Source organism: Pongo pygmaeus, chromosome 5, assembly GCF_028885625.2.
Source record: "Pongo pygmaeus isolate AG05252 chromosome 5, NHGRI_mPonPyg2-v2.0_pri, whole genome shotgun sequence".
Taxonomy (NCBI): Eukaryota; Metazoa; Chordata; class Mammalia; order Primates; family Hominidae; genus Pongo; species Pongo pygmaeus.
The window spans coordinates 56,013,931-56,302,288 of NC_072378.2; the positions used below are offsets into that span (position 1 = coordinate 56,013,931).

Sequence of the window (288,358 nt, forward strand, 5' to 3'; positions counted from 1 at the left end):
ATTGCAGGTGTCCCATTACTGCCAGTGTGCAGGGTCATGTGCTTCATGAAGAGAGATGCACAGGGAGATGTAACTGAAAAAGATTAATAACCAGCTTTGATTTTTGTCTGCTCCCTGCATTTCCCCCAACCCCTAAACATTAACCCCAAAACAGAGAATTGCTCTCAGTATTCCTGCTCCAGAACTGTGCAACATAATCCATACTTCTCTTACTTTCTTGAATTTATTTTTATTTCAATGGTTTTAATGAATATTTCCTAGAAAGTTCACAATACTCATTTTTATGTTTCAATTTATATTCAAATTTACTCAAAGATAATATCACCCGGTATTATTAGAGAAGTCTCTCTAAATACTAGAACTGACATTTCAGATCCATGTGTAATAATACTGCCCCCATAAAATTTGCCTAGGTTACAGAAGTTTATCTTGAATAGTCCTCCTGCTCCTCATCCCTGACTTTGATATATTACATCTTGCAATTTCTGGCAATCAATTCTAGGACAATAGACAAAATTTCAGCCACTTCAACTTTTAAAATAACCACTAAAGAATACACCAAAAAATAATGTGGGTAATCAAAGCACCATGAATCAAAGGAAAATAGGTATTTCATTAACCTAAAATTATCTTAATATTCTTAGGAACACAATATTTCCTTGGGCAATTTGAAAGTGATCTGAAAATTATAAAGGTAGATTATGATACATGTACCAACCTATTCTTATCACTGCAATTTAGACATCAGGACAAAAATAATAGGTTACAATTTCTCAATAGTTGAGTAACACCATGCTGGTTTTTATTATAATTGATGATAGGTAAAGTATAGTATACTGGATGCATGTAACAAACATGGGAGGTCGTAATATGTTTCCAGGATATGGCATCTTGCCATTGGCCACAGCCTCTTGGAACCAGATAAAGTCACTGAAATGGTTAACAGATGTTAGCCATACTCGAAATATAAAAGTTCTATTGCTAAAATTATGTAGGGTCAGATGGAGATTTGGCTTTTGGTCCATAACATAACTGACTTGGCAAATGAATAGTTGAGATCCAGAGGCATAATACATAATATTGAGACCACACACTCTGAATACTATGCAGGAGCTCATAAACTACTGACAATATGTACACAGTGTTAAGCCTGCTTGATTAAGTATGAACACAGTATTTGATACTTGGGGAAATATGAAGTCAATTTTCCCATCTATTAAATTAAAAAGTTATTTCTATAAGAGCAAAAGAAACTTTTTTCCAAGTTCAAAAGTATGACAAGTTTTATTATTTATCCTCAGCTTGCAATTTACCTGATGACTGATATTGCATTTTGTTGACTTAATCTATGCAGTTATAATCTTTTTGAAAAGGATCTCTTTTTTCCCACTCTTGTCCATTACTTCACATATCAGAGCAAGTTGACATTAATGATTTTCAGATGAGTATTGTAGCTGAAATTGATCTTCTCAACTGTATGTCATAAATCCATTCAAATCAAGCATTGAAGGAGGCTTGTGCTACTTTAGAGTTTGTGGTTTTATTCACAGCTTTACAAATAAAGTCACCAGCTTCCATCACTTTGTATAGGTTCACACCCTGGTGAGGAAAAGAAGGAATATCAGGAAGACAGAAGGATTAGACAGAAAAAAGATAAAACATAGCCTTTTAAATTTTATTAGTAGTTACTTAACCATTTAAAATTACTAAACAAAGTGGTATTGGTCATTATCAATTTTGGGGCAACATTGTTTTCATGAATAATGTTGTTAACATTTTAGATTTTTCTGCTTTATTACAGCATATCTTGAATCTGACCCTTGTATAATAATATAGGTAGGCACACTTGAAAAACATCATAATTCAGGCTGGTATCTAGAGTCTAGGAAGGACAATAATGGAACTACAAAAACAGTCGACAAAGCATCAGTGAAGGACAATCAAAATAATGTTTTGGAGTAGTTTATAGATAAGAACTGACTTAGAAAAAAAACTATCCTCTTTACTATATGAAGAAATGAAAAAGCCATAAGGATTACAGAAAAGGTGAATGCATATATATACATATATATTTTTCAAACCAAAGTCAGAAATACTATTACTAGTATGATATTGAAGGAGGTAGTTGCAAGAGAAATAAAATGAAGTGGTATTTAGTACACATCCGGGACTTGTTTGCCTGAGAGGTTGTACTGTCTGAAAGTATAAATAGGATCAACAAAAGCTCAGGTAAATCCATGGATGACAGATATGCAGTTGGGTATAAAGGCCAAGTTCAGGGCATGCTCTTGGCTTTGGTGTAATGAAAGGGTCACTATCAGAGTTTCCATCCAGCACTTTTATTGTCACAGGAGGAGGCAAAGCATTAAGTGGGTTAAGCACAAATTTGCCCTTAAGTGGCATTTCATAAGCTTCTATGTTCCCCCTCAATATGGACTAGAAAGAATGTGGGCTTAAAATTGAAAATATTCAGTTTTCTTTGCTATTATAAAGTACTTTTTAATATCTATGGAAACTTGTCACTTTCATAAAATAGACAAGTATAAAAACTCATAGGGGCTTTTCATAACAATGAATATCATTTTAGAAATTGGAGACATTTCGATATAGCTAATTACTTATCTCTTTAAGAATTAAAAATATTTTGTAAAATGATACTTGTAAATTATTTTCATGATGTCTTTGTATTACAAAGTTGTTTTCAGGATACTAACATTTGCTTTGGTTTGAGAAATTTGGTTTTGTCGTGGTAATGGCTTTACGTGGAGTATCTGTTTAACATCCTTAATCCAATGAAACTTAAATTCTGTAAACAATTAACTTCAGGTGCCTTTCACTTATAAATTACATCCAGCAAGGGTTGATAGAAAGATTTTTGTCATTAATGTCTTTCTTCTTTTTTCAGTAATTCCATTTGTCACGATTATACAGTAGAATTTGTTGATATCGCACCGAAGAATAATTTTGTTTTGGCTTTTCTCTACCATTTTATTTAATCAGTAGATATCATTATGAAACAACACTGCATGTATTCTTAAATCATTTATCAGGTGCTTAAATATGTCTCATGTACCATGATAGATTCCGGAGTTTCAAGAACCTCACGTAGAATGTGGTTTCTGCCTTCAAGGTCAAGCAAGCAATGTGGACTCACAACAGAAAATTCTGTACCATAGTTAAAGCCACAAATAGAGATATGCCCAGGTTATTATGGAGGCAGAGATGTGAGGCCACCAACCCACTGAGGAAAAAAAAATGCAGAAAGGAATGCATCAGGAAAAAGTGCCAAGAAGGGTAAAGCCTGACCCGAGGTTTATACAAAAAGTATAAAACAGGATGGAAGATGTATGGGGCACTGTATGCAGGCAGAGAGAAGAGCAGTCCAAGATATCTTAAATATCCATGGCATATATGGATAAAGGTAAAATATACCATTAACCCTGGAAAAGGTAATAATAGGTCAGATTATGTGATAGAGCACAGGCTTGCTTTCAGGAAATTAGAATCCACTGATCCGTGCTCAAGCAGAAGTAGAGCCTATTCATACTTATATGTTAGGTGTAACCCTTTGATGGTAGCATGGAGGATAGATTTAAAGGCAAGTCTGGAGCCAGCGACCAGTATATAGGATGAACACCCAGGAAACAGATGCAGACCTGCATCAATGTAGTCATAGCAGAGGTAGAAAGGGAAGGACAAACAACCAAAATATTTTAAAGTCAAATTAGCAACTCTTGGTAACTGATTGGACATGGAATCCATAGTGGGATTAAATTCTATAGAGAATCTTGGTTTGTTGCCTTGGGTGACTAGTTGAATTGTGGCAGCTACTCAATGTAGCAACCCTTGGATGGTGAAATTTTTAGGAATAGACTTGATATATTTGCATTTGGACTCCAGAATTATGGAACATAACTGGCATATATTAAGCATCAGCTATCAGCTATGGAGTTCAATTCAGTCATCTAAATCTCTAAGAAAGGAGCTATTTATGCTCATTTTATGTAATTAGCTTCTGATATAAATGATTAAGATACGATGTAAATGAAATAACATTCATTTCTAACCAGAGAAAATAGGCAATAGCTTTTGGTGTTTATGGGCAACAGCTGTTGGTGTTTAGTGCCAAGTGAAATCAGTCTTTCAATAAATATTTATGGAGCATCTTTATGCCACAGGCACCAAGTATAAAGTATGAATAAGCTGTCATAATTGCTCTGTGGTTGCATGGGAAGCTAGACACACAAACAAGATAATTATATAACCTTGTGGTAAGTTCAGAGGAAAACATGAAAACACTGAGGAATGGGACCTAACAGTTTGACCTGGGGGATAGGCAGGGAGATGCTAGACGGCTTATTTTTAGGATGGTGGTGTCTTACTTTCCAGGCCAAATGGAATATGAGGCATAAGGCCATTTCATGTGGTAATGAAAACCTGAGCAAGGAGTAGAAGTGAGGAATAAAATGGTATAGAACTGTAGACTAGAAGCAAGTTTAATGCAGCCGGAGCATCAATGTAAGTAGAATGAGGAAAAAGGAGGAATAGGAGCAGCAGAGAGTAAAAAAATTCATTTTACAATACAGACGATTATTTTACATCTCAGAAATTCTAAATGTCTAATCATCTGTGATTTTTATTTTTTTCCCTAAATAAATCGGTTCTATAGACTAACAGGTTGTGTTAACAATCATAGGGCAAAACAAGGTGCTGAATTTGGTGGATGTGGTTACATAGTACGTGACTTTTCCGTTACAACTTGCAAAAAGACTATTCTTGCCATCCAGTGTCTCATATGCTAAGTGTTATGAAGCTCCCCTCTTTCACTGATCATTTAAAAAGTGCCCTGGGAGTTCTTCCAGAAGCTACAGTTGTCACTGAGACAATCAAGATCTCAGTTTTCTCCAAGAAAAACATCCATACAAAAAACAAAACTGCAAAACTCAACAATCGTAACAGCAAAGACACAGGCTCCAACTCACAAAGTGTGCAAAATCAAATCAGATAATACATGAAAAAGTTCTTTAGAGGTCATGAAGCACTATAAAAATGTGAAATGGTAGCATTATTGGTGATTGAGCTATAGCAATGAGTTACTTTATAAAGACCCCAAAAGAATTTTTATTGCATTTTCCCACTGTGCATTTTAGCAAATAGCAAAAGTGTAGTAAAACTTTGACCTCAAAATTGCTTCCCACATCTTAGAAGCATTGCAATTTGGAGCTGCAAGGAATGCATGAATATTAAAATATGTTAAAGTAACTTACTGTATTGAGCCCCAGGCCATTAAGCATATATACCAAATCCTCAGTGGCTACATTCCCAGAAGCACCTTTTGCATAAGGGCAGCCACCTAATCCGGATACTGCAGAGTCCACCACATTAATTCCCATCTGGAAAACAAACCAAACCACCTAAAGCTTGTGTGTTTATGGCATGTAAATTGTTGAATTTCTATTTAACCTATGGTAAAGAGCAAATAAGCAAAATCTGAACTGGTTATTCCAACATATTCACTTACCCATCGGCTTCTAGAACGGTCCCTGGGGTGCTTATTTCTTTTATGTCTAATCTTGTCTCTGAGGCTAACAGAAATTCTGCTAAGGCTCTCTGGAGCTAGAATAATCTTTGATCAAAAGTAAAATGGTGTTGTTCGTTGGCAACAGCTCAACTGTAGGTGGTGAAGCTTAGAGTAAGGTTAATTTACTCCAGATTTTCACATATTATCCAATTCTCTAACTTTATTCTAAAAGCATTTTATAAGCAATATGAAATATTTTCAACATTCTACTTCAACATCAAAATGCCTTAGATGACTGGTATGTGAGGGCAGGGGAGAGAGAAGTCACTGGGTTTGAAATAGGATTTTGTGGGCTCACTTTACCCATTCAACTCACCAAATCTTTATTGAGACATTCATTGTTTTGCACACAAAACTCCACTACTTTGGGAGAAGGAAGAAATATTTAAGAGACAAAACACTTGCGACCAGCAGTAACACCAGCTTACATTATTGGTTCGTCACTAAGTGCTGGATGCTGTTATTAACAAATTTTGTGTATTAATTCACAATTCGCCCCAAAACCCATGAAGTAGCTACTCTTGTATCATCCCCAATTCACAGAAAGAAAACTCAGGTACAGAGGGAATAAACAATTTACCCAAGGTCACTATCTGGTAGGTGAAATCTTCTGTCTCCAGGGAGTCTACACTCTGCCTTGATTTATAGCCTCTGGAAACATGAGAGCTGGTACATGATTATGCACTTGGGGATATCAGAGGTGGAAGAGCTCTCTGTGTACCGGAGAAGTTAGGAAGACATGAGCACAACAGAGTCTGAGAAGGGCCCTGGAGTCCAAATGTTAATAATATGAGAAGAACAGAGGCAGGCATGCCATTCCTCTGTGAAAGGTAACAATTCGGTAATCAGAAGATACAGCAAAGCCTAATCCGATTCTTCACTCTTGGGCATTAAAGAAAAAGTAATATGATCACATCTAAAATGAGAAGCACCTAGAAGCAGAGCTCTTGTCCAACCAACTAGATCATGGTTCTCAATCACAGGTTGCTGCTACATCCCCTGAGTTTTTGACTCAGAAGGTCTGGGCTGCGACTTGAGAATTTTAAATTTTGACAAGATTCTGACGGCTGCTGCTCATGTGGGAATCTCTTTCTCCCTTCCTTCCTGCCTTCCTTCCCTTCTTTACTTTTTTGATAAACTTTTAATTTTAAAATGGTTTTTGATTTTCACAAAATTTGTGAAGATAAAACAGAATTCCTATATATTGCACACTCAGTTTTCTCTATGGTTAACATCTGTTACAGAAAACATTATTCAATGATACTTATTAAAGCACAGCAAGGATGACTTTATTTAGGAACATTGCAGTAGGTACAGGGACACATGCAATGCAGGAGAGAGAGACTGTGCTCAAATCCAAATACAGCATGGGCAAGTGAGAATTTATAGCCAAGGAGTGGGGTGGGGGTCAGTGGATTAAAAATTACTAGGAGAAAACATCAGGAGTGAAAGGAATTCTGGCTAAACTGACCTACCTGGATTTTTGCTGAAGACAGGATAGGTTGATCAGACATGACCTTCAGGTTGGTGGAGGAGGAGAGACCTAATCAGATCGGGCATTTGGATATTGACTATAGGGGTTCTTGTTAAGCAGATTTAGTAGGAATTGCTAAAACTGGATTTTACAAGGAAGTGAAGAGGTGGGCTTACGAGAAGTTTTAGAAACCTGACTGAAGTTCGGCTTCTTTGTCAGATCTTATATTATTATGGTATATTTGTCATAACTAAAGAACACATGTTGACATGTTTTTATTAAAATCCATGCAATATTTAGATTTCTTTAGACTTTTACAATGACATTTCTAAAGACATTTTTAAACTGGTGTCTTTTATCTGTTCTGGGAGCTTACCAGTATACCAAATTAGTAGTCAGGTATCCTTAGCCTCCTATGGGCTGTGACAGTTTCTCCAAAATATTTTGAGTAGTATAAGTCATGTTTTTGTTTTGTTTTGTTTTGTTTTGTTTGAGATGGAGTCTTGCTCGGTTAGCCAGGCTGGAGTGCAGTGGTGCTATCTCAGCCCACTGCAACCTCCGCCTCCTGGGTTCAAGCGATTCTCTTGCCTCAGCCTCCTAAGTAGCTGGGATTATAGGTGCGCACCACCACACCTGGCTAATTTTTGTATTTTTAGTAGAGACAGGGTTTCACTGTGTTGGTCAGGCTGGTCGCAAACTCCTGACCTCATGTGATCTGCCCTCCTCAGCCTCCCAAAGTGCTCATCATGTATTTTGTACAATGTCCTTCAATTTGGGTTTGTCTAAGTTTTTCTCCTGTTAAGACTAGAGTTATAGAGTTTTGGGAGAAGACCACAGAGGTAAAGTGCCATCCTGAAAGCATTATATCAAGGATACATAATATCAATATAAATTATGACGGCTGGTATTAACGTTTATTGTCTGGCTGAGGTGGTGTCTGCCAGGTATCTGCACTATAAAGTCTCCCCACAGTCTTTCTATATTGTACATTTTGGAAAAATGTCACTATGCATAGCTCACACTTAAAGAGTGGAGAGTATCTACACAAAAATTTTGAATTCTTCTGCATGGAAAATTTGTCCATTCTCATTTATTTACTTATTCTAACATGTATTTATATTAGGGAGGACTCATAGCTAATTATAGGTAATTATTTTGCATTTTGGGTTACAATGTAATACCAATTTATGTCTTTTGTTGCTCAAACTGTTCAACATTTGGCCATTGGGAGCTCTCTCAGTTGGCTCCTGTGTCCTTTAGGCATGCCAAAGGGACTGTGGGTTTTCAACCACTTTCCTAGAGTTTCCTTTGCAAGACTGAAAAGGATACTTACAAAGTCTCACAAAGGAAGAACTACAGTCCTTAAAAAGCCCTAGAATTCTTTGGGACCTAAGGAAAAGTTTACAAAGGATAGACTGTTTCTCTACCTCCATTTCTTCTTCTTATACTCTCCAACATGGTAAGGTCTCTATTGCTTTCTTTCCATTACCACAACATTTCTCACATAATGATCTGACAAGCTCAGTCATATTCAGCAGTAGAATACTGGTACCTTTAGGACAATTTTCATTTACTATGAATCAAAGCAGTAAGAATGGGGAATTATACGTTAGAAGTGAAATTTGTGGCATTGTTCAGTACTTGGAAAAGACAAATATTAAGATGTTGACCCATCTCTGGGAGTCTGCCATGATATAAACAGGCAGGAGCATTTCTTTACTTATAGGTTAAAACTGATCTATTCAGTGGACCTGAATGTATCAGCTTAGGAGCCAGAAATTGCCATTATTCTCAATCCTGTCAACCCATTGGAATCACCTGGAGCCCTTTTCAAATGACTGATGTCCAAGCTTCTCCCTAAATTAATTAAATCAGAATCTCTGTCCTAGAATCTCCTCTTACCCAGTGATTCTCAAATCCCTAAAGTAGAGTTTCTTATCTATCTCACCCTTTATCAATCCGGGGTATGGGTCAGCTTTAACTTTAGAGAAACTTTGTACCCTGGGGCAGCAAACAGTTAACCAGGACTGGTCAGCATTTCAAGAAAAGCAGGTTTTGAAAAAATACCCAAAAAGGTATAAAGTAGCAAAAGTCAGAGGAATCAGCATGATAGGTGAGAAATGGCTTCAGCCTGAAATGTGGATGATTCACTTTTGGGATCTGGAATCCACGTATCATGTTCCTTTTCTCACTACTGAGGATCAAGACCCTGCAACTACAGGAGTCCCAGAAGGAAAACTTGTTACCTTGTCAAAAGAACAGTTTTTAGTCTTAATTGGTCTTTTGGGAAAGAGTGAGGAAACAACAGTCATTCTTCTATTTTGTAACTAAAGGCCAATGTAACCTATTGCTTGGGCAAAAGTGAAAGATTTATTTACAATAGAGAAACCAGTATTACCACAGAGGAACAATAAATGACCAATGTCACACTAGAGCAAATATAAATAACCAGTGCAGCCAAAAAAAAAGTTCAACCTCACATTAAATCAAAGATTGTGAGTGAAAACTATAACACTGTATTTTATACTTTCAGACTGACAACAATTAAAAAAGAATGCTGGCATTGAAATAGTATAATATAGAGCTCAAATATATAAAACACTCTACAACTTCAACAACATGGACTAATTTCACAAACACAAGGTTGCTTGAAAAAAGTCAGGCTCAAAAGAAGACATACATCATTTCATTTAGATAAAGTCCTAAAATAGACCACACTAATCAAAGCAGTGAGCGGTTAATAATTATCCTTTGAAGTGTGAATATAAATGAACACAAGGAGAGCTTCAAGGGTGCTGGTAATAAATTTCTTGAACTGAGTTGATTACATTGATAGTATCAGTTTGTGAAAATTCATTGAGCTTATAATTTGTACACATTTCCATATATACATTATAGTTCAATAAATATCAATGACAAAGGGAGTGTTGTTGGAACTGAAGGTAAACAGTCAAACCTAAATGAGTAGGAATATACAGTTAATGGAATTCTTTGAGTGAGCAATTATTTAGTAATAAATCTTCACTCATCAATATTCTTTGTCCCAACAGTTCTTCATCAAAGATTCCTTTCTAGAAATATTTAACAAATCCTAAGAAAATAACTAGGTAAAAATAAATACATATGGGTGACATATATTGTATATTTGTTTTGTATAGGATATATAACACACACACATATATCTATATAAAGACTCATCACAGTATGTTTTTTAAGAATGAAAATTTGAGAACCATCCAAATGTCTCACAAAGGAAAATAGCTTTATGGTGTAGGTAGAAAACAAAATGATGATGCTATTTAACTGCATGATTAAGGGAAAGACAGGTTAGAAGATGTTATAAGGACAGTACATAGAGTCATGATACAATTTTCTAAAAACAAAAAGAATTTGGGAGATATATAAAGTGCTAATGGTAATGATCATGGGTGCTGTGATTACAGATAAACTATTTTACTTTAATTCTATCTCTGTTTTCCAATGCCTCCACAATGAATGTTAATTACCTACCTAAGTAGAAAAAGTAAAATGTAAAAGTTTTTGGAAATTTTAACCTGTAGTAAAATGACTGTAAATAAGTGAAAATGAATGTAAATAAATCCAAGACTCTGAATTTATTCATATTTTGCAATAATTGATCTTTCTAGGATCTAAGATTACAGGACTAATCTGCAAACATACTCTGGTGAAGGCAGACATAATCTGAGTAAAAGAGGACTTGTAAAATGGTCTTTCTGATTTTCTAGTACCAGATTAGCTCTAGACACAGATTCTCTTTCAGTAAGCTCTATTCATAAATTAATTGACTCAGTTCTAAATGCAATATGTGGATTTAAAGTTTAAGCAATTTTAAAGCATTTATTCAAGGATATATGACCTATAAAGGAGAATATTAAGGCATCAATTCCCTTTAAAGTCTCTCTTTTTAAAAAAATCACAGTACTTTAAAAATGTTTTAATACCATTTCCCCTAAATTCTCTACTTTATTAAGTGTGTAATTTTCTTCTCAGAAATAAAAATTTTCTCAATGATACTGTTATCCTTATACTAAATTGTATGCTCGTTTTTCTAAACAAGCTGCTTTGGAAATTTCTAGTCATAGTCTTCTAAGAAAATTTGATTTCACTATGTATGTTTTCTTCACATCTACTACCTTATTTCATCAGAAATAATTTTAATATGATATAAACAAGCTCTGAAAAAAACTAGGAAGAAAAACATTATTTCTTTTTATTATTAGTTCTTTATTATAAAGAGTGGAAAGACATTTTTACTTAACCATTGAAATCATATCATTGTGTGTTTGAAAGTAATAGACAGGCCACTTAGCTAATTTTCCTATATGAGAGACTTTCGGCATTAAAGGATTACTCTTGGAAAGATGTTCCATTTCTCTCCTTTTCATCACGATCACTACTTTCAGACTCAGGTTTCTGGTGTGCGTGCGTGTGTGTGTGTGTGACTGTGTGTCTATGTGTGTGTGTGTAAGCACACAGCACAAACTTATGTTTGCACCATATATCACAAAAGCAAAACAGTTATTCTTTGTTTTGTCTATTTTTGATTTTTGTTTTTGAAGAAAAGCCCATTTTTAGATGAGTAACCACAAGGTGGCAATATAGCACCAAAATCAACAAAGTTAAAGTCAAACATTTACAATTCCACTGTGTTGCAGTCCCTCAAAATTGTAAATAGTAAATTGTTTTATATTTATCAAACAAATGGGTTTTCTGCATTTAAAATTAGGACACTCTTACTAATTGTGTGGAACACATGAAAATGTGGTTCAATATATTCAGCATATTTGTATTTTTCCTTTGACTTAAAGTGTTGATTAAGCACACTCTTTGTGCCAGGGACTTGGAATAAATAAAAGTCCTGTAGCTCACAGAATTTAGCATTATAAATTAAAGTGACTATATATTTTGGCTGTTACTGAGAAGTAGCTTATGATTATCTAATGAGAAGCAACTGTTATTAGTGCTCAGGGAACAAATGCTTTCTAAATTATATACATATTTATTTATATATTCATATATAACATATATAACATGTATATTTATAACGTATTTAAATATAACATACATTATATATAAATATATTTTATATAACATATAAAAATAAATTTATATAATTATAACTCTAAGGACTGAGATGTCCTTGGCTTCTCGTTTTCTCAAAGTTCACAATTAAAGCTATTAACTCAGTGGCCCAGGATACCATAAACCTGGTGAATTCAGTTATGTGTGCTCTGTCTACTTGAGCTCTCTGCATATGTGCTTGGACCTAAGGCCAGAGGGAAATGAATAAAATGTTAGTGGCAACTTTTTCTGGAGCAGAGCAAATTGCCTGTAGATATATCATAAACATATCATTTCTGTATTTTAATCTTAGATGAACTCTGGGATTCTGTATGATGTTCTAATGGTCTGATGTTGCTGATATGCTAACTAAAAGTACAATCACAACTTTTTCTTGTTGCTATATGATCTTATAACCCAAATAAAATGAATAAATACAACAATAAAGGGAGTAAAAAATCATTTTGCAAAATTTCTAATCTATATATTCATGTTTTCAAAATATTTTATGAAACCTAAAATTTTAGTTATTGAGGTTACTAAAGTCCCAAAAAACAATTAGATCTGGATTATTATTTTTGAAATCATCTACATTTTTTATCCCCTAAGATCAGTATTTTATTTAATAATCTATAGTAATGTTAGATTTAATTTAAAATAAAATTGCTGAAAGTGAAAATTATTCATTTTAACACGAATATTCATGTAGAATAAAATATCAAAATATGCTTATTTTCCAATATTTTTATTCTCAACTTGTTTCTCATAGCTAATATTCACTCTACCAAAGGATTGAAATTACCCATACATGAAGTATTACTAGTACTCCAGTGGCCAGGCTTATTTCCAATAAGCCCAGATGTTTGCTTCTCAACCAAGACTCTAAATAGATACTATATGAGCTATTGTACTACCTGAGAGAGAAACCTACTTGCCATTGATGTGTATTGTGAACATAATATACGTAATAGGTAAGCCATAGATAATGAACAGTTGGCATACATGAATAATGTCAATGTTTTAGTAAACAGGAGTATATATAAAAATTGGTAAGTAAATAATAGGATTATATATAGATGTAAAGAGAGAGAGCTATGTTGAGGAATGACTAAGCTAATGTGATTATTAATCAAAATAATTAGACTTCTCATCTTTAAAACTGGTTTTCCTAAATGCTTCACTCCTCCTTGCCTTCAAAAGGAGATAGATTATATTTCTACCTTCATTGGACACATTCAAATTGAGATAGAAATGGGAATGTGTACACTGAAGGAAGAAAAAAAAAGCAAGAAAATTTTCAATTTCTTTAAGACTAAAAATAATAAATACTATTAGCGAACATTTGCTGAATTGCTTACTTTTTCACAAGGATTGTACCATGTGCTTCACATATGATAAAGCTCCACAAAGTTAACCTGAAGTGGTTAGTAACACATGCCCATTTTACTCATGAGTAAACTGAGGTTCATGAAGGGCAAGTGATATGTAATGCTTCATATGGTTAGTATGAGGCAGGGTAAGAATGCAAATCCAGGTTTAACAACTGTGTGCTACTGCACAATATTAATAGTTAACAAAATACTGACTATATGCCAGACATATTACTAAACACTTTACATGCATTGATTCATTGAATCCATATAACAACTCCAGGAGGCAGGGTGTGAATTAGAAAAAGAACATTGACAAATCAAAAAGCTTCCTTTTCTTATGAGACTTTCTGAAAAGTTTCCACACAAGTTAGCAACATTAGCGAACAACTTCAGAAAGTAAATATTTGTTGTCCTAGTGATTGTATTTCTAGGAAGCTAGCCCAAGAAGACAGCCAGAAATATTCAGATAGATTTATGTTCAAGGATGAATATTTTTTGTATTATTACTCAATATTAACAGTGAAAATAAGTTCATAGGTTAAATGTCAAAAAATACAGAATTAGTAAATTACCTAAGATTGACTATTATGAAATAGTAAAATATTTCTGTATAATACAATATTATATATACAAAAATATAAATATATAAATATATAAACAGTACTATATATACAAAAATATATAATATGAAAAAATGAATAGGAGAAAATGGAAGATGAACAGGATACTAACTATAGTTCCATTTATTTGTGCTTCTACATTTTTTTCCAATCCTCTATAATAAATATATACCACTCATATATTTACGACAAATGATCTTTATTAATAAAGGTCTATCTACTTTTTTTAATAGCCATTTCCTTGTTTTGCCAGTATCATACCCCCAAAAGTATTCTGGTCTATCTCAGGCTCACATGGCTTGAATTCCATTCAAATTCTATAGATGATTCACCTCCGAATCATCTGCTTTTGCCTGTTGTTGATTGGATAACACTCCTATCACTTTACTTCTGTAGCCATCCGTGTTCTCTAACATCTTGGCATAAAATAATTAGACCAGTGCTCCTCAAACTGTAATGAACATATGGTTTCACTTAATAGGTCTGAGGTGGTACCTGGGATTCTTCTGCATTACTTACAATCCTGAATTATGCCAATACTACTGGCCCCCAGAACACACTTCAGTGGCAAGAGACAACAGATCTTCCTGGAAATATCTCAGATGTTAATATATCCAGCTTCAGTCACAGTGGCTCCCTAATGCCTTGTGCAGTATTTCTCAGAATGATATCATCTAAGTATTGGAATCACCTGATGTCCTAGTTAAAAATGCAAAAAGGTAGCACCTAAAAAGGTGCTACCCCCAAAACTGAATTTTTCTTGTAAAGTATATTTATTGTTTCAAACTCCAAGATGGTTTTTATGGATAAAAACATTGTGAAAATGTCTAACCTTGTGGCTGAACTGTTTATCTGTGGCAGATAGAGCTAGTTCATTACCAAAAATCTGTTTCTTCTTCCAGGACCCTCAGCTAGCTGATATTACCAAGCTGCCCTGTACTTAGGTATGGATATGTGACTACAGTCTAGCCAATGGCATGCAAGCAAAGTGATACAGGCCATTTCTAAACAAGTCTTCTTAGAGACTACAAGCATTCTTCCTCTTTAATAGCCAAACACAGATGACATTGAGGCCTTAGGGAGTGGTGAGCCACGAGGTGGAAGCAGCCTGAGTTCCTGAATGACCACTTGGAGGAAACAACACACTCATTTACCAGGAACATGTGTGGTGGGCTGTTAAATCAGTGAGAAACAAACATCTATGTGTTGGAGTCATTATTCATTTTGAGGTGTGTTTTTATATCAGCATAGCCAATTGGAATGGATATACCAATTGATAAAAGGTTAGATTAAAATCTGCCACTTTGCTGGCTGCTTTCTATTTGTTCCACATTTTTAATTTTTTTCCTCTTTTCTGCCTTCTCTTCTGCTAATTGAACGTTTTATGATTTTATTTGATCTCTTCTGTCGACTTAATATTTAGATTTCTTTAAATTGTTTAGTAGTTGTCATCTCATTTACAATACACATCTTTAATTAACCATAATCTATCTTCAAATAACCAGTCACACACAGGGAAGGAGCTGCTGACAGTATATTCTCAATTCCTTCCATGCAGCTTTTGTGCTCTTGTTTCCCTGTTACTTTTACATAAATAAACTGATAATATATTGCTACTATTTTTTTTTACTTTAGGTAGTCAGTTATCTCTTAGAGCAATTAAAAATAAGGAAAAAAATGATCTCATCTTGACTTATTCCATTTCTGAGTTCCCTGAAGGAACTTGGCTAGAATAAAAATGGCAGAGATTCAAATCCTGGTTTTTGGTGAACACTCACTTTTTGGAGGTGGGAGAAAGAAGATGAGTTAATGAAAGAGACAAGGAGTTCAGGAGGAAGTTCAATGTCACAAGCCAGGGTAGAAAAAGTTTCTCTAAATACATACCACTGTGATGAGTGCAACAGATGGTTAAGGAAAACGACAGCTGAGAAAACCACTGGATTTATGCCATTGACAAATTTTGAAGTTGATCATTTCAGCAGAGTGAGAGGACAGGGTAGTGCTGGCAGAAAATTTTAAAACAAACGAAGAGCATACAGCCTACTTCTTAAGAAGTCAGTTTCAGAAGACAGACTTCCATTTGAACCTGTTGTGCCATTTTAACTGCGTGATTTTGATAATGTTTGTTCAACCTCTGTTCCCGCAACTGTAAAATGAGTATAATAGTACCAATTAACAGGCTTGTTGAGGATTCTATGAGATCTTTCATGGAATGTGCTTATCACATAGGTTGGCACATAGCAAAATGCTGGATTTTAAAAGTATATAACAAGGATGTAGAGGCAGACAGAGGACATGTGATAAAAGGAAGAACAGAATTGAGGAAGAAGTTGAGGGGGGGGGGTATGTGAATAGAGAGATACCGAGGTTATGTGAGAAATGTAAGTAGAAAACCATAAAAGACAGAGCTAATTAAATGGAAGTAAGGAATGATGCCATGAATAGAGGAGAAAATTAACAAAGAAAAAATCTTATAGATTAGGATGAGTTTTGGGACCAGGGTAGAAACAAGGAGGTGGGCCAGGAAATAAATAGAAAAAACTGTCCTTTGAGTTAAGGTGTAAGGAGAGACAATACATATATCCCTTAACAGAGATATGTTAAAGGAACAAGCGCCCTGAAAACGTAGTAATTGAGTTCATTGGCTGAGAGTCCTACAAAGAGTTCATCTCATTTCTAGCTCCCTAACACTTGCTTCTTTTGGACTCAGCCCTGCCCTGCTCTCACAATGGTCTTCAGTGTGTGCACAAAGAGAAGGCGATGGAGCTAATGGTTATGGGGAAGAGAAGTAGGAAGAGAAGGAGAGAGACCATAAACAATATTGTTCTGACAATATCTATTCAGGTGAGGTCCCCATGTATTTTTCATACTAATCTGCAAATCACAGACTTTTACAACTAGATAATTTAGCCAAAATCCCTTGTATGTTTAATGATTGATTGATTTAAAATGAATTAGGCCCCATAGTTCTTAACAAAGAACTTTTGGAGGTTATCAAAAGTCACATAGGGCTGGGCGCGGTGGCTCACGCCTGTAATCCCAGCACTTTGGGAGGCTGAGGCGGGTGGATCACCTGAGGTCAGGAGTTCAAGACCAGCCTGGCCAACATGGCAAAACCCCGTCTCTACTAAAAATACAAAAATTAGCCGGGCATGGTGGTGTATGCCTATAATCCCAGCTACTCGGGAGGCTGAGGCAGGAGAATCGCTTGAACTCAGGAGGCAGAGGTTGCAGTGAGCCGAGATCGCACCATTGCACTCCTGCCTGGGCAACAGAGTGAAATTCCATCTCCAAAAAAAAAAAAAAAAAGTCACGTAGGTGGTCAGTTATAGGCAGTTATAGTGATGTATATAGAACTTAGAACTTAGGCCTTTCTGTTCCTGGAATTTCACTAGGAGGTAGGAGGTAAATAATTTCCAGTTCCAAGGAAGATGTTAGTGGGAGACATACCTAATGTTGTGAAAATACAACTAAATGTTAATAAGTTTTTTTAAGTATATTAAAAGACAAAAGAATTGAAAACAGTGGTTCTGACAAAGAATGAGCAATGTTATAAATATTAATAAGCTAGGGATGGCTTGTGAGAATGTACAGACCAGATTTTTGAAAATAGCAAAAGCAGCAGGCAGTATATATTAGCTTCATGATGTCTGGAATTTCACTTTATCTCATTCCATTATACCTTCAGCATATGGCATAATACCTAGAACATAATAAGTTATTATTCAAATATTCTTGAAGGCATAATTGAACAAATAATGAGTATGGCACAATACTGTATGTAATATCAAGATCAGGATGCATATAGGCCTATATATTGTAAAAATTGAAGACACAGCACTGTATGTTTGAGGACACAAAAATAAAGGAACATTTGAGTGGATCGCTACCTATCTCGTTTTCTCCTTAAACCTTCTCCTCTTGGGAGTGCCTCTCATAAAGAAGGGTTTCTGGAAACTGCTCAATGACTCTTTTATTAATCTTGGCTGCAGCTGATTGGACCTAAATTTGGTCAATCACAGTCTTCTCACTCAGACTTCGAACAGACAAAAACAGAATCCATCTTTATAAGAGGTGAGATGTACAGCAAATGAGCTGTGGACCAGTAACTTTTTCCATGAATAATGGAGAGCAGAGAAATTCAATCTCTAGTAAAATGAGAAGTGAAGCATAGGTGAATCAGAGAAACATGGCCTGAATTTCAGACAGATTTTCAGTCTTTCCTGAGGTCCAGCTTCATTCCCTTACCAGCTTTGTTTTTGGAAGTGGGTACTATTATTATCATCCTCATTTTTTAATTGAGGAAACTGAGGCATAGAATGTTTAATATGATCATATATAATGTTACATGTTTGGTAAAAGGTAAAGCTGAGATTCAGAATCAGGTAAAAAAAAGACTTCTTTCTAAATCTCTGTTCTTGACTTGTGTGCACAATTTCCCTGAGAAGTTTCCTGAGACACCCCTGTATCTTCATAATAAATTTTCCTTTTTTGTTTAAGGTAGCCTGAGTTGGCTACTGTTGCTGGGAAACAAAGACTAGTAACTAGCATCATTAAGTTAATGGCCTGATAGAGAAGATATTCATTAATACAAAGAACTTTAATACAAAGTAGAATGTCATAGCTATTATGAGAATTATAAACAAAGCTATTCAGAAACACCAGTGAGATGGTTTGTATATTTTGTAATGGAGCAAGGAAGGGGTGGAGGAGAGGAGGGATAGTGAAAATGTTGTTAAATAGTTTGCCTCTGAATTGGGCTTTGAAGGATATTGACAAAGGTGGGAAGAGGATGTGGGAAGAGGTATTCTACAGAGAAGAAGCAATGTGGAAAATCATACATATGATGAACATGCCAAGTATGTACTAAGAAGTTTTTTGTTGTTGTTGTTGTTTTGTTTTGTGTTTTTTTTTTTTTTTTTTTTTTTTTTTTTGAGACGCAGTCTCGCTCTGTCGCCCAGGCTGGAGCGCAGGGGTGCAGTCTTGGCTCACTGCAAGCTCCGCCTCCCAGGTTCATGCCATTCTCCTGCCTCAGCCTCAGGAGCAGCTGGGACTACAGGCACCCGCCACCACGCCCGGCTAATTTTTTTTGTATTTTTAGTAGAGACGGGGTTTCACCGCGTTAGCCAGGATCGTCTCGATCTCCTGACCTCGGCCTCCCAAAGTGCTGGGATTACAGGCGTGAGCCACCACGCCTGGCCAGAAGATTTTAATGAGATGTTTATTGTAGGGGCTTTTGGGATATGGATGGAGCATAGTTCCTGATCATGGGAAGCCCTGTGTCTTGCTATAGGATATGAGCTTTATTCTCTAAGAAATGAAGGTCTATCTAAGGTTTATGAATCACGCCATCATCAGCACTTTGTTTTTTTCTAATTTTGCTAGCAAGGGAGCAATAATTGAGATGGATAGAGGCTGAGAAATATGTAAGTAGAAACATTTGTTAGAAAATTAGTGCAATACATCAAATCATTAGTGATGACTATTTGAAATGAAGCATAAGAAAAAAGATTGTTGTTAAGGAATAAATTTGAGATAAATTTACTAGGTAAAATACTGTCTAAATGAATGAGGAATGACTGAAGAAAGAAATACCATTAACAAAGCACCAAGATATCTCGCTTAACAACAACTTAATAGAGGGTGATCCATTAACTGGAGTGGGATATAGAATCATCTTTAGTGAAAGGTGAAAGTTGCTTTCTTGAAAATCATTATAGACATAAAAAACTGGCTATTTACCACATGTTTCCGGAAGCATTCCTAATTATTCAAAACTAATTTAAATTCACATTTATCTTTCATTAAATAACTTTTTTTCCACTTCCCCATTTGCAGTTGGAGTGATTTCATGTCTTTGGTAATGTTTATATTTATAGTTTAACATTCTTGTAACTCAAATAATGGGACTCCACTGGTCAGTAAAATAATTTAAAAGATATGACACAGTGATTCCTAGGTCTCTAGAAAGAGCACGAGGCTTCCCATCTGCTGAGTACCAGGGGTGGGGGCAGGGATAATGAGTGATAGGAATTTCATATGAGTTTTGGGGAGCCATATAACAAAGGAGACTGGTCTTGCTTTCAAAGGTGTATACTGGAGGGCATACAAGACTCAGAAGCTCAGCATCCAGCTGACAGAGGTAACAGGGCAGCAAAGGCTGAGTGAGATACCTAGCCAGTGGCTCTCAGGTAACTTCAAAGAATACAGAACACTCAAACCTGGCATAGAAAGCACACAACAATTTCCCATTTTCCCTAGCAGAGCTGAAAGATCACTGGTGGGCAAGAGGGAACTAAACTCATGACCAGGTTGTGGTACAGAGTATGGGCTAGAGTTGGGTGGATCATGGTTTGGGTACCATCATCACCAGGACAGAGTTGAATGGGCCAAATAGTCATATCTCAGGGGAAACAAGGGAGGACTAAGAATGTTTGCAGACCAGGTAACTCCCCACTAATGCCAGGATGATACTTAAGCCCTCTTCAAACTTAGCTCACTCATAGGAGAAAGGGGAAAGAGAATAGGAGGAACTTGAAACCTGTTTTAAAGGAGAAGTGGCCAAGCAGATTTACACATGTATTCCACCATTTATTAGGAGACATCTATTTGGGGGGTAAACTTCAGAATTCATTAAACTGGACACTGCTGTGTTTTTACATAGATATAAAATATTATGTATGCTATAAAGTACAAAAAATATTACAGGCCAGGCACAGTGGCTCATGTCTGTGGTCCCAGCTACTGGGGAGACTGAGGAGAGAAGATCACTTGAGCCTAGGAGTTTGAGGCTGCAGTGAGCTATGATCACACCACTGCACTCCAGCCTGGGCTTCAGAGTGAGACCCCCATCTCTAAAAAAATAAAAATAAAAAAGTATAGAATATTTTATGATATTACTTATGAGTATTACCATTCACATTCTTATTGTTAATTTCAAATAGCTCAAGTTCAGCTTGATTTCTAAATGACTTACCAAGTACCTTGCTAGCTTGAGACCCACCATTGATCAAAATATCTAACAAGATATTTATGTTAACAATGGTGTTAATTTTTTAAAGCATTGGGTACAACTTGGAGGAAGAGGGAAGGCTGTGAATATATAAAATAATTTTTTTTCTGACACTAGAAATAGTCCAGTTGAAGGCACCCAAAATGGTGCAGTTGAAGCCAGTTATTCAAAGAAGGTAGGAAAATAAACATAAGTATAATTACAGTTAAATATATAGAAGAAAAGCAGATTTGGAGAAAACTCGGATATCTAGAAAACATAATATAATCCATGGTTGAGGCAATTGTGGATATTTGCCTTGGAAAAGGCTCAGAGATAGATGAGAGTTGTAGTTGCATAGTTCAAGATCATTATGTGGTCAAGAAAGTAGACATATTCTGTATGATTCCAGAGACAAATAGACAGATGTAGATTTTGGTTGATTATGGGGGATAACTCTCTAGCCATTTAATGCTGCCCAAACACAAATGGGTTAGCTTTCAAAATAATGATCTCCTTGCCACTGAAGTATTAAAAGACAATCTAAAGGTTGCAGAAGGAATCCCTTCTACTGTTAGGGAAGCCATCAGCTTTGATGGCTCTAGGATTTTCTCCAATCCTATGACTTTCTATGAATACATATTGAAGTTGGTTTGCTCAATTTTATCTAATTATGTCATCAAATTATAAACATACCCAAATAAAATTAGAATATTAAGGGCTTTTGCTATTACAGTTTGTGGCAACAGCATTATTGTGATAGGTTAATTCCCTTGGCATCTGAAGATACAACATACAAATGCCAAGCAAAGACATAGTGACTTAATGGGAAGGTCACATGCATATAAGCTTCCAGATGGCATACAACCATGATGGCCAGTGCTAATAGCCAAGAAAAAATTCGTATAAGACAAAACTCTTAAAACATTTTTGAAGATTCTCATTGAGGAGTGCCAAACCCACACATATTTGGTGTTGTAGCAAAGCTGCCAAATACCACTAGGCTTACAAAAGCTCCTGTGTAACCTGTAACATATTTTACATTTCTGTTTTAACTTCAACGATTTGAAATACCTGAAATTCAATGTCATCCTTACTTAAAAATGAAAATATATAAGAGATAAAAATCTTTAGATATGAGTCAAATTCAAGTGCTATTTCACTCACAGGCTAGATAATTAAAAAAAAAACATGGGGTATGCAGGAAAATACACAAAATATTAATCATGGACAGATTAATGTCCAAGGAAGAAAAAGAGTTCTTTCTTGTCCATCACTTCTTTGCTCTTCATCACAGGAGACTGATTCCTTTAGGATGCATTTCCCCAGTTCTCATATCAGCTGGATTCCTACTGAGTTCAGCCAACAATAAGCTCTGGTATTAGGAAGAAGTCATAGTATTTCCCACTAACAGCTTTAGGTGGTATCTCAAGCAGAGCCCGTATTTTCTTTGTGGCCTCCAATGCCTTCTGCTGACCATGGACAGGCCCATCATGGTTCCACCTCTCTCACAGTGACTCTGGATGCTGGGCTCCAGTAACGCTGCTTCTTTCTTTGTCCATCCAGCCTATAGGGCTCACTACTATTGCAACAGTGGTTTCCTGCTATTGCTAATCTCCGGGAGTGCCTCCTTAACAGTGAAGCAAACAGGGTGCAAATTGTAGGAAGCCATTCAGCAACTCAGTTGGTGAGCAAGTTGAAAATCATCAGCACCTGAGAAAGAATGCCTCTTAAATGTTGTGTTCTAGTTACCTGGTTTGCCTTACCCTATTCTAGGTCCTGCTAACCTCTGGGATGCTTTTTTGTCTGATGTTCAGTTTTATACTTTTCCTCTCACCTGTGTTTCCTACATTCAATTATTTTTGTGTCTTCTGCTTTCTGACTGATCCCAGAAAAATCTAATCATCCTTTCCAAGGAGTTGAATCTTGAATTATTTTCTACCAAACTCTTATCAAAGGCAGATTGGGCAAAGTGATACTAAACAAAGGCACTTTATGAGATTCACTGTCTATCCTCTTCTAAGTATTTTAGTTCTATCCTTATGCCAATTTCATCAGAAAGTTCTGGATCTCATTAGCTCAGACTCCTGCAGAGATAGCTTCCTTGAATCCCATTTTCAGGTTATTCAAAGTCATGACAATAAATAAGTAAATACACACAGAAATAAAAGACTTGTTAAGGAGAACTTTCCCTCCCCCCACATTTATTCTAAAAACCCCTACTGGAGACACTGTCCATTTACTTTATTATATATTAGCCAGGATAAGTAGTTTGAGTTATTAAAGCCAAGAAAAGGGCTGGAGAGAAATTCATTGGTTCCCTTAAGTGAATTATAGAAAAAGTTTGGTTGGTTAATCTTGGGAAACACTGAACCAGAGATTCCAACATCCTTCTTTCTGTCTCTTTCTTCCCTTCTTTTTTCCTTCGTTCTCTCTCTTCATCTCTCTCATCATTTTTTTTCTTCTCTGTGTGTTGGCTTTATTTTTTCAAGTCAGCTATATCAAAAGTCACAGAGTTTTATATAAGAGAAAGGAACTCTTTTTCATAAGCTCTAACTAGAAACCTTTTGGCAGAGTGATTTTTATTAACCCACCTTGAGTCACACATCCATCTGTGGACCAGAAATTGAAGCCAGTGCACCAGAATACGAAAATTTCCCTCACTGGGGCCATGAGTGCACTTTGTAAGCTAGACATTGTGGGAGGAAGGGAGAAGGATGCTGCAATTTCTAGGTCCTCACTAGAACCACATGGATGGAGTGATGAAGACATGTTTTCCTAGAAGTTGGGTGTATTTTGAACATACTAAACAGTAAATATTCACTAGATACCTTTTCTAGAAACTATTCAATATATTCCATTGAAAGTGTAATACCAGAAAAGGATTTATTACTGTTAAACTCTCATGTTTTTCCTTAAGTCTTTGCTTTTGGGAAATTTAAAATGACATGTAATACTTGCTAGTGGCAAGTATTCATCATATAATTGAACAGATATTTATTGAGTTCCTATATTGTTCTAGGTGCCACGTATACAGTAGTAGAAAATAAAGCATACAAAATCTGCTTTCAAGGAGCCAGTTTTTAGTGGGGAAGAAAAACACTTATGAAGGCTAAACAAGATAATAGTGATACAGGAAAGCAAGTGACAGGATAGAGATGCATGTGTGACTCAAGGTGGGTTAATAAAAATCACTCTCCCAAAAGTTTTATTCTGATAAAGGAGTATTTGAGCTGAAACCTGAATGAAGTGGGAGGTTAACTATGAACTGGTCTGAAATAATAGTGTGTTAGGCAAAAATGAAGACGGTCAGAACAAATGCTTTGACAAGGAGGAGTATTTGGTGTGTTTAGAGAGATTTAAGGAGACCACTGTGCTTGGAGTAGAGGGAGTCACGAAGACAGTGTTACAAAGTAATATCAGACACGTAGCAGGGCCGTGTCTTATGAGTAAGTATTTACTAATCAAGTCAGTATCATTACTGAATCACTTTGGAATCCCCACTAGCATTTTTTAATAAGAATAGAATAGAAAATATTATGTATTTGTGCATTGCACTTTCTTCCATATCACAAAAGACTTTGCTGTTTGATAGACTACAGTGTTTTGGATGAGTAAACCACACGTGCTAGGGAGTGTGCTATGGGCCAAGGCTGATACGAAGCCATTAACAAATTAATTTAGGTAATTTGGGTCACATGTATACTTTCTTGCCCCATAAAGTATGTTTAAACAAAAATATCCTGTATTTTATAACAGAAGATTTTAGCTTCTTATTAGAGAGTGCAATATGAATTTTATAAATATCTATTAGTTGAATGAGTTCAAATTTCACAGAGCAGCCTCCTCTCCTGTCAAAATTAGTACAGAATGTTAGCTTTTAGAACAGCATTTGTATTTATGTCAGCTAAAGAGTAAATCATGCAATCAGCCAACATGTACTAATTATTCACTCATAAAAGGCTTACCACATTATCATATTTAAGATGTATCCCTTGACTCAAAACAACTTAGAATCTAGTAGGAAAGATATAATGTATACATGAATAATTAAAAGGGAGATTATGAGAAGTGTTAATTCAGGCCAACTAGGAAAATATTAAGAGTTTAAGGGGGAAGAAAACTATTTTAGACTGTTTAAATTGAGGCAGGTTTTATAGAGGAAATGACATTTGAATTTGGCCTTGAAAAGTAGGGAGATTCTACGAGCAGAGTGAGGCATGGGGAGCAGACCTTAAAAGATACAAATAACGTCAATGACTGAACTTGTTAATAGCAGGTTCCTGTTTACTGATGTTTCTGATGTTAGCTCTGACATAATGCTGGATCCCTCCTGCTATGTAGCACAATTTGGTACAAGTCTCCCAAAATACTATTTAATAACAATTTATTAAAATGTATTTGTGTTTATTAAGTGGTTTCTATGTACAATCCACTGAGAGGGATACAAATAAGAGTAAGATGCAGTAAATTGAGATGTATAAATCAGATGCTCACTAGAATAACTTTTATATAACCTTATGATGCCTATACAAACACACTTTTCAAATTTCACTCAAATGTTATATTGTTGAATATGTAGATATCCAGATAAATATATAGGTAGGTAAATATATAGATATGTATCTGTATCTGGCTATATATCTCTGTATATGTGTGTGTATATGTTTGTATTTTGGTTATGTTATAGAGCAACTGTTTGAATTGTCATTTTAGAGAAACTTCATTTCAGCTAATGTCTATAGAACATCTGTAAGTACTATGGCATTTCTTAATAAAAGTACATCTGTTATTTCTCAGTATTTTAGTCTGGTATCTAATCTTTTATCAATTACTCACATGATCCCATGTGTCCAGGAGGAATATATATCAAGGATTTTTAACCATCTAACAAATGCATGCATGCCACTGTAATATATAGCTGTGTTTTAGAAATTTTAGAGAGGTGGGACTCTTCCAGGCAGTCTCTCACTAAGGATAACAAATGTAGAAAACTATGCACAAAATGAAGTACCATAAAGTATAGCTATATTCACAAAGGCTAATTTATTTTAGTACATATAAAACCAAAAATAGCATTTATCTTCAAGTTGGTGTTTAGCTCTAAACCAAATAATTTATGTATACTACCAATTTATTTCAAATTACTAGAGACAAATGACAGGCAATTGAAACTCATAGAAAGCACTAAAGTTTAATTTTAATCATATTTTTATCTGTTTTTATCAGCCACATCTTTATAAACATTATAACAAAAAGTGTATGTTTATTATGCAATAAATCTTCATGCTTTTCAAGACCAAAAAAGCTCTTCTTGTAAATCACAATTCTAAATATTTTGTAAGTCATAGATTCCTCTAAGAACATGAAGAAAACATAATATCGTATTGCTAGGAAAAAAAATACGTACATAGACACATGCTTAAAATTGTATATGTTTATCTATCCATGGCAAAACACTTTTCTAAAATAAATCTATTGAATTCACTTAATTGTCATCCATATCTAAAAGTAAGGGGGACAGTATTATTCTGTTGTTACTTCAGCTCTGTAGTCCAGATATGCAACTTTTTTGGTGTCAGTATTTTTTAACCCAGCAATTTTTGAAATTTAGTATGACAGTAACTTTTAATGTCAACATTGCTTATTTATTGTTATAACACTAGCAACAATGAAATATTTATTTGACCACATAAAGTAAGAAATATCTAGGAGACATATAAAATATAAGACACAATATCTTTTCATGAAAAGCAACTTAATGTGTTTTATTAAGACTCTTTGCCCTTAGGGCGCTGCTACAGGATTTGGAAGAAAAATAATTTAACTCTCTGCCCTGAATGTAGGAAAAAAAATCTAACTTGTATTAAATAGCATCTATTTTGGAGTGCTTTGTTGACAAGCAATGTGAACATTCTAAAGAATAATGATCTACTATTTATTTTTTTTTAGTAATCTAGACCGTCATCTAAGGAAGTAAAGATTTTTTTTTTTTTTTATTGTAAGTGCTTTTTTGAAGAGTCAAAAGAAGAAATATGTGGAACCCATTCCTTAGCTTGCTGAAATCTCCAACTGGGAGAAACACATATACAGTACTTTTAAAGTTTAAAGAAATGAAACAAGAAAGGCAAATCACATTGTAATTCTCCAAGTAAAATAATACTATGTCCACCAAATACTATTGTTACCATGAAAGTTTGGCTAGAGTTTCAATGCCTGGATGGGGGAGGCTACGATCAAATATATGAAGATGCTGCTAAATTTGAAATACAGTAACGTTTAGGCAGAATACTTGGAATATGGTAAGAACAAGAATATAACTAACTTATTTTTCATGTTGCTTTGACTAGTAAATGTACCTGCTATAAACTGGTTTGTTTTTGGTATTTCATTTAAAATTAAAATCATCCTGTAAACAAGAGAAGGTAACCATGATGTTATCAGAACTTAAAGCACCATGAAATTAGATCAAGATATAAGCAAAGTAATAGTTTGTATTTTAAATGTAGGTACACTTGATTTGACTATTTAGACTGAAATAAACTAAAAAGTACTCAAGATAGTCAATAAAAAAGTGATTACTCTGGATGTTCCAAAATATATACCTGTGAAGAACTACTCAATAGCACCTTGCTAATGAAAACAATAATATCTCTAGTTTTAGAAGAAGACAATTAAGTAGCAGGAAAAAATAAAAAGGAATGTAATTCAATATGATTCATTGTGGTCCATATGAATGACATTCCTACCAAATACAGCAAATCAACACCAAACGATCTTTCCAGACCATCAGATATGCCATATATTCATGTGATTATGGGGACTTTGGGTAATTCTAATGCCAAATTCTGTCAAAAATTAGAATAAATAAATAAATAAGGAAGACTATATGACAGTACCTCATAAATGTGGAAATGTGGTAAGAAAGACTGCTTTGCTTCTCTATGCTTACCTGTCTAAAACATGAATTACTCCTCATCTAAAATGCTGCCATCTGCTCTCTCGGGACCTTCCCTTTCTTAAAATTCTCATCTTTATCTGTTGCAACTACATATGAAATAACTTCCTCCCTTCCTATGCTCACCATGTAAGCTCATGTCTTCAGTCCATGGGTTTGTTCCCTTTCTCAATTATACCACATCTTAGCTGTCTCCCCTGCCCCCATGAACTCTCTCCCTCACATATCTGCCTTCACACCCTATTTTGGGAATAACAACTGCATGATTTTAATTTGTCCAGAAATTTAAATTTAAATTTTCTAGAGACTTTAATTTTTCTAGAGACTTAAGTTTCAAAACATAATCCATATATATTGTGTCAATACAATCTTATAAATTATTTAAATGTATCTAACCTAGAACATGCAAATAATTATTAGACTTAGAGCATTTAATGAAAATGCCAGCCATCTTTACCTGTGCTTAGGTAAGCTGCCATAGAAAGGTCTAATAATTATTTTGAACATCACTTAATATTAAACTAATTATACAAACTTCTTATGTTGTAGGTATAACTCACATATATCAGTTTTCTAGGTAGTATATTGCTGCTATACATTTCAGTCAATAGGCTTCTCAGGAGTAGTTAACTGCAGAACGTGTAGACACAGCACTGACTCCATCACAATTAAAAACATTGTTTATGTAAAGGAAAGTTGTGCATGAAAGGTACAAGGAATCTCCCCAGAACTGGAACAATATGTAGGGTCAAAACTCACAAAGGAGTTATGCTGGGCTTTTGGTGTTGAATCCAATCTTTTCTTTTTTTTTTTTTTTTTTATTTTCTGAGATGGAGTCCTGCTCAGTTGCCCAGGCTGGAGTGCAGTAGCGCAATCTTGGCTCACTGCAACCTCAGCCTCCTGGGTTCAAGCAATTCTCCTGCCTCAACCTCCCGAGTAGCTGAACTACAGGCACGTGCCACCATGCCTGGCTAATTTTTTTCTATTTTTAGTAGAGACGGGGTTTCACTATGTTGGCCGGGCTGGTCTCGAACTCCTGACCTCAGGCAAACCGCCCACCTCGGCCTCCCAAAGTCATGGGATTACAGGCGTGAGCCACTGCGCCCGGCCCCAGTCTTTAGCTGAGAAGAGAGATAAATGATACATGAAAAAGTGGCCCTTACAATGTGAAAATTGCATGGTTATTTAAAAATAAATTTTATTTTTTTTTTTCCTTTTTTTTTTTCTTTTATTATTATTATTATTATACTTTAGGTTTTATGGTACATGTGCACAATGTGCAGGTAAGTTACATATGTATACATGTGCCATGCTGGTGCGCTGCACCCACCAACTCGTCATCTAGCATTAGGTATATCTCCCAGTGCTATCCCTCCCCCCTCCCCCCACCCCACAACAGTCCCCAGAGTGTGATGTTCCCCTTCCTGTGTCCATGTGTTCTCATTGTTTAATTCCCACCTATGAGTGAGAATATGCGGTGTTTGGTTTTTTGTTCTTGCGATAGTTTACTGAGAATGATGATTTCCAATTTCATCCATGTCCCTACAAAGGACGTGAACTCATCATTTTTTATGGCTGCATAGTATTCCATGGTGTATATGTGCCACATTTTCTTAATCCAGTCTATCATTGTTGGACATTTGGGTTGGTTCCAAGTCTTTGCTATTGTGAATAATGCCGCAATAAACATACGTGTGCATGTGTCTTTATAGCAGCATGATTTATAGTCCTTTGGGTATATACCCAGTAATGGGATGGCTGGGTCGAATGGAATTTCTAGTTCTAGATCCCTGAGGAATCGCCACACTGACTTCCACAAGGGTTGAACTAGTTTACAGTCCCACCAACAGTGTAAAAGTGTTCCTATTTCTCCACATCCTCTCCAGCACCTGTTGTTTCCTGACTTTTTAATGATTGCCATTCTAACTGGTGTGAGATGGTATCTCATTGTGGTTTTGATTTGCATTTCTCTGATGGCCAGTGATGGTGAGCATTTTTTCATGTGTTTTTTGGCTGCATAAATGTCTTCTTTTGAGAAGTGTCTGTTCATGTCCTTCGCCCACTTTTTGATGGGGTTGTTTGTTTTTTTCTTGTAAATTTGTTGGAGTTCATTGTAGATTCTGGATATTAGCCCTTTGTCAGATGAGTAGGTTGCGAAAATTTTCTCCCATTTTGTAGGTTGCCTGTTCACTCTGATGGTAGTTTCTTTTGCTGTGCAGAAGCTCTTGAGTTTAATTAGATCCCATTTGTCAATTTTGGCTTTTGTTGCCATTGCTTTTGGTGTTTTAGACATGAAGTCCTTGCCCATGCCTATGTCCTGAATGGTAATGCCTAGGTTTTCTTCTAGGGTTTTTATGGTTTTAGGTCTAACATTTAAGTCTTTAATCCATCTTGAATTGATTTTTGTATAAGGTGTAAGGAAGGGATCCAGTTTCAGCTTTCTACATATGGCTAGCCAGTTTTCCCAGCACCATTTATTAAATAGGGAATCCTTTCCCCATTTCTTGTTTTTGTCAGGTTTGTCAAAGATCAGATACTTGTAGATATGTGGCATTATTTCTGACGGCTCTGTTCTGTTCCATTGATCTATATCTCTGTTTTGGTACCAGTACCATGCTGTTTTGGTTACTGTAGCCTTGTAGTATAGTTTGAAGTCAGGTAGTGTGATGCCTCCAGCTTTGTTCTTTTGGCTTAGGATTGACTTGGCGATGCGGGCTCTTTTTTGGTTCCATATGAACTTTAAAGTAGTTTTTTCCAATTCTGTGAAGAAAGTCATTGGTAGCTTGATGGGGATGGCATTGAATCTGTAAATTACCTTGGGAAGGATGGCCATTTTCATGATATTGATTCTTCCTACCCATGAGCATGGAATGTTCTTCCATTTGTTTGTATCCTCTTTTATTTCCCTGAGCAGTGGTTTGTAGTTCTCCTTGAAGAGGTCTTTCACATCCCTTGTAAGTTGGATTCCTAGGTATTTGATTCTCTTTGAAGCAATTGTGAATGGGAGTTCACTCATGATTTGGCTCTCTGTTTGTCTGTTATTGATGTATAAGAATGCTTGTGATTTTTGCACATTGATTTTGTATCCTGAGACTTTGCTGAAGTTGCTTATCAGCTTAAGGAGATTTTGGGCTGAGACAATGGGGTTTTCTAGATATACTATCATGTCATCTGCAAACAGGGACAATTTGACTTCCTCTTTTCCTAATTGAATACCCTTGATTTCCTTCTCCTGCCTAATTGCCCTGGCCAGAACTTCCAACACTATGTTGAATAGAAGTGGTGAGAGAGGGCATCCCTGTCTTGTGCCAGTTTTCAAAGGGAATGCTTCCAGTTTTTGCCCATTCAGTATGATATTGGCTGTGGGTTTGTCATAAATAGCTCTTATTATTTTGAGATACGTCCCATCAATTCCTAATTTATTGAGAGTTTTTAGCATGAAGGGTTGTTGAATTTTGTCAAAGGCCTTTTCTGCATCTATTGAGATAATCATGTGGTTTTTGTCTTTCGTTCTGTTTATATGCTGGATTACATTTATTGATTTGCGTATATTGAACCAGCCTTGCATCCCAGGGATGAAGCCCACTTGATCATGGTGGATAAGCTTTTTGATGTGCTGCTGGATTCTGTTTGCCAGTATTTTATTGAGGATTTTTGCATCAATGTTCATCAAGGATATTGGTCTAAAATTCTCTTTTTTTGTTGTGTCTCTGCCAGGCTTTGGTATCAGGATGATGCTGGCCTCATAAAATGAGTTAGGTAGGATTCCCTCTTTTTCTATTGATTGGAATAGTTTCAGAAGGAATGGTACCAGCTCCTCCTTGTACCTCTGGTAGAATTCGGCTGTGAATCCATCTGGTCCTGGACTTTTTTTGGTTGGTAAGCTATTGATTATTGCCACAATTTCAGCTCCTGTTATTGGTCTATTCAGAGATTCAACTTCTTCCTGGTTTAGTCTTGGGAGGGTGTATGTGTTGAGGAATTTATCCATTTCTTCTAGATTTTCTAGTTTATTTGCATAGAGGTGTTTGTAATATTCTCTGATGGTAGTTTGTATTTCTGTGGGATCGGTGGTGATATCCCCGGACCTAATAGACATCTACAGAACTCTCCACCCCAAATCAACAGAATATACATTTTTTTCAGCACCACACCACACCTATTCCAAAATTGACCATATACTTGGAAGTAAAGCTCTCCTCAATAAATGTAAAAGAACAGAAATTGTAACAAACTGTCTCTCAGATCACAGTGCAATCAAGCTAGAACTCAGGATTAAGAATCTCACTCAAAACCGCTCAACTACGTGGAAACTGAACAACCTGCTCCTGAATGACTACTGGGTACATAACGAAATGAAGGCAGAAATAAAGATGTTCTTTGAAACCAACGAGAACCAAGACACAACATACCAGAATCTCTGGGATGCATTCAAAGCAGTGTGTAGAGGGAAATTTATAGCACTAAATGCCCACAAGAGAAAGCAGGAAAGATCCAAAATTGACACCCTAACATCACAATTAAAAGAACTAGAAAAGCAAGAGCAAACACATTCAAAAGCTAGCAGAAGGCAAGAAATAACTAAAATCAGAGCAGAACTGAAGGAAATAGAGACACAAAAAACCCTTCAAAAAATCAATGAATCCAGGAGCTGGTTTTTTGAAAGGATCAACAAAATTGATAGACCGCTAGCAAGATTAATAAAGAAAAAAAGAGAGAAGAATCAAATAGATGCAATAAAAAATGATAAAAATAAATTTTAAAAGATGATATATTTCATGATTTAAGTTATTTACCCTTATGCCTCAGGTTTCTTACTTTAGAACTCTCTACTAAAGAGAAAATTCCAGAAAAGTTATTCTAAAATATACAAATTTTGTAAGAGCCTCCTGAAGTGAAATAAATTGTATTACAACTGCTTCAAAATATAATAATAATAATATAACATTTTTGGCTTAGAACATTGGGGCAACTGCAGACATTTATATATTTAAAACGAAATGTCTACTTTCCTCTTTTCCTAAATCTAGTAACCCCTAGGCATCTCTCCAGATGGAATAATCATGGAAAGAAAGTGAGCTTTGTTTGTTGTTCTGTTTCTGATTGAGCTGCCCGTTTTTCTGCTCCACGTATTCCTGCTTTCCTGAGAGAATAGTTGGGATATACTTTCAGAATAAAATATTTTCAACCTCTTTTGAATGTTTTAAGTCTCACCTCCAGGGCAATACTTTGTATGTACAGAATCATAAAAAAAAAATAGGAAGAAAAAATGAGAATATAAAACAGGTGGAAGTCCAGAAACCACCCAATGCTTTAGACTAAAATATTTTGATAATAGCTTGTTTCATTCCTCACTTGTTCATACTCTTTGAATTTTAACTATTAAATTGGTAAAGGGGCTCTGCAGAATTATCTAGAATTAACATTTTGAAAGATATGCATGTTGAAGGACAATAGCTGTGAATAATATTAACATTAAATTCCAAGAGAATTTAATTCTCTTAATTTACTAATGTACAATATCAACTGAAAGCATAATTAAATCTATGTCATAGATTTTTATAAAGATAATTTACTGTCTTAAAAAATCTCACGAGATTATTTTAGATAAAAATATTAGACTCCTAGTTGCAAGTAGAAATCATATTGAGAAGGAAAAAGTGAAAGATGTAAAAATTCTATCCTGCAACCATGACACTAACTAATGTGACTTTTAGTGGTTTAATTATTTTTTGAGCTTAAAAGGCCGTTTCTACTGCCAGGCTTCTGTGTACATACATGGATAACCACCTCCAGGATATTTTTAATAAATATAACCTACTACCAAGTTCTCCAAAACACAAGCAAATTGCATGGCAATAATTAGCCTCACACTCAGTTCTGAATTTGATTCAGTTTCATTCAGATGAACAATCTACTCAAGATTAATGATTAAACAACGTCTCCTTGTACATATCTACAGAGGCTCCCAAAATTTCCTACAGGTAAACTCAAATTCCTACCAGTTGAAGAGATTTCACACTCAGAGCCCAAGCCTTCCCCTACCCTCTCCTTCTTTCTAGCCTTTTTTGGAATTACGTGTTGCTACTCGTCTCATCCCAGGAGCTGTGAACCTACCTTGGTTTCAGGATAGAATCAGTCCTGGAGGCTGCTTTATTATCATAATTAAGTCTTTCAACCTTATAAGGCAAGTTCTCCTCTCTTGTTCTAAAATGTGTCTTGTTTACTCTGTGCTCTTTACTCCTTTACTCCTCTTTTTGAAGGTTAAATTTGATCATCAACTTTCACGAACAAGACTGCTAGGGATTTCACTTGAAAGTTTATAAATCAAAACCAAGACAATCGCCATCTTTAAGATACCAAATTCATTCATCTGTGAACATTATATATCTAGTCATTTATTCTGATTTATTTGTATTTCTTTCAAAAACATTTTGGAATTGTGATATACAGGTTTTACAACAAAGGTTTTAATATGTATTTGGTTTAAACACATACCTGGTTTCTTCTAGTACTTTATCGTTTTTGCTGCTAACTTGAATATTGTATTTTTCTCTTATGTTTGATTGGTTACTATTTCCAACTGAAATTTTGTCAAATGCTCTTATTACTATAAATATACACATTAATACGTATGTCCATTAATTATATATAGCCATTACTTCACACACCCAAAATCAGTTATCTTTATTGCAAATGATATGATTACTATATGAAAATCAAAGAGAATACATATTATAGATAATAAATCATTTGCAGATATAGATAATTTTTGTATTCCTAATTATTTTTTATCATTTATTTTTCTTATTTTAGTACATTGGCTTAAATCTCCTCTGTAATGCTGAAACAGCGATGGGTACCTTGCTTGATTTTTTTAAATTGATACTATTTCTAAGAGTTAATCATTAAATATGATATTCATGGTAAGTTTCTGGTAGATACCCTTTATGAGCTTCAGGTGGTTCCCATTTACTCTTAGTTTATAAAATTTTATTATAAGACAGTTTTTAGTTTTATCAGTTTTTTTCTGTGTTCCTTAAGAAATGTTTTTCTCCTCTAATCTGGTAACGTTCTGATTACATCAATTCCCAGAGACTGAACTAATCTTTCATTTATTTCTGGTATAAACCTTACTTGGTAATGTAATCATTCTTGGGAGATTCCATTTTGTAACAGTTTAAAATCAGTGATACTGAAACTATCTCTTGTTTTCCATGAGGATTTTTTTCTTTTTTATATTTCCATGTATATTTATCTATGCTTTAAGGATTGTCTGAATCCAGAACCACTGCCCTTAACCTTTATTGCATGAGGATATTACTAATAGAAGTTAACAATTTTCCAAACACATATCAAGGTAAAAATAAAAGTTTGCTGAAAGTATGCCAGACTGTAAGATTCTAGACAACATGGTCCATTTGTAGAGATCTTGCTTTTCTGAGGCCTACTAGTCCAGAACCCTACAAGTCTCTATGGGAAGTGGGGCAAAATAATTGATGGACTCAATTATTTTGACTAATTAAGAGTCAATAACACTAGCTATGCAGGGGGAAACATGGTTTTGTAGGAAGCTTGAAGAGAGATGAACCTGAGAGCAGTAGTAACTGAAAGGAATGAGAGAGGCAGCATCAAGAACAAGAGCTTTGTCAAGTTCCACAGGAAACTGATGACCAAGTTCCATTTCTTTGAGTTAATTTGAGAATTTGCTTGGAGAATCTGCTTTGAGAATCTGCAACGACCCTTATGCTTTGCCTCTTTTATTTCTACTGCCCCTGGCATAGTTAAGGCCCAAGTGTCTGCTCTGGAGGACAGTTAGGCATTTAACAAATGTCTCTACATGACAACATTTGATCACTGGTCACCTAGTCACTCATGCAAAAAGTATACAACTCAGCTGTTTCTTCCCTCTCTCTGGCCTTCCATGTTAAATCAATTTTGAGGTCCTACTACCTCTTAAATGAATTTCCAATATGCCCTTCACTCCTCTGTACTATGCACACCTTACACACAAGGCCTTCAATATTTCTTTCTTGATTCCCTGAAAGAGTCTATGATATGATCTGTTTTGTCCTATGTTCCTTAAATCTACTTTCTACAGATATACTAGAAAGAGTTCTAAAATACAAATCTGAAGTGCAAATAGCACTTCCCTGCTTAAAATTCTTGTGATCCTCCATCACCTGCTGGATAAAGTTCAAGAGTTTTACCCTTATTAGTGAGGCCTTTGAAGTTTTGGCATCAGAATGTGTTTTCAGCCTCATCATTTATCATTGTCTTACATGATATAATTTTACCTTTGATTAAGTTACCATTATCTTGAACTTGATGCTTCAACAACATAAAATTTCTTGTAAATTCCCCTACACTGTTTCTAACCTCCATGGCCTTACCATAATGTCTTTTTGCCTGGAATCCTTGTCTATAAATTAGGTAATTCTTCCTCAACTCAAGGCATTGCTTCTTCTAATAAGCCACATTTCTGAAGTGAAACTATGGCATCAACTAATAAAGGTCTCACTTTAAGAAGCTCCTGGACACATGTAAAAACATTTATTCTATGTATTCCTACATGCGTAGATCAACTATATTGCCTCCATGTAATACAAAATATATTTTTTCTATGTGAATATTTTCATGATTTTTTGCAAATGTTTCAACTAAATGTCATTTTAGGCTTCTTATGTACAAGCATGTGGGAATAAGTTGCCATGCCACCTAAGTGGATATTATTTCATTTCTGCTCCACTTTATATCCAATCCCAACTAGAACTAAATTATATACAGATAAGAGCAAGAGCTCCATTGAGGAAAATTGGCACACCTAGAAACAGAGAGCTTCTGAATTTTAAATCACTTTGCCAAGACTCCCAGAGTATACCCTCATTAAGTGCAGGTATGCTGTTCATTTTATATCCCTAGCTACTATGGCATCAAGTAATCATCTACAATTCCAAAAGGAAATTAAGTGAGTTAAAACAAATTACTCATTGGGATATAGAAAATGGAGTGTTTCTATTGAAACTATATCTTGACAGTATTGAATCTTTCCCTGAAGATAGGTGTTGAACATAAAGCATATACTATATGCTAGGCCCGGTGGTAGAGGCTACGATCAACTGTGATGCACAGTCTTTCTCCTTACTAATGAGTGGTGCACTGATATGTAAATAAGCAGTGAAGATACTATGTAGACAGCTAACTGTCAGGTGAGGTGCCATGTGGTACAGGAGCATAGCTTAGAAACACCTCTTCAGGAAGTCTTTCTCAATTATGACTTAAGAGATAAATAGGCATTGTCTAGAGGTATAAAGTGAAGTGCCCCATACAGAATGCCTGTGTGAAGGCCACCAGTCCAGGGGATTTGGGAATGAGAAGGAGCATGACAAGAGACAAGGCTGCAGTAGCAGATCAAGGGCAACCTAACAAGGGTTTGGATCTCTTTTGCAGACTTCATATTAAGGTTGCAATGGAGCCACTAAAGACTGTATGCAGAACTTGAGTTCTGTCTAACGATGTATATTGTAAGGCAACAATAAATTTAGGTTTAATGCTTTTTGAATTTTTTGAAAATGAATGGCCTGATAGCATCTCCCAAATACAAACACGTCCCACCATAAAGTTATAGAACAACCAGTCAAATCTAGCATCTAGCAGAGAACAATGCCTTATGGAAGGTGCTCAATAGATGTTTGATGAATTCCTATGAGGAATACAAGAATGCTGTCATAATGAGATGTGTCAACATCCAATTATAATACCTATCTTTTAGACTCAGTATTGAGAGAAGCCAACCTTCTAGTGGAAAGGTAGAATGATGGAGTGACTGTTCTGATTCTGATATGGAGATTAGATTGACTGTTAGCTGAGGAATGGAGCCAGTAGAGAAGGACGAGAAAAGCTAACACCCCTAGTGCCTAATATGTGCCCACATTCATTTAATCATCACAACAGGTCACAAGTACAAACTTTTGAAATTCAAAATTTACAGATGAGGGAACATGGAGCATTGAAAAATTAAGTAATTTGCCTAGGAAGACAAAATCAAAATTTAATCATAAACATTTAGATTTTAGAGGCAGCGCTTGTAACTACTATGCTACACTCTCCTTTTTACCACCTAACATATACCAGATAGAATCAGGAAGAAAAAAATCATGAGTTGATTTATCAGAAAGCTGCACTTTATTTCCTTTAATTCATTTAGCTATGCACTTACATATGTGCATATTTGACTAGAGACTACAAAAGATGTTTGGAGGTAGGGGAAAGAAAACTTGTGGAATAGCATGTATTTAGCAGGGAACTATGCAGGCCTCTATTTAATCGTGCAGCATTTCCTTTCTTCACTAATTAGTTTTCTGAGTTTAAACCCAGAGATTTGAAGTAGTATGTTGAAATTAGAACAAATATTAATACTGAAAGAGGAATTAAGTGGGATCAATAAGAACTGGAAAAAAAAAAAAGAAAAAAAGATTGTCTAAACAACAAAAAGAAAAACCTGCAATATAGAGACAGCTTCTATAATTTGTTGATCTTGAAGCCTGACATTTATTTAAGAAAAGTCCATAATATGGTAAGTATAAATTTTTTTGCTTCCTATCTACATATTCACACATCCTAATATATTATGCAGTGATCCTAAAGGTCACTTATTGATAATGCATATATATGTATACATATATATACACATATACATATATATGTATACATATATATACACATATACATATATATGTATACATATATATACACATATACATATATATGTATACATATATATACACATATACATATATATGTATATATACATATATATGTATATATACTTATATATGTATATATATGCATATATGTATATATACTTATATATATATGCATATATATGCATATATACGTATATATATGCATATATATGTATATATACTTATGTATATATATGCATATATGTATATATACTTATATATATATGCATATATATGCATATATATGTATATATATGCATATATGTATACTTATAAGTATACATATGCCCATGTATACTTATATAAGTATATATACATATATATGTATATATGTGTATATATGTGTGTGTGTGTGTATATATATGAAGTTAGTTATCTTGATTTCCTTGATTATATGTAACACAATGGAAAGGAGGGAGAAAAGAAGGGAAGGAGAGAGAGGAATTGCTTGAGCAAGCATGAGAGTTAGCAAAGTCGAGAGGAAAGGAAGAGAGGATGAGGAAAGAGAATAAATGACTTCCTACTGTTCACTGATTTTCACTGGCCAAATGGAACCAATGTAAGGTGGACAAATTATAAAACTCAAGTGTAAATAAAGAATCCAGGGGGCTTCTTATGTCATGGGGTTGATGCAGGTGCATATTCATCTTTTGGCACATTTGGGAAGTGAAAATTCTATTCCATATTCAAATGGCATTAAGTTATTTACAACTAGATCTGGAGGTTTCATATTTATCATCATGAAGTATAAAGCCAAAAGTCCCTTTTTCAGAAGCACCAAAGATTAACCGATTAGAATGTTTTCCACATGTCCATTTTTACTGTTAAGAGAATTTTAAAGAAGTTTTCCAGCTTCCGCAGCTGAACCAGATGTCAGTGGGTCCCACAGTGAAATGAAATTGGCAGAGTAGCCTTCTCATGACCCTGGGGTTGTTTTATCAGGGATCGCTTTAATGTCTAAGTGTCGTTCCTTGCTGAAGACTCTAAAGTTTTGGGTCCAATCTGCCACAGTTACAGAAATATGCTGACTTGGTTGAACCACTGAAACCCAGAAATATTTCTTACAACTTTTCTCACATCGCACTATAATTGTTGTTTGTGTTGGCACTAGAATAGTACAGGGTTTCATTTCCACTGTACGTTTCCAGTCTCTGGTTACAGAAACATCAGTAGAGAATATTTTACCAGCCACATTTTTTGTTGTGTAAACAGGTCCTGGTGATTCACTCTGTTGGTCTCTTCACTGTGTTCTCAAATGACCATGGTCTGAAAGACATCAGATGGACACTTTCTAAAATAACTTTAGAATTTAGCCCAATGTTTTTTAAAATATTGTAATTGATAGCTTTGGTTCAGGAAATCTTGGCAAAAAGTCCCAAAATGGTTACATTGACATACTTCATTTTTTTCTTTAACTTTTAGATTTCTGCTGCCATTAATATAACAATTATATTTAAGGTAGACACAGTTTAAAACACAATACAATAAAATGAACATAATTTTAGTCACCATGCAGTTTAAGAAATAAGAGTATGTATTCTGTTTTCACACTGCTATAAAATACCTGAGACAGGGTAATTCATAAAGGAAAGAGGTTTAATTGACTCACAGTGCTGTATGGCTGGAGAGGTCTCAGGAAACTTACAATCATGGTGGAAGGTGAAGGGGAAGCAAGGCACGTCTTATATGGTGGCAGGAGAGACAGCATAAAGGGGGAACTGCCAAACACTTTTAAAACCATCAGTTATCATGAGAACTAACTCACTAGCATGAGAACAGTATCAGGAAAATTGCTCCCATGATCAAATCACCTCCTACCAGGTTCGTCCCTCAACACCTGTGGATTACAATTAGAGATGAGATTTGGGTGGGGACACAGAGCCAAACCATATCAGCATTACAACATTTTAGAATCTCCATATAAGCCTGCCTTCATTGAATGACCCCTCTGTCCCAGAAAATTCTGCATATCATTCTCCTGTTTTACTTTAAAATGTTATGATATGATTGGTAAATTTGTCTGTTTTTGGACTTTACATAACTAGAATATTGCTTTATTCTTCAATAACTTGCTTTACCCACCCATTAGTGGCTTTTTCAGTTCAACCTGTGTGACTGTACATAGCTGTCAATATTCCTTGTCTTGACTACATGATTTTCATTTGTGTGAATATGGCACAGTTTGATCCAATTCCTTTGAGGTGAAAAATTGTTTCAGTTTTTATCATTATAAACAATTCTGCTACAAACTCTTTTTCTGTCTTCTGCTGCATACAAGAGATTTACCAGGTATATACCAAGGAATAAATTGCTGGGTCATAGAGTACACACATGCACAAATCACCAATACTACGTGAGAGTTTCTGTAAGTCTACATCTTTACCAACATTAGATACTGTCTGGCTTTTCTATTTTTGCCAATATACCAGGTATAAAATGAAATCACATTTAAATTTGCATTTTTCAGATTAATGTTGAACGTATTTTATGTGACATTTGTGTTCCCTTTTATGAGTAATCCTGATGTAATTCTTAACAATTTTTCTATTTTTTTCTTTTTTTAAATAAGCTATTAAGTTTATAACATACATATAGAGAAGAGCACAAATCATAAGTATACAGATCAATAAATGTTCACAAAGTAAAAACACCACTCAGGTCAGAAAATAGAACATTAGCAGCATGAGAAATCCCTCTCACACCTTCTCCCTTATTATCCTACTCGTGTAAACATCTATAACCATGGATTAGTTTTGCATGTTCATGAATGTTATAAAAATGTAATCAAACAATATACTTTATCATGTCTGACTTTTCTCATTCAACACGTTGTTTTGAAATTCAACCATGTTGTATATAGCAGTTTTTCATTCTCATAAGTGATATATATATTCACAATCTATGTACAAATTTTATTACTGATGTGTATTTGCGTTGCTTCCAATTTGGAGTTACTATAAAGAGTAAACATTCTTGAACATATCTTTTGGTGAATACATGCATACATTTCTATTGGTTATATACCTAGGAATGGAATTGTTGGGTTCTAAAGTATGCATGTTTTACAGAGTGGTGGCACCAGTTTAAACTCCCAACAGCAATACATGAGAGTACCATTTGTTCCACGTTTTTGCCAGTACTTTGTATCCTCAGACTTTATCATTGCAACCAGTCTGGTGGCTGTGTGGTGGTAGTTCATTGTAGTTTTAATTTACATTTCTCTGATGACTAGTGAAGTGTAATGACTTTTCAGAACTTACTTGCTATTAATACACCTTTTCTGTGCAGTGTCTCTTCAAGTTATTTGTCCATTTTTCCACTGAGTTGTTAATATTTATTTTATCATAGATTAGTAGGAGTTCTATATGTATTCTTGATACTAGTCCTTTGTCATATATATTAATTCAAAATATCTTTTCCCACATTGTGACTTGTTATTCAATCTCATAATATATATTTTGTTTTAATTTTTATTTAATAGGGTTTTAGATTTTTAGAAAAATTGTGAAGAGATTACAGAGAATTACCATAGACCTACACCCAATTCTTCCTGTTATTAACATCTTGCATTAGTATGTATTCTGATATTATTGGATGGATGATTTCACAAATGTCAATTAAAACAATCTGCTTGATAGTGCTGTTCAAATAAACTACATTCTTGTTGATTATCTGTCTGCTTGATATATCAATTACCAAAAGAAGTGTGTTAATGTTTTAAACTATAATAGTGAATCTGCCTATTTCTTATTTCTGTTTTACCTCATGAATTTTGATACTGTGTTGTTAGATTTATAAACATTTACAACTGTTATTTCTTCTTGGATAATGTATTTATCATTATGTAACATACTACCATATCTTTGATAATTTTTTTCTGTTGCGAAGTCCACTTTTTTCTAAAATTAATATTGCTACCCCAGCTTTCATTTGATTGGTGTTAGTATGTCATGTATACTTTTTCTATCCCTTTACTTTTAACATACCTGAGTATATTAAATATTTATAATGGATTTTTTGTAGATAACAAATAGTTGGGTCTTGCTTTTAAAATCCACTCTGGCAACCTCTGTCTTCAAATTTAAACCATTCACATTTGAAATGATTGTACTTGGATTATAGGTGGATTAATATCTACCATATTTATAAATGTATTATAGTCATTACATTCTTTTTTCTCCACATTTTTCAATCTTCTCTGGTTTTAATTGATAATTTTATATGATTCTTTTATACTTTATCTCCTAGCATATCATTTATATTTCTTAAAATTTTTAGTGATTTATCTACAGTTTCCAATACACCTTGTTAACTAAAGTCCATCTTCAAATAATACTATACCATTTCATGTGTAGCACCAGTACCTTGTAATAAAGTATCCCAAATTCATTCCTCCCATATTTTATAACGTTATTATCCTTCATTTCACTTACATATATGCTACAATTACCCTGTACCTTGTTATTATTATTACTTTGAACAGTTATTAATAGATGAATTAAGAACAATTAAAAGATTATATTTTATTTTCATATATTGCATCTCTGATGTCTTATTTTTCTTTGTGTAGAACTAATTTTCTGATATATACATATATAAGTATCCTGCTTTGTGAAGACTGTCTTTTTAAGTTTCTAGCTGGGCAGATATATTGATGAAATCCTTCAGTTCTTGTTTTTCTGAAAAAGTCTTTGTTTCTACTTCACTTCTGAAGAGTAATTTTATTGAACATAGAATCCTAGGTTCTACATTGGTGGGTTTTTACTTTCAGTACTTTACTTCATTCTACTTTCTAGTTGCTTTTGTGGTTTCTGAAGGACAGTTGAAATGCAATTCTTAACTTCATTTCTCTATAGGTACGGTGTTTATTTTTCTCTGGCTTCTTTCAAAATTCTCTCTTTATCTTTGTTTTGTTGCAGTTTGAATATGATCTGCCTAGCTGTTGATTTTCAGTATTTATCCCGCTTGACATTCTCTGAGCTTCCCGGATCTATGGGTTCATGGCTGTCATTAATTTTGGAAAGCTGTCAACGATTATTGCTTCAAATATTTATGCTGCTGTGTTCTCTGTTTCTTCTCCTTCTGGCATTTTAATTATACATACATAATGGATCTCTACAGAGACTTTCAAAATCGTGTAATAGTTCTTGGATAATCTGTTATGAATTTTTTCATTAATTTTTCCTCTTTGCATTTCAGTTTTATGAAGTGTCTACTGACATATTTTTCAGCTCACTGATTCTCTTCTTAGCCACGTCTAGTCTACCAATGAGTCTATCAACGGCATTCTTCATTTCTATTAGTTTTTTTTTTTTTCCAGCATTTCTTTTTTATTCTTCTTTTAGAGACTCCATCTACAGGTTTACATTCCCATCTCTTTTTTGCATGTTGTCTACTTCTGCCAATAAATCCCTTCACATATTAGTCATAGTTAATTTGAATTCCCTGTCTTATCATTCCAATATCTGTGTCATATCTGAGTCTGATTCTGAGGGTTGCTTTGTCTCTTCAGGCTGTATTTTTTACTGGCTTTTCATCTGCCTCTGATTTTTTGTTGTTGTTGTTGTTGAAAGCCTACATATTGTATCTGGTAATAGTAACTGAGGTAAACAGGCTGTAAGTGTGAGATTATATGTTTATCTGGCTAGGAGTTTGGTTGCGTTTAATGTTTGCTGCAGCTGTAACTGCCAGAGGCTTCAAATTTCTCTAGTTTCCTGTCTTTGCCTTTTCTATATAAGGCGGGCTTTCCTAAGTATTCCTTCTCAGATAAACAGGTCTGCTTCTTGTAGTTCTTTCTGCTGTAATCCACTGTTATTAGACTGGAGCACTTTTGGTTGGTGATAAGGTGTGAAAGAAGAGAAGCATTCCTTAACCTGGTGATTAAATTTCAGACTTGTAGTGGGCCTGTGGGTTTTAAATGTTGACCTTCCCAAGTGTTTCTCCAGTGATATAAACTTTTGTTTATCCCTGTGGTACTACAGGAAGTCTAGTGTGGGCTGGAGAATGATGAATACCCTTTCCCCAGCTGGGATAAGGTACTAGTAATTTCTGTTGAGAATAGGCCTTTGTAATGAAGAATATTCTGATAATATTTCAAGTGATTATTCTTTTCCTCTCCTTGCCAGAGTCACAGAAAGGTCTTTATCAAATTCTCACTTTTAGAACCTTATAGAAGGTAAGACTCACAAAATTAGTGACCCCCTTAAAACTCTGGCTTCAAGTGTTTCTCACTTTTATGCTTATCCACACTCAGACTCCAGCAATTTGTCAAAATTACCAGTTACGGAGATCTCAAATGTGCAGCTCTGGATTTGCCTCTCTCTCTAGATTTCAGGGCAGAAATTTGCTCTTTAACCTTAGTTTTCTGACAGATCCAAGAAAAGTTATTTCAGTTCAATTTTTCAAGCTTGTCCCTGCTGTAAAAATAAGGGTGATTTCCAAACTCTTTACATTTGGAGCTAACATAGAAACTCAATGTATCTTTTTATGAGCAGAAAATCCTAATTGTAATATAGCCTGTTTATCAATTATTTTCCACTGTTAGCCTTTCTCATGTGTTATGTAATAAGCCTCTCTCTATGCAAAATATTACTCTCATGTTATTTACTTCTATATTTAGACTTATAATCTTTGTCTATCAAGATTAAGATTTTTTTCTATATGAATATCCAATTGAACTAGCACAATTTATTGAAAAGATCATGCTTTTCTCACTGAATTGTAATGATGCTTTTATCACAAATCAGGTGACTGTATATGTCTGAATTTCTTTCTCAACTCTCTTTTCTGTCTTTGTGGTCTATATGTCCATTCTTGTATTGCTATCACGCGTCTTAATTATTTTAGCTTTATATTAAGATTTGTTATCTGATAAGTTCTTCAGATTTGAAATTCCCCTTTTGGATTGCCTTGGCTATTGTAGGCCATTTGCATTCTCACATCAATTTTAGAATCCACCTGTCAATTCCTTGCACACACACAGACCTGCTGAGCTTGCATTGAATCTATGGATCAATTTGGTGAAAACTGGTATTTGTTCAATATTGAGCCTTCCAAGCCTGAAACTTATCTCTCCGTTTACTTTTATTTATAAAACTTCTCTTCATAGTGTTATGTTACTTTCTATATAGTAATATAACATGTCTGTTGTTAAATCTATGCCTTACCATATTTTAATAATATTTCAATTGGAAATGTGTCATTTCATTTCATAATGAATATTTGTTACTAGTATATATAACAGTACTGGTAATTTTTATATATTGTGCTTATATTCTACAATCTTCCTAAATTTATGTATTGATTTTAATAGTATACCTATAACTTATGTTGGAAGTTTGAATACACAATTATGACATTTGAAATAATGATAATTGTATTTCATCCTTTCCAACTTGTACATTTTGTTCACTTCCTTTCCTTATTGCACTGGCTAGAAACTCCTACTTCACTAAGGGTGTCAAATAATTTTCTACATCATTTGAGATAATCACAAGAGTTTTCTTCTTTATTAATGTGGTAATTCTACTGATTGGTTTTATATGTTGAACTAGAATTTCTGGGATAAATCCAACTTGGTTGAAATGGATTAGTCTTTTAATATGTCACTAAATTCCCTTTGAAATATTTTATTAGGATACAGTGAAATAGATTTGGCTAGGAGTTTCCTTTCTTGTAATAATCTTGTAGGATTTGTGATCAAGGTTATACTGGACTCAGGAAATGAATTAGGAGGGGGTAGAACAGTGGAACTCAGAATGACTGCATCTAACATCACACTGGGGCCTCTACAACAACAGCTGCTCTTAAATCAAGTTACGAATTTGCTGTCCTTATGAGTAAGCCTTGTTTTAAAAATTATGGGCAAAAATCCTTTGGGTATATACCCAGTAATGGGATGGCTGGGTCAAATGGTATTTCTATGTAACAAACCTGCACATTGTGCACATGTATCCCAGAACTTAGAGTATTATATATGTGTGTGTGTTTGCGTGTGTGTGTGTGTGTGTGTGTGTGTGTGTATGTATGTGTATATATTATATATATATATATAAAAATGATGGGCAAAAAAACCCCACAAAAATTGAATAGTAAAAAGTACCAGATGCCTAAATGTCTTTTAATGGGAGAATAGATAAGTAAATATATGAGTAACAGTTTATATATATTATATAACTATTGAGATAATCATATCTTTACAATTTTAGTATTTTAAAGTAGTTACTTCTAATAAATTTTCTAATGTAAAGCCAAACTTGAATCCCTGGAACCAAACAAACTTTTCTGTGATGTTATATTTTTATATATTAGTAAATTTGGTTTACTGTTTTGTTTAGAATTTGTCATCAATGTTAATGAGTGACAATAGCCATAATTTTCCTTTCACAAACTGTTCTTATATGATTTTGGAACCAAGAATATATTACTTGTAAAAATCAAACAGAGTGGATTCTGTATTTTAACATTCTCTGAAAATGTTTGTATAGTATAGGAATTACTTGCTTATTTTACATTCAATATAACTAACCTATAAAGCATCTGGGCTTGATGTTTTTATTGTGGAAAAATATGTGAGCTACTGATTCAGTGAGGTTCTATTTCTTTTTTTCATTTTTCATACTTTATATAATTTTATGAATATTATTTTACACCTAAGTTTCAAATATGTTGGCATAACGTTTTCATAATAATCTCTTGTTACATTTTGATCTCTGCTACATCTATAATATTTTGCCCTTTTTCATTCCCTCTACTGTCTCACCTCTCCATATGCCATCAAAAATAAGATACTATGAAGCGGCTCATGAAGGAATTCAAAGTTCTATCGAAAATCAATAAAGGCTTTCGAACAGAATTTGGTAAGAAATGTAGCTTACTTTCTACAGACATTTTAAACTGGAGAAGAGAAGTGAAAGGACAAATAGTATATATGAATAATCCTACAAATTTGACATGGTAGAGAGAAAATTTACACATTTACTGAGCAGTGACTTCTTTGGATTCACAGATTATAAAGGAACAAATATATGTTTTAAAATAATTAAAAATGTATTACCAAAATATTGCATATAATCCAAAAACTAATTCCTAAACATGAAACTATTTAGCAGAAATGTGAAAACAAATATGGATATGGATGAGTAGTCATGTAGATACCTAAAAATTTTTCATATACATATTATTTATATATATATTTATTTTCTCTATAATATAGCAAAACACTCAAATCTTTAGTGAAGGTCATCGCTTGTCTTATGTGGAGCCAAATTTTGCATTTGTAGTGGACAGCTTGTTGATCTAATTGCCAAACTAATTTTTATTTAGGCTGTGCTTACATAGGACTGTACTGATTGGATGAGAATTTCACATCATTTTTTTTTTCATGGTAAATGGATACATTAAAGATGCTAAGGAAGAAATCTTTCTCTAGAAATTTACTCTTTACTATTCTCTTTCTACGTAAATTCACAAAAGGAATACTATGGCTCTGAGCATCCTTGTGCCTCTGAATTGCTCTCTTTTTTTTGCCTACCATCTGCCAGTGAATTGAACTATGCACAGCTTTAAGTAGTTTTAATCTTAAACCAAGTTTAAGCTGAAAGAAATCTCTCATCACCTAGTTGACACTTGCATTTTGCAGCTGAAAAGACTGAGTTTATGGAGATAGGGACCATCCTCACGAAGCTTGGCCTTCATACAAGGACAATTTACCATGCAACAGGAAAGTCCTGTGGCAGCCTTTCCACATCTGTCATGGGAACTTTAACTGTTGGGCAGTCTAGTATCTGCTGAGAACAATTTTGCCAGTCCTGCTTTCTTAACTACAACACTGTAGACACACATATAAACTACACATTTTTCCTTATTTTATGCTTGTATTTTGGTGCTGCCTATTTTGTTTGCATTATACTATGTGGTGGGATATATCTGAAACTGGGGGATGTGGTTTATTTAAAATATGGAATCCTAATAAAATCTGGGCAGTTTGATACATTTCCTGAATCACTTTCACAGAACAATTACTAATCACTTGCCACTCTCATCCTACCTTTTTCATTTATGTAATCATAAGTGATCTTCATGTAATGTTATTCTTTCTCTTTATATTTTCCTTTATATCCATTTTTCATTTTTTGTATTAGCACAGTAGGTCAGAACAATGTAGACACTCACTTAGAGACATTTAATGATTTCCTTTTTAGAATGAAAAAAGAAAACTTGACTTCAGTATGTGAAAGCCTGAAGATTTAAAGGATAAGCAGAAAGTTAATTGCAAATGTGTGTGCATGTCCATTGCTTTTATTCACTTTAGCTTACCACAGTTCAACAGGATTTGTTATGAAGTCCAATACCCACTAATCGAATCCAGAATTCCTCTGCTTACCAAAGAAGGCAGTCTTTTTAATTGGATCTTGGGTTACTAAGAAGCTAAGAATTCTTTTTATGAATTTACCATTTCCCATCCCCATTACCAACATTTTTTTTTCTTCAAAAATTTAAAACATGTTCAAACACTTGAAGAGGTTAAAGAAGTGAGAGAGTTTCCCCAGTGCTTTCTTTTAGTAGTTTCACAGTTTGAGGTCTCAGATTTGTCTTCCTTGAGTAATACCCTACAGAGCAAAAGTGGACAAATTACATCAACTTAAAATAATGTAATTTTAAGGGATTTAATCTGCTTAAAAAGCTTCTGCATAGCAAACAACAAAGAGACAACCCACAGAATGGGAGAAAATATTTGAAAACTATTCATTTGACAGGGATTAATAACCCGAATATATAAGGAGCTCAAATAACTCTATAGGAAAAATCTAATAATCCAACCAAAAGTGGAAAAAAGATCTGAAAAGATCTTCTCAAAAGAAGACATATAAATGTCAAACAAGCATATGAAAAGGTTCTCAACATCACTGACCATCAGACAAATGGAAATTAAAACTATAATGAGATATCATCTCACACCAGTTAAGACAGCTTTTACTCAAAGTAATAAATGCTGCTGAGGATGTGGAGAAAAAGGGAACTCTCATACACTGTTGGTTAGAAATTGTATTAGTACAACCACTATGGAGAGTGGTTTGGAGATTCCTCAAAGTAAAAATAGAGGTACCATATGATCCAGCAATCCCACTGCTATGTGTATATTCAAAATAAAGGAAATTAGTATACCTAACAGATATCTGTACTTACATGTTTACTGCAGCACTATTCACAATATCCAAGATTTGGAAGCAACCTGTGTCCATCAATAGACAAACATATAAAGATAATGTGGTATATAGACACAATGGAGTACTATTCAGCCATAAAAAAGAATGAGATCCTGTTATTTGCAATGACATGGGTGGAACTGGAGGTCATTATGTTAAGTGAAATAAGCCAGGCACAGAAAGACAAACTTCACTTAGTCTCACTTACTTGTGGGAGCTAAAAATTAAAACAATTGAGCTCATAGAGATAGTAGAACAATAATTACCAGAGGCTAGGAAGGGTAATGTCGTAAGGAGTGGGAATGGTTAATGGGTATAAAAATATAGAGAGAATGAATAAGATCTAGTATTTGCTTGCATAACAAATGACTACAGCCAACAATATTTTATTGCAGGCTGGGCACAGTGGCTCACGCCTAGAATCTCAACATTTTGGAGGGCTAAGGTGGGTGGATTGCTTGAGCCCAGAAATTCAAGACCAGCCTGGGCAACTTGTGAAACCCTGTCTCTAAAAAAATACAAAAATTATCTAGGTACGGTTTTCATGCCTGTAGTCCCAGATACTTGGGAGGCTGAGGTGGGAGGATGGCTTGAGCCCAGGAGGTTGAGGCTGCAGTGAGCTATCCAGCCTGGGTGACAAAGTAAGACCCTGTCTCAAAAAATTTATTGTACATTTAAAAATGACTAAAAGAGTAGAACTGGAATGTTTGCAATACAAAGAAAGGATAAATGCTTGAGGTGATAGATACCCCATTTATCCTTATATAATTATGTATTGTATGCCTGAATCAAAATATCTCATGTATCCCATAAATATATATAACTACTATGTACCCCCCAAAATGAAAAATAATAAGTAAGTGGGGTACAAGAGACAAGTGAGATCTACACTCTTAGAGTAGGCTCAGTCTGTGTAAGCTAGTGAAAGCATGCCCTATTTCAAGGGGCTACTTGCAACTTAGTTCCAATCTACTTTTTTTTGCCATGCAATAACATAAACTCACTTTGTAGACAAGTTTAAAATTAAAATTCACAATAAAACAGAATTTCAATATGAATTTTCACAATTTTGTAAAATAAGCAATCAATCTTATCTATCTACCTATCTACCTAACTACCTACCTATCTATCTATCTTTGTGCACCAAGACCAAAGGGTAAAGCAGTATTAATATTTGCCATAAGATATTTATTTATTAGTGTTCTTTTTCAATTGAACATTTCAAGTTAAATGCTCAAGAGAGGCTCCTCCTTCATCTGCCTCTCTCTTACTGTTTCTTCCATTTTTTACCCAGTGAACATACGAATTTCCTAAAAAAAAAATAGTGCTTTTATTTCCACTTCTTCATAAAGTAGTCACATCTTCCCACTTACATGAACTCACTCACCTGGAATTTGAGACAGAAACACACTCCTAATACTCTGATTCTACAATAAGACACCATGATTTTAAGTAAGCAAACAATCACTATTACCACTTTGGCAAACATTAATATTTGTAAATCACAATTATTTTGAATTAACATAGTTTTAGGTATACCCTTAATCCTTAGGGAGTTCTGTGTCTTTTTTTAAAAGAATGCAAATGAGGCAATAATGAATCAGGATAAAATTTAAGAAGTTGCTTTCACCTCTTTATTTAAGTTACATCTTAGCAAATAAAAATAGTCTTCCTTCTTTTTAGTATTTCATATTTTTTAGTGGATTCAGCCATGGATATTCTTTTAAAATTACACTGTTGGCCCCCTTACAGCTGAAGTGGGTATTAACACTTGTAACTCTAAGGTCTGTTATCTATAAAGCCTTGTATATTTTCAAAGGAAAGTGTTCCAAAATGTCTATTTAGAAAAATAAATAACATTTTCTTTCCTTTTAGAATAGAAACAGTATTCTTTTAATTTGGACCTTCAACTGAAAGTCATGGGTTTTGGTTACTGAAGCAAATGTTCCTTTAAGAATGTTTACTGAACTGAAAACATTTTACTAAGAAATGTGAGCTTTATTTAGTTATCTGTACTTACTGTGAGATCAAAGTAAAAGGAACCTAATTCTCTAAGCATCCTCTTCAAATCTCAACTTTTTTTACCTCAGGAAATTGATGTCATAAAAATATTTTCCATATCCCGCAAGGAAAGGTTCCCCCCCGAGAAATTTTTCAAGGTATTCATATGCTTAATATAAATAAATTTAAACTTTTATATGCAAATAAATATAAGAATGTTATGAAAAATTTGAATGAAGGGAAGAGCGATTGATAGAACTCAAGGAAGATACAGTTCAAATCAGGAAGATAAATGAAACATGTATTACAATGATCCCAATCAGAAGAAATCTATGGAATCACGGGCTTCCTATAGGAAAAGAAATAACCAAATTTCATTTTTATACAAATAATAACCTGAATAAATTGAAAAATACACCAATTTCTTGGATGGGATGACTGAATATTATCATTCAGTCAATTCTTTGTAAATTATGTATTTAATATAATGGATATTTGGGGGATGTAGTTTTGAACAAATTTAAATTCAATTAGACAAAATACACATAAAAATGATCAAGAAGGATTTTATTATGTTTTATTTTTTGAGATGGAGTCGCACTCTGTCATCAGGCTGGAGTGCAGTGGCACGATCTCAGCTCACTGCAACCTCCGCCTCCCAGGTTCAAGCGATTCTCCTGCCTCAGCCTCCCGGGTAGCTGGGACTATAGGCACGTGCCACCATACTTGGCTAATTTTTGTATTTTTAGTAGAGATGGGGTTTCACCATGCTGCCAGGATGGCCCCGATCTCTTGACCTCATGATCCGCCTGCCTTGGCCTCCCAAAGTGCTGGGATTACAGGCGTGAGCCACCACACCCAGCCAAGAAGGATTTTATTAAAGGACTAAGGCATTGTGTTATGTCAGATTTAAAATGTAATATAGAGACACATTCATTAAAAGTGTGGCATTTGCACGAGATAAATAGACTAAAGAGATGGAAAGACACAAGATGAGTTGGGTTGAAATCCTGGTTCTACTATTTTTCAAGTAGGAAACATTGGACAACTTCCCTAACCTTGCTAAGCTACAATTATGTCATTTTTTTTTAAATAAAAAAGTTACAAACATTACTTCATGGGATTGTCATGAGGACAACATAGAATAACTCTGGTAAGACGTGATTTTAAAAATTATTAATATCAGCTATTGTTATCACAGAATAGAAATTCCAGAGAGAGACCCAATTTAAGCACAGTATGTGTCATGGATGAACATTTTGTATTAGTAGGGAAAGAATGGGTTAGGTAACAAATGGATAAAAAATGTGTTTATATAGAAAATAGATTCTTATCTTGCACCTTGAATAAAAATAAAGTCCAGTTGGGTTAAATATTTTATTGTAAGAAATGAAGCCAAAGAAAAGATAGGTAGTCATGTACCTCTTCTTGGAGTATTAAAGGTCTTTCTAAGCATAACTCCAAAAGCAGAAGCCATAAAGGGATGACAATGCGGACAATCCTTGGTCCTCATGATACGTGACCCATATATAGCATTTAACACCTCTTTCTTCTTTAAACCCTCTTTTTAGACTCTAGGGCTCAAGATTCTCAGTTTTCTCTTACTTCATAAATCACTATTTCTCAGTCTCCTCAAACTACTCTGCTTTGATCTCTTAAGGATGGAATGTCTCGGTGCCCCATTTATCATTTTGTACAGTCTGCTGGATTTAAATATGATCTATATGCCGCTTATTATATCCTCACTGAAGACTTCATATCCCTTCCCAATTCTTTTATATGCAACTGCCTACTCAAAAGCTCCACCTAGATGTGTAGCAGATTTCTCAAATATAACATGCCCCAAACTGAAATTCTAATATTTGCCCGCAAATATTATCCACTCATAGCCTTTTCCATTTTGGCTGATGGCAGTTTCATCCTTCCAGTTGCTCACTCGAATGTATTTGTGATCATTTTCTTTCCCTTTTAGACACTCTACATCTAATTCATCATGAAATCAATTCAAATTTAAAAATAGAATATGCTCACCACCTCTATAGTTACCACATTTATGCAAACCATCATTAGTTTCCTGGACTATTGCAATTGCATTCTTTCTAACTTGTCTCCTAATTCTTATTTGCCCCCTCCTTATAGTCTAGTCTCAACAGAGCAGATAGAGTGATCCCTTTTGAAATGCAAGCCAGGACTGCTCAAAACCCTGTAATTTTTTTTTCCATTTCACTCAAAGCAAAGGCCAAAGGATTTACAATAGCCTTCAAGGATCCTCTCTTACTCTCTTCCTTACTCACTTATCTCCAGCCACACTGGCCACATGTTGTTTGTTGAACACACGTTAGAATCTTGACTGTAACTATTCCCTCAGGCTGAAATGCTCTGCTCCCAGTTGTGAAGTGGAGAAATACCCGCATCTTCTCCAGTTCTTTGCTTACATCTCTTCTTAAAATTGCCTTCCCGACCACTTAGTTAATACTGCAACCTGCCCCCTTTCACCACCCCTCCAAATTTCCCATCCTCTGTATCTTACTGCACTTTCTCTTTATTTTTTTGCATAGCTTTTATCACCAATTAATATGCTCTAAACTGTACTTCTATATTAGTTGTGTGTGTGTGTTGGGGGGGTGTTTTTAATCATCCGTACTCCCCTGCCAGAATGAGCTACTTGAAGACATGTCAGTGCTTTTTATCGTGGCTGTGTGCCTAGAACAGTATCTGATAGTAAGTAAGCATTCAAGATATGTTTCTTAAAATAAATTCATAAATTAATAAATATAAATGTAAAACACATATGCATTAAAACACAAAAGCAAGCTTTAAAAATTAATCCTACCATATATACATATACATGTTAGATACCTTAATCTTTAAGAGATAATATCTTATATAAATAGCTCTTAAAATTTGTGAGAAAAAAACATTTCAATAGAGTAGACAAAGAACAACAATCAATTTAAAAAATACAAATAATCATTAAACATATGAAAGAACTGTTCAGCTCCATGAAACAATGCAAATAGAAGTTAAAATGGCAAATCAAATGCAAATCGAGTTGGCATACATTTTACATTACAATATAATCTATAAGGGAGGTTTGCTGAATTTAGCAATATTATATAAACCTAGAGAGTGTATAGGCTGGAAATAGCCTTTCTAAAAACCCTTGACTTACATAATATATCCAAAAACCTCTAATGATCCTATATTTTCCCTGAAAATCCATTCTAAGATGAATAAAATATTAGAAATAAGAATGTTCATTAAAATTATATAACTGCTCCCAATCAAAAGTGGGATCAGTTAAATTAACATACACATTTAACATACACACATGTTAAGGGTAGGATATGTCAGTTTTAAAACTCATGTCTGGAAAAGTTTCAGTAACAATGCTAATCATAGTATATTAAGCAAAATAAACATGTACCTCATTCCTATAACCTACATGCACATACATACAAAATATGTATGTGTGTGTGTGTATATATATATATATAGTCTATGAATATATATGTAATACTTATATATTAATAGTTATTTTACTAATTTAACATGTATCCTCTGTGTGGTGGAATTACAAGTAAGTGTTTTTTGTGATTTTCCATATTTTCTAAATATTTAAAAAAGTAATTGTTTTAATTATTGGAAAACAAGCCAATAAACTCCACTACAACTGCTTTGGTCAACAATAAAGTAGTAGATGTAAAATGTAGGTTTCATAGTACACAATATTTTATTTGGCAGGCAGGCCTTCCAGAAGTCTACTTGCCCAAGAGGTTGAGATACATCTAAAAGTTATTCCCACAATATTTTGGGCGGCAACTCTGTAGCATGTTTGTGGCCCTGTGGAAGGTGAACTCATAAAATATGGATTATTATCATTAGCAAATAGGTCTCTGCATCTATTCTCATAAAGCTGGCAATGCCTTGGAAAGATCAATATTTTAATGACATCCACCTATTTTCCAAACTTGCACCCTTAGAGTCATCACTCACTGTCCTTCTCCCAAACCTTTATCTTTTATCACCCTCACCTTACATACACTCACAAGCAATTCTTAGTCTCACTGCTTCTGCATGGGAATAACCTCTCTCATATGATTCTTCCACCTTATCTCCCCCCTTGTCAGTTTGGGCTGCTATAACAAAGTACCATAAGCAGGGTGGTTTATAAATAATAGAGATTTATTTCTCACAGTTCTAGCAGTTCTAGAAGCTGGGAAGTCCAAGATAAAAGTGCTGGCAGACTCAATATCTGGTGAGGGCTGTTTTTAGCTTTGTAGATGGTGCCTGGCGTCTTTTTTCCTCCTACCATGTCTTCACATGGCAGAAGTGGCAAATAAATTCTCTTGGGCCTCTTTTATGAGAGAACTAATTCTACTTATCAAGGAAGTCTTAATCACCTCCCAGAGGCCTCACCTCTTAATACCATCACACTGGTGAATTAGGTTTCAACATAAACATTTTGGAAACACAAAGATTTAGACCATATCACCCCTCATCATTTTTCACCAGGAGCAACACTATTGCAACAGTGTTCTCTTTAGTCTCTGGGTCTCTGGTCTTCAGACCTTTCGTACTTTTTTTTTTTTACAATTTGTGTGCCTTTTATTTATTTTTATTGCTTAATTGCCCTGGTCAATCTAGTAAAAAGTTTGTCAATTTTGTTGATCTTGTTTGTTTGTTTTATATATACTTTAAGTTCTGGGATACATGTGCAGAACGTGCAGTTTTGTTACATAGGTATACATGTGCCATGATGGTTTGCTGCACCTATCAACCCGTCACCTACATTAGGTATTTCTCCTAAAGTTATCCCTCCCCTAACCCCCTACCCCTTGACAGGCCCCGGTGTGTGATGTTCCCCTCCCTGTGTCCATGTGTTCTCATTGTTCAACTCCTACTTATGAGTGAGAACATGTGGTGTTTAGTTTTCTGATTGTGTGATAGTTTGCTGAGAATGATGGTTTCCAGCTTCATCCATGTCCCTGCAAAGGACATGAACTCATGCTTTTTTATGGCTGCATAGTATACCATGGTGTATATGTGCCACATTTTCTTAATCCAGTCTATCATTGACCTTTACAGTACCCAGGATAACAGTCCATCTTCTAAATAAAATTTAGATTAAGTTCTCTAACACAAAGCATTAATCAAATGATCCCTGATTAAAAACTTCCAATAGCTGTCCACTGTTTTCAGTATTAAAAATATATATATAATAAAGACAAAAACAAGAAATACTTCACCCCAGGTTTGCTTCCAAGTATCTCCCCTGGGTTATTATGACACTTTAAGTTTGTCTCTGCTCCTACTGGAAACTTTCCAAGGTCAGTAACCTGAGCTTACTCTTGTATGCATCCTTCCTAATACTAGACAACTTCACTCTTTGAATTAGGTATACGCATACATACATACACACACGCACATACAAACATACACTCGCATATAAGGTAAATAAACTGTTAGGCAGAATAGAAAATTTTTCAATACAATGTATGAAAATAAAATGCATAATGTAATTTTGGGCTGGGAGGACAGAGGGTACTATGATTTTTACATTTCTTGGGAAATCTGTTAAAAGTTCCATTAGAAAAAGACACAATTTTTATAAAATAGTATTACTTAACCTGAAAAGTCTTTAGTAGAAGTATGTAGGCATATATGATTCTTACAGTTAATCATATTTATACAGATTTTTTTAAAAGTTAAGTCAGTACAACAAATTTTGAATGTGGATAAATACAACTTCCTGACTATGCAATTTGACATGATTTTCACATTTAATTTGATAGATTAAAAAATTATTGAGGAAAAGGATTGTGCTTCATCATGCTTTTTTAAAATTAACGAGTTTGCCTAACAGCAGAGAGACTGTCACACAGAAGATAACCAATAAACCTTTTTTTGCTTAAATTAGTATTTTTAAATAATTCATAAAATAATTCTAAATGGTCATAATTGATAGAAATAATTTATATTGTATATTATGCTCTCCATTGAAGAGAGATTTTAAGTAAATGGAAAAAAAACTGTCACTTCTAGAAGAGGGTTCCAACTGTTTGACTTAAGATTATTAAAATCTCCACATCCTCCATTCCATTGGCTTTCATTCTTTAACCTAATCTTCACTGATACTATTAAATAAGTCTGGTATTCTAAACTGAGAAGTAATTTTATAAGAATAAGCCACTGTGATCTAACAATATATATTACCTCTCTTTAGTCTAAACCCAGAGTTAGAAATATTTTGGCAATATATGAGAAAGTTGTTCAACTAAAAAGCTAAGAGATTCCTGAGTTTGGGCTACTGGAGTTATCAGTGCTTCTAATTGTGTGTTTTGTGGGTGGTATGTCTAAGGGCTCGGCATATAACCATTAACTGGTTATACTACATTAAGCTAAAAAAACAGTCATGTGATAATAGTTTATGTTCAATACAACACTGGCGAATTCAAACCAATGTTCCAAAGGAAAAGTCTGTGTTACATTATATTCAGGGGCAAGAATGTATGTGCATAAAATTTCCTTGTAAATATGAACTTTCAAGTGAGAAAAAATTGAAAATAAACATGAAAAGAAGTTTAAAAATAAAAAGCTTAATGGAGAGGGAGGAGCCAAGATGGCCGAATAGGAACAGCTCCGGTCTACAGCTCCCAGCGTGAGCGACGCAGAAGACGGGTGATTTCTGCATTTCCATCTGAGGTACCGTGTTCATCTCACTAGGGAGTGCCAGACAGTGGGTGCAGGTCAGTGGGTGAGTGCACTGTGCGCCAGCCGAAGCAGGGGCGAGGCATTGCCTCACTCGGGAAGCGCAAGGGGTCAGGGAGTTCCCTTTCCAGGGGTGACAGACGGCACCTGGAAAATCGGGCCACTCCCACCCGAATACTGTGCTTTTCCGATGGGCTTAGGAGATTATATGCCCCAGGAGATTATAACCCGCACCTGGCTCAGAGGGTCCTACGCCCACAGAGTCTCGCTGATTGCTAGCACAGCAGTCTGAGATCAAACAGCAAGTCCGCAGCAAGGCTAGGGGAGGGGCGCCCGCCATTGCCCAAGCTCGCTTAGGTAAACAAAGCAACCAGGAAGCTTGAACTGGGTGGAGCCCACCACAGCTCAAGGAGGCCTGCCTGCCTCTGTAGGCTCCACCTCTGGGGGCAGGGCACAGACAAACAAAAAGACAGCAGTAACCTCTGCAGACTTAAATGTCCCTGTCTGACAGCTTTGAGGAGAGCAGTGGTTCTCCCAGCACGCAGCTGGAGATCTGAGAACAGGCAGACTGCCTCCTCAAGTGGGTCCCTGACCCCTGACCCCCGAGCAGCCTAACTGGGAGGCACCCCCCAGCAGGGGCAAACTGACACCTCACATGGCCGGCCAGGTACTCCAACAGACCTGCAGCTGAAGGTCCTGTCTGTTAGAAGGAAAACTAACAGAAAGGACATCCACACCAAAAACCCATCTGTACATCACCATCATCAAAGACCAAAAGTAGATAAAACCACAAAGATGGGGAAAAAACAAAGCAGAAAAACTGGAAACTCTAAAAAAGCAGAGTGCCTCTCCTCCTCCAAAGGAACGCAGTTCCTCACCAGCAACGGAACAAAGCTGGACGGAGAATGACTTTGACGAGCTGAGAGAAGAAGGCTTCAGACGATCAAATTACTCCGAGCTACGGGAGGATATTCAAACCAAAGGCAAAGAAGTTGAAAACTTTGAAAAAAATTTAGAAGAATGTATAACTAGAATAACCAATACAGAGAAGTGCTTAAAGGAGCTGATGGAGCTGAAAACTAAGGCTCGAGAACTACGTGAAGAATGCAGAAGCCTCAGGAGCCGATGCGATCAAATGGAAGAAAGGGTGTCAGCTCTGGAAGATGAAATGAATGAAATGAAGCGAGAAGGGAAGTTTAGAGAAAAAAGAATAAAAAGAAACGAGCAAAGCCTCCAAGAAATGTGAGACTGTGAAAAGACCAAATCTACGTCTGATTGGTGTACCTGAAAGTGATGGGGAGAATGGAAACAAGTTGGAAAACACTCTGCAGGATATTATCCAGGAGAACTTCCCCAATCTAGCAAGGCAGGCCAACATTCAGATTCAGGAAATAGAGAGAACGCCACAAAGATACTCCTCAAGAAGAGCAAATCCAAGACACATAATTGTCAGATTCACCAAAGTTGAAATGAAGGAAAAAATGTTAAGGGCAGCCAGAGAGAAAGACCGGGTTACCATCAAAGGGAAGCCCATCAGACTAACAGCGGATCTCTCGGCAGAAACCCTACAAGCCAGAAGAGAGTGGGGGCCAATATTCAACATTCTTAAAGAAAAGAATTTTCAACCCAGAATTTCATATCTAGCCAAACTAAGCTTCATAAGTGAAGGAGAAATAAAATACTTTACAAACAAGCAAATGCTGAGAGATTTTGTCACCACCAGTCCTGCCCTAAAAGAGCTCCTGAAGGAAGCGCTAAACATGGAAAGGCACAACCGGTACCAGCCACTGCAAAATCATGCCAAAATGTAAAGACCATCGAGACTAGGAAGAGACTGCATCAACTAACGAGCAAAATAACCAGCTAACATCATAATGACAGGATCAAATTCACACATAACAATATTAACTTTAAATGTAAATGGACTAAATGCTCCAATTAAAAGACACAGACTGGCAAATTGGATAAAGACTCAAGACCCATCAGTGTGCTGTATTCAGGAAACCCATCTCATGTGCAGAGACGCACATAGGCTCAAAATAAAAGGATGGAGGAAGATCTACCAAGGAAATGGAAAACAAAAAAAGGCAGGGGTTGCAATCCTAGTCTCTGATAAAACAGACTTTAAACCAACAAAGATCAAAAGAGACAAAGAAGGCCATTACATAATGGTAAAGGGATTAATTCAACAAGAAGAGCTAACTATCCTAAATATATATGCACCCAATACAGGAGCACCCAGATTCATAAAGCAAGTCCTGAGTGACCTACAAAGAGACTTAGACTCCCACACATTAATAATGGGAGACTTTAACACCCCACTGTCAACATTAGACAGATCAATGAGACGGAAAGTTAACAAGGATACCCAGGAATTGAACTCAGCTCTGCACCAAGTGGACCTAATAGACATCTACAGAACTCTCCACCCCAAATCGACAGAATATACATTTTTTTCAGAACCACACCACACCTATTCCAAAATTGACCACATACTTGGAAGTAAAGCTCTCCTCAATAAATGTAAAAGAACAGAAATTATAACAAACTATCTCCCAGATCACAGTTCAATCAAGCTAGAACTCAGGATTAAGAATCTCACTCAAAACCTCTCAACTACATGGAAACTGAACAACCTGCTCCTGAATGACTACTGGGTACATAACGAAATGAAGGCAGAAATAAAGATGTTCTTTGAAACCAACGAGAACCAAGACACAACATACCAGAATCTCTGGGATGCATTCAAAGCAGTGTGTAGAGGGAAATTTATAGCACTAAATGCCCACAAGAGAAAGCAGGAAAGATCCAAAATTGACACCCTAACATCACAATTAAAAGAACTAGAAAAGCAAGAGCAAACACATTCAAAAGCTAGCAGAAGGCAAGAAATAACTAAAATCAGAGCAGAACTGAAGGAAATAGAGACACAAAAAACCCTTCAAAAAATAAATGAATCCAGGAGCTGGTTTTTTGAAAGGATCAACAAAATTGATAGACCGCTAGCAAGATTAATAAAGAGAAAAAGAGAGAAGAATCAAATAGATGCAATAAAAAATGATAAAAGGGATATCACCACCGATCCCACAGAAATACAAACTACCATCAGAGAATATTACAAACAACTCTACGCAAATAAACTAGAAAATCTAGAAGAAATGGATAAATTCCTCAACACATACACCCTCCCAAGACTAAACCAGGAAGAAGTTGAATCTCTGAATAGACCAATAACAGGAGCTGAAATTGTGGCAATAATCAATAGCTTACCAACCAAAAAAAGTCCAGGACCAGATGGGTTCACAGCCGAATTCTACCAGAGGTACAAGGAGGAACTGGTACCATTCCTTCTGAAACTATTCCAATCAATAGAAAAAGAGGGAATCCTCCCTAACTCATTTTATGAGGCCAGCATCATCCTGATACCAAAGCCTGGCAGAGACACAACAAAAAAAGAGAATTTTAGACCAATATCCTTGATGAACATTGATGCAAAAATCCTCAGTAAAATACTAGCAAACCGAATCCAGCAGCACATCAAAAACCTTATCCACCATGATCAAGTGGGCTTCATCTCTGGGATGCAAGGCTGGTTCAATATACGCAAATCAATAAATGTAATCCAGCATATAAACAGAACCAAAGACAAAAACCACATGATTATCTCAATAGATGCAGAAAAGGCCGTTGACAAAATTCAACAACCCTTCATGCTAAAAACTCTCAATAAATTAGGTATTGATGGGACATATCTCAAAATCATAAGAGCTATATATGACAAACCCACAGCCAATATCATACTGAATGGGCAAAAACTGGAAGCATTCCCTTTGAAAACTGGCACAAGACAGGGATGCCCTCTCTCACCACTCCTATTCAACATAGTGTTGGAAGTTCTGGCCAGGGCAATTAGGCAGGAGAAGGAAATAAAGGGTATTCAATTAGGAAAAGAGGAAGTCAAATTGTCCCTGTTTGCAGATGACATGATTGTATATCTAGAAAACCCCATTGTCTCAGCCCAAAATCTCCTTAAGCCGATAAGCAACTTCAGCAAAGTCTCAGGATACAAAATCAATGTACAAAAATCACAAGCATTCTTATACATCAATAACAGACAAACAGAGAGCCAAATCATGAGTGAACTCCTATTCACAATTCCTTCAAAGAGAACAAAATACCTAGGAATCCAACTTACAAGGGATGTGAAGGACCTCTTCAAGGAGAACTACAAACCACTGCTCAAGGGAATAAAAGAGGATACAAAGAAATGGAAGAACATTCCATGCTCATGGGTAGGAAGAATCAATATCGTGAAAATGGTCATCCTTCCCAAGGTAATTTACAGATTCAATGCCATCCCCATCAAGCTACCAATGACTTTCCTCACAGAATTGGAAAAAACTACTTTAAAGTTCATATGGAACCAAAAAAGAGCCCGCATCGCCAAGTCAATCCTAAGCCAAAAGAACAAAGCTGGAGGCATCACACTACCTGACTTCAAACTATACTACAAGGCTACAGTAACCAAAACAGCATGGTACTGATACCAAAACAGAGATATAGATCAATGGAACAGAACGGAGCCGTCAGAAATAATGCCACATATCTACAACTATCTGATCTTTGACAAACCTGAGAAAAACAAGCAATGGGGAAAGGATTCCCTGTTTAATAAATGGTGCTGAGAAAACTGGCTAGCCATATGTAGAAAGCTGAAACTGGATCCCTTCCTTACACCTTATACAAAAATCAATTCAAGATGGATTAAAGACTTAAATGTTAGACCTAAAACCATAAAAAGCCTAGAAGAAAACCTAGGCATTACCATTCAGGACATAGGCATGGGCAAGGACTTCATGTCTAAAACACCAAAAGCAATGGCAACAAAAACCAAAATTGACAAATGGGATCTAATTAAACTAAAGAGCTTCTGCACAGCAAAGGAAACTACCATCAGAGTGAACAGGCAACCTACAAATTGGGAGAAAATTTTTGCAACCTACTCATCTGACAAAGGGCTAATATCCAGAATCTACAATGAACTCCAAAAAATTTACAAGAAAAAAACAAACAACCCCATCAAAAAGTGGGTGAAGAACATGAACAGACACTTCTCAAAAGAAGACATTTATGCAGCCAAAAAACACATGAAAAAATGCTCACCATCACTGGCCATCAGAGAAATGCAAATCAAAACCACAATGAGATACCATCTCAACCAGTTAGAATGGCAATCATTAAAAAGTCAGGAAACAACAGGTGCTGAAGAGGATGTGGAGAAATAGGAACACTTTTACACTGTTGGTGGGACTGTAAACTAGTTCAACCATTGTGGAAGTCAGTGTGGCGATTCCTCAGGGATCTAGAACTAGAAATTCCATTTGACCCAGCCATCCCATTACTGGGTATATACCCAAAGGACTATAAATCATGCTGCTATAAAGACACATGCACACGTATGTTTATTGCGGCATTATTCACAATAGCAAAGACTTGGAACCAACCCAAATGTCCAACAATGATAGATTGGATTAAGAAAATGTGGCACATATACACCATGGAATACTATGCAGCCATAGAAAATGATGAGTTCATGTCCTTTGTAGGGACATGGATGCAATTGGAAATCATCATTCTCAGTAAACTATCGCAAGAACAAAAAACCAAACGCCGCATATTCTCACTCATAGGTGGGAATTGAACAACGAGAACACATGGACACAGGAAGGGGAACATCACACTTCGGTGACTGTTGTGGGGTGGGGGGAGGGGGGAGGGATAGCATTGGGAGATATACCTAATGCTAGATGACGAGTTAATGGGTGCAGCACACCAGCATGGCACATGTATACATATGTAACTTACCTGCACATTGCGCACATGTACCATAAAACCTAAAGTATAATAATAATAATAATAAAAATAAATAAATAAAAAAAAGCTTAATGTGTTTTATGCAAACACCATGCCATAACAAGAAAATTTCCAAATTAAGGCCATATGTGTTAAGAAGTATGCGACAAGTATTTGGTTAAAAACAAGATATTGAAAACAAGATTAATAAGATAAGACATTTTCAGAATGGGTAAGAGGTGATCAAAAAGGTAATGAGTTTTGAAATTTCCATCTCTTATGCCAAGGGAAGAATCGTATCATTTTCTGGCCTCAATTCTTACTATAGTATAAAAGCCAAATTTAAGCCCCCAAAAGAAGAAAGATTAGACTGAGAAGAAACTAATAGTATTAATAGATAAGGCTTTCTTTTCTCGAAGGTGATAACAGCAAGAAAAAATCATTTTAAAATTAAGAATAGTTATTTTTATAAGGTAAAAATTAACCACAATGAGTTGTACTGATTTTAAACTTGCATTATTATGTCTGAAGGAAATAAAATAACAGCTGAAACCTAGAATTAATGTCATACTAGGTGCAATTAGTGATAAAAACAAAGAAACATCCATATCTTTAATTTTTGGAATTACTATAATCACATTAATTTAATCAAAATTGCCAAGAAAAGCAAACAAAATATTTTGATTAACTATATTTGTTTTGAATCTAAGAAATTTTCATGAAAAGGGTATGAGCATATACCTCTATTTATCTTCCAGTGTAACAGAATTCTTTTGCATATGAGGAAATGTAATTATCCCAATATCATATTCTGTAGATAATGGAAAAGTCAGTGAAAAAATTGAAGTACCCATTAGGAGGACACTGGAGAATTTCCAGAAAATGAAGCAGAAAACCATAACACTTGGCCCCATGGAAAGTGAAAAGCTACCAGCCATATTCTCCATCCTGTAATCTCTGTTTCATGAGCCTCGACTTTACTTCTCTGTGTATATCTGCACTCGAAGACTCTGCCTATGACCTTTTCAGCCTCTGGATCCCAAAAAAGATGTTCTAACTATCAGATATGTGTTCAAGAGTTTCCTTGGTCCAGTGAGCTGTGACTTGTGAGAATGGAGATCACAATGCATGTTATTCTCTGTGCCTACCCTTTTATCCTAGAGTATCGACCAACATAAATTAATGGTGCTGATGTAAGCATGGAAACAATGATTTACAAAACACAACAACAACAAACAAAAAACTGTTAAACTGTGATTAAAAAGAAAATCAACAAACAAAAAACCCTTCTACTGATGAATCCAGTGTTCATTCTTTTTTACTTTTCTGACACAGGAAACACTTGACAATCAATTTTTCTACTACTTGCCCATTTGATCAGCATGGATGAAATGCTGTGGGAGTGGCAGGGTGAGTTTAGACATGTTTACTTTTTTGGTGAGCTTGAAGTTTGTGATCTAAGTATAGTCTGTTGCATGAAGATTAACCACTTTCATTTTTGGCTTATTACAGTAGAATCAGAAATTTTATACGTGTTATTTTTATATGTTGATTAAATGAATGTCAGTTTAAAATTTCCTGTAGCTCAGAAACAGCTTTTTCCAACTATCCATTATACCTGTGGATATCTAGAAATAGATGAAGATTATATTATCCCTAAAGACAAAAACTAATTGATCATCTGTTGCCAAAATCAGAGAGATGCTTATATTAATAAAAAGATGTTGGAGATGAACTAAAGCAAATAGAAGTATTAGAATGTATACCCATTTTTTTTTTACCACTGATGTAAACAATCCAACCACTTGTAAAAAACATATATAAAGGCACTTTGTTCATCTTTGTTCATTCAGACTTCTGTGGCTCAGGAGACTTGTTTATACACACTTGAAAATCCAACTGTCCAACCACATGCATTGTTATCAAGGCATCATTCTAGAAATTCTGTATCTCATCTCAGTTTTGCACAACTCAGGGAAGTAGACATCATTACATCCATTCTTACAAATATAGAACTGAGAAACAAAGAGGTTTATCTGGCTAGTAATGGGAATTTAAAAAATTTCTTCTTGAGAAACTCAAAAACAAATTATATGAAGAAAGATTTGCTATTTGGTCGCTTTTAAACATGGAACATGGTTTATTAAGCAGCACACCAACATAGCACATGTGTACATATGTAACTAACTTGCACGTTGTGCACATGTACCCTAAAACTTAAAGTATAATTAAAAAAAGAGTAAATCTAAAAACTGAAAGCTTTTGATGTAAAAATTAGGTGAATAATTTGGTCTTTCTAAAAGAGAATAGTAAACATATGAAAAACATTATGAAAAAAGGCACATTAAAGTTTATTAAACTTAAGAGAAAAAAGGGCACATAGTACTTCAGAAGAAGAAATGTAAATATTGCCTGTTCTTTGTCTTTATGCTACCAATCAACGTGTAGCTGTTATTTCAGTATTGGATCTCATTTGTTTCCTCATTTCAGTGGAGAAAAATAGAGGCTGAGAAATTAATTAGATTAAACAATTTGTTAACTGGCCTTTTACTTAGGTACTTGGCAGAAGGGTGAAGCTAAATTTTTACATTAAAAATTAAGATAAGTATATTGGGCCACATCCGTTTCTTCCATTACTAAAATGCTGTACGTTTTGTCACCTCATTTTCTTGCTCTTTTGGTTTTGAGGGATTATAAATATCCCACACTGGGATCGACATGCTCAGAATAATTTCTCTATATTAAATAATATGATAATTATTCTTGAATTCCATACAACCATCTCTGGTCCCATAAATCATATATTTAAGTAATAAAAAAGAAACAATAAAACCCAGGAACCCAAGAAAGATCCCTCAGATCCCTCTACTACACTATTAGTGTGTGCTTTCCAGACTGAGGGGGACGTTCCATTTATAACTTTCATTTGTTTCCTATCATTGTGGCCAAGTTTCCACTTATTACATGTCTCCTTGCCTTAATGTTAACTTCCAGTCTGAAGCACTGTAAACGGTTTCTCCACCCCTAAATTAAAGCAAATGATATCTAGTCCACATCCACCACCAATCTTACTAGAAGCCACTTCAAAGATTCCATTTTTTAAAAATGAAGTATGGCCTCTGCTTCCTGAAGCCAAGGTTGGCCCTGTTCATAATGAAGTTAGATTTTCTCTGATTCTCCTTCTATTCAAACTCTGGCAGTTTTCTTCAATATATTTTCTTCTTCTCCTCTAGAGTTAAACCTGCTTATTCTGTTTTTGTTGTTGGAACAGGGGTGAGAAGAGAGCACTGGTGAACACCTCACTCAGCGCCACTCAGGACCAGTCCACATGTGTTTGCAGTGACATTCCAGTACCACATGTGGCTGTCTTTCATAAACATAAAAGTTTCAAAACATTTGAACACTGTCTCAGTTACATACAGTTTCAAGAAAGCAGTTGTGTATATATCTTTCTTATGATGTCAATGCGTTATCAAACTCTATGCCAGCTGACGGTGGAAAAGACAGAAAGCTCTACATCTCTGCTTTTTGAACATTTTCTCAGTCACTCATTTATAGTAGCTTCTCTGGCCTCATATCATGTTGCTTATCATGCAAACCATTTTTACTCTCTTATCCAGGTATTTACACTGTGGCTATAAATTCAGCTCTGGGGCAATGTAACACAGAGTATACTATTGCTTTCCTAGCCCCCTTCCCTCCCTTCTGCCCCAGCGTCCCAGGCACACAACAGAGCTTCTGCACATGGTAGAAAAACAGAAAACACAGATCCTCAGATCCTGACAATTAGACAGACATTCTACTATCACAGGAGCCACTGAGGGGTACAGTATCAATCTCCCCCCTCACACACACACACACACACATGCACAGAAAGACACAGATCTCAAATAGTTTAGCGTAAGCTGAAGATATGTTCCTTAAAAAATATATTTATATATTATATGTTAACATATAAAAATACATTATTAATATATACATATATTATATATGATTATATAATCATATATAATATATGTATATATTAATAATGTATATTTTATAAGAATATTCTTCTGGCATCTGCAGTGCAACTGACCCATAAGTATTTGAAAATAACTCATCTGCTTAGGTCTTTCCAGTTCTGCAGGTATGTGAACTTGAACCCTAAACCCACAAAACGTTGTGTAGTATAAAGAGATACATCCTATTTCTCCTCTACTCATAGCTGAGACCATGAGACATGAATATGCTTGCTCTCTCCTTTTATGGGATGGATCTTTTGCTGATTCACCCTTTGACTGGGGGTGTGGTCTTTTGGGGAGTCCTGTCCTTACATATGTTCTCATTCATCTTCCTCATCTTGCTTTGGCCCAACGTTGTTTCCTGTCCCCTGTATGGCTGTTATAAGATGGAAAAATGGCCCAGAATTTCAGTCCAAATCTCTCAGAAAACAGAGACAATGCAATGCAACCAATTTAGCAAATTTCATAAACCTTAATTTATCTGAATACATTAGTCTTCTTTTAATTACTAGGACATAATCCTCTCCTTCCCCAACGACTTTTGCTCAAACGATGTTTCATCAGCTTAAAACATTCTTTTCACACACGTGCACACACACACACACCGCAACACACACACACCATTTTAGGATTAGTTCCTTCTCATTTTTTTTTTTTGTTTTTTTTGAGAAGGAGTCTTGCTCTGTCGCCCAGGCTGGAGTGCAGTGGCGCGATCTTGGCTCACTGCAAGCTCCGCCTCCCAGGTTCACGCCGTTCTCTTGCCTCAGCCTCCCAAGTAGCTGGGACTACAGGCGCCCACCACCACACCCGGCTAATTTTTTTGTATTTTTTTTAGTAGAGACGGGGTTTCACCATGTTAGCCAGGATGGTCTTGATCTCCTGACCTCGTCGTAATCCACCCGCCTCAGCCTCCCAAAGTGCTGGGATTACAGGTGTGAGCCACTGCGCCTGGACCCTTCTCATTCTTTAGATATGATTTCAATAATTACTTCTTCAGATAAGCCTTTCTTAACCATTAAAACTGCATTGGGGTATTAGCAATGTTTTGTTACTTGGGCATTTTCAAGAGGCAGACTTAGTCTAGAAGCAGAAGTTTGGGGTCCCAGATCTTGTTCTATAGCCCTTTATCCTGAAGACCTAAACTGTCATTCATTCTGTAATAAATATGCTACACAAATAAATGATTACTCAAAGTGTTAAAATATAGAAGATATATTCATACAGAGAAATGAGAGAGAGAGAAACAGCCCTTCAGAAACAATAACTTCCAGTTGCAGCTGAACACAGGATACTGAAGTGCTGCCTAGTTTTCTATTGTTTCAGAAACTAGAATACCTAGGCAAGGAAAATTGCAAAAATTCCCACGCCCCAAAGACCATGGAATAACATTTTCTCTTTTCTCTGATTCAATAGAACATTCTTTTCTTGCTTCCAGAGGATAAATAAGGATTTGTACACATATGTTACAAAGTCAAAATAAGCCCTTGTGGAACTTGATCTTCCCATTGTTTTTTAACTTCTGCCAAGCAACTGTATACTTTAGGACTGTGATACTAAGTTTACATACTGGTTTTCAGCCTCCAACCAGAAAGCTTTTATATAGTCTTATCTCTGATTGTCGAAATCTTGGATTCTGAGGATATCAAACAAATCATTTTTAGCTGCATTTAAGAAACTGACATTAATTTTAAAATAATACTCTTTTAATGCTACTTATAGCTATTCTTTTTAAAATAACACAGAGTGTAATAAGCAATTCATAATCTTCCAACTTTCTAGATCTCTTCACTTTATCATATAATGGAATATAGTTGATTAAAACACACAAATTCTGTCAAAAGTAAGCGTGCCAACCTCAGGAAAACATTTTAAGCAAAATATACTATATTTCAGCACCATATCTTCCCATCATAGAGCATGAAATCGCCAAATAAAGCATTAGTTTCATGATTATGATCGTCTACTATTTTTGTGTTTTGTGCTGCTCAAAATGCCATCATATTTCAGTCTATTAAATGTTATGGTTGATAGAATATGGGAAGAGAAACAAGCAGACATAACTCTGCTAAGATTAATACTTTTCAAAAGAACAGATTACAGATTTTATCAAATCAAACTAACAGTAATAAGAGATCTTCACTGCCCTAAAAAAATGTGAAATTGACAAATATTTCCCAAGTGCCTGTCATGTGCAGACACTGGTTAAAATTAGATTCATAACATTTTATGAAAATTGTAACAATACAGCTCTCAGTATGTTTATATTACAGATAAAGATGAACACCCTATGCACACACGTAACACACAAAGAGTACAAAATACCTGAAGGGCCGTAAGGATATTTGCTAAGGCTTGTCCGTAAGTGTCATGACAGTGAACAGCAAGAGCACCTGGTGGGATTTCTTTCATCACACTTTCCAACATTCTTTTCATACTTCCTGGAGTTCCCACTCCAATTGTATCTCCTAGAGAGATCTCATAACAACCCATGCCGTACAATCTCTTAGACACCTGTTGATAAACGTGAAGTGCTAGTAAAATAATGGAAATGAAGAAACTCAAACCCTCTTGTGCCACAACTAACATCATCTAAAGGTAAAAATTACAACTAAGACCAGTAATGTCCATGAAAAATATATAATGTATTTTCTGGTCCTTTTTCTTTGCTTATGATATTCTAAACATTATATAAGACTTTGAGATTATTGCAATTATCTTTTTCTAATATTCAAGTTTGCCTTAGAGTCATATCTACCTACCTTTTTATCCAGCTATTTGTTCTACTATGAAATTATAAGCTACAATGTCAACTATGGGAGGCGTATGTTTCTCAACACTATAATCAAACCAAAGCATTACAGATATACTTTGGAAGTGGTATTTCTTAAGCTATTAGTTTAGGGGTCAAAACAGTAATAAGAGATCTTCATTGCCCTAAAAAATGTGAAATTTACAAATATTTTGCTATACATACATATATACATATATACACATATATACATACAAATATATACACATGTATACATATATACATGTATACATATATACATGTATACATATATACACATATATACATGTATACATATATACACATATACACATATATACATATATACACATATACATATATACACATATATACACATATATACATATATACATATATACACACATATATACATAAATACATATATACACATATATACATAAATACATATATATACATATATACATATATATACCTATATACATATATATGCATATATGTGTGTGTGTGTGTGTGTGTATATATATATATATATATATATACAGCTGACCCTTAAACTACACAAGTTTGAACTCTATGGATCCACTTGTACATGATTTTTTTAAAAATAACTACATTAACTTTTTTTTTGGATATTTTCAACAATTTGAAAAAACTTGCAGACAAATCCCATAGCATAGAAATGTCAAAAAAAGAAAAAGGTATGTCATGAATATATAAAATATATGTTAATACTAATCTATTTTTCTCATTTACTATAAAATAATACAAATGTATTTTTAAAGGTTAAAATTTATCAAAACTCAGCACACAAACAGACTGTAGATAGTGCCATTCTCATTCAAGAGAAATGTGCATGTAATGATTCAGTACTAAATCATAACTGCATAAAATTAATTATAGTACATACTGTACTATTGTAATAATTTTGTAGCCACCTTCTGTTACTATTCCAGTGAGCTCCAGTGAGGGTATCCACTTAAAATCCTGATGACGCTAATCATGTCTGTATCAACAGTTCATCTTTCCAGTAAATTGCATATCACAGCACAAAGTGACCTCTTGCAGTTCTTATGTGTTTTTCATTATATTTAGTGCAATACCATAAACCTTAAATAACGCCAATGAACTCATAGGAAGTGCAACTAGTGATGCTGGAAGTGCTCCCAAGAAGCAGAAAAAAAGTCATGACATAAGAGAAAGCTGAATTGCTCAATATGCACCATAGATTGAGGTCTCCAGCTACATTTGCCCACCATTTCAAGATCACGAAAATCAAAATATGTGTTAATTGGTGGGTTACATTATCTAAAAGGCTCCCACTCAACAGTAAGCTATTAGTAGTTAAGTTTTGGGAGCAAAAGTTATACCTAGATTTTTGACTGTGCATGTGGAGTGTGGTGCCCCTAACCTCCAAATTGTTCATGGATCAACTATATTAAGTTCAGCTCTTTCACTAGGTAGCTTTGCAACTGGTAGAGTCATTTAATATTTCTGGCCTAATTTATCTGGCTCATAAATATATATACTTTGAGGTAAATTGCAAGATCTCTTCAAGCTGAATAATGTTACTTTCAAAGAGCAATTTGAATGCATAAAGGCAGCATGGTATTTTGACAAAGACATGGGTTCTGGAATCAGAGAGGTCTGAATTTAAATCTCAGCTCCCACTCATTCTAATCATGTGACACTGGGCAGAAGATTAGCCTATTTAAGCCTCAATCCCTAATCTGTAGAATACAGACAACAAAAAACCTTCTTTTAGCATATTTTCTAAGCCTTGGTTACTTTGTTCTTAAAAAAAAAAGATAAAAACAATTTTAATAATGATATGTTTGGTTGTAAAAGTGAAACAAGAATGTATAAAAGCCATTTGACACACAATCTGGCACATGATACTGATTCGCTCATTCATTTAATATGTATTTCTTCAATACCTATTTTATGGCAGATGCTGTGCTAGGTCCCAGGATATAATGGGGAAATGAATATTGACATAGCTCATGTTATTACAGATCCTGAAGTCAAGTGAGGATAGATCTTAGTCAACCCTACTAAAGAATAAATAAATACTAGCTAAAAATAAGAATTTTCAAACAAAGAAATAGGATTCTAAGAGCATGTAGCAAAGGAAATTGACCTGGATCTGTCAAACTTAGGACCTATGTGACAACTTGAAATAAAGTAAGCTTTATTATAAAGTCCTTACTAACTCGTTGAAGAGGGTGAGAGGGAAGGATTTGAGAAGAATGTTCTAGGAAGAATATCAAATGCAAATGTTAATGGCTTCCAGGCAGCTGACATATAAAATGCAAAGAACATTCCAGGTAGGGAAAAAGCTAAATGCAAAGCACAGTGTAATGAGAAAGCAAAAACCGAGGAGGGAGACAATGAGGGGAAGGACCAGAGGCCTGAACAGAGTAATCACAGTTTGAAGTATTAATTTCAGAGAGAAGAGAGTGAGTTAAGCACAAAATGTATTAGAATCACACAAAAGGCCCCTTTAAAGTTTCTGGTCCTGAATTATTCCTGTTACATGACTCTGCGGTAGCACCTTAGGCATTCGGGTACAGAAATGGAGATCCTCACCCAAGGTGTGTGTGGTTCATTCCTATGTGGTGCACAGCAAAAGGAAGAAAGCAAGTGTGCTGGTAAGCAAAGGTGGATCCAGGTTTTCTGGGGCAAGCCTGAAGTTATGCCCTTTGGAGTTATTCTTTAAAAAAAATATACAATTGTGAATGCAAATTAATGACAGAGCCTTGGAAGGGTCCCATGCAAGTGAAAAACCTAAAAAAACCTGAATTGTGTTATTTTATAGTATATGTGCCTCTGTGTGCAAGGGTCTTGTGTAAATAATAGATAAAAGGGTATGTTTCATTTGAAAAATCTGCAGTAGATTCCAAAAGTTCAAATGAAAGCACAAAAGAGGAACAGCTTTAGCTAAACTGAAAGTTTATCCTGCCTAAATTTGGATTTTCTTATAAGGCCATCTTCACTGCTTTGGTGCAAAATTTTTCAAAAATTACTAAATTTGTCAAAATTAACCTTAAAAACAGGTCTACATTAATATACTTTATATACAAATACATTTCTGAGACAATCTAATATAATCTCAGAGACAGTGCATTTTGTATTCATTGGCATAAATAAATAATAAAGGACAGGAAAAAATAAACTTCAGTAATCAGGGCCTTAATGACTATAATCTATTGCTGTAAAATTGTTCTGGAATAACAGCAACTTAATCACAGCAGTAAGATCCACAGGATCACAAAAGGACAAAAACACAAAAGTAGTGTATACTCTGATATAATAGGCCAAAGTATGCAGGAGAAAAACAGGCATAGGCATGGACAAGGACTTCATGTCTAAAACACCAAAAGCAATGGCAACAAAAGCCAAAATTCACAAATGGGATCTAATTAAACTAAAGAGCTTCTGCACAGCAAAAGAAACTACCATCAGAGTGAACAGGCAACCTACAAATTGGGAGAAAATTTTCGCAACCTACTCATCTGACAAAGGGCTAATATCCAGAATCTACAATGAACTCCAACAAATTTACAAGAAAAAAACAAACAACCCCATCAAAAAGTGGGCGAAGGACATGAACAGACACTTCTCAAAAGAAGACATTTATGCAGCCAAAAGACACATGAAAAAATGCTCATCATCACTGGCCATCAGAGAAATGCAAATCAAAACCACAATGAGATACCATCTCACACCAGTTAGAATGGCGATCATTAAAAAGTCAGGAAACAACAGGTGCTGGAGAGGATGTGGAGAAATAGGAACACTTTTACACTGTTGGTGGGACTGTAAACTAGTTCAACCCTTGTGGAAGTCAGTGTGGCGATTCCTCAGGGATCTAGAACTAGAAATACCATTTGACCCAGCCATCCCATTACTGGGTATATACCCAAAGGACTATAAATCATGCTGCTATAAAGACACATGCACACGTATGCTTATTTCGGCACTATTCACAATACCAAAGACTTGGAACCAACCCAAATGTCCAACAGTGATAGACTGGATTAAGAAAATGTGGCACATATACGCCATGGAATACTATGCAGCCATAAAAAATGATGAGTTCATGTCCTTTGTAGGGACATGGATGAAATTGGAAATCATCATTCTCAGTAAACTATCACAAGGACAAAAAACCAAACACCGTATGTTCTCACTCATAGATGGGAATTGAACAATGAGAACACATGGACACAGGAAGGGGAACATCATACTCTGGGGACTGTTGTGGGGTGGGGGGAGGGGGGAGGGATAGCATTAGGAGATATACCTAATGCTAAATGGCAAGTTAATGGGTGCAGCACACCAGCATGGCACATGTATACATATGTAACTAACCTGCACATTGTGCACATGTACCCTAAAACTTAAAGTATAATAATAATAAAATATATATATATAAATGACAAAAAAAGTTATTAAATAAAAATTGACTACCAAACATTAAAAAAAAAACAAAAAAAAAAAACTGGGATGCTGCCTAAGCAACCAAGGCAAAGTTTAAGTGTTTCTCCAAAAACTACCCTGACATTCTGATGGAGATTGGAAAGGCCACTCACTATGTTATAGCCACAAAAAAACAAAATAGATATTTTTATTCCTTCCACCTTTGAGCACCCAAATTATAGGACTCAACTGTCCCTTAACGTTGAAAACTTATAGCCAATGTACAGGACTTCACTGTTAAAATGAAACTGTTAGTTAAGTGATCAAATATGTCTTCAGTGTTCGCCTCTTAATCTATGGCTTCATGCTATGCAGATTCAATAAATATTAAGAAAGCCCAGTTTTAAAAATAATATATATCATGTTACCGTAAACCAAAAAAGCTGGAGATGTAGCTTACTTCTGTCACTTTTTGCGGTGTAATACTTCCTTCATATGGACAGCCCAGAGCACAAGACACATACCTAGATTAAAAATAGAGCTTTATAAATATGCATATGGTAAATAAACCATTTCCATTTTATAAAAATTAAGAATTAGCTGAAACTGCATCAAGAAAATTTATTTTCTCTATTACTTTATTATTATTTTATCATTAGACCAAACCAAATAAAGTTTGAAGCATTTTCAATCAGCTCACATTTTTATCTTTCTATAATAATTACAATTTGATACGTGTTTTTGATAACAGATGGGGATAAATAGTAAGTGATTATCTGGTAAAGTTATTCATACCATAGCAACATATTAACATTCAAAGCAGAAAATACCAGTGAAATATATGGTTTTGTTTAAATAATTACATACACTCAACTGTTAAATATCTGGGTCTTTGGAAACATACAAGGAGACCATGTAGGAAACGAACTGAATTTTTCTTCTTACTCCCATCTGGATATTTTGGCCTCATTTAGATACAGTCATTAATCATCCAAAGGTCTTGGAACTGGGCATAGCCTCAGAGTTCATTTTTTCTCTCTCTCTCATGGGTTTACCTAAATCATTCCAAACAGAAGAGCGTCTAGTGTGTTTAGAAGGCTCAGAATAAAGATATTCTATAAGCTTCTTTTGTAACTCATTCTAACATTAAAAAGTCAAGCATTTCCTGCAAAGACAAACATCCATTTCAATCTTAAATAATTAAGCTTTAGGAAAAGCCTGCTTTAGCTATTTCCAGCTTAACATCAATCCCATTTTATTAAACTTACTTAAGAGACATTTACAATTCTTGTATTGAAATAATGTGTAATGAGTATGACATTTAGGAATGAATGAAGCAAGCTGCATAAAAGGGAGAGGGATGGTGGGAAATGAGGCTGGAGATCGAATATGGGGGTCACAACATGAAAGGCTTTAGAAAGCAAAGCCTTTGAACGCCATTCCAAGTTGTCTGGACTTTGAGATCACTCAAAATTATTTTGAGGCACTGAAAATTATTACGTAAGGTAGTGGCAAGATCGGATTTGTTTCCCAGAAATATAATTCTGTGGGGGCAGTGGAAGCAGATGCCAGAGAAGAGGTAGAGGCAAAAACACAAGAAATATCCTATTTCCTTAATTCTAATATGCTATTGATTGGAAGGTGCACTATGAAATTCCTAACAGTCTTTGGAGTAGAAAAATAAAATACATATTCAATGATTCAGTACATAGCTATTGACTCTAAGATGTAACCAAATTAGGTTACAGAAATTATAGAAGTGTTAAAATGTCAATTAAAATATGTTTTAGTATTAAGTAGTTTTATAAGCCATTCAAGCAGTTATGAGGGATAGGAAAGGATAAAAGAGGATAAATTCAAGTAAAATTGGAAAGTTATGCCAGACAGGAAGCTCATCCCTCTGCTATTCCTATAATATCCCTCCATTAATCACTATAATCTAAGTTTATGCTTTAGATAATCTGTAAATTTAATCAAGATGTGTGAAAATAAAATGTTCTTAAATGAACATAACACTGGAGAAGGTGGCTAGGGATGGAGAAGGAGAAAAAGTTTTAATACAAATGTAATGATTACGATAACATGCTACTATATAAATACATTGATTTTTGAACCCAAAACATCTAGATGTGAGTAAATAGAAAATCCAAGGTATTTATTTACATGTTCTCCTTCTAAATGTGAAAAACAAACATAAAACAAATGCAAAACAAAACAAACCTCTCCTGCATTTTCAAATTATTATTTGGCCACAGCTACCACTTTATTGACAGAACCTTAACTCTTTATGTGGGCATTTTTATTTATTCACACTTTCCCTCCAGGATATTTCCATGCCTGTGTTTCTGAGATCTTCACTCTCTGTCTTATTTCATGTTCATATGCTCTTCCCTATCTTGTGAGGGAACACTGCTTTGATCTAGTCATGCATGCGGCTACTTTCTCCAAGGCTAATGTGATGGTTCTCAACTATGTTCCCTTAACTGTATACTTTAACATTCCAAAGCAGAGGTTGGTACACTAAGGCCTAGAGACCAAATCCTGCCTATTACTCTTTTAATAATAAAATTGTATTAGAATACAGCCATGCCCATCTGTTTGCATACTTATCTATGGCTGCTTTTACACTACAGCAGAGTTGAGCAGTTGCAACAGAAATCATCTGACCCACAATACTTAAAATGTTATTGTCTGGAACTTTACAGAAAAAGCTTGCCAACCCATTCTAAAGAAGTCAAGCTACTTTTCCTGAGTGAGAAAAGGCCTCTACCGTCATGAATATGAACTGAATTATCTTCTTTGACAAGCGGCCAAAGCTAACTTCTGGACTTCTGCTCTTCTCTAACAATCTATTACAGTGGTTCTCAACCTTGGCTGCACAGAATCACCTTGCTGCTTTAAAAAAGATAAACACTGATGCTTAGGATATGTTCCAAAATAATTAAACCAGAAACCTAGGGAATGAAATCCAACCACCAATATATTATTTTATATAATTTTTAAAGTTCTATTATACTGCCAACATTGAAAATCACTCAACTATTAGAAATACTGCATCACCTGGATTGCTCTACTGATTCCCTTGTGTAAAAAGTTATATTACATGGACCTGACCGTATCTACCTAATCTCAGGAATTTCCTCACAACTATGCCATAATATTTTCGTTCAGCTTTGATTCCCTGGTGGTTAAGTTTTACACAGACCCATTCCAAATAATTTCTACTTTTCTGAAGCTGCAAACTGCAATTGCTCCATTTATTTTTTTCATCTTATCCCTTATTTCTGGTTCAATGTTTTTGACTTAAGTGAATACTTAGTAGTTCTTTCAGCAAGAGTCTGGTAGATATTGCAGACTGTTTTGTCAGCAAATGGTTTCATTTCATCTTCATTCTTGAGCAATAGTTTGACTAGGTATAAAATTCTATGTTGACAGTTATCTTGGCACATTGAATATATTATTTTACTGTCTCTGGTCTCAGTTATTGCTAACAGGAATTTTACTGTCAAGCTAATTCTTTTATGGTAGTCTATTTTTTTTCTCTAGTGTTCTATCTGTTTCTATCTTATCTGCATTTTACTATTAGCTATCTCAGGATCTGCTATACTTCTTCAATATTAACATTAGTGTTTTTCCTAATTTCTAGAAAATTCTCAAGGTACTACCTTTTCAAACATATTTCTCATATCTATTTTCTCTGTTTACTCCATATGGAAATTCTATTAGGCATTTTCTACTAACCTTACTTTTACAATTTCTATTAATTTATTTTTCTGGGCTTCACTCTTACAGTTTTCTCAAATCTTAATTGCAGGCTAAGCTGCACATAATCTGCTGTTCCCTTTGGCTACATGTAATCTGCTATTCAATTAATTCATTCACTTTTATATTTTAATGAATATATTCCCATTTATAGATAATGTTTCATTTTGTCAAATACTAATTTTGTTTTCTGTAAAGATCTGGTCTTTTTTTTGGCTTGCATTGTGAATTTTTTAAAGAGTCATTTTAAATACATGATTTTGCTATTTATTATACTTTCTTAGACTGCTAAATTGTTTCAGGTATATCCATCTTCTGAATTTTATTTTTCTCATCCACAAAGATGTTATATCTTTTTTTTATTATTATACTTTAAGTCTTATGTTCTTCCTTTGCCTCTATAAACATTTCATGTGGTTAATTTATAATCTTTTTCAGATTGTTCTTTTACCTTCTGTTCTGCTAAAGTTTTTCTCTGTTGTCTCCTGTGTTTGTTTTCCTTAAGTTAGCTTGTTTTCTCATGTGCTTTATAGTTTTTATTGTGAGTGCATTTTCATGGTAATTTTAGTTTCTGTAGGAATTCTTTGAGCATCTTGAATTATTTAAACAATCCTATCGAAAGAATCTGACTGCTTTCTGCCCTTACCCTGTGGCATTTATCAATTCTTGAACAAATTTCTACCTTAATTTCTCAATTTGGGTTTCCACAATACTCATGTGTCACAAATCCACAACCCATAAAAATAGCTGGCATGGATCTCAATGACTTTGCATTGGCAAAGAGGTGATGCCAGACTCCAAGACATAGTTCCAAATTCATACCTTAGCAGAACATTGAATTTTTTCCCATGTAGGTATTAAAATCCCATTACTACACGACTAGGTACTCTTTCTGGGATAGATACTCCCATATGCTTCTGTGGTATCAACCTACATGATTGCCACATTTTCCCTGACGAAACCTGAGACTTTTTTTTTTCTCAGCTAGGTGATATGTTTTAAAAGTTATAAAATTTCTGTGTGTGTAATGAGAATGAAAAAGGGGATCTATGGGTTAGCTAAGTCCTCCGTAGTCCCTCTCGGTCACCATTATGCCCATAACCCCAGGATCAACCCCAAAGTGCCTCATGTATATTACAAGCTTGATGCATTCACATAGCATATTTAGTTAAACACGTCTGAAGTGGTCATCGTCCCTATTTCTTTCACATAAACCTGTTTCCCCTGCATTTGCCATTTAAAAAAATTACATAGTTATTCTCAGGGTCAGTCCTGCTAAGTCACTTGATGGTCACCTTTGTGAACTTATTCAATAACCAAAGGTTAGCTGATTCTTCCCCTCTAGCCTCTGTGGCATTTAGCCTCTGCCAGCAGCAGCTTGAGTGTACAGAGGCAGTCCCAAGAACCCTCTCCTAAGTGCTCTCCTTGTTTCTAGCCCCATGTCTCTCCACTTTACTTCAATTTCTAATGTCAAAATTATATTCTTAGAGCATGGATCTGATTACATATTTTTCCACTTTGAAAATCTTTAATGACTTGCTATTTTCTACTGAATAAACTGGTGTTCAAGTTTAGCAATCTGTGAAACTCCAAGCTAACCTTCTACCTTTCTTTTACTATACATCCACAAAAAATTTTATTTCAATAAAAGTAAACTTCTTCCTATTACCCAAACATTTCCTGAGATTTCTCTTCATTGTGTCTTTGCTCTTTGTAGATTTCCTGCCCTGCCTGAAAAAGCCATTATTTTGATTATGTTTCCATACATTCATATATTATTAATAACTTCATTGTACTGGTACCTTCTTTATGAAGTTTCTCTAAATCACCCCAGAGATTAGAATTACTTTAAACTTCAATAGTATGTATCTTTATCTCTCTTAATGTACTTGCCGGTTTTGGCAGTACAATAATTATTTTCATACATATTTTATTTTCCCAGTCTGCTAAAAACTCTTTGAAGTTATGCTGAATTTTCATTTTCATAGCCCACATGGTATCACAAGACAGCATACTGTTTAAAACAAATATAGTCATCCCTCAGTGTTCGTGGGGAATTCTCCCTATATACTTTAAATCATCTCTAGATTACTTATAATACCTAATATAATGTAAATACTATGTAAGTAGTTGCTATACTGTATTTTTATTTTTCTTCAAATTATTTTTTAAAATATTTTTGATTCTTAGTTGGTTGAATCCCTGCATGTGTAACCCGTGGATATTTAGGGCCTACTGTATTCAATTGTTATTTCTTGTATGAATTAATACACAAATACATTAGTTAAAATGTCATTTTTACCTTCTGAATACTCGTCTAAGACATTCCTAATTTTTATAGTAAACAAATAGGTAAGGGTTATTTATGTTCCAAGTCCTGTAGCCAGAAATAATAGCACATATTTGAGAGATCAGAACTTGAAATCCATTTTTAAACATTATTCAGATGACATAGTAATCATCAACCATATTGAAACAAATCTTGCTAAAATTAACAAAAAACACAGCATTACAATAAATCCTGTGGAAATGAATATGAATTGTTTTATTTGTATTTGTGCTTGTTGAGGTCATTTTTTAATAGTCTGTAAAAACATGATATAAAACAAGACGTGAAGTGTTTCCGTCTTTAATAACCTTACCTAGAAGAATTAAATCATGAAAAAGATTCTACAGTTAGGCCTTATCCCAGCCTACCTTCTCACAATTATCCCATGTTCCTCCAATCATCCTGGCAAAAATTGAAACAAAAAGTATAAGTAAAAGCCATATATAAATGTCACAGACATTTGGAGTGGAGTCAACTATTGCTTATCCTCAGAAGAGAACAATGCCAGGAGTGATGAAATTACATGTAATCTCAAATAAAGGGAATTAAGATCTATAAACATAGGAGCTACTTTGCTACATTCATGTGGAATACACCATTCTGTAGGCAACACAAAATAACATGCCATTATTATTAAGTGAATGAACAATATATTTTGAGAGCCTGTAATGCATTTATCATTGTGGATAACGTAAAAATTAAAGACTGTTTCATGGCATCAAGGAGTAATTCTGCTAAGATTCAATTTTTGCTCTATAATACTTGACTGATTTTATTTCTCCTAAGCCTACTATTAGAATACCGTGTATTAAAAATACCTTCTGTATAAACCGTGATCTCTCTATAAATATATGCAAAGTTTAGAAAAAAAATTTCATGTAATATCTTACTTTACATATAGTTTTGTTCCTAAAGCTGTATATGCCTGTGAGGTTAATTTATCTGCTTAATTCCTGATGAAACTAAAACATAAATTTGTATTCAAGTTAGAATATTTTAGGGTTTTCTTTGAAAGAAAATGGTATAACCTCCTTCAGCAATTCATCCTTGGAAAAGTTGCCATATAAAATATTTAAACATATGTGGGGCTAGACATTTGCTTAAAATTTTGTAATCTCCACAATAAATCCATTTTACCAATGGAAAACCTGAGCCTCAAGTAAATTAAATAGGTTGCAGAATACAAATAGAGTAAACTGCTGAACTAGGCTTTAAAACCAAACTGTCTGTCCAACTTGAAGCCTGGGTCTTTCTACTACATCAGTTGAGCTGTTTACAATGAGGAAGCTTCCTGTGTCAAGCTCAGATTCCCATACTAACTACAAGCTCAGACCCGGGAAGCCACACATAGAGACTGGTTCAGACTGACTTTTAAATTATCTTTACCTTGATCTTATTTTCTGCCATACCTTTTGAAACTTTCTATACCTTTTTGCTCTATTTGTCTTTCCACTATAATTGATAAACTACCTCATTTGATCCTTTGTGTTTTTGCCTCTTAAAATGATGAATCCTTGGAGTAATTTTTAATTAAATGGCCTCAGCCACACCCAGAGCCATGTGGAAAAGTGTTAAGAGTCCCATACTGGTAGAGTAGCCTTCGCTTATCTAAGGTTTTACTTTCTGCAGTCTCAGTTACGTGCAGTCAACCATGGTCTGAAAATATGAAATGGAAAATTCCAGAATAAACAATTCATAAGCTTAAAATTGTGGGCCACTCTGAATAACATGATGAAATCTCATACCATGCTGTTTGAGAAGTGACTCTTCCCTTTGACCAGCATATCCATGCTGTAGATGCACCCATCCCATTAGTCACTTAATGGTTCTCTCAGTTATGAGATCAACTGTATCTCAGTGCTTGTGTTTAAGTAACACTTATTTTACCTAATGATGGACCCAAAGCCCAAAAGTAGTGAGGTTGGCAACTTTGATATGCCAAAAAGAATCTGCAAAGTGCTTCCTTTAAGTAAAATGGGGAAAGTTTTCAACTTAAAAAGAAAAAAAAATATTGTATGCTGAAGTTGCTAACATCTATGGCAAGAATATAAAACTCCTGTCAATAGAATTGTGAAGAAGGAAAAAATAAATTCATGCTGGTTTTGCTGTCGTACCTCAAACTACAACAATCACAGCCACAGTATGTGATAAGCTCTTAGTTAAGATGAGAAAGACATTAAATTTGTGTGTGGAAGACATGAACAGAAAACATATTCTGACTGACGACCATGTGTTGTACCAGAAAGCATTGAACCTGTAAGACTTCAGCAAGGGATCTCCTGAAACTGGTGACCCCAAGCCATTACTGCAGGTAGAGGACATTTCAGATTCAGGAATAGGTTTGGACTCAAACATACAAAAATTACTGGAGAGGCTACATCTGTGGATTAAACTTTATTATACATATGTATGTAAATGATAAAAACAGTATACATAGGGTTTGGTATAATACTATCCACAGTTTCAGGCATCCACTGGGGGTCTTGGAATACATCTCCTGCAGACAAGGGGGACTACTCTAAGGATCCTTTGGGACAATTCTAAGTGGGACCTGCATGGCAGACTCCCTGTTCCCCCAGTCCTCAAACTAAACCCAACTCAATATCTGAATATGTTCCCAATGATCTGGGCCAGACACTTCAGGTAATACTTCAGGTTCCATCTTATGATGACTTATATTGTTTGTTCTTTAGAAGGGATTTGTAAAATAGTCTGTCTTTTTAAATAGCATGATTATGTACAAAATATTATTTTATTCACCAAATTAAACCAATGTAGTTCCAGAGACTTTTCTCAGAGTTCCGTATGTCCTGGCTTTTGACTCTGTCTCTAGCCAAGCTCTCAAATTTTTAATGATCCACTTAAATCTCTGAGACCTGAAACTTACATCACTGTGCAATTTGTTCTCTTATGTTCAATATGAAAGACATTTCGTTTCATAGCTCCCACATTATATTTTATTTCATAAACTTCAATAGCATGTCTGCTTTTGAAAACAATAAAAAAAAGCATCAATGTTAAATTCAGCTACTAGAAACCAAACTAATCTTGCCTTTTTGATATAGTGCTAAAACTTTAATTGCCACTTTTTTTTTTTTGGCCTACCCACTCGAAATATTTAGCTTCTAGTTTGTCTGTCCAGTTGATTGATGAGTGTAGAAGTGAGAATTTCAGAGCACTTGGCCACATGAAATGACGGGTGAAAAAGGGATTCCAAAGATCAGTAAATCTGAGAAACTCAGTCCAACACAACAGCCATCTTCCAGCCTTAGTTTAAAGAAGTCCTATATTTGGAGGGCCTGGTTAACAAGGATAACCATGTTTAATCCAGGTGTCCACAAATTTTTGAACCATGAGTTCTCCCCTTACCTCTACCTCCACTACTGTTTTAATTTTAATGTAACCCTACTCAACATGTTGAGTGATGCTTTGAGAGAATCTGGTTAGATGTTTCCAAGGTAAAGCTCTGAGATTGACTCATTTCAATCCCTAACTACATTTTTAAAATAAATTTTTGATTCAATTTTGAATTAATTGAAGAATGCGTAAGATTAAGTATGTTTTCTACTGAATTATATTGAAAAAGTTACATAAGATTAAAAATAAATTTATCGAATCCTTAGTATTTCCAAACTTTGTTCAGAGTACTTCTTCCAGGTATTCTGTGTTCTAATTTCATATGAATAGTGTTTCAAAATAAAAGTAAATTTGTAAACGCTTTTAAGGAATTCATAGTAAAGTTAATCTCACGATAAAAACTTCTAAATGTTCATTTTTCTATTTCATATGTTGCACAACTCTCTTTTCATACTTATTGAATTCACTTTGTTGTATACTTGCTTCACATTGACATATATAATAAAAGAAAAAGCATGTTAAAATAATTTTGAATTATTGTAAGTGAATGTATGGACTATAAACATATACCATTCAACCACAATCCGTGCTGAATTAATTTCACACCTTAGGGACACCATTAACTTTCTTGAAATTTCTTGTGTAAATTAAAATTCTACTTCTTGCCCAGGTATGGCAAGGTATAATCTAGCAAAAGAATATTTAATAACGAAAAAGTATTCATGCTAATTTCATGAGAAATGATTAAACATATTCTTACCTCAAAATGTCTAAATGAAGGATATTTAGACACAACTGCACAAACCCAGCTTACAAATATTAACTGCTGCTGGGTATGTGTTATTCTGGCACACAGCAGTGCCAGAATAATATATAAAGCTTAAAAAGTATAAACCCTTAAACAAACCATATGTATGAAAGAAAATAGCTTTAACAGATGTCTTATTTTTAGAGTTTTATGTACCATATTTTGGTGGTACATAATGATGATTCAATCATTCTTCCAGACCTAGGCCTCAATTGAACAATAGAATTTGGAAAGGAACTTCTGTGGGCAGCTTCTTGCTGCCCACTTACAAGAATATGATACTATAAATGCAAGTGTTCCATAGAGATAGATCATCCAATGGAAGGGATTTGATGCTTTGTCATAAGAAATGCTAGCTACTAGTCACAGTGTACTTAAAAATGGAGCCCTAAATAAGGAGACTCATTATCTCACTCAACAAGATTGCTATTATTTTCAGGGTCAGGATCTGAGTCCATACTGAGATTCTACATTAGACAAGGAGAACAGGAAAGACAAACTCAACGCAATGTGACCTAGATGGTTTGACTAACTCAGCAAGTAGGTTGCAAGTTTTTGAATAAATGTGTTTAGTTATAAATTATCTCTCAAAGGGAAAAAACAGTGTTTTAAAGGAGGATACTGTGCCCTGACTTCATGGCACTTGGGAAGATTGCCATTTTAAAGGATGAGAATTATATAGAGCTGAATCAGTTAAAAAAAATAAATAAATAAACACAGGAAGAATTTCCTAACATTGAGGATCTTTCATCAAAGGAATTCTTCACGATTGTATGTAATGCAATCCCTTTTGGAAGCATTTAAGACCAAATTAAGTTTTCCCTGCTTTTGCATAAGAAGAAAGTCAATAGTGAGAAAAATAGTAGATGAAGAGATGGACAAAATGAACACCCTAGATTCATTACAGTTCTAGGAAAATCTGACTCCTTACCTCCTCCTAAATACTAAGCACATTTTATTTAAAAAATTATGACTAAAGTATGACATTATCACACCTGACAATTGTCTTTGTTTTTCTGTATCTAAAAGTAATCTGTTTGTCTATATTAGTTGAAAAAAATTCAACCAGTTACAATTCACATATAAATATTTTAAAGTTTTATAATTTTTAAAACAATGAATCAATAATTTTGTGTGGCTCCTAGGAAAAATGTTAAATATACTCTTCTTTGAACTTTCAGTATAAACTTTCAGAAGGTTAATCACGAATCAAATGATTCTAGGCCATTTTATAGGAGAAGTATAAGATGTAATCATGTAAAGAAACTTTTATGGTTTATGCTTTAATATACAAACCTGCTGACCTTGTAATTTTATAATTTCTATTTATAATCATTTTAACCATGAAATTAATAATGGCAACTTACTAAGAATTTCCTTTTTAAATTAATACTCTCACAAAGAGTGAGCATGTGATTAATGTCATTTCAATATAGAGAAGCTGATAATCACTTTAGACAAAAAATAATAAATTCTGAATGTCTTATATATTAAAGCACTACTTCATATCTTGAAGAATTTCAATTTTAAAAGGATCCTGGCAAGCCAATAGATATTTATTTCAATAAATACCATTGATAAAAGGAAAATAATCACATTTGTCACAGGCTTTTATTTTTCTTTGCCCTCTTAACCTTTTACAATTTAGACAGTTAATAGAAAAATTATCTAGATTTAAAAAAAGTCACATGAACTGCACATTAAAAAATAAAATCCAAACTGCAGATATTTCATTTTGCATTCGCATATAATGTATATGCACCAGTAGTTAGCTGACTCTGCATTTTATGTCACTGATTTGGCGTGATATCTTTTCACAATGTGTCCCAGATGTTGTGTACAGTTCTGAGCGTGTGTTATAAATGTGTACACATGCATGTGTTGTGTGTGTGTTTCAGTGTGTGCGTGGGGAGAATTTAACAATAGCCTTCATAACTGTAATAAAAGCTACTATTTGGACTATATGAACATTTACTATTTTATAAAAATTTTAATAGTTTTAGTGTGCTTTTATAAAACGTGTACTGCTTTATGGCCTTTAAAGCTGACAACTGATGACATAAATTTTCTGGATGATTATCAAGTATATGTTGATGCAGCTGTTGCCATGCAAGACATGCTGAAGCATCTACTGCAGTTTCAACTAGTTGAGCATGGCTCCTTTCCTTAAATAGGTACTAATGGCTTATGACTTACAATGGTGAATACCTACAATCAGATTGCCAGTAAAAATAAAATCTTATTTAAACTTTGTATAAATTGTTGGGAGAAATAAGATATTTTCAACTACACCAATAGCTACTGAACTCTAATACTGAAAGGCATATTTCTGAAAATGAGAGTGTTTCAGAAAATTCAGGAGTTATACTCCAAAGGAACAAAATCCACACTGGAAAACATACATTTGTCTATAATTCTACAGTAAAGTCTCCACTGTACTCTACTCATTTTGCTTTACTGTGGGTCACTTCTTGTTCATCAAAGCCTGGAAAACTTAAGCCACAGCACGATTAGAAGTTTTCATTTTTCTGATGAGGCAATATTATTTGTCAAACAATGAGTATTAAGAGGGTTTAAGATTTTTATTTGCCCAGTTATATTAACTATTCTATTTTACAAGAGAAAGCTAAGATAATAAAAGGTTGCTTCCTACAACTTATATTTGCATCCATCTTTCAACACTAAAAAAACCCTTCCTATTTGAAGAGCAAGCTACATAAGCACTTTACTTCTTATAGTCACATGCTTTTTAACTTTCCAATGAAAATTACTTTTTTCTAAAGCTTATACTCCACACTTTAAACACATATTGAAATAGAATAGGATCTTCATCTTTCTCTTTATTTTAAAGAAAATTGAGACAACTTATTTATATTCGAATTGAGAAACCAATAGTATGTCTCTCCTTTTTGATTGTGGTTTCGTAACTTTTGCCTGAAAAACAAATATCCTTTATTTTATGTCTTTGGAAATACATTGTCTTGGATTTTAAATTTTTCTCATATAGTCCTTACATGATATGTATCTATCTTAATTACAAAAGTCATTTCAAATTTTAGAAACTCATGTAGACTTACTATGGAGGACAGGAAAAATATAAATAGAAAACAAACCAACAAAATATTTTACTAGGTATAGTCTAACTCTAATTGTTCCCCCAAAACACCTTGATGGAAATTCCAATCATTTCACTAATATTCTCAGTCAAAATTGACTCACTTGTCTTTCTCATTAACTGTTGAATCTTTCCCGCTACGATGAACTTTGCTCACCTCAACTAAGGGAAGTACAGCCTGCACCCAAATCCATCCCCAGCTTTCAACCTTCTATTACCAATCGCTGCGCACTTTAACTTATTAAGATGTGCATTCATCATATCTCCATATTTATAAAATTCATAGAAAAAATAGCTAATGTCTTAGAAACAAATTCTTCCTTAAGTAAAAAACACACACAAAAATGCATTATAGGTTTCACAGCACATAGGCCTGGTTATAATACTTGAGGCAACTATTGGTCCTGGAAGCAGACAAGCACCAAGGCAGATTTTTCCCTCTCTCCTCCCTCCCCCTATATCTCTCATCACCGCTAGGAGCCTCCTTTTTCCATTTCTGCTTTCTACTGCTCTGTCCTGTCACTGATTTGCATGTGGCTCCATCCTAGGAACCCCAAAATAGTGAACTCAGTGACAACATCACATAATCTTTCAATACATGTAACCATGTTTGGTATTCCATTTCTAAACTCCTGAGAGAGAAAATTAGGTTTGTGGATCTTGGGTCAGTTTTTATTTTCCATGTCCTGTAATCAACATCTCTTAGAATGAACAGCTGATAAGTTTCTACAAGAAAAAGGCAGGGCGAGGAGAAAAGGATTGATATCTCTGATACCCCTGAATTTATAGAAATCACATGTAATAGAAAATAGTAGAGAACTGAAAGTTTATATTTATCTTCCATAAGCAATTTATCAAGTATTTTTAAACAGTGTTCTGCAAGATATTATGGAGGTGCTTTGGGATCACCCAGAGGAAGTAGAAAAGTCAGCCATTGAGGGGGAGAAAGAATGGGTAAAATGATTTCCCAGAGAAGCTCAATTTTATATCTGCTGTATTCTATTGAAGTTCTACATAAAATACTCCTCGAAAAAAAAGTCATGTTTTAAAAAAAAAAAATTGAAAACCACATTAGATGATTCTTTTCCAAAAGCTGTTGTGAGTTTATACCAACTTAACAGCACATGTAGGCTGAGATAAGAGGGCCGCATTTGGGTGATAGAGTGTTAATAAAATAGTTAATAATGCCAGATTTGCATGCTAGTTCCTCTGATTTCAATTGCATTACACATTCCACAAGCTAGATACTCACTAATAATCAGTGATGTTAATGAGATGTAACTATATAGTGATTACCCTGATTAAACAAAATAGAAATATGATATTCTATGTATATTTTTATAAATGATATTAGAATCTCTAGATAATTTTTGAGTGAGCTTTAACAATAAACATTAACAAAACAGAATTTGTGGGATTTCATAAGTACCCTCGTGCTGGAATATTCATGTGTCTTGCAGACTTAACAACCTCCTCAAACTTTCCCATACTTTCTTCAATGGAACAGTTAATATTCTTCTTGCTAAAGGATTCAGATGCAGCTCCAAAAACTGATATCTCAGTAGCTCCAGCAGCAACCTGAAAAATATATAATTTAAAGCCAAAGCTAATAACTTCAGAAGTGTGAATGATAGTGGTAGAAGAAATATTAACTACTCTATGAAGGCATACATGTATTCTTTAATATTTGCCTTAGAATTTAAAATTGGATTCCTCTCATCTTGCCACATATACTCTTTCGAAATGTAAAAATATTTTGTAATAACAGAATAATCCGCAGACTGCAATATTCATAAGTCTGTGAGGCACAAAAACACAATGAGGATGTCCTATTTAATTATGCCTTTTATAAATTATGTATTATCTTCAGAAATACTGTAACCCTAATTATGGAAAATACTAGCACCCCAATAAAACCCTTATCCTCCATGAAAAAATATTTCCAAATCAATTATTAAAATGGAAGATACTAACTGCTTTGTTTTTCTTCTCTTCCTACAATCCAACAGAAAAATATTTTTCCAATTCATCATTTAGATTTTGCCTCCAGTTTTTCTTTGATCTCCTAACCTAGTTTTTATTTTTTTGTATCCTGACTTCTACAGCCATACTCTTGTGTACCTAATGCTTTGATCTTTTTGCCAGTCTTTAAATCCAAAATATTAATCTAATCAATTTCCTTTTTGCACTTTTTGTCAAATTTATTCCTTCCTCCAGGCTCTCCAGTGACTTGTTTTCAAATATCAAGCCTCTCAGTCTTTCAGCCGGATGTTTAAGACCTTCTGTTAATGTATTTCTAGCACTTTGCCTACGTTCTCCCCTCTTGCTAATCCCCCATTAACACATGGTGGGAGGTCAGGTGCAGTGGCTCATGCCTGTAATCCCAGCACTTTGGGAGGCCAAGGTAGGCAGATCACAAGGTCCAGAGATCAAGACCATCCTGGCCAACATGGTGAAACCCCATCTCTACTAAAAATGCAAAAATTAGCTGGGTGTGGTGGCGCACATCTGTAGTCCCAGCTACTTGGGAGGCTGAGGCAGGAGACTCGCTTGAACCTGGGAGGCGGAGGTTGCAGTGAATCGAGATCACGCCACTGCACTCCAGCCTGGCGACAGAGCGAAGCTCCATCTCAAAAACAAAACAAAACAAAAAAAAAACATGGGGGGAGAAAAACTTAAAAGCTATCTTTTCATCTTTCCTCAAACATTTAACAAATATTGGCTTCTATGCCTCTATCCAAAATAAATTTTCAATTTCTAAAATAAATCTATTAGTGAACATCTACTATTTGTCTGTACTGTTTTTAGTACTATGGATGTGCTTTTTGTCATCTACAAACAACTGTGTAAACTAAGTGTTGTTATGCCAATTTTACAGATGAAACAGCTGTAGTGCAAAAAAGGTAAATCCTTAGCATGATATCACACAGGGAGTAAAAGTTCTGGAGTCACGTTTTGAGCACAGAATTGCTTGACTCCGAAGTCAAGATTAGTTCCACTCCAGTGCTTGCCCCTCTGAGTTAACATGAGAGTGTCCTTTCAGTATCTTCTTCAAGGTAAGATACATTCTTTACTTTGTTAGGATTACTAGATGACACCAATATTTATAATTTTTTAAATGACTTTTTAAACAACGCAATAAAAATTTTATCAAATCAAATCCAAGAGAAAAATAGATGGTTCTAACAAAATACACTGTACGATTAATACCCCACAATCTCAACTTTACATAATACAGTTTCACATAATGAATATTTTTCATTAATATTCATTAACACCAGAAATAACTGCTGCAAAACCTATGCAATAAGCCCATATATGGATAACACCTTAAAATTGAAGAGGATCATCTCATATGTATAATTATTAAAACTTTATTTAAATTATATAAATTTCTAAATCACAGAGGATCAAAAGAAACAAACCAGAAGATAAATAGGGAAAGTAACTAGAGCCAGATAAAATGACAATTAGCTTTTAACCCAGAGGGAGAAAATAACAGACACAAAAAGCTGATCAACAAAGGTTGACAAAAATAATTACCAAATTCAACAATATTAATAACTATAAAAATTGCATTGAAAAATGCTTAAATAGTATTCTATATTACTTATTTAAGAAGAAGCACAAAATATACTTCTAAGAAATTTCACCAAAAAATGCAGAATTTTACTTTTGTGTTTTGATTTTTGAATGGTGAAGCTGGAAGAGCCAGGTATATAGACCACTTTAGTCCCCAACAATGCTGTGAGGACCTGGAGCTCTATGTCTTCATGTTAGTACATTAGCATAGTATTTATATTACAGGTGACTTACATATGACACAATTTTAACTTTGTAAATATCTTTAAAACAATAAGAAGCATATCAATTTTAGAAATATTAGTAGCACACTTACAGCACGGTGAAAACCCTGAAGATTAGGAGTAAGGACAGGATAGCGAACTCCTGGATATTGATGAATGCCTTTCATTACTTCAGTGTGATCAGCCATCTTAAATACATAATAGTTATATGTAAATGTGTAACTTCGAATATGTTACCAAGAATCATTTTAGTTTCAGGAAGGTTATAGTTACATGGACAGTTAGAGTCTTTAAATTAATATCTGAAATAAAAAAAATTATGCCAGTTAATGTAAAGGAAAGTAGTTCTCAGTCTCATAGATGTATAATAAGTAGAGATGAGTTTAACTGTTTTACAGAATGGGATCTGGTAAAATGAGTTATTACAGATAGGAATTCGGAACTTTACTATTTTCACTTAACCAATCTTTATTCCCTTCCTTTCGTTTCATGGTCCAAGGCTGAAATACTCCTGAGATTGGGGAGAGTTGGAAAGGCAATATGCTGTTCATTTACCATACACATGAAAATTTTATGTCCAAATAATTTTCAGTGTATGAAATTTTACAATGTTTAGTAAAATGTAAATTACACATATTCTTTAGAACAGTTTAACAAGGCTGAGATCCCAGAATGTTATTTGGTGAGCATTGGTGTTTTAGTTAGTAATAGTTATAAAGCTTTATGTAGCACCATCATAGTATTACCACGTTTTCATATGTGAACAAATTAATACAGTAGAGTTCTCACCTGAAAAATGTAACCTACCCTGTTCAACACTTTGTTTTCTGTATCTCTAAAAAACTCAACTTTGAATTAAAATATCAAATTTACCAGTTTGCCACAAAGTCTAAGAATTAGCTTCTTAAAACAATAAGTATTAATCAGATCCCATAATCACACACAGAAATTACCATTGACATAACCATGAGCCTTACATATTTAAAAATAATAAATTGTGGCATGAACAATAAATATGAACAATAATATATAAGCAGTGGAAAGTATACAAAATGAACATGCAAAAAGCTGTGAAAACATACCAAACCAAAATTGGAATCCTCAATATAGAAATGCAGACAAAGGGCTATTGGGTTTTCTTTATATAACTTGGCTTGCTATCATCAGAATGCATTATTTTTGAATTTAAAAAATTAAAAGCAAATAAACCCAAACAAAAAAATGCTTTTTAAAATATAGTTAAATATATTTGAAAAATATTATAATATTAAATATAAAAATACATGTTAGAAAATTTACTCTTATTGATACATTCATCTTGTCAACTCTCAAATGCCAGCAGAGTTAAATTTAATGCTTTCAAGTAGCATAATCTGGATTACTTAAATGAGTTTTTAAATACATATAAATTTGAAATTAAATACCTAAGATGCAAAGAAGTACCTTCCTTTGACTGCCATCATGCCTTATTACATTTAAGCTTTCGTGTTTCATTCATAAACACATTTATTTGTGTTTACCAGGTGATCCTTTCTCACTTATTTCTATACTATTGTATCCACTATCCCCTGCCTCACCAATTCCCGTCTTTTCCAAACAGTAGCTACCTCATTCATTTACAATGCATAAAAGTGATATCTCTCATTTCATTCTAAATCTATCTGACTTTAATCTAGCTGTTTATTGAGCCCCTACTATGTCCAAAGCTCTATGCTAGGTCCTGTGGAAAATAAAAATACAGACCTTACTTTCCTGGGGGAAAATGAGGTTATTGTGCTGAAGTAGTTAGTAGTATAGTTGGGGAGACAAAACAGATACACATGGAATGTTAACAATTCAAAGAAATATACTGGTTGTAAATGAGATCTCAGATTATAAGAGTTCAGAATGAATAAAGGTTGGTATGGCCTACAAAAGTCTGGGAGAGTTTGAAAGAGCACATGCGATACAAGCTGCAGTCCTTGACTGTGGCATTGTTCCAACAAAAAATGGCCACACCAATATTTCTGGTCCTGTATGTTCTTCCAGGATCTCACCACTTTTCACAAAGAGGTAAACTTTATTTACTCTTTTCCTTGAAGCTGGATAGGTTGTGATTCCTCCAACTATTAGAATGTAGTGGAAATCATACTATATGACTTCTGAAGCCAGGTTATAAAAAAGGATACAGCTTCCATATGGCTTTCTCTTTTGGGGAAAGCCACTGTGGGGAAATCAGCCAACATCCTGTAAGAAAGCCCAAATTAGCCTACGCAAAGAGGCCACATAAGGAGACCCTCATGGAGAACCCATGTGAAGAGGAACTGAGGCCACCAGCCAATAGTCAGTGTCACCCCCGAAATTTGTGATTGAAGTAGCCTCCAGATGACTTTTGCCTCCAGCATTTGAGTCATCCAGCTGGGGCCCTAGACACTGAAGACCAGAGACAACCTGTCCCCCATGTCCTGTTCAAATCCTGGCCCACAGAATTAGTGAGCATAGTAATTGTTTACTTACGCCACTAAGTTCTCAGGTAATTCATTTTACAGCTATAAAAGCTGCAACACTGAAAAACCAACAGGGTTGGAAAAGAAAGATGGACGGTTGCATAAGTGGTAACATATTATTTGGCTAGAAAAGATTATTAGTGAACAATTGGGGATAAGCTTATAAATGAAGAGGAAATCACACACTGTGATGTGTCTTTGAGTTAGGTTCACGTTAGTATAAAGATTCTGATTTATGCTGAAAGCACTAGAAAGCCATGGAGAATGGGCGTTGAGAAAGCAGAAGACTGGACTAAACGTAGTATTATAGAACAATTAATTTAGGGGAGGTGCAAAGGATAGTCTAGATAGGAGAGGCCAACTCTCAGGTAATTGTGAGAATCCAGCTTGTGACAAGTTCTGTGGCAGAAAAAAAAAATGGTACTGGGAATAGAACTAAAGAAAAATGAAGAGGACACAGTGGCTAATAACACAGAGGAGCACTTTACTCAAAATTGTAATTCTCACCATTTTACAGCCTTCCTTTGTAAATAGTTTGTACATATTTAAACACAGTTCTTGATTGCATATCCATGAATTTAGCTTTTGTGCTTGATGCTAGAGTGTGAGTTCTCTCTGTCTCTGTCTCTGCTTTTCTAACATGCACACACAAATGTGCATGCACCCACAAATTACAAAAAGAAAATAAGCAAACTTATTTCCGATAATTAGCAGAAAGAAAAGCAAAGTTTTAGGATATTGTAATAAAATGTAAAACAACACTAAAGAATAATGTTAATCAATATTATTAATGCTTAAGCCTAAGTAAACATAGTATGCATAAGTATTTATTAGAGACATATGTATTCTCATGATAACAAAAGTTAATAAAGATCATGTTCCTAACCAAATACAGATTTGGATAGAGATTGGTAGTATATCATAAAATAGAATAATGGGCAAATAAACAAATTTTAATCTACAATAAATATAAATAATCTTGGCCTATAATTCATTCTTCACATAATTTAACAAAATTCTTGAGACAGTGGGAAGAAGCTTATATAATGAAGCAAACAATAATTTTTTTAAATAGATGTTTCAATCAATCGATCAAGAAAACCAAACACTGCATGTTCTCACTCATAAGTGGGAGTTGAACAATGAGAACACATGGATACAGGGAGGGGAACATCACACACTGGGGCCTGTCAGGAGGTGGGGGGCAGGGGGAGGGATAGCATCAGGAGAAATACCTAATGTAGATGACGGGTTGATGGGTGCAGCAAACCACCATGGCACATGTATACCTGTGTAACAAACTGCACATTCTGCACATGTACCCCAGATCTTAAAGTATAATAATAAATAAACAAATAAATGGAAGAAAAAAAGGAAAATGAACAGAGATGATAATGAAGTTCCCAGATCATGAAAACTAAAAATTGATAATCACTGAAGGTATCTTAATAAAATTATGATAAATACAGAAAGTAGAATCCAAAAAAATCACTACTTTTACATTTTTAAAAATGCTCACAATATAATGAGGCCATTAAAGAAAATAATAGTATTCTGTCTTAATTTAGTCAGTAAAGGCAAGTAAGTAAAGAGTTTTAGGAAATCCTGATAGAATATCATTTTATTCCAATGAATAAAAAAGGGCAGGTTCCAATTCAAGGTACAAAGTCCTTGCTTTAATTTTTTTTTCTCTTGGGGAGTTTATGTTATACTTCAATCTTAATGTTGTTTTAATGTCTAAAGTTTATAATTTAAACAATGAAACTAACAATTCATTTACATTACTGTTTTGACATTTTAAAAAAGCCTTTCCACATCTGGTTTTATTTAATAAACTTGTTTCAAATGTTGCAGTGACTTTTAAAAATTAAAATGATAAAAAATCCTCATGATTTGGTTAGTAACAAGTTTCGCCATCACCAGCACAACAGTCTGGAAATGGCAATATCTGTATATCTCTAGCCAAAAAAAATAGGCCTACCATGGTTAAGAATTGTTTTAAGCATGCACATTTTGATATAGATCCAAATCCTCACAATATTTGTGTAACACTTTGCAAGAGTTTTCAAGATATGCAAAGCATCATGAAGATTATAGCCTAACAAGCTTAGAGATTTTATTTGCTACTAACTATCATGATGTAATTAAACTGGGATAGTTCATACTATACACATTTAGACATCCTACCATGTTGTAATTATCTGAATACTATAATGTGTTCTAAATATTTAGGCTTTCAATATGTTCTCCAGACAATGGCAATGGCTAAAATACAGTTTAAGTGTTGTTAGTGTCCTCAGCTCACCCAAATTCCCTGAGATTAGTGGAATTTCAAGATAATGCATATGAGAATGCAGTGATAAACAATGAAAGAGTTTCTCGAAAACTTCTGAAAGAGAATCATATTGGAAGTTTCAACTGTTTTTCTGTAAATAGGCTACAGCAGACCTAGCTTTATTCAGCTTTCTTTATTGTATTTCACAGGTACTGTGTTTTTTACAAATTGAAGGCTTGTGGGAGCTTTGAGTTGATCAAGATCTATTGGCATCATTTTTCCAACAGAATGTGCTCACGTTGTAACTCTGTGTCACATTTTGGTAATTCTCACAATATTTAAAACTTTTTCATTATTATTATATCTGTTATGGTTATCTGTGATCACTGATCTTTGATTTTACTATTGTCATTATTTTGTGGCACCATGAACCACACCCATATAAGATGGTAAATTTAATAAGTAAATGTTGTGTGTGTTCAACTGATCTATCGACTGGGCATTCCCCACCTCTCTCCCTCTCCTTAGGCCTCCCCATTCCCTGAGACACAACAATATCGAAATTAAGCCTATTAACAACCTTAAAATGGCCTGTAATGTTCAAGTGAAAGGAAGACTCACATATCTCTCACTTTAAATCAAAAGCTAAAATGATTAAGTTTAGTGAGAAAGGAATGTTGAAAGCCCCAATAGGTGAAAAACCAGGCCTCTTATGCCAAACAGTTAGAAAAGTTTTAAATGCAAAGAAAAAGTCAGAAGGGAATTAAAACTGCTACTCCGGTTTACACACAGATAATAAGTGAAACAGCCTTATTGCTGAAACGGAGAAAGTTTGAGTGGTCTAGGCAGAAGATCAAACCAGCCACAACATTCCCCTAAGCCAAAGCCTAATCCAGGGAAAGGCCTGATGTTCTTCAATATTATAAAGGCTGAGATTGGTATATTATTGATATATTATTTATATATACTCATATATTTGTATGATAAATTATTACTTTTTAGTGTATTGTAAAAGAAAAATGTTTAATAACCCTAAACTTAAAGGACACTGTTTATTAAAATACTCCAAAAAATTATAGGGTGAAATTTTTTATAGGAATTAAATTTTAACATTTTTCCAAGTATACAATTCTTTCATTTTCAAGTCCCACAAAATTAAAAGTGAAAATACCTATCACCCTTTACTTCTCTTCAAAATGACAGTTAGAGAAAATAGAACTTTCACTGAGTAAAGTTTACTCAGTTCCAACTGATAACATGCAATGTGGGATGTTCAATAAAGTGAAATAAATATTTACTTTAGATGGAAGTACATAAGGAACTAAGAGTTCCTATTCAATTTTTGACAAGAATTGACTCCTATTCATTTAGATTTTAATCAATCATTAACTCCCCACTGCACCGGCCCTGAACAAATGCAATTACAAAGCTACTCCATGTACAGGTCTCTAACTTCCGGAGCTGCATTTGTAATACACTTTTTATATGTAATTCTCTCATACCCATTTATGATACATGTCACTTCTGCGTTTACTATTTTAACTTAATGAGAGATTAGTCCACTACAAGTTTGCAAACTACAGAAGAGGAGAATGTTTTGGGTGGTTCTGTATTACCATAGAAATTATTCAGTGTGTTTTTGTAGCTCTGCTGAAGATGAGAAAATTTAACTGTGTGATGGGGTGGAAATATTAAAAGTTTAAGTTAGCACTGTTGTTAAGTGACAGAAGAGTTCAGAGGAGGATCTGAAATTCATGTGAGAAAAAAATACAAAGATACTTTTACAGTGGTATCTTTACAATGATATCTACAAAATTATATAACTTGACCACTTCTCTTACAACTAGATCTTGTAACCTAAATATAGGACTGTATATTTTGTACCCTTTTCCCTGACCTGGTCAAGTTGATATGACTGAGTCAAGCATCATCAGTGAGTGAGCCTCAGCCATTGTCTCTGTCTCCACTCCACCTGCCTGCTACAGGGCTCAAATTGTTTCCCTACCTTGCCCTCTAACAAGAGAGATTTTATGCTTTGTAATAGTATACTAGGTAAGAAGCTAGCTGAGAAGTCCTAGGAAAACAAGGAAGGCATAGCCAGAAAATCTAAATAATCTAAACAGTCATGATGTTGGGGAAGGACAGCCTGGGATTTGAAAGGTAAGCTTTACTGGCAAATTGCTTTGACTGCTCTATAGCAGTGAAATAGTGTGAGATGAGAAGAAAAAAGGGGAATTATACAAAGTATTACAGTGATATATAGAGCGGTTCTCCTGCAATGGTCTTCAAGTAACACATGGCGATTGGAATACCATTTAATTCCTTAGGTTGCTATATTATTTTTTTTTTATGTATAAATTCAGGCCAGACTCTGCCACTTGGGAGAGCTCACAATTGCTGCACTCTTTCAGAAAGCTGGTGTAAATATTCTCATACACTGAAAAAATATAAAACCCAGTATATCATATAAGATATAGTACACAATTTTACCTCATATTAAAACTCACTGTAGAGTTGAGCAAGAGTGCATATTCACCATGTTAATGTCCTACACTAACTGGCACCAGAAGTATGTAAATAGTTAAGGAGAAACAAAATTCAAAATGTATACAACCAGAGGCTAGTTTGTGCAAAATTCTTCCAAACATTATATACATACTGTTGTAAGGAAGTGAATCTGTTTTCATCCATGTGAAATCAAATGGAAATTTTCATCTATCAAAAATATATTCTATATAACAATTATACTGTGCATATGTTTCTATTTTTAATTGCATAAAAATTACAAAAATAGAATATATTAAAATTCCTCCATGTGAATTGTGCGAAACTGTAGTAGTTCTTCTAAAATAAAGAATGTATCTGTGTATACATTTACATATAACAAAGTATTAGATTACATCTTAACACATTACTAATAATGAATTATTAAACTGAAAGATTCTTCTAACCTATAAATAAAAAGTTTCATTGACAGTGCTAGAGAAAAGACTGAATTATCTGTCTATATTCTCCATAGAAAACATCATAGTGTTGACCTTAGAAAGAGGCAAACAAAGAATGTATAGTCAAAAAATAAGAGAAAAAGAGTATTATGAAATAACCTCAGACACTCACTTAAATCTTTAAAATTAACATTTTATTTTTCTTAATTTTGAGGTATTTGTAATATATGCTAACTTTTAAAATTTTATAATTTCATAAGTTCTTTTTTCTCATTTAAAATTAATATTTATTTTCCTATATAATGTTGTATTTGGCATTTATAGTCTTTTTAAAAAAAAAAAAAAGAAAAAAAAGAGGATCCTCCAAATTGATGTATTCAGTATCTAAAGTTCCCTACAAGTGGTTGGCCATATATCTCCTAGTGATTTGCAGATCTCACCCAGAGACAGGTGGCCCTAAACCATCCAGACATATCAATTAGCAAGAGCACAAGCAGTTGCTTCACTTGAAGTAATAGGGCATAGATAGTGGTAAATTACTCTCAAAACTGAATGATCCCAGAGACTAGCTCAAACTTTGCATTTTGCCAGAAACACGATCCTTGAAGACAAAAGAACCTGAGGCATATCTAATGATTGTCCCTTGGAAAATTTCATATTACCTGGTTCCAGTGTTTGTGATGAGGGACCTTGACAGATACAACAAGGCTAAGCTTTACAGCACTTCCAGAGGCACTGAATAGGAAGTAAAATAACCAAGAAAAGGAAAAGAGGAATAAACTATAACAGCATGGGTTTTTGAGTAGTGTAATTAATAGTAATTACTATTACTATTAATTAATTAATATTAATAATTACTAATTATTTTAGTAATTACTAATTACTTAGTAAATAAATTAGTAATTAGTAATTACTAATTACTAATTTAGTAATTACTAATCATTTTAATAATTACTAATAATTACTAATTAATAACCACTAATAGTAATTAATATTAGTAATTATTAATTACTATTACTATTATAGTAATTAATATTATCTGTTATAGAAGTACAAAAAATGATCAAACAGAGTAAGAATTGAGGAATAGTATTTAAAGGCTCCTCCTAACCCCAGCAACTTCCACGACCTCAACCCCAGCAACTTCAAAGACAGCTCTGCCACTGTTAGCATAAATCTTTCCCTTACTTCAATCCACAGACTTGGTCTCTGCTGGTCCATGCGACACCCACTGTGATATGGAATCAGAAAACTAAAAAAGAACTCTAGAGGGCCTTAGAGGCATAATGAAAAAAAGGATCACTTAGAGATCCTCTAAATGTTTAGGCTCTAAAACAGAGGTAGGGTATAAGATATTTGAAAACGGGGATTTTTAATATCCTATAGTAGGATATGAAATTAGGTCCCTTCAAATATTCTAAATGAAGCATGAGTGAAGATTGGAATGACAATTATTTTGACATTTTGAGCATGCCTTCATATATGAAAGGATAGCAGGGGGCTCCAAATTTTATTTTAATTATATCTAACTGAAATAATTAAGGCCCTTTATCTTGTTAGGTAAGCCAGAGTTACTGAGACTCAAAGCTGGAACTCTCTTAGAAAACCCACTTACACCAAGTGGAACCGACTCAGTATGTGTCATTTACTGAAGGGTCAAGTGTGCTTAGAGCTGTGCTTCCAAATACTGGCCTGAGGACTGCCTAGGTCAGAATGATCTGGGACGACTTTTAAAATGCTTATTTCTATATTCCATACTGGCCTCAATGAACCAAAAATCTCTGAGACTGTAAACTGGAAATCTGCACATTCAGTAATTTCCTCCACTGCTTTATATGCATGGTTTAGAAAAGTCTGCAACTCCTCCCTGGGGTGAGGAGTAGAAGTTTTGGAGTAGATTCCTGTGTAACCCACATAGACCCTACAAAACAGATTTTTTTTTTTTTTGCTGTGCTTTACAATGAGCATTATTATGGTCCAGAGTACTGTGGTCAAGTCACACTAATCGCAACTTATTGGACTCTAAGAAATGGATGTCACCTTGGATCTGACATCCATGACCAATATACAACCTTATATTAAGGTTATCCTTACCCCCAGCTGGAACTTCGTTATCGTCTCCTTACTACTGAGATTCCAGAATAATTTGCAGCTAAGCCTTTGAAGGTCCTGAGGACTCCAGACCCCTATTTTTTCTTAACAGCTCACCTCACTCTTATTGAAGTGCTCCCAGCTTGCCTTTGATGATAGCAAAATGTCTGCAGCATTATGCCTGCTATTTCAGGTCTCTGATCCTTTGCATTATTCCTTCTGCCTAAAAATCATTTTTCCCTTTTTTATCTAGTTAATTGATTTCATTTTTCCAATATTCAACTCAAAAATTCCTCTTACATGACATTCTCAATAACCAACTTGAGTTAGATGTCTCTATACTTCCTAATTTGCTTTGTATATATCTATCATTGCTCTTATCAAATTTTATATAATTTTTGATTCATGTATCACTTTCCATTATTAAATCATTAGCTCTTTAAACACTTTGCATGAAATACGATTTAATAAATGATTGTTGAATTGAATTGACATTTATCTCCCTTGGTTTTAGCCCTTTATTCTAATTCGAATTCACTTTGATTTCAATCCACTTTGAATTGTGATTTTTTCCCACTAATTCTTCTAGTATTTTATTGTTAATAATGACGGTAATAATGGTAAAAGCACATTTACTTTATGCTGAGTTACATGTTAAAGCTATGGGTATTTAATTCTTTATGTGGTATCTTTTTACACATTTTTAACAACCTGATAAGAGACTCCTTTCTAAATTGCAATCACTTCAGGCCCATAAAATGGGGATTCACCTCTGAATAAAAATAAAATTAGGCTTTCCTTATTGAAGTAGGAGCAGAGGGCCTAGAGTTCGCTGGTTTGGCCTCCCTCAAGCCAACCTTGCTGATTCCCAACCTTGTTGATTCCCAACCTTGTTGAAGTCTAACATCAACAGAACTAGATAGTGATATTAGAAATAAAGGTCACCCAGTTAGTGAGTGCAAAAGCCGGGCAGGGACCCAAGTCTATCTGACTGCAAAGCATATTCTCTAATACCTCCTTGATAAACATGTCTTCCATATCTTCTACCTTCTATATCATCTATATCTTATATCTTCTATATCTTCATCTTAGTCACTGCTAAAGATAGTGTTCATCAGAATATCAAAGGCAGAGCTCCTAGAGAGAACTCACCTTCAGGCTGAACAGTTTTGTGGCATATTTTATCATCTAACCCAGTATCTCTCAAACTGAATCCATCATCAGCATTATTTGAGGTACTTTTTAAAAATACAGATTTCTTGGACATATTGGTACAGATTCTAATTCTGTTCTCCTGTAAGATCCAGGAATCTATAATTAACAAAACTTCTCAGGAGATGTTAGAAATCAACAAGGTTGGGAATCAATAAGGTTGGCTTGAAGGGGGCCAAATTAGCACATTCTAGGCCTTCTGACCCTACTTCGATAAAGGAAAACTAATTGTATTTTTATTCAGAGACGAATCCCCATTTTGTGGTCTTGAACCTAAAGCGACTGCAATTTAGGAGGGGGCCTCCTTAAGAAAAAGAACACAAAAATATCTAACTATTGAAAATTTCGTTAAAACTTATAACAGATGATGACATTGATAAGACCTCTCCTACAGCCTAGAAGGGACCTCAACAAATCTTTTATGGTGACTTTCTTGTCTATATCATATATTGAAGTTCTACATAAAGTTTTACCCATGATAAAAAATAAAAGTTTTACTGATAAAAACTAAAGTTTGGAAAAATACCAGTTTTGGTAAAATTTCATATCTTGCTCAGAAAAACATCAACAAGATAGTCAAGGATATTTTTTAAATACTCCAGAAATACTATTAGCAAACAAGTGAAGTCAGTTTGGTATGTCTTATTATTGGTACATTCATAAGATTTCATGTTATGAAGTACATCTCATGTTCATAAATTCTCTGTTTAATCAACTATCCTAAATTTTGCTAGGAAAAGATTTAAACTCATGGACCTATAAGCCCTCATTTTTCCTTTTCACTAAATAGATTGCTAAATAATTTTAAAAATATATTTTTGAAGGATTCTTTGCTTTCTTTGCCCCACCACCAACTCTATCAATAACCCAGGACAATATTCATTATCTCTTCAAAATGAGCAGATAATGTCAGAAGCTATTTGTCTACAATCTCCAGTAGCTGGATTAGACATAACTGATGGTATTACTTTCTGTATGCAGGCATACAACAGGAAAGAGACATAGAGCATGCAATTTCTTCAACACATGCCATCGATTACTATAAAAATGTAAATAATGTGGTTTCAGACCCTATAACTCAAAACTCAATTTGAGCAGTAACTCCTCTTAAAGGCGATACATTCGTAAATTCAGTAATGAGAAAAATGAGACTAGAGCTCTTCCTGACAACCCTGGGTAAAAATGCTCTAGCCAGCTATGAATAGCACTGTAGCCTGGGTACAGTAACCCTGTCTCATTCACAGACTCCTTGCACAAATCCCATATATCTTAGCCTCAGTAGCACAGAGGAAATCTTGGTCTGCTTGAAGAAGTAAGACAGTTTTAATAAATCACAGTCTTACAATAATAAACACAGGAAATCTCTGGAAAATTGAACATCCAGTTTTTTTTTTTTTTCTACCCAATACCCTGTCTTGGCTGCCAAAGCTAAAATAGACTGACACCATATTCACAAAACTTCTTAAGTCCAGAAGCCTTGAAACTAATTTGGTCTTGTGTATAATTTCCTGTACTTCCTTATTCAGCACTACCTTTGTGTACTAAGGACCTCTGTGCTGCCCTCTATTGGGTGAAATGCCTACACGTCTCAAGAGTGACCAAAATAAGAAGCATATGACCCAAACTCTTCTATTGTAAATGCAGGCAAGATATTTTAGTCATGATCCACTAATGTCTACAAGTATTCATTTTTTAAATTAATAAAATAGACCCAGGCTACCCAAATGGATCTGTGAGTTATAAACTGGGAGACCAATATTCCAGATAAAGAAATAAAAGTCATTTTATTCAATAGCATTTCCTAGTTTCCTAAGATAAACATAATAAATATGCATTAGTTATTCTTTGTTCAGGTTAATGACTTTTGTGACCACCTTCCCGGTCTTCCCATGTCAAAACAATCATGTTCCCAACATCATTCTGAAGTAGGGCAAGAAGTCTCAAAACTCCCAGTATAATTTTCTTTCCACTCAACTGCGCTGCCTCTCATATAGCATGTCTTTATGTTTGATAATAACACTGTCAAAGTTGTTATTTCCCATGCATGAAAGCAGAAGTGATTTTTGAAATACTGTATCTAATTGTAGTTACTGTATACAGACTGTAAACGAAGTTTCCTTCCTATACTTACACTTATTTCTGTAAGCCAACTTGCCCAGAGTGGAGGGTAGGCCTGGGTTGTTGGAAGGAAACTAACTCACTGGTAATAAGACACTAGAAATAAGTAATAAGACACTGGCTGTGGAAAAAAAGGGTCTCATTACCACAACAAGCAATGCCATCACTGAAAATTTGTGGTTTGGCCATCATATAGATCCGGAGATCTCTGTTTTGATATAAGACAGAACTTTAAAAAAACTGGCCAGAGTGCTCGATGACAAACTGCTTAACATACCCTCGTTACTAAGTTCTATTTTAACTCATTTACAGATATTCACTTGATTTTAAAACGCCATTTGTATGAGTTTGATTTTTTTATTAATTTTTTCCAATTATCTATTTTAACTTTACACTTACCTTATTAGGTATATATTATGGTTATCTATAGCAACTACTTATTATTCAACATTTGGGTCCAACAGAGAACTCAATACAGTTTTGAATAGAGACAAAACAAAAGCAATAAATAGGTGAGTGAATAAATGGAAACAATCCAAGGCATAGAGAGATGAAAATACTTTGCCAAATCATATCATACATGAGTAAGAGTCAGGTCTCAGATTTTGTATTGCTCTACCAGAAAGCATGGGTTAAACAGACAGAAAAAGGGATAAAAACCTCAGGAAACCTGAAACCTGGAGGATCTGGTGGCAGGTGGAGGGTGGGCGCGGATGACTATATTTGGGCTACTCAGAAATATATTTCTTACTACGTATTATAAGCAGAATTCAGTATAAGATGCATCCATCTTGACTAATAATAGTGTTAAATTTATAAATAGATTGCACATTATAGCAGTATAAGAAGGTCTGAAGTAAGTAGTATTAGTGCTATAAGGTTATTAGCATGAATTTGCTTCAACAAGTTGATATTTCAAAGTTCTTAATTATAACCTGTAAGTTTTTGCAATGACAAATTTAAATTTGTCCAAGACATTTATAAAATAAATAGCATTCTTCAAAATATATCTTTTATATTAACAATGAAAATACCTAATATCCATAGACGTTACAAAATATTCTACTATTCTAAAAATTATAATTCCAATCAGTGCTGAATTGATATGTCAAATGTTCAAGATAAATAAGTTTGGATAAAATTTTTAAAAGCAAAATGAAATCAAATATTTTATGAAATATGTTTTTGATTTGCAGGCATACTCTAAATAAAAAATGTATACTCTTTTTCTTTTATCAAATGTAAAACAAGTGAAACATTAGCATATACACATTTCACTAATGTGTAGGTTTCGACATGTAAAATCCATTGTCTAATGTGATATTTGGGATACAATATTACCTTTGGCATTCATGTTTATCTTTCTAAGTCTCTATGTTTACTACATATTACTTCTAGAGAACTTTCCAGCATTTTAATCAGATAATATTAGATCAATCCATGTGTACCTAAAAATTCAAAAAATCACTTTATTTTTATTTTTAAAAAATATTCAAATAACATAATTCTTTATGAACATCAGCCAAAACATGTCTTTAAAACTCATTATCTTAATTATTTAAAAATAACTGCTATGATATGTTTCATTTTAAGTGCTTAAGGATACAAGGATAATGTATTTTTAAAAATGAGTACTGCTAGAACATACTCAAAACTGGGCTATCCGGACCACGCTTAATATCTTAATGCTTTAAAGTTTAAACCAGGTTTTGAGTAATGGATGTGAATTTCCAAGTGAGCAAGTCGTAACTATGGCACACTGGAAATAAGTATTACTAAATACTTTCATTCCCTCTAGTCTAGTCCCTAGGGCATACTCTGCATTTCCCAAAGTGGATTGCACTTAAGTGGCTTAGGAGTCATATCAATGAAATGAGTTTGCACTAAAATAATATCAACAATGTTTATCAACAGACTAATCACAGTAATGCAAAAAAGACCTCTAAAGAGTCAGAATCAAGTCTTTCTGAGCCATACTGGACCTCTATTTGGGTTTTAAACAACTACATACAGACCTTTCAAATGTCAATGCATGCATACAGGTCTACAAGACCAAATTTTAAGATACTTTTAGTCAGATACAAAAGTGGAATTTTAATGTGACCAAAATGGCTTTGAAAGGTTTTTTTCTCTTTCTCATGGAAAAACTTACTTACAAAATTGACAAACATGATGAACTCAATACAACTGAATAAAAGATAAGGGAAAGCACCAGTACTGGTCTGTGGCTGGTTAGGAATGAGGCCACACAGCAGAAGGTGAGCAGCAGGAGAGCAAGTGAAGTTTCATCTGTATTTACAGCCACTCCCCACCACTTGCATTACCTCCTGAGATCCACCTCCTGTCAGATCAGCAGCTGCATTAGCTTTTCATAGGAGTGCATGCAAGGGATCTAGGTTGTTCACTCCTCATGAGAATCTAATGACTGACGATCTGTCGCTGTCTTTATCACCCCCATATGGGACTGTCTAGTTGCAGGAAAACAAGCTTAGGGCTCCTACTGATTCTACATTATAGTGAGTTGTATAATTATTTCATTATATATTACAATGTGTTAATAATAGGAAAAAGATACAGTAAATGTAATGCACTTAAATCATCCGGAAACTACCCCCCACCCCCAGTTTGTGGAAAAATTGTCTTCCACAAAACCAGTCCTTTGTGCCAAAAAGGCTGGGGACCTCTGAAGTAGAATATTTTATTTTAATATTATGTTTTGGTTATTTTTATAAATCTAAGAACAAAGAAAACCCAACTTGTTAGTCAAAGTGTTGTTAGTCAAAGTGTAATTGAACAAATTAATTATCATCCTATTGAAAAGTAGTACATGCTGAGCATAATAATCTTCGAATATAATACTTTTTAGACTAGTGGGGGTTAAAAGGCCAAAAAGCTTGAATTATATGTTCTGCTTGAAAATATAAGCATATTAAACAATAAAATTGCTGACATTATTGCTTTCATTATAAGTTTTGCTTTTTCTTAGGATACAGTAGTGGAACTACATCCCAGGTACAGTAAAAGTTGTTGTTGAATGCTGAGTAATACCAAATGATGTTAGCAACAAATATTTTCCCCCATTTTATTGCATATTAAACTTAAAAAAAGTTCAAAGAGAAAAAATAATAGTGGCTGGGTGCAGTGGCTCAAGCCTGTAATCCCAACATTTTGGGAGCCTGAGGCGGGTGGATCACAAGGTCAGGAGTTCGAGACCAGACTGGCCAAAATGGTGAAACCTCGTCTGTACTAAAAATACAAAAATTAGCCAGGTGTGGTGGCGGGCACCTGTAATCCCAGCTACTTGAGAGGCTGAAGCAGGAGAATCGCTTGAACCCAGGAGGTAGAAGTTGCAGTGAGCTGAGATCACACCACTCCACTCTAGCCTGGGAGACAGAGCAAGACTCTGTCTCAAAAATAATAATAATAATAATAATAATAATAATAATAGTTTCCACCATCCCAACAAAAACAATGTTAACATTTCCATATTCTTTTTTGAGCGAGACAAAGAGTGTTTTAAACATTTATAAATATGCTTTGGGCAATTGTTTCTCCTATGTGGTAACAGTAGCAATGATTTAATTGTACAGTGGAACAGCTTTAAAGTATTGCATTTTGACTTAATCCCTACTTAAAAATACAGGAATTGATTAGTAGCCCCCACTCTTAACCAGAGGAATTCAGGAATTTATATCATCGCTATTTGTAAAGATATAGTAAATAATACCACTATTACATAACACCTGTATAGGATATAAATCAAGTATACTGCCACATTATAGAGTGTCTAGGATAGTATTCAGAATATTTATTATGATATTATTTTAGTATCCAAAATATGTACTATTATTATATTATTTTCATTCAATAAGAGATAAGTTTGCAAATTTAGAGAAACATTTAACACAGCAACTTAAAATAATTCAGGGTGTTTGTGCTAACAAAAGAGCAACAAAAATCTAATTGCTACTTTTCATTTCTAGAGTACATTGATAATTTTGCTCTGAAAAGAGATCCTCCTAGTGTGTATTATTTCAAAAGCAAATAGGTATTCATAAATAATTTAACATATAGAACTGAATGATGTGTGTATTCCAGACATGTCATAGAAGTTACAACAGACTCTGAAAAGGTGTCAGTACAGAGTTAGGACTTTGATGAACAGGTCCGGACATAAAAAACAACTTCAGAAATACACGGACATAATTTCATTCTACAGTAAAGACAGTGGTTTGTGTGGCAGTGTGTGCTCACTATTTTCAACACCTCTTAGTCTCATTTAAAGCAAAAGAAATTAATTTTATAAAGGGAGTGGATAGGAGTGAGGTAAGTATTGGTAGCCATGACAGTACTAAAATAGATATTCTTTTTAATTTGGGAGTTTTTTATCTATCAACCGTACTTATTATTTAACTATTAGTAAGAAAAAGCATATAATTAGGTTAGTTATTGGGCCAGTTTTAAAAACATAAAAGTGGCAGATTATAAAAAGGCCTCAGCGGTATTTCCCCTCCCCCTTGCTCTTCCAGAATGCTGTGACCCAATATAAAGGTAGTATTTGTCCCCTCCTTCTGAAACTCGGTGGGCTTTGTAACTGCCTCAACTAATAGCTTATGAAAAATTAATGCTATAAAATTTACAAGGCTTGGTTATAAAAGCTATACCACATTTGCCTACCCCTTAAGACACTTATCTTTGGAATTCTGAGCCATTTATGTTAGATTAAAGCTGCTATGCTGTGATAAAGTCCAAACTAGCCCCTGCAGGAGATCACGTGGAAAGTCTTTGAGAACACAGGAAGAGAGAGGTGGACAGCAAGCCTGCAGCTGCCCAAGCCCCCTGCCCTTGCTGTTCCAGCTCTGACCACTGTCTGTCTCATTGTTAGTACCTAAGAAACCTCTAGCTAGAGATGCTCAATTGAGACATTACTGAATTCTTGATACACAAATACCATAAGCAAAAACAAATGTTGTTATTGTTTTAAGCCATCAAATTTTAAGATTATTTGGTGTGCGGGTAATCGAAGAACCAACACAAATTTACTAACACTCAAGGATATGTAGCAATTACATATATTTGAATATATACATTTGCACAAACACATGAAATATTTCCCACAAGCTGCATAGTCAGTGAAGACATGTTAGACCGATGGAAGCAATGTAGAGTTTATGGTTCATGCCATTTAAGTACTGGGAAAAAAATGAGGTGGGAAATAGTGTATGCTTGTTCTCAATTTTCTTGAAGAGCTAACATATTTTATCTATGTGGATCTAGCTCTCAGAGCACAATTTTACCTACATTTAACTTTCAATGACCATTTGAGATCATTTACTAAAGAACTAAGTGTCTTCATTCCTTCTCTGAGACCAAATATTGGACAAACAGCAATTATTTGTTATATAAGAAATTCAACGTGTTTATATAAGTTGAAAAACAAAACTAGCCTCATATATTTAGAAACAGAAAATGAACCATGACAACTCTTACGAGGAAGCAACACTAGTGTGCATACCTGCTCTACGAATTCAGGAGAAAAGACAAGAATATGAAGACTTCACCAATAAATATTCTCAGTGATTTTAATCAGCTGATTCCCTAGGATAACTGTATAATTAAATAGACCTACTTCTGTCATAAAAATATGTGGAAGACCCACAGTTGCTGAGTAGATCATCAATTAAGTGAGAGTTGGGTCATAATATGGTTTTGACCTCCATGCTGGCATCTTAGTGTGCAGGAGAAAATAGTGTTCTATGCACAGAATTGAGTATTTTCAGTCTGGCTCATTTGGAGATAATTTGGTTTAAGTTTCCCTCCCTCTTTCAGCCTACATTCTCCTCTCCTCTACCTATCTGGGTAAAGGACTCCTATAGCACCAGGGAATAAGAATTGTGATCTTGGTAAATTTCACCAGGAACCTCTTTGGGAAGGTGACAGAGGCCAACTCATCTGGATAATAATGGATGAGTCTTACTCTGGAAAATTTCCCAAATGTAAAGTTTTTATGAATGAACTGTGCCTTATAAGCAAGCAATTTGGGGGCTCTCTGCCTCCTTTCTTTCTCACTCTCTCTTTCAGCCCCTTCGTGCACCCTCACATACACCTCGTCAAAATTACCTCCTTCTTTGACTCTTTTTCCACACCTACCTTCCTCAAAAAGAAAAGAGCTAGGAGGAGACATCGGGACTGGACTCGGTAGCAGAAGGTATAGCCTCCTGCATCTCATCAACGTAAATCTGAATTTTAAACTTCAATCCAGTAAATGTGTCTTCAGTGCCAATAAAGAGCTACTTGTATCACATACCACAAGGAGAGTAGGGGTAATTTACTCTTTCCTTCTTGCTAACATTGTGTTTAGTCCATATTTTTAAGTTTTAGAGTGAATTGAAAATAATTATTAGTCTTTTACATACATTTCTTTCTACTTTTATTAAAAATATCTATTTTTATTCCCTGGTGTTGGGACTTGTGACCCATCTATTCCAACAGTTAAAAAATAGCTAATGAGGGAGCAAATATTTTTAAACTAAGCCTTTGCCTATGGCATACATAAATGTACAATGTTATGTATATTTAATGTATTTTTATTTTTAAATAAGTGATATTCATTTTAATCACTTGTGAATAAAAATATTTACAATCAAATGGCTAAACTAAAGATGAATGTAAAACTCTAGTTCACTTTTTAAAAGATTATTGTATTTACAATTTAAATAGCTTACTACTAACGGCCACATTCCAATGTTGCAATAAACTTTACCTATTTTTATAAACATGTTTTCTTTCTGCTGCTATTGTTCATTCCAGCTGAGTGAGGGGCTATCTGGACTCATTTCAAATGTTCTTATATTTCATGTCACTCTAAGGAAAGCTTTTTCCAGATAAGTTGTAAAGAACATGTATTTTTTAATGACAGGTATTTTATCATCTCTAGCCATTCAGGTTATAGGTGTGGGATCCTGTTGTATATGGCACCCTGCTACTGTGGAACTTTTCTTTTAGCTTTTTGAGTTAGAAAGTCTTTGCCAAACAAAACAGTAGGAGGGAAACTGTAAAAAAAGCTTTAAAATCCTAAAAAAAGAAATAAGTGATCAAGCAGCAATCTAAACATCAACTAGAGGACTATTCCCATGACCTACATTTGAGGAAAAAAAATAAGATGTAGAGAATTAATAGAACACCAGTTTAGATCCACACACATTGTCCTTAAAAGTAGCAATTATTTCAACCAATATGTATGTAAGCTGTTGTACTAAAATTATTGTCAAAATCTCAGATGTTAAGTTAGACAAGTCTGACTTCATAAGATTTTTTTTTCTAAAATAAGAGAGTAACATAAAATTTCAAAAGAGAAATTTTAAAATGGTCTGCTCAGACAAGCTCCCTGAAATCTAAAATCAAATTGGAAAAGTAGAATATCCTCAATATTTGCCTTTGGCAAACATTTAATGTGTTATGTAGTAAGTGACTGATACAACTTTGGAAGATAAATTTCCTATCTGTCTTGGATTCAGGCACACTGATCTTTTACAAGTACGTGATTTATTTAAACCACTTTAAAAAATTGAATGTATATAACTAGATGAATATTAAAGTAAAATATATAACATAGTCTTTAGTATTTGAAAGGCAAAATATCTTCAATTATTCAACTTGAGCTCAACTCAATATTGTAACTATACACATACTTTAATCTTCAGAATAAAGGCTAGTTATCAGAAAAGGCAGTTAACTTGTGTAGAGCCCAAGATCCGTCCGTCAGTATGTCTACTAGTCAGGCATTCCCTTAAATAACAGTACTGAGCACTGGTCAGGAGTCAGGTGCTCTGGGCTGTGGGCATTCACACTCAGGGACCATTCACGTGCCTTATAATCTCCAACACTCTGATACTGCAGGCAACACTGCTGGGATTTCCAAGGTTCAGAGAGGTTAAGTCACTTACTCAAGTTCAAGGCAGAATGTGAACAGGGACACAATTTTAGAAGCACTTCCTCTCACCACAGCTGTCCTCAAAAGCTATGTGGGGGAATTCAGGCACTTATTTGATAATACTTTGAGCCTTGGAAGAGTTCATTAAATTTCAATAGTTTAAGCCCTAAATTCAACTTGGGAACAAACCTAGAATAAATCATATCATTTCATAGTCCTATCACATGTATCTACTTAATGTAAGGTCAGGAGGCATTTTACAATTACGTCTCACAAAGGGACTGCCTTTTTTTTTCCTTTTGTCCATCTTTTCTCTTAACCAGCTATGCAAGAAGTGTAGCCTTCTAAAAAGGATTTCTGCCTTATCCTTCTAAATGTCACTGAGTATGTCCTAAATCAGTTTTAAAAAATCTATCATCAATTTTTTGCATAATACTAGAATGTGGCCATGAACATTACTATAGGAAAGACTATTTTGCAGGCAGCTTTATAAAACCACTGGGGAAACAAAAAAGAATTTTGAAGAGGGCTAGCAACATTTTGTACCTGAAATATAACTTTAGTTGGTCAATATTCGTCAAATAATATTAGCAAAATCTATTCTCTTTCCTAACACTAATTCTAAAGTTATACCAGCCTATTCAGTTTCTCTCCAGCAATAATCAAATATGTGAAATTAGCAAAGACTGTATTAAAGACAGAAGTAAATTTATGAAGATATAAAGATAATAAAAATGTCTAGAACTCTCTTAAAATTAATGGTGGCTAGTAAAATAATGGCTAGCATTTTACAAATTGACAATTTCAAGGAAATATCTAGCCTAATCAAACTAGTAGTGTTTTCCTAAAAAATAGTTTTGTGACCTTCATTATACAGGACCAAATACATGAACAAAGTGAGAGTCAATTGCCAATACCAGAGAATTGAAAGTAATATGGTATTGTTCTCTCAGACTGATTGATTTATTTTTTTATTTTACAGTTATTTATTGAGCACCTACTTACTATGTACTAAGAAATGGGTGTACAGTGATAAGCAGAAGATAAAAGATACATGATCACTACTTTTATAATATTTATGGTATAGGTAGTGGCTAATCAAAAGAAAATATATACACATACACACACACACACACACACACACACACTATAAACAGCAGTGACAGTGGGATAGAGAAAATTAGTTTCTTTTGACGATAAATAAAATTAACCCTCTGTGAAAGGTGACATATTACTACTACTCTTAATCCTATGTGGCTTCTGTTACTTCAAATGTAATACAATTAAAAAGCCTTTAATGTTTTAAGCCTTTTTATCTAATTGAGTTCCAACTGCAGAGAAACGCAGAAATACAGATATACATAAGCAAGTATAGGTAAAGTGCTATATGGACAAAGAGGCAGGACACGTAAATAGAGGACAAGAAACAGTTAATTTAGCAGTAGCTTCCACAAAGTAATACAGTTAACGCTAAGAAGGAAAAAAAGAGGCCAGGTATAGACAGTCTTGAATACCCAACCAAAGTTTCCAGGCTTTGTCAATGGGAGGAAGGGAACCATTAAAGAACTTAGAATGTGACTTTTTGACCTAAAGACAGAAATGCCATTTGACCCATCAATCCCATTACTGGGTATATAACCAAAGGAATATAAATAATTCTATAATAAAGACACATGCATGTGAATGTTCATTGCAGCACTATTCACAACAGTAAAGACGTGTAATCAACCCAAATGCCTATAAACGATAGTCTGGATAAAGATAATGTAGTACCTATATACCATGGAATACTATGCAGCCATAAAAAGAATGAGGTCATGTCCTTTGCAGGGATACGGATGAAGCTGGAGGCCATTATCGAACATATTATCTAGCACATTAACTAACATAGGAACAGAAAACCAAATACTGCATGTTTTCATACATAAGTGGGAGCTAAATGATGAGGACACATGGACACATAGAGAGGAACAACACACACTGGAGCCTATGGAAGAGTTGAGGGTGGGAGGAGGAGAGAATAAGGAAAAATAACTAAAGGATACTAGGCTTAAGACCTAAGTGATTAAATAATCTGTACAACAAAATCCCATGACAGATGTTTACCGAAGTAACAAACCTGCACTTGTACCCCTAAAGTGAAAGAAAGAGAAAGAAAGAATGAATGAAAGAAGGAAAGAAAGAAAGAAAGAAAGAAAGAAAGAAAGAAAAAAGGAGGAGGACAAGGAAGGAAGAAAAGAAGGAAGGAAGGGAGGAAGGGAGGGAGGGGGGGAAGGAAGGAAAGGAGGGAAGGGAAGGAGGGAAAATATGATTTTGTGAAAGCTGATAATTCTGGAAGATTATTTTACGAAAGTATAACAAATGGAGAAATAGTGCTATTTATAAATACCATTTAAGGGACTACTGCAATGATTATTTAATGAGGGCCTGGATCACTAATGTATCAATGGGACTAAAAAGAAGACACAAGTATAGGCCATACTGAAGAAGAAGACATTTCATACATCAGTAACTGTTATGGACTGAATGTTTGCACCTCCTCAAAATTAATATGTTGAAATCCTATCCTGTAACATGAAAATATTAAAAAGAAAGATCTTTGGGAGATAACTAGGTGATGGGGGTGGAGCTCTCATGAATGGCATTAGTAACATGATAAGGAGAGACATGAGTGTGCTCCCTGTCTCTGCTCTCCACCATATGAAGATAAATGAGAAGGTGGCCATCTGCAAATAAGGAAGTGGGTGTTCACCAGACACTGGATCTGCCACCACCTAAATGTTGGACTTCCCAGCCTCCATAACTGTGAGAAATAGTTATCCGGCTGTTTAAGTCACCCAGTCTATGGTATTATACTGTTATGCTACTATACTGTTATAGTATCCCTAACTGACTACGACAGTAACTGGATACAAAGTCAGCTCTAAAATCCAGGATTTTAAAGGAAAGATTTCCACTCCTGGCATAAAGCAGGATGAACAACGAGTTTGATTTTAACCCAATGAGATTGAGGTGGAGATGGTACATCCACCTGAAGCTTATCAGGGAAGGCAGCACTAGAAATGTAAATTTGTCATTCTCATAGAAGTGACTGTTGGTGTTGGAAAGACAGCCAAAGAAGAGAGGATAGGCAGAGAAAAGCACTGAAAACAGAATCTTAGGGGAACCTTAAACTAAGAGGTCATGAAAGATGTCAGAGATGACAGAGAAAGAGCAATTGGGGAAATAACTGATTCATTAGAATAGAGAATAATGGAAACCAAAGAAATGATTCAGGAGTAGTCAGTGAAACTAAGTGCTGTGGAGAAATTAAGGGATCCAAGGACTGAGAACAGACACTGGATTAGGAAGAGAGTGATTTACTGGTTGCTAATTACTAGTGATGTTTCAAAGATCAGAGTCAAGTCTCAGAAGTAATGACTGCTGCCACATGCCTGAAAACCCTAGAGAAAGCTCTCTTGTCATCTTTCAATGCAAAATTCTAGATGACTCTGCTTTATCTTCAATGATATATTTGATGACGTATCCCTGTAGCAAATACGAGTGTCAAAAAAAGCAAAGTAAAAGGAGTATGTGTCTCCATTTCTCACTCTTCAGTATGGGATTCTAGAAGGAAGCTATCAGGCTACTTATTATCATTTGCCTCTAACAGACAAAATGACTAATGCATCTGGAGATGTTCAGATTATTTAGAAAGTCAGCCATAAAATGATAAAGAAAGGGCAGACCCCCTAAAATGCTATTTAACGGCCTTGTCCCCTATTCATTATATTGAACCATACTCACACAGGCTTAGTATAAAGTTCTAAGTAACTTGTAGGACTTCATCAAAGGGTTTTTATTTCATCATATCACAGTCCACAGGCTAATATTTTGTAAGAATATGGAAAATTAGTAATTATATCGAGTTAATATCACAGTATTTACCAAATAATTTTTGGTGAAGTTGAATTAGGATCTAATTAAGAAATTGTAGGTTTACATACCTGTGGTACCCATCTGGAAGATACAAAGCTAGTCACTTCTATTACAGACAAGCCAGTTTGGGAAAGTCGATTGATAAATTCAATTTTTATATCTGTAGGAACTATAACCTATGAAAACAAAAAATATTTTATGAGTAAATTGTATAGGTTCTATTGAAACACAAACAGAAAATTACTTCCTAAGTCAAAGTGAGTATTATTTGTAATTTATAAATTCAAGTAGCAATTGAGAAAAAAATATAATCACATAACATATGAAATCCATGTAAATCTTTACAATCTTAAATCTATTAATATTTAGACAGCATTTGAAGTAAATGATGTAAAACTACCTTTTCATTCTGCAATCCATCCCTAGGCCCAACTTCTACTATTTTAACAAACTCAGGGAGTCCAGATAACTGGGATGTTTCCTGAAATGCAAAACATAAGAACAAGAAAACATAACTGTTAGATTGTTACATTTGCTTATTTGAAAAGTTAAACAATTGCACTTTGTTATACTCTTACCCCAGAGAATTAAAATACTGAAAAATCAATACAATGATATCATGAAAATGCACTATTTATATTACTTGCAACATGAAGTATTTTTTTCCTTATAACCAAGTGATATTTAGTCTAGTTATGATTAAAATTCAAAAGATTAATTTATAACATATAATTAAAGAATAATTTATTTACTCAGGACCTAAAGAGCAAATCTGTTGGGTGATTCTGCATATGACGATAAACTAACTACTGTTAGAGTTCATTTAAAAATTACATCTTGGCACAGTGGCTCACGCCTGTAATCCCAACACATTGGGAGGCTGAGGTGGGCAGATCATGAGGTCAGGAGTTTGAGACCAGCCTGGCCAACATAGTATAACCCTGTCTCTACTAAAAATACAAGAAATTAACTGGGCATGGTGGCGGGTGCCTATAATCCCAGCTACTTGGGAGGCTGAGGTAGGAGAATCACTTGAACCCAGGAGGCGGAGGTTGCAGTGAGCTGAGATCGTGCCATTGCACTCCAGCCTGGGCGACAGTGCGAAACTCCATCTCAAAAGCACTTTGGAAGGCCAAGGCATATTTGCTTGAGCCCAGGAGTTTGAGACCAGCTGGGGCAACATAGTGAAACCTCATCTCTCTTAAAAAAAAAAAAAAATACAAAAATTAGTCAGGTGTGGTGGGAGTGGTGCATCCTAAAGTCCCAGCTACTCTACTTGGAAGGCTGAGGTGGGAAGATTGCCTGAGTCCAGGAGATCAAGGCTGCAGTGAGCAGTGATTATGCCACTGCATTCCAGCCTGGGTGACACAATAAGATCCTGTCTAAATAAATAAATAACTCTTTAAGTTAAAAGACTATTTCTACTTCCATGAAGAGGTATACAGGATGCCACCCGCTATACCTTGAACTTGAATATGAATTTGGTTTTGGGAATTGGGCCCAGAAAACTGAGGCTAGAAACGACAATGTGCTGCTTATTTTTTCTCTAGGTCACACAGCACAGTTACCACCTAAGTGTCGCTCCCTGAAAGACAGACCATCGCTAGTGGAACCTATACCACAATAACCCACTGGGAGCAGCCTAGCTCCAGCCAAATATAACTAACCCCTTGTTCTACCTTTTGCTAAAATCTGAGATGGTAAATGGTCTGGTTTCTGAAACCTCTGCCCCTAGACTAGGTACTATGGATCTAGTTTAGAAGATATATTTGCCCTCTAAATATGCCCATTTAGAAGGCTGTTATTTAAAATTGGGGGAAAATGAAACAGCCTTTGAAATTGTATATTGCAGTTAAAGTCAGAAGCATACTCCATCTTTTCAGACTGTACCAACATAATCTCTTGGTACCTCTGAGCCGAGTTAAGTTTGGGTAACCCATCATTAAGTTCTTTAAGTGGATAGTTGACAGAATCAGCCCGGAACCACAGAACCTGTACTTCAAAAGTTTTTGTTTGCTTGTTTTTGCCTTTTATCAGGAATGATGAATTCAAGCCAACCAGTTTATATTGTCACACTCTGTCCTTGTAAAAATTACAGCATACATGGGTAAGGTGGCTGTTTTGAATGCAGAACCAAATTCAAGTCTGTGGAATAAAAAATATTCAAAGGCCATTTTTAGGGTCCAGAGCTGTTATTGGTTTTATCAGCATTCTGAGCTACCAGCAAAAGAACCCAGATGGTCCCCATTACAATGTTTACAGACCACTCTCTACAATTTTCATGAAATTAGTCAATTCAATAAGGAAAAAAAACAAACTAGAAGAAAAGGAATTTTCTTTTCTGCATTTTCTGTGCAGGTTGTGATGCATGAAGTTAACCTGAGAGAGTGGAGGGATGAAAGGAAGGCCTGGGGTTCCTCAGCTTTAGACTCCATTTGGATGACAACATGAAATCATGCCTGATTTACAAGATGTCTATAATTTCAACAGAACAATAAATAAAAGGTATGACATGGGAAGGTGAAGTAAATAAGAAAAGCTCACTCCTCTTTCTTATTACCTCTAGTCTTCAGTTGGCAGGAATGAAACAAAAACAAAACTAGGCAATCTTAAGCCATGTGGTCTCATTATCACTGATTGTTTCTTGAAAATGCATTTCAACAACAATTAGCTTGGCACATACATGGCAGAAGAGTTCTCTTTTACTCAATGACAATGTTTGCCAAAAAAAAAAAAAAAAAAAGAAGAAAAAGACAGGTACGTAGTGTTTTTTACGGTAATAACCATATGCCTCCTGAATACAATTGAAAAACTGAGGACCTTTCTTTGCATCAATGTATTGTAGCTGGCATTATTAACAAGTAATCTGAAGAAATTAAATCACCGATTATTAACAATTATGGCCATTTCAATCAAAGCACAATATGGGTTCACTTGACATTGTTTTTGATTCCTCTTGAATCTAATGTTACTATTTAGTCTTTCCAGACTATCTGAATTAAGCCGGTGATAGAAGTGACAGAAGAAATTATACAATATGATCAACAAGTAATTATTGAGCACAGTCCGTATGTCATGCATTGGGCTGGGGCTGGTATATGCCAATGTAGAGCCAGTAATAAACCATCTAATTATATATAAGTGTAAGATAGAAGGTAAGGAACAGCATGTACTGGGGAATATCTGGGGAGAAGTATGTTCTGGTGGGGAGATAAGGAGCTTATTTTTGAATTATTGAATTCTACGTGCTTGTATAACATTTAGTTGGATTTGCCTACTAGGCATTGTTTGTGCATATCTAAGCTCATTAGAAAAAAAAAGTCAATACAGAGATAGTAATGCTCAGGAAGAGACTAAAGATCAGTAAGAGAGGGCTCTTAAATCACACATAGTCAACAAGTATGAAAAGCAACCCATTTAAAAATGAGAAACTAGAGGACGACCAGGTAACACCAGCACATGCAGTGGGTCACATTGCAGGAGCTGCACTTGGGGAACCTCAGAATTTCATAATGGGCTGTAGGCATACCTGCCCTTTGCCTTAGAGGGAGATACTATCTCTCTTTCTATGGCTGTTTGCTAGACAAACATTCTTGAAAACATATTCTCAAAGAAAGGCAATCAGTGCCTTGCTAACAAAACATGCAGATATGCAAGGGTTCCATAAAAATTGTTTCTCAATACTATTATTACCTCCATTAATACCCAATTATTTTCTTCAACAAAATTCTTATTGATCATCCAAGATTCCATTTGTCATCTACTCAAGAGACTTCTGACTTCCCCAGATGGAATTAAGTTATTTCATTTCTATATTTTCATAACATTTTGTAGAAGCCTATTTTAAAGCATATCTATGAGTACTTCTTTGCTTGCCTGTTTCTCCTTTTTTGATTAAAACCCTCAGAATTATCAAAATGGATACATAATAAGCACTTAATCAATGTTTGTTAAATGAATGACTAAATGAATGAATAAAATTTGGATAAGTAAAATTGACCTTTCTTTTAGGTAACACATGCTAAGTAACATTATTATAGTTATTGGGTATAGGAGGTGAATCATTCAATCAAAACTCCTGCCCATAACTAGCTTACATTTTAGTTCTATAGAGATCTGGAAGCAACTGTGAGGCAGGGATGGGGAGGGACACTTTTCTTACACACTGGATATATGAAAATTAACGAATGACTTGTAAGTTACAAGGAATTGTGTTGCATTTTAATGTAGTCTGGAGAAGTTAGAAACATACTTCCTAAACAGGCCAATAGTCTAAAATTTATTTTTATAGCATTGAATGTCCTACATTACAGAGCTCAGTGTGTCCTGTTTAATGTGCAGTATAGTATATGATACTAGCGAAAAAACAAAAGATGTTTTATCCAGAGTGAATGTTTCAAAAGGCTGTTTTATGGCTGAGAGTATGCCTACATTTGGCAACACATTTCTAATGGTTCACTTTCATGCAGTAACAATAAAAGAAACACTATCTTGAATTTATATATTACTTTACTTTTCCAAAGAACTTTTCTATCTATGTTTCATCTGTGAAGCTACTCTGTGAGGTAGGCAGACTTGAAAGAGTTTAAATGACTTCCTAAGTTTACCCAGCTAAACTCCCTGGCTCTTATTCTAGTTTTCTTTAGGTTAAGATTAAATACATCATCGATTATTGAGTTATGGTTGAAGAAAATAATAATGAATCATTCTTTTATACAGAACATAAGTAATGTGCTTCACTCACATTTTTCAATCTTACATAAAATTAAATGGAAGGCATATTTTGATGGGGATTTCTCTGAAATCTTTAGAGTGTGTGTGGGTGTATGCCAGTGTGTGTATGCTTGTGTGTAACACACACATTTCTCAGCAGTAATAATGGATGACTTCTATATATACAATCAACCCTTCTAACGGTGATAGGTATGATTGCTTATTAGTCACCCCACAAGTACTGCTTTTTTTCCCCTAGGAAAATAACATCATCTATAGTAGAAATTTCTAGACATATTTGCTTATGTTTCATGCACTTCATTTCTTGAGGAGTATTCTTTTGTGTAAATAAGGTCTTTATGAATATTGAAATATTCTGTTTCATAGCCAGTATTCCCAAGAACTGCTATGATGTTCCAATCAAATGTTCCCATTACACAGATGAGAGGGCTGAATCAGGAAATTGTGTGACTTTCTTTCAAAATTAAATTAGGCTTTTTAAGGGGGAATTAGAGATCAGCTTTTCCAAGAAAATCTATTTTTGTTGTCTCATTTGAAATATGCACATGGTGCATTTTGTGGTAATGTTAAACTCTCCACATTCTGCTATTTATTGCTTCTTAGATATTAATTTCTGTTTTAATCAAATATAATGAGAAATACAAACTATTATCATTTATATAGCAGATATCCATAGTAACCTTGATCCTCCAGAGCAATCAAAAGACATTTCCCTTCCTGGGTATCTCTCTAGAATGGAAGGCTGACTCAACAAAGCTGACGGTGAAACTGTTCTTTCACAATACCTATGTGCCAATGTTGATTCACAGGCAATCTTTGGCAGTTTAATAAGAATTTATTTGTAACCATGTAAAAATAAATTTGTAATGTACTATTATGTCATCTAAGACTCAATGAACAATATGTCTTAACTTACTACATCAAAAAGTAAAGGAAGGTATCTGCTTACTTTTTAGCAGTTTTTGAACAGCCAGAAGAGAAGTGGAGAACTGTGCTATACTTTGTTTTCAACAGCCTTCAGTAAAAGCTTTAGGAGAGATTAAAAACAAGCTCTAGAAATGATAAAAGCCCTCTCTGTATATGTATCCTGATATTAACTCTTGGAACTCAATGGAAAATCAGTACAGAGTATCAGTGTAGACATACAGCATAAATAAATACAAGTTTCTCCTGGAAATATATACATTTCATGAACACTTGAATCAATCAAGAGTAGTTACAAAAAAGCAAAAGAAAATTATACAAGGGGCATTTGCCACATATGACAGATTGAAATGTAGTAGAAAGATGGACAAGGTAAGATCATCTGAAATTGTTTATTCAAATTTTTAAAATGAGGTGTTTAGCATCTTTACCATATGTGTTCACTTACTAGTTAAATAAATTCCATTTTTTTAAAAGTAACTTGAGCAATAAATGCAGCCAGGTGTTTAATATTCATCAATTAATTATTGTTTTAATATAAAACAACTATATTATGAATAAAACAAACTATGAAAGATGAAGATAGAAAATATAAGTATATTAAAATAGATAATAGTAAGTAGATTAGAGAATATTAAGTAATAGAGAAAATGGAGAATATTAAGTTTATAAAACATGGATAGTAATAAAATAATAGAAAAAACAAAAATGAGACAAAGTACATGTAAGAAGAAAAAAATCAAAGAAATCAAGAATAGGAATTTTTAATGCAAGAATTTAATAAAGCATTAAAATAATTCAAAACAGAAAAACTTCTATGAATTGATAGAGCACAAGATGCTGTAAACATGATAATGCTTCTTTAAATGGTGGCTGTTATTTACATTATTTAATTTAAGAAATAAAATTATTTATTCTTGTATTCATGGCAATTTAACATTGAAACAAAATAAAATATGAAAAATAGCCAACATGACCTATAGGTGTTTCATTACAATTACAATCATTATTGTTATATTGAAGGTTAAGATAGTAATAAAAGTGCTACTTTGAAAATCAAATGTCTGACTTCAAATATTTTATATAGAAAATTTCTTCTCCTTAGTGTCTTCACCAACAAAATTTGTTTGATTTCACACTCTCCCATCTTGCTGTCAGTCCCAAAATTTATTTTGAAAACTACTAAAATTGTTTTTGCCTTCTGCAAATACAGAAGTGTGTGTGTGTGTGTGTGTGTGTGTGTGTGTGTGTGTGTGTGTATTTGGTAAAGCTTAATTTTCTGGGATAAAATTGTGATATGCCTAGTTTCCTCATGGAAATATTTTCTGGGATGATACAGTTCTGAAAACTGCAGTTTATAATAGAAAATGAAACTATTCATATTAAGCCAGTTATACCAGCAGCATGTCCTGATAGCCACAAAGTTGAAGGAAACTATTAAAATGCATAAATTGTCAGAGTTTTCAAGTTCAGACTCCTAAGATGGCATAGCAGTGTGTTAGCTGAGGACACTTGGTTTAATACTTGGCTAAGAAGACATAATTCATCATTCTAAATAGTTATTTAAATTGAGGCTGCTATTATTTACAAAAAGCAATCAAATTTCATTACTTTTTTTTTTGTTATGCCATGTTGATTACATAACAATGTCAAGTTGGGAAATCACATCAGTGACGTGCTATGAGTTTTCAGCTTTATAATACACTCTATTAAGCACAGTAAGACTACTCAGTCATCAACCCAAATTCATTCAAACTTCAAATAAAATTTTTCAGATATTAATGAAGCTTCCATCAAAATACAGCTTTATGTCATGTTTCTTTTCTGATTGGCAAAAATAAAAATGAGCATTTGCGTGATTACAGACACACAACAAAAATTCTCAGAGAACAACAATCTATTGTCCCTTATACTTCTTGATACGTGAACAGTGTCTTATATTTGTTGGAGATGAATTATTGAGTGCTAAAGGTGGCAGAAGGGGTTGAGAAAAATGTTACCATATCCTAGTGAAGTTAGGTGAAATCTATACCTTTGGAAATTTTTATTTCTGATTAATAGACTATAGCAGATGTTGTGAGGTGCTGCTCAGGTACTCCTAGAGTGGAGGAATTCTCAGAAACTAAAGTTTTAGCAGCTGATGACATTTCACTGGGCCCCTTTTCTGTAATTGCCCTCAGCTACAGCACCACTTTATCCGAGGTCATGCCCCCATCCTAACTGGAAGGGCCATATCAGCTCCTGGGATTCCTGCGTGACTCATTGAAGCCTCTGTTGTGAGTACATCATAGTTCAACTTATTCTTCTACCTAGTTTTATATCCTTTACTCCCCCACAGTTATTGAATCCAACGACAATAACATCCTGCAAACAAATCCTTGTCCAGGAGACTGTTCCCAGGGAACCAGACCTAAGAAAATTATGCCAGGAGTGAGCTGAGGAAGTGGTCTCTAAAATGGGATTTGGGAGCTAGATGAGTTTCTGGTTAATTTTCAGTTATTTCATATTCTTCGAAGTAGGTGGGATATTGCTACTCCCTGGCAACCTGCAGCAGTGTAATTATTAACATATTCACTAGTTCTCATTCAGGACAATTTTGCACCCCAAGGAACATCTGGCAATGTCTGGAGAAATTTTTGGTTGTCAAAATTGCTGGGCACTACTGGCATCTAGTAGGGTAAAAATCTTACAATGCACAAGACAGGACTGCACTACAAAGAAGACATCCAAAATCCATAGTGTTAAGGTTAAGCCATCCTGACCTATACAATAAAAATTAATGAAGGTATAGTTCATCAATTAGCTTTGGTTAGCTGCTTCAATGTAAAAGTCATGATCCCTTGCCTAGTCTATACATTTTAGCCAATTTTCAGACCAAAAAAAAAAAAAAAAAAAAAAAAAAAAACCACAACAACTGACTGAAGAAGCAGCCAGATGTTTATGATGAGGACCTTGTAATACTGAGAGAACTATATAAACTAATTCATATAATCTTTCCCCAAAGAGATCTATAGCCATTCATTTGAGTAAATTTACACTGGGTAAAGAATACCAAAAATTTCAGATTCTTGGATACAAGGTTCAATTTGACAGTGATACTTGGAGACCCAAAGTATCATAATATCCCCCTTGTTAAAATGAGAAATACGAGGACCACATAATAAGTGGAGTCCTGGGTCCTTATTCCCTGTGGTTATTTCTTAGTCCCTGAGTATATAATTGGAAATAACATATTTAGTATTAGGAACAGCCCTTACTGCATATTAGTTCCTTGACTTGTAATGTAAGAGCTATTGTAACAAGGAAGGGCAAGTGGAAGCTTCTGAAATCTCTCCCTCTTCTCCTTCAGCTGAAATAGTAAACAAAGAAAGAGAAAGGGAAAGGAGGGAGAGGAGAAGAAGAAAGCATATTAGGAGAACCAGCAGAGATTATTACCATCCTCAAGAATCTAAAGAAAATAAAAGATACAGGGGTGATGGTCTCATCAGGAACTCCCTCTAATCACCAGTACAGCCTCTACCCAAACCAGAAAGATGTTATGATTTTGGAGGATGACGCTAAGCTACCATAAATAAACCCCAATTGTAGCTTCTGTCCCAGTTGCAGTATTTATGCAAAAGCAAATTAACACTGCCTTATTTAAATGGTATGCAGCCTCCAATGGATGAATGCTTTCTTTTCTGTACCTGAAAGAAAAAACAGCATTAAAATTCCAATTTGCTTGGGACAGACAACAGTAGATTTTATAGAATTCTCTCAGTGCTATATTCACTCACCTATTGTCTGTCATAATATATTTCAAAGGGACCTGAAATAGCTGGACATTCTGCAGAACATCACATTGATCCACTGTATCAAGACTAATCAAAGTTCTAACTATATGAAAGGAAACTCAATTAAAATGAATTAATAAATTATAAAAGTAATCAAAGGGGCCTTTTAAAAAAATGCAGGGATCCAAAAACAAACACACACACAAAAGAAAAATGATTGCTGAATACTCATTACAGAATCTAAAGTCTCAAATAGACAACCCTATAGTGATCTATCTCTGTAGGGCATATACATGTAGCATAGAGATTTAAAATCCTAAACATGAATGCTACCAGTCCTCCATTTCAGACTCGGGGCAGACAATAGTAATTCAATATGGCAGTTTTTCACAATGAGTACAGGTGCATCTTCCAGGCGTTCTCAATAAAGCTACCTACTCCAGTATCTGCTATCCAGGTAGAAACTACTACCTAAATTCAAGTATCTACCATCAATCATTGACTCTACTCTGCAAGAAAAAATCCATTTTCCATCGCTGGTATAGTGAAAAACTCTATTACCACTCTGTACCTCATTTACTCATCTACAAAAAATGGAGGTTACAATACCTAAAAAGAGTTGTGGCAAAGCCACATATAGTGCTGTATGTATATATGTGATGACCATTATACAAATAATAGGTACAGAAAATTACTTTTTGTTCATTTATTCATGCACTTACTACTGACTGGACATTTAACGTGTGTAAGACCCTGTGCTAGAATTTGGTCAAAGAAAGCCTATTTGGATACAGGGATTAATTTTGAAGGAGATACCCTAGTTAAAATATTCCTAAAATAAAGCATTAGTTTATTTAGCAGCTGTGTTTCCAATAGCTCTACTGAAGGAAATCTTAGAAAGGTTTTAAAAATGATGGTATAGGCCGGGCATGGTAGCTCACACCTGTAATCCCAGCAATTTGGGAGGCCAAGGTGGGTGGATCACCTGAGGTCAAGAGTTCAAGACCAGCCTGGCTAACATGGTGCAACCCCATTTCTACTAAAAATACAAAATATTAGCTGGTCATGGTGGTGCGTGCCTGTAATCCCAGCTACTCAGGAGGCTTAGGCAGGAGAATCACTTCAACCCGGGAGGAGAAGGTTGCAGTGAGCCAAGATCGCGCTGTTGCACTCCATCCTGGGCAACAAGAGCAAAACTCCATCTCTCTCTCTTTCTCTCTCTTTCTCTTTCTCTCTTTCTCTCTCTCTCTCTCTATATATATATACACACACACACACCCCCACATATATATACACACATATATGTATATGTATATACATGTATTTACATATATACGTGTGTGTGTGTGTGTGTGTGTGTGTGTGTGTGTGTGTAATTAGCTGGGCATGGTGGTGCCTGCCTGTAATCCCAGCTACTCAGGAGGCTGAGGCAGGAGAATTGCTTGAACCCAGGAGGCGGAGGTTGTGGTGAGTCGAAATCAGGCCACCGAACTCCAGCCTGGGTGACAGAGGGAGACTCCGTCTCCAAAGAAAAAAAAAAAAATGACGGTATATTAGGGCATCCAGACTGGTGATGAAAAACTCTAGAGACAAACATCCTGGCTCTATCATGTACTGATGAGAAAACATGAGAAAATAATGTAGTCTTCCTCATTCTCCTCTGTTAAAAGTGGGAATAAGAATAACATTTAGCCCACAAGTCTGTTTTAAGGATTAAATGAGAATGTGTATACAAAGCATTTAGCACGGTGTTTAATAAAGAGTTAATACTTCATCAATGTTTGTTGCTTCCCTTTTTATAAGGCTAACTTGAGGACATGGGACATTTTTTTCTGATATTTTGCAAAAATGGTAACTTAAATTATTCCATTTATCATTTTAAAATATAACTACTTGTTTAAAATTTGCAATGAAAGAAATCATTGTTGATAGTAGAGCAGATTACCTTACACAGCTCTTGCCACAATCAAAATAATACCTGGAAATTATTCAAGTTCTTTCAGCAAGGAGCTCAAAACACTTTGGAGACATTATCCCATTTTGGAACCTGCCAACATTTTTATCCACCTCCAGTGCTGACAACATCAACTCCACCCATCCTGTTCCACTTGGCAATGTCAACTTCAGTTTGAACCTTTGAGAGGCAACAGAGAGGCACTCACTTCAACATGAGGATAAATGAGAGCTCGTATTCAAAACCTGGCTCAATAATGCCATAAGTGAATACAGGGGGCACAGCTAGTTACTTGTTAGAAATGTTTTTATGGAAAAAATACTAATGTAAAAAGCAAATTAATAATTCTGATTGACATCATATGCTTAGAGGCAAGAGTATCAAAAAAGTCCTATCTTCTTCACAAGCTAGGCTTTAATTTCTTCTTTCACCCCAGGGAGTTTCTCTGTAACTTCAAAACATAGTTTTTGGGGTGTAAAAAGATCTAAAATTTTTTTCATGCAGATCCTCTTGCAGAATATGGAGCTGGCAAATGAATAGTTAGACATTCACATCACAGGATAAGGTTTGAGTTGACCTACACCCTCAAGCAAAAGAGACTTCACGATTCCTTTAAGCAACCCAGTTATTCATTTAGCCATCATTCTTGGGGTACATTAGTGATTCTAATTGCCACTATAGTTAATGCAATGAAAAAAATTTGACATCAAAATGTATCAGAATTTTCAGAAACCATAATATTTGGGACATTCAAATTATAAGCTCAATGAAATATGCTGAGAACAATCCAAGCAGTAGAGGGGGACTTAGGCATTTTGAGGAAGCTATGCCAATACACAGGACCCCTTTAGGCACCATGGCCAGGGAAGGGGTCCTGCTTACCCAGGTCTAAGGGGTTTGTTCTAAAACTGATACTTAATCCATTCCTCTACATTCTGTTCTCCCACAGACTTCCTGTTCTTTGGAAATACACATGAACTCATCTTTGATTCTTCTCTTCTTCTCATACCCTATATCAGATCTATCAGCAGATCATGTTCTACCTTTAAAATAATTATTTCTTACTTGGATAACTGCAAGAACATTATAAGCAATCTCTCCACTTCCACTCTTGCCACCTCTGCAAGGCAGAAAGCAGCCTTCTTAGCACTTTGAAAACATCAACTAAATCACATCACTTCTCTGTTCAATATCCTCTATAACTTTCCATTTCCCTCAGAGAAAAATCCAAAGTCTTTGCCATGGCCCTGAAGGCCCCCGTTAACTTACATCTTACCACCTTTCTGATGTCTTCTCCCACTTATCCTCTGCCTCTGTTGAAGCCACACTGAATTATTTGCCATTTCTTGAACACCTGAGCATTTGCATTTGCCCCTGTTGTACTGTTCTTCCCCTATGTATATCTGTGGCTCACTTCCTCACTGCCTACAGGGGCTCTACTCCTTAAAAATACTCCATAAAATATCAAAAAGTCAACAACGACAACAACAATCCCACAACAAAAAGGAAACTCCACTCTCTATTCCCCTTACTCTTTATTATGCTTCTAGCACTCATCATTAGCATGTTATATATGCATCTATTTGTTTGTCTATTTCCTGTATCTTCTCTTCAACTAAGAGCCCTTTGAGGGCTCTTAATTTTGTTAGGTTCGCTGCTGTGTCCCAGTCTTTAGAACTGATCCTGTTGTATAGCACACACTCAGTAAACACTTATGGAATAAATAAATGGGTATCATTCATCCAAACAGATTTCAAAGAAGTGATGAACTTTTTGTCAGCCACTTAATGAAGGATGTTCATATTCATATTACGGCTTTGAAAACTAACAAGAATTCACTATACATGGTGTGCCCTGGTACTCTGGGGAAGACAAGTAGAATCATTATTTGCATATTAGTTATTCAAGGGAAGCCTTCACAAACACTTGGAATGGGAGCTGCATCTGGTGAAGAAATGTCGACAAAAGGAAGGTTGAATGCCTGGATCGCTGCTCTTTTAAACAGTAGGTCCCATGGTCTAAAGGAATACACATGTTTCTGTTGTGGGGGTTCTTTTGGGCAGGATGTGGTAGAGTTGAACATTTCCATTGGTGTTACTGGCCATAATAAAGATTTTTGACCCTGAAGGCCAGTATGCAGGATCTTTGCAGGGGTTCCCTAAACTGGAAGGAGAAAAGTTGCAATAATCGTTAGCAGCATCAACTTACCTGTGACTATTGATAAACTATTATAAAGCTCATCAAATCATTACTTTATTTGATGAGGCCTGGCAGACAACAGTGAACAGGACACACAAAAGTCCCTGTCTTCACAAACTCGCAGACAATAGCAAAAAAAAAAAATAATTAAAATATATAGTATAAGTGTTATAAAAACAAAGAAATCAAGTAAAGAGGAGAGGAACTAAGGGAATAAGACATAGGTTGCCATTTTATGTAAGAATTGTGTTTTGAGCAAAGAATAAAATGAAGTAAGTGGTGGGGATGGGTGCAAAGCTATACAGACATCCTGAGGAACAGCCTTCTATTCAAGGGGACAGCCAGCACAATGTTCTGTGAGTTAATTGAGGTAAATGTGCCCAGGGTGCTAACTGTTCTAGCAAGAACCAGAAGACCAGTGTTAGATGGAGAAGAGTGAGCAAGGAGTAAGGAAATAGCAAATTGGTATTGGAAGTGTAAAGAGGGCCTGGGTAAAGATTTTTGTTCCCAGGCAGATGGAAAGCCACTAGAGAGTGGGCTCGGGAACAGGGGGATGATATGATCTGAGGTACATTGGACTGTGCTCACTCTGGGGATTTTATAGAGAATAGACTGAAAAATGCCAGGGCAAAAACAAGGAGACTAAAAATTAGGAGTTCATAGAAATAATCTAGATGAGAGATGACAGCCGATTGGATTAGGATCTTTTGGGTACGAGGGCCAAGTGGAGACGCTGAGAGTACATTAACTTTTCACCGTGACAAAATAAGTCTCCTGACTCCCAGGCTGGGCAGGGCAGATGCGTACCTTACATTTTGTTTTCCCCTGGAAGTTTGATGTAAAATGCATAGAAAGTCAGAATACTTATGAGAGGGAAACAGTCCCAAATGTAATAAAAAGTAAAGTAAATTGTTAAATGTATTCAAAACCTGCTTCTCAGTTAAACACTTTCCTCCCTTCCCCCAGAATACTATTAAATATTTTCCTAGAAGCTTTCTCACACTTTATAAAGTTAGATTCAATCACCCTAATGATACCAAGATTTTGCTCTCTCCATTTTACTCCCAAGAACCCCCAAACTGAGAATTCATCTACAGATACTAATTTATACTACATAGTCTTACACGAAGATTTATTCGTATATTTTTCCAGCCACTAAGCTTTAAAGTATACGGTTGTCTTTAATCTGATCCTACTTAAGGGGATGAGCCTTTAAGCCAGACACTAACTTATTTTGCCTTCCTGCCTGTAACATCTAACATCAGGCTGGTGCGCCGCAAAATAACCGCACTTCAGGTTGCTTGGCAGCGCGTCTGTGCTCCTGGGCAGTGCTTGCCATCAGCAACCCCAGCTCTCCTCTCAGCCATATCTAGTTTGCTTCTCACTCACTGACCCCTCACTTGGCTTCACTTTTCTAACACACTGACCTTTCCCAGCCCCGATTCTAATTAAAACTTGTATTTTGTTTCTTTAGGGCTCTGTACCCAGCTGATGAGGTTACTACTGGCTTTATTATACTTTCCTTTCCAGGTGACCTATTTCATTTTAGAGACACCATATTTTGAACCCCAGAGGTGTCTCTAATGTTGGGAATGTGAGCAGGCTGGTGAGGGGTGGTCTGGGGCCACTGAATTTCTAATCCTTCTTAAATCACATCATGTGTGTATTTGCTCATTCCATATAAACCTAAATCTAGCCCTGCTTAAATGTTTTCCGTATACAAGAGGAAAAGAGGTTAGCAATAAATTATGTTGCCTGTATAAAGTACAGCTGGTGCCCGTACTGTACTTAAAAGTGCTTCATGTACTTGCAGGCTGTGCCTACTTTGTTCCACAACCTTCTATCCTCAAGCTGAACAAGTGAGAAACAGGATACTTAAATAAAAGTTTAGGTTTAGGTCTGTCTAAAATACTGGTGCATTACTCAGGTTTGGTTAAAAACTAGCTACAGAACCCTGTCATGCTTCAGGCTCTATTTAAATGGAGAAAGGGAATTAGGAAAGGTCTGCAAAATGAGTAAAGCACATCTTATAGGTAGGACAAGCAAGGCTAAAACATACTAGAAATGCGTAACCAGAAGGATAGAAAACATGCCAATTTATAACTTAAATGTGCAAAGGGTTACCCTACTGAAGTTAATTTTTCTGTCAAATTTTATTTAACATAGGATTAAATTTAAACTTTAGGTTGAGGATGAAAGCTTCTTAATGTGAGGGCCATTAAATACTTGTGGGTTATTGTTAGATGAATGCACTATCACTTTTTAAAAGTAAGGTGGTTATACATCTCTGTTTGTTTGAGGTGGTCCTGGTTTATACCTGTTTTCAGAGGGTAATTAATCTTATCCCCATATTCTCTCATATGGTCCTTGTTAGGATCTTAAATTACTTGATCGTCCCACTTAAATTTACTACATAAATTTACTCTGAAAGAATACAGACTTCATGATTTTACACTTCCATTCCAGCTCTATCAGAATCCATAGCTTTCACAGTGACAGAACAAGATCACTGTCTCTGGCTCTGCTTCTAGATCTCATAGTTCTTCCATGTGAATATGATGACCAATAACAATCACAAATAAGCAGAGCCACTGCTCCAAGAATCCCTTAATCCCATACATGGGCCATCCTGGAGACTGAGCTTTTTCCACTTTCTTTTCCAGAGGGTAAGCTCTGGGCAAACATGTGAAAAAGGAACTTTGTTTTCAACTGTGCTTCCCCAAGAGCTGCTCCTTGGCTCTTTAAAACAATTTTCTTTCTATCCCTTAATGGTTCCACCATGACCAGAAGTATCCAAACTGCTACTCCTTCCAAATCTCAATACAATTTATCTAACCTTGTTCATCATCTGTCAGGACTATGATTTTGGTTACCTAAATCTGATTTTCACCCCAAGGTAGCCATTTTGGGAAGGTAGGCATTTCCATACCTTTCGTTCAGCAATGGATCCAACCCTAAGACACACTTTAGCAGACACGTTTTGACTTCTCAGAGGCACTTAATGAAACCATCACCCTAAGGGAATGCCAGTCTAAAGAGATAGACAAGCAGCAAGGCTGGACAGGAGGAGAAGCCAGAGAGTTATTGAAATAAAATTAAATGAGACTTTTTGTTCCCACCAAAAAAGTCCACAAAAACGTTATGCTCCCCTAAGTTTTAGTGTAGAGCAAATACTACAAATATAGTCCTTTATTTAATTTGCCCAAATTTGTTTGTTTCTAAATGTGCCCAATTAGCTTAACATTTCCTTATAATCAAGAAAAAGAGGAGCCTTCCTAGAGATTTGACCAGAAGGTTAAGTCTATCTGGCAGAGACTACTATGAACATAAATAGGTAAAACTCTGCTGCCATCCCCACATCTGAGTGTGACCATTGAAGTTATTTCTGGACAATGGAGTGAAGCAAAGTCATGTTACTTTCTGAGTGAAGTGGTAGGAAGTGGATGTTTCCTCCCGTGGTCTATTTTCCCTGCAAAATGGAAATGACCTAGAGGAGAGGAGGGGCACGAGAAGGAGCGTGGGTCCTGGAATGACCAGATCATTCACACTGGACTTGAGCAAAAATTCACCTGCAATTATTATAAGCCACAGAGAATACGGGGTTATGTGTTACAGAGTTTAGACATACTGGCTAATTAAATCTAATTCTTCGACATGCAGAGATTGAATCTTATGTTTGCAAAATCTCCATACATTTAAATTAAACGACCTCTCAGGGATGATTATGAAGGAGGACTGGGGCTAGAGAAGAACACTGGCTTCCATAATGCTGCCTTACCTTTCTCTGTAATTTCTCACTCTTCCAGATGCTCAAATGTCTGGCATCAAGAAGAAAAGCATATATTCAGAGTTAAACTTCATTTTGTTTTTAAAATAAACATGAACCTTTAAGGAAAAAATAAACTACTTCTTATATCATCTAAGCATAGAGCTTTGTTAATATACACATTCATTCCTTTATTCACTAATTCATTCGTTCATTCACAATTGAGAGTGGAAAGTGTCACTGGGCAAGATAAATGAGCCAGAAGACATGATTGTTCACGAGAAGAGTAAAACAAAATTTTTGTTCAAAGTAACTTAAATCAACACTGCTGCAGTATAAGTAAGTTATCAAACTTCTACAGCAAAACCACTCACTTGATCAAAGCCTTGGATTTCCATTTCCAAAGGCCAGCGTTTTCTTAGGACTTTAAAGTAGGGCCAATATAACTAGAGCGAAACTATAAAGGTGTAATAGCAGGATGTCTTTGCAACTCTAGGAAATGATGCCCAGTGGCTCTGAATAACTAAACATCATCACTGTCCTTTACTATTCCAGAAAAATACTTCCCAGTATGTTCTGTATTATATGAATCTCATGTTCTGTTTCATGTGATACCTATAAGCTGTTCTGTCCAAATTCCAATTCCAGTTTTTTATAAGTTCAGCTGTGATCTGTGGTTCATTCTGTTAAGTCTTTTCCATAATCCCTCCGTTCCATATTATGTATACACCTTCAGTGCTTCCTTCCCTCCCTCACATCCTAACACCTTCATTTAATCGCCTTTTAGTCATTTGCCTGAAAAGTAAACCTTCCAGTCACTTATTGTTTCCTTCCAGATGCTGCTGTTGAATGACTCCCCATGGGCTTCACCTAACATTCCATCCATGTTCATTTGGCTGTGCAGACTGTGATTCCAGCACACCAAAGCTTTTAAGCTCCTTCTTTCCAAGAAAACTCATAGCTAACACCATTATTTCCTCACAAAAACAGCTAACATCTGCAGACTGAAACACCAAAACAAAGAAAAAAATTTGCACACTTCTGCTAAACTTGGATGCAAACTTTATCAGCCATCTTAGACAATAAATCAATGTTTTTCTTTTCAATTTCTAGTAAAAAATAAACCACAGTGGTTGATTTCAATTTCCCCTCAAAGGAATAGTTAACAAACAGGTTATAAGTGAACTAAGCCTCTATTTGGAAAACTAATCTCTAATGCAATTCATCAGGTTGTTCAATTATGTTTAATTTTATTCTGTATATTAACAGTTCATTTCAGCAGCATTATTTAGTCAATTCACTAAAATATCCCAACATACTATATATTATAAACAAATAGTATGTAATGTTTATCAAAATTATTACTTCCCAGAAGATTCTCATATTAATAACAACTTGGAATATATCTAAACTACATTATCTTACAAAAATCATCTTTAAAACATTGATCTTTTTTGTCTTACAATCTCAGGAAATTTAGATTCCTTATCTAAAAGAAGGAAATAAGGGCCCTACAAGTAAAACTGAGAAAAGAAACCCAATCTGCTAATTCCCAGATGTTTGCTATATAGATCATAAGGCCCCTTCAGCCATGGACTTTTAGATCAGTGGTTCTCAAACTTTAATGTGCATATGAATCCCCTGTAGAATCTGTTAAAGCCATTTCCTGGGATCGCTCTCCAGAGATTGTAATTCATTAGGTTAGACTGGGTCCATGAATTTGCATTTCTAACCAGCTCACAGATGATGGTGATGCCGCTGATCCAAGGAGCACTATTTGAAAACCATAGCTCTCACTTAAAAGCCAACTTAAAAAAAGTATATGATTATGTTTAAATTACGGTTTATCATCAGCCGTAAAATTGATTTAAACAATTCTTCTATCAGTACATATAAAAATTTAGATTCCAATTTTTATATTACTATCCATTCTAATTCCATAGTTTGAAGAGCATTTTCTAATTTCTTCTTTCATTTTATTTCATTTCATTTCATACCACTCTTTCATTTTTGAGTGAAAATGATTTATCTTTCTTCACTTGGACCATGCCAGGTAGGTCTTCTCAGCATACAGTAAACTAAATGATGGAAGAAATTATAAACTATAACACAAATGTTCTCAAACAAGTCTATAAAATTTCCTTACAAAATTCATAAGTCATTTTAAATTTCTATTAAATAATAAACCACAGTGTTGATTTCAACTTACCCTCAAAGGAATAGTTAACAAACAGGTTATAAGTGAACTAAGCCTCTAATGTAGTTTATATATTTCCTTCTTTTAGATGAGGACCCCAAATTTCCTGAGATTGTAGGATGAAAAGGATCCAAGTTTTAAAGATGATTTTTGTAAGATAATGTAGTTTAGATATATTCCAAGTTGTTATTAATATGAGAATCTTCTGGGAAGTAATAATTTTGATAAACATTACATACCATTTGTTTAGAATATATAGTGTGTTGGGATAATTTAGTTGATTGACTAAATTTAAATTTTTCTATCCTTTAAATTTCCAGTTGTATTTTAGAAGTACCAATATCAGGAACATCTACATGTATTACAGGGCACTGAAAGAAACACACACACAGAGACATTATTTTTAACGCTGAGTACTTCGAAAAAAATGAGAGATGATTGTTCAGTAAAGACCTCAACATCTGTTGCCACCACCAGATGCCCTGCCCTGGAAGGGTCTCCTCCTTTCAGTTCTTGTGGAGACAAAACATTGAAACATCAACAGCTGACTTACATGGATTTTGTCCAGTAAGAGTAAGATTATGTTTTACTGTCCAAAGCTACTTAAGAAGAAATTTAGAAACTTAAAATGGTCACTGGAAAACTTACTTGAGATACTGTTTTACAGTCACAAGGACACTCAAAGACAAGAGTAGAACAGGCTAAGCAATCGACTACAAGGCTGATGAAACAGTGCAGGATAGTGGAGATTCTACCCTATCAACGCTTTCTCATACATACCCAATTTTCCGTGGTTTCTTTCAGTTCTCATTATACCAATCTCATACACGAATGTCCTCAATTGCTGCAATTCCTAATTTCTCTTTGGCCAACTCATTACTTCCCCTTGGGAGCTCTAACTCCAAGAAAAAAAAATGCTTTGATATACTACCATTTACCCAACAATAGTAAATATGTCCATATATAAATATATATATTCATATACATAAACCTACATACATAAAGACACGTTCATATACTCACAAATATATTTGGATGGATATGGATAGTGTCAATTTCAGTGGATATGTGTATATGCACACACGGTGATATATAAAAACATATTTACAAGAACAAGTCTATAAGCAATAAATGTTTGCTCTTATGAAAATTATAACAACTAAATTTTATAAACACTTGGAAAGTATTCAAATGTTTAGTTGATAACTAATAAATTATAAATTAGTGATCTAAGAAGTATTGGCATGTGCTTGGGCAGCAAGGGGTGGGAGGAATTAAAGCCAAAATGTAAAAAATAAAACATACACCCTATAGACCAAATATAATTATGTTCTGCTGCAATGGCAGTCCAGATAGAAAAACTGTGTAAGATATGCCCAGTTTTTTAGTTTTCAATTCCTATTATTTCTATTATATATGGAAATTCTACATTTTATTGATTATGCATAAATTTAATTTTTCACACTTATTTTTCACTCCTGGGAATTAGTGAAATATCATTATTTTATAGTATAATTCAGCCCATTTTAAATATTTTAAACTTCGTGAAAGTGTTCCCAGCATTCACTTTCTTCTGTCCCTGCTGATTAACAGTAAATGTTTGCAAGCACACTATGAATCTGAAGACAGAAGAAAGTTTTCACGTGTAGTTTGAATAATTAAAGAACCTGATACCAAAGTTTACATATGGCTGCATCAAAACTAGCTAAATAAGAGTTCATACAAAATTAATGACAAGGATCATATTTTATTCTCCTTTCAAACAGTTTGAGAAGTTGTTAGGCTTCTCCTATTCTCACCTTTAGTAAAAGAGGGAGAGGTGCCATCAAATATGATGGGGCTCAGGGCTTCTTGAGAGGTCCATGGTGCAGCATCAGCATCACAGACTGAAGCTCCTTTGGAGAGGAGGAATGAGGAGCTGTTGAAACAGGGCATTGAAAACTTCTGGCTACCTCAACATTCAGCACGTGCAGTTTTTTGAAATGCTAAGCAGAAATGGAAAGGCAGCAAACTTATGGCTACCTCAACATTCAGCACGTGCAGTTTTTTGAAATGCTAAGCAGAAATGGAAAGGCAGCAAACTTCTGGCTACCTCAACATTCAGCACGTGCAGTTTCTTGAAATGCTAAGCGGAAATGGAAAGGCAGCAAAGCCTCATGAAAGTGCATTCAGTGATAGCATAAATTCAAGTTCAAGTGTTCGGTCACAGTGTGACTGGCTCTGGGCTCCTGAGACTCCTCATTTCCTAAATGAAAATGTACTGAAGCTCTTATCTTAGGGGTGGGGTTGTGGATATGAGGACAACTGCCTTGTCATTATTTTTTTCATACATTATCTTTTTTATTCTCTGATCAATCATGTATAATTTGTTGCATTATCTTTACTTTTATGTTTCTTGTGAAAACGATGGAAAATTATTGTTTTATATGTCTCAACTGATATCTTAATAACCAAGATTTTCATTAACTTCAAAATAGCACCTCAGCATCTTTTAGGTGACTGAAGTTTTCTTTTTTTTTTATTATTGTACTTTAAGTTTTAGGGTACATGTGCACAACGTGCAGGTTTGTTACATATGTATACATGTGCCATGTTGGTGTTCTTATTACATTTATTGCACTATACTCTACACACTATGGCTTCAGATGGTCTCTTATAAACAAGATTAAATATTCAGTGGTTTGAAGCAAAGTAAATATATTTCCCAACAGAAGTTATCCAAGAATTTTCATTATGTATATGAAGTTTACATTACACAATATTTGGTATAAATGCAGTAATACATTTCACATAAATTTGATCTTTTTGATGACTTTGAGTCAACTGTACATGCTTTGATTTTGAGCTACTTTCTAAAGAACTAAGGAAGGATGTATGTATCAGAAATAGCCTATAAGGCTTACAAGAGTTTTGGTGGTGTGGCATGTACAGAACAAAAGGAGAAGGTCATGAAAGTTTTCAAAAAAAAAAAAAAAACAACACTATGGAATAACTTTACAGAGTCTGAATAACCTGTCTCTGAGAGAAAAGTGATTCATTCAGGTTTTTCCACCTCAGCCTGTGAATGTTGGGTCTCAACATGAATTAATGATGGAAGTTGAGCTACTTCATCCTAAGCATTTGTAACAAACTACAATTTGTTTCCTTAAAGTGATAGCTTAATCTAGAACTTGATTAATATATTAAAAGAAAAAAGTTATCTTCCAATGAGTACTAGATAAATAATTGTATTATTATAACCTAAGTTCCTACTAGTCCATAGACTGACATTATGCAGTGAAAAAAGTTCAGGCTTTGGTACCTGGTGCAAGTTAAAGTCCACTACCTCTACCAGGTGAGTGGCCTAGAGTGGGTTTTATTAACCCTCTGAGCCTCCATTTCCTTATATTGAAAGTGAGAATAACAGGATCTTCTTTGCAAAACTCTAAGAGTTCAAAAATTATGTAAAGCCTTCAGCAAAGTCACTGAAATTATTTTGCTGCTTGGTAAAGAGGAGTTAGTATTATTCTAATCATATAATTTTCCAGATTCCTATTAATAATACTCTATTAATGGTTAATATAGTATTTTGTATATTGTATATTATTTCATTTGTCCCATGTGATGTAAGTTGCAAATTGACAGCAAGTATGTTAAAATAATATTACTGCCCTTATATAACACTTTTTAATTAAGACAAATGATTGACATTTTATTTAATAAATTATCACTATATCTTTCCCATCAAAAGGTCAACATCTGTACAAATTCTTCAAAGAGCAAGTAGATTTAAGGGATCCAGCTCTCTATAGATGAGTATTTATGCAAGCTTTATGTTCTATCTTTTTTAGCTCAAGTTTTCCTTTCAATATTTTCTAGAACATACATTTAGCAGAATTAAATTAAATATTAAAATATTGTCATAAGGGAATGGCGGCTAAGTGATGGCAGACATTCATGAGTGAAACCCTGAATAACTACATCTGTTTCTCCAAGGTCTTGAAATTGTCTTTTAGACACAGTCCTAAAACCTAGGCAAGCAGAGTTCCAAATTACTCTCAGCTTTAACATTTGACCAGGTCCACAGTTTTCTATAAAATGCAAGGTTTGAACTGTCTCATATCATTTTAAAAATTAAGGAGTTATCAGCCCTTACATCAAAATTCTCAAAAATAGAAATTGTGTCTAACAAAAATAAGATTCATATTTTGACTTCAACATTAACCTATGATCAGCTTCTATTTCACAGTGAAATAAATACAAAATTGAGTAGAGAATTTAAAAAGTGAATGCCAGACTCTGTACACCCAGTGGGTTACACATGTATGAAAGTGGTGGCAGAGAGCCACTCCACTTCCTTCAAGATCCAAAAACATTTGGAAGGAAAACTCAGAAGGAAAAATGTCTGACAGACATGTTCTCTTTGGGGCTTCCTGCCTCATTGTTTGCCAAGCTTCCTAGACCCTATTGCTTCTTAATAAAGTTCACCAAAAAGACTTTATGAAATGCTGATTTCATAGAATAAAACTTGTGTTAACGGCGTTTTTATGTAGTTGAAGTTTTCTGCCATCTGTATTTCTCTACTTCACAAAATCAAGGAAGCGTGACTTGGAAAGTTATAAGCGTAAGGTGACATTTGAGGTGCTTACTATTGGTGGAAAAAAGAGCCCAAACACTGAATCCTAAACCGGAGACCATAGCTTAGACATTGCAACAGAGAAGCTGCTTAACCCTGAGGGGATCATTACATCCTTCAATGTTTCTACTCCTTCTCCTGTAAAATAGAGTCATGTGAACATGCGTACTGTGCATTGTGTGAATTAACTTAATAGAAACACAGATATGGAAAAGAAATGAAATGTTGGAATCTAATTTCTCTGATCTTTACAACAGTAGCCAAGGAAAGAAACAAATAGGCTTTCAAATTTTCTAAAAATGCCACCAGGATTTAAAAGTAGGCATTATAGTCTAACATGAAAAAGAATAAATAAGACCTAAAGCTACTAATTTTACTACTCAAAGATATATTTGATGTAATTAAATACATATTTTGCCAATCAGAAAGTAGTTAATTTGGCTAAAATCACCTAAAGTTTAATACCAGAAATGTTGGCTATATTTGCTTCTATAAACATTTAAGAAGACCTAAGTGTTTATGTCTTTGGGATAACAGAAAACTAAATAAAATATAGCCACATCTCTTAAAAAGACCTCAACATAGCAGTGCAAATATTATACATTTAATAAAGAGATATTTCATTCTATTCAACCATATTGTAAAGGGAACATGAAGAAAACAAGGATGGGTATCCTAAGTACTACAAAAGTATTGAGGTTGGCCATTGGGAGAGGTGAAGGATACAAAAGAAATAGTCTTAATACTTGTAAAAAGTGAGTGAATCTCCAAACTCATCAAATTTGAAAGAAAATATATAAAACAATCTATAAGATTATGGGGTCTTAAAATTATTTTTGTAAAGCGATAGATTAGATAGATGGATGAATATAGATAATAGTTATAGTTTTGTAGGTATACACACACACACACACACACACACACACACATAACTAAATGAATAACTCCCATGATTTTGCTCTGTCACTTCCACCAAAATCGTCAATCATCTTACTCTGAACAGGAATGCCTTCTCTCTATCCAAATCCCACCTGACCCTCACATCCACCTTCACCACAAAGATTACTATTGTTATCACTAATTGAATTAAGCTGAATTAAAACAAGTTTATAGGCTTGTGTTTTTAAATGAATTGCAAGAAAGAATTGCAGGGAAAAGAAATTAACATGATCTAAATAAACAGCAGAATGGAGAACTGAGCTTTCAAAGGAACACAGCAATGAAGAATGAAAATGTGGTCTGGGTCATGCCCTTGAGATAGAAGCTCTAGGCGTTCTGTTTCTCATAACACTTTGTCCCTCCTCTTCCACAGTGATACTTACAGCCCTGCTAGCATCGGAGTGCCAGAACCCAGCTCTTCTTCTCTCTCAACCAGGAAAGTAAACCTCAGTTCCTTGTATTAAAAATGTGTTCGGAACTCACAGCTCTGGTCCCTTCATTATTGCTTAGAAACCACAGCTTTTGTTTATTTACTTATTTAATTTTCAGAGAATTTTTCTATCCTTGTTATTACTTGGCAGTCATATAAACTATATGCAGGGAGAAACATTTTAAAAACAAAAACCTCCATGAATCTAAATAATTATAAAAATGACCTTCACATAAAATTCTTTTTATGGTCTGATTTTGGAATGAATGTTTTGGGAACAAGATTTACTAATCGGTATTATTTTCTATAAGAAAAAATGTAAAAATTGGCTTATAAATATGGCTATATCTGAGAGAAGAAATTAAAAACATCTGAGTTTTCATTTAGGACTAAATTCTGATCACTTAGAAAAAGGGAGATTGTCCAAAAGGGAAGATGGCAACCTTCTGGCAATTTAAAGATAATTTCCTGCTTGCTGAATGATAATGAATGATTAGGCTCCACCCTGCAGAAAAATAATCCAATGTTCAGAAATGGTCTCATTTAAATATCCCTATGTAATTGTTCATGTGAAAGATCATAAAACCAAACGTCTATAATCACAGGAAGATAATCTTGATTCCTGAGGAAGCTAAATATATTAATTAATAGTGCAAATTCTGTTTAAAGGCATTCAAGTTTACTTATATTTTAACTGCAGTTTCAACCAAACAAAATATTTCAGGGGTTATATTGGGCTCACCTAGGCTGCTAATTTGCAACTCTTATGTAGACTAACAATACGCAGTCAGAAAAGTGGCAGGAAACTGGGATTCTAAACTTTGTTTTCATTATTAGGGCTTTAAGCAGGCTGGACAATCCCTTTCAAATCTGAATTTCTATAAAAATGATAGCCTCCAAATACACAATTTGGCTTTATATCTTTTAAAAACCATGGATCATATGAGAGTAACCCATGAAGTTATGGGTGTGCACAGTCTAGCCTCTTGGTTGATTAGGGGAAGTAAAATGAAACACACACACACACACACACACACACACACACAAACAAAAACCAAAAAACAAAAACAAAAAACAGCTAAACTTGGAAGGGGATAGACACAGAAAGAAGAAAGGGTCAGGGAAAGTTACAGCACAGAGTGAATAAGCATAAAGAAAGCCAGAAGACTTGGAGGAGCTCAGAGCTAATGAAAAAAACAAGAACATAGAGTAGGGGGAGGGAAGGATGTGAAAGCCAGCTGGAATCTGAGAAAGCAGGGAATACAGGAGCCAACAGAAATCCAAGGACAGAAAGTATTGAAGATTGAAGGGAACAGGAAATTCATTGGAAACCAAGTTGTTTTTCCTTTTGTATCCAATGCAATTCTATTCCAGGCAGAACTCTAGTCTCAACCTCAAAAAGGATAGAAGGGAAGTCAAAACTCATAGCAGTCTTTTTTTCATGGGCAGAAGCCAGAAGCTCTGGAAAGACAGATTAGAGGAAACGTGACCCTTTGACAGCAGATATAGGGGTAGAGGAGTAGCAGCACCATCCAACACAGTGTTTACTAAAATTGTGTTAAGTAGAAATAAAGATAATTGGGCTCCAACTCAGAGCTACTGAATCAAAATTTCCTCTATATTTAATAAACACTTTAGGTGACTCTTTTTTTCTTTTTTATTCAAACAATTTTTTTAAAATTATTATTATTATACTTTAGGTTTTATGGTACATGTGCGCAATGTGCAGGTAAGTTACATATGTATACATGTGCCATGCTGGTGATTCCTCAGGGATCTAGAACTAGAAATTCCATTCGACCCAGCCATCCCATTACTAGGTGACTCTTATCACAAGAAAAGTTTAGGAAGCATTAGTATCATGGCAAAAATTGCAGTCTTTAGAACTAGAACTGCCTGAGTTAAAATTCTAGCTTACTAGCTGTTGATCATAGGCACATTTTTTTAACCTTTTGAACCACAGTTACCAAATCTGTAAAATGGATTATTGTAAGGATTAAATGAGTTACTGGATGTAAACAAGGAGTGCCCGGTTCATATTGAGCATTCAGTAGTGGTAGCTGTATAGCTACAAGAGTCCTTATAATAAGCAACTCATACTAAATAACATATGTGACTTGACTAAAAATAAAAAATAAGGAGGGTATAACATGGCTATATCTCCTATGAAACACCAAGGAACACACTTGCTAATGGCACAGAGACAAAGCCGCACTCCCCTGGGATGCTGGCCTTGTTCTCAGCATGCACTAGCCAGCCATTTCCCTTCAGGAATCAAAATGTGAACAGCCTTAAGCTTTCCTTCAAAAGTGCAAGTAAGTCAAGTCAAATTAAAGGTGGCTTTAAAAGCTAGATTCTTCATGCTACAGAAATAAGGACTCCTTAAAATGCAATAAACCCAGGACTTGGCTGAGGCTGAGATACCCAAAAAGACTCACAGCCACCTCAAGACTACTGAGATTTACTCACTTGATAAGCCACCTTATTTTACAGCCCAGCTTTCTTTAGTCATTTCCCAATATATTATTCCCAAGAATCATCTACTCCTTCCGTAGAACCCTACGTAGTTATCTGACTTTCCTGTTATAGTAAGATTCAAGTCTTCTTTATTTTTCCAGCTGTAAACGCAGCTTCACACCTAAAAAGTTCTAACACATTCTCAGCCTCTTTACTGAACAGTCCTATTATCTCCTGGCCTTAAATGAGGTCTCAATTACCCTTGAGAAGAAGGCACCTCTCCTGTAACCCTCTCAAGAAGAGACTGCTTAGTCTCCTATTATTTGCTTAGAGAATAGAATTAAGGATGGCATCTTTAATTTCCATTACTTCTTGAAGACTCCCACTTCTTTCTACTAATTTAAAAGGCCCTGCTTTTGGAATCTATGTGATTTGGCCATATAGTCTCTATCCCTGCTTGATGATTGGTATCCTTCATATATCAAGGCCATTAGAACTTATTTCACCATCATTCCCTTCATCCCAAATCCTGACACCATTCAGCAGTTTATTCAATGTCCTGGTGGACCTTCCATCCAATATTTGGTTTTCAGTGAAATTCAGTGGACTTTTTACTCCATTCTGACCATAATCTATATGGTCATAAAAGGGGCTTATTATTTTTTGTGGCAGCTCACCTATTAAGTCTGTGACCACAAATACTGTGTTAGTCCATGTTCACGCTGCTGATAAAGACATACCTGAGACTAGCTAAATTATAAATAAAAAGAGGTTTAATGGATTCACAGTTCCACATGGCTAGGGAGGCCTCACAATCACGGTGGAAGGTGAAAGGCTCATCTTACATGGCGGCAGGGAAGAGAGAATGAGAGCCAAGCGAAAGGGGAAACCCCTTATAAAGCCATCAGATCTCATGAGACTTATTCACTACCACAAGAACAGTATGGGGGGAACACCCCCATGATTCAATTATCTCCCACTAGGTCCCTCCCACAACATGTGGAAATTATGGGGCTACAATTCAAGTGAGATTTGGGTTGGGGACACAGCCAAACCATATCAAATACCTATCCTTTTAACTTTCTAACTTTATTGTGTTCATGATTAAATCTTTAACCTCAAGTAAAAATTACAAGTCTTTGGAACTCCCTACCTTCACCTCATCTGTTAGGTGCTTTACACCAACAAAAAGAATCTTGAGAATGGTAATATGCCTGGTACATGTTATTTGAAGAATCATGGTGTAACAATTAAACAATCTTTTTCTCAAGATAACTGAATTCATTCTTTAAAATATATATTTTGCTCTAAACAATAGTATTGATTTAAATATAAAATAAGAATGCTGAAAAGGCATAAACAGCCTTAAAAATAGGAAATGTAAAATGGTGAGTGAGGCTGATAGATATGGCTGAAAGTAGGATAAACATAGTAATAGATCAAACGCTGGGCACGGTGGCTCACGCCTGTAATCCCAGCACTTTGGGAGGCCGAGGCGGGCAGATCACGAGGTCAGATCGAGACCATCCTGGCTAACATGGTGAAACCCCATCTCTACTAAAAATACACACACACAAAAAAAATTAGCCGGGCATGGTAGCGGGCGCCTGTAGTCCCAGCTACTCGGGAGGCTGAGGTAGGAGCACTGCGTGAACCCGGGAAGACGGAGCTTGCAGTGAGCTGAGATTGCGCCACTGCACTCCAGCTTGGGCGACAGAGCAAGACTCCATTTCAAAAAATAAAAAATAAAAAATAAAAGATCAAACATGATTAAAGGTAAATTCATCTAATTAAAGCTAGAGAGTAATCATATAAGCAGCTTATAAGACATACATTTAAAGCAAAACAATAGAGAAATGGGCAGGTATAGTCTTAAAGCACTATTTTTTAAAAAGACTAAAATCAAGTGAGCTAAATATTTAAAGAAAATTAAAATAATAATGTAAAAAAAGTAGAGAAGAATTTTTTCAAAGAATAGAAATCAGTTGCTAGCACATCATCCATATGCATAAGCAGATACAAACATATACACACAGTCAAGAGGATAAACAAGCCTATAAGATACTTCTGAGTAAAGTGATAAACTGTGGGAAGACTTACAGAGAGAGAAAGAGAAAGAGAATGTACCCAAATCAGAAAGAGGCAATGCAAAAGATAAGATTGAAAAGAAAGGTAAATAATAATAAGAAAATACTTTTACCAACTTTACGCTAATAAAATGAAAAGATTTGATATACATTATGCCAATAGAGGTAAAATATTATAAAGGAACTACTTTATTTAACAAATTTTATTAAACTATTTTATTAAACTATCAAAATTTTATTAAAGTATATTACACATAAAGAGGGAGTAAATAGTACATTGTTCTTCAAAGAGCAGATACTAAAATTGGGCATAATATTACTTCTAACATTATTTAAAATATATATTCATTACCTTTATAACTTGTTCTTCATAACAAAAACCATTTGGAATAGTCATTTTTCCATACAATATTTTTCATGAGGCAAATAATCTATTTATTCTTTCTTTGTAATTCAAATTGGTAATCTCAATAGTATGTATGCTACTATACATATATAATGGAATATAACAAGTTCAAGTAGTATGGTAAATGAATATATTTTTACAATTTAAACTAAATTGCACAATTGGTATTTTTAAATGTAATTTCCTTATTATATAATCTTTCAATAATGGCTGACTAGCTTGTTCACAACAAACCTCTCACTGACAACAACTATATTAGCTGGATAAAATATTAATGAAAAACACTCACTTAATAGTCTCAGAAATTTGGATAATGAGTATTTCAGCAGCCAATATACTATGCAGGAGAAAAAAATAAAGTGGTGAGCCCAACAGTCAGCAGAACTTTTCTTTTTGAGGCATTTTCCAATTCTGTATGAGCAACTGAGAAGCCAAAACCATCAGATCTTCCAGGAGCCTAGCAAGGCTGGAGTGGAAATAGTTTGAATTCAGGTCTCAGCAAGGAGGAGCAACCCTGGTAAACATTTTAGGTTTTAGTTAGGACCTCTGAATGACTGTCGAATACAAAAAGTAAGGATGAAGAGAAAAAAGTCAAGCCCTCACAAGTAAAGTAGGCTAAACCTCATATCAGATAAGCACTTGATTAGCTTAATATAAGTTATCTCTATGCTTATTGTTTGATAACACCAAAGAGAAATCCCACCTGAGAAGGACAGTATTATTCAGAGTCTCAAATTATGTCTATAATTATTTTCATACCAGGTGTCTAACATATTATTTAAATTTCATAGGCATACCAGGAAGGAAAATACATAAAACAGACTAATTGGAGATCTGGATATTGGTGTTGTCAGACATGAGATCTAAAATAATTCTAATAAATATTCAAGAATTTATAATACGATAGAGAATTGTGGCAGAGAACCGAAGCCTATCTTTTAGAAATCATAGAAATGCTTTAACTCAAAATATAATAACTGAAATTAAGAACTCAATAAATTAGATTAACAGGAAATTAAACAAAGCTGAAGAAGAAATTACTGAAATGGAATATAAATGAGAAGAAAATATTCAGATTGAATATGGAGAAGAAAAGAAAGAATAAAAAAAGAATGTAAGAAACAAATAAGGCACAGAGAAAGCTCTAATATTCTTCAAATTGTAGGCCTAACTGGAGAGGATTTAAAAGGAAACAAGAAACAAACAACATTTGAAGCAAATATGGTTGAAAAGCTTCCAAAATGTGAAACCCAACAAACATCAAGTCATAGATCCAAGAAGTGTTGTACATTATTAGCCAGATGAATGCAACAGAAAGTATGCCTAGATATGCCATAGTCATACTATTAGAAACCAAATACAAAGAGAAAAGAATGAAAGATAAATTATCATCAAAGGACCAAAAATAAGACAAATCCCTGATTTTATTGTATCTGGCTTCCACTGTATCTGTTGAGAAATCTGAATTTTCACTGCTATCATGTCTGTTAATTTTTTAGATAAAACTTATGTTTATGGTAAACATTCATTTATACTTACAAACATCATATATATGTTATATATATACACATTAGTGTATATGTGTGTATGTAATTTCAAACAGAAAAACTGAAAAAATCAATATTAGTACTTTTTTTACTAAAGAAAATATTGAAACAAATACTTCTGGTTGAAGGAAAGTAATCTGAGGAAAAAATGGAGATGAAGAAAGGAATAAAGAGAAAAGAAAAAATATGTGCACAAATATAAATGGATATTGACTGTATACATATGTATTGTAAATACACCATATAGATAATATGTATATGGAAACAAAAATGTAAAAGGCAGAGGACAGAAAATGAAGTTAAAGAGTCATATTTGCATTTTTAATAAGTTGTAATAGTACTAATATATTATTTTAATAAGCCACGGTTGTATGTTGACATCCTATAGACAGCAATTAAGAGTACAGTTAAAAAAAAAAGTATATCACTAACATGTCAATTCAGGGGGAAAATGAGAAATTAAAATGCTACATGATTTCAAAAGAAGCTGGAAAATAATAAAAAATGGTAAGGAGACAAAGAAAGAATACATGAGACAAATAGAAAACAGTATGATGGCAGTTTGGTCCCTGTCTGAAAATTCCTCCTCAATCATCCTAAGATATTTAGCAAATGTATTAACAACTACATAGTTGCAAGCCAAAAGTATAAAGATATATTATCATCTTATGACATTTAAGCAGAAATATAATACATTTAAATTCCAGAGACCCTTTAGCACCAAATAACTTTACGCTGAGTCATAATTTTTGCTGACAGCAAATGTAACATAAAGGATCAGAATCGAATGTAAAATAACTATAAATTTAATCTCACATAATCTACTATTTTATTCTAGAAATATAATAGGTTTGAAACATTATTTATATTAGAATTTAGGTCTTTGGAAATTTTATTTTTGCAAAAGGGCATTAATATGTGAAGAGATTTAGTTATTGCTTAAGGAACACTTGAAAATCAAAGGGGGATCACTTCACTAGGAAACTTAAATTTAATCAAAACTTTAAAACATACCAATTAAGCCAGCTACATTATACTCTTTTTAACAGAGACAACTACAGAAAATAAAACAGGTCCTAAGAGATAGCTTGAATTACAGAATGAGCAATTTCAACCTCTTGGTCTATTAAGGGAATTTTCTGCAAAACCGTTGTCATTAGCAAAAACAGAGACCCAAATAATTTAATTAGTGGACCTGTGATAGAATAAGCCTTTCATTCATATTTATTCTTTTTATATTTGATAGTACATTGTTAAACTTCTAATATGTATATGTGTATATATGCATACACACAATATTTAATTTAAGTCTAATAATTCATCAGGGATGTATTATCTCCAATATGTAAGCTGAAAAATTAAGGTCTGGCCATGTTCTTGCACACACAAAACCATGGAATAAGTTGGTAGCAGAAAAATATCGAGGTTTTCAATATTCTATTGCACACACACAATTATTTCAAAATACAGAATTTTCTATCTGTTCTAACTACAATCAAATTATTTCATATTATAGGAGTCAGGTTTATTCATGATTCTTTCTGCAAGATTCAACAATAGAGAATTAGTTAAGCTCTCTGCTGTGTTGACAGCCTCCAGAAACCATTTTTACCTCATCTCTCCATTAAACTACTATGAGGTCCTATGAAACAAAAAGGTAAGAGAAAAACAGTAATAATATTCATCGATTGGTGCTAAGATCAAACTCTATACCATGTCCCTATTCTCACTGATTTTGTATTCACTTAGCAAATATTTATCATGATGCTACAGTGTGCCAATCATTTTGTTGGACCTTGAACAAATGCTAAGAAGAAGTTCATGGTCTTCATAGGCATGTGATGCTTATGGCCTATAAGGGAAAACATTAATTCATTTGTTCATTCAGAAAGTATTATTGGTCATAAAAAATTAACCAGACATTCTGATAATTGTTGAGAATCTCGTGGTGAATTGCTTCCTTACTTTTACTATGCTTAATATCTGCAAAGCAATTAAATATCAAGTAATCATGAAAATAAATATATAATGTATATTATCTACAATAGGTTACTATGCAATAGAAGTTTCACAAAAGCTGCTGGCATGGAGAATATGGGAGAAATTTCACGAGAGGGTAACATGCAAGTTGAGGGCAGAAGATTAATTAGAAGTTAATTTGTTGAAAATAATCTTCCTAGCAGAGAGGAAAGTAAGCAAACACTGTGGTTCCAGAGGGAACACAATTTATTAGATAACTCAAAAAAGGCCACTGTGGCTAAAGTGGCAAGAACAAAAAAGAATAGCTTAAGATGATGTTGCTGAGAGATGCAATGAAAAGATCATTTGAGGTTTAGAAAACACATTAAAAGTTTTGGTGTCCATTCTTAAAAGCAATGGACATTAATAGATGGTTTTGAAACAGGGAAATAGCATTATTTTATTTGAAATAGGGAACACTTTCCAACTAGCTATATAGACATTGGGTTGAAGAGGGATTCCTGGAAAGTAAGAAGACTACTGCAACAGCCCAGTCATCCATATGAGAGATAATGCCATTTAAAAATTGATTGGTGCAATGAAGTTGGAAAAATAGATTTGAAAGAAATTAAAGAAGTAAAATTGCAGGACTCAGTGATACTTTGGGTGTGGGGGAAATGAAAGAAGATAGTTTCTGGTGTATGGCTCGTAGAATGAATAAATTATAATGGCATTCCCTGCAATCGGAAATATTGGAGAAAGTCCAGTGTTGGAAGGAGTAGAACATTAATAAAATTTTGAAAATGTTTGAGTTTGAGTTGCTTTTGAGATACCCAAGCAATGATGTCAAATGAGCAGCTGAACATCTGGACTGGAATTCAAGAGAAATAGGGGAATGTAAGTCTAGAAAACACTGGTACACAAACAGTAACCAAATCAGTGAGTGTAGATTGTCACTCACACTCACACTAGGAAGAGTGTAGATAGTGATGTGGCATCTGGATATTTACCCAGTGGATACAAGCCACCGAGCCTGCCAAGGAGACTGAGAAACCACAGACATCAGGCTGAAAGCAGTGAAGGTTTGTTAGAACAGAAGTCTAGGAAGATAAAGTTCAAAAAGCCAAGTGTCAGATGTCAGTTCAAATAGGATGAGATAGAAAAAATTACAATTCAACAGTATTGGAACTAAAACAGAATTATTTTTAAAAATTCCTGAGAACACAAAAAGAAGCATAACTCTGGAGGGAGCAAACGGCTGGACTAAAAAAAAAAAAAAAGAAAAAAATATTTTTAAAATCTGTACTTGAGAGAAAAATGAGAGTTTTCTAGGCAAAGCAGTTGGTGGGTTAAAAGGCAATATTTAGAGAAGGCCCATTATTTCTTCAGAATGGGCCAAAAAAGTCTTCATTAAGCTGATGAATGCCCCGGAATTTTATTTTTCGGGAATCCCAGTCATTTTCATTTAACCTGCTTCCATATCTTAGCAGGGCAAATAAGACATCCTTACCTGCAGCCAATCTTCTATCATTGTCCATAAAACCCACAAAATATGTAAATCAGAAAATAAAGAGGGAGAGAGAAATACAATATTCACTCAAAAAGAAAAATCATATAAAGTCTCAGACTTAGGAAATATGTTAATGGTTCCTGATTAAATAACAGACTGAATTTAAAAAGTCAAGAATATTAAGATAAAAGTTACATCAGGAAGGTCAAAATAGAAGGTAGGAAAATTAAAAGAACATATTAACATGTGGGAAGATAAAGGATAACTTTTCACCTCTACCACTGTCATCAACAGGTTTTGAGTTAGATGACCATGGCCATCTTTTAAGTAACAAGAAACAAGATATCTTCTAAAGAACACAAATGCTGAATTCCAGTTTGTAGAGATAAGATTGCAATTTCACATATGATACACTAAACTGAGAATACACAATAGAAAATGAATATTTTATATTAGAATAGTTGATTTAAATCCACATGGTACAATTATGCTTAATGACTAAAATATTACAATAACAGAAGTTATTTTGTTCACTAGTCGAATCAGAAATAATCTTGTATCCAGCACCTGTAATTCAACAAGAAGTCCTCACAGTGCTCCTCCTTTTATTCCATGTTTCAACATTTTCATAACAATTGTCAGTTATTTAATATTTTGTGGAATTTTATATTTTCAGCTTTTTTAAGGAAAAGTTAATTTCTTTATACACCTTTTCTTTATTTATCTGACACTGGTTGAGAATGCATTAAATCATAAGTATATGAATAATATTAAGTTGCCCATTGTCTTAACATGGCCTTTGAGGAACAATGTAGGAATACATTTTAGTCTGAAATTGCTGTTATTCACACTTTCTTTCAAGTTTGTTGAAGCACAAATACATTCGGGATAATTAATATTCTGATGGATTATTTCATCCTACTATGTCTTCTTAACCTTCTACCGGTTTCATTCCTTTTTCTGCCTCACATTGTGACAAATTTGTCGTCTTTGTTATACAGTACAAGGAGCACTGAGAATAAGGGCGGTATCCTTGAAGGAATACCTGTGAATACAAATTGTATTACGTAATGCATCCCTTTCCAGGAAAACACAGAGAAGGAATTCTTTTTTTTGGGCGACCAGCAAATGGTCACAGGCAGTGATTTTGCTGAGTCTGATCTGTAGAGGCGGGTCGATACATTCACCGAAAAGAGATAACGGGAAACCGTTTAAGGGGTGCGGCCTAACACGACAGAACTGCTGCGGGAAGGGTCCTGGGGTGAGGAGGTGACATAAAGGGAGGAGGGCACCAAGAGGCTGCAGGGAAAGAGGCTGGCTGTCAGTGCGCATGAGGGTGGGGACACCCTGGGCCGCGAGGTGGTACCTGCGCGGGGTCGAGCGCCCCTGCCACTGAATCCCCGATCCAGAGATGCTCCCGGAGAAGCTGCTGGTAGCTGAGGCAGTGCTTCACCGCGGATGGCACATTCCCCATGGCGAAGCCTGGGGCGGCAGTCGGCGAGGGGAGGGAGACTGGAGGAGGATGAGGGGCGGGCACCGCACTGGGAAACTGCGCCAGCTCGGAAGCCCGCCCCTCCGGTGCACTGGCTGTGAGGACCAGAGCTGTTCTGCGCATTGCGGCGGCGCCGAGAGGGCGGGGAGCAGGGCGTGGCAGGTGGCCGCGCCCGGGACAGCGAGTACACGGGGCACCTGCGGGAATCGACAGAAATGGCGAGCACCTGAACCGGAGAAAAAGGAGCTGAGCCAGAGGATGTTCAGGGGTGGCTCATTTTCCGCGCTACGCTGAGCGCCCAGGGCTGACTGTATGTATCTTCAGATCAGGTGTAGAAGAAAAGGGGTCTAAAATAAAAGGAAGGGGCATGAGTGTTTGTGTTGATGAGTTCGTTCATTCCCAGCTGCAACCTTGGGTGCTCAAGTGTAGATTTGCCCAGCGTTGAGCTCACGGAGTTTATGCTTTATAACAATAAGCTCTATTTAAAAATGTTTTTGAAAAATCAGCAAGGTTAAAACATATCCAACAGTCTAATAAAAAGGAAAAGATAGTCTTAAATTAGGTTAGATGTCAGAGGCACTCTCAGAGGTACGTTCCTAAATGAGAGGTAAGCTGTAAGTTGGTGCTGCAGTTAAGCGCTGAAATGGAGCTGCATGTTTAAAAGTCTCATGGCACAAAATTATTAAAGCCCTAAGGACTAGATTTATCCAAACGGAAAATTCTAAACAGGTTCTTAGGATATTAGAATTGGAGACATTTTTAGTGGAAGAGAGGGTTTGAAAAAATAGCCTTCGAGCAGACCACCGGCCTACCTTCCCACCTCACTTTGACATGCACATTTATGTGTATTGTCACACCCTAATACTCTTCGCGGTGGGTTCAGTGGTTTGCAGCTAAAATGACATAGTCATCAAGAATAGTCTCGTGCAGGATACCTAGGGTCTTCCGGAGACCCAGCCAGGGTGTCCATGGCCAGGAATACCCATCAGCCCTGGTGGCTGATGGAGCAAATGTAAACCAGGAGCCAACTGATGCACACCGTAGTATAAACACACAGAAGAAATTTACCATTCAAAGTCAAACCATCCTTACCACTTGTGTATTGCATGGATGGGGGTTTGGGGGGTGGGCAGTGAGACTTCCACAGGTAATAAAAATACACGGGTTAAGGGAGGAAAAAGACAAAGAGTGGAGGAGAAATCATGTAGATCCTTCGGTAAAACTGCACTAGAAAGGGCAAAGAGGATGAGGAGGTCATAGTCTTCTCACAGTTAACCAAGGATTTTGTTTGTTTGTTTTTTATTTGTTTGTTTGTTTTGAGATGGAGTCTCGCTCTGTCGCCCAGGCTGGAGTGCAGTGGCGCGATCTCGACTCGCTGCAAGCTTCGCCTCCCGAGTTCACGCCATTCTCCTGCCTCTGCCTCCCCAGCTGCTGGGACTACAGGCGCCGGCCGCCACGCCCGGCTAATTTTTGTATTTTTAGTAGAGATGGGGTTTCACCGTGTTAGCCAGGATGGTCTTGATCTCCTGGCCTCGTGGTCTGCCCGCCTCGGCCTCCCAAACTGCTGGGATTACAGGCGTGAGCCACGGCGCCCGGCCGGATGTTTAAACTGGAGAACATTCTCTGAACTGCTAAAGTGAAGTTATGCAATTCCTGGATGCGCTTAAAACTCTGTAAAGCACCAAAACTCCGGCTGTTATTTACCTAAGCATGACTATCATATAGGTGTACATTCACAGAGCTAAATCTATTAGCTGTACCAGCAGAGCTCAGCTGTTAGTTATTGTTTCACTGCGAGTGAAATGGACCGTACTGGTTACATCTATGCTTACTATCATTTTTCTCTCTATATTTAAATTCTGCAACAGGGAACATGATATTTAAAATAATTTTAAAAGATCCAACTTGAACAACAATAATTTAGCAAGGCAACCTTCATAATGGAGTCAACAATCATTCTAAACCTCAAAAAGGATTGGCAATTAAAATTGAAGTCTAAACTTTTAGAGAATAAGACCTCTAAGATAAGTCAGACATGATATGATCTTCTGCTACTAAGAACAAGAACATTTAGGAAAAAAAAATTATTGCTTAATCGTTTTCTAAATTAAAAGGGTTTGAAGAAAATTTCGTATACCAATTAGTTGACCATAGTGATATGTGTTTTTTATGGAAAAGTCTTATAAATATAAAAGTATTTGTTTTTTATTTTAATTCATATCATATGGAAAATGCTATGATCTCAAATTTTTAAACAAAATTTGTACAAATGCCAAAATCTTAAAGACCAAATATCTTAAGAATGTTTAATCTAATGAATAAACAGGAGTTAAAATATATGTGCTTTTACTGGTAAGTAAAGTTTGATGTTAATTTATGAATGCTTAAAATTTATAAATTTGAAAAGCATTTGTTCTTGTACTTAGTATTAATGTACATCTTTCTGTTTTGATTACTCAAAGCATTTTCAATATGTACCCCTGTTCTAAAAAGCTCTAGATAAAATGAGAATAAAAAGAAGTTTGTGGAAGGTTCTATAGTTCTCTCTTGCAATATAATGGAGCTTGGGCTCCATTAGAAAAATAAAGAAACCAGTTGTTAAAAACTACAAAGTGAGTAAGTGCCATATCCTGCATCTGCACTCTATACTATGCTTGCTGTATCGTATGACTAAGCCATTTTTATTTCATTGCATTTTACTCACTCACTCAAGCAGAAGAAGATACGAACATTCACCTCAAATTAAAGTAAATTAAATTTTCTATTTTCTCTAGTGACTTTATTAATGATTTTACTATGTGCAAAACCATTCAATTCAACCTGTCTCTCCTGAATTATTCTTGACTTCCTTCTCTCCTTAATCCCACCGATCTGTCAACAAGTGATTTGAGATAAACATCTTGGACTCATCCCTTGCTCTTTTTCTTTTGCTAAGAACTTCTCTCTGCTCCACTTCCTATCTGTTTGACAAGCAACACCATAATGCAGTGGGGAAGGGCCTAAGAGCTGGTTCTAGATTATCTATGATGGGAGCCAGGTTCTAAGAGGGACTGAGTGACCCTGGACAACTTCGTTAGCATCTGTATCCACATGTGTAAAAGGGTGACAATAACAGTTCTTACTTGTTGCCAAAATTAAATGACAGAATATATAAAGTGTTCAACATTTGGTCTCTGGCATGTTGTAGGCAGCCAACAAATGTTTGCTATTATTATTATTAATACAGTAGTCTGGCTTCCTGGGTGATTTTGCACTCAACGATTCATACTGTATAGTCTGAGAGATTTTGAAAATATATATCTGATAAACATTTCTGAACTTAAAATTCTTAGAGGTGTCCCATAACCTCTGGGGGTGGGGGGAAGACATATTTCTTAAAAATGGTTCAATTAATATTTCATGAAGAGACTCTTAGCAGTCTTTGCAGTCTCAACTCCTACCCATTTTCTAAACTTATCCATAACTTCAGCAATATCAAATTATACATGTTTCCCCAAGTTTTAGGATTATTTCATGTCCTATCACTCTATGTTTCTTATTACAGCAATTTTGAGAAATTCAGAAGATGCGTAAAGATATCAGTGAAGACACCTAGTGTTCTAATTCTAGAAACATTTTAATACATTTTATTTCAGAGAGAAAAAATTAATATTTCTTGTGTATACTTTTTGTTTTTCCCATTTTATTTAAATTATTTGAAATCATGATGCTATTGGCTGTACGATATCTGTATATATGTATACATATATGTATGTAAACACACACACATATAATCAAAATCATTTCTTATAATAACTTTCTAAAGTATAGCATGTTATTTATTTTTTGAGAGGGAAATAGGTAGCTAGAATATGATCATACGAATGTTTGTATGTATAATTAATTAACTTGCCAAAACAGGATGATGGTGGAAATCCTCCACTATAGTTCTGTTTCTGTCAATTTCTCTTTATATTTTTAAAGTTTTGCTTTGTATGTGCAAAGCAAATACATACACAAAGCAAAATTTGCATGCTTGGTAATTTGCTTATGTAAACTTATCTTTGATGAAGCCATTTATTTTTCTATAGGAATCTTTCATGGGTTATTGAAATATTCCTAAAGGATGATTTTACTTTTGCTTGACTGGGATATCTAATGAATTTAATTTGGTGGTGCTAAGATTTGTTTTTTGTTAACATCTTAGCTTGGAGTCTCATAACGATATAATATAGAACTTAAAATCATGCATGATGGCACTTGCTTTCAGTCTTCTTATGGAGATTTACTTTCTCACCCACAGAACCAGGTGACCTTTTTTTCATCTCTCATATATGGAATGGCCTTTTGAGACCAATGGTTCATGTTCATGGCCCAGTTAGCTACCATACTTACATGGCCATTTGCTTAAATGTACGCTTCCATGTGGTGCTTAAGACCTCAGATCCTGACTAGCAAGGCCTGTGCCTTCTTGTGAGCCTCTTGGCAATATTTAGCTTCTGAGAATGTTCTTGATATCAGTAGTTTGAGGGGAGGGGAAAGAATCTCCATGATGAGCTCCATATTTAACAGAATTCTTACTTGAAATTTTCTCTGAGTATTATATTTGTTCCATAATTTTCAATGTATTCTGGAGTTCCTATCACTTCTATAAATAAAGATAGGGAACAAGAGATGCAGAACAGAATGAAGAATACTGGATTTAACTCAGAGCCTGAGGATCTCATGATATGGTTCTGATGTCTCGACTAATCCACAACAAAGAAAACTGAACAGAAGCCACATGCTCTACACTTACTCCCATTCTTCACCCTATTTCTTCTCTGTATAAAATGACCACAATAAATTACTACCATATAATAAATTACAGGGTTGTTCACTGTCTATATTCTAGACAAAGGGTCTCAAAAACAGAGTGAGGAGGGATTTGTGTTTCAGAGATCAGTCAACCCCAAACTAGGCAGACTGACTATACCAATTGTCTCGAGTGGGAAGTACTTGGGTGAGAAGGGTCTAGTTAAAACAGGTTGCTATCTTGTGAGTTTCTTTGGTCCCAGAGATGGCTATTTAAAAGTCTCTATGCTGACAGCATGGATAGAATCAGAAGCAAGTGAACCAATCGAAGTTCTTATAGTAACAAATGCCAAACTGACATGTAGCCAAGATACCTATTGGGCAGGGATAAAAGACACATATGGTGAATCTCAAACAATGATTCCACAGAACTTTGGCGAGCATTACAAGAGTGATGTGGTATAGCCTTAAACAATAAAAAAGAAACAATGAGAACAAGCTGGCTAACAATACTAGATGATACCTAAGGGGAAAAAGCTTTCATCATATCAGTTTTATTGCTGAAAATTTTAGATAACTTCTCACATATGTTATGTCTGGCTGATCTAAATTGATCAGAAGGATAACAGAGTGTTTAAAAACATTCTTGGCATTTGGTTCTAAATTCAAAGTTCCATTAGCAATAGCATTGTTCTGAAATAGAGCATTCTTTTGAGAATAAGTAATGAGTTCTATTTTACCAAACTAACACCCCACCCCAGGTGATGAGTACCTGGCAGCAAATACTGAAATCAGAAAAAAGCCATAAACCACATTTATCCAGATGTAGGAGTCTATTTATTATCTCACTAATTCAGAAGGATCCAAAAGCATTAGCTTTGCCAACTATATTGCAAAATAAAAGACACAGACATGGACTTTCGTTAACTGGTTTTACTTTTTTAGATGGTTGCAGTCCACATATTATTTGCCAACAGATGTAAAAGTATTTTTGTTTCCTTTAACTACAAGCTCAAACTTCACTTGGAAAATATTTTGTCAACTAGTTGATAAATTTTGGTGGGTTATAATAAGATCTTAATAGGTAAACTGTATTATCTCTTATCCAGAGATTATATCATTCTTTGAAACTGTATCAAGTACTATTGAATGAGAACACAATTCACTATCAATTATAATTAGAAAGCATTTAGTATTTTTCTTTGCACATAATAACGGCTCAATAACTCAGCTTTCTTTTGCCTTTATTGCATCAAATTCATCCATTTTTAAGAAGACGTAGTAACATTGTTCCAGCTAGTGGGAATCTGTAAAAACCAAATTTACCACATTTGTTTAGTCCACTACAGATATTTTTAAAATTTAATACTCAATAGCTCATGGAAAAATAAGTATGAATATATACTTAAGATTAAGATATGCCTTCTTGGGTTTAAATACCTCACATTCCTGTGGCAACATCTTAAGAAAAATAACAAAAATAAAAGAATGCAAAGCATATCTATTTAATTAGAGGAGTATAAGAAATTAAATTCTAAAGCTATAGGATCTATATACAAAACATTACTTATAGTATAATTTGCATATTCATCAAAAGTGAATTGAATAATTAATGCTTAATAAATACAGGGCCATGTAATACTGTGTGGAGGGTAATGCTAAACAAGGTAGTCAACACAAGAAACTTCTAACTTAATAGGGAAATATAATGTTGCTTAACTAACTAAAATAGGCCAGTATGTTGATAAGTGCCAAGTGAGAGGATAAGTTTAGAATCATAGAAGTAAAGGCAGTAGGTTTCTCGTTTAGCTATGATAATAAGAGAACACTTCAGGGAAAGAGACCACATTTGAGAGGATTGGGTAGACAGAGCCTATCATGATGAAGAGACAGTGCAGGGGAGGAGTGAGTAAGAGCAACTGAAAACAGCCTTATTATTACCAAAAACTAACAAAACATGGAAATCAGTTTTTTTTTATTATAATTTAAGTTTTAGGGTACATGTACACAACGAGCAGGTTTGTTACATATGTATATATGTGCCATGTTGGTGTGCTGCACCCATTAACTCATGATTTACATTAGGTATATCTCCTAATGCTATCCCTCCCTCTCTCCCCACCCCACAACAGACCCTGATGTGTGATGTTCCCCTTCCTGTGTCCATGTGTTCTCATTGTTCAATTCCCACCTATAAGTGAGAACATGTGGTGTTTGGTTTTTTGTCCTTGTGATAGTTTGCTGAGAATGATAACTTCCAGCTTCACCCATGTCCCTACAAAGGACATGAACTCATCATTTTTTATGGCTGCATAGTATTCCATGGTGTATATGTGCCACATTTTCTTAATTAAGTCTATCATTGTTGGACATTTGGGTTGGTTCCAAGTCTTTGCTATTATGTATAGTGCTGCAATAAACATATGTGTGCATGTGTCTTTATAGCAGCATGATTTATAATCCTTTGGGTATATACGCAGTAATGGGATGGCTGGGTCAAATGGTATTTCTAGTTCTATATCCCTGAGGAATCACCACACTGATTTCCACAATGGTTGAACTAGTTTACAGTCCCACCAACAGTGTAAAAGTGTCCCTATTTCTCCACATCCTCTCCAGCATCTGTTGTTTCCTGACTTTTTAATGATCACCATTCTAACTGGTGTGAGATGGTATCTCATTGTGGTTTTGATTTGCATTTCTCTGATGGCCAGTGATGATGAGCATTTTTTCATGTGTCTTTTGGCTACATAAATGTCTTCTTTTGAAAAGTGTCTGTTCATATCCTTTGCCCACTTGTTGATGGGTTTGTTTGTTTCTTGTAAATTTGTTTCAGTTCTTTGTAGATTCTCGATATTAGCCCCTTGTCAGATGAGTAGATTGCAAAAATTTCCTCCCATTCTGTAGGTTGCCTGTACAGACAAGCAAATGCTGAGAGATTTTTGTCACCACCAGGCCTGCCTTACAAGAGCTCCTGAAGGAAGCACTAAACATGGAAAGGAACAACCTGTACCAGCCACTGCAAAAATATGCCAAATTGTAAAGATCATCGAGGCTAGGAAGAAACTGCATCAACTAATGAGCAAAATAACCAGCTAACATCATAATGACAGGATCAAATTCACACATAACAATATTAACTTTAAATGTAAATGGGCTAAATGCTCCAGTTAAAAGACACAGACTGGCAAATTGGAAAACGAGTCAAGACCCATCAGTGTGCTGTATTCAGGAAACCCATCTCTCATGCAGAGACACACAGGCTCAAAATAAAGGGATGGAGGAAGATCTACCAAGCAAATGGAAAATAAAAAAAGGCAGGGGTTGCAATCCTATTCTCTGATTAAACAGACTAAACCAACAAAGATCAAAAGAGACAAAGAAGGCCATCACATAATGGTGAAGGGATCAATCCAACAAGAAGAGCTAACTATCCTAAATACATATGCACCCAATACAGGGGCACCCAGATTCATAAAGCAAGTCATTAGATACCTACAAAGAGATGTAGACTCCCACACAATAATAATGGGAGACTTTAACACCCCACTGTCAACATTAGACAGATCAACGAGACGGAAAGTTAACATGGATATCCAGGAATTGAACTCAGCTCCGCACCAAGTGGACCTAATAGACACCTACAGAACTCTCCACCCCAAATCAACAGAATATACATTCTTCTCAGCACCACATCACACTTATTCCAAAATTGACCACATAGTTGGAAGTAAAGCACTCCTCAGCAAATGTAAAAGAACAGAAATTATAACAAACTGTCTCTCAGACCACAGTGCAATCAAACTAGAACTCAGGATTAAGAGACTCACTCAAAACCACTCAACTACATGGAAACTGAACAACCTACTCCTCAATGACTACTGGGTACATAATGAAATGAAGGCAGAAATAAAGATGTTCTTTGAAACCAATGAGAAAAAAGACACAACATACCAGAATCTCTGGGACACATTTAAAACAGTATATAGAGGGAAACTTATAGCACTAAATGCCCACAAGAGAAAGCAGGAAAGATCTAAAATTGACACCCTAACATCACAATTAAAAGAATAGAGAAGCAAGAGCAAACACATTCAAAAGCTAGCAGAAGGCAAGAAATAACTAACATAAGAGCAGAACTGAAGGAGTTAGAGACACAAAAAACCCTTCAAAAAAATCAATGAATCCAGGAGCTGGTTTTTTGAAAAGATCAACAAAATTGATAGTCCACTAGCAAGACTAATAAAGTAGAAAAGAGAGAAGAATCAAATAGATGCAATAAAAAATGATAAAGGGGATATCACCACTGATCCCACAGAGATACAAACTACCATCAGAGAATACTATAAACACCTCTATGCAAATAAACTAGAAAATCTAGAAGAAATGGAGAAATTGCTCAACACATACACCCTCCCAAAACTAAACCAGGAAGAAGTTGAATCTCTGAATAGACCAATAACAGGCTCTGAAATTGGGACAATAATTAATAGCTTACCAACCAAAAAAAGTCCAGGACCAGATGGATTCGCAGCTGAATTCTACCAGAGGTACAAGGAGGAGCTGGTACCATTCCTTCTGAAACTATTCCAATCAATAGAAAAAGAGGGAATCCTCCCTAACTCATTTTATGAGGCCAGCATCATCCTAATGCCAAAGCCTGGCAGAGACACAATGAAAGAAGAGAATTTTAGACTAATATCCATGATGAACATCGATGCAAAAATCCTCAGTAAAATACTGGCAAACCGAATCCAGCAACACATCAAAAACTTATCCGCCATGATCAAGTGGGCTTCATCCCTGGGATGCAAGACTGGTTCAATATATGCAAATCAACAAACGTAATCCAGCATATAAACAGTACCACGACAAAAACCACATGATTATCTCAATAGATACAGAAAAGGCCTTTGACAAAATTCAATGGCCCTTCATACTAAAAACTCTCAATAAATTAGGTGTTGATGGGATGTATCTCAAAATAATAAGAGCTATTTATGACAAACCCACAGCCAGTACCATACTGAATGGGCAAAAATTGGAAGCATTCCCTTTGAAAACTGGCACAAGACAGGGTTGCCCTCTCTCACCACTCCTATTCAACATAGTGTTGGAAGTTCTGGCCAGGGCAATCAGGCAGGAGAAAGAAATAAAGGGTATTCAATTAGGAAAAGAGGAAGTCAAATTGTCCCTGTTTGCAGATGACATGATTGTATATCTAGAAAACCCCATCGTCTCAGCCCAAAATCTCCTTAAGCTGATAAGCAACTTCAGCAAAGTCTCAGGATACAAAATCAATGTGCAAAAATCACAAGTATTCTTATACACCAACAACAGACAAACAGAGAGCCAAATCATAAGTGAACTCCCATTCACAATTGCTTCAAAGAGAATAAAATACCTAGGAATCCAACTCACAAGGGATGTGAAGGACCTCTTCAAGGAGAACTACAAACCACTGCTCAACAAAATAAAAGAGGATACAAACAAATGGAAGAACATTCCATGCTCATGGGTAGGAAGAATCAATATCGTGAAAATGGCCATACTGCCCAAGGTAATTTACAGATTCAATGCCATCTCCATCAAGCTACCAATGACTTTCTTCACAGAATTGGAAAAAACTACTTTCAAGTTCATATGGAACCAAAAAAGAGCCTGCATTGCCAAGTTAATCCTAAGCCAAAAGAACAAAGCTGGAGGCATCACACTACCTGACTTCAAACTATACTACAAGGCTACGGTAACCAAATCAGCATGGTGCTGGTACCAAAACAGAGATATAGACCAATGGAACAGAACAGAGCCTTCAGAAATAATGCCACTCATCTACCACCAACTGATCTTTGACAAACCTGACAAAAACAAGAAATGGGGAAAGGATTCCCTATTTAATAAATGGTGCTGGGAAAACTGGCTAGCCATATGTAGAAAGCTGAAACTGGATCCCTTCCTTACACCTTATACAAAAATTAATTCAAGATGGATTAAAGACTTAAACGTTAGACCTAAAACCATAAAAACCCTAGAAGAAAACCTAGGCAATACCATTCAGGACAAAGGCATGGGCAAGGACTTCATGTCTAAAACACCAAAAGCAATGGCAACAAAAGCCAAAATTGACAAATGGGATATAATTAAACTAAAGAGCTTCTGCACAGCAAAAGAAACTACAATCAGAGTGAACAGGAAATCAGTTTTTAATAAAAAATCTTCATAAAATTGTCTGATTTCATGAGATTTTTATCTCATGCTTATTTCACTGTGGATACTATACGTAAAACAATCATTTTTTATTTCTCCACAGATAAACATAAGCACATAAATTTTAACACATATACTAAAGACACTAATTTTAAAGTATTTATTTTGAAATTCAGCTTCAGATGTCTTAAAGTGTGTCATGCCAGTTCTCCAAGGGCAGAGCAGGAAAGATAGTATTCATTAAGTGCCTAAACCTATGAAGCACTTCACTGGATATTTTAACTACGTTTATGAATTTAACATATGAAGAAACTGGGAGTCAGAGAACTTGAAAAACTATTCTGAAGTAACAAGGAAGTGTAAAAAGTGGATTCAGAATTGTGTCTGTCAAAGCCTTTGCTCTTTCTTTTTTGTCTCATGATTTTCAAGAATAAATAATAAAAAGACATTTTTTATGTACATGGTATTTCCTGCTTCTAATATATTTTAGCGAAAGAAACCCTTGCTCAGAGATGTTAATTTTTTTCCAAGAGAGCTTCTTTAGAGCTAGAATTTGAATTCAGTCTTCTGACTCTTCATTCTAGAGACTCACACACTATGTGAAGGACCCAATCTTGTCCTAAATATGAAGCCCAAGAATGTTTTCAGTCCTGATAACATCATAAGTACTATCCAGGAGAACATCATAAAGTTAAAAAACTCTTAATATCTTCAGCAGTGATGTGTGTTTTGTCTTCTTCTAGGGTTTAAACTTTAGTTCTAGGTCTTCGAAGCAAACTTGCAGAGGGGCACTTCATCTTGATAATCATGCCTGGTGGGGGTGGGACTTCTCTTTTTGTAAATCATGCAAGCCATGATATTTTTATTGCTATACATTTATAAAAACATCTATGTATTGGATAGGAATTAAGATTTTTGAGTCCCTGTTCACTTTTTTTTTCTTTCACTTTTTTTTCCCCTTCGTGGCCTGGCATACTCATTAATACATTTTCCCACATATCATGTGATTTTGTTTTGTTTTCCCAAACTAATGAAGTTTTACTTTACTACTTGAGGAAGTTTTTTTTTTTTTTTTCCATTAGGGAAAACATAATTTTCTTGCCAAAAGTTTCCCATAGTTCCCATGGAAGTACAATTCTCTAAAGAATTCATTAAAATGATTGAATAATGGAATACTTTTCTTACTAGAATCCATCATTCCAAGAACATTTGAGTTGAATATTGTAAGGGCAGAAAGTTATAGGAATGCTTTATTAACTAGTATTATTCAATGCCCTATATTTCACTAATCTCAAATCTCCACTAAATTTACACATGGAAATACACCAATATGGAATCATTACTTCTCAAGGCAGTAATCTATAGTTATTTTATAATAAAATACTAATTTTTATAACTTTCAAATTACATTTGGAAAACTTTTTTGCTCATTCACTTAAAGCTTGAAATTACCCCAAAAATTATAAGCCAGTGCTAAAGACCTGGGAGGGAAGGAGGTCAGGGAGAGATGGAACAACATGCCTAAAGCAATATTCCTCAGATTCCCCTCTTCCCACTTAATTTCTGTTCCCATTAGGAAGACATTCCTCTAATGTCTTTTATTTTACCTTTCTCTCTTTTAATTTATTTACTACCATTTATTACCCTAATTTTTATACTATTCTCGCAGAAACTTTTCCCTATTGCATAGTTATAAGTTCATGAAGATATCTGATTCTTGGTAATTCATAGTTTGCTTAACAAAAGCTTAGAAGATATGGATTTACTAAGTTAGAATTAATCAAGTTTATGTGCAACATTTTGAAAACGTTTGTTGGTCTGTATGCTTCATCTTCAACAATGGAATAGCTTAAAATGGTGTTTTTCAACCTCAGCACTATTGACATTTTGGGCTTAATAATTCTTTGTTGTGGATGGTGTCCTGTGCATGGTGGGGATTTTAGCAAAATTCCTGGCTTTTACTCACTAGATGCCAGTAGCCTCTGAGATGTAACAAGCAAAAATATCCTTGGACATTGCTAGATATCTCCCTGGAAGGCAAAATCATTCCTAAATGAGAACCACTGGCTTAAATAATGGTAATGAGGACAAGTACTAACGTCTGCTGAGCATTTTTCAAGTGCCATTCTAAATATTTAAGTGGACACTATCTAATTCATGAGAAGAGTCCTATGATTCCTGTGTTACAGATGAGACCATTTGAGCACAGAGAAGTCAGTTAAGTTACTACCAACACATGGCTAGTAAGTAAGAGAGCCAGAATTCAAACCCAAGAAGTCTGACATCAGAGCCCACTTTTTAAATTCTTGGGCTGTAGCTGTCTTGCTGAAATTACACTAAGCTAAAGTGAAATCTATAAAAAACATGCATCATATATAAGGTTAAATTTTTTCCCATGATTTCAAACATTCAAATCTTGGAAAGGAGACTTCCTACAAATTCAAAACCTCCCAAGATAAGTAAGTTTCCTTATTCCCCTCATCCTGTTCACTGAGCTGTTGAGAGCCCTTCAAAGCTCAGATTCCCCAGGCAGATATTTAAAGTCCAGGTCAAGGAGTCAGATTCCTGGGATCACATCCTGACAGAACCATATTCATGAGTATGAGACCCATGAATATCATAAAGCTGCTTACATGCTTTATTCATAACCATCATTCAAATGTTAGAAAAGGTTTATTTCTTAGTGTCAGTAGTTCAAAAGAAAACAATTAAAATTAGTTTTTTAGGATTTATCCTATACTTCTCAGCATTCAAACATCATTTCCTTTTAACTTTTTACAAATAACAGCCAGCAAAATTAAATTTATTTTTCTACCTCTCCATCTGAACTGCGTGTGGGAGAAGTGATATTTCTACTATCACTTATATATAAATTATGCCGTGGGATAACAAAAATTATCACATGGCATAATTTACAAGGCTTTCATCTTTGTAAGTACTTTGTCTTCAAGAAATGTGAATTAGCTTGTTTTAAACATTGTTCTAATTTTTAAAGGAATATAGTGTAATAACCAAGGTTTGATATCTAATCAAACACAACTAATTCATATAACTTGAAATACATGGTATATATTATCTTTCAAGTTTCTTAGACAGTTGATTGAAATAATAATAACAACCTATACCTAACTTACATTTCCATGTGCCAGGCACTGTCCTAACAGTGTCTCATATATTAGTCCATTTATTCCTCATAATAATCACTTAGTTTGGTATTTTTAATATCCCGATTTTGGAAGTGAAAAATCAGAACCACGGAGAGGTAAATTACTTGACTAAAGTCACACAGCTAATAAGTGATTTAGCTGGCTTATGAACCTAAACGGTTTGGGACCAAAGCTGTGCTGGTTATTACTTATATATACTACCCTCCTAAAGAAGAGAAATTATCACCAAATATATTATTCATCATTTTATTAGATGGATCAAATTAGAATATGTGTCTTATATTGACACAGGAGGAAAAATATATTTGGTCTCAAAATTGTACCACCTATGAAATTCTCGGCAGCAGAGAGTAAGAATTTTATCTTATAAAGAAGTGAATTCGTAATTATAAAAAAATTTGAATCTAATGATTCTGAATTATTCCTTAAACAGCTGATTTATTTTTCTTCTTTCCTTCTCACTATTTCAAATGTCTGGGTTTCCCCATGTCATCACATTATCTAGGTCATTGAGAACACATGTCCCAGTTTTCCTGTTTCAGGTTTAGTTTACACTGTCTTGGTGTCCTCTACTGTTCAGAATTTCCTGAATTTATCATTTTTAACCAAGAATTTTGCTTAATAATTGCATTAAAATGAGCCAAGGTGAGTTAAGTCAACCTTCACATTGTACTTCCAGCTTCTGCTACAATCTCTTCTTGAGTATGTGAAACATTTGTTCTGAGAATTGAGTTCTCACTCTAACACATGGTTAAATGTGCAGGAAAACCAACAACAATCCTCTTTCTTTTTTTTTTTTTTTTGGGGGGGGGTGCACAATTTAATTTTGAAATTCTTGATTGGCTCTTTACTTGATCATTTCCAGATGCAATATATCTACTATTCCCCTTTCAAGTAGAGCATGCAGGGTGCTAGCTGATAAGATGTGCTTTGAGATAAGCAGCTAGGGACAGCTAACTCTCTCTGGTATTGGGTGGTGGTGGTGGGAGAAGTCTGTCCTGTTGCCCTGATGGTCCCTTGGTTTAACAGCAAGTTGTCCCATGACCTGTGCCTAGTGTGATGAGACGCTTGAAGGTGTCAGGACACGAATCCTCTTGGTCAGAGGGAAATACTTAAAATTATAGCCCAGATATACATGAATTACATGGGGAGATGGAGGCTAAGCAGTCCTGCTACCAAGTATACAGAGTAGTAAACACTCTGGATATTGTGTTTCTTTAAAAAAAATATTGTGCAGTATAAATCTACAACTGTTTTTTGGCTTTTAATTTATGTTAATGCTTTTTGTTTTTCAGTACAATAGTTTAATGACAATTTCTTGGAAAAATAGAAATGTACATTTCAAAAATAAGTTCTCAATTTCCATTTCTCGAGAAAATTGAAAATGAATTTGTAAGTATTTACCATCTACCATGAAGGTTGTATTGACCACGTGAAAATCACAAGACACAAATCTACTACTGAAGCACAATCATTTTATGAAGACTATGTACAGAGACAACGTTCGAACAAATATAAGTAGAGAGATGAAATATATCTATCTATAAAGCCTGAATTTTCATTTAGATAAATGACCAGTCTAAATAAATGCTGTCGAATTACATTTCAAGAGTTTTTGTTTTCATATGTAAATAGTGAGGAGAGGACTGTTAATATGTCCACTCCAAGAAGAACTCTGTAAAAGGTGACATCTATTTATTACATTACCTACAGAAGTTTCAAATAGAAAAGCAGTTCAGCTAATGACAATAAAGTCTTAACTTTGTTCTTCACAGGATTTATGGAATCAAGATGAAGCTATAGAAATTTTATTCTACTAATGTAAAAAATCTGACTTTATTGTGAATGCTACTGTAAATTCAGTTAAAAGTTCAATATGGAAGATAAAATTCTTTGTGTAGTAACACAAAATTTTCGATGGAGCACAGCAGTGTAGTAAAAGCAGAGTTCTTACTAAAGAACCTATGGAGAAAAAATGTACTTGGAATTGGTTGGGAAACACAAATAATTCATGAATCTGGCCAAACTGGGGGAAATACTCTGTTGATAAAAATTGAAGATAAAGATGTAAAATTTTGTATACTAGGAAATATATCATTGATCCACAATTTTTTGACCCAAACTTGTGTTAAACACTGCAGCATGATAACATAATATTTACTCTTCAATGGTCATCTTTGATCTGATTTTAGAAATTTTGGAGTCTTTGTGAATGAACTACTTTGTAAATCATTGTCGATCTTCAACATGGTATCAAATGTTTTGTAAAAGATTTATCTACATTGTGATGGCGTTTTGTTAAAAAAGGAATTGGAAAGTTGGGCTCCGTGGCTCATGACTGTAATCCCAGCACTTTGGGAGGCCAAGAGGGGTGGATCACTTGAGGCCAGGAGTTTGAGAGCAGACTGACCAACATGGTGAAACCCCATCTCTACCAAAAAAGTACAAAAATTATCCAGATGTGGTGGTGCGCACCTGTAGTAGCAGCTACTCGGGAGGCTGAGACAGGAAAATCGCTTGAGCCTGGGAGGTGGAGGTTACAGAAAGCTGACATCACACCACTGCACTCCAGCCTGGGTGACAGCAGTGAAACCCTGTCTCAAAAATAAAATAAATAAATAAGTAAATAAGAATTGAAAATCTTTAGTACATATATACAATTAGCACCAAAGACTTCAGGTTTTGAAACTTTAACAAATTGCAATTGTAGAAAACAAAGCTTGCAGACAGATGGCTTTAATGTTTATCTCTAATGCAACAAGCTTAATAATGAATATTACATGATGTAAAAGATTTAATTATGAGGTTTCATAATATTTTGAATTTTAATTGCAGCTTTGTAAGATCCCGAGGAGAGGACTCAGTTGAGCTATGTCTAACTCCTAAGATATGGAAGTGGTAAGATAATAAAAACATAGTAAAAGTTTCAGGACATCATAGATTAGCAGTTTAAAATCTCAACTACATTTCTTCATGCAGTAAGTATAAATTACATATATTCTTAAACTTTTTGTCTCACATCTGTTATCAGCAATTAGTTCATGAAGTTTGTATCCCTGGAAGTTCAATTTTTCATTAAACAATCATTTTCCAAGTTAGCATTTTACATTTAAAACTGCTGTGACAATTCTATTTACTATGTAGACATTGAAAATCAATGAAGGATGCTAAAATATATACAGCCTGTAACTAAAACCAGTTGTTAATTTATCAACATAAAAAAGTTTAAATACTACCATGTAAATGAAAAATATATTAAAATAACACGTTATATATAAACAGTAAAATATAATGCACAAAACCCAATGATTCTTGTGATCAGCAACCAAATATGTGTATCATTCACTTTTCCACATTTTGTTTGAATTTTATTTCAAGGTTGAGTTGGAGCATGTTCCAGGATGAATAATGTAAGATCTTCCTTAGAACTTAACATATGGAAGTGAAAATATTGTGATTTTTGGCTTCCATTACAAACATCATGTCAATAAACCTAATAATATTTCAATTTAAACATTCTGAAAATCTTAGATTCATATATACTTTTATAAAGATTACAAATGGAATGCCTCTATGAGAATTCTGTTTTCATCATAAGAGTGCTAAAGCATATTGAAAGAAAAAGGGTTAGATGTGATTTATAGACATTTTCTGTCAATGACAACATAACTTCTTGCATAACAAGACAGTTCTAAGAATTAATCCCAGATTTTCATATCTGTGATTAAAAAGGATACAGAAGTTGATAAGAGGGAATTAAAGTACAAAATATATTAAGATGTTGTTAAAAAAAAAAAGAAAAAAAAGAGGTTATAAGAGCTTGGGGCTCATGACCAAGAAAATTACATGTATGGATTCTATGGAAATCCAAAAATTTGAATTTCTCCACTTTTTTCATTATATTTGAGGAATGGTAGAAAGGAACTACCAATGACAATGGTAAAATGAAGTAATTATTTTCAAAGCTAAGGGCTTAAAAGTTCCAAGTAATATGCTAGTTGAAATTATAAATGAGACAGTTTGTAAAAATGGAAAATGGAAATATTAATTATTATGGCCAGCACAACTTTACAAAAGTAAATCACTTTAAACTGAATTCATTTTCTTGACAGACTTATTAGCTTGGTAAGACAAAGAAATAGAGTTGAGATCTGTATATTTCACTTTAATAAGACAAACTCATAAATGAACATGATATATAAAAATAAACATTTGGGGAAATTCCTTGTAGAAGGATTAGACTGGTCTGTGTGGCTAAAAGATTAAAATTTGGACTAGTGAGTGAAAATCAAGGCTCACTGTAATGAAGACTAGGTTTTCCACAATAAGATCATGATCAACTAATCATTGCTCAAGTCATATAAGGTCCTCATCAGTGGATGTGTTCAAATACAGGGTCAAATAATAATAATAGAATAAACTTGTGCTGTAAAAGAATCTATCAGTTATCTATTGCCACTATTGTTGCCAAATGTCTTGTATATACAGAACATGTCCTGTATTTAATGATTTTTATCCTGTGTCCTGTTCTTACTTTGACAAGATACCCTAAATATCCTTTATTTAGCTTTTGTTGAAAAAAATTACAAAATAATATTAGAGAGCTATGTTTCTGCCACAGTAAATGGTGTTTAAATCACCTAAATGCCAACAGTAGTTGAAACCAATGCTCCACAAATGAGCTCAACTGCAATTCTAGACAACACACAGACTGCGTTGTACTCTAATGACCATGTTTGTGAAACTCAACCAGTCAATAGCAGCCTTCCTCCTGTTACCACTCTAACATAGCTGAAAGCATCGAAACCATGCCCATTTCTGAAAGTCCACCAGTCTCCAAATAGCAAGCTTTTCAGAAACTTATAGAAGATCAGTTCTGGCTTTGTAGTCATACCTCACAAGTACCGTTCTCTGTTGAGGCAAACAGGAAGTTAATTATTTTTTGCGTGAGATATCAAGTTCATTTATTGTTAGTTTTCAAGCTTGCAAACCTTTAATGGTTCAATCGCTGATTACAGTTGGTAATGAGTTTGCATTCATGAGTAATAGACACACTGTTGTGGCTGTAAAACTATCAAATGACCTCTTTCCAATTCATGTAATGATTGCTATTATTTATTTTTATGTGTGCATATTTGTACCCAAAATGCAAGAGTAAATTTTATGATAAATTATCCGAACAATAACATTTATTAAAATGCAGCCATAAAAAAGGATGAGCTCATGTTCTTTTCAGGGACATGGATAAAGCTAGAAACCATCATTCTCAGCAAACTGACACAGGAACAGAAAACCAAACACCGCATGTTCTCACTCATAAGTGGGAGCTGAACAATGAGAACACATGGACACAGGGAGGGAAACATCACATACCAGGGCCTGTCGGGGGTTGCGGGGCTAGGGAAGGGATGGCATTAGGAGAAATACCTAATGTAGATAACGGGTTGACGAGTGCAGCAAACCACCATGGCATGTGTATAGCTGTGTAACAAACCTGCACGTTCTGCACATGTATCCCAGAACTTAAAGTATAATTAAAAAAAAAAAAGAAAGAAAAAGAAAAAGAACTCTTGAAGCTCATTGAGTACTACGCATTTGTTAATTCAATGTTGAAAATAATGGAAACTTAGATATAAGCCAGCATTTTCCAGCTATATCTGCAACTAGTACCAAAGTGATAAACAATATTTTTTATGAAGATAAATTCAGATAAAGAAGATAAGTTGGAAGATTATCCTTCCATATTGGATATTTTCAACAGTCTTTCAGCCCAAATGGCTAAATGTACTACTACTGAAAGAATTTTCTGATTCCCAAACTGCAAGAACATTTTCAAGTGCCCAGATTAAATCTACCACAATTAAAGAAAAATAAGTACTAACTCCAATTACTATCACAGAGATTATCAAAAATATAAATGCCTTGCCTTTTTATAGCATAACCATGGATGCAAGTAATCATAATACAGAAAACAATTTTCCCTTGGTTCATACACAATTTTTCTTGTGAAAAATTCTTGCTTATAAGGTGAAACTTAAGAAGCAACAGAAAATTTTGCAGAAACACTTAGTGAAAACAAATGTACTGCCACTGTATAAAAGTGACGCAAGTATACATTTGGTGAATGTTTGCTTAAAGGTAAAGACAGTGTTTATTCAAAGCCGAAGCTAAGCATGAATGATTCTGTGAAAGGTGTTGGCTATCTTGTCCATATTCTAATTAAGCTCTCAATTATCATTCGATATTTTTCTGTTGAAATTAAAGTAATTGTTATAAAATTATTCTCTTACTTCAGTGTTTATTCTGTTTAAACTGAATGATTTACATTGGTGATATTTTTTAATTCTCTCACATTCAAACCCTGATGACTCTCTTTAACAAATGTAGTTGAGAGAATCTTCATTTTTTTTAAATCTCTAAAATCATATTTCAATTCTGAAAAAAAGGCCTCCAAAATTATTGTTGACATTTTAAATCCATTAAGTGAAGTCTAGATTAACTCTTTAGCAAAACAATTATGCAAATTAAAAGAAGAGTAAACAGTGTTATTGAAGTACTCATTCGCTTAAATGAACTTCTTGAATGTGGTAAAGAAAGAATTTTGAAAAATATATCAATTTAGGTGTGAGAACTATTTTTAAAGCAGGCAACATCCCTTACCAACAGGAAAATAAGCTCTGATTTGATGTGTAAAATTGTTTAGATATTTCTCATGACTATCTTTTGAAGTAAATTTAATTACATTTGATTTTGAGTAGATTTAATTAAATAATTTAATTCTTATATATGGATGTTAGTAAATACTGTTACAGCATAAAACACGTGAAATAATCATGTGTATTGTTGAAGATAACAATGTTCTTTTTGTTAGTGGACAGCCTTTTAAAAATATATAATCAAGATATGCAATGTAATTCTAAAGAATAAAAAAATTGACATAAAAAACATTTATATGTGCTTCAACAAATCAAATTTGAAAATCATTTATCACAGTTGTCAACTTTCCCCAGTATGTGTTCTGTAAACCAACCTATAATGCTAATGTTGCTCGCATTTTCTCATTAACGCTCAATGAATCAAATAACAAAATAAGTTAGATTTAACTATTGTAGAAGCTATGTTACAATGTAAATGGAACATAGACTGCAACTACAAAAAATCTGATAAGCAAATTATGCAAAAACAAGGAACTGTTTATCGAGCCAAATCATGAGAAAATCATAGTTTAAGAAAGAGGTATATAATTTAAATACTTATAATTTATTTCCGATAAATAAAAAATAATTTTTAACATTTTATGTCAATGTAATATATCTTACTAGAAATAATTTAGATTTACCTGGGCATCCTGAATTTTGCTTATTAAATATGGCAATCCTAATTGCCACAAATGACAACACCTCAGTGCCATACAGCAATAAAAACTGTTTTTCTTGGGAATTGTGAGACTGCAGGTCAGTTGGATGGTGCTGCTCATTTGAGGAAGCTTGGCTAGTCTTGGCTGGGCTTTTTCCAGCATCTACAGTCAGTCACTAAAGGTAAGGGACCAGCTGTTCAGGAATGACCTCACTAGTCTGTATGGCTGACAGCTAACTGGTGACTGCAGGTATGCAGGTGACTGGGCTGCATGATTCACATCATCCTGCAGGATAGCCTTGGCTGGTTTGCATAGCAGCTAGGAAGCTTTCAAATAAAAACAGGGCGAGCACACAGGTCTCTTAACTTGCATACTATAAATTCCACTGCATTCTATTAACCAAAACAAGTCCCGAATTTAATCTAAACTCAAGAAATAAGGTTATCAACTTTACTCCTTGAAGTCACTGCAAAGGGCATAAATATAGAAATAAATGTAGAATTGTGGTCATTTTTTAAATCAATCTACCACACAAGGATTCAAGCTGTTTAGTCCTAAAAACTTTTTTTTCCTTGTAAGTCCATTCACTTTCGAATTTTAAAATGTTCTTGACTGAAAAGTAAATTGAATATAAATTAATGCTTTGAAAATTGACTTGGCTATTAATTACTGATTTTGAGCAAATTTCTTCACTGGTATATTTTATCATGTTAATTTCACATATTAAATAAAGACTATACAACCCCAATATTTCAAATATAAGTAATATGATTTGAGCTAAATGCTTTTTCTCTTCTATTTTTTAGCAATTACTTTTCTACACACTTGTTTTCAGTCTAAACCGATGCAATCCATTCAATCCTGATGTGTTCTCCTTATGGGCCTTTCCTTACAGTTTCCACAAAAATTTCTTCATTTTTAAATATAATAAATAGGAGAAATTTTGATAAAATGCCCCTGTTATCTCTCAGATTTTTTCTTTGGCTCTTCATCTCTTAGATGTATGTAATAAAATATACAAAGATGATGATAAATAAAAATACGTGGTCAAATAACATAATCAGCAGAATGTATGCAGAGCATAGTGGGGAGTAGAGGTGGCATTCTGTATTTGCCTCTCTGGCTCCAGGAGACACCTCATAGATCTTGTAGCTTGAAGACTTTTTTTGTTAATGTTATTTACACTCCCACAAAAAAATGAATATCCAAAACTATAAAGGAAAATAAAAATGTTTCCATTCCCGGTAAGACAAAAAGTATAATACAACCTAAAATTACATTTTCCTTTAAGTTGCGATCTTAAATGATGTTTCCCGCATTTCATACATTCTCTTGACTTGTTTGTATTTTCTTCTATGATTAAACACAAAATCAATAGGATTAAGTTCTATAAGTATGTAGGTGGGACTAAAAATTTGCAACTTCTGATGAACTTAATAATTAATAATTAGGCATTAATCATCAAGTATTATTTTACATAGAATCTGTGAGAATTCTATTTAAATAAGTAGCACTGGCACTTTGATATTTTTTCTGTTACATTCTTTGGATAACAAAACAAATAAGATGTAAAAAATGTCACATTCAACACTTGACCAAGCAGATACTTAAATACAGATGCAAGATGATCTTGAGGAATGAACCATTGCCATCACCATATGTTGAAACCAATTGGAAATGCATCAGCTAATGTCTAAACTACATGTGATTTAAAATCAATACATATGAAAGTTGAGATCTGTGTATTATTTAATAAAATAACATTTCTTGTTTAAAGGCATGTAATTTTTTCTAAAACAATGGTTATCATCTTGAGGAGACTGATGGACCTTACTCCAGTAATTTTGATTTGGTAGGTCTGCAGCGGTGCTTGAGAATTTGGTTTTTTAACGAGTTCCCATGTAATGATGCTGCTGCTGTTCTGGAGACCAAACTGAGAATTCCTGATTTAAGAGAGACTGGGGAAATAGTATAAAAATGATATCACCTGTTATTTTTGAGTATTAAGTCTACCACCTCTTCAGATAAATTATTCTCATTTCTAAGCAACTTAATAAAATTATTCTAGTTTCTAGACAACTTAATAAAACTATCAGTACAAATCTGAAAATAGACACTACTATTAAATATACATAACCTTAGAGAATATTTAAACCTTTTCCTTATAGCAGGTTGATATACTCTCCCTGCTCATTATGAGTAAGAGTTAGCTCATTCTTACTTGATAATTTCAGATATTTGTCACTCTTTTGAACTTCTTTATTTAGGTTATAATTTAATTTATGTATTATCTCTAGTTAACAAATTCCACTTTTTTAAAGGGATAGGGAGGTATTTGTGAGCACTCTTGCTACACACAAATATCTATTCATATCAGTTGTTCTCATTGCTCAGTTAGGGAGATAGTTTTGCCATCTCTTCTGTACACTCAACACAGGAATGTACATATTATGAACACTGAATTCTTCTCAGTCATCTTAGCATTGGATTTATTCACTCGAGGATTTGGGAAACAGAAAAATGTCCATGCCTACTTAATTTTATGTCACTACAGAAGGTCTTCTTGGGGAAAACTGGTAGTGCCTTTCCTACGGCTCACCATTAATTTTAGTCTTTTATTACATCTCACCAGTGTGAACATTATTAGGACACTGAGCGTACTTAACTCTGAGAAAAACAAAAGTTATATAAGCATGTTTATGTTTCTATAAAATGTATGTATGAAAAATCCATAACTCTTTTTGTAGCTTAGATTTCTGCCACAAGAATGCTTTACTTTTCCTTATGAGGGGCAAACTAAAAAGCAGTGGTTTTCTTGCATATTGAAGTTAGACTGTTTTCTCAGCAAAAATACTCAATAAAGAAATGTAACTTGATTTTATTCCATAAGTACATACAAAAGTTATATTGATTTAATATCTATTCCCATAGAGAAGTAGTTTGTTGGGTGTCTGGAGAGTCTGGTGGGGAGAAAGGTTATTCATAAAATTGTTTCATCCAAAATTTCTGTTCCCTTTTTTTTTCTTTAAAAGGAAAGCATTTAGAGAAAAGTAAAGTGCAGCAAGGGAGTTGGCCCAGTTGCTGCAAGCTTCACCACTAGTGAATGTTTTATCTACAGAGCTCTTGCCAAGTTTCCTACTGACAAAGAAGCCCTGAAATATGAACCTTTAAGTCAATTCATCAGAAAACAAATATTACATATAAATTAGTTTGAGGAAAAGAAAATCATATACATTCTTTAACTTCCATAGTTATTTTGAAACAAAACAAACCTTTTGCCAAATTATGTAGCAAGCACACATAATTAGTACATTTTAGGTCTTAATATTTAATTTATATTTCTAGATTAGATTGAATTAACCTTGTGTTTCTCAAGTTTTCTGGCTTTATATATTGTAACTTTAAAAATACATTTTAAATGCTGCATTTATTTCTAGAAGGTTTTGATAAAGACAAAAGAAATTTTTTAAAGTTAGTATATTATACTAGAGGGGACATATTAAAAATAGAATGAAAAAACAATGGAATTTTCAAGGGCTATTGACAAATAAAACTTGTAGTTTTAAGTTTTTCTTAAGCTTTTTAAAAAGTTTTTGCATTAATAACAAATGAAATATTTTTCTTGAAAATATTCCAATTGGCAGAAAACCCAAATCTACAGAACAACTGTCATTATTATGATACCAGCTATGAAGATTTTACTCTCTCTGAATACAGGGAGCTATGTTAGTACTTCATAATCCCCAACATTCACACAGTGGGCACTACATTACAGGGAATACTGTAAGCATTTTTACATGTATTAATTTCCACTCTCCTATGTATAAGTGACTATTTTTTAAATGAGTAAACTAAAGTGCATGGAAGTGAATTAGCTGAAGATGATATAAGCGTAGTTTACATTATTTTATTTGTTGCTATTTAAAATCATAATGTGCTATGCACAGTAAACATGGAGATCTGCTGTCCAGGTTCCAATAAAAAAAAAAAAGTAGTAGGCACAGCTACTAGAAAAGCGCTGGCAAGGCAGACAGCCTTCAGCTGGCAGTACTTACAAGGATTGCCTCAGTGCAGAGAGCAGCACCTTCCCCAGGGTGGCCTATGTCCAATGAGTAACGAAGGCAAGGGTAAAAATACTGGTCATTCCATCTAAGATGGGCTAACTCTGCCTGGCTGTATTAGCTCCAGAGGCTATTGTTAGGCTTACGTTACACTCTGACTACTCCTTTTACCCCATCCTGTTTCCCTTCTCTCCCTTTCACAGGTATTAATTCCAAGAATATTTCCTAATAAATATCTTGCACACTAAGCTGCATCACAGTACCTGCTTCCCAGATAACTCAACCTAGAATGATATTTCTGCATAATAATTAAATACATTTGTATCTATGTTACACATTTCTAATTATTCTACATAATATTGTAATAAACATCCTTGTAATATATTTATAGATATTGGTGAAAAATTCCTGTTCAAATGTGTCTGATATTTTTTATTTGATGCCTAATTTTGCTTGAGCTTAGGATTATACTTCTTATCCTAAAAACTCATTTTTATATATTGATTGACATATCTTGATTCACAACAGCTCGCTAATTATGTATTCCTACCAAGTCTAACAGCAAATATTCTAAGATTGATGGTTTTCTATTTTCTATAGTGCCATATCCTCCGGTAATAGTGAGTAACCAGTATTACCACTGCACCAACCCTCTAAATCACCTTCCCAAACTCCTGAGTTAGAAATCCACTCCAAATGTTGCAATATTTGTTTTCATAAATCGTTTCTAACTGTTATGTAGACCTTAGGGTCATTTTAATTTTCCATCAATGATATAGGTGCTTTGTAATTGTCCTCCAGCAAAATAACAGTGTAGTACAATTTTTCTTGCTTACTTTTTTGAAATGGATGTAATAGTGTAAGATATTCTCTTTAACATTTTCCTACTTGATGAATTGAAGAGGTTCAGGTTATTGAAGAGTTAGTTATCGAGTACAAAGATTATTCTCCTGTGTACTTCTATTACTACTTTTTAAATATTTCATTGCTCTGTAAATCCTTTACTTCTTTTTGAGCTAAGAAAGGAGTAAGGGAAACAGGAAACAAGAATTCATGCTACAGACAGAAGTTCACCTTTCCAATTAAAAAATTTGTTGGAAGGACACAACAAAATCCAAACAATAAGTAAAAATTAATATTTGAGATTTCTCAATGACTTTTTATACACATGACATATATCCATTATTGGGACAAATATCCCATTTGAGGTTAAAATATGAAATATTTTTATATTTTATATCTTGGATAGGCAACCATACTTTTAGAAAAAAATACTGAGAACTGTGAGTTTTCATAATCAGTTAGTGGCAGAGATAATATTTGAATGGAAGTATCTTGGTTCCTAGCCCAGTGTTCTGCCATTAGCCAATCAATGTTGCACTGGCTACCTAGACACAATTTTTTATTTGCTCTTCTATACAGTATAAACTAATAGTTTTTTAAAAAAATTATAAAAATATTTAGGCAGATATTCTTATATGGGATGATCTACATTTCTACATCGAAGATGTCACCACAAACATAATTCGTACTAAAATTAGTTTTATTCTGTGTTGTAGACAGAATTCCCTCATATATATATTTGTCCAAATCCCCAAAACCTGTGAATGTGTTAGTTTACATGGCAAAAGGGACTTTACGCATGTGATTAAGATAAAGGATTTTGGGTGAGGGGAATTATCCTGGATTCCCAGGTGGGCCCAATGTAATCACACAGCACCTTAGAAGAGGCAGAAAGTTTAAACTCAAAGAAAAAGATACGGAGATATCACAGTGAAAGGGAGAGAGAGAAAGAGAGAGAGGAGAGAAGAGAGAGATTTGAAGATGATATGTTTACTTGATTTTAACCCATAGAGATGCATTTTCTATTTCTAACTTCTAGAATCATAAGATAATAAATTTGTTATTATTTTTAAGCAATTAAGTTTTTGTTAATTAGTTAATCAGCAATAGGAAGCTAACACTCTGCTTGTCTCTCTGATATACTATGCAGGTGCATGAGATGAGTAGCACTAGAATAGCTCACTTTTGTTGTTATGCTTTGAACGGAGATAAGTATTTGTCACAACTCCACAAAATTTGGAGTTAATTTTTCCTGTTAAAAAAAGTTTGAGAAAGCAAATTTTGCATTTCTAACAAAAATTACTCTGAGATTTTTCATGAGCATAAGTAGCTCTCAACTACATATACTTACCACAGTTTGGAAAAACAATTACCAATATTTATAGGACAATGTTTCCATCATTTAAAGTGCAAAAGAAGTTTGGATGAGCAGGTAATGTGGTGGATGCTATAATGTGCCTCTAGATTCTCCTTCTGAGAAAGAGTTGCTGCACTAGCTTCTGGGGATGCTGACAACAGAAAGTCTTCAGCTGTCAGTCTCTTCAGGGATTGCCTGAGCTGCAGGCCCCCTCAACCAAGGTCATGCCCTTTCTCATGGCAGCCCACACAGAAAGACTAGTCCCTGTAAGGAAATAAAGGACCAGCATCTCAGCCCAAATGGAGACAATGCCAAAGATCATTCTAACACCTAAAGCTCCCACAGGGGTCAGCTGCGACTGTCACTAGCTTGACTTTTCTCTCTACTCACTCTTGCTTTCTTCCCTTCCCTTTCCTAGGTGTTGATCCCAAGAGCCTTCCGTAATAAATATTGTGCAAAATAAACTCCTCCTCAAAAATCTACTTCTCCTAGAATCCAGACTAGAAGAGACAAGGTTCTTTGAAACCTAGTTCCACCTGTGCCACTAAATATTTGTGAGTTGAAGAACAAGTCATTCTTTCGGTCGCTCAGATGACACATCTATAAGATGAAAGAAACAAAACACATTAAAACCCTTCGATTCTTCTCTCATTCTTATCTCACATGAAAAAAAAATAGTTAAATACTTCTGTTCTTTTAATGCAGCTAATTCCAGTCCTCTTTTCTGCTAGACCAAGACCATTTTCTCTCTCCTTAATACACATTAATTTGCTTCTTATATTAGTAAACATCTAGGATATACATCTTGGCATTCTCACTTCTTATATTGTTTATCCCACTCTACACTGCTTCCTTAGCCAACTAGAACCTACGGCTACTACTTTTTCTGATCTTCCTTCAAAAGTCTCATGATGTGTCCTTTAATATGTACTCCATGGGGACACCATTACTTATACAGTTACATATATCATCTTTAAAGAAAGTCAACACTCTTGCACTTGACTCTGCCAGAGACAAATTCTGAGTTTACAGGATGAATAAGTCAGTGACTCCAGAGAGATTTGTGGATGTTTAGTTTCTCCCTTGCCCTGGTCCAGACTGAAATAAAGTTTATGTTTCTTGGTTAGAGAATCAGGCATTTTTCAGTTAAAATTCCTGAGAATTAAAAAGAATTTAGGAAAAAAAACCAGGCTAATTGGATTCCCCCAAAATTAACTTTAGGGCAGCCAAGAAGACCAGTTAAAAATAGCAGCAAAATAAAGAAAAAAAGCCTGACTCATTATGATAACTCCTCCTTTCTTATCCTTTTAATCCAATGTGTGTGGAAATTAAGAAAAAATAACTCTTTTCCAGTCTCACCTAAAATAATTTCTAAAAATAAAACTGTGTAAACCTAGGGCATTATAAATCTACTTGAACAACAATTCTTAAAGTTGCATTTAAGCACATTGAAAAGCACTAATATTGGGCGAGGCCAAGATGGCCAACTAGCAGCAGCATGATGGGAGACACTCACCAAGAAGAACCAAAACAGTGTGTGAATCCTGCACCGGCAACCGAGGTATCCAGGTTCTGTCATCAGGACTGATTAGATGGTTAGTGTGACCCACGGAGAGGACAGAAGAGCAGGGTAGTGTGTGAGCCACACAGGGCAGGGGAGCCCCTACCCCCAGCCAAGGGAGCTGGTGAGTGAGAGTGCTACCCAGCCAAGGAAACCATGCTTTTTCCTTAGAACTGTGCAACCCACAGATCAAAAGATCCCACTCATGAGCCCACGCCACCAGGGCCTTGCGTCCCAATCACAGAGCCTCGCAGATTCTCAGTCTCCTCTCAGCTGGAATCTACCTAAGACAACAGGGCTCCCTGAGGGAGGGACAGCCATCACCACTGCTGCTGCCTGCTAAGTCAACTGAGCTCCCTGGGGAGGGGTGGCAGCCATCACTGTGAATGTTAGCTTCCTAAGACACTAAGTTCCCAGGGGAAATGGCAGCAGCCATCACTATATCTCAAGGATGCACTTTTCCTCTGCTGGAGCCGGGGAAACTGGATAGCTTGGTCCAAAGATGTATTCTCCCACAGCACAGCACACTGGCTGTGGCACCCCATGGCCACACAGCCTTTTAGGCCAGACCCTGACCCATCCCTTCTCACTGGGTGGGGAGGCAGGAACTCCAACAACTCCTGCTAAGGGCTTAGGGACAGAACTCTGATCTCCCTGGGCCTGAGCTCCTAGGAGAAGGGGTAACCATAGTCTCCATGGACCAGCAGACTTAGTCTTTCCTCCTGCAAGCTCTGAGGAAGCTGGGCAACCCTGACAAGTGGGTTTCCCCCCAGGGCAGCACACCCTGTCCACCAAGGGACAGCCAAAATGCTTCTTTAAATGAGTCCTTGTTCCCATGCTCTCCAACTGCATGAGAACCCCCAACAGGGGCTGCCCAACGCCTTATACAGGAGCATTCCTACTGGCATCATGTCGGTGCCCCTCAAGTCAGAGATCCCAGGGGAAGGAGCAGGCACCTGTCTTTGCTGTTCTCTAGCCTCCCTAAGTGACATCTCTGGGTGCAAGAGTGACCCAGATGAATAGGGCCTGAAGTGAACCCCCAGCAAACCCTACAGAAGAGAGGCCTGACTATTGAAAGAAAAACAAACAAACAGAAAGCAACAACAACATCAACCAAAAAAAGTCTTCACAAAAGGCTCATCCAAGGATCAGCAGCCTCAAAGATGAAAATTAGACAAACTCATGAAGATGAGAAAGAATCAATGAAAAAATGCTGAAAACCCAAAATGTCAGAATGCCTCTTGTCCTCCAAATGATCGCAATGCCTCTCCAGCTAGGGTACAGAACTGGATGGAGGATAAGCTAGATGAATTGACAGAAGTAGGCTTCAGAAGGTGAGTAATAACAAACTTTGCTTAGGTAAAGGAGCATGTCCTAACCCAATGCAAAGGATCTAAGTACCATGATAAAAGGTTACAGGAGGTGTTATCTAGAATAACCACTTTAGAGAGGAACATAAATGACCTGATGGAGGTGAAAGACACAGCACAAGAATTTCATGAAGCATACATAAATATCAATAGCTAAACTGATCAAGCAGAAGAAAGAATATCAGAGCTTGAAGACTATCTTGCTGAAATAAGGCAGGCAGACAAGATTAGAGAAAAAAGAATGAAAAGGAATGAACGAAGCCTTTGAGAACTATGGGACTATGTAAAAAGACTGAACCTATGACTGAATGGAGCACTTGAAAGAGATGAGGAGAATGGAACCAAGATAGAAAACACACTTCAGGATATCATTCAGGAGAACTTCCCCAGCCTAGCCAGAAAGGACAACATTCAAATTCAGGAAATCCAGAGAACACAAGTAAGATACTCTATGAGAAGATCAACACTAAGACACATAATCATCAGATTATCCAAGATTGAAATGAAGGAAAATATTTTAAGGGCAGCCAAAGAGAAAGGGCTATTCACCTACAAAGGGAAGCCCATCAGATAAACAGTGGATCTCTCAGCAGAAACTCTAAAAGCCAGAAGAGAGTGGAGGCCAATATTCAACACTCTTAAAAAAAAGAATTTTTCAACCCAGAATTTCATATCCAGCCAAACTAAGCTTCATAAGTGAAGGAGAAATAAAATCTTTTTCACACGGCATTTACTGAAAAATCTATCACATAATTGGAAGTAAAACACTCCTCAGCAAGTGCAAAATAATTGAAATCATAACAGTCTCTCAGACCACAGTGTGATCAAATTAAAACTCAAGATTAAGAAACTCACTCAAAACCACAAAACTACAAGGAAATTGAACAACCTGCTTTTGAATGACTCCTGTGTAAATAATGAAATTAAGGCACAAATCAAGAAGTTTTTTGAAAACAATGAGAACAAAGATGCAACATACCAGAATTTCTGGGATGCAGTTAGAACAGTGTTAAGAGGAAAATTTATAGCACTAAATGTTCACATTAGAAAGCTAGAAAGATCTCAGATAGCCACCCTAACATCACAACTAAAAGGACCAGGCTGAATCACAGCCAGATTCTACCAGAGGTAAAAAGAAGAGCTGGTACCATTCCTTCCGAAACTACTCCAAACAATTGAAAAGGAAGGTCTCCTCCCTAACTCATTTTATGACGCCAGCATTATCCTGATACCAAAACCTGAAAGAGACACAACAAAAAAAAGAAAACATCAGGCCAATATCCCTGGTGAACATTGATGCAAAATCATCAATAAAATACTGGCAAACCAAATCCAAGAGTAACTCAAAAAGCTTATCCACCATGATATAGTCGGCTTAACTCCTGGTTGCAAGGCAGATTCAACATACACAAATCAATAAACATAATCTGCCCCTTAAAAATGACAAAAAACACATGCTTATCTCAATAGATGCAAAAAAGGACTTTGATAAAATGCAACATATCTTTATGTTAAAAACTCTCAATAAACTAGGTATGACTGAACATATCTCAAACTCATAAGAGCTATTTAAGACAAACCCACAACCAATATCATACTGAATGGGCAAAAGCTGAAAGAATTCCTTTTGAAAATCAGCACAAGACAAGGATGCCCCCTCTCAGCACTCCTATTCAACATAGTATTGGAAGTCCTGGCCAGGGCAATCAGGCCAGAGAAAGAAATAAAGGGTATTCAAATAGGAAGAGAGGAAGTAAAATTGTCCTTGTTTGCAGATGACTTGATACTATATCTGGAATATCCCATCGTCTCAGCCCAAAAAGCTCCTTAAGATGATAAGCAACTTCAGCAAAATCTCAGGATAAGAAATCAATGTACAAAAATCACAAGAATTCCTATACACCAACAACAGGTAGGCACAGAGCCAAATCATGAATGAACTCCATTCACAATTGTTACAAAGATAATAAAATACCTAGATACAGCTAACAAGGGATGTGAAGGACTTTTTCAAGGAAAACTACAAACCACTGCTCAAGGAAATAAGAGAGGACACAAACAAATGGAAAAACATTATATCCTTGTGGATAGGAAGAATCAATAACATGAAAATTGCCGTACTGTCCAAAGTAATTTATAGATTCAATGCTATTTCTATCAAACTACCATTTACATTCTTCACAGAATTAGAAAACAAAAACTACTTTAAAATCCATATGGAACCAGAAAAGAGCCTGTATAGACAAGACAATCCTAAACAAAAGGAACAAAGCTGAAGGCATCATGCTACCTGACTTCAAAGTACACTACAAAGCTACAGTAACCAAAACAACATGGTACTGGTACCAAAACAGACACATAGACCAATGGAACAGAATAGAGACCCCAGAAATAAGACCACACATGTACAACTATCTGATCTTTGACAAACCTGACAAAAACAAGCAATGGGGAAAGGATTCCCCATTTAATAAATGGTACTGGGAAAACTGGCTAGCCATATGCAGAAAACTGAAATGGGACTCCTTCCTTACACCTTATAAAAATTAACTCAAGATGGATTAAGGGCTTAAATGTAAAACTCAAGACCATAAAAGCTCTAGAAGAAAATCTATGCAATACCATTCAGAGTCATAGGCATAGGCAAAGATTTTATGATAAAATCACCAAAAGCATATGCAACAAAAGCTAAAATTGACAAGTGGGATCTAATTAAACTAAAGAGCTTCTGCACAGCAAAAGAAACTATCATCAGATTGAATAGGCAACCTAGAGAATGGGAGAAAATTTTTACAGTCTACCCATCTGACAAAGGTCTAACATCCAGAATTTACAAGAAACATAAACAAATTCACAAGAAAAAAAACAACTCCATCAAAAAGTGGGCAAAGGACATGAACAGACACTTCTCAAAAGAAGACATTTATCAAGCCAATAAACATATGAAAAAAAGATCAACATCACTTATCATTAGAGAAATGCAAATCGAAACCACAATGAGATACCATCTCACACCAGTCAGAATGGTGATTATTACAAAGTCAAGAAACAACAGATGCTTGTGAGGCTGTGGAGAAATCGGAGCATTTTTACATTGTTGGTAGGAATGTAAATCAGTTCAACCATTGTGGAAGACAGTGTGGCGATTCCTCAAGGATCTAGAAGCAGAAATACCATATGACCCAGCAATCCCATTACTGGGTATATACCCAAAGGAATATAAATCATTCTATTATAAAGATACATGCACACGTATGTTATTGCAGCACTATTCTCAATAGCAAAGACATGGAACCAACTCAAAGGCCCATCAATGATAGACTGGATAAAGAAAATGGAATATTATGCAGCCATAAAAAGGAATAAGATCATGTCCTTTGCAGGGACATGGATTTAGCTGGAAGATAACATTTTTCAGCAAACTAACAGAGGCACAGAAAACCAAACACTGCATTTTCTCACTCATAAGTGGGAACCAAACAATGACAACCCATGGATACAGGGAAGGTAACAACACACACCGGGGCCTGCCAGTGGGACAAGGGGAGGGAGAGCATTGGGTCAAATAGCTAATGCATGCAGGACTTAATATCAAGGTGATGGGTTGATAGATGTAGCGAACCACCATGGCATACCTTTACCTATGGAACAAACCTTCACATTCTACACATGTATCCCAGAACTTAAAGTAAAATAAAATTTTAAAAAAGAAAAAGCACTAATACTTCTGTTTTAATGAACAAAACTAATATTATATTCTGAACAATAGCAAGTATTGAAAAATATTGATATAACTTTAATAAGTCATTTTTTCTAAAATATCCACATTTCCTTCATATGATTTTTCTATTTGATTAGATATATGTAAATTCATGTGGAAATATGCAGATGTCTTATACAAATAAATTGCATTAAAAATGACCATATGACATGGACTGAATTCTGTCTCTTCAAGGATTCATATATTGAAGCCTTAACCCTCCATGTAATGAAATGTGAAGATTAGATCTGTAGGAGATATTTAGGTCATGAGAGTGGAGCCCTAATGATGGTATTAGTGACCTAATAAGAAGAACCTAGAGACAACTTTCTTCCTCTCTTTGCCAGTTAAGGGTATAGTAAGAAGCACGGTCTGCAAACCAGGAAGAAGGCCCTCACCAAACACTGAATCTTCCAGCATCTTAATCTTAGATGTCCCTGCCTCCAGAACTATGAGAAATAAATGTCTATTGTTTAAGTCACTGAGTCTATGGTATTTAGTTAGTTATAGCAGCCCAAGCTAAGACCACCGAAATGATATATTTTCATAGTATGAATTAATTCTAATCACATGCACATAAATAATCTCTTCAGTTTATTAAAATTCTGCCAAAGTTACTTTTTCCTCATTAATTTAAGATGTCAAGATATCTGTAACATTTATATTTTTGTTCTGTTAGCCCATTTTGTTCTATAGAAAGTTTAGGTTTTATTATTTTCAACTTTTATAAATTACTTAGTATATAACTTTCTAGCATTTAATCTTAAAGTTATAAAACTTCAAGAATTCTTACAATAAAAACCTGTCATTAGGTCTAAGCAACAGCAACAATATTCTGACATATGGTCAGTTTTTCTATTAAATCTTATATGTAAGGCTGGGTGCAGAGGCTCATAGCACTTTGGGAGGCCAAGGAGGGAGTATTTTGAGGCCAAGAGTTTGAAAGCAGCCTGAGCAGTATAACAAGACCCCATCTCTTTAAAAAAAGTTATATGAAAATATATTAGCTGTTGTCTCATGAATTAATTTATAAATAGAAATAGTAATTATAAACTGTATTTTGTTGCCATTTACCAAATACACATTTTATTTGGATTGGCATTTAGTGTAAACAACATAGGCTTTTTCTAACACCAGATTATATGTAAATGAATGATAAATTTAGTATTGTTTGTAAAAGTAAAAAGAAAAAGAAAAAAGAGGGAAGCACGTCTACTTCCACCACTCACTCCTATAAAAATTATGCTATGATTAAAAAACCAAAAATCATAGGAAAAAAGGACAGGAAATGATAGCAACAAAATGTTGAAATCTGGAAAGCATACACATGAAGAATAACTTCCCCAGCAGAAAAGACAAAGGTAAATCTAAAGTTAGCAGTTGGGAAAATACTGCAGAAGATTTCAAGGCTCAAAGATTTGCAGGCACCTGGTGCCTCTATAAAATGTACTTGCAGGTGGAGTGTAAAGGGAAAGGCTTGAAAGAAGTTATTATATGAAGAGTTCCCAGCTCAGTTACCTAATCCAATGTACTTAGGACGGTTGGTAAGACTTTTGTGAAATGTCTTTGGCTTATGACATATTAATTTAAATGTTTGATAAATAAAATACATAGCATTTGAAATTTGTACATCATGAAAAGATTTACCCATAGACTATTTCTGAATAATAGTATCTGGTAGGCCCTGCTTAAAAGCCACTTCATTGTTAACTGCAACTACAAACATCATAGGTGCATTTGTTTAAGGCTTTATCTGCTGTCTACATAACGAGACAACTTTCTCTCTACCAACTAACAGAAGACTGAAAGCTTATTCTTTGGGAAAGTTAAGCCAGAGGGTCTCTTGATTTATGTCAATAGGCAAAGATGAGTGTAGAGTACCAAAATGAATACAGAAAGTTTAATAGAAAGTTGGCACAATGACTGAAAAGACCCTTCCTGCCCTATCCCGCACTTGAAACAGTTGTAGCCACACTTACATTCCCTTAAAATTTTATTTCTGGGTAAAATTTCTTAAGAGAAAATATTTATGTAATATAACATTTGAAAATACCCAGTAAAGCAATAGCCAGGAGCCATTCTGCAGTGGATTATAAAAATAGCCATATAGTCTTCTCCTCCTTGCATCTTGCAGTGTAACATTGAAGATCTTTCCATTAAGACTTGGGAACAATTTCCCCAGCCTTTGAATCTATGTTTGCTATGGGATTTGCTTTGGCCAAAGAACATTCACAAACATGATACAAAATTGATGCTTCATAAACCCTTGCATACTGGGACTTGATCTCTTACTACACTTGGAATCCTAAGGTCATCATGTAAACAAGTCCAATCTAACCTGCTGGACAAGGAGAGGAGAAAAAAAAAGATTCATTAGCTACCAACCTGCCAACAACCACACATAAGAACCTATATCATCCAGCTACCAGCCAACATGACAGTCGATCACAGAAGCATGAACTAATCCAGAGAGATCAGCTGGGCCAGTTCAGGCTCCACCTGAACCATCATGAGCTAAATAATGGATACTGTTTTAAGCTAGTCATTTTGAAGTTGAGTTGTGATACAGCAACAATGAACTGATAAACCAACTGACCAATCTACTGTAATGCCTACCATGTAATGAGATTGATTATTGAACATAAAATTTCCCACTGACCTTACAGAATCTAATTATTAACTAGAAAATTAAAGTCAAGTACAGTCTTAACTCATATATGAGAAAAATAATAATACGACTGAGAACAAAACAATTAAAAAAATTAAACAAACTAGAAGTAAAAAATATCAGTAAAGAAAGAAGAATAAAACATTATGAAACTTAGTTATGTCCTTAGAGAGGTGAGAGAGATTTTGCTATATAACAAATATTAGATTATAAAAATGGAGACTTCAAGAACAAAAAAGGGTCTGTTGGAAATTTAAAATGTGACTGCATAAATGAAAAACTGGGTAGAAGTTTGGAAGATACAATTCAAAAAATCTGCCAGATAAAAATAATAAGACAAAGAGAAAAAGAGAAAAAAAGATAAGATTTTAAAAAATTTTTCTTTCCAACTTTTACTTTCACGGGCATGTGTACAGGATGTGCATATTTGTTACACAGGTAAATGTGTGCCATGGTGGTTTGCTGCACAAATCATCCTGTCACAAAAATACCCTAAAATTTCTTAACAGTTAACGACTTAGACCACACTCATCTTGCAGAGTCACGATGCCCTGTCTTGCTTGTTTTATTGGCAAGTAGCCTGCACCTGGACATATCTTTGTGATATTTCAGAATAACTTCTCATTAAGCCTGATTCTCCACACTCACCAGCTCATTTGGGGAAGACAATATTTATAGTTTTGGAAACTGCATGCTAAAAGAGACATGGACAAAGTGAAGCATATGCACAGAAGAAGGACTTAGACTGTGAAGAGGCTGGGAACCATGCTAAATGAAACCAACCTATGGACCACTTAGTCACTTGTACAGCAGGGGGCAGCAGTATTAATGGAATTGCCAGCTCTGCTAGGTTGTGAGGAGACGGCATACACTGAAGACATCATACTAAGCTTCATAATTGTGTGTTATTAAAAGTTAAAGTGGAAGCTTTTACAAAAATCAAATCTGAAATTCAGAAGTCTTATTAAGCACCGTTGGTTGGCGAGAATGTAGAGCAACGACATTTTCATCCGCTGCTGGTGGAATTGTAAACTGGTACCGCCACTTTGGAAAGTGAATTGTCTGGTAAAGGTGATGATATATACCCTCTGTGCATCCTTGCAATTCCCCTTCTAGAGAGCTCCACGCCCTAGGGAAACAAATGCACATATGCCCAAGAATATATGTACAAGAAGGTTCACAGCAGGATGGCTCATAATTGTTCAATGTCTGAACCTACCCAAATATCCATCATAGGTAGAATGGATAAATAAATTATGCTATGTTCATACAATGGACCATTATGCAGCAATAAGAAAAAAAACATAGTTATAAGGAACATGGATCTTATAACTATAATGTACACATGAAGCAAGTTCAAAATAATGCATGTAGTATGATTGCATTTATATAAAGACCGAAATTTAGTCAAGTGAAATCATGATTTTTAGGAATGCATGCATAGGTAGTGAAACTATAATATAGTGTAAAACAAGGAAGTAATTATAATAAAAATCAGGATAATGGGAAGGGAGGATGTTATAATTGGTAAGAGGCATACTGGAAACTTCTGGGGTCTGGTAATGTTCTATTGCTTGACTTGGGAGATATTATGTGGTCATTAGTATTATAATTAGCTGTTAATTGTACATTTATATTTTATTTACTTTTCTGTATGTATGTTGTAGTTCACCAAAAAAAAGTAAAAAAAAAGAAAGTGACCCTTTGAACAAATGGCGGCCTATACTGCAAATCATTAATAAAATTATTCTCTAATGGACTTCTAGTAAGAAAGAAAAAAAAGAAAATAAATTTTGAGAATCAGTGTATTTGGATATGAATAACAAACATTTCGGAGAGAACAAATAGAGAAGAAATTATCAAAGAAATAATTCAATGTATTTTTAGAAGTTAGAAACATAAATTTCCATATTACAGCACCATAGTTTTAAAAAGGCCAACACAGGTACTATGATTTGTAAACTTACAATTCTAGAAACAAAGACAATATCTTAAGAGCTTACAGAGAGAAGAGGAGAAGAAAAGAAAGAGTTTATATGCAAAGTATCTGGAGTAAGTATGTTATAAGATTGTTAAAAGTAACTTTTTAGTTACATTATTAGCAATTTTGTTAACTAAGAGTTTTTACTGAAATTTAAAAGCTAAAAATCATTGAAAGTTAAAAAGAACCAAAAGCTAAACACCTTAAACATTCTAAAAGGAAATAATTGTCAACTAGAATTTTACACCTAGTGAACTTAGTTATCAAGTGTGAGAGGAGACGAATGACATTTTCAGGCATGTGAGATTTTAAAGTGTTTACTGTTCATGCAACTTTTCTTAGAAAGTTACTAGAGGAGGTGTTTCCTCCAAACACAAGAAAAAACAAAAGGAGGAAAAACATGGATTTCAGGAAACAATGGACCCATCCCTGAATGGTAGAAATTGTCAGCAGGCCTCCAGAGCAAGCAGGCAAAACTGGGGTGGGAAGAGGGAGAGGTTAAAGATAGGGATCAAAAAGAAGATGAAGTTGGTAGGCTATCAGATGGATGAATCTGGAACATGTGCAGGGGCATGAAAAAGAACTTTCATGTTTGGTCTGTGCAGTCATGTGTTACGAAGTTGAATACATGTGATGTTGTAGTGAAAAAAATTATATAAAAAAATCAGGCTGTAAAAGCATTAAATTCACATTCCTCATAAAATGGCATCTAAATACGATTTTGTTTTTACCATAAACTGTTTCTGCAGAGTTAATAAGACTACTGATTCTAATGCCTTTTCGCATATTTCAAATTCATGATGAAATAACAATAGTGGCACAGGGGAGGAGGGTTCTGTTGACTACTTATATTTAAAATTAGTCAATTATATTTATTTGATTCTTCAAAAACCAAGAAGTTAATAAGTACTTATTTTTCAAAAAAAATTAATTGTTATGGGTACGTGGTAGGTGTATATATTTATGGGGTATGTGAGATATTTTGATACAGGCGTACTATGTATAATAATCACATCAGGGAAAATAGGGTATTTATCCCAAGCATTTACCACTTCTTTCTATTATGAACATTCCAATTATACTCTTTAAGTCATTTTTAAATGAACTATAAATTATTGTCTCCAGTCACTCTGTTGTGCTATCAAATAGTAGATCTTACTCATTCTATTTAACTCTATTTAGGTACCCATTAACCATGCCCACACCGCACCCCCCCACTACCCATCCCAGCCTCCATTCTACTCTCTATCTCCATGAGTTCAATTGCCTTAATTTTTAGTTCCCACAAATATTGAGAACATGTGAGGTTTGTCTTTCTGTGCCTGGCTTATATCACTTAACATAATGACTTCCATTTCTATCCATGTTGTTGTAAATAATGGGATCTTATTCTTTTTTCTGATAGTACTCCATTGTGTATAAGTACCCCCTTTTTTTATTATCCATTCATTTGTTGATGGACACTTAGGTTACTTCCAAATCTTGAGCATTGTGAATAGTGCTGCAGTAAACATAGGAGTACAGATACTCCCATGTTTGATACACTGATTTTTTTTTCGCTTTTGGCAGTATACCTATCAGTGGAATTGCTGGATCATATGGTGGTTCTACTTTTAGTTTTTTGAGGAACCTCCATACTGTTCTCCATAGTGGTTGTACTAATTTACATTCCCACCAACAGTGTACCAGGGTTCCCTTTTCTCCATATATTTGCCAGCATTTATTATTGCCTGTCTTTTGGATAGAAGCCATTTTAACTGGGATGAGATTATATTTCATTGTAGTTTTCATTTTCATTTCTCTGATAATCAGTAATGTTGAGCACTTCTTCATGTATGTTTACCTTTTATACCTTCTTTTGAGAAATGCCTATTTGAGTCTTTTGTACATTTTTACTTGGATTATTATGATTTTCTTTGCTGTATAGAAGCTTTTTAACTTAAAATATCCCATTTGTCCATTTTCATTTTGATTGCCTGTGCTTTTGGGGTGTTACACACAAACACACACTCACACATACACACACACACACACACACAATTTGCCCAGACTAATGTACTGGAAAGTTTCTCCAATGTTTTCTTTTAGTAGTTTTATGATTTCAGGTCTCAGATTTAGATTTTTAATCCATTTTGATTTGATTTTTGTTTTGTTTTGATTTGATTTTTATATGTATAAAGAAGTCTAGTTTTATTCTTCTCTATATGGATGTCCAGCTTTCCCAGCACCATTTATTGATGACGCTGTCCTTTCTCCAATGTTTGTTCTTGATACCTTTGCTGAAAATGAATTCACTATAGATGTACAAATTTATCTCTGTGTTCCATGTGCTTTTCCATTGGTCTATAGGTCTGTTTTTATGCCAGTACCATGCTGTTTTAGAACTCTGTAGTATGTTACTAGAACTCTGTAGTATATTTTGAACTCAGGTAATGTGATTCTTCCAGTTTTATTCTTTTTGCTCAGGATGGCTTTTCTATTCTGGGTCTTCTGTGGTTCCATATAAATTTTAGAATTTTTTTTCTATTTCTGTGAAAGAATGTCATTGGTCTTTTGACAGAGATTGCACTGAACCTGTAGATTGCCTTGGGTATTATGGACATTTTAACAACATTGATTATTCCGATACTTTAACATGAAAATGTTTTCATTTTTGGTATTCTTTTCAGTTTCTTGCATGACTGTTTTATAGTAGGGGCTCCCCAACCCCTGGGCTATGGATGGGAGCCATGGCCTGTTAGAAACTGGGCAACACAACAGGTGGTGAGTGGTGGGTGAGTGAGCAAAGATTCATCTGTATTTATAGCTGCTCCCCATTGCTCACATTACCGCCTGAGCTCCAACTCCTGTCAGATCAGCAGCAGCATTAGATTCTCATAGTACCATGAACCCTATTGTGACCTGCCCATCTGAGGGATCTAGGTTGGCGTGCTCCTTATGAGACTCTAATGCCTGATGATCTGTCACTGTCTCCCATCACCTCCAGATGGGACCATCTAGTTGCAGGAAAACAAGCTCAGGGCTCCCACTGTTTCTACATTATGATGAGTTATATAAGTATTTCATTATATATTACAATATAATAATAACAGAAATAAAGTACACAATAAATGTAATGTTCTTTAATCATCCAAAAACCATTCCCCTCACACCAGTCCATCATTGTTGAATTCCAGATCTTAGAGGACAGGCTTTCATTTTTTACCCATTCAAGATATACTAGCTGTCGGTCTGTCATATATGACTTTTATTTTGTTGAGGTATGTTCCTTCTAGACCCAGTTTTTTGATAGGTTTTATCATGAAGTGTGTTAAATTTTATCAAATGCTTTTTTAGCATCAGCTGAGTTTTTATTGTAGAGAACTTTCTCTTTTTTGGTTAATTTTATTCCTAGGTATTTAATTTTATTTGTAGCTATTAAAGTGATATTATCTTCTTGATTTCTATTTCAGATTGTTCATTGTTGGCATATAGAAATGCTACTGATTTTTGTATGTTGACTTTGTATCTTACTTTACTGAATTTGTTTATGAGTTCTAATAAGTTTCCGGTACAGTCATTGTTTTTTCCAAATATACAATGATGTCATCTGCAAACAAGGATAATTTGACTTCTTCCTTTCCAATTTGGATTCCCTTTATTTGTTTCTCTTGTCCGATGACTCTAGCCAAATTTTCTAGTACTATGTTGAATAATTGGTGAAAGTTGGCATCCTTGCTGTGTTCCAGATCTTAGAGGAAAGGCTTTTCAGTTTTTACTCATTCAGTATTATACTAGCTGTCAGTCTGTCATATATGGCATTTATTATGTTGAGGTATGTTCCTTCTAAACCCAGTTTTTTGATGGTTTTTATTATGAAGTATGTTGAATTTTATTGAATGCTTTTTTAGTATCAGTTGAGATGATCATATAGTTTTTGTCCTTCATTCATGTATCACATTGATTGATTTGTGCATGTTGAACCATCTTTGCACCCTAGGAATAAATCCCATTAAGTCATGATGAGTGGTCTTTTTAATGTGTTCTTAAATTTAGTTTGCTGCTGTTTTGTTGAGGATTTTTGCATCAACGTTCATCAGATAAATTGAACCGTAGTTTTCTTTTTTTGATGTGTTTTGGTCTGGCCTTAATATCAGGGCAATACTTGCCTCACAGAGTGAGTTTGGAAATATCTTTTTTCTTCCCGTTTTTTTTTTTTTTTTTGGCGTAGTTTCAGTAGGATAGGTGTTAGTTCTTTAAATGTTTAATAACATTCAGCAGTGAAGGCATTGGGTCCTGGGCTTTTCTTTGCTGGGAGACTTTTTATTATGGCTTTGATCTCATTACTTGATGTTGGTTCATTCAGGTTTTGGATTTCTTCCTGGTTCAATCTTGGTGGGTTGTATATGTCCAGGAATTTATACACTTCTTCTAGGATTTTGAATTTATTGGTATATAGTTGCTCATAATAGTCTCTAATGATTCTTTGAATTTCTATCAGTTATAATATATCCTTTTTCATCTCTGACTTTGTTTGATTCCTCCGTTTTTTTCTTAGCCCGGCTCAACTAAAATTTGTCAGTTTTCTTTATCTTTTCCCAAAAACAACTTAATTTTGGTGATTTTTTCATTTTCTTCACTTCAATTTCATTTATTTCTGCTCTGATCATTGTTATTTGTTTTCCTTTTCTAATTTGGGGTTTGATTTGCTCTTACTTTTTCAGTTCTTTAAGATACATTGTTAGGTTGTTTATTTGAAGTTTTTCTACTTTTTGATGTAGGCACTTATTGCTCTAAACCTTCCTCTTGGTACCACTTTTCCTGTATCCCATAGATTTTGGTGTGGTGTATTTCCATTTTCATTTCTTTCAAGAAATTTTAAAATTTCTTTCTTAACTTCTTCATTGAGTTATCAGTCTTGAAGGAGCATGCTGTTTGATGTTCATGTGTTTATATATATGCACGTATATATACACACACCACAATGGAGCATCCAGATATACAGAGCAAATACTATTAGAGCCAAAGAGAGACATATACATATATACATACATACACATATAATATATATACACATATTATATATAACACATATATACATATATACACATATTATATATTACATATATACACATATAATATATATTACATATATACACATATAATATATATGTGTGTATATACATATACACATATATGTATATATAATATATAATACAAATATACATATATACACATATATACATATGTATATGTGTATGTATATATACACATATGTATATGTATATACATATACATATACACATGTGTATACGTATATATGTATACATGTATGTATATATGTATATATGTATTATATATGTAATATATAATATAATATATGTAATATATTATATGTAATATATTATATATAATATATGTAATATATTATATGTAATATATTATATATAATATATGTAATATATTATATGTAATATATGTAATATATGTTATATAATATATGTAATATATGTTATATGTGTATATATGTATTATATGTAAATACATTTACACACACATATATATTTACATTTGTTATATCCACTAAATTTACCCCTTTTTATTGTATAATGACCTTCTTTGTCTCTTTTTATAGTTTTTAGTTTAAAATCTATTTTGTCTGTTATAAGCATAGCTATTCCTGCTCTTTTATAGTTTCCATTCGCATGAAATATATTTTTTCATCCCTTTCTTTTCAGTCCATGTGTGTCTTTGTAGGTGAAGTGTATTTCATGTTGGCAAAAGAATGTTGGATTCTGTTTTTTAATTCATTCATCTCTCTGTGCCTTTTGATTGGAGAGTTTAGTCCACTTACATTGAATGTTATTATTGGCAATTAATGACTTACTCCTCTCATTTTGTTATTTGTTTTCTGGTAGTTTTGTGGGTCTTCTCTTCCTTCCTTTCTTCCTGTCTTCCTTTCTGTGAAAGTCATTTTCTCTGGCAATATGTTTTAATTTCTTTCTTTGTATTTTTTTTGTATCTGTTGTAGGTCTGTTTGAATTGATGTTACCATGAGGATTGCAAATAACATCTTATAACCCATTATTTTAAACGGGTGATGACAATTCTGATTGTAAAAACAGACAAAGAAGCAAAGAAAAAACTAACAAAAACTCTACACTTTAATTCATTCCCTCACTTTTCAACTTTTTCTTGTTTCTATTTAGATCTTATAGTATCTGTCTTAAACATTCATTGTAGTTGTTATTATTTTTTATATATTCATCTTTGAGTCCTCCTCCTCAAGATATGAGTAGTTTACACCCCACAATTACAGTGTTATAATATTCTATATTTGTCTGTGTACTTACCATTTCCAGTAAGTTTTTTTACCTTCAGATTTCTTATTGCTCATTAACATCCATTTCTTTCAGATTGAATAACTACCTTTAGCATTTCTTGTAGGATATGTCTGGTATTCATGAAATCTCTCAGTTTTTGTTTGGCTGGGAAAGTCTTTATTTCTCCTTCATGTTTGAAAGACATTGTCACTGGATATACTATTCTAGGTGTGGTGGTTAATACTTAGTGTTAACTTCATTGGATTGAAAGATACAAAGTATTAATCCTGGATGTGTCTGTGTGGGTGTTGCCAAAAGAGATTAACCTTTGAGTCAGTGGGCTGAGGAAGGCAGATCCACCTTGAATCTGGTTTAGGACTTGGAAGAAGCATGATTGGAAAATTGGTGACAAAGAAATTTGGGGATGAGGTATGTGGATGAGTGGTCAAAAACTGTGAAGATAATTGTATCTCGTGTGAGTGCTCACCAGCGGGTGACCTTAGCAAAGGAAGAGTTTAATAATCAAGTAGATAGGATGACCCATTCTGTGGACACCACTCAGCCTCTTTCCCCAGCCACCCCTGCCATTGCCTCATAGACCCATGAACAAAGTCGTCATGGTGCAGGGATGGAGGTTATGCATGGGCTTAGCAATGTGGGCTTCCACTCACCAACGCTGACCTGGCTATGGCCACTGCTGAGTGCCTAATTTGCCTGCAGCAGAGACCTACACTGAGCCTTTGATATGGCACCATTCCTCAGGGTGATCAGCCAGCTACCTGAGGGCATGTTGATTATATTGGACCTCTTCCATCATAGAAAGGGCAGTGGTTTGTCCTCACAGGAATAGACACTCCAGATATGGGTTTCCCTATCCTGCACACAATGCTTCTGCCAAGACTACCATCAGTGGATCACAGAATGCCTTATCCACTGTCATGGTATTCCACACAGCATTGCCTCTGACCAAGGCACTCACTTTATGGCTAAAGTGCAGCAGTGGGCTTATGCTCATGGAATTCACTGATGTTACCATGTTCCCCATTATCCTGAAGTAGCTGGATTGATAGAACTGTGGAATGGCTTTTTGAAGTCACAATTACAATGCCAACTAGGTGACAATACTTTGCAGGGCTGGGGCAAAGTTCTCCAGAAGGCCATGTATGCTCTGATTCAGCATCCAATATATGATTCTGTTTCTCCCATAGCCAGGATTCATGGGTCCAGGAATCAAGGGGTGGAAGTAGAAGTGGCACCAATCACCATCACCCATAGTGATCCACTAGCAAGATTTTTGCTTCCTGTTCCCATGACATTATGTTCTGCTGACCTAGAGGTCTTAGTTCCAGAGACAGGAACACTGCCACAAGGAGACACAACAATGATTCCACTAAAGTGGAAGTTAAGATTGCCACCTGGACACTTTGGGCTCCTCCTACCTTTAAGTCAAGAGGATAAGAAGGGAGTTACAGTGTTGGCTGGGGTGATTGACCTGGACTATCAAGATGAAATCAGTTCACTATTCAATGTAGGTAAGGAAGAGTATGTATAGAATACAGGAGATTCATTAGGGTGTCTCTTAGTATTACTATGCCCTATGATTAAGGTCAATGGGAAACTACAACAGCCCAATCCAGTCAGGACTACAAATGACCCAGACCCTTCAGGAATGAAGGTTTGGATCACTCCACCAGAAAAAAAATAATAATAATAACCTGCTTAGGTGCTTGCTAAAGGCAAAGGGAATACAGAAGGGGTAGTAGAAGAAGGTAGTCATCAATACCAGCTATGACCACGTGACCAGCTGTAGACATGAAGATTGTAACTGTCATGAGTATTTCCTCCTTCTTTTGTTAAAAACATGTTTGTGCATGTATACACTAGTATTAAGAAAATATCTCCATTTTATTTCTTTTTTCCTTTATCATGTGACAAGATTTATTGACTTCTTATCAGCGTTTAAGTATTGTTGACTTTATGTAATAGTATTTGGTTTGGGGATTGGTGCATTTCTGGTTGTACAGAGGATAGTTGTATTAGGTTAGGCGTAATTATAACCTCATTATTGTCTTTATTTTAAGATTATGTATGATCTCAGGAGATGTGTATGGGTTCACATTGACAAGGGGTGGACTTGTGATGGTTAATACTGAGGGTCAACTTCATTGGATTGAAGGATACAAAGTATTAATCCTGGGTGTGTCTGTGTGGGTATTGCCGAAAGAGATTAACATTTGAGTCAGTGGGCTGGGGAAGGCAGATCCACCCTTAATCTGGTGCGCACAATCTAATTAGCCTCCAGGGAATATAAAGCAGGCAGAGAATCCAGAAAAGGAGACAGGGGCCTAGCCTCCCAGCCTACATCTTTCTCTTGTGCTGGATGCTTCCTGCCCTTGAACACTGGACTCCAGGTTCTTCAGTTTTGGGACTCATACTGGCTCTCCTTGCTCCTCAGATTGCAGACAGCTTATTGTGGGACTTTGTGATCATGTAAGTTAATACTTAATAAACTCCCGTACATATATATATATATATATATATATATATACACACACACACACATATATATATACACATACAGTATATCCTATTAGTTCTGTCCCTCTAAGAGAACCCTGACTAAACACTAGGATAACATTTCCTCCTTCAGCACTTTATTCTTCTTATTTTTTATTTAATTTAATTAATCTTTTTTTTGAGATGGAGTACTGCTCTGTCACCTAGGCTGGAGTGCAGTGGCACAACTTGGGCTCACTGCAACTTCAGTCTCCCAGGTTCAAACAATTCTCCCTGCCTCAGTAGCTGAGATTACAGGCACGCATCACCACACCTTGCTAATTTTTGTATTTTTTAGTAGAGATGGGGTTTCACCATGTTGGCCAGGCTGGTCTTGAACACCTGATCTCAGGTGATCCACCCACCTCGGCCTCTTTCAGCACATTAAATATGTTATGTCACTCTCTCCTGACCTGCAAGGTTTCCACTGAAAAGTCTGATACTAGATGTATTGGAGCCTGATATCGTTTGGCAGTGTCCCCACCCAAATCTCACCTTGAATTCCCATGTGTTATGGGAGGAACCCAGTGGGAGATAATTGAATCATAGGGGCAGGTCTTTCCCATGCTGTTCTCGTGACAGTGAATAAGTCTCATGAGACCTGATGGTTTTATAGGAAGGAGTTTCCATGCACAAACTTCCTTTGCCTACTGCCATCCAAGTAAGACTTGATTTGTTCCTCTTTGCCTTTCACCATGATTGTGAGGCCTCCTCAGTCATGTGGAACTGTAAGCCCATTAAACCTCTTTCTTTTGTAAATTGTTCAGTCTCAGGTACATCTTTATGAGCAGTGTGAAAACAGACTAATACAGTAAATTGGTATCAGTATAGAGGGGCACTGCTGTAGATACCCAAAAATGTGGAAGCGACTTTGGAACTGGGTAACAGGCAGGGGTTGGAACAGTTTGGAGGGCTCAGAAGAAGACAGGAAAATGTGGGAAAGTTTTAAACTTCCTAGCAACTTGTTGAATGGCTTTGGCCAAAATGCTGATAGCAATATTGAAAATAAAGTCCAGGCTGAGGTGGTCTCAGATGGAGATGAGAAACTTGTTAGGAACTGAAGCAAAGGTGACTCTTGTTATGTTCATGCAAAGAGACTGGCAGCTTTTTGCCCCTGCTCTAAAGATTTGTGAACTTTGAACTTGAGAGAGATGATTTAGTGTATCTGGCAGAAGAAATTTCTAAGCAGCAAAGCATTCAAGAGATGACCTGGGTGCTGTTAAAGGCATTCAGTTTTATAAGGGAAGCAGAGCATAAAAGTTCAGAACATTTGCAGCCTGACAATGCGATAGAAAAGAACATTTCATTTTCTGAGGAGAAATCCAAGCTGGCTGCAGAAATTTGCCTAAGTAACAAAGAGCCGGATGTTAATCTCCAAGACAATGGGGAAAATGGCTCCAGGGCATTTCAGAGGTCTTCACAGCAGACCTCCCATCACAGGCTTGGAGGCCTAGGAAGAAAAAGTGGTTTCTTGGGCCAGGCCCAGGGTCCCTGTGCTGTGGGCATCCTAGGGATTTAGTGCCCTGCATCCTAGCCACTCCAGACATGGCTGAAAGGGGCCAACATAGAGCTCGGGCCATGTCTTCAGAGGGTCCAAGCCTCAAGCCTTGGCTGCTTCCACATGGTGTTGAGCCTGTGAGTGCACAGAAGTAAAGAATTGGAGTTTGGGAACCTCCGCTTAGTTTTCAGAGGATGTATGGAAATGCCTGGATGTACAGGCAGAAGTTTACTGCAGGAGCGGGGCTCTCATGGAGAACCTCTGCTAGGGCAGTGTGGAAGGAAATGTGGGTCAGAGTCCCCACAGTGTCCCTACTGGGGCAACACATAGTGGAGCTGTGAGAGGAGGGCAACCATCCTCCAGACCACAGAATGGCAGATCCACAAACAACTTTCACCATGCACCTGGAAAAACTGCAGACACTCTCGCCAGCCTGTGAAAGCAGCTAGGAGGAGGGGTATACCCTGCAAACCCACAGGGGTGGAGCTGCCTAAGGCTGTGGGAGCCTACCTCTTGCAGCAGTGTGACCTGGATATGAGACATGGAGTCAAAGGAGATCATCTTTGGAACTTTAAGATTTGATGGCCCTGCTGGATTTTGGACAAGAATGGGGCAGGTAGCCCCTTTGTTTTGGCCCATTTCTCCCATTTAGAATAGTTATATTTACCCAACGCCTGTACTCTCATTGTATCTAGGAAGTAACTAACTTGCTTTTGATTTTACAGGCTCATAGGCAGAAGGGATTTACCTTGTCTCAGATGAGACTTCAGATTGTGGACTTTCATGTAAATGCTGAAATGAGTTAAGATTTTGGGGGACTGTTTGGAAGGCATGGTGGATTTTAAAATGTGAGGACATGAGATTTGGGAGGGGCCAGGGGTGAAATGATATAATTTGGCTGTGTCCCCACCCAAATGTGGTGACATGTAAATTCCCATTTGTTGTGGGAGGGACCTGGTGGAGGTAATTGAATCATGGGGGCAGGTCTTTCCATGCTTATTCACTAATCTCCTGACAGTGAGTAAGTCTCAAGAGATCTGATGGTTTTATAAGGGGGACTTTCCTGCACAAGCTCTCTTTGCCTGCCCATGTGAGATATGTCTTGTGAGATATGTCTTGCTCCTCCTTGCCTTCTGCTATGATTGTGAGGCTTCCCCAGCCATGTGGAACTGCAAGTCCATTAAACTTCTTTCTTTTGTAAATTGCCCAGTCTCAGGTATTTTTTTATCAGCAGCATGAGAACAGTCTAAATCAGAGCTCCTTTATATGTTACTTCTTTCTTTTCTCCTGCTGCTTTTAGAATCCTTTCTTTATCCCTGACCTTTGAGAGTTTGATTATTAAATGTCTGGAATTCAGCTTCTTTGGTTTAAATCTGCTTGGTATTCTATAATCTTCTTGTACTTGAATTATTAATACCTCTCTCTAAGTTCTTGTACTTGAATATTAATACCTCTCTCCAATATTAATACCTCTAAGTTTGGAAAGTTCTCTGTTATTATCTCTTTGAATAAACTTTCTATGCTGATTTCTTTCCACCTTCTCTTTAAGGCCAATAACTCTTTGATTTGCCCTTTTGAGACTATTTTCTAGATTTTTAGGCATTCCTCATTCTTTATGAAGATTTTTTTTATATGCATAGTTGTTCAATTTGGTGCTCCTGAAGTGTGGGTGGTAGGCAATAACTTGAATATTCTGTTCAGCCATCTTCTATAAGGAATTATTTGTATCATTATAAGCCAAGAACATTTTCCCCAGAATGAAAAATAATGCCAAAAAGACACCAAGACCATGGTTGTCTGCCAATGTCAGGACGCTGAGACAAGTTTTCAGAAACAATGCGGTCTCAGGAAAAGACAGTGTCCTGCTTTGGTGTCTACAACTCCAAGCAATATTTGCATTTTTCATTAAGTCTTGTGATCCCAAACTAGAACTAGAGCACACTGTTTCTAGAACAATTGTCTTAGAAATTTAACAATGCAATAATTCATTGATTACTATATAATCAATTAATTATATAATTTCTCTGTACCATTACTGGGCACCTTCTCCACAATGTACTGTGGAATTGATATATGTATTCTAAATACAACATGATAAATTAATGAACACATTTTAAAAGATATGCAAAGTTTGATTTAATAAAGTTTATACTCTTCCCCCTTGGATGTCAGGTAGGTTTGACTCTGATAATGCAGTCTCAAAACCTTGCAGAGCAGCAAAGGTAAAAGGCACAGCACTTTAAGGAAGGGTATTCTATGGGCCTTACCTATTGTCTCATTTTTCTGGAAAGTTTTTCTGAGATTAATTTCTATGAACTCTTGTGTTTGCAAAGTATTGAGGTTTTTTTTGTTTTGTTTTGCTTTGTTTTTAAAATTTTAAGTGAAGTCATGAATGAAATGGATTAGTTAATACTTTAAGGAGACACCTAGATGAAGAACCAGTGAAATGCTAACAACATTTGAGCCAGGATGAAGGTTATAATTTGTACTTAAAAATAAAACAGCTGCAGAACCATTTTTACTTGCCTCACATTTCACCTTAGTAAAAGCATACAATAATATTGACAATTTAAAACATATTAAAGAAACTTGTACTCAATTATATCTAACGATTCTTATAAGGAGAGGAAATGGAGAATAATATAGCTATTCATAATAAGCTAAAATAATCTACTATGGTCATGACATCTAATTGAATGAACATATTTTAATATATATTATATATATAATTTCTTATAATTAATAATCACTATAAATATTTGTTTCATATAAAGTTATATATATAATTTATGATTGGCAGTTTATCATTAGGTCAGAATGTATTACTCTTATCTATAAAATATCAAAAAATGGCAAGCCTGGTATTTTGATTTAACCTACTAGAACAGATCTGTTCCGTTTTAGATTTTTATAATACAACTTATATCAGTTTAATATTTTTGAAGTATTCATATTTTTAGGGGCCTGCTCATTATATCAATTGAGAGAAAAGTGAATTTTGTATATACTTATAGCACGTCGTATCATAATGGATTTGAGCTCCTGAAGTTGAGTAAAATATTTGCATTAAAGGGTACCATGCCTGGTAAGTAAGCAACACATTTTGGTTTAGTAAAAGCATAATCATATTCTTCCTTGGAATCTGCTAGACTTCGAGGATAGAAAATTTCACTGTATAGTTGATTCTCCTGTGAATTTTATTGACTGGCTGGGGATACTAGACCCATACATGAAGCAATGAGAAAACCACATAAAGCTGCATATAGACTCTTGACATCTCTGAGAGAACTGTCTTGAGTTCTGTTTGACCCTCCAGATTGGCAAGAATTTACCTGTACAGCAGATGTTATTTTTTACATGGGATAAAAATTGTATTACTTTAAAAAAGACTGTAAATGTGAATATAAGCAGAGAAGTACAGTGCTGGCCAATTCACTCACTAGTAAATGACTCACTAGCCCACACCAGCCTCAAGGCATACGTCATTCAAATTTATGTTTCACAAAATTACAAGGGAACTTACATGAAGTTTTGTGTTCTTGAAGAAGGTCAAAACTGGTAACGTAAATAAGAGAATACCTATGGCTAATGCATGGTCAAGCATGCCCTTTAGTTACAGGAATCAGAAGAAGGGGTAGTCAAATATGGTTGGGCTAGTTATTAGTTGTTCATGGAAAAGGGAAGTGTAGAGTAGCCTCAGGAGAAATAGGCAGAGAGAGAATTTCATATAGATAAATTAGCATAACATAGGATTAAACATTGAAATGAGAATAGTGTGCTCACGGAATAATAAAGAAACCAATCTAATTCAAGCAGAAGGTAGACATGAAAAAATGGAAAATAAGGTCAGAAAAAAAATTTCTGCAAAACCATTTTATGCAAAAGCAAACAAATAAATGTTAATGTTAATTTGGGAAATTCAGACATCAGGGAATCACTGTTGGTTTTCTGGCAAGGTAAAGTGATATAAGCAAATAGTGTTTTAGAAACAGTAAACCAACGTTGATGAGCAGAACAGGCTAAAAAGATTAAAATTTTACAGCAGGAATAATCATCAGGAAGCTCTGTTGTGACGTTAAACTGTGGGCAATGGGAAATGAAAAGGCATGTACAAATCTAAAAAATATTTAAATGATATGTTGCCACAACTAAAGAATACATATGAGAAAGTAGAGGCAAAAGTGCTGAGAAATTGTTTTTAAGTCAAATTCCTCAAGTATCAGAAACATTCTTCTGAATAAATTTGCAAATATACACACATTTTACTTATATTTGCAAATATTTCATTCAAATCAATTTTGTATTCTTATATCATATTACTTTCAATCCTTCTATTTTTATGGTCTATAATTTGACCTCACTTTTTTTTTTAACTGAAGGAAGGCAAAGTTGTTTTTCTAATAACGCAAGCCTCATCCTCAGTGATAGAAAGCAATATTAATATGTAAAGTTAATATAATGCAAAATGGTGTTCTTGATTCAAAGTGTCAACCAGCAGTGGAGAGCAGGGAGGTCATTAGCCAGATGACAGATATTAATAAAATTGATAGATTTAAGTCTTTGCTGAAAATGTGTGTGGAGGGGCATGGGGAGGAATGTCTGCTAGAACATCTCAGCCACAACATCCAGCAAGAGTAACAAGAAATGAACAGGAAAGAGAGGTCTGAAAAAGCATGCACACTATATGTCTGAAACCTCAGAATCCCTGAGTAAGCTTTTGCTACTTGACTTTAGCACTCTTTCTTCAAGGCGACTACTGTGAACCCAGCAGGAATTTAAGACAAAGAGGAATTGGAGAAAAGACTTGAAAGATCTTAACCTGGTAACCAGAAGGGATAAATGACATTTCTAAAATGACTAAAATGTTTCTTCCCAACATTCCTGCAGTTGAGATGTCCGTGATAATGAATGTGTACACATGAAATATCTTTCCCACATAGATCAGTCTGTTAATATGTTTCCCAAATTCTTAGAACTTCACTTGATTGAAACAATAAGAACCCTTGTGGCACACTGAGTAAATTATTCACCCATATGTGGTCCGTTATTCAAATCATGGAAATAGAAGATTCCTTAGAAGAGAATTTTAGTCTCTAGAAGATGTTTTACTTCCTTTGCTCACCATTTAATTTAGCCTTTTGTGAATAAAATCAACACTGCTTAATGTGAGGATGGAAAATCATACTCTGTAAAAGGAATTTAAAGAAAAGGATTTCTAAATACTCTAAAAGCAACTGAGACAGCTTATTATTGGTTAAGGCACACTCATCTTGATTTTTCAAGTAAATAAATCCCTGAATATAAAAACTCAAAATCTCCCTAAAGGAGAGTTGGATGTGCCTATAAACTGAAAATAAAGTGACTTAGACAAAACACTTAGAACTATATTGTCTGGATAGACAAAATGACCTAATTAATATAGATGTTTTTCATGTCATTCTCAAGAGCTCTGAGTAACATACAGAAAAAAAAACATATGCTCATGACAATAAAAATAGAAAAAATCAAGTATATATGGAACTTATTTAAAGTAAAGCTTATCTCTCTGTCCATATCTAATGGTAGGGTAAATAGGCAACTGAGACTTAGCTTTGAATTATACACACTTATATCACTAAGAGAAACACCCATCAGGTCAAGCCCTAACCCTTAGTATGAAATATTGCAGAACTAGGGACTGTCAAAAATTAGTTATGGCCAAGACCTGACTGTTTTGAGGGCCCAGCCAAGAATTCTAGATAAAAAAATTCTTTCATTTTAATGGAATATACTACCTACAAACAAGGAATTAAGTTTCATATGTATTATATTTAATATTCTGTAGTTGAACAGATTAGCTTACAAATTAATAAAGACTATGTACTGTCTTTCCAAGGTGCAAGCTAGTCATCATTTAGATGCCATTTTTAATGACAGTTGATTTTTGCTTTCGCTTAAGTTTGTGGAGAAGGTGCTGCATTATTTTAAATAATCTGCCAGGCACCTTCAGCAGGATTTCTCCTTTATGACATCACTGTGAGAATGGGACAAGAAAGAAAGAGTAAAGAGAGTTCAAGTGGTAGGACAGAGGGCATAAAAGAAAAATTCATTGTTCCAGCCCTATTGATGCTGGCCACTGCTGAACACAAAGAACAGTGACATTTAATAAGAAATGTGACCAGAGAAGTAGAGTTAAAGTTCTGGGTACTTGGTAGCGGCCATGAGAGTTGAACATAGAAGCTGCTCTGGGAACCCAGTCTTGTCTTCCAGCATCGCCCACCCTCTGACCCAGATATTAGCCTAATAAGAAGTAGCTGGAAGTCCTCCAGCAGCATAATGAACCTCTGGTGTTTCCACTCCAAAACACTGAAAATATCAATCTCATGATCAAGTATAGCACTAGATTTTAGGGTACTTGTTTCATTTTCACAACTGATTAATAATATGACTTAGGACATCACACAGAACCCAATCCTACACACATATTAATAAAGTAGAGACCACCTCAAAAGGGAATATAATTAAGGAATGATTAAAAACATTTTAAACTAGAAAAAAAGCCAACATTTTAAAGCATATTTTGAATGCTGACGTGTTCAAAATATCCTGCAAGTATTATGGAGGGTATATGTAAACATTCAGATAAAGATCAAGATGGAACATCAACATAACTTTGAAGGTTAATATGAAAAATGAGTAAAATGTACAGTAACTTGTTCTCACTAAGAACAAAGGGTCTAAGTTTCCTGGCTCTACCAGTGGCAACTCACTCAAATTTCCATATGTCCTTATTACTATACATGCTTTGTTTCCAGTGTTACAGCTGGACTCACAACCTAAATCTTTTAAATTCAATTGCTGGTAAGCTAAATAACTTATGGCTTAGTGTAAGGATTCATATTTCTTAACTCTAAGCAATGAGCTGTTGCCTGTGGGCATGTGTTAAACTAACATATGAGTAATATGCCTCTGGAGAGTTCAAACAAAGGAGGTGTCTTGCATTCACACCAGGTCCCCCATGTATTTTTCTCATTGCAATTACAGGCAAAATGGTATCACTTTTAAATCTATACAATAATAAAGAAAAAAGTTTAGGGTCAAGGTGATGAACTGTTTAACAAATTTAATAAAATGAAACAAGCTCTGTGAAAAAGGTAGATTGAAGAGAGAGTTCCTGGTATCATTATTCACTTCTGACAGACCCACCTGGAGTATAGGACGGTACAAAGAGCTTCCTGCAGTGATATAACCTTTTAAAACTTTGAGTTAGTTGCCCCTCCAAAGTCTAAATAAATGTGATAATAAAATTACTTCCTCCACATAATACATTTGAAGATTGCCTTTTTAAAGAACCAGCTAAAAAATAAAAACAAATGGAGCATTATTTTTGATATACATATTCAAGGAATTCCTTCTAATTTTGAAATACCTTATTCCCGTTTAAGATGTTTCTGCCAAGGAACTAGCATACATCTGTCAACGAGAAAATAACAACAATATAGCTATAGACTTGATGAGCTTTTATTTGAGATTCATAAATCGGCACAGTCTCCATTCTACAAAACAAAATGAGAGCTCCCTCTGAGCAATGGTAGAACATAGGGTTTGTAAAGTGGTGGTAAGGAAGCAGAATATAGAAAACAAAAACAAAAACCAACATTGGTGAACATCAGGTTACTTCAGGTTACTTTTTGTAATAATTAAAGCTGAGGGGAATAACATTATGCTGTGGTAGACTAGAATCTCATGTTCAGGAAAAATTGATCTGTTTTGGGATTTATCTGCTTTCTTAATGTTTCAGTTTGATTATGTGGCATTTAACATCAATAACTCCCTTTTGACTTGTCTTGATTTGTTAGGGCCTGATTTATAAGCTCAATCCAAAACAATGGTCTCTCATAATTTCATTTAATACACTCTTCTGAGTAGAGATCATATCTAGTCATAGGCCTCCTGTATTCATCCTAGAATAGTGAATGTTCAGTATGAACATCAAAATGATATACATTCCCCTGGTCTTCCTTCTATAATTTGATGTGTGTGTGTGTGTGTGTGTATTTGTATGTGTGTGTGTGTTTTCCCATCAGCATTAAATTGATATCATAGATACATGTATGTACAGCATATTTAATGGAATTATTCATTAGAGAATGAAGACTAAATCATTGTCACAACAGTGGCTTTGTGAATCCAAGAGGAAGGGCACTAAGAATATATGTAAGAGAAGATCCACAATGGATGCCCAAAATATAATTTGTATTATCCATATTACTGTCACATGTTGAAACTACAGAACTCACTTTGAACATGATCTAAATAGCTGTGACCCTAGAATTTGCTGCTTTAAAAAATGATAAAATTAAGTCTCCATTGCAATTGTGATAATAAACCAAACTGACAGAATAGGATGGGGACAAGGTGATATTAGATATTAGAAATAAAAAATTATAGCTGGGCGTGGTGTAATCCCAGCACTTTGGGAGGCTGAGGCGGGTGGATCGCCTGAGGTCAGGAGTTTGAGACCAGCCTGGCCAACATAGTGAAACCCCCATCTCTACTAAAAATACAAAAAATTAGCTGGGCGTGGTGGCGGGCACTTGTAATCCCAGCTAGTAGGGAGGCTGAGGCAGGAGAATCCCTTGAACCCTGGAGGCAGAGGTTGCAGTGAGCTGAGATGGTGCCATCGCACTCCAGCCTGGGCAACAAGAGTGAAACTCAGTCTCAAAAAAAAAAATTGGAAATAAAAAGTTATTTAGAAACATATATTTTCCCCCCATTAAGAAAGAGTTAAATATGCAGCTTCCAAAGCTACCTCAAATGACAAAAGCTTAGTTTAGACAGAAGCTAGCTAGTTTAGAGGCAAACCTAAAAAACAAAAACAAAAAAAAAATACTTTCAGTCTGAAATGAGTCTTGGATTCTTTTATTTTCAAACTTTGTTATGTTTTGAAAGTCACGTTATCTTCTTGAAAACTTCATTTACTCATTTATATAATGTAGATAAGGCTGCCTAATCCACAGGATTCTTAGTCAAATGACAGGAGATATGCCAAGTGAAGAAATCTGTTTTGATATGTTCCTAACCTTGTTTTGTTTTAGGTAGCTTTAAAAAATATATACAGTAAAAGAGATAAATTAAATAGTTTAGGGAATTAAGATAAATAAAAAATGGAAACAGGAGAATAAAGCCAAGAGTATAATAAACACTAAATTTATACCATATGGTTCTAAATATTGCTAAGAATAACTTGCAAATTTAAATCTATGTGTCCTAGCAGCAGCCCAGGCAAACACAGGAAAATGACAATATTTACACATCTGGCAGATAAACAGACTAATTATTTAGTTACTATGGTATCATTCTATAAACTCTAGTTATAATTAGTAATAATTATTTAAACTTTATTTGCTTTAGTTTTCTTATTCATGAAATGATGGTATTTATACTTGCTGCAAAGAAATGTTGAACTATTAAATTAAGTAATTCATGTGACTGACATATAGTACAATCTCAATAGATGTTAGCTACTATTATTATTCCTAATAACAATAGCAGCGTAACCACTACCACTACTGATAACATTTTTGCTGCTACTAGCAGGACTGTACCTTATTAGCAAACATTTAGTGAGCATTTATTATGTACCAACACCTTGCTAAAATAGTTATTTCATAAATTCTTTATTCTGTGAATATTTATTGAACATCTACTAGATGGCAGCACTATTCTAGACACAGGAAATGCTTTCCAAACACCATGTTTCTGAACCAAATACTCATATTTCTGGTCCTTCTGGAGCTAAAATTCCACCGGAGAAGATAGGCATATTTATTTTTGTTTATTGATAAGGAAATAGAGACGAATAGTCTATGCAAGAGCATATCATAAACACAGGCAGTGCTGGAACTAGAACTTAAGTTGCTGCTCTCCACACATAAGCACCATACACTCTAATTTGTTTAAGTGTTTTAAAGTTTATAATCTCCTAATAATCACATAAATGTTCTCTACTCTCAGTTTTATTCTAGTTTTCCTTCACTAGTCGCATAAACCAGGGAAAAGAAGGATAATGACAATGAAACTGATGAAGGAGAAAGAAAAGAAAAAGAGAAACATGGGCCAGGCACAGTGGCTCATGCCTGTAATCCCAGCACTTTAGGAGGCTGAGGCGGGCGGATCACCTGAGGTCAGGAGTTCAAGACCATTCTGGCCAACATGGTGAAACCCCCTCTCTACTAGAAAAAAAAAAAAAAAAATTAGCCAGGCATGGTGGCGCATGCCTGTAATCCCAGCTACTTGGGAGGCTGAGGCAGGAGAATAGCTTGAACTCGGGAGGCAGAGGTTGCAGTGAGCCCAGATCATGCCATTGCACCCCAACCTGGGCAACAAGAATGAAACTCCATCTCAAAAAAAAAAAGAAAGAAAGAAAGAAAGAAGGAAAGAAAGATTAAGAAAAAGGAAAAGAAGAAGAGAAAGTGGATAAGAAGAGGAGGAGGAGCAGGTGGGAGATAAGAGGAAGAGAAATAATGGGAGGAGGAATTTCTCAGTGTCTCCAAAAGTTGAAGATGTTTATGCAATACTCCAGTAATTTAACTTCTCAATACATACAAATAATAAAAAAACTAAATGTGCATTAACAGGATAACAAGTAAATGAATTTCATTTAGTCATTGAAAATTATGCCCAAAACTAAAAGCTAATGACAATAACTAGACACTTGCCTACTACAAGAATGAATCACATAAATATAATATATACAAAAAAAAAGACATAGAAGAGTACATACAGCATCATTCTTTTATTAAGCTATACAACTTCTGCTGTATAAATATTTTAATTAATTAGTTAATTAATTTAAATTAATAAAAACATAAAAATGTAAAACCTCACATTCAAGATTGTGTCTATCACTAGCACTATAATGAGGTGTAAGAAAGAAAGGAGTTATATCTGAGAAAAGATAGAGAAGGCCCTTCAAATGCATTAGTGATATTGTATCACCATTGTAGGCACATGCTACATTATTCTTTAAAACACTATCACATCCTTGTATGTATTATATGTTATATATTTGTGACATTATATATTATATTACAAAATTTGTATTTTATGTATTATATATACTATTTAGTGTAATATTTTAAAATTTTACTTCTACGAACTAAAGTTTATCTTTCTGTTGTTTGAATGGAATTCTCCAAACTCATGATTGACTTAAAAATATTTTTGGAAAGACACAGTTTTCATATGTTCAAAGATGTCCACTGTATCCTTATATTTTGTTTATAAATCAAAACTTAATAACTAATAAATTCACAGTGATGAAGGAGTGGGTAAAAGAATCAAAAAATGTCTAAATCAAAATATAAAGCCATTAAGAAATAAATTAGAGTAATATCACTTTATTTGGAGAGATTTTCACAAGATGTTATTGAGCAATTATTAAAATATATAAATATGATAAATAGGAAACCAGATAAATTTTTGGTAAAAAAAAAACAGTAACAAAAACTATGTATTTATAATTGTATATATTATAAGCTATTATAAAAGACAGGAAGGAGAGGGGAAGCAAATAATAAGGAAAAAGAATGAATAATTTTTAAAGCTGGCATGCGTTGTATAATTTCTTATATATAATTAATTTTGTATTTATATGCATTAATGAATTAGAGCAGCAACAGGTTAAAATTTGATCTACTGAGCAAAAAGGTGGGCCCATTTACCAAGTGAAAAAGCAAGTTGTGTAGTAATAGGAATATTAAAGACAATATCTATAAATAACAACAAATGATAAAAATGTTATATACGTGTGTGTGTGTGTGTGTACGTGTATTCACACACATGCACAAATAGATATGCTTTTCTGATCAAGGAGAAATAAGTAAAAGGATATACTCTGTGGTTACCCTAGGAAAACAGAATTGGAGAAGGGAGTAGGAAAACGCAACTGGAATAGAGAGTAGGGAAATGAATAAATTTATTTTTGTATATCTTCCAATTATTTCAGCCGTTATAATAAATACGTATTCTATAACTAGAAAACATCAAATGCAAAAATATCATTTTGTAAAAGGGAAGAAAATCAAATCTGTTTCCTAGCAATTGTATTTCTGTTTTGATGACTAAAGTAATCCTTGTAATTTTAAATTTATAAAGGTATTTCACATTCCCTCATAATTTTCTTAAGAAAATAACTTAATCAGAATGAGAAAAAGATAAAGCTCTTTTAATGGACTGATTAACAATAAGTAATATAAAATTATGGGTCAATCTGAATGAATTTTTTATGGCTGCTTTTAAAAAAATATTTATGGGTATGTATAGGCATATATATTTATGAGATACACAAAATACTTTGATACCAGCATGCAATGCTTAAAGTCACATCATGGGAAATTGGTTAATCATTCCCCTCAAGCATTTATCCTTTGTGTTGCAAACAATCCAGTTACACCTTTTAGTTGTTTTGTTTTTTAAAACTTCTATTTTAGGTTCAAGGGTACATGTGCAGGTTTGTTATAGAGGTAAACTTGTGTCACGGGGATTTGTTGTACAGATTGTTTTGTCACCCAGGAACTAAGTACTAAGCTTAGTATCCAATAATTATTTTTTTCTGATCCTCTTCCCCCCTCACCTTCCACCCTCAAGTAGGCCTCACTGTCTATTGTTCCTCTCTTTGTGTTAATATGTACTCATCATTTAGCACCCACTTATAAGTGAGAATATGCAGCATTTGATTTTCTGTTTCTGCGTTACTTTGCTAAGGATAATGGCCTCCAGCTCCATCCATGTTCCTGCAAAGAACATGATCTTATTCTTCTTTATGGCTGCATATTATTCCGTGGTGTATATGTACCACATTTTCTTTATCCAATCTATCATTGATGGGCAGTTAGGTTGATTCCATTTCTTTACTATTGTGAATAATATAGCAATGAACATACATGTATATGTGTCTTTATAAAAGAATGATTTATATTCTGTTAGGTATGTACCCAGTAAAGGGATTGCTGGGGTGAATGGTAGTACTGTTTTTAGTTCTTTGATGAATTGCCACACTGCTTTCCACAATGATTGAACTAATTTACACTTCCACTAACAGTGTGTAAGTGTCCCCTTTTCTCCGCAACCTTGTCAACATGTTATTTTTTGACTGTTCTATAATAGCTATTCTGACTGGTATAGATAGTATCTTGTTGGGGTTTTGATTTGCATTGCTTTCTAGTTGTTTTCTAGTTCTGTGAGTAATGTCATTGGTATTTTGATAGACATAGCACTGAATTTGTAAATTGCTTTGGGCAGTGTGGCCATTTTAATGATACTGATTCTTCCTATTCATTAAATTATTATTGACTACAGTCCCCTTGTTGTGCTATAAAATACTACATATAATTTTTTCTTTCTAGTTTTTTTGTACCCATTGACCATCCTCACCTTCCCCCACTCCCCACCACGTACTACCATTCCCAACCTGTGGTGACTATCTTTCTGTTTCCAAGAATTCAAGTGTTTTTATTTTTAGATCCCACAAATAAGTGAGAACATGCAATGTTTCTTTCTGTGCCTGGCTTATTTCACTTAAAATAATGACCTCCAGTTCCATCAACATTGTTGCAAATGACAGAATCTGCCTCTTTCTTATAGCTGAATGACACTTAGATTTCTTCCAAATCTTGGTTACTGTGAACAGTGCTACAACAAACACAAGAGTGCAGACATCTCTTCAATATACTGATTTCCTTTCATTTGGGTATATACCCAGCAGTGAGACTGCTGGATCACATGGTAGCTTTATTTTTAGTTTTTTGAGGAACTTCCAAACTGTTCTCCATAGTGATTGTACTAATTTACATTCCCACCAACAGTTTACTCTGGTTCCCTTTTCTCCACATCCTCACCAGTGCTTACTATTGCCTGTCTCTTGGATATAAGCCATCTTAAGTGGGGTGAGATGATGGCTCATTGTAGTTTTGATTCGCATTTCTCTGAAGATCGGTGATGTTGAGCACTTTTTCATATGTCTCTTTGCCATTTGTATGTCTTCTTTTGAGAAATACCTATTCAAATCTTTTGTCCATTAACACAGTTGTTAGATTTTTTCCTATAAAGTTGTTTGAGCCCCTTATATATTATGGTTATTAATCCCTTGTCAAATAGGTAGTTTGGAAATATTTTCTCCTGTAATGTGGGTTGTCTTTTCACTTTGTTGACTGTTTGCTTTGCTGTCCAGAAGCTTTTTACTTTAATATGATCCTGTTTATCCATGTTTGCCTTGATTGCCTGTGCTTGTGGGATATTATTCAAGAAATTTTTGCTCAGACTAATGTCCTGGGGAAATTCCCCAATGTTATCTTATAGCAGTTTCATAGTTTGAGGTTTTAGATTTATGTCTTTAATCTATTTTGATTTGATTTTTGTATAAGGCAAGAGATACAAACCAAGTTTTATTCTTCTGCTCATTGATATCCAGTTTTCCCATCATCATTTATCGAAGAGACTATGTTTTCCCCAATGTATGTTCTTAGCACCTTTTTCAAAAGTAAGTTCACTGTAGCTTTGTGGATTAGTTTCTGGGTTTTCTATTCTGTTCCATTGGCCTATGTGTCTGTTTTTATGCCAGAACCATGCTGTTTTGATTACTATAACTGTAGTATTAGTTGAAGTCAGGTAATTTGATTCCTGCAGTTTCGTTCTTTTTGCTCATAGTATAGTTGGCTATTCTGGGTCTCCTGTGACTCCACATATGTTTTAACATTGGTTTTCATATATCTCTGAGGAATGTCATTGGTATTTTGATAGGGATTGCACTGAATTTTTAGATTGGTTTGCTAGTATGGACATTTTAACAATATTAATTCTTCAAACCCATGAACATGGAATATCTTTCCATTTTTTCTTATCCTCTCAATTTCTTTCATCAGTGTTTCATAGAACACTGTTGTTATAGAGATCTTTTACTTCTTTTTTTAAGTTAATTCCTTGATATTTAATTGTATTTGTGACTATTGTAAATGAGATTACTTTTTTATTCCTTTTTCACATTGACCACCGTTGGCATACAGAAATGCCACTGATTGTTTTTTATGTTGACTTGTTATCCTGAAACTTTACTGAATTTGTTTATCAATTCTGGTATTTTTTGGTGAAGTCTTTAGGTTTTTCCAACTATAAGAGAATGTCACCTGCAATTAAGGATAATTTGACTTCTTCCTTTCCAATTTGGATGCCTTTACTTCTTTCTCTTGTCTGATTGCTCTAGCTAAGACTTCCAAGTACTAAATTCAATAACAGTGGTGAAAGTGGACATCCTTGTCACATTCCAGATCTTAGAGGAAAGGTTTTCAATTTTTTCTCATTCAGTATAATGCTAGCTGTGGGTCTGTCAAATATGCCTTTTATTATGCTGAGGTATGTTCCTTCCATATCCATTTTTTGAGAAGTTTTAACAGGAAGGGATATTGAACTTTATCAAGTGCCTTTTCAGAATGAATTGAAATAATGGTATGGTTTTTGCCCCTCATTCTATTGGTATGATTATCCCATTGATTGATTTGCATATATTGAACCATCCTTGCATCCTTGGGATAAATCCCACTTGGTAATGAAAAAGATCTTTTTAATATGCGGTTGAACTCAGTTTGCTAGTATTTTGTTTAGGATTTTTGCATCAATATTTACAGAGATATTGGTTTGTAGTTTTTTTAATGTATCTTTGTCTGGTTTTGGTGTCAAGGTAGTACTGGCCTCATATAAAATGAGTTTGAAAGTATTCTGTCTTCTTCTACGTTTTGGAATAATTTGAGTACAATTGGCATTAGTTCTTCTTTAAATGTTTGATAGAAATCAGCAGCAAAGCCATCGGTTCCTGGACTTTTCTTTACTGGAAAATTTTTTATTGCGGCTTTGATCTCATTATTTGTTATTGGTCTGTTCAGGTATTGGATTTATTTATGGTTAAATCTTGGTTATATGTGTCTGGGAACTTACTAATTTTTTCTAGATATTCCAACTTATTGACATATAGTTACTCACAGTAGCCACTAATGATCTTTTTGATTTCTGCAGTGTTAGGTGTAATGTCTCCTTTTTCATCTCAAATTTTATTTATTTGGGTCTTCTTTTTTCTTTCTTAGTTACTCTGGCTAAAGTTTTGTCAATTTCATTTATCTTTTCAACAAACTTTTTATTTCATTGATCTTTTATATTGTTTTCTTAATTTCAAATTTATTTATTTATTGTCTGATCTTTATTATTTCTTCTACTAATTTTGGGTTTGGTTTGCTTTTGCTTTTCTAGCTCTTCAGGATGCATACTTAGGTTCTTCTTTAGTGGACATTTTTCTTCTTTTTTGATGCAATTGCTTACAACTATAAATTTCCTTCTTAGTACTGCTGTTGCTCCATCCCATAGGTTTAGGCATTTTGTGTTTCCATCATAATTTGTTTCAAGAAATTTTTCAATTTCCTTCTTACTTTCTTCATTGGCCCACTGGTCATTCAGGATTATATTGTTTAATTTCCATGTGTTTGTATAGCTTCAAAAATTCTTCTTGTTATTGATTTGTAGATTTATTCCATTCTGGTTGGAGAAGATACTTGATGTTATTTCATTTTTTTGAATATTTTAAGACTTTTTTGTGCTCTAACATATTCTTGAAAATGATCCGTGTGCTGAGGAGAAACTTGTGTATTCTGCATCTATTGGATGAAATGTTCTGATCATATTCATTAGTTCCATTTGTTCTATAGTGTAGATTAAGTATGATATTTCCTTGTTGATTTTCTGTCTGGAAGACCTATTCAATGCTGAAAGTAGGGTGCTGCAGTCTCCAGCTATTCTTGTAGTGGGGTCTATGTCTCTTTTTATCTCTAATAATATTTGCTTTATATATCTAGGTTCTCTAGTGTTGGGTTCATATATATTTACAATCAATGTATTCTCTTGCTGAATTGAGACTATCATTAAATTATGAACTTTATCATTATATAATGACCTTCTTTCTCTCTTTTTACAGTTTTTTCCTTGAAATCTATTTTGTGAGGCATAACTATACTTAATCCTGCCCTTTTTGGTTTCCATTTGCACAGAATGTCTTTTTTTATCCGTATTTTCAGCCTATGTGTATCTCCATAGGTGAAGTGTGTTTCTTGTAGGTAACAGATCATTGGGTCGTATTTTCCATCCATTCAGCCACTCTATGTCTTGATTGGAGAATTTAGTCCATTTAAATTCAATGTTATTATTGATAAGTAGGGACTTACTCTTACAATTTTGTATTTGTTTTCGTTGTTTTACAGTCTTCTCTTCGTTGTTTTACAGTCTTCTCTTCCTTCTTTCCTCTCTTCCTTTTAGTGAAGATAATTTTCTCTGGTGGTATGCTTTAATTTATTGCTTTTTAGATTTTCTTATCAATTGTATGTTTTTTGATTTGAGGTTACCATGAGGCTTGCAAACACTGTCTTATTACCCATTATTTTAAACTGATGATAACACTGACTGTATAAACAAACAAACATGCAAAAAGAAAACTAATGAAAATTCTACACTTTAATTTTATTCCCCCATTTTAAATTTTTGTAGTTTCTCTTCATGTCTTATTGTATTATACATGTATTATACATGCCTTGAATAGTTGCTGTAGTTATTATTTTGTATTGGTTCATCATTTAGTCCTTCTACTTAAGTCAAGAGAAGTTTACACACTACAATTACAGTGTTATGATAGTCTGTGTTTTTCTGTGTGCTTACTATTACCAGTGAGTTTTGTACCTTCAGATGATTTCGTCTCACTCATTAACATTCTTTTCTTTCAGATTGAAGAATTTCCCTTAGCATTTTTTGTAGGACAGACCTGGTGTAAATGAATTCCTGAGCTTTTGTTCATCTCAGAAGGTCTTTATTTCTTCATCATGCTTAAAGGACATTTGCATCACAAATACTCATATATAGGGTAAAAGGTTGTTTTTTTTTTTTTCCTTGCTCCACTTTAAATATGGCATGCCACTCTCTCACATCCTGTAAGAGTTCCACTGAAGTCTGCTGCCAGCTATATTGGAGCTCCTTTATATATTATTTCTTTCTTTTTTCTTGCTGCTGTTAGGATCCTTTCTTTATCATTCTTGGCCATCAGGAATTTGATTATTAAATGCCTTGAGGTAGTCTCCTTTGGGTTAAATCTTCTGGCCATTCTATAATCTTCACGTACTTGAATGTTGATACCTTTCTCAAGGCCTGGAAAGTTGTCTGATATTATCCGTTTGAATAAACTTTCTACCCCTATCTCTCTCTACCTCCTCTTTAAGGCCAAAACCTCTTCAATTTGCCCTTCTGAGACTATTTTCTAGATCTTCTGGGTATGCTTCATTTGTTTTTATTCTTTTCTCTTTAATCTCCTCTGACTATGTATTTTCAGATAACCTCTCTTCAAGCTCACTAATTCTTTCTTTTGCTTGAACAATTCTGCTCTTCAGAGATACTGATGAATTTTTCAGCCTGTCAGTTGCATCTTTCTACTTTAGAATTTCTGCTTGATTGTTTTTAATTACTTCAATCTCTTTGTTAAATTTATCTGATAGGATTCTGAATTCCTTTTCTGTGTTATCTTGAATTTATCTGAGTTTCCTCAAAACAGCTATTTCGAATTCTCTGTCTGAAAGTTTATATATATATACACACACACATATATGTATATATGTGTATATATGTATATATGTATATATGTATATATACGTGTGTGTATATATATGTGTGTGTATATATACGTATATATGTATATATAATACATGTATATATATGTGTGTGTATATATATGTGTGTGTGTATATATATGTGTGTGTATATATATATACATGTATATATATGTGTGTGTATATATATACACATGTATATATATGTGTGTGTGTATATATATACACATGTATATATATGTGTGTGTGTGTATATATATGTGTGTGTGTGTATATATATATACACATATATATATATATTTCTCCAGGATGATTCCTGGTGCCTTATTTAGTTCATTTTTTGAGGTCATGTTTCCCTGAATAATGTTGATGCTTATAAATGTTCTTCAGTGTTTGGGCATTGAAGAGTTAGGTACTTATTGCATAGTCTTCATAGTCTGGGCTTGTTTGTGCATGTCTTTCTTGGGAAGGCTTTCCAGGTGTTCGAAGGGCCATGGTCCCCAAGCCTAACACTGTGGTTGGTGGTCTTGGGTAAGATCTGGAATAATTCTCTGAATTACTTGGCAGAGACTCTCTTTCTTTTCCCTTACTTTCTCCCAAATATATGGAGTCCCTCTCTCTCTCTGTCTGTGCTGAGCCACCTGGAACTCAGAATGTGATGATGCAAGCAACTCTGTGGCCACCAATACTGGAGCTGCATTTTGTCTAACATGAAGCTGGCCAGCACCAAGCTACCTTGCCCTGTCAAGGTCCTTCCCTTCTGCATGGCAAGTTCCCCTGGCCCCTGGGTATGTCCAGAGAAGTAGTCTGGAAGCCAAGGATTAGAGAAAACAATCTTGGCAATTTATCTGATGTTCTATTCTGCAGTAGTTAAGCTGGCACTCAAACCACTATACAAAATCTTCTTTGCTATTCCCTCCCATTTCCACAGGCAGAGGAGCCTCTCCCTGTGGCTACCACCACAACCTGTCCACAGGGTGTTCTGCCAGGCCACTGTGAATTTTTACTTAAAGCCCAAAGGCTCTTCTGTCAGCTTGTGGTAAATGCTGCCAGGTTTGGGACTCACACTTAAGGGAAGTAGCCTCCCTGCTGGCCCAGGGTAGGCCCAGAAATGCTGTCCAAGAGTTTCGGCCTGGACTTGGGGACCCTAAGAGCCCGCTTGTTGGTCTATCCTACTGTGGCCAAGTTGGAACCTAGGGTGCAAGGCAACGTCACCTTTACTTTTCACTCTGCTTTTCTCAAATAGAAAGAGTCTTTCACTGTAGCCACCACAACTGCAAATGTGCTCGGTCTCCCCTAAAGCCAGCATGTGTGAGTGCCCAGTTCCTGCAGCATACTCCCTCAGTATCACTGGCGATAATTCAGAGCTCAGCTTTGTAGTCAGCACGTGATAAATCTTGCCAAGACTGCATCAGCTTCATGTTAGACAAAGTGCAGCTCCAGTAGTGGTGGCCACAGGGTTTCTTTCTTTAAGGCAGTGGGTTTCCCTTTTGGCCGAGGCTGTGTCTAGAAATGTTATCTACAAGCTAGGGCCCAGAATGGGGCCTCACAACTCTGCCCTATGCCTTATCCTACTGTCACTGAGCTGGTATCTAAGATACAAGACAAAGTCCTCTTTATTCTTCATTCTCCTCTTCTTAAGCAGAAGGAAGGAGCAACTTTCCTTGCTAAGAGCTGCACTGCCTGGGGTTGGGGGAGGAATGGCACAAGCATTTCCTTAGCTGTGCCAGTTGGTTTCTCCCTAGGTCATGTGCCACCTAGTTCACTGGCTCTAAGCCCAACCTGGGACTAAGTGCTGCCTAGGAATTGCAGTCCTTGTGACCTAGACTGTCCTTTAAGTTTACCTAGGACCCCAGAGCACTTCAACCCATGGCGGCAAGGCTTGCCAAGAAACTCAAGTTATGACTACTGGGATAGGTGATGCCCTTCTGACTAGGGCTGGTCTAAATGTTGCCTCCATGTACAGATGCTGGCTTAGCCTAGCAGAGCTCTATTCTCTGTTGTGAGAGAGCAGCACTGAGTTCAATGTAAAGTCTCTGAGTCACTCCACTCTCCCTTCCCAAAGTGCACAGATTCTCTCTCTGGGCCATGTGGCTGCAGGGGGGATGAAGGAGGGGTGGTATTGTTGACTCAAGGCTGTCTCTCCTGCCCTACTCAATGGCTCTTAGTGATATGAAGTTAAAACCAGGTACTGTGATTGTTCGCCTGATTTTCGGTTTTAGTCCTTTTCTATGTGCAGACAGTTGTTAAAATTTGGAGTTCCGTGGTCGCGGGGAGGGGAGATAAGTGGTATGTGCTTTTATTCTGCCATTTTACTCCATTCCCTGAATGAATTTTTGATCAGCTGGATTTCTTATGCTTCTAACAAGATATCCATTTTTGTGACTTTCTTCCATCTATCTCTTATAAAATCTTTTTTAAGCCAAGAGGACTTCAATGTTGTCCTACCACTATTAGTACATCAATATCAACACTCATTAAAAATCTGGTAGACATTTGTAGGTAAATAAAAACTGATTTTGAATGTATAATGTCTAGATATTGAGAACTCTGCATTTACATAAAATTTAGACACTTTAGTTCATTATGCAGACATTTTAAGGAAAAAAATAAACCCTAAGAGAATAAACTGCTATGAGAATAGAGAATAGAATGTTCTCCATGAGACAGAAAACAGGTATCTGTGTCTGTGCTGAGGAACTCCTGAATGATTCTGTGGTTCTGCGGGTGGTTCTTCAGATAATTAGGCTTGTCAGTGATGTTCATGTTCTGCAGTTTGTCTAACACTGTTCCTGTTTCACAGAACTTGAAACTCATACAGCTCACGGCCAGGGAAATTTCATGGCCTTCACAAGTCACATGCAAATCAATCTTTTCTGTAAATCTTGTCTACTTGGGAAAACAAGGGCTGCCTTTGTCTTTCTTTCTAGAAATTCTCTGAAGTATCATAAAAACAAGAAAATATCCATGAAAAAATTGTCAAATTAAGAGTGGATCTTGGATTGTTACAAATTTTAACACATATGTCTTAAATAGCTTCTTCATCTGTATGCAAATGTGCTATTATTATTAGCTCACCTGAAGAAACAACTAGGACGTTCCTTATTTCTTTACCTACTTGCTTTAAATAATTATAGCTTGATTCCGAAGTCACCATTCTTTCCCAAAATGGTGCTTGTGAAGGAAAAACTCTTGTTTATAGGGAAATAATGAAATCCATATCCAACTTGATTTCTAAACTCCATATTATATCATTACCTTTTCATTGCCATATTAAAGAAACAAAAAAGCTGCTTACCAAAAGTTCATACCTTTTAGCTTCTTTGTTTCTTTTATGGAAAGAAAAAAACTCTTAGCTACTAACAAAAAAACTTCCTCCCCAGTATTTTTCTTGTTGTATAGCAATAATCTTCCTGTGAGACAAAGGTCTTCAATACTCCAGGACAAGAGCAAACAAAGAAATGAAACAATTTTAAGAAATCAGTTAAATTTTAAAGACAATTGTATGAAACCTAGAACAGGAAAAAAATGGAAATACAAAACAGTATCCTGAGACTTTGCTGAAGTTGCTTATCAGCTTAAGGAGATTTTGGGCTGAGACAATGAGGTTTTCTAGATATGCAATCATGTCATCTGCAAACAGGGACAATTTGACTTCCTCTTTTCCTAATTAAATACCCTTTATTTCCTTCTCCTGCCTAATTGCCCTGGCCAGAACTTCCAACACTATGTTGAACAGGAGTGGTGAGAGAGGGCATCCCTGTCTTGTGCCAGTTTTCAGAGGGAATGCTTCCAGTTTTTGCCCATTCAGTATGATATTGGCTGTGGGTCTGTCATAGATAGCTCTTATTATTTTGAGATACATCCCATCAATACCTAATTTATTGAGAGTTTTTAGCATGAAGTGTTGTTGAATTTTGTCAAAGGCCTTTTCTGCATCTATTGAGATAATCATGTGGTTTTTGTCTTTGGTTCTGTTTATATGCTGGATTACATTTATTGATTTGCATATATTGAACCAGCCTTGCATCCCAGGGATGAAGCCCACTTGATCATGGTGGATAAGCTTTTTGATGTGCTGCTGGATTCGGTTTGCCAGTATTTTACTGAGGATTTTTGCATCAATGTACATCACGGATATTGGTCTAAAATTCTCTTTTTTGGTTGTGTCTCCACCAGGCTTTGGTATCAGGATGATGCTGGCCTCATAAAATGAGTTAGGGAGGATTCCCTCTTTTTCTATTGATTGGAATAGTTTCAGAAGGAATGGTATCAGTTCCTCCTTGTACCTCTGGTAGAATTCAGCTGTGAATCCATCTGGTCCTGGACTCTTTTTGGTTGGTAAGCTATTGATTATTGCCACAATTTCAGATCCTGTTATTGGTCTATTCAGAGATTCAACTTCTTCCTGGTTTAGTCTTCGGAGAGTGTGTGTGTTGAGGAATGTATCCATTTCTTCTAGATTTTCTAGTTTATTTGCATAGAGGTGTTTGTAGTATTCTCTGATGGTAGTTTGTATTTCTGTGGGATTGGAGGTAATATCCCCTTTATCATTTTTCATTGCGTCGATTTGATTCTTCTCTCTTTGTTTCTTTATTAGTCTTGCTAGCAGTCTATCAATTTTGTTGATCCTTTCAAAAAACCAGCTCCTGGATTCATTAATTTTTTGAAGGGTTTTTTTTTGTCTCTATTTCCTTTAGTTCTGCTCTGATTTTAGTTATTTCTTGCCTTCTGCTAGCTTTTGAATGTGTTTGCTCTTGCTTTTCTAGTTCTTTTAATTGTGATGTTAGGGTGTCGATTTTGGATCTTTCCTGTTTTCTCTTGTGGGCATTTAGTGCTATAAATTTCCCTCTACACACTGCTTTGAATGTGTCCCAGAGATTCTGGTATGTTGTGTCTTTGTTCTTGTTGGTTTCAAAGAACATCTTTATTTCTGCCTTCATTTTGTTATGTACCCAGTAGTCATTCAGGAGCAGGTTGTTCAGTTTCCATGTAGTTGAGCAGTTTTGAGTGAGTCTCTTAATCCTGAGTTCTAGTTTGATTGCACAGTGGTCTGAGAGACAGTTTGTTATGATTTCTGTTCTTTTACATTTGCTGAGGAGTGCTTTACTTCCAAGTATGTGGTCAATTTTGGAATAGGTGTAGTGTGGTGCTGAAAAAAATGTATACTTTATTGATTTGGGGTGGAGAGTTCTGTAGATGTGTATTAGGTCAAAATCACAAGCATTCTTATACACCAATAACAGACAAACAGAGAGCCAAATCATGAGTGAACTCCCATTCACAATTGCTTCAAAGGGAATAAAGTACTTAGGAATCCAACTTACAAGAGACTTGAAGGACTTCTTCAAGGAGAACTAAAAACCACTGCTCAATGAAATAAAAGAGGATACAAACAAATGGAAGAACATTCCACGCTCATGGGTAGGAAGAATCAATATTGTGAAAATGCCCATACTTCTCAAGGTAATTTATAGAATCAATGCCATCCCCATCAAGCTACCAATGACTTTCTTCACAGAATTGGAAACAACTACTTTAAAGTTCATATGGAACCAAAAAAGAGCCCGCATCACCAAGACAATCCTAAGCCAAAAGAACAAAGCTGGAGGTATCATGCTGCCTGACTTCAAACTATACTACAAGGCTACAGTAACCAAAATAGCATGGTACTGGTACCAAAACAGAGATATAGATCAATGGAACAGAACAGAGCCCTCAGAAATAACGCCGCATATCTACAACTATCTGATCTTTGACAAACCTGAGAAAAACAAGCAATGGGGAAAGGATTCCCTGTTTAATAAATGGTGCTGGGAAAACCGGCTAGCCATATGTAGAAAGCTGAAACTTGATCCCTTCCTTACACCTTATACAAAAATTAATTCAAGATGGATTAAAGACTTAAATGTTAGACTTAAAACCATAAAAACCCTAGAAGAAAACCTAGGCATTATCATTCAGGACATAGGCATGGGCAAGGAATTCATGTCTAAAACACCAAAAGCAATGGCAACAAAAGCCAAAATTCACAAATGGGATCTAATTAAACTCAAGAGCTTCTGCACAGCAAAAGAAACCACCATCAGAGTGAACAGGCAACCTACAAAATGGGAGAAAATTTTCACAACCTACTCATCTGAAAAAGGGCTAATATCCAGAATCTACAATGAACTCAAACAAATTTACAAGAAAAAAAAAAAACCCCATCAAGAAGTGGGCAAAGGATATGAACAGACACTTCTCAAAAGAAGACATTTATGCAGCCAAAAGACACATGAAAAAATGCTCATCATCACTGGCCATCAGAGAAATGCAAATTAAAACCACAATGAGATACCATCTCACACCAGTTAGAATGACAATCATTAAAAAGTCAGGAAACAACAGGTGCTGGACAGGATGTGGAGAAATAGGAACACTTTTACACTGTTGGTGGGACTGTAAACTAGTTCAACCATTGTGGAAGTCAGTGTGGTGATTCCTCAGGGATCTTGAACTAGAAATACCATTTGACCCAGCCATGCCATTACTGGGTATATACCCAAAGGACTATAAATCATGCTGCTATAAAGACACATGCACACGTATGTTTATTGTGGCACTATTCACAATAGCAAAGACTTGGAACCAACCCAAATGTCCAACAATGATAGACTGGATTAAGAAAATGTGGCACATATACACCACGGAATACTATGCAGCCATAAAAAATGATGAGTTCATGTCCTTTGTAGGGACATGGATGAAATTGGAAATCATCATTCTCAGTAAACTATCGCAAGGACAAAAAACCAAACACCGCATGTTCTCACTCATAGGTGGGAATTGAACAATGAGAACACATGGACACAGGAAGGGGAACATCACACTCTGGGGACTGTTGTGGGGTGGGGGGAGAGGGGAGGGATAGCATTAGGAGATATACCTAATGCTAAATGACGAGTTAATGGGTGCAGCACACCAGCATGGCACATGTATACATATGTAACTAACCTGCACATTGTGCACATGTACCCTAAAACTTAAAGTATAATAATAATGAAAAAAGAAATACAAAACACCTTGGATTTTCAAGAGGCAGATCTTAGAGAAAAAAATACATTTTTTATTACCAAAAGACATGGCTTCAAATAATAATGAAAACTTCAAACTACCCTATAGGTAGAATTTATATCATAAAAACAGGACTAGGAAAAATGTATGATATCTAAAATAGACAAAGTCAATCCAGTTTGAGGAAATAAAAAACTTTAAAAAGATGAGCAATAGAATTAAGTAAACCTTTTTGAGAATCCCTAAGAAGGTACCTTGCTCCCCATCTCAGCCACAGGCAGAGCCCTTAAAGTATTACCAATAGGAAACCTGGACCAAGTCCGTGGGAACCCAGAGCAGAACAACACTTCCCAGTGTGTGTTCTGGGAAGCCCCTTGGGAAGAGCTGACCCCCTAGAGAAGTTCTACTTCCAGCATAGCACCAAAATACCTGATTACAAATGGGGCACAGTCCATCTAAGTAAAGAGAAGACCTGTATTAACCCTCCCATTCCCTGGGGACTTAAAAACAGTTTGAAGAAAGACTTGAGAATGTTTCATATCCCAAAATAATTATGTTGAGTTTGACATTGAGATGGAGCACCCATGGAGATTTCTGATGGTGAGAAAGAGGGCAGTATCTTAATGGTGAGCATGGCAAGACTGGGATCATCATCTAATTATCAGCTTGGGATCATCATTTGAGTATCAGCTAAAGAGTGTAAATGCCAACAACATAAGGCCAACCACCTAATCCTACATTTCAGCGAAAGCCTACCTAAGAAATCACTGATAATTGTGAACTAAAAATGTCTTCCCCGGATACTAAACAATATGTAATCCTATGAAAGGGAAAGAGGAGGACACTGAACAGACTGAATTTGAATGAATTTATTATGAAATTTTTGAACACTCACCAGTTTAACTGTGTTTATCTTATAATAATTATATATTATATAAATGTGTATTATATAATTTATTATTAGACTAAACTTTCTGTTGTTGACTCAATAAGGACTTGAAGTCAAAATTTGAAGTTATTTATGAAAATGAAGAACATTATATTTTGCATGACAGAATAAGTTGCTTATGAGCATAAATCCATCATAATGTCATCTATTGACTAACTCTGGTTCCTTGAAGACTTTAGCACGGAGTACTATCTTCCTGGCAATTAAAAGTTCTGCCATCTCCTAGGTGATTTCAACGCCATTGAAGATGATATATTCAATAGCATAGCTTATCAGTTGTTTGACTTCCAGTAAGTGCTTGATCAGCACTTACTGTCCAAACTGGTACCTGGACAACAGCAGGATAACTCATCTCTGAAATATTACATTAAAACATTATATTGGTCATCACAACTCCTCATCCTTCAGCTTGCACATATCACTTTATCAAATTTCTTCTTCTCTTTCAACTCTTTCCAGGATTCATTTTTTACAATATTCACTTTAGACTCTGTAGTTAAATCATGCAATCAATTCTCCTCCTCATAACTTTAAATGAGGTGTTCTGTGGTCTTGCAATGATTCATTCTAAAAATCCCAACCATGATTCAAATGATGAATTTCTCTTGCACCTACACATACAGGCACTGAGCACTGTTGGAGAAAATTTTAAACTACATAGATTAGCCATATTATAAATGTTTTTTCTCCAGCATAAATTGAGTCCTCAATTCTTCTGATTGGTATTTCTCTATTTCCCAAATAAGCTATTTTCCCAATCCCCTACAACGTATTTTCAACCTACTCTACTTTTGTCAGATCTCTGATCTTTCTACTTATTTCATTTTAGTAGATAGACTTTCCTTCTACTTACTAGAGAAAATATAATCTACCAGTGAAAAATTATGTCAATTTACTCACCAAACCTATTCACTTACCTTAATACATACGTATTATTTCCCCCAACCTCCATCCCCCTCCTGTTACAATTATATAGAACTCCTTATTTTAAGGTAAATTCTGTCATGCATACTATGGCTCTGTGTCCTCTCTTTTTAATTTATATTTCTACTGGATTCTTCCCATCAACATTTACATATATTGCAGTATTTCTTTACAGTGATAAATAGATGATAGAGAGATAGATGGATAGGTAGGTAGGTAGATTGGTAGATAGATAGATAGATAGATAGATAGATGATATCCTGCCTCCAACTCAAGTTTTCTTACAAATACCACCCTAACATGTTGAATGAAATATGTATGGACTCTTTCTCCACTTAATTACCCCTATTTGTTCCTCAATTCACTAAATCTGTCAACCACCTTCATACTTACCAACACTTCTTTATACTATGGTCTTGGCAAAGTTTTCTACAGCTTATCTTTGCTAAATTATTGAATTGCTTTTAATTGTTATTTTAGATGACCTCATTAGGTGCGAACATTTGAAATTTCTAACAATTTCTTCTTATCAGAAAAACCTACTCCTGTACATTACCCTCTCCTAATTTAATTCCTATTTTAACACTCTCCTAGTTACACATTGGTCATCCCTTGATATTTGCTGAGTTCATTTCTAGAGATCATTTCTTCTTAATCTCCCAAGGTAATCTCATATATTCTCTTGATTTCCATTCCTATGCACATACTGATAATTCCAAAATAATATATCTATCCAAGATCTCTCTACTGAACTCATGATTTAGAAACCCAACTTTCTACCAGGAATTTTTTTCAATATCTCATTAGAATTTCAACTTTAATATATTCAAAAAGTTTCATTTCCAAAGATGTCCTTCCTATCTCACTGAATAACATCATTGCCTAGCTCATTTCACAAGTCAGAAATCTAGATGTCATGTTTTACCATACCCTTCTCCTAACCTAACCCTAAGTTTCTCCAGGTCTGAATTTATGGATTATGGTGAAAATTTTAGACTGCACTCTAAGAATTATAGGAAACAATTGGAGAAGACAAAGTGTTCATCAATATCTGTCTTTTTATTTTTCTTCCTGATCACACAGCTAAGCCATATTCCTCAGCTCCCGTGCAGTTATGTGGGGCATATAACTAACTTACCAGGTGAAAATTATAGGCACCATTAACAGGCCTGGCTACTTAAACATCTTGTGTACTTCCCTCCACTCCTTGATATCTCTCTTTTTATCCAACTGCCAGCCAGATCCAGGAGACCCAGTGGAAGACTTGGAGTCTCTGTAGGGTAGTGGAGCCACAACAAAGAAGGAAACTGGGATTCTGAAACACCACAGTAAGTAATGCCCACTGAATTGTAATGCACTAAGAAATAAACTATTGTTGTGTTAAACTATCGAAGGTTTCTTTTTTTCCCCTAAAGCAAGCAGTTTATCCATTGAAAGTTTCTGAACATAGTAATAACACAATATGATTTCAAAGATTGCCGAGGTTTCTGTGTTGAGACAATGACTAGAGGGCAATGGGTGAACGTTGATGAAGGAAGACCAGTTAAATTTTCATTGCAAAAATCTGGGTAAAGAAAAATGGCTATTTTGACACTGTATTACTTGTGGGCAGTGGTGAGAAGTGGTCAGATTCTGAATATATTTTGAAAGAAAAGATCACAGAATTTGCTGATGAATTAAATATAGACGTGTAGGATGTATTTTGCCCACTTTTTTATGGGGTTGTTGGTTGTTTTTTTACTATAAATTTGTTTAAGTTCCTTACAGATACTGGATATTATACCTTTGTCAGATGCACAGTTTGCAAAAATTTTCTCCCATTGTGTAGGTTGTCTTTTTATTCTGTTCATAGTTTCTTTTGCTGTGCAGAAGCACTTTAGTTTAAAGAGATCCCTTTTTGTCAGTTTTTGCTTTTGTTGCAATTGCTTTTGGTGTTTTCATGATGAAATCTTTTCCTGTGCCTATGTCCTGAATAGTATTGCCTAGATTGTCTTCTAGGGTTTATATAGTTTTGGGTTTTACATTTAAGTCTTTAATCTATCTTGAGTTATTTTTTGTATATTATATAAGGAAGGGGTCCAGTTTCAATCTTCCACATATGGCTAGCCAGTTAGCCCAGTACCATTTATTGAATAGGGAATCCTCTCTCCATTGCTTGTTTATGTCAGGTTTGTCGAAGATCACAGAGTGTGTGGTTTTACTTCTGAATTCTCTATTTTGTTCCATTGGTCTATGTGTCTGTTTTTGTACCAGTACCATGCTATTTTGGTTACTGTAGCTCTATAGTATAGTTTGAAGTCATGTTCGTTGTAGCACTATTCACAATAGCAAAATATGGAATCAACCTAAATGCCCATCAATGATAGATTGGATAAAGAAAATGTGGTACATATACACCATGGAATACTATGCAGCCATAAAAAAGAACAAGATCATATCATTTGCAGAAACATGGGTGGAGCTGGATACCATTATCCTTAGCAAACTAATACAGGAACAGAAAACCAGATACTACATGTTCTAATTTATAAGTGGGAACCAAATGATGAGAACACATGGACACATATGGGGGAACAACACACACTGGGGCTTTTTGGAGAGTGGAAGGTGGAAGGAGGGGGGAGGATCAGGAAAAATAACTAATGGATACTAGGCTTAATACCTGGGTGATGAAATAATCTGTACAACAAATCCCCATGAGACAAGTTTACTTATTTAACAAGCCTGCACTTATACCTTGAACTTAAATAAAAGTTAAAAAAAAAAAGCGTAGGATTTGCGACAAGAGGGGAATCAATAAAAATTCTAAAATTCTTGAGCTCCCATTTACTGAGCTGAGGACAAAAGGTTGGTTTGACAAGACTTGAGAACAGATGACAAATTTATGTATCAAAATGCCATCTGGACTTAATCTTCTCTTTTTGTCTGCCTTCCACCTTGACAGCCCATTCTCACTTCCAAGTAGAACCCCAGGCAAATTCTGTTTCAACGTCTTAGGTTAAATTCTATATAACATTTTTGCTCTCCTTTGCTAATACTCCCAACGAAAATATCATCTCTGATCCTAAATTGAATAATGTGTCCAAACCTGAAACAACATCCTCCACCCCCAACCCAATGCAAACACCACTGGGAGTGAGATGGGAATGTGTTGTGGGGCTTGGGCTTCTGTCAACTTGGGCACAGAAATAGTCATTCCTCTGCAAACCCCATGGACTGAGATTTGAGAAGTGTTATTGTATTATGTATATATCTAAACAAGGTTAATGAATATAGGGAAACCAACAACAATGACAACAAAAATATATAAAACCTCTTTATTTCAATAATCTACCATAGGGATTGTGTAACATGGTATATAGCTAAATCATTTCTTTATTCAACAAATACTTTTGTTAGGTATTGAGATATGTTCTGGTAATAAATGATAAGTAAAAATAAACATGTTCTGTATTTTCATAGAGTTGAATAATTCTATGAAGAAGAGAGATTTGAACCAATAACTCACTAAGCAAGTATAATTATAAACTTTGTAGGTACTATGAAGAAGCAGGCATATTCTAGGATAGAATATCAAAGCACAGTGACCCAGACTGGGGCATCAGAGGATCCTCTAAGAAATTTATAAAGATCATTGTGACTTCAGTGTGGAGAATGAACTGAAAGAGGGGGCAGAGTCTATATGTGTAGACAAATTAAGAGGCCATGTTAGCAGTCTAAATAGAGGTCAATGGTTGATTTAGCATAATGTTAGCACAATATGAAGAGAAGAGGACACATGTAATGGATATTTATGAGAAATACCATATCATATATGGGTGGATATAGGTAACGAGAGAGAGAAAGGTCAAGGGTTACTCCTAGGTTTCCAGCTTATGCAATTGAGTGGATAGAGATGTCATTCCCCGAGAGAGAGAATACAAGAAAAAACCCCAGAAAATTAGGGCAGGAAAGAGCAATAAATTTTTTGGATGAATAATTCAGTAGAATATATAACACGGGCCCTAACTAAAATCGTTTATGACTTCAGTGGGTATAGTCTCAAAGATTCTCTGGGCTGAAAATTAAAATTTATTTCCCGCTTCTCGCTCTTTGTCTCTCTGAAGGGCAAATTGCCCTGCAGAGATAGAATCAGAAACATGTGTCTTAAATGTCAAAATAAATGTCAAAAGAAAATAACTGGCATAATTAGTTAATTGCTAGTTGTCATGCAACTGAAGGAAAGAAATGCAATTAGAAGAAGGTGATTTTTCCAGACTTCTCATATCTATCATACTTTTCCTTTTACTGTTCAAGAGGTGTATGTGAAGTACAATTTTTCACTGACTGGCTTAATTATATGTTTAAAATTCTCATGTTTTCTGATGTGTTCATTTATTTCTATTTATCCTGAAGTTCTACAGACATGTATCTTTGTTCTTCACTTTATGCTGTATTCAGCGCTAGGTTATTCCTTCCTGAATACAACTGAGAGGTAAATTACACTATAATCTCCTCTAAACATAAAGTTACCGAAGTATTTCCCCCTTGAAATGTCAGTCTACAATGTAGCTGCAAGACCAGTTCTAAATCTTCTTGTATTTTGGACATATCATGCTTTGAATACATGTCAGAAAACCACAGAAGTTTGGGATTCATTGAATTCACTACTTCCACAGAGTGGAAGTCCAATGAGATAGAGGTGTCCAATGGGATAGAGGAATAATTATACTACCAAAATAAATGCCTCCTTCAGTGCTTTTATTCTGGCTAGATTGTCTTCAAATTCGGGAAGGAGTCAACTCAATAATTGGTTTGTGAGCTGAACTATCTAACTTATGCACCTCATACCCCTGCATTACTGACTAATATTTAGTGTGTTCCAGACTCTGTCTGTGGTTTCAGAAAGACAAGAAAAAGCCAGGTACAATCATTATATTTAACTTTTATTTTACTTTCATGGGTACATATGCAGGTTTGTTATACAAGTAAACTCATGTCACAGGGTTTTTTTGTGCAGATTAATTTGTCACCTGGGTACTAAGCCTAGTACCCAATAATTATTTTTTCTGTTCTTCTCCCTCCTCCCACCTTCTCTCAATTAGCCCTGGTGTCTATTTTTCCGCCCTTTGTTTCTGTGTGTTCTCATAATTTAGCTCCCACTTATAAATGAAAGCATGCCGTATTTGGTTTTCTGTTCTTGTGTTATTTTGCTAAGAATGATGGCCTCCAGCTCCATCCATGTACGTTCAAAAGGCATGATCTCATTCTTTTTTGTGGCTGTGAAGTATTCCATAGTGTATATGTACCACATTTCCTTTATTCAATCTTTCATTGATGGACATTTAGGTTGATTCCATGTCTTTGCTGTTGTGAATAGTGTTGCAATGAACAAACACATACATGTGTGCTTGTGGTAGAATGATTTATATTCCTTTGGGTATATACCCAGTAATGGGATTGATGGGTTAATGGTAGTTCTGTTTTTAGCTCTTTGAGGAATTGCCACACTGCTTTCCACAATGATTGAACTAATTTACACTACCACCAATGGATTATAAGCATTCACCTTTCTTCTTAATCTTGCCAGCATCTGTTATTTTTTGACCCTTTAATAATAGTCATTTTGACTGGTGTGAGATAGTATCTTATTGTGGTTTTTATTTTCCCTAATGATCAGTAATATTGAGCTATTTTCCATTTGCTTGTTGAACAAATGTATGTCTTCTTTGGAAAAGGGTCTGTTTATATCTTTTGCCCACTTTTTAATGGGGTTGTTTGTTTTTTCTTGTATATTTGTTTAAGTTCCCTATAGATGCTGGATAGTAAACCTTAGTCAGATGCATAGTTTGCAAATACTTTTGCTCACTCTATAGGTTGTCTATTCACTCTGTTGGTAATTTCTTTTGCTGTGCAGATTCTCTTAAGTTTAATTGGATCCTATTTGTTAATTTTTGCTTTTTTTGTGATTGCTTTTGACATCTTCATCATGAAATTGTTGCCAGTTCCTATTTCCAGAAGTCTATTGCCTAGGTTTTCTTTCAGAGTTTTTATAGTTTTGGGTTTTACATTTAAGGCTTCAATCCATCTTGAGTTTATTTTGTATATGGTGTAAAGAAGGGCTACAGTTTCAGTCCTCTGCATATGGCTAGTCAAGTATCCCAGCACCATTCATTGAATAATGAGTTCTTTCCCCAGTGCTTGTTTCTGTCAGCTTTGTTGAAGATCAGATGATTGTAGGTGTGTGGCCTTATTTCTGGGCTCTCTATTCGGTTTCATTGGTATGTGTACCTGTTTTTGTATCAGTACCATGCTCTTTTGGTTACTGTAGCCCTGTAGTATAAAGTCATGTAGTGTGATGCCTCCAGCCTTATTCTTTTTGCTTAGGATTGCCTTGGCTATTTGGACTCTTTTTGGTTTCATATAAAATTTTAAAAAGTTTTTTTTTCTAGTTCTGTGAAGAATATCACTGGTAGTTTGATAGGAATAGCATTGAATCTGTAAATTGCTTTAGGCAGTATTGCCATTTTAGTGATATTGATTCTTTCTATTCATGAGCATGCATTGTTTTTTCATTTGTTTGTGTAATCTCTGATTTCTTTGAGCAGTGGTTTGTAGTTCTCCTTGTAGAGATCTTTCACCTCCTTGATTAGCTGCATTCGTAGGTATATCCTTTTTGTGGCAATTGTGAATGTCTCTTGGCTGTTGTTGGTCTATAAAAATGTTAATGATTTTCGTATGTTGATTTTGTACCCTGAAACTTTGCTGAAGTTGTTTATCAGCTGAAGGAGCTTTGGGGTTGAGATCACAAAGTTTTCCAGATATAGAATCATGTTGTCTCCAAACACGGATACTTTGGCTTCCTTCCTTCCCATTTGGATGCCCTCATTTCTTTTTCTTAGCTGATTGCTCTGGCTAGGATTCCAAATATTATGCTAAATAGGTGTAGTAAGAGAGGGCATCCTTGTCTTGCCCTGATTTTAAATGGGAATTCTTCCATCTTTTGCCCATTCAGTTTGATATTGGTTGTGGGTTTTTCATTGAAGGCTCATTATTTTAAGGTATAATCCTTCAATGCTAGTTTACCAAGAGTTTTTAACAAAAGGGCTGTCGAATTTCATTGAAAGTCTTTTCTAAGTCCATTGAGATTATCATGTGTTTCTTGTTTTTAGTTCTGTTTATGTGAGGGATCACATTTATTGATTTGTGTATGTTGAAGTAACCTTGCATCCCAGGGATAAACCCTATTTGATCATGGTGGAGTAGCTTTTGGACGTGCTGCTGAATTTGGTTTGCAAGAATTTTGGTTGAAATTTTTTGCATCGATGTTCATCAAGGATATTGGCTTGAAATTTTCTTGTATTGTTGTGTCACAGCCAGGTTTTGGTATCAGGATGATGATGGCCTCATAGAATGAATTAGGGAGGAGTCCCTCCTCCTCAGTTTTTTTTGCAATAGTTTCAGTAGGAACGGTACCAGCTTTTCTTTGTACATCTGGTAGAATTTGGCTGTGAATCCATCTGACCCCGGGTTTTGTTGTTGTTGTTTTTGGTAAGCTATTTATTACTGATTAAATTTCAGAGCTAATTATTGATCTATTCAGGGAATCAACTTTTTTCTGTTCAATGTTGGGAAGGTGTATGTGTCCATGAGTTTGTATATCTCTTCTGGGTTTTCTAGTTTGTGTGCATAGAGGTGTTCACAGTAGTCTCTGATGGTTGTATTTCTGTGGAGGCAGTGGTAACAAACTCTTTGTTGTTTCTGATGGTGTTTGTTTGGCTCTTCTCTCTTTTCTTTTTTATTAATCTAACTAGTGACCTATCTTATTAATTTAAAAAAAAAACATACTCCTGAACTCATTAGTCATTTTAATGTTTTTTTTTGTTTCTCAATCTCCTTCAGTTCAGCTCTGATTTTGGTTATTTTTATTCTCTGCTAGTTTTGGGGTTGATTTGCTTTTGCTTCTCTAGTTTTTGTGGTTGCAATGTTAGGTTGTTGATTTGAGATATTTCTAACTTTTTGATGTGGGTATATAGTGCTATAAATTTCCCTCTTAACACTGTTTTAGCTGTGACCCAGAGATTCTGGTATGTTATATCTTTGTTCTCATTAGTTTCAAAGGCCTTCTTAATTTCTACCATAATTCCATTATTTACCCAAAAGTCAATCAGGATCACATCATTTAATTTCCATGTAATTGTGTGGTTTTGAGCAATTTCTTTTAGTATTGATTTCTGTTTTTATCGCTCTGTGGTGTTTGGTACAATTACAGTTCTTTTGCGTTTGCTGAGGATTGTTTTATTTTCAATGTGTGGTTGATTTTAGAGTAGGTGCCATGTGGTGATCAGAAGAATGCATATTCTATTGTTTTAGGTGGAGAGTTCTGTAGAGGTCTTTGGTTCAATGTTGGGTTCAGGTCCTGAATATTTTTGTTAATTTTCTGCCTCAGTGAGATCTACTACTGTCAGTGGAGTATTGATGTCTCCCAGTATTATTGTGTGGGAGTCTAAGTCTCTTTGTAGAGCTCTAAGAACTAGCTTAATGAATCTAGGTGCTCCTGTGTTGGGTGCATATATATTTAGGATAGTTAGGTCTTCTTGTTAAATTGAACCCTTTACCATTATGTAATGCCCTTCTTTCTCTGTTTTGATCTTTCTTTAAAGTCTGATTTATCTTAAATTACAACTGCAATCTCTGAATTTTTTCTAATTTCCATTTGCTTGGTAGATTATTCTCTATTTCTTTATTTTGAGCCTATGCATGTCATTGCACATGAGATGGGTCTCTTGAAGACAGCATACCATCGGGTCTTGCTTTTTTATGCAGCCTGTCATTCTGTGCCTTTTAGATGGGGCATTTAGCCCATTCACATTCAAGGTTAGTATTGATATGTATGGATTTGGTTCTGTCATTGTTTTATTAACTAGTTACTATGCCAGCTTGTTTGTGTGGGTGCTTCATAGTGTCAGTGTTCTGTGTATTTAAGTATGTTTCTGTATTGGCTGGTAATGGTCTTTCCATATTTAGTGCTCCTTGCAAGATCACTTGTAAGGCAGGTCTGGTAGTAATAAACTGCCTCAGCATTTGCTGATCTGAAAAAGATCTTAGTTCTCCTTTGTTGAGGAAGCTTAGTTTGACTGGCTATGAAATTCTACCCTGTACAATTTTCATATATATACAGAGATTAATAATATATACATATATGCCTTAGTAAAAATGCTATTAAAGTATAAAGTAAAATCCTATTTGTATTTTTAAACCGTCAAATTTAAGTATTTTGATTTAGCTATCTATTACTTTGTAGCCAACATTCTCAGCACTTAGGGCCTTAAAACAATACACATTTATTATTTAACAATTTCTGTGGGTCAGGAATCTGGACAAGGCTTAGCTGAATGCCTTTGGCTCAAGGTCTCTCATGAGATACATTCAATTTGTTAGGCTGCAGTCATCTCAAAACTTTGCTAGGGCTAAAGGATACACTTCCAAACTCACTCACACAATTGTTGGCAGCCCTCAGTCCTTTGCTCCTTTGGCCTCTTCACACATATGGCAAATCCTCACTACATGGCAGCTGGCCTCTCCTAGAATGAGGGATCAGAGATAGAGTGAGAGTGATGTGGGGAGAGAGAAAGAGAAAGAAAGGGAGAGACCAGGAAAATTCATGGTCTCTTTACGAGCCAAACTCAGAAGCAGTATACTATCACTTCTACTCTGTACAATCTATTAGAAGTGAGTCAACAGGTTAAGCACATACTCAAGGAGGAAGAGTTTATACAAGAGTACAATTACTAAGGAATAGGTATCATTTCTCCTCCCTGCTTAGAATTTGCCTACAATGCACATATTTTTACATGTCTATGTTAACAGGATAGACATGTATCTCGATAATGCAAGAAAATTTTGAAATTATCTTCAGGGGCAAACTTTTTGTTGTTATTGGTTTGATTTTTAGAGGCAGACAAGTATATTTTAAAGTAGATTCTGAAGAATATAATAGATAATCAAGTTATGTAATGTTATTTTATCCCAAATAAAGGTGTGACTATAAAGCAGGAATACACTCCCTTGTTGAGTCATTTTTAAGTTTTCATTCATCAGGGCAGCCACAAGGTAATTTAAGTGCACACATTTTCATAATTAGGCTGTTCTTTTATGTTTTAAAGGGACATATTAGTAAGATTATAGTTGATTGGGGAATATAAGACTAGGAAGAGATTCCAATGCTGAAACAAGTGGTACTCCCTCTCTTGGTAGTTTCACTAAGTACATTATCTGCCTCCTTCCCCACCCCACAACTATCCAGCTGTTGAAATTGCTTCTTCATCCAAGGCCAGCCAAAGCCTTTCTTTTTATTCTTGTTGGAAAATTCTCTTGGGGTTTTAAATGGAATTAAAACATTACTGCAAAGTCATCTGTCTCAAATCTCTGCTATGGTACAAAATACCTTTATGTTAACTGAACTAGTTACATGAGGAAATTATTTAATTATTGCTAAAAGTCCTCAATACAGCCTATTCTAAAATTTCTCAAGATAAGTAGATGAAACATCTCATTGAAATATTTATTTTTCTGAACTCTAAGTTATGTTATATAATAAAGATAAAATGATATACCTACTATAAAGTTGGACAAATTGGTAAATTATTAGTTATACAACTGAAACCTACAGGAAGGGCCACATATTGTCTCACAATAACCATACGAGAAACTATGGTTCCCTTGACTAGAACATAAGCTTCTGAGAATGAAGTAACAGAGAGAGGCAGAGGAAAGGAATCCCTACTCTCATAACTTTTCAGCTCACAAGCTTTTCCCCTACAGGAATGTACTTCTATAAACCCTCTTTTTTTTGGTTCTGAATCAAGCATGGACAATAAAGTCCCAATTGTACGCTAAAAAGTAATGGAACCAGCATGATCCAGCCATGCAAATAATTTTATAAATAGGGCCTAGAAACAGCATTAACTAAACAGGACTATATGCCAGAAACAGTTTCCCATTTCAAGAATTAACCCACAGGGTACTCAGTAATCAGTTAACCCTCTTCAAGGAAAACCACATTTTTATCCACTCAAAGTTTCAGAAATCAGTTACTGTACTTTGTGAAGTGCCCGAGTTAAAGTCAGGGTAGGCAAAGTCCTTAAGCAAAAGCAGTTATATTTTCTTTCCCACTCTTTGCCATGTCAAAAAAAAAAAAAAATACATGTTATTGCATCTAATATTACATGTTAAAGCCTTGTAAAGATTAGAGTTTTTATTTTTTTATTATGAGAGACCAGGCCACAAATTATCATAGATTCATAGCAGGACTCATTTATTTTACTCTAATATTTTCTAGCTAACGGAGCATGAAGGACTCACACAGATATTCTTTCCAAAGCAATAAAACTCATATTATTTTCTCTGAGCTATCATCTTAAATGTTTGATTTATACCAAAAGGAAACAAATCCTACTGCATGGGTAGCAGCCAGTTTAGAAAGCTGCACCAGTTAAATTTTTCAAAATTTTTGGACATGTCATCTGCCAAAACTGCATGGAACATCCCTTAACCAGACATGGGAGGAGAGTACCAAAAGACATCGCAATTGAGTCTCTTTTACAACATTATACATAGAAGCCAGGAAACATTCACAATCTTTTATTTTTTTTTCAAAAGTTTGGGCTCCTGCGCATCATGTTCTTAAACAGACTAGGTTGTAAAAGTCATGAGTTTCCATTGACCTTTGCCCGGCCTTCTTAACTTTGAAGAGCATTGTATCTTGTGTTTGAAAAGAAGCATAAGTGGGTTTCCAGTAGAGATATTCCAGATTCTAATTACCTTCTAAGTCCACCACATACAAGAAGGTGGACAATATTTAGCATTGAGAAGCCCTTTAATTTATGAATCACTTGCAAAGATTGCATCACAAATCACAAAATATTCATTAGTTGTAACAAGTAATTTTCATTCTACTCAACATTGAAGATACTTTTGATTATCTTAGAGGGCAAAATAAATGATGTTATTTTATTGACGTATTAAAAAATTAATAATACTAAGCATAGCTGAAGTTACCAAGTGTTTACTATGTACCAGGGTTTACATTTACCTCATTTAATCCTCCCAGTAATTCTATAGGATTGGAACGGATATTATCACCCTCATTTCAAAGATAAGAATCCTGGATGCAGAGAAGCTAAGTAATTTATCCAGGCCTACTCAGCTGATAAGTGACAAGAAATGGTACAAAGGAGGCTTTTTCACATCAGAGTCTGTGTTCTGTACTCTACACATTAAGACATAAATACTTCAGAGGGAAAGAAGCCAGTTTGTGCTTTGTTGGTGGTGGTGGTGATTTGTTTATAGCACAGAATCATAAAAAGGAAACATATATAACATTATAAATTCTAAGCACAACTAGAGATAATGTTATCTATAAAATATTTTCCTTATCTACCAATGTTCAATGCCACAATCAAAACACGTAAGAATACCTGTTAATTTTACTAAACTTTCTAGGAATACAAACAGATGAATTCTTTTCCTAGCATAATAGATCATATATTATTAGTAAATAAACCAGGACCGGCATTTCTTATACAATATACACTAAATGCAACAGACTATTTTTTATATTTTTTGATTTTTATGTTGTTTTATGTTTTTTATGTTTCTTGCTTGCCCAATACCTTTTGAATACCCTGACTATGCTTGGGGAATTTTCCTCCATGGAGTAGAACCCAGAGAACTCACTTCTATGACACATTCACTGTTAAAAATATAAGTACATGACTTGGATTGCACAAATTAAACTCACCTATGAGACACTTTGATTTAGATGTGAGTGACTTGAGTAAGAAGGCATTTGGGGCTAAAATGAATGTTTGAGTTCTGGCTTTGGAGATGGAATCACTGCTGACAGCATGGCTGTTGTGAGAAAGCTGAGTTTCTGGTAAATGCCAACTTTGTTCTTGTAGCAGGTGTTCCCTGATCCAGCAGGATCTGTGACAGGGTTAACAGAATTGTCCCTAAAATATAGCCTTCCGGCTAGTTCTTAACACTCTCAAAACTTCTGTAAATTACCCAATAACCTTTTAAAAGCTTTTCTTCTTTATCAGCCATAGTCAGCTTCTATTGCTTATGTTTAAGAACTATAAGTTAGGGGCTCTTGTTCTGGGTAAAATAAAGTAAACACATCACATCCCATCCCGTCCCTCTCACTTTACGTAACTATAAAACCTAGGCAGATTGAATGTACTGGACTATGAGGAGTCTGAAAGGAAATACCAATATGTGGATAAAGAAAAGATACCAGAATTCTAATCATCACTAAGCCTGTGGTGAGTTTACATTTTTTTCCTTTAATATCCTTGACCTGAACTCAAGGCAGCCAAAAACCCAGAAGTGAACACTGTGGTAAAGAGCAAGCTTTAAGAGAAGCCTGGCTCAGGGAACAGGGAAGGAAACTGCCAGATCTCAGAGAAAGTAGAGGAAATCAGCCAAGTGGTTATTTTTCTTTCATTTTTCCTGTATTCACTCATGACTTATCCCCCAGGCAATTCACTGGTACCACAGCAGCAGCAGCAGTAGTGGCCAGCAACAGGAATCAATAGGGTATACAACTCCAGGGAGGGAAACCTTCCTTTCCATTTGGTAGAGCTGTGTCTTCAAAAGGGTGAGGACAAACCCATTGCTTTTTTCCTCTTCTCCCTGTCCTCCTACCACATGGCCTCAGACTTCGCACAATAATAGAAGTGGACAATTTCTAGCCAAAGTACCAAAAACTAGAGCCAGTGGAAACCAGAAAGTTCCAAGAAAACAGTAAAGAAGGAGGAATTAAAAAAAAAAAATAAATGTTTTATTAACTCCTGGAGTCACTGTCAACCTGAACATGCCTGGATCCATCATTAGTAGTATACAGAAGTTTCGCCAACTGAATTAATGGATCAATTTCCTTCCAGGTCCCACATGGAACAGTGAATGATGTACACATAAAACAAATTTGAATAACATTGCAACAACTTTGGCAATTAAACTGACTTTGGAAACAGCTTACAAAAGATGGGTTGATACATGTAGTCTGAGCCAAACCAGTCAATTGCCTGCTGAACTAAAAAACATCAACTTTCTCCATGAGATTTAAACAAGACTCAGCCCCACAATATTCAAAAATGCCCAGTATGTAATCCAAAATTACTTGGATTATGAAGAAAAAATAATCTAAAATTACATGGTAAAATACAATCAATAGATGCCAATAACAAGATAACACAGATGAAAAAGGCTTTAAAATACCTATTATAAGAATGTTCAAAAAAGCCATCACGAAGTCTTCAAACAAATATTAAGATACGAAGTATCAGCAAATAAATAAAAGAGGCAAAGAAGAATCAAATGAAAGTTTTTGAAATGAAAAATTCAATAACCCAAATTAAAGGCTCACTGGATAGATTAAAAAGCAGAATGAAAACGACAGAGGAAAGAGCCAAGACACTTGAATGTAGATCAATAGAAATTGTCTAATCTTAAAAGGTAGAAAAAATATTTTTAAAAAGTGAACAGAGCCTCAAGGAAATGTGGAGCAACAGCAAATATTTAACAATGATGTTGTTGAAGTCCCAGGAGAGAACAGACTCTAGAGGTTTAAAAATGTGAAAAAGTAACAGCCAAAAATGTTCTAAATTTGGTGGAAAACATATGACCATAGATTTAGGAAGTTAAATTACAAACAGAATCAATCCTAAGAAATTCACATTCAGATTCATCATAATGACAATACTGAAGACTATATACAAAGAAAAATTCTTGAAAATGGTCACACACTCAAAAAGACATATGACCTATAGGAGCAGAAATATGTGAATGACTATGGAGTTCTTATTATAAGCCATGGAGGTCAGACAGGTGTCACAAAATATTTTTCTTCAGCGTGGAAAGAGAACTGTCACTCCAGAATTCTAACAACAACAAAAATTGTTGTTGTTATTCTCCAACAAAGATATTCTCCAACAAAAATATCCTTCCATAATGAAAGAGAAATAAAGATATTCTCAGATGAAGGAAAACTAAGATAATTCAATGCCAGCAGGCCTGCTATTTAATAAAGAATTGTTAAAATGTACTTCAGACAAAACAGAAATTATACCAGAAGAAAATACCATGAATAAACAAATAACAACAAAATGGTAAACATCTGAGATATGTTACATTTTTATTCCATTTGAGGTCTATTAAATATATTTGATGCTTGAAAGCAAAGAACATAACATTGTTAGGATTTTCAATATATGTAGATGTAATGAATAAGATACCTACATCATAAAGGGGGAATGTAAAGGAATTTAAATAGTTATGTTTCCATATTCCTACTGAAGTGGTAAAATACAAATCCTTAATAGACTGTTAATAGTTTAGTATGAATTTATAACCCTTGGGCTACCACTATAAAACATTGTAAAAAGATACATTATGAAAATTACAAATGGAAGGCAGAAAAGGGGAAACATATTTAAAAAGTAGGAACCAACAGACAGTAAATAGTAAAATCATTTGCTAATAAACAAATAATTGCATTATATATAATTGCAACATCAATAATTGCATTATATGTAGATAATCTAAACAAACAAATTGCAACAGAGATTATGAGTGAATAAAAAGCATGACCCAACAAGATGCTGTCACCCAAAAACTCACTTCAAATATAACGATAAGGACAGATTAAAAGTAAAGGAAATCAAAGAAAGCTATAGTAGCTATATTAATACCAGGCAATATAGGCCTTAGAGAAAAGAAAATTACCAGGAATAAAAAGGAAAATTACGCAATGATAAAAGGGTCCATTTTAAATGTGTATTCACTTCTGATAAGTGAAATTCAAAGAATGATCCTTGACATTTTGCCTTTGTATAATCTGCCTTCCTTTGAGTATGGGCTGAAGCAGTGAATAGGATGAAATACCACTCCCATGAATATGTTACGTTCCTTGGTAAAAGGAATGTTTCAATTGTGTTGAGTTTAAAGCTGAAAGTTTTCTCTGACTGGTGGGATTAGTCAGAGAGATTTGAAGCATGAAAAGGACTTTATATGCCATTGCTCTTCGGGACCCAGTAGAATCCACCCGGATGTCTGACTTACAGAAATGTGAGGTAATAAATGGAAGTCATTTAAAGCCATTGAGGTTGTGATAATTTTTTACTCTGAAAAAAAAAAAAACTACTACAACCTCTAACAAGAATTTTTACATGAAGCGAAACTAACAGAACTGAAAGGACAATATGAAATTTTAGTTGGAGACTTCAACACTCCTCACTCCTCTCCTAGTAGTAGATACAACTGGTAGAAAACCAGCAAAGACATATAAAAACTAAAACTTGAAATTTTTCATTTATTCATATTTAAATGTTGGAGGTTCTATCAGCTTGATCCGTTGAGAAAGAACTATGTGGAGTTAGGTACCTGGGAAACCAACAATGGACATGCAGCATGGATGAAAATTAAACTTTTATTGTATAAGCTGCTGAAACTTGGGGATTTTTTTTTTACAGCAGCCGTATCTTCTTCTCCTCGTTGATACAGTCCATTATTAGGGTATTGCTTAAATAATTACAAAACATAGTGTAATGAAATATATTATGAATATTACATAATATAATTTTTAGATACATTGTTGGTTGAAAAAGATATAATACAAAAGAAAGTGAAGAATATGCTAGCCTACAGGGTATGTGTTTTTAGTGGATATGTGTTTGTGTGTTCATATGCTCCTGATTAGCCCAGAAGGGTGCATAAACTGATAATATTGATTACTTCTGGGAAGAGGAACAGGGAACCAGGGGACAGAGGAAGATTTTCAGTGTCTATCCTTTTGTACCTTTTAAATTTTAATACTTCAGAATGCATTATTTTTTCATCTATCAATAACTGATCTTAATTTTTTAATCTGTATAGTTTCAATTATATTTAAAAATACATTTACAGAAAAGACAGCCAAAAGAAATAAACTAATCTACTTTATTACCCTTTAAAATTACTGTTTGCTTAAAATTTTGTCTGCAAATTTTATGTCATCTATATCTTCTAGAATAAATATAAATTAATTTTGTGAATTTAAGTTTTATAAAATGAAAATTTATTTATTAAGCTCAAATTCTCTTAGTTTAAAGAATACACTTTTAATCTCTTTTTATGACATCAAATCCTTCACCATTTATATCTAATCTGCTTTCCTAACCTATACTATTTTCCCTTTGTAATAATCAAATATAATATAATCAAATTGAACAGCATTCTCTTTCCTTGAAGACAGGAAGAATCCTGTTTGTTTCTAGTTCGAGGGTATGTGATAACACAGAAAGAGCAACAAAAGCAAATTGGAATACTTTGCAAATCACTTTCCCCTAATTGGCTTGTTACTGAACATTAGCCTTGAACATAAGAAGTACTATTCAAACATGCATCTACCACACTAAAATTACTATTATATGTAATTGCAAAATACTATAATATATAGAATCTACTCTTGATAAGAGACTATATTCTACTTGAGTTTTCCATTGTGTGTTATTAGTAATCAGCACTTCTGCATGTGTAAAGTAAAATGGTTGATTTAGCTATAAAAACCGATCACAAGTTAAGTGCATGTTACGCATTCACATGGAAAAACTTTAGGCACACTAATATTGGAATTTTTTCTTAAGTATGTCAGGACTAAGATTTCTAATTTTCCCACTTGGCAGTCATTATTAACAACTCAGTTTATATACTGGATACTCCTTACAGCTCTTTCTAAGAAGAAATAAAAAGAAGTCCCTTAGCAGAGGCCTTCAGCTGATACCTATACAACCTTCCTATGGAATCAGTGTCCAAATATAAACCATTTCTCATAACAGCAAGATTTTAAACGTAATTTGAAAGTTCAGAGATTTCCAACTCTGTAAGTGAGGTGTGCCTCCTCATATCTCCTGTATAAATATGCAGGGAGGCAGGAAACTGGTTTCTCTCTTAGTGGAGAATCCAGCTATGCTTAGCCTATTGGCATTGTCTAGAAGCAAAGTAAGCACAGCGTAAAAAGCCATGTGCACTTATCAGCCTTGGCTTGCAAGCGTTACTGAGCCTGTACTATGTATTTTATATGGTGATCATGCTCTCCCTGTGTCCAACAATTATCAATATTACAAAAAAAGTGAAATAAAGACCCAAACTATTTACATAAAGATAAATGATGCAACGTGACATAAAATAAAATGTAAAAACAAGCTGGAAATAATGTTTTAATCCTACACAAGGGCAAACGAACATGCTTTGGAGAAAATAGCAAACACCCATTAACAGAATTAAACAAGCAAATAAAAACAAGATGGGATTAAAAAGCAGTCACGTTAAAATATTGCTAAGATGAATAATTTGCTACAAATTAGATACAAATAATGCATAATAGCAAACTATTTTGGTAGTGATGCCCCTTAAGGGATGATGCTAATAATAAAAATAATATAATTGCAACACTGGTATTAATACTTTTCCTGCTCATTGTGTGTCAGATACTTTACAAAATATTTCAAATATATTATCACATTTAATATGATGTTAAATTGTCCATTTTGTTTTGACCCTAATGTTATGGTCAATTTTGTTGTTTACTGTTTTATAGATTGAGAGACTTAGGCTTAAGAACATTCAGAACTTTCAAAGACATCAGAGAGATTTTAAAAATGCCCGAAGTAAAACTAAAACTTATTATCTTAACTATTGTACTATAAAAAATTGTGTTGATATCAATGAATGCAAATGGAATAAGACTGATAATTGGTAGGCTCAGAGTAAAGAAGGACAAAAGAGATTGCTTCCAAAGTAGTAGCATGTCGTAATGTTTCTAGTTGAAAATGATGTTGATACACGTTACCATTATCAAATTATTCTCTAGATGCCATTATCTTTTTATATTCCTGACTCCCACAGGACTTCAGGGAATCAATAGAATATGGTGTCAAGTTATATAAAGGAAAATAAGCTAGTTTTATGACTCATTCTGGCCTTTATTTACAAAAGAGATACCTAATTTAAAGTAGAATAAATGATTTGCTGAGCATGGGGTTCGAGGTTATAGGTGATATGATCATGCCTGTGAATAGCCATTGCACTCCAGCCTGGGCAACAAAGCAAGAATCTGTGCCTAAAAAAAAAAAGAAAAAAAAGATTTGAAAAATGTTCAACTTAATTTAGGTCATTGGTAATGAGAATAACTAATTTTAAAATATGCAATGCAAAAGTACTAAATTGTGAAAAGCAATTAAAAGATCACAAGCAATCAGTAAATTTACCTTTACTCCATGTTATTATCATAACTACCTACAAGGTTATGCAAATTAGCTAGATAACCATACTTTTGCTGTAATTTCTGTCTTTATGAGACTACTCTTCCTAATTTGGGGCTCCACAAATGAGGGGCAATGATAATGTTACTATAGGATTGCATCCAGCAAAGTTAGCAAGAGTAATAGGACCTGTGAGGAAAAATTCAGGGCTTGGGGCTTTTAGAGGAACTGAAAAACAAAACGTTAAAGAGAGACTTATTGTAAGAGCATAATGTCCAACAGCTGTTCTCTTTTTCCAGCAAACCAAAAGGAAGAGGAGACAGGCTTCAATTAAGGCAAGAGAAATTTAAATTAGACATCTGCTGAGTTGGCATAATGAGCCCATATTCTTTTGGAAGTGGAAAGAAATGAAGAAATCTATGAGTTTAATGTTTGAAAATATTATTTAAACAATTTCATAAAAGACAAAAATCCAGTCACACTGATACATGCTGGAAGAAGGAAAGAAAAACATTTACTTGTGCCTAAGAAGTATTTTGTTGCATCATCCAATAACATTCTAAATAAATATTTTTGATCAAAGGAATTAAATCAAAAGTTCCATGTAAACATGGGCATAAGGTAGAATGCAATCACTGGAAGCTGTACAGGATGTGTTGAAAATCCTATTCACCAGAATTTTCGATAGTAAATTTTATCTTTATATACAGGCTAAAGAAAAAATACTAGAGAACACGCACATTTTTTATCCAATCTATTCTTATCCTTTCTGAGTGGTGTTTCACCTAATTGGCTTGTTACTGAACATTGGCCTTGAACATAAGAAGTACTATTCAAACATGCATACACCACACTAAAATTGCTATTATATGTATTATATTAATACTGCCAGTAACAATAAAATGTTTTCCATTTTTGGAATAAATTATGTCTTCTCAGGTGTCAGTGGCCATATTCAAACTGACTGAAATGTCAATGATTGATTCTTTTCTAAAGGATGTAATGCCTAGATATCTTACTGAGATTATTGGAATTCTAGGTTCCAGGTTCCTAAGGCATTTGAGAGACCAACAATGTAAAATAACAAGTAATAAATGAATTTAGTCTGGAAACACTTATGGTGATATCACTACTTCTCTCTTCTGTCATGCGCTACTCTTTGAAACCCTTAAAATTCCTTCAATCCATGTAACCTTAATGACATCACTTTTTGTGTATGTGTGCTTATTTTTATTCCATCTGAACGCAAAATAAAATGGGAATGTTTTATGTTATTGCTCATTTTAATACTGTAACTTTAATTACATCATTCTTTGTGTTTGTGTGTGTGCTAATTCTTATTATATTTTAACACAAAATAAAATAGGAATGTTTTTTATTACTCATTTTGGAATTGTTAGTAATACAATCATTTCCCATTTACATATCAGATCTCTGAGCTGCAATGCTTGGAATCAAGAATTGGATGCTTATCTGGCCACCTACAGCCAATTTTGCCTGAAGATTGGCCTTATGTGTTTGATTATTTCCAAATAGTTAAGGCATATGCTTTTTGAGAAAGCACACTACATATTTTTAGAATTTCATCACTCAAGGCCACAGCTGGTTAATACCAAACACCACTCATTTTCAAACTTTTAATAACCATTAAAGTAAAATCCTGCACATCACAGAACAGACACTCTTATGCTTAATGTACAAACATAAAAACAAGCAAAGATAAACAAAAAACAAGGGGCTGTATGCCTCAGCTACCATAAACTACTGACACTAGAGACAGGTATAGCAAAATTTCCTTCATTTCTCTTCCTCCCTCTACCATCTTATGAGAAATGGCATACCCAAACAGGTCAATATTCAGACCAATGTCTTCCAAAATTTTAACACTATATTGCCTTATAAAAACCTGTGGATGCTAAGTTCATTAAATAGCCTTGCATTGAGGAAGTAACGACAGCAACAGTATGGCCTAAATTTTTCCCTTTTCCTCACCCCTTCTCCATGGCCCTTTACCAAGCATTCCTCCCACTTATTACACATTTGCCTACACTTAATAATGGCAGTGGACGGACAGCATGGCATCTAATGCTGAGCATATTCTTTACAGTATCTGAAATCTCCAAAGTTGTAATAATCTTCATACATTTTCTTTCAAGAATGCTTAAAGCAAACACTGCAATAAAACTCTTCAATTTGCAAATGTTTTGATTGTCCACAGTTTCCATAAAAGAACCCATGTAACAGCGTGGTTTTAAGAATAAAAAGAGTGTCTTAATAAATGCAGTGTAGAAACAGTTCAAACTGTATATCTTGACCGAAGTTAAGTTCATAAGAGATGGTTCCCGCATGCAGGGAAAAATGCTTTACTTGCTTTTGCATTTGCTTGGCACTTGGGGCCTATTTATTACTTCATATACTTGGTTGCAACAGCAGCTAGCACATAGTTATAGTTGTGGAAAAGGGTGGTATTGTGGTAGATATACTCTGAGTGTTAGCAAATGTCACATAATTGTTATTTCTAGGCTTTTTCAAGCCCAGATAACAGGAAAGTTTAAAAATACGACTTTACAAAATACTTCCGCCTGGGCACAGTGGTTCACCCCTATAATCCTAGCACTTTGGGAGGCCAAGGGGGGAGGATCATTGAGCTCAGGAATTTGAGACCAGCTTGGGCAATATGGTGAGACTCCAACTCTACAAAACAATTAAAAATTAGCCAGACATGATGCTGTGCACCTGTGGTCCCACTACTTGGGAAGCTGAGGTGGGAAGACTGCTTGAGCCCAGGAGTTCAAGGCTGCAGTGAGCCTTGGTGACAGAGTGAGACCCTATCTCAAAACAAAACAGAAACAACCCCCCCGACACATACACAAAATATTTCCTACATAATAATCTTTAAAGCCTGAGACAAATTATGAGGAGAAATTTACTCCATTAAAATTCACACTTTTAACATCCAAGTTTGTTTTTCTTATGATATTAAAAACTGCTTTATACATATGGGTTAGTATTTTAGAACAAATTTCTTTTTAAGATTCCTTGGTTTGGGGATTGCACTAAAGTAATTCTTCAATTACAGTGTGTGTGTCTTTAATTTGTCAGAGAATACTATAATTCCTACATTAGGCTGATACCTGTTACCAAATGACTACACAGGGAGGTACTTATTTTGCCAAATAACTTAATCCAATCTACTTACGGCTCAATTTTACAGTTCATTGAGAGTAAGTGTGAAATAAAACACAACTTATAGGTGATAATATCACAGTAACCTTTGCTTCAAAAGCCATTCATATTTATTTCACCTAATTTTCACATTTACCCAATAAAGTAACTATGTAAGACATTGTATTTTATGCATCTTGACTGCCTCAATGTCTATCTGTAACGTGTAAGAACTTACTATTAGTGTCTGACCATAATGGATGAGGTCGATGTTGACTACCTAACCCCAGGCACTCAGTGAGACTGTGTCATTGTACAAACTAGATTCATGAACATACTCTAGCCTCCAGACTCTTCTCATAATACCATGCTGAAATTAACTATGAGATTGTTAATAGTCAGGAAGCTACCATGTATGAAAAATTATTAACCACTCTAGGTCAGGGTGTTGGCTCTTATGGCTGGCATTTTGAGAACCAGAGCTATGGGTGAGGTCATATTAAGTAGGAATAAAAATGCTTGGCACTTCCAATATCTGGAAAGATCATTCAGGTCTATTTTTGCCTTTCTCCTCCAAATCCTTAATCAGAGATACAGCTACACAGATTTTTTAGTTTACTAAGGGCAGGGAAAGATCATTAGCACAAACTTTAGTTTCCATGAACATTATTTAAACACAACATAATCAAGAAATAAAATGAAATACAGGGAATGAATAAACAATAAGCTACTAGTAAGCCTGCTTTATGGTCTTAAGGGGGCCAACCTATGTGTAACGACTGGAAGTGATGTAATAGTAAAATTGCACTTAAGCTGTCAAGTACAGTGCCTACGAAATCTGATAAGCTCACTGATACTGAGCAAGAAAAAAGAGGAACCATCAAGAGAACGGGACTGTTTTTCTTTGTGATGTCACTGCATTAGCTCAGTCAGTTAGTTAAAAACAAAAACAAACAAACAAAAAAACTAGTTTTATATCATTCAGAAAACCAATAATCCCATTGACTTTCCAGTTTGTTACTATCATTAGGCATAGTCCAAGGAAAGAAATAAGGTTGTAACAGAATTTTAACAGAATTATCTTTTTTAACCAGTTAGAAAACAAAAGGAAGTGAGAGGTGGGGGAGTAAGGAGAAATGAAAGGGCACAGACAGATTCCCAACATATAAGCATTATTAAACATTATTGGTATTTTGTTGAGTATACTTACTCCTGTTAACATTAACTTGGTCAGTGCTTGTCTATGAATCAGACTCACTGGACTCGTGTCCATGGTGTACTCTAGAGCAGTAACTTACCATATTGTAATGGGCATGCGATTATGTGGGCATGTTTTTAACATGCAAGCTCTGATTTAGGAGGTCTGGGCTGCTAGGAGACGCAGCAGATCCACGGACCACACGCTGAGTAGCACTGCTCCAGGCAATCCATATTAGCTAAACTGAAGGTCTTCATAACAGCTTTCTTCCTGTCCCACAATGGATTGTTATGAAGAGGTTAATATTTTCCCTAATTGTGTTTCTAATTCTCAAATAATAAGATCCCCATTGTAAGCAGATAATATTATCAACGTGACTTATGCCATAAAGAAACTGTGCTGTAACAGTTTGTGCTATAACAGATTGTTTCATAATAGAATTCTCAAACAAAGATGATGAAATTATAGAATTTAAAGCTATCTATGTGCACACTGGAGCTCTATAAAAACATGATTTTTAAAAAATGGGTTTTAACAACAGATGTCTTGTTTTTCACGTGAAACCCCTCATGCCTCTCTATATTCAATATGTGAATATGTGAAACAGATAAATGAGAAAGAGAATATCTTACCTCTGACTTTGCCTGTGTGTAATGATGCTGGGAACCTTCTTAATACCTCTGAGAAAGCCCTTGGGTATGAAAACAACTTTTCCAGGGGAAAAGTCCTGTCACCTTAAACCAAACGTGAGACTAAGACCTCACACATAAAGTAAACCACAGAATGAGTCTTTGCGCTCTTTGCTCGTCAATACTGGTTTTCAGCTCAATTAACTCTGTCCCTTTCAGTCCATTTACCACATTGCCCAAAATAATTTTGCCAAATATCATATTTCTGATGTTACTCTCCTGTCCAATAAAACCTTCGGTGCTTTCTACCTCTTTAGAAAACAACACATTTACTAGCACAACATTCAAGATTTAGAATTAAGCATGGGTTCTAATTTACTCTGTGACACAAGTCCCTTAAGTATTGTCTTATTTTCTCCAACTACAAAATAAGGACATACAATTGGGATGAAAGAAATTTAGAAAAAACTAAATGAGCTTTTGGTCAAAATGATTATTTGGTAAGAAATGAATCAAAATAGTCACTCCCTTACGTCCCCCCGCCACAAAAAGCTAGTCACTTTGAAGCATCTCTGAGAAGTTTTATAATCTTTTGATGTTTGGGGGGAGTCTTTCATTCTTTTATTATAATATATATATATATGCAGATACACACACACACATATATATATACACTCACATATATGTATGTGTATATATGTGTGTATATATATATGCAGATCTGTTTTATGTACAACAATTGATCCCACCAAATAATTAGATGAAGGCATTCTACTGGTAATTTCCCCCCAAATCAATTCAGGTAAAATTAGATATTAATGTACTTAACAGAATATTAACATTTGAGAATTCATGATCATTTTCAGCTCTGAGGCCATACACACAATTCAAAATACACATTCACTGAGTTAAGGCAATAAAAGTGGATTGAAAGAAACCACAGGTTTCAGAACAATTAAACTTTGTATTTTGCTTGCATTAGAGTCACGATATGAAGAACAAATATTGTGTGTATCTCACAGGTGTTTTGTGCGGTGTGAGCAACTTCTGAACACCTAAGGTGACTGCACAGCAGGTGGGCAAACAGCTGGTGTGGCCTGCTTAAGGCTTCTCGGAGGGCACATTTCTTCTCCACCTCTCCTTTCTCGGGTCCTTATTTTAGTGTGTAACCAGCCAGGTGGCCTTAGTTGCATCTTCAGCCAGCAGGGAGCAGGCAGTTTCACAAGAGGAAGGCAGGGCTCCTTGGTGATGTCTGTGTTTTTGAGGGTATAGGTTTCCTCTATCATATTCTTTTTCACCCTGTCAGTGGCTAACGGGCTGGAGGCAACTGCAGAACTGCAGCCAGATATTTTAAACCTTATGTCCACAATCTTCCCCTTTTTGTCCACTTGAATCTGTATTTTATCACCTCATGCTGAAGCCCACACCAATGCAATTTCAATATTTTTAGATGTCTTATCATGGGACCCCACATTTGTAGGATTTTCATAGAAATCAACAATCTTCATTTGACCTTTTATTTAATATTTTTGTTGGTTTTGAAGGGTTTTATACTTGTTTGATGTTTTTCTATTTTATTTCTTTCAAATATTATTGCCTTCCCCTATCTATATTAGTCATATTAAGTTAGTTTCTAAACCAGTATGTGTGTTCCATGCAAGAATCATAGAATATGAACTTAATGGAAATAAAATCAAATGAAAAATTTTTAACTTTTTAAAATGTTAACATATTATTAGAGGAGGTACAATGAGATGAAAAAAATTGTGGAAGACAGAAGAAGGAGGGTTTGAACAGGACAATCCTTCCAAATAATAAATGTTAAAATTCTGTTATTTGGTTTGTTGACTCCATTCAGTTACTGTTGTTGGAATTACAAAAATGTAAAATAAAATAAAAATTGTGATCCTATCACTCATATAAGAAAAATAGCAAATACAAGAATGGTATTAAAAAACTTATAAAGCTGTTCATAAAAATCAACCATAATCTGCACAGCTTTATATACTTCCAAATATATTTCTATGCACATATACATGAATTTACAGAATGGAGGCTTGCTTTGTCCCAGGCATTGAGCTAAACGCTATTCTTATATAACCTCATATAATCCTCACAACAACTTTGAGGAGTAGATATTATTCCCATTATTTTTTATATAAAGTAACTGATGTTTAGAGAAGTTACAATTTATTCCACTGCATTGTTATGTCATAATGTATTTAACTAATCATTTATGTTTAAAAATTCAGATTTTAAAATCTTTTAACTACCACAAAGAGCTCAGGATAAGAATAATTGCCTAAAAATGATTTCAAATAATTAACAAGAACAAGAACAAAACTTTATTTTACAGTTTAGCAGTTCTTGGATAAATGTTCACATCTCTACCTTAACTTCTTTTTGTCTACTACAATATTGCAGCTTTACTATCAGACTCTGCTAAACACCTTCTTTGTGTGGGTATGTGAGTGCACTTAGTTTCCACAATAACTCTATAAAGCGGATACATCATCCCCATTTTACGTAAGAGGAAACTATAGGTCATTGAGGTTAAGTAGCATGTCTAAGGTCACAGAGCTACTGTACAACACATTTAGAATACAAGCCAGGTCTGTCTTGCTGCCCAGCTTTTCACCATCAGTTCATCAAATTGCTTCTCACCCCACTAGAGTCTCTTCAAATAACAGAAACGGCGAACATTAGCAAACTGGCACTCTGTACCCTCCCTTTTGAACCCCCAATTCTTGTATGCCCTTACTAAAATAAGGTCTGTATCCTCCAAATGCCTAAGAGAACCTATCATCATCTATTTAGACTTAGTTTTCTGTTGTTGTTTTTTGTTTTTGTTTTTTTTTTTGAGACGGAGTCTTGTTCTGCCACCCAGGCTGGAGTGCAGTGTTGCGATCTTGGCTCACTGCAACCTCCACATCCTGGGTTTAAGCGATTCTACTCCCTCTGCCTCTGGAGTAGCTGGGGTTACAGGTGCATGCCACGCTCAGCTATTTTTTTTTTTTTTTTTGTATTTTTAGTAGAGACGGGGTTTCCTCATGTTGGCCAGGCTGGTCTCAAACTCCTGACCTCGTGATCTGCCCACCTCAGCCTCCCAATGCGCTGGATTACAGCAGTGAGCCACCTCGCCCAGCTGGACTGTTATCTTTAAGTTTGTTTTTAATTTACCTCTCCACATATTCTAGATTTCTGCACTATGGGCTCATGCTTTAGGTGTTCAGTAAATATTCAAATTGTCATGAAGATGGAGGAAATGATGAAATTACTTGTTACAGTTATGTTGTTTCGATCACAAAATGCAGACCAAGCCTTTTTTCATCTTTTCAATAGTCTTATTTTCTTTTAAGTAAAGACATTGCAAACAAAAAGTAACTTATTAATAGATATTTAATTTCTTGTTAATAAAATTTCTTTTTCTATTGAATTTCTTGTTAATCATTAAGTAGTCGTTGCCTTTAAACCTTCGGTCCCCAACCCAAACCCCAAGCCACAAACCAGTACAGGAACCCAGCTGCAGAGCAGGAGGTGAGTGGCCTGTGAGCAAGCATTACTGCCTAAGCTCTGCCTCCTTAGATGAGCAGCTGCATTAGATTCTCTTAGGAGCAAGAACCCAATTGTGAACTGCGCATCTGAGGGATCTAAGTTGTACACTCCTTATGAGAATCTAATGCCTGATGATCTGAGGAGGAACAGTTTCAGCCCAAAACCATACCCCCAACTTCATCCACAGAAAAACTATCTTCCACAGAAACCAGCCCCCGGTGCCAAAAGGTTTGGGGACTGCTGCCTTACACATTTTTTAAATTTATAATCTGTCAAAGATTAATTTTGCCACAGCCATTTTCCTTTGGTTAGTATTTTTCTTTCTCTTACCTTCAGACAATCTGTAAAGTGACTTCTGGAGGTGTCTTCTGTAAAAAGAATATAACATGATTTTTTATAAGCCAATCTACTTTCTGTTTTCACACTTTAGAAGTTAATGGCAAAATATTACAATGAGAAAACTCAAATTTAAAAAATTTTTATTTTGGGAAATAAAGCAAATTTTATAACAAACTTTCATTTATCTATCACCCAACTTTCAACTAGTATCAACAATTAATTCAATGTTTTCAATGTATATCTCAACACACTATTTTCTTGAGAAAGTATCTTTTGACATATACCCTTGACCTATTAACATTTTCTGCAATTGATAAATATGGAAACTATTTCTACAACTCTTTTTTTCCAATTTTTCTTTTCTGTCTTTTATTGGATCAAATTTGTAAGTTCCTTTTCATCTTTCATTTATCATACATTATATTTCTATTCCTTCAGTAACCGCTTCAAAAAAAATCAGTTTCTAAATTAACAAAGCCTAATATTGATTAATATATTTTTTTCTGCTACTGAATACATTTGATATGGTTTGGCTGTGTCCTCACACAAATCTCATCTTGAATTATACCTCCCATAATCCCCACCTGTGGTGGGAGGGACCTGGTGGGAGGTAATTGAATCATGGGGATGGGTTTTTCCTGTGCTGTTCTTGTGGCAGTGAATAACTCTCATGAGATCTGATGGTTTTATAAAGGGGAGTTTCCCTGCATATACTGTCTTCCCTGCTGCCACGTAGGACGAGCCTTTTCTCCTCCTTCACCTTCCACCATGATTTTGAGGCCTCCCCAGCCATGTGAAACTGTGAGTCTATTAAACTTTTTCTTTATAAATTACCCAGTTTTGGGTATTTCTTCATAGCAGTATGAAAATAGACTAATATAACTTTAAAAAGAATTAACTTTATATCCTAACCCAGTTGCTATTATTTAATATTTTATATTTACTTTCTATATACACTCAGGCGATTATTTTTAATTTACATAGTCAATGTTTCTTTTATGTTTACAACTTTTTACTTCTTGCTTCCTTCTATTGCTTCATTTTGGGTGCAACTTCCTTCCTCAAAGTACTGCTTTGGTCATTCTCAGTGATGGTCTGGGAATGGTAACTGCTTGAATTTTTACTTTCTCTGAATATGTCTCTACTTTACACTCAATCTTGAATGGTAGCTTAACTGAGTAGTCATTTTATTCTCCTAACCTAACAGTATCCCTAGAAAAGGAAAAACTTTTAAGATTTTTAAAAAGTACAATTTGTCAATATTTTTCTTTTATGTACCATACATACTGTTGGTGTCATATCTAAGAAATATTTGCTTAACCCAAGGTCACAAATATTTTTGTCTCATAAAGGTTTTTTTCTAATTTTAGGTGTTTCATTTATAATGTAATGAATGAATTTTTCGAAATGGATATTCAGTTGTTCCCCCACCATTTGTTGAAAAGGCTATCATTGTTCTCCGAATTTCCTTTGCATTGTTAAAAATTAGTTGTCAATACATAGGTGGATCTGTTTCTGAATTCTTAATTGTTTGACTTCAAATTCTTTTTGAAATAAAAATATCTTGATACCAGTATCATGTCTTGATTACTATAACTTTATACTTTTTGAAATTATCAAACATGAATTCTTGGACTTTTAAAATCGTTTTTGAAGTTGTTTTGGTTATTTTTCTCATTTGTATGTCCATACAAATTTTAGAATATATCAATTTGGAAAGAATTAACAATATTAACAATATTGACTCTTCAAGGGGTATCTCCTCATTTATATTTTTTAAATGTCTCTCAGTAATGTTTTGTAGTTTTCAGTTTAAAGGTTTTGCACATCTTTTGTCAGATTTGTCCCCAGCACTAATATTTTCAATGTATGGTTTACTTTTAATTTCAACATCCCTTTGTTCATTAGTAATAGATAGAACTATGCTTGAATTTTGCATATTGATCTTGTATGCTGTAATATTGATGAAATACCTTAATACTTCTGGTAATTTTTTGGTGGATTTTGTGAATATTCTGTGTAGATGAACATGTTATCTTAAATACATATAATTTTACTTCTAATCTCTTTTTGCCTCATGGTACTGGCTCTAATCTTTCGTATAATGTTGAACAGAAGTAGCGACATCTGACATACATGTCTTGTTCTTGATCTTGGTGGGAAAGTATTTAACACTATTAAGTATAATGTTAACTTTCCAGATTTTTGTTGGTCCCCTTTGTCACTTTTAAGATGCTTTCCTTTTTTTCTTATTTCACTGAGGTTTTAAAATTTACTTTAAAATCAGGAATGGAAGCTTGATTTTTGTCAAATACTTTTGATGAATCTATTGAGATGATCATATGGTTTTTCTTTTTTTACTTACTAATACGGTGAATTATATTGATTTTTTGCAATGTTAAACCAAACTTTCATTCCTGGTATAAAATATCTTTGGCTGAAAATGCATTATCCTTCTATTTTATTCAGTTTACTAAAATTTTGTTCAGAATTTGAGATTCTATGATTATGAGGAAGAGTAGTCTGTAATTTTGCTTTCTTTGTTTTTGTTTGATTTTGATATTAATACAACACTAGTCTTATCTAATGTACTATGAATCTAAAAAAAATCTGTGTAGAATTAGTATTATTTTATCCTTAAATGTTTAGTAGAACTCACCTCTGAAGCTATCTGAACTTGAAGTTTTCTTGTAGAAACATTTTTTTACTACAATTTTAATTTATAGACATAGTACCATTCAGGCTATTTTTTCTTGAATATACTTTGGTAGTTTGTGTTATTCAAACAAGTGTCTATTTTGGCCAGACACGATGGCTGATGCCTGTATTCTCAGCACTTTGGGAGGCCGAGGTGGGTGGATCACCTGAGGTCGGGAGTTCGAGACCGGCCTGACCAACATGGAGAAACCCTGTCTCTACTAAAAATACAAAATTAGCTGGGCATGGTGATGCATGCCTGTAATCCCAGGCATGGAGCTACTCTGGAGGCTGAGGCAGGAGAATCCCTGGAACCCGGGAGCCAGAGGTTGCGGTGAGCCAAGATCACACCACTGCACTCCAGCCTAGGCAGCAAGAGTGAAACTCCGTTTCAAAAAAAAAAAAAAAAAAAAAAAAGTGTCTATTTTATTTAATTTGACTAATCTATTACCTACAGTTGTTTACAATATTCTCTTAACTGTTGTTTCAATACCTGTAGGCTCTCTAGTGGGCCATCTTTCCATTCCAGATATTGGTAATGTGTGTCTTCTCAATTTCCATCTTTTTTCAGATTAGTCTGGCAAAAAGTTTTTAAGTTTTAAAAATATTTTCAAAGAGACAGTTTTTGGTTTCATTGGTTTACTCTCTTCATTTTGTTTTCTCTTTCATTAATGTTGACTGTGTCTTTATTTTCTTATTTTTTGTGCATTTTTTTTCTTAAGGTAGAAACTGAAATCATTGATTTGAGCTCTTTAGTGCAATTTTCCTCTTTGTAGTGCTTTTTCAGTATCCCACAAATGTTGCTATTTTGTGTTTTTATTTGCTATTTTTTTTTCAGTTAAAAATAATTTCTGACCCCAGTGTGGTGGCACACACACGTAGTCCCAGATACCTGGGAAGCTGAGTCCAGAGAATACTTTGAACTTGGGAGTTCCAAGTCCAGCCTGGGCAATGCAACAAGATCCCATATCTTAATAAATAAATAAATAAATACTCTTCTATGTATTTTTTGACACATCAGTTATTTAGGAGTCTCTTAAATTCCTCATACTTGGGGATTTTATAGATGAATTTCTACTATTTATTGCTAATTTAGTTCCACCATGGTTAGAGAATACATTGTGTATTCCCTTAATGATTCTGTATTCATTGAGAGTTGTTTCACATACCAAATCTATCTCATGATTTATCTTAGTATTTCATGCTCATATAAAATAGTGTGTATTATGTTATTAGATAAAATGTTCTAGAAATGTTAATTAAGTCAAGTTGGTTGTTGTTATTCAGTTTTCTATGACTGTGCTGATTTTCTGCCTGTTGTTTCTATCAATTATTGAGTGAGGGATATTAAAATCTCCAGCTGCAATTATAAATTTGTCTCTTACTCATTGTACTTCTAGTTGTTGCTTTATGTATTCTGAAACTCTGCTATTAGGAACATAAACTTTAGGACTGTTATGTCCTTCTGATGAATTGACCACTTTGTACAAAATGACTTTCTGTACATGTAAAAATGGTTAAAATGGTACATTTTATGTACATTTTATACTTGTGTACTTCACCAAAATTAAAGTAATTGAACATTAAATTGGGTGAAAAAATAATTTAAAATCAATTGTTTGCAAGTTCCTCCCATAATACCTTTCTCTTTTTGTTCTTAATATACTCTAGATTGTAATGTTATGATTTATCCCTTTCACTTCTGTTGCAGCCTACTATTTCTCCTCTATGAAACACGGAATTTCCTAGGTTTATAGACTATTACCATCCCAGCCTTTACAGTCTAATCTAAACACTCTTGAGTGACTTATCTTAAATTGACAAACAAAGAAACAAAATTGAAACATTCTGTGCCTACTAAGGTCAAGTTATATTGTTTATCTAATTTATACTATTTGCCAATTAAAATAAGGAGCATTGTCTTCATGAAAGAACAATTGATCTGTTAATGATTTTAGGCAAGGAGAAGTTTATTTTATCTTAATCCAGCCTGTAGAAAAGCATTTCCTTTTCTTTTATGTGGTCTAAATTAAGTAAAAACATCATACTCTGAGCAAAGAAATCATGGAATGGGCCCCTTGCTATTGTGTGCTGATGTTAATATAGAAGAGAGACTTCATGACTGGAAGGCATCCATGATATTAAACAGGCCATGGTGCTGTGAAGTGCTGAGAGTGGTCATGCCGAGCAACAGGCCACAGGAATGCAAATCATCCACAAAGCCAAGAGTGGAGCTAGCAGGTGGCCTCGCCCATTCATCTGATGTCAACACTTTATTCAGCTCAGGCCCCTTTAACATCTGGGAAGGCCCACTATAGCTTTTAATTAAGTAGAATGCAGGCCATGCAGTGTTCCCTTCATTTAAGAAAAAAAACAAAAACCCACAGTCACAAAAAGAGGTATCTTCTATACACTGAGGGTCACTCTCCTTATATAAATAAATATAGGCATTTAACTTAGATTGTATGGAGTTTTTAGTTTCACAGATTTTTCCATACATTATTTCAGCATTTTATAGAAAATATTTATTTGGCTTTTGGCGACAGATCAAATTTTCTTTTGGGGAAAAATTAGTTCTTTTAGTTCTCACGATTAACATTTCAGACTTTTGAGATATTTCTACTTGAAGGAGTTTTGGGATAACCATAACATATCATTTCAAAATGAGTTTATAGAAGATTAACCTATAGCAGTGGAAAAGTGTCAGGTTATGGAATTAAGTCATTTTCTGAGGTCTGAATCTGAAGCCAAAGTCATTTGTAAGTGTAATTCTGTCTGTAGGTGCGTAATACATGCACCCACACACATATTGAATATTTCAAGTTATGTAAAACAAGTCACTGCCAAAAACTATTTAAACCACTACTCTTTAAGAGCCTTTTAAGTGTGAAATTTCTTAAGATACTCATCATGTATAGTAAATATTTAAATTAGAAAGGCCAGCCAAGGTACAAAGTATTTAGAAGGTTCATTTAGAATTTCATAACAAAGATCTTATAATTTAATTAGGTTAGTATTTTCCTTCTTTAGATGTCTTTGAAAGGCAAAATTTTGCTTTCTGAGGTAAAAATGTTCAATGTCTTTGTGGGAAAATATTGTTTTCTCTTGGAAATAAGTTAAAGTTCCTATACAAGTAACCAGTTGTTATAAATTCTAAATCATTAACCATGGCATAATTTTTACAGAGTCTAGTAAAGTATTAAGAGAATCACACTAAGAAATTCTTGAAATCATAAATCACATTTTTATATCCACATCCTTACACCTTTGTCTAACATATAATAGGTATTCAGTATGTGTTTGTTAAGAAATAAAGGAAGGAAGAAAGGAAGGAAGTGTGGGTGGTTCTAAGTGTTAAAGATGAGTGACAATATAAAATACGAAAATGATACATATCCATAAAATAAACAGAAAGATGAAACTTTCTTCATTCAAAGTCCTAACTTTTGAGCAGATTGTTCAACCGTCTTGAAAATCCAATTTTATCTGGATTTTGACTGACGTCTTATTCTTTTCTGCTAATTTAACCTTCTATCCTTATGTTTTTCACCTTTTTGAATGCAGACACACCTGTAAAACTTCTTCAAGATCTACGTCATAGAGTTCCATTCCAGGCATGCTTATTCAGACTATCCCGTTTAGGAGCCTGATATATATACTATCTATGGAAACATTCTAGATGGTTCTCAGGCCCAACAAATACCAGTAACCACCGCTTTAGCAGCACCAAACTAAATGTTTTTCTTTCAGCATACTTTTTTTAACCTCTCTATTTTTACTTATACTCTTCCCTCATCCTCAAATGCTCTTTTCTCCTCCTATTTCTAATCAAAGCTTAAGGATTTCTCCTAAGTTACATATCCCTTCCTCCAAAACTAAGGCCCCTGGAAAAATAATTGTACTCTGACCTCTCCTAAATCATTTCACTTGTAGTTAATAAGGTTGGTTACTCGAGAATATTTTGCAGCACATTAAATTTGATTCCAAGCTCTCAATGTCAAGAGATCCCAATAAAAGCCGTTATTAGAGAACTGCTGCAGTCACTAAGGATTTGTAGGTTTTTAGACTGGGTGGACAAGGGTCATCTTGCCTTCGTTGAGAATGCCCAGGCTCTCAGGCTCATTCAAATGGCTCTCTCCATCCATGCAAAATAAAAAAGTCTCAAGCTCTCTAACCACGGCTGAGTGTCCAGGCTCCATAGGCACAGTACACAGCTATTCCTCTTATAACCCTGGGAGGGAGGAACCCAGGTTTGGCTTAAGTACTTTTTACTTACTCTGTTCCTAGAGTGAGTTTCCCAATGGACTTCATCTTCTATGATACAATCTGTATAGGGATTATTACCAAGACATTCCCAGAAATACATAGAAGTTCTATTTTCCAATCCACTAAAAGGACATCTAGAATTCTGAACACAGATCTATACTTTTGAGCTCCTTTAAGAAGGCAAATATACCTGCCATTTTTTGCTGTCTCTGTGGCAACAAAGATGAACCACAAAAGAACCTCTCAACATATTACCCCACTATAGAATTTTTAACCTGTTACATAGATGTTTATTTCTCTATCTAAAATGTCAGTGATCTGGTTTGAGATTTGTAATTCATTCATCTTGAGTTATATACTAAACTGCTTGGTTATGAGCACTGTGCTAAACGCTAGAGATAAGAGGGAAAATAAAAGCTACCAATCCCCCCTCATGATGCATATAATCTGGTGATCAACTCAAGCAAGTAAACAGGCAATTACAATATAGGATCCTGTGATGTATACTTGAAAAGTATAGGAGGCTATGGGGGTATATGAGAAAGGCTGTCTAACCAAGGTTTTCACCTTTAGAACATAGTGCCTGTAGATAATTGGTGATTAATGTTTATTAACTGAATAATTTTAGAAAAAAATTTAAAAATACATTATAAATGTCATCACTGATTTTTCAAGGTTGATAGGCCTCTATTGTGAAGGCAATACTTTTAAAATTTATGAAATGGAAAGATAATTCTTTTTCCACTATAATATTAAATTATACTGCTTTTAATATTTATCTTCAGAAAAGGGGAATGCTGTGGAGGTCTACTGCTATTATCTGGACTATGGGAGGAATAAATAATATAAAAAATCACACTGATGAAAAAATGTCAATGGCATCAGAATTATGTTCAAGTCTCTTGCTAAGAATTAGGAAGACACAGCCTCATGTGCCCAGCACCATTCAGAAAGACTTGGGTTCTTAAGACCTGGAGTCATTCATCTCTAGATTAAGGACTGATGGTGAGAGAATGTTGAATCCTGGGGCAAATCGATCCTGTGCAAGGTGAGGTGTCCTAAAAGGTGGTGAATATTTGCACAGCACAGATTAGAAGAAAAGCAGGATTAGGTAGAGTCAGGCAGGTAGTACTTGGTTGGCAATGGAGAAATCTGACTTTAAAAAATGAGTGTTCCCAGGCCAGGCGCGGTGGCTTAGGCCTGTAAATCCAGCACTGTGGGAGGCAGAGGAGGGTGGATCGCGAGGTCAGGAGATGGAGACCATCCTGGCTAACACGGTGTAACCCCGTGTTTTTCTGTCTCTACTAAAAATACAAAAAATTAGCCGGACGTGGTGGCAGGTGCCTTTAGTCCCAGCTACTCAGGACACTGAAGCAGGAGAATCGCTTGAACCCAGAAGGCGGAGGTTGCAGTGAGACGAGATCGTGCCACTGCACTCCAGCCTGAGCGACAGAGTAAGATTCCATCTCCAAAAAAGAAAAAAAAAACGGGTGTTCCCCAAAATAGACCCATGGGTGTACCGGGAAGCACAATTTAACAATGAAATTTTCAATTCACTATAATTAGTACCAAACTTTGAGAAAAGTTTTATAAAATCACACCATGTTGAACGGTGGTGGTTTGAGGTACGAGACAAGGTAGCAGACTGAATGTGCTATGCCCCACAAAATATTCATTGCTGCTTCTCCTGTAGGACAGAAATATCTTTTTAGAAAATTGGGTCTGGAAACTTGAGGCTGCGACCAGTAATAAAGTGAAAGTTTTTCCGTAATGAAGCTGTTAGCACCATGGAAGGCCCAGAGACTGAGGTATGTTTTCACAATATACAACTCAGGAGATAAATGAAATAGCCTCCTCTCTCCCCCTAGTATTTCCTTGAAGAAAGGAGAGGGAAGCAGGTGATTAATTATTCTGATTAACCTTAAGCAAAATTCACACTTCTCTCTCTCTGTTTTCTAATTAGAAACATGATGATATTTTGCCAGCTTCAGTGGACTGATGTGGAGAAGAAATAAATCAGTAAAAGAAGTATAAAAGTTCTATAAAGACAAAAAAGACTTTATCACTGTACATATGCTAGATTATTCTCATGATGTGTAGCAATAATTGGGATCAAGTTTTAAATTGTAAAAGTTCAAGTGCATCCTAAATCAACTTAATAAGAATGTGTTGACCTGTTAAGAATTTCATACATGTTGCTGTGATTAATAAATAACTAGAAAGAAAATTTAAGGAATCTTGCCAAAAATGCTGTAGAAAGATGAGCATATTTGAAATTGTTTTCACCAAAAAAGTGTTCTGAGGCTCATATGCATATGCTTTTAAAAATATTATATTAAAAATATATGTTAAACTTACCTCCTAATATTGCATCCCTGCTTGTCTTTCATATTTATTATTACAGAAGATTCCATGTCTGTTTAACTTATAATTAGCCACAGTTGGTAGGTCATATGGACTTCTGGAAGAGGCTATTCATTAAAGATATTAAAGAATATGTATAATGGATATTTTTCTTAATATAGCAATAAATATCCTAAAATTTACTATTACAGACATAAGGTTTTTACTCCAGAATTCAAGTATTTCTTCAGAAATGTTCTCTAGCTGACTAATTGAAAGTACTAGTGGAATTTCTTCACCTGATTCCTTGCAAATTGGAACCTCTATCATTTTATTTACCTATTTATATTAACACTTTTCAGATCAAATAAGAAGGTTGGTACTCAACTCTAATTAGGAATTTATTTTGCATGTTTAAAAATTTATTACGATTCAAAGTGTAATAAAAGTTGCCTCTACCAACTTAAATTGAAGAGTAGAAAAACCTGATTTAAGCTGTGTAATAAAGGGGAAATAGTGTCTTCTAATTTGTATACTTTTTCTCACTCTTTGTGGGGAAAGACAATCTTTCCAACACTCCCATCCTTGCTTTTCTCTAGTTTTTGTCTGAATCTATAGAAGGACTGAGGGGTTTGGGCCATCTCAACATGGTGGAGGTTCTGAATCCATGCTGGTTTCTGCTGCAGTCACAGGTCTGATCTGGCCCCTGCTCATTGTCCATTTAGATACAGTTATGATACAGAAAGAGAGGCAAATTTTATTGGAATAAAGTAATTGCCAGGGAAGAGCAAAGAGGAATAGTTTGAAGAGGAATTGTTCACACTTTAAGGAAATGTAATGTGACTTCAGAAAGAAGACCCATTTGAGGATGGTGATCATTAATTTATTGAGAAACTAGCGAACATAGTCGCAGTTTTCCTCCATTGATTCTGGGGCAAAGAGTATAGAGTTGATTCCAAGCAGGGTTGGGTTTTTGCTAAACTATCTAAAGGTAGAATAGCAGGGTTAAGAGAGTCTTGGTCTAAGGAGTTATTGTTTTGATGGAGTCTTTGCTGGGTAAAGAGAGAGATCAAGACTTGGAGGAGACATAGAAGAGCAAAATGTAGTGGGGTTGATGAATAGGGAAACATTACTAGAATTGCAGTGTAAGCTGGAAAGTGGAAAGGAGGCATGATTGAAATTAGATTTATACAGGTATTGCAGTTATAATAGTATCTAAATATGACAATGGATGTTGGTGACTGTGATAATTGATAATTTGACTACATATGAATCTGGAGTTATATATCAAAACAAATACAAAAAATTGCAGCATATATAATAAAGGGCTAATAAGTGTACCAAATATCTTTTTCAAATCAATAAGGACATGAAAAACATCCCAATAAAATTGGGAAATACAGGCTTAGGCAATCGTCAGAATAGAAATAAAAATTAATAATAAATATATGAAGAACTATCCAAGCAAATTAAAGCATCTGTCAAACTGGCAACAATATTTGCAAATTGTAGTATCCAATGTTAGCAGATTTATAGTTATAAAATCACTCTTGTACAACGCTGGTGTAAAGGGTAAATCAGAAAAACTTTCTCAAAGTCACTTTGGCAATTATTTAAGAATCTAAAAATGTGCATAGCCTTTGACTCGCTAATTCTGTATCTAGGACTTTTTTCTAGGACACAATAAGAAATGTGCTTCTGATTTTTATTTCAGCATTTATTTAGCATTATATTAGTGAAACATTGGAAATATCTTAAAGTTGAAATATCTTACAGGAAATGATTAATGATAGAATGAAATATTGGGTAATCTTTGAATATCATTTTCAAATAAAATTTAATAACCAAAAAATTATTTAGAACGTTCCAAGTAACAAAAGCAGGCTACAAAATGCACACAGGTATTGTTCTCTGAATAATTATGTATTCCTGTGCAGTGTTCAGGGTGTTACGTGTGTGTACAGTAGCATGCATAAAGCCTGGAAGACAAACTCAGTTGTCCTTTTATCTGGATGCTGGATGACTTAAAAAATACTTTCAAGCTGGTCTCAAACATAGCAAAACCTCATCTCTACACAAAAAGAAAATTAAATAAAAATTAGGAAAATAATTTTAGTAGTATTCATGCCCAAGACCGTATGTGAACACCCAGCTGCATCTTGAGAGAAGTCAAGTAGAAGGAGAGGTGAGACAACAAAGTTAAAAAAAGGAAGTCTTGACATCATTTGGGTTTCTGAATCTAGTCATGCATAAACAGTTCCCTATTATCCTTCCCATGATTTTATTGAATATACAAATATGTTGCTCCCACTTTTTTGTTTTCTGTTTTTCCTTATATAGATTTCAACCGGGTTTCTATCACTTGAATCAAAGAGTGGTAGACAAGATTAATATAATCATTATTATGAATTACATAACAGTGAATTCTTGGCACATATATCTTTGTCCAAGTTTTACCCATTTTCTTATAAGAGATTCCTAGAAGGGACTGAATGTATCAAAATCTTACTGGCTGCTGTGGCAGTTAAAAGAACTGTAGCATAGAGATATCATCCCAGGGCCAGCCAGCTGTATAGGCAGGGGTTCAAAACAAGACCATAGGTGAATGTATCCACCAGTTCTTTTTTTTTTTTTTTCCAGACAGAGTCTCGCTCTGTCGCTCAGGCTGGAGTGCAGTGGCGTGATCTCAGCTCACTGCAATCTACGCCTCCTTGGTTCATGACATTCTCCTGCCTCAGCCTCCTGAGTAGCTGGGACTATAGGCGCCCACCACAGCGCCCGGCTAATTTCTTGTCTTTTCAGTAGAGACAGGGTTTCACCGTGTTAGCCAGGATGGTCTTGATCTCCTGACATTGTGATCTGCCCTCCTTGGCCTCCCAAAGTGCTGGGATTACAGGCATGAGCCACCGCGCCTGGCCGAATATGTCCACCATTTCTAATTTTAACAGTCAAGAAATTGAATTTCCATTAGTGAAAACAAGTCTCAGAGATAACAGTATCAACCCTAATAGAAGTGCTAAATTATGGAGTCAGAACTATTACCATTATGCCAAGTAAAATATCCGTGGCATTTGATCAGTGCAACTCTTTCTACAGGGAAGCAAAATCCCCCCCACCCACTCTGGCAGCAATATCTGAAGACATGTTTTGTTGTCACAACTGAGGATTGCCACTAACATCTAACCAGCAGAGGCTAAGATGCTGCTAAACATTCTACAAGGCACAAAACATGGTCCCCATGACAAAGAATTATCCAGCCCTAAATGTCCATAGAGCCAAGATTGAGAAGCCTGCAATAGAGACATGTACTTGACAAGTAATTGTTTATCCCAACTGATCATTTTTATAAATGGGAAATGTTAGACAAAAATTAGTACTTTTTTGACCGTTATGATCCCTATTTCTAGGTTCCATTGATCATTTCCTAATACAAATGCCTCCAGTAAGGGTACAACACAGTTAAATACATTACAAATTTCTCAGTTCCAAACACATTCCACCTCTGCCTCCCTAGAATTACAACCAAGTCAAATTGATTGCAGTGCTTCATTCACACGGACAAAGTTTTATCACAGTATATGCATATTTCAGTTTTTCCAGAAATAGCCAAATTTTTTGTGTCAGTTTACACATCTTCCAACAGATTTTTACCCCATAAACTAACCAATAGCTGGCCCTTCTGGACTTTAAATATTTGTCAATCTGGATATAAAGTAGTATTTTATCATTATTTTAATAAGCATTTTTTCTGAATTCTAGGGCAATTGAGAATCTTAGCAATAGTTTTATAACCATTCTGGTTTCTTTTATTAAAATTTATCTGTAATATTCATCTTTTTTAGTTTTTTAATGTTTCTTATAACTTTATAGAAATCCTTATAATTTCCTGGTACCTAATTATTTTTTTTCTGTTTAACGTGTTGCAATACAATTTACTGATGTTTATTTATTTATTTATTTATTTGTTTTGTTGTTTTTTGTTTGTTGGTTGATTTTTGGTTTTTGTTTTTTGAGACAGGGTCTCACTCGGGTTGTCCAAGCTGGAGTGCAGTGGCGCAATCTTGGCTTACTGCATCCTAAACATTCCAGGTTCAGGTGATTCTCTCATCTCAGCCTCCCGAGTAGCTGGGACTACAGGCACACAAACCATGTTCAGCTTTTTGTATTTTTAGTAGAGATGGCGTTTCACTGTGTTGGCCAGACTGGTCTCTAACTCCTGGACTCAAGCAATCCGCCTGCCTCGGCCAGACAAAGTGCTGGGATTATAGGCATGAACCACCATGCCCAGACAGTAATATTTCTTTATCATTGCAATACTTGGGATTGAAAAGACATTTCAGATTATCTTCATTTTTAGTCTAGGAAAATATATACCTGAGTGTTATCTCCAAAAACTACTACTCCTTAATAGTTTACTAATTTCATAGAAGGAGGGGTAATCATCAAGTATTATGTTTGAATAAATTTTTCACTTTTAACAAATATGTTCCAATTATAATATAATCTTCTACTTTTATATATTTATACTTCAGGGAACTTTAATGAGTGGTTTCTTTTAACCTTTTTTTCCTTTCAAATCACAGATCTTGTGTGATAAATTTATCAATTATTACTTATATTTACGCCACTTAAGGTGGTCATAAATGTTTCACCTAATGATTTTTAAAAAGAATATGATGTAATTTATCGTTGTTCCTTTTTTTTTTTTTTTTTTTTTGAGACAGAGTCTCACTCTGTCGCCCAGGCTGGAGTGCAGTGGCATGATCTCGACTCGCTGCAGGCTCTGCCTCCTGGGTTCAAGTGATTCTTCTGCCTCAGCCTCCTGAATAGCTAGGATTACAAGCGTGCACCACCATGCCTGGCTAATTTTTGTATTTTTAGTAGAGACGGCGTTTCACCATGTTGGCCAGGATGGTCTCGATCTCCTGACCTTGTGATCCACCCACCTCGGCCTCCCAAAGTGCTAGGATTACAGGCGTGAGCCACTGTGCCTAGCCCGTTGTTGACTTTAACAGAGGTTTATTTTATTTTGTACGGAACTGCATGGCACCTCTCTCATTTGCTGGCTCAAAAAATATTTATTGCATGCACTCTGAGTGCCAAGTAGTGTTTTAAGTACAGGAAATACACCAGGATACAAAACAAATTTAATTCCTGCCCATATGGATCTAACTTAATGGAAAGGGAGGCAAACAATAAACAAGATAAATATATAAAATATCAGCTAGTAATAGTACTAGTAAGTCCAAAAATGGAGTATCTGCATGAAACATAAGTGAAGGATGTGTGATTTTTCAATGGAATCACCAGAAAAGCCTCGCTGAAGTGATATCTGGGGGAAGAGAGAGGGCTGTGGATATAAGGAGAAAGGGCATTTCACCTAAAAGGTAAAATGAGAACAAAGCCCCTGAAAACATAAGGCTTTAGACATGAGGCTTGGATAGCTAGAGATAGGAGAACTAGAGAGAGAAGAATGGGAGATAAGGTCAGAAAGATCATGCAGGAGCCAGATACAGATTTTTAGCTTATACCCTGAAAAAGATGGGAAAGCACTGAAGGGTTTATAGTAGACAGTAACAACATCTGATTTAGATTTTAATTGGATCACTAGAACTTCTGTTGCCAGGAAGTCTTCCAGGAGGCAAGGGCAAAAGCAAGATCAATAAAAAGATGTTGCCTTCACTTTTCTCTCTACGCTTTCTCTATCAACCTATCTATCTATCTATCTATCTATCTATCTATCTATCTATCTATCTATAATTTTAATAGAGACAGGATTTCACCTTATTGGCCAGGCTGGTCTTGAACTCTTGGCCTCAAGCGATCCACCTGCCTTGTCCTCCCAAAGTGCTGAGATTACAGGTATGAACCAACCACCGTGCCCACCCACCCTTTCTCTTTTTAACGCACTCCAGTGGTGTATTTGCTGTGACTCATTTTCCTATTAAGGACAATAATGATCTCCACCTAGGTAAATTCGGTTGTCCATTCTATTTCATCTTCACAGACCATCAGCACTTTGGCCTTGATACACTTTCTCACTTGGCTTCCAGGATAGCATAATCTCTCCCTTCATCTCCTAACTTACTGGCTTTTCCTTCTCAGTTGTCTTTGCTGGTTTCACCTCATGTCCCCAGACTCTTAATGTACAGAATCCAAGAGTTCATTTTTTATTTTCTCATCTCCAACTACACTGACTCCCTGCATGATCTCATCCAGTCTCCTGGCTTTAGATATCATGTAAATGATAGCAGTTCCCAAGATGTATTTTTACAGAGACTTTTCTATTGAGCTATAACCTCATATATCTGATTATCTGAATAAACTCTCCACCTAGATGTATACTAAACATGTCAAAATCACTCTGCCTAACCAAAATCCTGATGTTCATCCAGTTTCATTCTTCTAGGTGCTTAGGCTAGAAACCTTGGGTTCTGAAATTAGGGTTTGAAAACTGAGCTACAAATATAAATTTTAGAATTATCAGTACATAGATTATTTTCAAAAAATTCCTTAAAAATATGTTTTGGCTGGTATTTAACAGGATAGTCATATAAAGTATTTTTGTTTCTGTAAGGCACTCTTCAATACAAATGTATTTCTTACCTACATCTTATGTTAAATCTATAAACACTTAAACATTTAGTTAATTAGGCAAATAATTATTATAAACATTTATAAAGCAATAATTGATGAATGACTGAACTAATACAAAGTATTTATTATATGGCTAAACACAGATTTTCTGAAGAGATTTGACTAGCTGGTCCATTTGAAGCTAACTAAACTAACAACAGTTATTTATTTTCTTTTCTCCCCTCTTTCTTTCAGATCCTGTAATCAATCTCTTAATAATTTTTGTTTAAGGATGACTTTCCCAAAAAAAGTAAAATCATTACTCTCATACAGATAAAAAATTGGCATCTGTACAATATCTTACATAATTCATTATTAATGAAATAAGTGGGCAAGTGTTAAACTGCTCAAAGGAGAAGTCAAAGAACAAACACATTTATGGATAAGGAATATTAAAATGAATTTTCAAATAGACACGAAACTGACTTTTTACATAGTGGAGCAGGGAAATCTCTACTTGACAGAATTTATTTGCATGTCTATAGAGAAAAATTATTTTGGATCACTAGTAAGTGCAATTTAGGGAGTTGTAAAATAACTCCAAGAGAGTGAAGGGCACAGAGCCCCACAGAATTAGAATCAGATAAGCCAGGGTAGGAGATTGTAAGTAATGCAGATTTTCAGTGGAGACACCCAGTATTCTTTTTTGCTTATTCCAAATTTTCTTCTGTAAATACTTATACCCAGTATCTGTCATACAATAGAATAAAAATCCGAAAACTGGAGAGTAATAACATGAAAAGAGGAAGTTATTATTTTTCATTAATCCATATGTATTTAGCTTCTTCATAAGAAATGAAAAGTTATGTTAAACATAATAAACATACTTTAGTACCAACCATTCTTCACAAATTTTTGTGACATTAAAATGTTGTATTTTTAGTTATCAAGTTCATATTCAAATCTTCTATTATCATAATTCAAACCACAATATCTCTAACAGACTGTAACAATATTATTCTCTGTAAAAAAAAAAATGGCACTTGAGAAAAAATTGGTCTCCATTATCTTAGAGATTATCAATTAAATAACTCCAGTTTATATATGTGTGATATAATAAAAGATTTCTACTCTTTGTTATCCATTTCTGTCCTAGAGCTTCAAAAAACTTGGAATTTCCTGAGTGGAAATTTTCTGAGTCGGAGTATTTTTTAGGTTAATTAGGTGACTCATTATGGGACCTTATGCAGATTCTGAATGGGAGTTGGTCACTGAAAACACCCACCACATGATTGTGACTAGAGGATTGAAACTTTGGGACAGCTCAGTCTCTGGCAAGAACCAGGGGTACTAGAATTTGAGCTCAGTCACATGGCCAATGATTTAATAAATTATGTCTATGTAATGAAACCCCAATAAAAACTCTGAACCTGGGATTCAGTGCAGCTTTTGGGTTGGTGAGCACATTGATTTGCTAGGAGGGCAATAGGCCAGATTCTACAGAAAAGCATGGAAGCTCTGTGCCCCACCCCACCCCAATCTCAGACCTTGCCTTTATGCCTCTTCCTTTTGACTGTTCCCGATATGTATCATTCATAACAAAACTGTAATTGTAAATACAGTGATTTTGGTGAATTCTGAGTCATTCTAGCAAATTATCAAATCTGAAAGGAGCGGAGAGAACTCTTGACTTTATAACTGGTCAGTCAGGTGTACCTGTGGCCCTGAGATTTGCAATTGATACCCAAAGTGAGTGTAGTCTTATCTTCACAACTGTTTGTACAAACTTGTGAGGTCTGTGCTAACTCTAGGTAGTTAGTGTCAGAATTAAATTGAATTAAAGGGCATCTAGTTGTCAGAGAATTGATTTTAGAACATATGTAGATACTGAGCAGTGCAGAATATTAAGTCAGCAATAATGGGAAAGTATTATGTTGAAGTATTATATTTAAGAAGCACATAAGGAGTGACTGAACTTCGTACTGAGTCTGTCCATGTGCTATTTGATTATCTGCTCAATTCAGATAAAATAAATCAAGCTACAAAACAAAGTAAGCTCTTCTATCTATGAGTATTGAGATCTATTGCATATAAGTTACAATAACCTTTACTGAAGCAACTTTTCCAGAGGGTTTCCTTTTCTACCCACATAAAAACATAAAGAGGAAACTTGTGGGCCAGTTCTTCCTACTGCAAGAAGTAAAATGGCAAGTATCCAATGGTTGTGAATAGTGTAAGTGGTAAGCCTGGATGATGTCGGAAAAAAAACTACTTTTTAAGTCATCATATTTCATTACTTACACAATTTTCTGGCATCAGTGCTTCTTGACTTCATCTAACCAATTTTTTCAGCCATCTACAAAATAAAAATGTAAGGCTTTTACAAAGAAATATTGGGTAAAATAAATCCAGACATAAACAGTATGTCTGCAGGATTGTTATAGCAGCTCCAATTATAATGAAAGCAATGTTTTTAAGCTTTCTTGCATTATGAACAGAATGCTCCCAGTATTACAGAATCCGGGAGTCTATTTATAATGGTCTCAGCCTCCCTCACTATACCAAATCCTTAGCATGCAAACTGAAGCCAGAAAACCAAGGATCCAAATTACACCATGCAGAATGCCAAAGCAAGTTTCTTTTTCATTTCCTAAAGTGTTAAGACTAAGAATGTAAAAAAAAAAAAAAAAAAGCTAAAAATATGCTTATCCTTGAATCTTCAAATGTGTAAAATAAAAAGGATTCAATCTCTATTTCTTTATTTCTTGAATCACATATGCATAAAGCAGCACTGAAAGTATTTTAAGCTGTGGCAAAAAGGAAGCTTTGCAAAGAACTGAAACAGCACAAAGGAGTTAAGTCCACATAACACGTCACCTTTGTCTTGCAAGACACAGTAGAGAGATCTCACTGATTTCAAAAGAAAAAGAAGTGCTATTATGTTAAAAGGTCTAAGCATAAAACTGCTAGAAAACAAAAGTACTACAATTATATCTGCTATCTGTAAATCTCAGGTAGTGAAAGAAACAAAATGATTAGATGGTTGGTGAAAATCACTGTAAAACTGTGCTCTTGATATTGAGTAAAATTGGTTCCTTGAAAACCTTCATTTCCACATAAGTCATAATGAGAACACTGGTTTCATACCTACATGTTGTTAGGCCATTTTACAAACTAAAACAGCCAAACTTCGGAATTTGAGCTATTTTTCTTCTGTTTTCCATTTCAACTATTGAATTAGTAGCAAACCATCACAACTGTTTGTTATTACACAAGTTAAAAGCTATGAAGCTCTGAATATATCCATTATAAAAATGTGTTACTTCCTAAAAGTACTAAAACTTTCTTTAGCCTGGATATGTCCAAAGTTTTTCTAATCCAAAAATGAATTCTGAACGGTTTAATTTCATATTTTCAATTTAGAAACAGTAAATCAGTAATCATATTTTAGCAGACGTTGGCTTTTGTTTTTTAAACTCAAGATATACATGGATGGATGACCTTCTCCTGCTCAGTAGGCATAAAACTTATAACGTGTAACACCCAACTGGACTCACATAAGTCCTGACACCTCATGCCTACAAGCAAGAGAGATCTTAGGCAAAACTTCAAGGCAAATGAAATGTCTTCTCGTAACCCTTAAGGTTCTTTTCATAGCACTTCACAGCTTCAGAATCCCTTCTGTTCTATGATCCCATTCTTACCAAGGGCTCTTTTGAGACTTTTTATGTTTTAAAGGGCAGTTTTCTGAAGAGGGCAATGCTTAACAAAAAGATATAAATTACGTTAGATATATTTCAAGTATTTCATACTGCTTGGTCAGCTTCCACATTAGGCTCTTTCAGCTTCTGTATAGTGGTGGGGAAAACTGTCTTTATAATAGTGAAACTAATGATTTAAGAATGCTTAGGATTGATCATTTAACCTAGAAATATTTTGATTAAAAAATGCTGTCTTTGGGTAGATGGCACTTATTCTTTATGAAAGCCTCTTTCTAAAGCTAGAACATTTAAATTATTTCCTTTTTCAACTTATCTATTATCTGTCTCTCTTGCCCTTGATATATTCTTTCCTCTGCAATTGCATCCTGATTTTAATACTTCATCCTAAACTTCTAATTTTTAAGTTATTTCTTATAGTATTCACAAACCTAAGTAACCTTGTGAAATTATATTAGAAGACAGTAGGCATTCTTACTGAGAAAATACAAATCTCAAAGACCATTTATTTTAGAAGTAATCATAAACACTACTTCCAAAATTCTCAGTCTTTTTTTATTACAGCATTTCACCTGGGTTAGCCTCAATAAATTCAAAAGTCTTTTAATAGTGACCTAATATTTTCTATTCATTTAAACAATATTTTATTCCTGGTGAATTATTAAGCTTTTCGATCTATTAAATAATCTCTTATTTTTTAAACTAAATATTTTTTAAGTGTGTTCATAACACATTTCTGTGCAATTTATTTCTACATAAGTAAATAAAATTCAATTTAACAGTGTTACTTTGTTTTTATTATTTCAAATATTTTCAATGTGTTCCTGAATAAGAAGGCTTTTTAGCTTTTAAAAAATTTTAAAAAGATTAAAAAATAAGTGCTATATTTTTCTTTTATGACCCTAGCAAGTCTGTAACCACAAATATTCATGTATAATGATTATTTTATTTACCAAACTAATTTGGTAAATATGTGTTCTTTATGGGCATATATAAAGCTCCAATAAAAATTTCACTTATTTGGAGGAAATATTTATAGTAATCTCTAAGTTTTTTGTTTGTTTGTTTGTTTTTGGTTTTTTTTTTTTTTGAGATGAAGTCTCTTGCTGTCGCCTTGGCTGGAGTGCAATGGTGCAATCTCAGCTCACTGCAACCTCTGCCTCCCAGGTTCAAGTGGTTCTCCTGCCTCAGCCTCCTGAGTAGCTGGGATTACAGGCACCCACCACCACGGCCAGCTAATTTTTTGTATTTTTAGTAGAAAGGGGGTTTCACCATGTTGCTCAGGCTGGTCTCGAACTCCTGACCTCATGATCTGCCCGCCTTGGCCTCCCAAAGTGCTGGGATTACAGGCATAAGCCACCACGCCTGACCAGTAATCTTTAAGTATGTTTTTAATTATGTTATTTGACAAATGAAAAAAAAACCTATTCCTGTATATCTTAATGTCTACATTAACCTGGCTTCAGTGGTCTTTATGGAATTGTCTTTTTTGTTTACTACAGGAACTTTTGAAAAGACTTATCAACTTTTCAATAGAAGACATAAACAGACAGTTAACCTAACAAGATTCTTTGAACCCCTTGCCTAAAAATCTTGGCATTGCTACTTGCACCAATTATAGCCTCTTATGTCATAAGAATTTCCCAAAGCTAATCAAGCTTCCTCTTACAACCCCTTCTTCCTGCCCCATTCCCTCCATTGCTTTCTTTAACCAAGTTCCAGAATCTCAATAAAATTCAATCTTGCGCTTCCTAGTCTGAGACATTCCCAAAGCTCTGTTCAAGTGGTGTTCTCCCACACTGCAGTGAGCAATAAACTTAACTTTGTCTTATCCACAGTTGGTGATATATGAGGAGCTGGCATTCAACATAAACATAATTGAAAACATTTTTTCTGTCCCTCAAAATACAATACAAATATTTCTAAATTAAACACAATTTTGGACCTATCATTTAAATTGGCTGGAAAACATACTTTTTTTGGAATCTCTTTGAGAAATTCTAAATAAGTATGTATTATAGCTTTAAAGCTTTGAAATGGTTACCTGAGTAATATGGTAGTAAAAAGTTCACAGAAAAGACAAGGTTTTTCATGTTATAAACATAGTAATAGAAATTAATTTCTCTCTAAACTTTTTCTGAGTTATTTTAAAGGTCTGTTTACTGTGTTTTTTATAGAATTTATGAAGTTTTACCACAAAACACAAAGCACTGGAAAGGTCATTCACTACTATGTTCAAAGGAGTTGGAAAAAATCACATTTGTGAATTGCCCATCTTCTTTTTAGAGAGAAGAAACATACATTAATTCCTTTAAAAATTGTCATGGTTAAAGTGCTTGTGGCAAGACCTTTCTGAAATTTAGATATAGGTCTACATTCATGACTCATTCCACTGGACCGTTCCATATTCCCACAGTGTTGCCCTAATGTAGAACCTCATATACTACAGTTCTGTTCAACAGCAATGTCAGAGCCAAACTCATGCTTCTTATTTTGATAGTCCTGTGTTTCTTAAGTGTAGGATCCTTGTCTTCTACCCATTAAGTAAGCAAGAAGTATTTTAATGAAGCCAGTTAAAGGAATGAGATAAAGGCAGGCCAAGAAAGTGGAGAGATGTCCAAATGGGGGAAACAAGTGAGAAAGAGCGCTCAGGGTTTATGGACTTCTACTAGAGGGTGAGGAATACGTGGAAACACATGCGCTGTTAAGTTCAGTTAAGATAAAACAGGAAGTCAGAGATACAAAGACACACAAGTGTACTTTTATCGTCTAGAATCTTGTAGATCCTTGTCAAGCTCACTTCTTAATTACACAAACACACACATACAATCATCATATGATGGTCAGTTCACTTATATGCTAATTGGTAAGATTTTTTTAAGGATGGTTCTAGTATCCTTTGAAATTAGCTTTAAATTTCAAGGTATGAAACATTAGTTTTTATAATGGCCCATTCTAAGGATGCTTTGCTATTGCTTATTTTGAACTGTGCCTTTATGCTTTATCCCAGGTACAAGTGCCTTTCTTTAAGAAGTATTCAACTTAAACTCCTGTGTGCACACAGGCTTCAGGATATTCTTAAGTGGGTAGATTCCTTCCTTTTTAATTAAAAAATGAGATAGTATCTTTTAGATCCCCTAAAACTTAACTGTACATCTTTTTCATATGTGTAGGTAAACATTGGTCCAGAAAGTTTGAAATAAATTTTATTATATAAAGTGTGGAGATAATAGTGGGCTATCCATTTGAAAAGCATGTAACACATTTCTGGAGAGAAATGCTGGCAATTATTTGACAGCAGTTTTTCAATTGCCTGACACCATCACTGATCTTGGTCTGATGTCTCTTCCGGGTCTGCAAGCCCATGATATTAAAACTTTTAGATTTTTATCTACCTTGAAAATATATGTCATTTTAAAAATTAGATAATAAAAAAGTCAACTATTTTGACTATACCTGAAAATTTGATTTAAAAAAAACACAGTGCTACCAATTTTTGTTTTGTTTTCTGTTGTTTTGTTTTATTTGGAGTGGAAAACCTATAGGAGATTTTGCCAGTCACAGAGCTAGTAGAAGATGGAAAAATTGGATCAAGATTAAATGTAACAATTTATAGAATATGGAAAATTTGTAACACAGTCCATACATACCATAGGCTCTCAATAAGTTCAAAACACTCACTAGGCTCTCAATAGTTTCAAACACTTAACTTCCTATTCTGTGCTAATGACTATGTACCTATTTACTTGCACTGTATAATCCGCGCACTATGAGAAAAATTAGGATATCATTAATCCCACTTTCCAGCTAGGAAACTGAAGTTAGGCAACTTTCCTAAGGACAAAGAGCTGATAAATGATAAAGGGGCTTTTTAATCTGGCAGTCTGGCTCCAGAGTCCCGGCTTTTAACCACTGAATTATGCTGCTGTTTCAATTGTTGTCATTAATACAGTTGCTTACGGTGGGAAATTCTTTAAATATTCATTATATTGACAGATGAAGTAAAGAAAAAGTGGAGATTCATAAAATCAAGATATGCCATTTAAGCATATATAATTTTCCTTGTTTGACTTATATTTTAAAAAGCTATATGAATAGTACCTTTGAAGTTTGACACTTAGGTTTGAATTCTGACTTTCCTATTTACTAGTTTAAGTTGTTGCATCAATATGAGATTTGTTTACTCACATTTGAAACCATTTACATGTAAGGGTTATTGCAAGGATTAAATAAGTTTCAATGCACATAAAATGCCTAGTAGATAATACACACTCAGTAAATGGTTGCTGTGGTAGCAGTCATAGGAGTTTTTATGTTCTTCCTACTCACTCTCTATTTTTTTTTTACTCCCTCTTCTCAAAGGGGAAAAGAAGAGGCACATAGGAAGATCCTGGAATGACCCAGTGGCCTTGGGCTATAATGTATTCAACTGTCTGAGGTGGGAAGACAGGCAGAAACTATACGTGCAAGGCCCTGTGGCCAGAGGAATGATTACTAAAAGCAATGGATTGAAAAGGCAGATAATCTCAACTTTAGAAAGTGAAGAAGCAGATGAGACTGGAGAGGTATCAAGGTACCAGATCACAGGGGCTTGTCAGCAATTTAATGAAGTTAATCTTTATCCTAAGGATACTGGGAAGTCACTGAGAGATTTTTATGCAATAAGGTACATGAACAAATATGCCAGATTCTTATTTGACTGCAGTGTGGAAAACAGAATTAAGAGGCAAAAGTGGCAATCAAACAAATTAGGGTCTGGGTTTTTTTGTTTATTTTTGCAATGTCTAGTCTAAAGAAATATGATCTGGGTCTAGAGAGGTGCTGTGGGAGATGAGGTGCTTTGGGGATCTGCTTCACACTACCTAATAAATTATTACACTAGGAAATGAATTCCGTGGTAAGCATTGTTTTTTCTCATGGCAGCATCATTTCTATCTAAATCAATTATCCCCAATTGTCATCACTCCCACATTCTCTTTTCTCAAGCAATATACTTGCACACTTTTACAAAAGACTTTACATTTCGTTGGACTTAATAAAATAAAAAAACCCTCATAAAGAAAAGTCTTTAAAAGAGAGATTAAAAATTATTAATTATAGAATGAACCACAGAGAAAATCTTGTGTCTATATGTGCTTGTTCCAGGCAAACAATTACAAACATTTGGTGAAAGAAGTCAAATGGCTTTCTACCTACTTGGTCTATTTTTAAAGTCAACAGGTATTTTTATTTGTTGTATAAAAATTTATTGAATTTATGAAGTGCATGTTTGGTGCAAATTTCTATGAGTGACACTATACAAACTAAACAAAATTTTTTTCAAAATAAGAAAGGTTCTTTCTGAGAAGATACAATTCATTTGACACTTTATTTAAATAAATTATGTATTATAATGACTCCAGGAAAAAATATAGCCACCTCTGGAAGTCCTACCCTTCATGGATTTTACCCATTTGCAAAGCAACAATTACATCACGATAAGTAAAAACTAAAGATTCAAGGAAGAACAAATCAGGTTTTCTAACCTAGAATGACTACAGAAGTTAATATTAAAATTAAAAGCAACATTTTGTCTCACTAGAGACCATGTTATATAGCATATAAAGGACTTATTTTGAATTGTAGCAAATGTAAACTGTAATGTCATCCTTATTATTCAAGGGTCTCAATTTACTTATCTGTAAGTGAGGATAAGCATATTCACTTTGAATTGTGGGGATTGGAGGAAATGTATGCTAAATGTCTAGCTTGGTGCCTAACACATAAATGGAATTAACCATAATTAACACACTGACAGGCAGATCCCAAACTAAATCTGCATTTGAGACCAATACCTTCTCTATCTCAAATATGGATTCATTAGAATAAGCAATGTAGCACATTATTGAATGCAGGATTTGGGGTAGATGTGCCAGAAATGATAAAGAAACAGGGATGGATTGTTGTGGGGATAGGAATGGGCAGCATTTCTGAGTAGTGTAGTTCCTGACCTGAGATTTTTTTTTTCCCTGGGTAGGAAGAAAAAATATATAGAAACTCTACACATTTAAGATTTTGCATGAATTTAAAATTGTTACAACATCCTGGAGAATTAGACTAATCTCACCAATGAAAAACCTCATCTTTGAATAAGAATTTCAGTGTAGAATGATTTAATCAAAATGTTAAAATAATAGCAAAGGATTCATAGAATCCTTCATAGAATAGCGCACTGTGTTTTAAAAGTGTGCTGTAATTGCTATAGATTTTCCTCACATTTAGGGTCAGGATTTGAGGCTAGACAAAAGGGTAAAGATGATTCAAAACCATTAGATTAATTTACTTTTAACTAATTATAATTAATATCACTTCAAGACTGTTTACATTTCTGCTGTCATCCATATGCATTAGCACCAGGTTAATGTGATAACCATGAACCAAATAATAGCTTGCATAAATCTCCACCGTATTCAGATAGTAAAGTCCATTGCCCTGTTCTTACTTCCTGGAAACAACCTTTGATCTTCAGATCAACAGTAAAAATAATTACTGACATTGGCCAAACCAGGATTAGTCATTTCTGTTCTGAGTAGCTGCACAGCTGGAGACAGATGTGCAGGTCTCTTTGCACAGATCTGAAAAGATCATCTCCAAGCGTTTATATCATGCTTGTCATTCGTTTATCAGAGGCCAAATGTTTTTCTTTGTAAACGTGTGTAAAACATTCTCAGAATTTTAAACAATAACAAATCAGGGCTGAATGTGGCCAACATGCAAAAAGGAAATCTCCCATCTGTCCAAATCAAACAGTTGTATTATTAGAAACTGAGGGCTAAAAACTGTGCACATACACAGACACACGAATTATTTTACTACAGATTTTCAATAATTGGTCTAGGATAAGGATAATATACAGAGAACATGCCAAAAGTTTAAGCAAGAAGAAAACAAAGACTGTTACTATGGAAAAATGAAAATAGATTTTAAAACATGTTAATTCACAAAGTTAATTTTTGTTAAATTTACTTTTCTTTCACTTCTTACCTGTCAACGTTGTTAATATTTTTAGGAACAATAAATCACATTAATTCCTTATCTCATGTGAAATTTCATATTTATGATTGACACCTTTAAATGTCGTTTGTTGAAGGAAGATTATTCATTCAATAAATATTTTTTAGAATAATAAGTCCCAGGCACAAGACCAGTATTATGTTCTAGGCATTGGGGATACCATGTTCACAAGACAGACTATGATTTACAGGATCAGATGTGGACTCTCAAATTCGACTGAGAATAAAACAGACACTAAACAACTAAATAAAGTTAATTTCAAGTTGTAATTGATGCTAGAAAGACAATGAAACAGAGTCATGTGACCAATGAGAGAGATGAGGGTGGCAGCAGCCTGTTTTAGATAAGGTACCTGATTGGTGGGATTGGAAGACCTCTCTGAGATTAGTGTCTTCAGATATGACTTAATGATATGAAAGAACCATTCATGGGAAGGCCTAGCATTAAAAACCACCTAGGCAGAATGAGCAGCAAGTGCAAGGGTCCTGGATAGGAATGAGCTGGATGTACTCAAGGAAGAAAGAGAAAACCAGCATAATGAGCAAATTAGCTCAGGAAAATTTGGCAGGCACTAATTTTCACTGGGCCTTGTAGGCTATGGTTAGCAGCACCAATTTTATTTTAAAGATGATTTGGTGTTTCTAAGCATATTTTGAATCTTTTCGCCTAAAGAGCATTGACAGTATAGAAAAGCTAGAACTCTCTCTTTAATAAGTTAACAAATAGGAAAGAAAAATAGATACAATCAGGCCTATTCTAACATTTAAAAAATCACAGACTCCTCTTATTTTGAAAAAGAAATATATAATCCAGCCAAATTGTTTTCTGCTCTTTAGGCTATTGTTAAACCCATGACGAAAAGGGAAATTTCAGGTTAGATTTCACACCCCTAGGGGCTGATTTTTACATTTTATTGAGTTTGGCTCCTGGATCATATGATTTGAAAGAGCTGATTTTACTTGGGTATTACACAGACACAGACTAAATAAATTTGCAGCATTTCAGGAAATCCATTGTTTTTATTCTAGTTGGTTGACAGAGTTGAGCCCTTTTCTTGCTCACTTGAGAAATCGCCATTCAGAGGCCTTACCTCACTTGAAATTAGCTCATGATTGACATTCTCAAAGCTAAGCAATAAGTTTCCAAAGAAATTAATAGCACTTTAAAGAATCATTAACTAAATAGTATTATAATTTATCTTCCTAAAGTCAATAATTTTATTCTGATTACTGAATAAAATTGCTCCTGCTGTGGATCTGTGCTTTAAGAAGTGTTTCCAAGAAAATGCACTGTTTAAGTAGAATGTAAATACAGTATCACTGATGAACGCAGAAGCAGAAAAAAAGTATGAGAAGGTAAAATCCTACCCTAAAAACAGCATAGCCAACATTGGAAAGTGGGAAGAACAATTAAATAAAATAGGCGATATTACAGGTGAAAAGGTGGGCTTACTATAGATTTGAATTGTATAGAAGAGAGTAGAAATACATTGAAATAAAGATATAGAGCAAACTTGTTCAAGCCGTGGCCTGTGGGCCACATGCAAA

At 34.9% G+C, this 288,358-nt stretch overlaps 1 protein-coding gene across 4 annotated transcripts; it reads right to left on the reverse strand.

The window, feature by feature from the left end:
* Positions 1-209: 209 nt before the first annotated feature.
* On the reverse strand, positions 210-155,052 carry HMGCLL1 (3-hydroxy-3-methylglutaryl-CoA lyase like 1). 4 transcript variants are annotated; one of them, XM_054493023.2, is made up of 10 exons: positions 154,808-154,999; positions 152,942-153,031; positions 118,345-118,425; positions 118,013-118,120; positions 93,059-93,154; positions 90,590-90,738; positions 76,250-76,313; positions 70,923-71,111; positions 5,268-5,393; positions 331-1,599 (listed from the first exon to the last, which is right to left on the reverse strand). In XM_054493023.2, exons 1-10 carry the CDS (start codon positions 154,913-154,915, stop codon positions 1,498-1,500), a joined length of 1,113 nt encoding a protein of 370 aa, XP_054348998.1. In that variant the 5' UTR covers positions 154,916-154,999; the 3' UTR covers positions 331-1,497. The 4 variants fall into 4 exon arrangements, with proteins under 4 accessions (XP_054348995.1, XP_054348996.1, XP_054348998.1 ...); XM_054493020.2 differs by lacking the exon at positions 152,942-153,031 and having other exon boundaries at positions 210-1,599; positions 154,808-155,052; XM_054493021.2 differs by lacking the exons at positions 93,059-93,154; positions 152,942-153,031 and having other exon boundaries at positions 210-1,599; positions 154,808-155,052.
* Positions 155,053-288,358: the final 133,306 nt, after the last annotated feature.

Excerpts from the sequence above, each read along its gene's own strand:
- HMGCLL1 (XM_054493023.2), bottom strand. The coding sequence starts at position 154,915 with ATGGGGAATGTGCCATCCGCGGTGAAGCACTGCCTCAGCTACCAGCAG. Across the intron at positions 118,426-152,941 it reads CGGTGGCTTGTATCCACTGG|GAAACATCCCAGTTATCTGG; the intron begins GTAAATATCCAG and ends TTTGCATTTCAG. Across the intron at positions 1,600-5,267 it reads ATGGCCTGGGGCTCAATACA|GGTGTGAACCTATACAAAGT; the intron begins GTAAGTTACTTT and ends TTTCCTCACCAG.